The sequence below is a fragment of the Tiliqua scincoides genome, chromosome 1, assembly GCF_035046505.1.
Source record: "Tiliqua scincoides isolate rTilSci1 chromosome 1, rTilSci1.hap2, whole genome shotgun sequence".
In the NCBI taxonomy this organism is placed as follows: Eukaryota; Metazoa; Chordata; class Lepidosauria; order Squamata; family Scincidae; genus Tiliqua; species Tiliqua scincoides.
Window position 1 is genome coordinate 213,066,644 of NC_089821.1, and position 240,569 is coordinate 213,307,212.

The 240,569-nt window shown below is 43.6% G+C and overlaps 2 protein-coding genes across 2 annotated transcripts; both read left to right on the forward strand.

Moving 5' to 3' along the window:
• Positions 1-2,749: 2,749 nt before the first annotated feature.
• Positions 2,750-38,158, forward strand: RAB32 (RAB32, member RAS oncogene family). Its single transcript, XM_066615463.1, has 3 exons — positions 2,750-3,073; positions 27,926-28,203; positions 31,596-38,158. The coding sequence occupies exons 1-3, from the start codon at positions 2,833-2,835 to the stop codon at positions 31,743-31,745; spliced, it is 669 nt and encodes a 222-aa protein (XP_066471560.1). The 5' UTR covers positions 2,750-2,832; the 3' UTR covers positions 31,746-38,158.
• Positions 38,159-41,815: 3,657 nt separating this feature from the next.
• ADGB (androglobin) lies at positions 41,816-154,562 on the forward strand. Its single transcript, XM_066622752.1, has 35 exons — positions 41,816-41,889; positions 54,258-54,435; positions 54,935-55,027; positions 64,101-64,172; positions 65,896-66,105; positions 67,635-67,774; positions 68,165-68,251; positions 70,673-70,881; positions 72,859-72,987; positions 75,123-75,214; positions 77,301-77,475; positions 82,887-82,977; positions 84,738-84,870; positions 86,038-86,089; positions 99,692-99,890; positions 101,094-101,157; positions 102,937-103,039; positions 107,397-107,538; positions 109,090-109,204; positions 111,582-111,749; positions 112,977-113,112; positions 119,103-119,234; positions 120,728-120,821; positions 122,180-122,314; positions 123,898-124,051; positions 125,468-125,655; positions 128,004-128,182; positions 130,131-130,339; positions 133,626-133,737; positions 139,526-139,707; positions 143,172-143,327; positions 148,340-148,442; positions 150,807-150,915; positions 152,942-153,125; positions 154,377-154,562. The coding sequence occupies exons 1-35, from the start codon at positions 41,816-41,818 to the stop codon at positions 154,560-154,562; spliced, it is 4,785 nt and encodes a 1,594-aa protein (XP_066478849.1).
• The last annotated feature ends 86,007 nt before the right edge of the window (positions 154,563-240,569 follow it).

Sequence of the window (240,569 nt, forward strand, 5' to 3'; positions counted from 1 at the left end):
TTTTGGTGTGCTGAATCCAAAAACGATAGCAGTTTTTTCCTGGGACGTCAGGTTTTCAAACAAACAGGTGGTCATTGTTTTAAAAAATCTCTTAACGCAAATATTTTATTTACATGAAAAATATTAACTCATTTGCACAGGTGACAACAAAATTAACACCACACTCAAGTAGATTGCTTGTGAAATCATCTTTTTTTAAACTCTAAACTTCTTTTTGAGCTTTTCCTCTTGTAGGTGGCTTCCGGAAGATCCCTATACAACATCCAGCAGTAGTCGGCCATCATCGTTACACTCCATTTCCCTTGATACCTTCATTCCATTTCTTTTATATCTTGATGGAAACGTTCTCCCTGCTCTTCACTCACTGCTCCCAAATTTTCAGGAAAATAGTCAAGGTGTGAGTTGAGAAAATGGACTTTTAAGCTCATGGAGCAACCAAGCTTGTGGAACGCTTTCAACATTGTTTCCACCATTTCCTTGTAATTTGGGTCCTTTTGGTTTCCCAAAAAGTTATTTATGACCACAGTAAAGGCAACCCACGCTTCTTTTTGAGTTGGAGTCATTGAACTGATGAAGTCTTTGTCGGATATGAGTTTTCTAATATCCGGGCCAACAAAAAACCCCTCTTTCAGTTTTGCCTCCGTTAAACCTGGAAACTTGGATCCCAAGTACTTGAAGCATTCGCTATCTTTGGGAAGTGCCTTAACAAATTGCTTCATTAATCCTAATTTTATATAGAGTGGTGGTAATAAAACCTTCTCAGGGGGTACCAATGTATCTCTGAGAACATTCTTTTCACCAACAACTAGACTTCTTGGTGGCCAATTTTTTTGCTTCCAGTGATTTTGTCGGTCTCTACTGTCCCATAAACATAGAAAACAAGGGTATTTGGTGTACCCAGCCTGTTGTCCCAGCAGCATACACAATACTTTTAAATCCCCACATACCAACCAGTTTTGGTTTTGATAACCCACTTTCTTGAGTACCAACTCCAAGTTCTCATAAGTCTCCTTCAAGTACACCGAATGAGCAACAGGAATGGACGCATAACGGCCACCATTGTGAAGTAAGACTGCTTTTAAGCTTCTTTTGGAAGAGTCAATGAAAAGCCTCCATTCAGAAGAATCATACTCAATGTGGAACTGAGCCATCAACCCCTCTAAATCAGAGCAAAACACCAAATTGCCCTCATGAAAAAAGTAAGACAGAAAGTCTTTTTCCCGATGTCTGTACCATGCAAAAGATGTACCTTCCATCAACAAATTTTTGCTTTTACATGTATTTTCATGTTTTTGGGAGCACTGGCAGTGAAAATAAATTTGTTTTTCCATGTTCAGTTTTTTTCCCCCCCAAGTATGATGAATTTGAAATTTAGCGATTTCCAGCTACCTGTTTGACCAAGGCACATTTCGATTGTGAAAAAACCTAACGTCCCAGGAAAAAACGGTGGTCATTTTCGAATTCAGCGCACCAAAAAATATAAGAATCAGATAAAATTATGAAAACAGCTTTTTGGTTGCAGACCTGTGTTATCCTCACATTGACTGGGTCAATTCAAGCTCTGGTCAGGAAAGAGAAACTGGTTTTCTTGACATGCTAAATGACTGTGCTTTAGAACAACTAGTCATGGAGCCCACCAGAGGACAGGTGACTCTAGATTTAGTATTGTGTGGCACTCAGGACCTGGTTAGAGAGGTAAATTGAGGAACAGTGAGCCATTGGGGAACAGTGACCATGCTGCAGTTAGTTTCACCATGCATGTCGGGGGAAGAGCGCCAAACAAATCTAACACAAAAACCCTTGACTTCCAATGGGCGGATTTCCCTTAAACAAGGAGGCTAGTTAGGAAGAAGCTGAAAGGGAAGGTAAAGAGGGTCCAATCTCTCCAGAGTGCATGGAAGCTGTTTAAAACAACAGTAATAGAAGCCCAGCAGAAGTGTGTACCGCAAAGAAAGAAGCGCTTGACTATGAGATACACTATGAGATACAGGAAGGGAGGGCACCAAGATGAGGTCTCTTGTTATCTGGTGTGCTCCCTGGGGCATTTGGTGGGCCGCTGTGAGATACAGGAAGCTGGTCTAGATGGGCCTATGGCCTGATTCAGTGGGGCTGTTCTTATGTTCTTAGGAAGCTGGACTAGATAGGTCTTTGGCACATCCAGAGGGGTTCTTTCCTCTCACCTCTGAGGCTGTCACCAGGTAGAAAGGCGAGGAGTGAGCATGCAAGCCCAATCCCCAACAGCAAGGAGGGTGAGGGTAGTCCCATTTCCGGGACCCTGAGCCTAATCCCGTGCATGTGTTCAATGGGCCTTACTCCCAGGGAAGTCGGCACAGGATTGCAGCCTCCGAGCCCAAGCTTATGCATGTCTACTCAGAAGTAAGTCCCATTAGAGTCAGTGGGCCTTGCTCCCAGGTAAGTGTGGACAGGATTGCAGCCCAAGCCTATGCGTGCCTACTCAGAAGTAAGTCCCATTCGAGTCAATGGGGCTTGCTCCCAGGTAAGTATGGACAGGATTGCAGCCTCCGGCTCCTGATTCTGGAGCAGGTGCCCGTCCACCAGCTGCCTGCCTGCCGCCGCACCTCTCGGGCCAGAGGGCGTCTTGCGCCTGCGAGGGAGGAGCGGCTGCCGCGGAGCCAGGCTGGGCGGGCCTGGAGCGGCGGCGGCGGCGGGACCTCCTCCTCCGCTCCGCCCTCGCAGGACTTTTATAACTTGCCGGAGTTTCCGCGTCCTGTGACTGCAGTCAGGTGGTTGTGGCTCCCTTTCCGCGCCCGAGAGAGCTGCTGGGGCGGCTGCAGGACCGGTGGGCAGCTCAGCCGGGGCAGCAGCGTGAGGATGGCTGGCGGGGAGAGGGCAGGCGCTGCCGCCGCCTCCGGGGCGCCCGAGAGCCGGGAGCATCTGTTCAAGATCCTGGTCATCGGCGAGCTGGGCGTGGGCAAGACGAGCATCATCAAGCGCTACGTCCACCAGCTCTTCTCGCAGCACTACCGCGCCACCATCGGCGTGGACTTCGCCCTCAAGGTCCTCAACTGGGACTGCAAGACCCTGGTCAGGCTGCAGCTCTGGGACATCGCAGGTGAGGAGGGGCAGTGGCAGTGTGGTCAGTCTCTCTGAAGAGTGCCTGTCTCTGACCCAGGTGTGTGACCTGTGGGCCTCCTGGGACGATCTCAGGCAGGAGCGGGGTGGGTACGTGGGTGCCTGCCCCACGAAGCTGCCAGCAGGCAAGGATGCCCACCAGGCTGGGCGGGTGCCTGTGACATTGGCTGGAACAGGAGCCCTGGTCTATCCAGCCGGTACACCTGGGCTCCAAGTCCAGGAGGGAGCCCATGTCCACCCAACCTGTAGGCCTGGGCTCCAAGAACAGACAGGAGCCCACCCAGCACACCTTGGCTACATCAAGTTCAACCTGGAGCCCAAGTTTACCTTCTTGGTTGACCTGGGCTCTGGAGTTGGCAGTGCTTATGGCCCCCCCCCAACCACAAACACTGGATCTGCCCCTGGGTGGGGAGGGGAGGCACTCCTAATATGCTCAGAAGTAGTGTTTTATTTGTCATGACTGTGTATTCTTGGGCATAAACTTGACATTAAAGTTGCACAAACAGCAAAGAACTGCCAGTGTGATGCCATTTGATTGAGCTGGATTTGGGGAAATGTGTTTTCAAGTTCCTCCTTGGCCAGGAAGCTCCCTGGGTGGCTTTGGGCTAATTGCTGCTTCTCACTTTAATGTCCTTCAGAGGGTGGTGGTGGTATTACAGGGAGGAAGTAGAGGCTAGCATGTATACCACCCTGAGTTGGGGGGGACTGGGCTTCATAAATGCAAGCAGGGCTTTTTGGAATAACACCCATTGCCCATGTATTGTCCAAGGGGGCACTGTCTTGTGAAGAATGCAGTTGCCTCCTTTTGTCATGTGAATACAGTACTTGAGAGCTGCAATGCTATGTGGCTTTATCCTTATTTTATTATGTAAATGTTATTCCAGGATTAGAATACCTGAAAACATGCACACACACAAAACTGTGTCCCATTGTCTGGAAAGGGCCTCTTTTATTTCCCTTGGTTGTTGGAGGTGCAGCCCACAGGTTGTGTTGGAAAACCTTTTTCATGGTGGGCCTGTCCCAGTGGAACTTCCTTCTGCAGGAGGTTTGCTGTGCTTACTCCAATTTTCAACTTGAGGAAGCAGTTTAAAGAACTTTTATCAAGACTTTCCTGATTTTATTATATTAAGCTTTTTAAAATAATTTTTTTACTGTCATGTTTGTGTTTGTATTTTTTATAATGAGGGTGTTAGTTGCCTCAGACTTTTGGGAAAGGGGTGGAGCATAAATATTTTCAAAAGAAATATTCATGAAAAAAAATGTGCAAATAGAGGCCCTAAGGCCCAATAAACCTTTGTTCAGATTTTATTGTATTGGCAACCTTCAGTCTCGAAAGACTATGGTATCACACTCTGAAAGGTGGTTCTGGCACAGCGTCTAGTGTGGCTGAAAAGGCCAATCCGGGAGTGACAATCCCTTCCACACCGGGAGCAAGTGCAGTCTGTCCCTGGTCTGTCTCCCTGGCTATGGGCCTTCCTTCTTTGCCTCTTAGCCTCAGACTGTTGGCCAAGTGTCTCTTCAAACTGGGAAAGGCCATGCTGCACAGCCTGCCTCCAAGCGGGCCGCTCAGAGGCCAGGGTTTTATATGTGTTGGCAGAAACATTGCATTTTCCATCCCATCATTCAGTGTCTAGGAAGATCAGAGACCCTCTTCTCCTGCTTTCAACAGTCGGGTAACAGGCAAATTTTCAAGCGATGAGGTGGAGTCAGTGTTGGAGACTGACATTACCTGTTGAATTTTGCCTGCCACACAGCTAAGCTATTCAAGTGGGGGGAGGGAAGGAAGATGCCATTGGAGTCTGTTAACTGTCGGGACTGTGCAGGAGTTGGGAGTGAGTAGTCTGTTGCCTAGTGTACTCTTACAAAATTTCAGAGCTGTGGCAATCTGTTAAAAATTGGATTTTGACATAAGGCTGCTTTCCACCCACCTTCTCATCAAGAACAAACAAGTGATAAATTGCAAGTTGCAGAGAGCTCTCACTGTAACATATCTTTTTGTTGCCTCACTGTCCTGGCTAAATGTAATCTTCTGAAAGGGAAGTAGACTTCCCATTTTCTAAACTTATTTAAATAGTCTCTTTTGCTCCTCTTTTCCTTGAGACAACTGTCGTTTCATTTTCCTCTGCCTTTGGAAATATGAAGCATGTTGTACTAAATGCAAGAGAAAAAACTCATTGTGCCAAATTGCCAGTCCAGGTCTGGGCCTGGCATTCTCTTCCTAACTTTGCTAATCTGGCTCCATTGTTTGAGGCCCAGCAGCTGTTTATCACAGGCAAGGACTGCACAGTTTGTGAACAGTAGCCAGCACTGGAAGTCTTAAATGAGGTACATCCCCTGGAAACTTGGGACAGATTGTTCTTGCCAAGTTTCCAGTCACCAGTGGACTCCCTCAGTCTCCCTCCTAACCATCTTCTCCCCCCCCCCCCGCTGTAACGGTCCTTCTGCTCCCTTCTTGGTTTGCTTCCTCTGTCGTCCTTTGCCTTTCAAAATCAAGTGTATGCCGATGCCATGCAACACTCTGCCCCCTTCTTCCAGTTGACCTGGAAAGAAAGGAGGAGGAGAATGGCATGGTTGTAGTCCATGGTGATTGACTGTCCCTGGGCAGGAAGTGGAAACATGGCCACTGTTGCTTTTAAGTTGTGTGATCACACAGCTCAAAGCCTTGGGAAGCCAATCTTTGCACATTGCTGTGCATCTGGAAATGTTGCTGAAGTGTCTGTGCAGTGGCATGGACCTCTTGGAGGGATTATTGAGCATGGCTGCTCATTTGGCAACCTTTCACACTAGCTGGACTCTTGAAGGTGGTGAGTCCTATGTTTCAGATTGGAACTTGAGGTGGGTCCCAGTTGTTGACAAGATGAAAACCTCTGCATTTGTGTGGTGGGTTTTATACAACCAGCATAACTGAACTTTAAAAAAGATGACTCGTAATTCCTGTGTTACAAACAGAGGAAAATGACATATGCCCATATTTATCTGCATGTATGCGACTTTAGTGATCGATAGACTGTTGCAAAACCTTTGTTTTTGCAGCCTTTCTGTGTGTTCTCTTCAAAAGCTGGTGTTTGAGGGGATTTTGGAACAGTGTATGAATCTTCAGATAGTGGATTTGGTTACTTTAGCTTGCAGCTCTATCTGTGGTTTACAACTTCTTTTCAATCAAGTCTTATTAGCGTGCTTGCTGTCTGCTTTGATAACGAATGGAAAATGTTACTGAATCTGCCAGCAGCATTGACAAGACATTCTCATAGTGATGCAACAAAAATGCAGTCAGTCTGGTGCAAGTCTGTTCTGAAGCACGGAGCACATTGATAGACCTAGTTCTGTTCTGCTAAACAGAATTTAGATATTTATATCTCACTAACTTGGCACATGTCAGCTTTTTCCAAGCTAGTTGAATGCATTTGTACTCTAGAGTCTAGCAAAGTGTTTCCCAGACTGTAGGTTTTTTGGTGAGTCGAAAAACCCAATTTTTGGTGGGTCACAAAAATGACAAAAGCTGACAAGGAAGATGTATTGAACCTTATGGAAAGTGAAGTGGAGCAGCCTGTGTGTATTTACTTGCAGGCAGGCAAACATGCCTCAACCTACTTCAAAGGGCAGGCCAAAAGAAGCACATTGCCAACAGAATGGTCCCAATCAAATGAATGTGGAGCTCAGTAAATGCTCCAGAAGGCCCACCACCATAGTAAAAAGGTTAAAAACAGGCTTGAGTTGCTGGTTAAGTGAAACTTCTTTAAGTCTCAAACTAGGTTGGTCCCAGAAGGGACACTTAAACGTGTGTCCTGGTGCCTGGTGAAACCTCTGCTCTAGCACAAGCATATTAATGGAGAGAGGGCAATCTAACTAGCAAGCAACAACACTGAACAAGGTACTTCTGGATCACTTTTGGATATTAGAGATTTTTGGAGTTAATAATCACTTCTCCAGAAATGTTAGCCCAATAATAGAACAGTATAAAGATTGAGTGATACAACTATAGAAAACACTTGAAATATTGGAACTAGAATGTTTGAAGAACACAATGAACAAACTTACATGGGCTATATAGCTCACAATGGTTGTGTGTCTGCCAGAAGAGCTTGACCCAGGACTGATGGCAAGAGGCCTCAGTTTTATAGGCCACGAGGAAGGCCATATTCAACTCTTAATAATCTTTCTTCCCTCACCGGTAAGACAGGCTTAAAAGATGCCTTGCTTGATCTTTGGGAAAAGTCCTTGGGTGGCTGCATCTTGCATGCACAGCACACTTCACTCTATGAACAAAAGCCACCTCCTAAGAGCTTTCTGACTTGGAGCAAAAAACGTTATTTACTTAGTTAAAATAGTTCTGTCCTGCTTTTTCAAAGCTCAAGGCAGCTAACAAATTCATAATAATATAAAAGCACCATAAAAATACATAATCATGATAAATTCAAAGAGCCATGCTATTTAAGCAGTCCTGAGCTAGCTACTGCATTCTCGGCAAGGTGCAATGCCAGTGGAAAGATCAGTTTACGGCCAGGGATAAACCATCAAGCCACAAAAGCAGGTTCTTTGATGAACTCACTCCACAAAAGATTCCATAGAACTATGGAAGCAAGAGATTAAAAAAACTGGGTCATTAGACTTACCTTGTACCTTTGTCTCTTGTTTGTCTGTCTGTCTTGCTGTCATAGTATTCATTTGTTTGACTCGTAATCCAAGGGCCAGCATGCCAAGCCAGTCCTCAGGGGTCTGTTTTCCTGTTCCTTTCCATTCTCCCCTGCTGCTTTCTCCAAAAGCAACTGAAGCTGCTGTGCCAGTGCAGGTGAGACAGTTGTTCTTTCGGGCTGCCTTGCAACATGCCTTTCTCCTAGGAGAACAGCTTTGCGCTCCTGCTTCTCCCTTGTCAGCTAGGGTTATGGCCTTGCTCTTGGAGCTTGCTTCAAAAACCCTTTTCCACTATACGCTGCTTTGGAACAGATGGCTCATGTGATCTTTCCTTGCAACAAAGTGCATCTCATTCAGCAGAAGGACAGGTAACCTTGCAGCTTTGCTTTTGATCCACCAGCTCCCTTCTGTTTTTCCTTGTTTCTTGTGTGCAGACAAATTGATGTCATGCTGCATGTTCCTTTCCCTGAGTGTGAGTGTGGTTATTTTCATTCTATTTTAAAAATGTTTTAGTGGAGGCCTGAGGCCCACCCCAGGTGCACCATGTTAGGTAGACTCCCCTAATGCCAGCAACTTAAACATGGGGGTTGCATAAGGTGTACTCCCTTCAAGCAGCTGCAGTACCTGTTAGGAGCAGCTAACTCACCCATGGGGCTCATTTCTTGTCTGATCCAGGGGCTACTAGCTACAGGTTTGCCATCTAGTCTTGGCCTTTTGTTGCAGTCTGAACTTCAAGAGCCCTTCTCTTACATTCTTCCCCCAGCTTTCCTCCTTCCTTCCTGTATGCTAAAACCCCAGTTCCCCCCATTTCTCCTGGTTAACATACCTACTTTCCCTAGTTCTTTTTGCCTTCTCCCCCTTCCCATGGTTGTGCAGTTACATACACCTTTTCCTTTTAAGGGTGGTTCTTTTGTTTCCCTTAAATTTTAGGACCCATCTGTATGTTGGCATCCTTCAGTCTTGGAAGACTATCGTGTTGCGCTCTGAATAGTAGCTGTGGAACAGAGTGTCCTCTCCAGTGCGCAAAGCCTGGGTAAAGTAGGTATGGAGGATAGGCTGTTACCCATGCAGCAAATCTCCCCTCTCCACATCACTGAAATGGTCCAATGAAAAGGCAGAGGCCAATACGGTTGGTTCCAGCAGCGTCGCAGGAGTTGCCAGAACGTGACTGTGTTCAGCCATGAACTGCCTCAGGGACTCCGGCTCCAGATTTTGCCTCGAGGTTGACTCCTGAAGCCTTTTCCATAACTGGATGTAGCCACAAGGCAGTGGAGGTTTGAGGTCAGAGTTTCCTTCTCTCAGATGAGCTGCCTTCCCAGGCTCACGAGTCCTATCTACCCAGTGGCTGTTTAGTCACTTCTTACGACAAGTACAGCAAAACTGAGGGCCTATTCTTATCTTCAGCCCCCAGGGGATGTGTATGAGTAGCTAAAATATTGAATTGCTTTCTTTTGATTCCCTGTCTGTCCCTATCTATCACAATACCCCCATAATAAGTTTGTTTGCTTGCACCTTTCATCCTTGCCTCACTCTTCATTCTCCACTGAAGCACTGAGCTTTACCATTGACCACTAAACTAGATCCCAGCACCTGAGATAAATTTCCTTCATGCGCACATGTGACATGCTTTTTAAAAGCACATCCAGTGACAGATAGCATAAACGTACCTAGAGTTTGCTAATTTACTATTGTTGGTAACCAAAAGTTCTACCAAATTTGAAAAGCCCATGTTACTTTTGAAATCAGGAATGGCAGTTTATATGGACCTTGAGTTCATTGTGTTGTGATCAGCTAAATGGCTATGGCTTTATTTTCCATGAACATTATATTGGGATATATTGAGATATTGGGGCTGGGAAGTGAGGAACTTTGCATATGAACCAAATGATCAGATCTTAAAACCGTATCTTTAGAAGCATGTTCTACTGAATTTAAGAACATAAGAGCCCTGCTGGGGCTGAGCCCTGAGCCCCCAGGGCCCATCTAATCCAGCTTCCTGCATCTCTCAGCAGCCCACCAGATGCCTTAGAGAGCACATACAAGACCACAAGATACTTGCATCTCACTGCCACTCCCCTGCAACTGGTGTTCTATTTACCCTTGCACCCTTCAACGAAGTCACCAGACAGCACTTGGGTTTAACTAGGGTTACTTTATTAACCCATTTCTGCCCAGCCCACAGGTGTACACTTTTGATTCCTGTCACATATATGTCCATTTTTAACTCATGAAACCTACTAACACAGCTTCCATCCCTTGCCAGTCTGGTGTAGGAAAAAAAAGCCTGCAATCAGTGGCCAATTTGGATGACAGAAAAATTCTTACCTGCCCTTCGTGATGAGTGACCAGCTAATCTGACTGACTTTAACTTTACTGTGACTTCTAGTAAGCATGTTTTTAGGTCAGGATCTGAACAGTTGCTGCCTCTTATGCTTGGAACTGCCTCTTAGAACTCTTGCCCCCCCTTCATTCAGATCTGGTCTTAAAACCCTCTTTCTGTAGAGCCTTTGGCACAAGGTTTGAGTCTCCATTCCAGCAGTTTTAACCAGTGTGCCACAGCATATTGGTGTGCCACAAATGGTCTGTAGGTGTGCCACAGTAATTTGGGGAGGGTTTTTTATTAGTAGGACCATTGGAGGATGTGAGCCCCCTTCCAGTAGTGTGGTGTGCCTTGTCAGTGTGCCTTGAAATGAAAAAGGTTGAAAATCATTCCATAGTAAAACAATTGTGCATTCTTCGCTGTTTACTCCTGGCTCCATTCCCATTTCTTCCTCTGTCTTTCTCGTGGTAATATCTAGATTGTAAGCCCCTTCAGGCTTGTACTCTCATTGGTTGTTGAGCTCTATGTACATGAATGGTGTTCTTTAAGTTATTAAATCTGAAGTATATATGGAGGGAAAAATGAAACTTCTCAAGCATTGCATGTGGAGGGGGGAATTCTAGGTGTACTGTTCTGTATAAATGTAAGAGGTACAAATCAAATGCACACATGGGAGTTTAGAACTTGAATTTGAATAACAAATCCTACAGGTGAACGTTTACTAGTAGGCATATCCATGCTGTAAGCATGACAAGAATAGTAAATTACTTAATTACTTTCTTCTTATGAAATAGATTAGTTGTATTAAAACTTCTTTTGGGTTGTAGTAAACATTCTATGGAATTAATGCCTGTTGAAAACATTGGCTTTTAGAATGAAGAGCTAAAAAAATTGCTGTTCTAAGACGAAGCTGTACAACATAGCATTCTGTCTCTGGAAGCAGTTGGCCAAATGCCATAATTTAAAAAAGCATACCAAGAAAGCACAGGGGCAAGAAAGAACCCCTCTATGACCACTGTTCTGATAGTTGGCCATTTCAATGGAGTGCATAGCTAACTGCATCTGTATCTACCTGCCCATCATCCTTTGTTACATTCCTTTAGGCTTGCCAAAGCAGTATGGAGCTAACCAGACTGGATGTCAAAGTAACAAGCAGGTGAAATTCTTTGCCCTGGCAAAGTTCTGGCATCACGCCTTTAAAGGATATGCAGCTGTGATACAACACAAGCAACTATTGTAGTACCTCTTTGAAAGAGCTAAGATCCACTGCAGCTCTTTCCAGTGAAGGAAATGCTAGAGTTAAAGGGGGGGCCAGGGGGGCCCATGAGCTATCGGTCACTACTGTTTATCTGTTTGCAAGTCTTTGAGCATGAAGTCTACTCTCTGAAATGAGCTAATGGGAGGTGGTTGATCAAAAGGTTTGTAGGAAACACGTACATGTACAGGACAGGTGGGGGGGCAATTTGCAGTCATGGCCCTGCGCAGCAGCGGGGTTGAGATCACCGCTTTGCTAAAGAGATGGTACATGCATAGAATTGCACTGTTGGGGGGAAGATTTGTAGTAATATCTATGGTCATAAACAAAATGTTTGTAGACTCTTAATAAAAACTTGTCATTTAGTAAAAGGGTGCGATGCTGTAGCCTGAACATGTGATAGTCATTCCTTTAATTTCTCAAATCAGCTGTCTTTACTGCTCAGTGTAGATAAATGTGGGGGCAAGCAAAGAATTTTAGGCTTATTTTTTAAAAAGAAATGTAGGCTTCTGAAGCAAATCCTTTGTGTGTGTCAAGGTTAGGTATCTGGAAAGTTTCCAAGCTGATATTCATAGTTTGACTTGACTTGACTTTCTTAAAACAAAATACCTTTTAAAAAGCAATTTAATTCTGGTGTCTAGCCAAAGAAAACAAATTACTAATCTATTGGCTAAAAACTAAGATTTCCAGTACAGGAGTTGAGAGGACTTCTAATGACCACATTTGTGTTACTGGCTGCATATGCAGTGGGTCTTGGTGCAGAATTGTATTGCCATCTACAGGACCTGACACCTTAAAATGCATTTTGGTTGCTACCTATACAATAAAACTAGGTTAGTGTTTGTCCCTTTCAGGCCCACCTTTTATGCCTTCCTGAATCCATTATTTAAGGTGGCAGGTAGACTGCTGTTGCTAAAGTTCTATCTTAAGAGGTTAAATACTGCTGCTACCTCCTGTAAGACATTGAGCTGTTTCCTGCAAAGGAAGATACAATAGTACATCAGCATTTTGAGGTTCAAAATGAGCTGTTGCATTTCATTGTGAATGGTGTTGAGAATGTGTAGTGATCCCTGCCTCTCATTTGCACACAACAGACCACAATAAAATGCATTAAAATCTATTTAAAAATAAGTGGATGGAAACTTAAAGATACTTACACCAGTTATTGGCCCATTTTTAAACCTCTCAGGAAATGTATTGGACTGCTATTTAAATATAAACAGAGAAGCAAAGTCCAATATCCAGAGAGAAAGAGACCTCAGCTATGTTCTAATGAATCTTTGAATGACTCTAATGAATCTAATGAATACTAGAATGAGTCTAGTATTGTAGGCTTGTGCTCCTTGAGCAGCAATCCCACATGAGAAACCATGATGTGTGTACATCTTGCAGCTCAGACGTGGCTTCCCTCCCACCCTGGGCAAAACAGCTCTTTGTCAACTTGGTCCAGGGAAGCTGTGTTGGTTTGATAGTATTTGGTGTCAGTAGTTCACTGGATGAGTATGGAAAAGCTGGAGCTTAATTAGCCCTCTTCAGCTGAAGCGTGTTCTTTTGGTGGGAAGCATAAAACAATTCAGGGATAGGATCCCCGTCTGTTCTGGATGGGGTTTCAGATGTGATCTTTCCAGGTCTGTGCGGTTTGGGCATGATCCTCGACTTGACTTTACTGCTGTAGCAAAGTCAGATGGTGGCTGTAGACAGGAGTGCTTTTGCCCAGTCTGGGATGATATACCAGTGGTCCCCATTGTGGGAGAGGGCAGTCCGGTCCATTGTTGTACATGTCTTGGTTGAATCTGAATTTTGTGTGGATCTGCCTTTGAAGACTAGAAGTTCCAATTGGTACAAAATGCTATGGCAAGACATCTTGTTGGGGGCAGGCTTGGGCTGCATATCACTCAGTTAGTATATCTTTTGTACAGGTTGTTTCTGGTCACAGTTCATTCTATATAGCTGAGCAGCTTAACACCAGGATACTGAAAGAGCCACCTTTTTGCCATGACTCTCCTCAGACTCCAAGGATGTCATTGAAGTCCCTTTGTTTCCTGCAGTGGCAAGGCTGCAGAAGGGGACCTCTTCTGTTGTCCTCTAGATTATGGAAAGCCTCCTGTCTTGGAAGGCTTGTTTCACTTTCACTGTGATAGTACTCTGCTACTACCTGAAGATTATTCTTTTTATAAAGCCTTTAATTTGTCTAGCAGATGACTGTATTTCTAGTCCTGGCTGTTTTAAGTTCTCTAAATGCTAGTTCACTGTTGTGGCTTTTTGATTTTTTTAAAAGTTGTGTTATGTAAGGTGCCTTGAGTGCCTTCTCTTCATAGATAAAAGGTGGTTATAAACTTGTATGATAAATTTGACAGACATAACAGCTAGTGAACCAAACAATGATTTAGTAGTTGCTTGCCCCATCTCCAGTATGGCAGGTGAGCATTAAGTTGCTGCATGTACCTTTTGTGACATCATGCCTTAAAGCAGAGTGTTTTTTCTTAAGCTTCAAGGAGGAGGGAAGGGATAGCTTAGTGGTGTTGGTTTCATCACTGTACCACCTCCTGTAAACTTGCACAGCAGGTCATTCTGGAAAGATTATACATCTAAAAACATGGTGACAGCCCTGCCTCAATGAACATTTTCCTCAGATATATGTCTGCACTGGGTGCCTGCAAGCTTCTGCATGTGTTTAAAGTAATCCTTTTGATTGTGGCCAAGTAACCACCTGCTTCTTTGGAGTGTGCTGGTACCTGAATACACCCAGCCACCTCAGTGGGGCTTGCAAGAGTGAGGAGGCTGTGCCAGAGCAAGAGTGGGTAATGCATGCAGCACTCAATTCTTGTAACCCTTGGCTGTGGTTTCACTCTTGTGCAATGAAGTGATGGGAAATGGGGAAACTATAGGAGTAGCTACTCATTCTGCCAATACCACATGATGAAAATCTTTGAGTGCGTGTCTTAGGGCGCAATCCTAACCCCTTATGTCAGTGCTTTCCAGCACTGGCATAGCGGTGCCAGTGGGACGTGTGCTGCATCCTGCAGTTGGGTGTCACTCACGGAGGTCTCCTCAAAGTAAGGGAATGTTTGTTCCCTTACCTCAGAGCTGCATTGCCCTTATGTCCGTGCTGGAAAGCACGGACATAAGTGGTTAGGATTGTGCCCTTAGAGACCTAATGTTAGTACCTCAGAAAATTGCCATATTCAGACATGACTTGAAATTTAGGGTTATATCATGGTTGACCATTACTAGCATAAGTCTTGGGATCATGTGGTCTTCCTCTCTCCTTCCCGCAACACATGCAAGGGTAGAACTTACTTGAAGAACTTTGCTCTCTAAAGCAAGCAGGACTTATTGTGGCATCTGAACCTGACAAATCTGGTTTGTCCTAACAATAAATTTGTTTGGTTAAACTGTAAATGAAAGCTGTAAACTTATTACCTTTTACACATGAGCCAAGGTTTATGCTCATCATGCTAAATTGTGATTCAATCATGACCTTGTATTGTGTCAGAACCCAGCCAATGTAATGGAAAAAGCCCTATATTTCTATGTAAATACATTATTTCATATATTTATGAAGTAGAAACTTGGTTTCTCAAATGGGGGACAGGGCTCTTCTGACCTATGCAAAGGGACAGCAATGTTGCAGAGTGAATTTTGCATGTAGAGTACCTGCTAAGTTCTCCATACAGATCTGTTGTGCTGATGGCTTACAGCTCTTATCCAGTTATACCACTGCCTTTGTTACATGCACGTACTCTCATAGAATCTGCATATTTGGGGTGCAGTCAAATGTGGCTCACGAATGCATAAATGATGCACGCAGATGGGCAGAGCCAGCTGTATGAACATAACTGTACACCAAGCATTAATCTTTAGGAAAGACCCACATGGTTCCCCTACACCGGAGACAGATCTATGTTACTGGCCCTGCCCATTGGGTTGCATCATTGGGATATGACACTCATCCACATCAGATTCATGAAGGGGTGGAGAGAACTCCCACACAGTTCTGATGCCCTTTCAGATGCAGTCTAATTTTGTATAAGGAATATTTAACAGCAAACAAAAAGACAGTTCTACTAGATCAGCAAGTTTATCATCCATGTATTGTCACCTTCCAAGACTGCCTGGAAACTGCATATATTTTTACTTCCCAAATTGTGGGGTGGAGTCCAAAGAATAATTTTCACTTGACTGTCGCAAATACTAGATTACTAGGAGTGGGAGTTCAGTGTGTTGCCAGAGCAGTGGAAATGAGAAACCATTACATAGTTTTAGCATTATTTCCACATTTAGCCTGAACATGTCATGTCGTGAGAATGGATGATGGCCGGATCCCAAAGGATCTCCTCTATGGAGAACTCGTGCAAGGAAAGCACCCTACAGGTAGACCACAGCTGCGATACAAGGACATCTGCAAGAGGGATCTGAAGGCCTTAGGGATGGACCTCAACAAGTGGGAAACCTTGGCCTCTGAGCGGTCCGCTTGGAGGCAGGCTGTGCAGCATGGCCTTTCCCAGTTTGAAGAGACACTTTGCCAGCAGTCTGAGGCAAAGAGGCAAAGAAGGAAGGCCCATAGCCGGGGAGACAGACCAGGGACAGACTGCACTTGCTCCCAGTGTGGAAGGGATTGTCACTCCCGGATTGGCCTTTTCAGCCACACTAGACGCTGTGCCAGAACCACCTTTCAGAGCGCGATACCATAGTCTTTTGAGACTGAAGGTTGCCAATACAATACAAGCCTGAACATGGGCAGTGGGGGAGCCAAAGTATACTGCCTCACCATGTTGCCATGCCAATGCTTTCTGTGGCCACATCCCTTGCTCTCCACTGTTTTTAGCACTTGTCTGCCAAGGTAAGGAAAAACTCTCCCTGGGACTCCTTATCTGACCACCTAGGATTCTGGAATGTGGAGAGATCAGGGGGATATAGCTGGTCAACATGCCTCTCACCCCAATGTTCAGGCTGAATGCAAAGTGAGCAAATGAGGAGGGCTCTAGAATTCAATACTTGGTCATGCAGTTTAAATGTAGCTTGTATTCCATTATATTTTGGCTGACTTCCTCTGAACAACCTTGGTGTCACTCACCAGAATACAGCTTCACTCCCTTCAAATAATTGATGTGCTAAATGCAGCACTCTGATTTCATTTTTGCTTTTTTGCCTTGAAACACCAGCTCTCTGGGGTATGATGTGCATGTTTGAGTCACCTGGTGCTGTTTGCTCTGCAAGAATCTTGCTTGCTGGCTTCTGCTTGTGGCACACTGGAGGGGAAGAATTGATCTGGTGGCAACAATTCTGATGAGTGAAGAAGATCCTCCTTTTGAGAGCTAGACATTGGACTTGATCTTCTTCTGGCCTTGTGGTACCGTTTCTCTGTATTTGGATACACATTGCTGTATCAGCCTAGCTTAAAGTTTTACAAAGAGTCTAGGGCAGTGGTTTCCAAACTCTCATGGAGAGTTTGAGCCACTGTAAGTGCTTGCAGGGGTGAGTGAGAGGCAGCAGGGGCGGGTGGAAGGCAGCGGCACAATCCCCAGGATCATGCTGCTCGGGGCTGCAGGGGCTTGGGTGCACTTACCCAAGCCTCCTGCAGTCTCTCAGGGGTGCAGGGAGCCCAGTGTGACCTTTGGCAGGGCTCCCCTCAGCAGTGAAAGCGGAGCAATTGTCCCGGGAAGTGTATTTTTTTACCACCTAAAAATAGGAGGAAACTGGTATTGGAGGAAACTGGTATTGGAGGAAACTGGTATTAGCAACACTATGCATTGTCTCAAAGTAATGGGAACTAGAGTTAAAGGGCTACTTATTCAGAGTTCACTGTCTTCCTACTATTGCAAGGTGTTAACTGGTTTGTGTATATTGGTGTGCACCACTTAATGACGGGGATATGTTTGCTGATTCCCATTATTCAATTATATCATTAAGTGAACACTAAGTTCAATCTATTGCCTTTGTGTACTCCCTGCCAGACACTAGCTGGCTGCACAAGCTGGAGATTGCCTCTTTGCATTAAGAGCTCCTTGGTTGTGTAAACAGATACTCTGCTGCAGGCTGTGGGAGACACAATTGCCTCATTAAGAGCATCTTTATTGTGCTTTGACCACCATCTTTCTGTATATGTTAAGTGAACAGTTAAGTGGCGGACACCTGTATTGTATATTTACTAAGTTCTGAAATCCCAGAGTAGGGGCTTGAATAGTTCTCATGCATCTTTGTTTGATTTTACTGCACATCTGTATAGAACTGTTCCATCAAGACAATAACCATTCTCATCTTGTCCCTAAGATATGCCAGGCACAGAAAAACCAAGTGATTTCTGGAACTGTAGCAGCGTCATTAGTCCCTAAAAAGAAAATGTGCAGATAGACTTGCTTGAGGTTACAACACAAATAGGGTCATTCCTCCAGCTGTTCTTGTCAGTATTTCTGTGTTGCTCCAGAAGTTTAGAGGCCTTTTCATATTTCTTCAGGCAGATAGGAAATGGAAATGGAAATGTCAAAGGCAGCACAGTTGTTAGTTCAGAGGTCAACAATTTTTAGAAACTGTAATATAGAATTATGTGACTGCTTCTGTGTGGACTGTGAAATGCCACACAGTAGTGCACAGCGTTGTTAGGTTCATGCTGCAGCCTTGGCTGCCAAACTGGGAAAAAGAGAAGTATGAGAAAAGGTGGTGTTTGGATTGAACACTACTTGTTATGTTGCAGTTGTAGCTACGCCTCACTGAGAATAGCTGTCTAAGAGCTGCTTATATGTAAACTCACCTGGGGACAGTTATTCACATGTTCCATTCAGTTCAGGTACAGTCTCTGTCCCCAGGTATAACTGGTCTCTTTCTATTCCAGTTCAGCTAAAACAGGCAGGTATTATCTTCTCTATCCCTTATGTCATAAGCTATACATTAGTGCAGGGATCTCCAAACCCCGGCCTGGGGGGCCAGATGCAGCCCGTGGCGAGCCTCTATCCAGCCTGCAGCCAGCCTCCTGTCTCCTCAAAGCTCCTGGCCCACTTGACTGAACGTGATTGGAGCTGTGCTCTGGTTGCATCTCTAGGGTGTTCTAATGGCCAGAGAGATTGAATGAATGAGCCCATTCATTCATTTATTCACTTATCTAAGTTGCATCTCTAATTATTTTATATAAACTTCATATTTAAATTTTTTTTTCTGGCCCTCTACACCATGCCAGATGTTTGATGCGGCCCTCCAGCCAAAAAGTTTGGAGACCCCTGCATTAGTGGCTTGTAGCTTGTCAGATCAATCTGATTTCACAGTCCGGTGCCTGTGCAAACACAGTGCTCCTTTAGAAGACTGTGAACTGTTAATGATACTCTTAACACTTCATGGTAACTTGGTATGTGGAAAGTGGTAAAATTGGCTTAGTTTTAACTGCTTCCTATTAGTGTTCAGTCTAGTCTTTTATTCAGCTTGCTTGCAGCCTGCCTGCTTGTCACTATAAGATTGCATGCCTAAAACAATTTGTAAAAGGAAGACACATTTTCACCACAGTAAGCCTTTAAACAACATTAACGGGTGGGGGGGGGGGGTTATCCATGCATAACAGTCTGCAGATACTGAGTCCACAGATATGGGGGACACCTGTGCTTGACCTTCCTATCAGTAAAATTATCAAATTTTAGCTACTGACAAACAGCTTAAGCGTCACTGTACTATCCATTTAACTGTATCCGAGGTATACCCAGTTTGTATAGATGTTTCATTTGCAAGACTACAGATCCCATTTCCTCTAAATGAGTAAATCTCTGTGTTTTGTGAACAAATGTCTTCTGCATAGTGTGTTGCTCTTGCCATGGGGAAATCGTATCTTCCGTGTATGAGAGGGGGGAATGCAGTAAAATGTAGCTAATGAATAAATGGGGCTTGTGAAGAGTTGTGGTAATAGCTCTGGTATTATGATTGCTATATGGCTGTGTAGGCATGACAGAGCTACAGACTGCAAAAAGAAGCAGTCAGAAATGATGCATGAACTATTATAAAGTAATTGCAACTGCAGTAAATTTAATGCATACTTGGACAGTGTTAACACCAAGTTGGTGGGGGGCTCTGTCCATGTCCTGTGCTGAGCACTTCGTGGCAATATCTGGCAGCATATTGAGTACTATATCAAATGTGGAGCATTTTTTTTGTTCTATTATATCTTCTGTCTTTATCACTCGGATCTAAATCCAGATGCTGCATGAACAGCCTTCCTACCCCTTTAAATCTACAGTGATCTTTTAAGACCTGCAGAGATCATTATCTTGATCTGTCACAGCATTTCATAGAACATTGGAACACTTTTAGTCCAAGGTCACTAAGATGGTTGACTGCCAAAATCTGCAGTTCTAAATGTGCAAACTAGGCTTGCTGAATAATTTCCTTACTTACTTACTCTCAGTGGGCCGAAAGTGATGCTGAATTCCAAGAATTCAATGCATAGTACATCTGTATAGACATGCCAGACCTGTACTGTAGATGCTGCATACAGCGGTGTCCCTGCAGTGGGAGCCTAAAGTAGCTCTCACTCGGAGCCTCCAAGGCAGCTTACAGTAGATCTGTTTCAAAAATAATAAAATCCATCCCTAAATAATGGAAATCTATAGCAGCAATGGAAGAGCCTGGTAAATGGTTAAATATTTGTTTAGGACTTCACATGAATTATGTTGATTTGATCCTTAAAACAACCCTGTAATGCAGTGTTTCTCAAACTGTGGGTTGGGACCCACTAGGTGGGTCATGAGCCCATTTTAGGGGGTCCCCATTCATTTCTTTATTTTATTTTTAATTTATTAGACTTGATGCTACCATGGTTTGTGACTGCATTTGGGGAAACGTTCCAGACCTGTACTTCTAACAAGCTACTATGTATATTCTTTTAACAATCATAGTAAATGGGACTTACTCCTTGGTAAGTGTAGGTAGGATTGCAGCCTAGGATTGTGAAAAATGTTTTTGCTTGATGATATCACTTCTGGTCCTGACATCACTTCCAGTAGGTCCTGACAGATTCTCATTCTAAAAAGTGGGTCTCGGTGCTAAATGTTTGAAAACCACTGCTGTAAAGTAGTACTATCCCTCTATTCAGCTGGGGAGCTGAGGCTGAGGAATTGCATGCCTCAGTGGTGTCACTAGGATTCGCATCACCCAGTGTGGGAGGCCTGTGTGTCACCCCATGCTGTGGGCGGGGCAGTGTCCCAGGTGGTAGGCATGGTGATGTGCCATTGCCCTGCCCCTACTGGTTTTTTGGCTGTACCTTTTATTAGAACACAGATACTTCAATGTGATATGTTTCATTGCATTCTGCATGAAATTACACCTTGATTGATATATAACATGATGGGATTATTCCTCCAAACTCTGATTTTAGTGATTTTGAAAACTTGTAGTTACACACACCCATGTCAACTTACTAACACCTTATTGCAGCAGTTCTCAAACTTTAGCACGGGGACCCGCTTTTTAGAATGACAATCTGTCCAGGACCCATTGGAAGTGATGTCATGGCCAGAAGTGACATCAAGCAAATTAAAATTATAAATAATTAAATTAAAATAAAAGAAATAATTAAATAAGGGGGAGCCCATCCTGTTCCACCAAGTGAATCAACTCTGATGTAAGTCCTTTTGTGGTCAATGGGGCTTACTCTCAGGAAAGTGTGGGTAGGATTGCAGCCTCTGAGCCCAATCCTATGCATGTCTACTCTGAAGTAAGTCCCATAGTGGTCAATGGAGCTTACTCTGTAGCCTGCCTGCAATAACCCCCCCCCCAAAAGAATCAGTGAGATTTCCAGCCCTCCCCAGTGCCCAGTTTAAAGTTCTTCTATTTCAGGCACATCAAGATGAAGACCCACCTGGCTTTACAAGTGCAAAATAGAAAATATGCCCCATACCAGTTCAAGCCTTTGTTGTCCTTTTTAGTGGGCGGGGGGGGGAGAGGGAGGCTGCCTTCTGGAGCATTTGTTGCACTCCAGCTCCATGGGATCAGGACCATTCTGATGTTCTCACATTCCCCTTTGCCTGACCTGACCACCAGCCAAGGCCTGTCTGCCTACTCACGAGTAAACATGACCATGAGGCTGCTTCAGTTTCCATAGGGCTCAATAGGGCAGCTGGGAGGGAGGGAGGGACGTCCTTCTTGTGTTTTTGGAGGCTGCTGCATTCATTGGATGAGGACCATTCTGATGTCCTTGGAGTCCTCTCTGCCTGCCCTTTCCGATGGACTAAGGCAAGTTTGCCTACTTGCAAGTAAATATGGCCACTTGGCTTTGTTTCAATAATAATAAATAAATAATACAGGTATTTATATACTGCCTTTCTTGGTTGTCAGATTTCTCCTCTGACTTTAATTCAAGGCGGTTTACATAGGCAGGCTATACTAAATCCCAATAGGGATTTTTACAATTGAAGAAGGTTCTGTCTTTCAAGAACCACAACATTTCAGATGGATCTTTTATGATCTGGTATCACATTCTGGCCTCCATTTTCCTCCCACACAGGCTGACAGCGGACAAAGAGCAGGTGGAATAACTCAGCTAGGCTTGTCAGCTGCTTCAAGGTCTCACCGTTCACGGTGCTGGTGGCCTCGAACTGGTGACCTTCGGGTGTTATCTTCAGGCAAACGGAGGCTCAACCCTCTAGACCAGACCTCCTGCCCAATAGACTCCCAGCTGGGGGGAGGCAGGGACCTGGGGCTGCATTCATTGGATCAGGACCATTCTGGTGTTGTTGGATTCCTCTCAACCTGCCCCTTCTGACAGACTATGGCAAGTACGCCTACTCACAAGTAAACACGTGATTATGGCTCACTTTCACTTTCCATAGGGCTCCATGCATTTTTTCTTTCTGGTTTTTTGGCCATAACGTTTGAACCAAAGGAGCTATTTCAATTCTGTGTTTTGCATTGCATTCTACTGGGAATTCTGCATCCAACGGTGTATGGCATGACGGGGTAGCTCCTAATGCCGCAATTTTAGCACATCACCCCCCAGGGGGTGTCACTGCCCCCGGCCCATCACCTGGTCCAGCCCACACCCCCTAGCGATGCCACTGGCCTGCCTGAGGCTGTCTAGTCGGTAGATGGCAGAGGCAAGATGGGAAGCAGGAAAGTAGCAGAACACAGCTCTGTCTCCTAGCCACTTCAGGCAGGAAGTTCTAACTTACAGCTCCAGATACTCACTGCAGTAAGCATTGAATAATTTTCTAAATTGAAATGGGGCTTGCTGGATGAAGCCACGCTATTGCATACATCTGCAGAGAGAATTTCACAGTGAAAAAGTTGCAACCAGTGAAAATGCCCTGTGAAAGAGCCTGCCATATGACAGTACAGCCTATCTGTCCTAATACTGGGGTGGGGAGGGGGCGACTTGTACTGGGGACATCAATCAAGGAAGCTCTTACCTTCTATTTGCTTCTGGTCTTTGGGATTTTGATTCTCAGTGCTGTGAAAACTCAATATTGTTAAGCAAGTAGTAAAGTAGTTTGAAGGAGCTAGGAAGGCTTGCACATTTTGGCAAGTATTTTCAAGCTAGCCAAAAACAACCCTGTGTGAACTATAGAATTAGGCAGGTGGGATATGTTTTGTCCTTGATGTGAAGAATGAAGTTGGTAGTATGTGTGGGGGTTTTAATCCTATAAATACTTTGCATGCTCTCTTGCCTTTGGACTAGAGTGGTAATTAAAACTTGGGCACTGGACCAGCAGAAGTGGCATGCAATGTATGGATTTGGGTGTGGGAAAAGTTCCAAAAAGGTGAGATTAGTCCAGCCTTTAAGTCACTCTGAATGCAATCTGTACCAAAGGTGAAGGTTTATAAGCATGTCCACCCCTAGTTCCAAACCACTGAGAAACTGATAGTGTCCTTTGTCAAACTTCAAAGTGAATAATTGTGAGCACACGAAACGCATTTTATTAAGGTTCCAAAGTTCAAGGGAAGTTGCCTTACTGGTCCCCTTGACGATTGTTTGTTTGAATCAGATACATAGGCTTGTGTCCTGAATGTACACACCAAATGTCATTTATTATCTCAATGTTTTATGAAAAGCATGCCAAACAGACAATTAAACCAAGGGCATGACTTTGCATGGACACTTATGCCTTAGAATGTGTCTTGATGTGGAAAAAGGAACACACCAGTAATTGCCTAAGCAGGAATGGTAGTGATTGCTTCCCCCTCCCCATTGTTTATCCCTATTCTTGTATTCAATCTGTTAGGCTCCATAGGGGCTTCTCTGGCAGCTACTAACAAGTGTGATTCTGCCCTCAGCCAAAACAGCACAATTTCAGTGTAAGGAACGTTCTCAGCCTTACATAAGTTCCATCCAGGATGTGTTTTTTTCAAAGCACTATCATAGGAATTGGTTCTTGGATACTGCAGTGTGTATGAAGTAGAATGGTGAAGTCTGGCATCCTAATGGTGTTCTATGAAAGTCATGTTCAATTTTCCTATACTTAATATATATTACCAAGCACTATTTGAAACTTTCCATATACTATACCATAGCTATTTGCCAGGATAACTATTTCTGAAAGCTGCTGTTGTCCCTTTTTTAAACTCTAATTGCTGGTCAGGCTGCCCACGTTAATGGAATTATACAATACTTTATTATTCAAGTAAATAGGTCATAAATCTCTGGATTCCTTGTAATTCTTTATGAATTCCTTTTAAAATCAGACCTTGTATCTCTACATTGAACAAATCTTTCTGCCTCAAGTTCATTAAGGTCTCTGAATAAAATATTAAAATGCTTAACATTCCTCTGATTAACTCCACTTCACTAAGCATTTGAATATAAAATTAGAAGCTTAACTTCTGCCAAATTGAATACAACTTTTAATAAATTCCTCAGGCATAGCTGTGTTAGTCTTTCAGGTGCCACCACAAGACTTAGTTTTGCTGCAACAGATTTGACAAGTCATGGTGGTGGCAAAAGCTTTCATTGCCTGGACTCTATAATGCATAGTTATCCCTAGCTAGAGGTGCATAGGCATGGGTGCAGAGGGTGTAATTTTTATATAATGCTGCCAAGAAGCATAGAAGGTGTCTCATCTCTATGCAAATCTGTATATGAGATCAACATTGTGATGATGGTACAGCAGTATCTTAACTTCCATTGCTTCATTCTTTCAAACACTTTCAGCTGTAACCATGTTTCAAATTTTGTCCGCATACTTTCCTTTTCATCCAACTTTATCCAACCTTCTGCATTGTTCATATGTTTTTCTTTCTGTTTAGGTTACACATGCGTTCCCATATGTTATGTACAGTACTTATTGATATCTTTTTGCTGGCCAAAATAAATTTGCAAGCTAGTTAAAGCTATGCTTTGACATTCATCGATTTTTGACTTTCAACCATGCTATAGTCCCTAACCAGATGAAAATGCAAGGTATTCTAAATCTTCTTAGGTTTGCAATGCAAACACCTGCAGGGGAAGAACAAAGACTAGGGATCTAATACAGGTGTCTGTTCTATGATCCTTGATATCTGTTCCATGACTCCCCACAGATAGAAAATTCTGTGGCTGGAGGTTCCAGGTTGCATCCGGAAGGTCTCTTAGGCCCTCCAGCCACAGACTCAACTACTGAAACCAAACATGAGTTGTTGTGGTCCAGATTAGTTTCCCCAAAGGAAGATGGCTTCTGGTTTAGACAAGCAGAACTTAGCATTTCTGCTTGGAATTGTACACCATTAAGTGGCTGTAAAGAAGGCAGATGACTTTTGGATGTGCCATGAAAAGAATCTCCTATATGTTGGGTACTAATACTAATACTTCCCATAGTGCTGAACCATTACAGTGCTCTTTGTCCTGGAATGATTAAACGCTGATATTTTAGCCAATTAGAGCAGTGCATTTTGGGCCAATCAACTTATGTTTCCTGTCTATTTAAAATTAGGTATTTTGTAGTGATGTTCTGCACTTTACTTTTCAGAATGGAACTTGTTATGCATTATGAGAAGTATTGCTGTATGGGGGGCCCCATATCCATGGATTCGCTTATCCATGGAATGGGTCCGCAGCCCTCCAGGCACAACCCCTACAGAGGTGAGGCCTCACCTCTGGATGATCGTCTGAGCCCAGCTTCACTCCCCTCGCCTCCAGAGGGTTGTCTGAGCTCAGCAGAGGCTGTGGATATTTGTTTACGACCTCTGCAGGGCTCAAACGGAACCTTAGAGGCAAAAACTCGTGAATTCCAATTTTTCCGAAAAACTGGAATTCACGAGCTTTTGCCTCTAAGGTTCAGCCTGAGCCTGGCAGAGGCTGTGGACATTTATACAGCACAGCTTCTGCTGGGTTCAGATGACCCTCTGGAGATTGGGAGCACTAGTTGCCCAAATATGCAGTTTTACTTAACTGCGGGGTGGGGGATTCGGAACTGAAGTACCATGAATACAGAGGCACTCTTTTTTTGGGATTGTTACATGTAAGCTCTTTATGTAATTGTTTAACATGGATTATGATTTTTGCTTCTTACAATAAAGGTGAACAAGAAGAAAGTTATAGCTATGGAGAAAAAATAAATTAAACTTTATAAATTGTATAAATTCAGTGCTATACCTTGACCTGATTCCAAGAGTACAGCAACATGCATATTTCCCATAGCAAGTTTTTGGCCGCCAGTTATCTGGTTATCTGAGTAGTTATCTAGTAGTATCAGTAGTACCAGTAGTATCTACTGGTTATCTGAGTAGCTTAGGTCTTATCTAAATACTGAGACCCTGAAAGCTTTATCTGTAGGAAGCACAAGCTGCAACAGTGTGACTGCTTCAGCAAACACACATAGATCCAACTTGAGCAACATTATTATCAGACCTAATGACAGAAGGGCTGAGCAAACTGTGTACTGTTGTATTAAATACCTGATAACCAGGTAATCGGGTAACCTGATAACTTTTAAACTGGGCTGTTAACAATAGTAACTGGCAAGCTATGTCATGAATGTATTCTATTGTTTGGGGAGGGAGTGGTCTGCTGAAAGGATTCTAGGCAGTAGTAATGACAAAGTGTGAATGGCTGCTCATCTCTCCTCTTCCTACTGCACCTCATTGTTAAAAATGAACATGAGCTTAGTGAGCAGGATTGTGCAGCTGTTAAGAATCAAGTGGCCTTGAGTACTGGAACACTTCATTCTCTGTTCATTTGAGAAAAGTTGGCTGTGTTTGTTCAGGGACTGGCCATTGTCAAACATTTGGCATTCTTTCTATGAGTCATTGTGAACAGTCTATATCAGTGGTTCCCAAACTCTTACAGGGGAGTTGAGAACCAGGTGAGGCTTGGCAGGGATGGAGATGGAGGCAGCGACAGCACTGCAGCTAATTGTGCTGCTACCATGACCAAGGGGTTTTTTCAACTTACCTGGGGGCAACGCTGGCCAGCAACAGGGCGGGGGGGGCTCACAGTCTGAGGACCTCCTGCTGCACTAAACAGCGTTTATCTCCAGTCAGAGCCCACTTCTGGTTTCTGATCAGTGGGGAGGACTGCAGAGAGGGTTGTAAGCCCCCTGCACCCTGCTAAAGGCCAGCATTGCCTCCCAGATAAGTGAAAAAACCACTTGGTCACAGTGTTGCAGCAGTTGCTATAGTGCTGTCACAGTCATCACTGCAGGGCTGCTCCCCCTTAAGGGAGAATGCCCTGCTTCTGGTTCCCCTGGTGGGTCACAGCCCACCAGTTTGGGAACCAGTCGTCTATATGTGCCGATGCTATCTAAGCCAGGGATGTCAGACATAAGGCTCATGGGCCAAATGCGGCTCCTGGAAGCAATTTATCCAACCCCTGTTATAATGGACCTCCCCCTGCTTGATAACTGGACTCACTCATATCTTGAAGATATGAACAAAGTTTGCACATTTTCTCTTCTGTCATTTGCAGCTAATGAGTTTCTGTGTGAGAACAAAGTGTTTATTTCTGGCCATCTACATAGCGAGGGATGTCACTTTCTGCTTACTGATGTTACTTCTGGCCCTTAGGAGTCACCATGAATGCTAACTTTGGCCCTCTGTATGAAACAAGTTTGACACCCCTGATCTTGGCAGAACCAATAGTGAAACAAGGAGAACTACAAAATTCCACAGTAGGTTCATTTGATTCAAGAGTGGAATCCCTGTTGTGCCAAGTTGTACTAAACATGTGCATGGATCTGTGGGCCATCATTCCTATTGGAGTGTGCAGTGACATTGCTATGATTCTGCTTAGTTTTGTATTCTCCATATATGGACAGGTGCCTCTAGGACTTTACACTGTGGCCCAAGGAGTACAGATCATGCTTTCTGTCCTTCCAGTTGACTTGGTGTGTTGGAGTTGTTGATCTACTGTAGCCTGCATTGTACAGAGTGTGTCAGTGACCTTTGGTAAGTCAAGTGTATGACTTGTGGCTCCCCAAAAAGCATGAAAGAATCTATCCTGAAAAATCATAAGGTGAATTTTTATTGAGCACCCACCCACATGGAGTTCAAAATACTAGATCAATAATGTTTCGCACTAGAGTGATGTGTGATTGTTGTGACTTGCTGTCTTCAGGATGCACACAGACCTTGATTATCTGTATGAAATAGCACGAGGACTGAAGTGAATTAATATAAATGTTCTGACTTGAAAAAAATATTTGAGTACAACCTATCGTAATACTTGACCATTTATCTTTCAGGTCAAGAACGTTTCGGCAATATGACCAGAGTGTACTATAAGGAAGCTGTAGGTGCTTTTGTTGTCTTTGATGTTACAAGAGGATCAACGTTTGAGGCAGTTTCTAAGTGGAAACATGACTTGGACAGTAAAGTACTTCTCCCAAATGGCAGCGCCATCCCTGCAGTTCTACTTGCTAACAAGTGTGACCAGAAGAAAGACAGTGTTCAGAATCCTTCTCAGATGAATCAGTTCTGTAAAGATGGAGGCTTTGTTGGATGGTTTGAAACCTCTGCCAAGGTGAGAATTTCTTACATATACACACTTGCAACAGGAGGAAGATTTTTAAAATCATTTTAGAAACCAAAATGGTCTACTGGAGCAATAAAACCCACTATAGCCTTGGTAGCGAGTAAAGCACACGGAAGTTTAGCATTTGCTAGATTCTCTTGCTCCTTTTTCTCCCGCATGTCCAATGGGCCGACACAAATTTTGTTGTCATAAAGTTAGACCTATTTTGGGGTATATTTGGGTTTTTGAATTAAAAAATTGCATTGGTTTTGCCCCATTGGCTCTAGTTTTGGAGGTATGGCATAGTCACCTTATATGCCAATTCAAACAGCTTCCTTGTGAGGAAGCCATGATGCTGGCTTGCATTTTTTGGAATCAGCAATCCAAAAATATCCTAAATTCAATCAAACATCCTATGCAACTTAAAAAAGGGTGTTCTCTTGCAGACTGTATAAAACCAACTGTCCTGGGTGAAGGTCACTTTCATGAATTTCATGTTAGGTCTTGCTTTTACTAATTCAAGCGTAAGTGATACTGTTAAATAGTGGGTCCATGTGAATAAAGGAAGACATAGAGATAACAGCTCAACATATTTATTTCATCTTCAGAACAGAACCTGGCAATGAAAACACAAGGCAACACCCCTGGCTTTATACCCCTTATCTCCCCCCAGATTCCCCACAATTGGTGCTGTTGAAACACTAAACTAGAAGGCCAATTGGACAGTAGGATTTTAATCACCACCCGATTGGCCAGCCATAAGTCTGGGCCAATCAGTTATGCAGGATGTTGATCCTGTATAACTTGCATACATAACAGATACCTGGACTGACAAGAATCTTGTGACATTCTCTGCCTCTCCATTTTTGCGCAATGTAAGTGCCTTGGTGGTAGAGCATATGTTTTTTTCATGTAGAAGTTTCCAAGTGCAATCCCTGGCATTTCTAGGTATAACTGAGTCTCGCATCTGAAATTCAGTGTAGACAACACTGTGGGAGGCGGATGAAAACTCAAAGGAACTGCCTTTCTTCAAAATAGTATAAACAACTTGAACTTTGATTAGTGTGCTTTTTTATAATCTGTTCTAATTCAATAGAGTACATCAGTAAACATACTGTAATGCTGTCAACTTCTTGCATTTGGAATAAAATAGTTGTAGGGTAAAATCTCACAGCTGTTCTAAAAATGTACTAATGATTAAATTGATTCAGCCAACTGTATTTAATGCTTCTTGGCTTCTTTAATGCTCCTTGGCAAGAATACCGACAAAATTCCTGCCAGCCACAGACGGTTTTATTCATCTCCTCTCATCAGCTGTTTAAATTCATTGTTGGATCTTTACTATCTTCCTGTGTAGTTCAATGATATGTGCTGCTCATGTGTTCAGTCATATGGAGAGGGGGGAAAATAGGCAATGATATAAAGGGCAGAAAATCTAGAACCAGGCTGTGGTTTTGGTTAAGGAGCACACTGCTTCAAAGTTGCTGATAGAAAGCTCATATGCATGTGACACTTGAAAGAATGGTAACCACACAACTTCCTGCTTTCTTTGAAAATGATCCTGTTTAAATCTAGCAATATCACCCAGGATCAGTAACTTGCTCAGATTGTCCCTACCCCTCCTTCAGAATGAGGGCAAAGAAGGAAGGCATGGATGTCTTGCTGGTCATTTAATTACATGGTTTTTTCACAATCTGTCTCAAATTGTGCATAGTTAAACAAAAGACAAAGAATAGGGGTGTGCATTCAGATTTGATTGAAAAACACGCAGTACAGATATCTGTCTGATCTGGATGCTAATCTAGATACATAGCACCATCCATCTTGCTCAGATTACTCAAATAAAAGTGACTGGATTGTAGTGACTGGATCAGGTGGGGGAGTAATTGGCCAGCTGTCTTGATCTACTGGAGCCCTCCTGCCTGAATCACTGTCACTGGAGATGGTTGATACTGACATTTGAACCTTTAACTTGAGAAGAGGTTACCCCTAGACTTGAACTAGGAACCTTCTGTTCTCTAGGCCAGGGGTGTCCAAAGTTTTTGGTAGGAGGGCCACATCATCTCTCTGACACTGTGTCAGGGGGCCGGGGGAAAAAAGAATTAATTTACATTTAAAATTTGAATATTTACATAAGTATACATAAATGAATATGTTAAAGATGAACTTATATGAATGAAGGTCTTGCAATAGCTCAAGGCCTATAAAAGGCCTTGTACAAAGTGAGGCTGGCTTTTTCTTTGCTGCTGCTACTGCATCATAGATGTGAAACAGCAAGCAGTGGAGGAAGCCCTCATCCCACAGCTCACGCAAGAGGTCAAACAGTCAACCTCATGCTGAGAGCAGTTGCGTTGGTCCAGTGCAGGCTCCAACAAATCTCTGGAGGGCCAGAGGCTCATTGGAGACTGGGGTCTCCCTGAGGGCCACATTGAGAGACCTTGAGGGCCGCATGTGGCCCCAGGGCTGGGGTTTGGGCACCCCTGCTCTAGGCAAATGCTCTAGTTCAGTGTTTCTCAAACTGTGGGTCAGGACCCACTAGGTGGGTAATGAAACAACTTCAGGTGGGTCCCCATTTATTTCAATACAATATTTTATTAATATATTAAACTTGTTACTACCATTGTATATGACCATATTTGGGGACATGTTACAGATCTGTACTTTTAACAGGGAACTCTGTATATGCTTTTAACAATGACAGTCAATGGGACTTACTCCTGGATAAGTGTGGGTAGGATTGCAGCCTAGGATTGTTAAAAATTTTCTTATTTGAGGTTGCTTCTGGTCATGACATCACTTCCGGTGGGTCATATGATGACCCATATATGGGTGGGTCATATATGATGGTGGTCAAAGCACAACAAAGAGGTTCTTAATGAGGCAGTCAGGTCTCCCATAGCCTGCAGCAGAGTGTCTGTTTACACAGCAAAGAAGCAATCTATCTCCAGTAGCCTGGGCAGCCAGTTAGTGTCTGGCACGGAGTGGAGTGTCTGTTGACACAACAAAGGCAATAGATTGGACTGAATGTTTGCTTAATGACCTAATCACATAACGGGGATTGGAGAATGTATCCCCATTAAGTGGCACACACCTGTATAGGAGGGCTGCAGATAGACACAAAAACATGACACTGCAAAGATTACTTTGAAGGGCTCTTCTGTAATCCACCAAAGACTATGTTCTGTGTCAAATCACATCTCGATTTGATACAGCATTGCTGGTGACTGCACAAAACTGAAGTACTGTACTTCTTTAAATGACCTTTATCTGAATCTCAGTATTAAACTTTCAGAAGTGCGGATGTTTGTAAAACTGTGTGCTGGGGGTATCATTTGGGACTATTTGACTTATTTATACTGTGTGGTCAGGAAAACATTAACTTTCTCTTATGGTCTCTTCAGGATAACATCAACATTGATGAAGCTGCTCGGTTCTTGGTGGAAAACATCCTTGCAAACCTCAAAAGCTTTCCTAATGAAGAGAATGATGTGGGAAAAATAAATCTGGACCCAGATCCCTTGAAAGCAGAAAGTAAATCACAGTGCTGTTAATGTTTTTACATTGGCATGTACACACACAGAGCAGCAAGAATCTTGCTCCTCTTCTTGAACTGCTGCTATGGTGCTTCATCACAACAATCCTAGCGGAGTATTGTTTTCTTTGACCTGGTAACACTCCAGAGGCGTTTACACCTTATTTCCTTGTCAAGTAGGATTTCAAATCACCTTGTATATTATGTCCTTGTTTGGTTACACACTGGGTAGAACAGCCAAAATCCAATGTCCAATAGGATAATATTTATTCTATAAGGAATAGTCAGTATAAGGATCACTATGAGACTCAATCCTGATATTTTGTACCTTACTCTAATTACATAACTAGAATAGCAATATATTGGTTTGAAGTACTCTGATACACAATATCTATTTCTTGCATGCAACAACTTTGGCTGGTTTCTGTCTCCTTTTCACTGCATTTCCTTTGCTCTTCAGTCCCAGGGCCACAATTCAAGTCTCTTTAAGAGACCCCAGACAGCCAGTTGCCCATTTCTGAATAACATCAGTTTGCTGAGCAATGGCAAACGTTCCTTCTTTATAGTATCCTTAAATTATGAAAGAACCTATTGAGGAGAAGGTCGATAAGGATAAGCTGGTACTATCCATCTGATAAATGTATAACAGTCACAACAGTCTCAGATTATGGCAAATGTCAGAGTAGTTTTCACAATTCAACTTCAAGGGCCTGTTGATTGCACAGATTCAATGCTTATGATCATGTCTGGTGGGCTGCAAGTGGTTAACAGCCTTGACTTAAATGTTATGAAGCCAGATTGTATCACAGGAAACCGTTGTTCTTTGGTTCTATCGTGGTGATGGTGCAAGTGGTCCTTTATAGTGGCCCTCTATTTTGTATGGTGGCTGTGTTCTGCCACAAAACTTTTTAGCACAAGGATTCTGATAGGATAAAGGTGTTGCACTTCATTTATTGGTACAGCCTGAAAATGTTGAATGTAGTTTTAGTTTGTCTTGTTAAGAGCCCACAGATTGCACAAAGTAAGAAAATAGAATAAGTTAACATTTTTTGAAGAATGGTGTTGATTGATTTTTTCTTTCTAAAATGTCTGAATATTTGGGTATGTGATGTTTTAGGAAAATTCTCATTGCATGCTGTGGTCCTAAATCTGTGAGAATCTCAATCTTGTCCCCTGGACACTACACTTGATTCCCGCATAGCATGCCACCACAGACCTTGAAACTTTCCTTTGGGCTATCATTCTTGTGCATTCTTTTGGTCACAAATTGTCGTATGTACTCAAAGCCTGATTTCTAATCTAACAGCAAAAAGTATTTTTATAAAGCACATGCAAAGACCTGGTTTTTTTTATCAGGTGCACTCAGGCACTTTGTCATCCTAAAACAAAATCCAAAGAGCACCTCATATTTGTTGCTAGTTTTCTGATGTAGACCTGAACTAACTGTTTCAAATTCCAAAGAGACAAACATCATGTTTTGTTCTAATTTCCTTAGCTTCCCCCTTACTTCTCTGTCAAAGGAAACTTGAATACTTTTTAGAACACATTAGGTACAAAGTTTAAATTGAGCATTATTAGCTTTCATGTTTTGTTTTTTTAAAAATGTATTTCATAAAAGAAAAAATAAATGCAGAGACTGAAAAGACTGAATTTTGCACCCTTACTGTAACTTGATACAGTTACCCTCCACATGCCTGATTTCATGTGATCTTGGAAGCTAAGCAGGCTTAGGTCTGGTTAGTACTTGGATGGGAGACCTCTGGTCATACCGGGTGCTGTAGGCTTATACCATAGTCTTTCGAGACTGAAGGTTGCCAACCATTATAACTTGATAAAAAGCATGTTCATTTTTCTTCAGTCCTTAGGACCTAAATATAATTACACAGTCTATATAAAGCTGCAGAAAAAACCTGAACAAAGAACTAGCCTTCAGCAGCTCTAAATGTGCCACTTAACCTAGCAATTCTCACAGTAGAAAAGAGCTATAGTAATAATAATAATAATACAGGTCTTTATATACCGCCTTTCTAGGTCCTCAGATTTCTCCTCAGACTTTATTCAAGGCGGTTTACATAGGCAGGCTAATTTAAATCCCTGTAGGGATTTTTACAATTGAAAGAAGACTCTATCTTTCAAGAGCTACAACAATTCAGATGTTTCTTCTGATCTGGCCTCCATCCTGGCCTCCATTCTCCCATGCTCAGAGCAGATGGAATAACTAGGCTCAGCTTGTCAGCTGCTTCAAGGTCGCACAGTGCCGGTGGCCTATAAACTGGCGACTTTCGGATGTTATCTTCAGGCGAAAGGAGGCTCAACCCTCTAGACCAGACCTTCTGCCCTTGTAATCTGTACAGTATAGTTATAGCCACTTGTAATCTGATTTAGTATCGATCTGGGGAGGAAAAAAAATTTGTGCACTTATAACATTTAGTTCATATTGACTTCAGTTGCAAGAAGTAGTATTACATTTCTTTAGTACAAATCTGTGGTTTAGCTTGCTTGTAATTGGGGAGGAAAAATAGTTGTTTCTTTTTTACAAAATACATTTGTCAGTAGGAAGCTTCCAGTGCAGTTTGCCTTTGCTCTGTTTCCAGCAAATATTTTGAGAGTATTAAAATAAGTAGGTTAACTAATGTGGATTTATTTCATGTACGTTTGAATATTAAGGTGCTTTAAACTTTAACATTTTTAGTGAGACAAAATTCTAGATGAGGATGACTGTCTCCAAGTTTAGGAGTGGGTAGAGTGCTACAACTGTCTTCATCTCCTATCTTGCATCCTTTAGTTGGAACTCATTATCAAAATGTTGGTGGTTGACTCTGGCAATTTCTAAACCATGGTGATGAGCAACTATCACCTTCTGGATCCTCTGCCCAAGATGGGATTGGAACAAGCATAATACAGTGCTCAGTCCCAATTATAAAATTACACATTAAAATCTCACTACAGCAGTCCAATTGCAAAGGAGTAAATCAAGCTTTTATTAATTCTAATAAAGCATTATCTTGCCTATAATGGTGGTGGTACTTGAAGTACTCTATTGCCCCACTGTGAGTGTGCTTCCTAAGATGTCAAAGATCTTGACTATTTAGGGTTCTAAAGAACAACTGCCTTGTATGTTTGTAACTAATGAATTTTGTATGTTTGTAACTAATGAATTTTGTATAGAATCCACAAATCAGGTTGCAGTACCTGGGCCCAGTTTAAAATTTTCCAAAATCTTTCCAAGGGCAGCCTTATGTACAGCATGTAAACAATGATCAATTTAAGAAATATATGCATCACAGTGGCCAGTTCTCTATTCTGGGGGCCAGCAGATGGTAGATCAACTGAAGCTGAAAGTTGATACTTTTTCATAAGTCATCCAATATGAATCCCCAATCATTCACCAGTGAATGTCTTTTCTAAAGAGGCTTTGGGTTTACACATCCTCATCCAGCTACCCTCAAGCAGTACTTCATGGAATCGGCTACATTTGACATTTAAAATGGCATTAAAAACTACAGAGAGATCCAGCAGAATCAACGGTGTGATACTGTCTCCTACTACAGGTTTTCTACAAAGGCTACTAAAGTAGTTTTTATGAGATTAAAATGATTTATCTGTTTCATCAAAAAGCACCAGCAGCTGATAATTATGCCCATAACTGCCAAGAATGGTTCATTTGAAAATGGCTTTAACTTCTTAGACATGCTGATCTTAGTCTGACATTTGCCATTTCCTCAGTCATTTGACTAGGCAGGATTGCTCACTGCTCCAATCAAGCAGTACCCATCACCTGCGAGAGAATAAGATAGTGAAATGAAAAATTTAGAATTTGAAGGGTTTCAGTTCATAGAGGCCTATGTTCTATGCACACTTGTTTTGGAGCACGTTGTATGGAATTTGGAGGTCCTTCTGAGGGACAATGCGCAGGATCATGCTCTACAGTTGATAACTATAAAATAAACTGCTCATAGCAAAATACATGCTATATTTTAAAAATTAATATAACCAAGAGCAACCCTCTCACTTGAGGGTTTAAGTGGTCTCAAGGGTGAACATATTCTGAATTCTGCTTCTCTCTGAATATGATCTGTCTTTGAATCAAGATGCAGAGTTTTTTACACCACATACAACCACAAAACTGGGGATTCCATATCAACTGTTTACACTTAGTGGTATAGTTAGCTAAAAAATAGTTTGCTTTCAGAATATTAGCACTCCACAGATTAGAAGTGTGGTGTCCCCCACAGAAGGGCAGAGAGCAGCAGAATGTGTCCCCCGCACAAGGGCAAACAGGTGGGCAGGTAAGCAAGCGCTCCAATACTGTCACAACCTGCTGCCCACATGAGGGACAGCGGGCAAGCAAGTGCTCTGGCGCACCCACAATCTCAGAGCAGCAGCAACTGGCCCCGGCACAGTGTCAGAGAGGTGATGTGGCCTTCCTGCCAAAAAGTTTGTGCACCCCTGATCTAAGGGTAAGCAGGATGGGGAAAAAACCGTCTCATGCTTAAGTGAGAGAGCATGAGGACTACTCAAATAATTGTTTATATAACTTTAAGGGGCCTTGCTGTAAAACAATTTGAGACCTGTTCTCAATTTTATTATCAGATTAATGAGAGCAAGCAAACATTCATAAAATGGACATTCAGATTCCATCTGCATCAGCAGTTTGCTTACCAGAATGTATTGGCAACGGTATATTCCACATAGTGCTTAAGGTGACTTAGTTTAGGGGAGCAATTTTCAACCAGTGGGCTGTGGCACACTGGTGTGCCACAAATCGTCTGCAGCTGTGCCACGGGGGTTTGGGGGAAGGTCATACATTAGTAGGGCAATGGGGGTGTGTGTGAGTCCCCTGACTGCAGCACAGTACTTTCTCCATGTGCCATGTGAAAATGTTTGAAATTCACTGGTTTAGGATCATGTTGTGCATTTTTGTTGTCACTCTTATTTGAACAAAATTAATCAAATACACTTGGGTTCTAAAAGTTTGTAGCACCTAAATGTATGTTTTTTGCAAACAAGACTCTCTAGTTTACAGTATATGTTGCAAGAAATGAACATGATCACCCCTCAGGAAGTTCTAAATTCCCATGTAATGTTTTCCACTTTATAGGCACTATCTAATCTTAGCATCTGCCTGTGGAGTTCTACTAGGCCCAATATTTATATAGTACCATCCATGAAAATGATGCTTTACAATGGATGGGATCAAGATCCTATCTCGAAGCAGTCTAAAAATACAGAACACAATGGAGACAACATATGGGGGGAAGGAAGGCAGAATAAATAGGTCACGTCATTCATACATAGTTATGCCCTGTTGCTATTACGTCTAGGGCAGTGTTTCTCAAACTGTGGTTCAAGACCCACTAGGTGGGTCATGAGTTAATTTCAGGTGGGTTGTGTAGTTTAGCCGCTGCTGAAAATAAGGGTATAGAGCTGCTGGGCAGGGCAGGCTCCTGATAGGAGAGGCCTCATTCTTTGCCCTGAATAGGTGGGAAGATGGGATGCTGGTAAGGGGGAGGACTGTGTGGAGGAGAAGGATCTACACCTGTGTTCTGCTTTGACTTCTGAGCTGGAATGTTTGAATTTCAAGCTATGCAAAATAACAGCATGAGTGCACTCTATAATGGGCACTTTGGCTGATTGAGGCTTAGGTTTGAAGCCTAAATTGATGTCACTTCTGGCCATGACATCACTTCCAGGCTAATGACATCACTTCTGGTGGGTCCTGGTGCTAAAAGGCTTGAGAGCCATTTGCCTAGGGACCATGGAATTCTGTCAAAGGTTTCATGGAAATAGTGGATTTTAAGGAGAGGTCAAGTAATGTTGTCCTGCTGGGAGCAAGCAGATGGATGCATGAGCAGACAATGAGCTGGGCCATTACAAGTAAAGGGAGGTCAGGTCCCACCTCCCATATTCTTGCCCAGCCCTTCTTTGTGTGATTATAAGTTTACTGTAACTTACACTGTGCAGAGATAGGAATTGATAAGGATTTAGATGTGTTCACAAGCCTGCCTTTCTCAGTAATGACCTGACACAGGTGATATATGTGCTCTTTCTGAGAAGGGGGATGGGTCTAACTCTGCAAGAATTCTCTACATTTGTGTGTTGTGCCTGTTTCAGGGATAATTTTTTCCTATATATTTAGTAAAATGGTTTGAGGGAAAAAATGTCTATGCATTTTTCCTTTGAATTTAATAACAGCTTGGTTTAACAGTTTGTGCACACAATATTGTTTTGGGTATAAATGGTTTTTAAAATAAAGCAGCTGCCTATTTTGACTTGCACTCAAAACATATTACAAAAATGAATGATGCCTGAGTCAGCTTAGACAACATTTCTGCTGTCATCTCACCTCTGCAAGTACTTTTCTTCAGTTTTTTTTTAAATGCCTTTCTGATACGGTCTTGTTTTGTATAAATAAACTTTTTTGTCAATGTATTTGTCTTACTGTCATTAGTAGCTGGATGAACTTGACTCTGAATGACTGGGAACTGACATTTTGCTCAAAATCGTTTTGAGATTGGTGTCGTATTCCCACAGTATTATTTCTGATATTCTAGATCAGGGGTCTCCAAACCCAGCCCGGGGGCCAGTTGTGGCCCGTGGCCAGCCTCTGATCCCCTGAGAGCCTCCTCTGGCCCAGTTGACCATACACAACCAGAGTTGCGCTTGTGGGGTGGAGGGATGGGGGTCCATTTAAGTGTGTGCGCTTTATTTCTTGGGCTGTGTTGGTGCTTGGAGAAAACCTGGACATTTAAGCCCATTCATTCATTCATTTCAGTCATTAATCTAAGTTCCATCTCAACTGTATTTATTTAAATTTTATATTTAATTTTTTTTCCTGGCCCTCAACACCGTTCCAGATATTTGATGCAGCCCTTCAGCCGAAAAGTTTAGAGACCCCTGGTCTAGACTGAACCTATTCTTCATGGGAGGCCTCATTAGCCCTTACTGTTACTAATGGGTGTCTTGTACAGTCCTTTTTATATGTGAATTTGCTTATCTGAGGGGCAGAATTGCCACCTATCTCTTGTTATCAGCTAATACTGTGCTGGTGCCACTTCAGAGGGCATTGGTATTGGCCTGTGGAGAATTGTCAGACACATTTGTGTCCACTTCCAGACTTGCCCCTTTATCTTGGGCACCATCTCAGGGACTCCAACTGAACCTTCACAACCCCTGTAATGATGACAGGCTGATGATTAGAGGTTCCTGGAAGGCTACCTGAGGGCTTGCTCTGGAGCAAGGCAGTGAAGGAGCCAAGAGACAGGTGGAGGATGACAGGTATAGCAACTCCCTCCCCACTGCCAAACTCGGGTCTTGTTGGGCTTTCAACAAGTTGAGGGATAGCCAACACAGAGGAGGAAACATCAGATTTTGGAGATGTAGATTAGCCCTAGTATCACCCAGTCCCATAGACTGCAGGTTAAGATTCAGGTTCATAAAATTCATAGAATGTATAATAGAGAGGGTCCCCTGGAACCTAACTCCATTTTCCCCATGTGCTCAGTGATTATCTGCTAATTCAGTAGCCACTAGCTTTCTAGGAACCTAACCCTAGTAGATAATGAGAACTGACTATACCTGTTTCTGCATTGAAAGCAGAGGCTGCTTTCTGGTCTTCAGTATATCAGAAAAGTTGTAAAGTCACCATGATCAGCTTTCATATATTTCACATTTAACTTAAATGCCCTTCCAGACCTTTTGTATAAATGAAGCAAGGAGTTTAAAGGTTGCAAAGAGACTCAAGCAGGGAGTGGAAAAGAATAACAGCAGACGAAAGCATCTAAAAGGTCTAATCAGAGCTGGATACATGTACCTTGTGCACCATTTGTCTCCTTGCATGTTCCTACCTGTTACAATCATCTGAGGAGTCACAAGGCCTTGCTTTACTTGCCACCTTCTTGGGTTGTGGAACCTAGGGTGCAGAAGATAAACTTTTCTGCAGCTGTCATTGTATGGTGGAACACTGTCCCAGAAGAGGCCTGTAATACTGACCTCAGTATGGTATATAAGGCATTGCAAAACCTCCTTAGTTCAGCATTTGGAAATATGCTATGATAGGCTAACTCCCCCACCCTGGCAAAGTGCCAGTGCTGTCATGAGCTGCTGCCTGAACCTAGAAGGTAGAGGATTTATGCTGGTGCCACTACATCTGCATTTGCCTATTTCCCATTTCCATTTTTTATGGCTGTGGGTGCACTTGTTTCAACTGTGATCCAGCAGGTACTTCCAGGCAATGTGCTGTGCAAAAGGGGGGTAAAAAAGAGTACTTAAAAGATGCTGATGTGGGAATGAATACACTGAGGTTTAAAAAAAACCTTGAAACTTCTATGCACAGAGGGAGTGTGCTGCTGAATATTAGTAATCAAGGGGCAGGCACTGCAGGGGTTTGTTTATTTAAATTGTTAAATGGCTTTCCTTATTCACTTCCCCAGCTTAATTTCCTTATGTATCTTCTGTTTTCACTCCAGTGTGCATAACAGTGAATCTCTCACCTTCACTCTCTACCTCTCACTATTCTTACTGAGAAGATACAAAGATAAAAGTTTTCCTAGAGGGTAACTTACAACTGCCCTGCAGTGTAGCTTAGTTTTCTCTGTGACAGGGTGTGGGAGGACTGAAAGTGATTTCCAACAATCCTGCAGTGTAGACCATGTTAGTAGCCCTACATTGCATAAGGAACAATGGCAAGAAGTACTGTAGTGTGGTTGCCAAATGTAGGGGGCTGGAGTTGAGAGATGGTGAGTGCTTTCCAGCAGCTTTCCAACAGCTAGCGATCTCTCTCTCGTTCTCTGTTTAACCCATTTCTGCTCGGCCCCATCGGTGTACATATTTGACCCCTGTTGTGTTTGTGCAGCGTTGGGCAGAAATGGCTTAAAATAATGTAAACAGCCTGAGGACCTCTTTGGAGGCAAAAGGCAGGGTTTTGTCTTTGTCTTTTCCTTAGAAAAACAGGAAGCTGGACTAGATGGGTCTTTGGCCTGAGCCAGTGGAGCTTATGATGGTTTATTGGGCTGCCACCTTCTCCAGGGCTGGCTCTTCCATGAGGCCAGCTGAAGCTGTCTTGAGAAGTGGGTTGGTGGGGGGCACCTGCCTCCACTGATCCTCCTCTTCTCAGTCCCTGGTTTGCGAAGAGGGGACAGAGCAGAAGTGTGAAGGAGAGTAGTATGGTAGGCTGGCATCTTGGAGGGGCAGAAGCTGACACACCAACAGGTGAGGGGGTGGGTGTAGCATTTGGCATGCCTCTTTAGGAGTTAGTCTGGACCAGAACAAGACCTCCTATCTGATGCTCTTTCACAAGAGTTTTTAACAGCATCATGCAAGCACCATCAAGAGCAGAAAGACAGAACAGACCAGTGATTTTCAGCCACTATGCCGTGGCGCGCTGGTGTGCCACCGCCGGTTCGCAAGTGTGCCATGGGACTTTGGGGAGGGTCATTTAATAGCAGGGCCATTAGAAGACTTGAGCCCCCTAGCAGCAGCATGATGTGCCTTGTCACTGCTCAACAAACCGATGGCCATCGTAGTGTGCCATGAGATGAAAAAGGCTGAACACTACTGAAGTGGACCAATTCCATAAGAGGCAGCTGCATAAGGATGCAACCCTCTGCATGCTTTCCTGGGAGTAAGCCCCATTGAACTCAGTGGGTCTTACTTCTGAGTAGACATGTATAGGCTTAAGCTGTCTAGGGAGGTGACAGTGTACACAGCAGGGCGAAGCGAAAAGCCCCCGCGCCCACCCCTAAAGTACACTGCTGGTTGTAACAGAGAGAGACTATAGCAAGCAAGCGCCCAGCTGAGCGCAGGGGAGGGGGTGGAATGCCTGCATGAGTGAGGCGCGGCGACGCTCTATCCCTCCGCATCTCTATGGTAGGACCTCCACCGCCTTGCTTTTGGGAGCTGGCTCAGTTGCAACCCGGAAGTGGCGCTAGAGGCTGCTCTCCGCAGTGGCGACTCTCTCTCTCTAACTCTATGGTCTAATTGCCCCCCCGCATGGTCGCTTAGCAACGGAGTGGACGCTGCTTCTCGTGCTGCTGCAGCCTGAGAGGAGCTACTGCGGGGCTGCGGCTCTCCCCCCCCCCCCATCCAGCCATGTCGAAGTTAGGCAAGAAGAAGGAGCCGGTGAAAACCAACAACGTCCTCCTGGCAAACACCTCCTCCAAAGAGTAAGACTCTCGTACTAAAGACTCTTTACCCAGAGTCTGTGGAACTCCCTGCCACAGGATGTGGGGATGACATCGTGCAAAGCATTTCTTTACTCTGAGTGTAGTTAGTCTGTGGAACTCCCTGCCACAGGATGTGGGGATGACATCGTGCAAAGCATTTCTTTACTCTGGGTGTAGTTAGTCTGCGTAACTCCCTGCCACAGGATTTGGTGTGGCACCTGCCCTGGGTGCCTTTCAGAGGGGATTGGACAGGTTTCTGGAGAAAAAGTCCATCACGGGCTGCAAGCCATGATGGGCATGTGCAGCCTCCTGCGTTCAGAAGTGGGCTCCCTCAGAATGCCAGTGCAAGGGAGGACTCCAGCATGCAGGTCTCCTGTGGTCTTGGTTGCTCCCTGAGGCATCTGGTGGACCACTGTGGGATACAGAAGCCTGGACTAGATGGGCCTTTGGGGGCCAAGTGGGGCTCTCATGTTCTTAAGTGAAGCAGCTTCTTCCTTCTTTCTCCATGCCTTCCCACTTTGCAGGCACAGCCAGCATCACCCTCCTTCTAACCAGGCTCCCATTTCTGAGAACCCCTCCAAAACCTCCCCGCAAACAGAACAGCCTCTTCACTCACACAGTTTCAGAAGCGATTTGGGAGGCAGGGTCCCCAGGGCTGCTGGCTGAGCCTTGCATGCCAGAGCAACCATTTTCAACCACTGTGCTGTGGCACACTGGTATGCCGTGAATGCTCTGTAGGTGTGCCGCAGGAGTTTAGGGGAGGGTCATTTATCAGTAGGACCATTGGGGGATGTGAGCCCCTCTGCTGGCAGTACAGTGAGCCTTGTCCATTGTAAAAGGCTGATGGGTGTGCCTTGACCATTTTAGTGCCTTGCCAGTTTACCATGAGACGAAAAAGGTTGAAAATTACTGGTCCCTTAGCATTCCCAGATAAGGCTGGAAAGGACTCCTGTCTGAAGGCCTCCTGGGAAGCTGCTGCTGCAGCCAGAATGGATGGTTCTGACATTGCCAGGCCAATGGTCTGATTTCAAATAAGGCAGTTTTGTGTGTTTTAAGGCCAGGACCTGTACCTGAAGTACTTGAAACAATACTGAAGATAGTATCCCTTGGTGTATGTAGAGTGCGCTCCTTCTCCAGTTACTGTCATTAGAACACAAAAATTTGTTGTTTTTAAACCCCCCTCCCGTTCACTTAGAGCCATGTTTCTCAACCAGTGTTACTAGTACCACCAGTGGTACTTGAGGTGGTGTCCAGTGGTACTTGTGGAATCCCCTGCCTCCTAACGGTGAGACCCACAATGCAATGTGACAAGCAGCAGGAGGAGGCTTGGCTCAGGCGGCTGAGCTCCAGCATGCGCTTTCATGCGTTCAGAAAAACCCTCCTGTTCACCTTATCCTAACCATACTTTTCTGAGAGTAAGCCCCATTGAACAAAATAGGACTTACTTCTGAGTAGACCTGGTTAGGCTTGTTCCCTAAATAATCCAGGGGGCTCGTTTATGTTTCTTATTATTACTCTAATGGGCCAAGATGTGCTCCTGGACGGGCAACTTCATTTTTGTTTGCAAGATCACCACATAGTCAGACCTTAAGAGAAGGGGGCTGAGGAGTAAGGTGATTCTCTCTTCCATCCCCTCTCTGGTAGCCAATAGCAGTATATTGGCTGGTGTTCTGAGATGGAAAGAGGCAGATTTTTGGTCTTGGTGAGAGGCAACATACTATAATGGAGAAGCTGAGAAGAGCAAGCCATCAACCTGAGCATCTTGAGATTTACCACAAAATGTGGTGATTGTCACTAGCTTAGATGGCTTTTAAAAATTAAAATACAAACTTACAGGAGATAAGGCTTACCTCGAAATGACTTGGGGACTTGCACATGTTCCAAATGAATGCCCACAAATACCCAATACTTTGCTAGCAATCATATCAGTTGATAGCAAAGGTGCTGCCCCCCCCCCCCGTCACAAGGCAGCTAAGTTTACCTTGGAACAGGAAGGGGGGGCAGCATCTGGCAGCAGTGATCAGGAACTCCAAGTTGCTCCCCACCCTTTCTCCCAGCCCCAAAGTACCCTGAAACACTGGGCCTGGAGAGGAGTACATGGCAAAAATAACTCACAGAACTGGGGTTAATTCAGCCTTGGTTTGTTTGTGCTGTTTAGTATGTTAATCCTGTACACAAGAAAACAATCAGAAATTTTGAGCTCCTCTGATCAATTTCTTGCAACAGCTTTGATAAGTTTATCAATGTTAGTTAGCCATCATGGCTAAATAGAACCTCCATTTTCAGAAAAAAATATACAGCTGAATGGAATACCAGTTGCTGATGTCAAACAATGTGGGAGAGCTATTGCCTTCATGTAGCAGCTCTCCCACTTTTTTGTTTCCAGGCATATCTGGTTGATCACTGCTGGAAGCAGAACTCTGGACCATGTGGAACTCTGAATTGATCTGTTAGGGCTCTCTGAAATAAACTGTGACATGTTGGGAAATAGGAGCAGAATCAGGAAATGGCTAGGTTAATGGACTGAGGTTTCATACTTGTGGAGGGCAACCCATCAATCCCTGAACCCTCAATATGCACCCCTTTACCCAGTGGCAACAATGGGCAAGTCAGCTGACAGGCTTGCCCTCAACTTGGCAGTCCTCATCAACCAATGAGGACATTCTCTAGAGAGGCTTCTCCAGCACTGCAGAGCTTCCAGGGAGCAGTCCCATTGGCTGGTGGGGAGAGCTGGAAGGGCTGATGCATAAGGCTACAATCCTATCCACACTTACCTGGGAGTAAGTTCCATTGACTATAATGGGACTTACTTCTGAGTAGACATACATAAGATTGTGCTCTAAGTCTCTTAACCAAGAAACTTGTGTGACAGTGTTGCCTTCCATTCTCCCCAATCCCCATTAGCCAACGGAGGGAGACAGATGGCTCTTCTTCCTAACCTATGGGAGGAAGGGGAGGAACTGTTGCTGCTGCCAGCTTTCCTCATTCTTCAGTAAAATGGAACAGGAGGCAAGTTGGTGGGCCACTGTGAGATACAGGAAGCTGGACTAGATGGGCCTATGGCCTGATCCAGTGGGGCTGTTCTGATGTTCTTATGTAAGTTTTTGTCCCAAGCCCCCTTCCCACAATCTGGTAGTTGTTTCTGGGAAACCATGTGTGGCTGCAACCCCTGGTACATGTGTGCTGCACATTTGTAGACAGGCTCTCCACATTTTACACATTTTCTACAGGGGATTCCAGTATATACTCAACAAATATGTGAATATATTCAACAAATATTTCAACAAATATGTAAATTAGTTTGAAATATGGAGGAGCTGTTCCCTTTCAGTGGTGCCAGAGAAGTGCTGTTAAGATTCTGAGCACCAGAATTATTGCTTGGACTGTATATATTAAAAAAAACAAAACCAATAAACTAACAGAGGAGATGGCAGAGCAGTCTCCAGGGCCTCCTGGTAATTATTTATACCAAACTGCTTTTTTGTCTTGGTCCTTCTGAGACTTAATTATCCAGCACAGAAATAGCTTAACAGCTGCAGATAGTACCATATTTGGTGTTGATATAAAGTCAAATGAAGTTATCATTCTCTAATGTTAGTTGAGACAACCAGCCCTTTTCATTTCCTCCCTGCTAGATCTCTTCTCTGCTAATTGGGAATTTAATATTACTACATTAGAAAGCTCTTTCTTACTTTTGTTGGGCCTTGAATACTAATGTAGTAGTGCAGTACAGTGTAAGAGATCCTAGGGTCCCAAGTCCTGCCTTTGCAGATCCTAGCAGTTGGGCCATATCTCCAAAGTACGGTCACATACAGACTCCATGGAGTTTATTAGATCATGACAGAGTGCCTCCAGCATAATTTATAGCTTTGTTTACAGTACAGGCTGTCCCCATATCTGCAGGGGTTCCGTTCCAGAACACACACACACACACCCCACGGGTTAAGTGAAAACACAGATATGGGCAAATGCCTCCCTACCCCACCCTCCAGAGCTGAGGGAAGTTCTGCTCCCTTCACCTCCGGAGGGTCCTCTGAGCCCAGCAGAGGCAGTAGACATTTGTCTGCGGCCTCTGCAGGGCTCAGACTGAGCCTTTCTGTTAAAAAAAATGCAACTTCTGGTTTCTCTGTGAAACCTGCAAAGTTGTCAACACTTATTTCAATATGCCATATCACACTGGCTCCCTGTGAGCAGTATAGCTGACAGCACAGACTGATCCAAAAGGTTTTCTAGTTTTTGATTCATACCTCCCCATTTAAGATGAAAACAATCCAGTTCATCTCTTAAGAAAGGTTTGTTACAAAAGTGTAAGATTTAAGATCTGTGCACTTTCCAGAGAATGTGTGAGTCTCTTAGCTGATGTGGTGGCGATCAAACCATTAGAGTACTCCCTCAACAGTGGCGTCACTAGGGTTCGTGTCACCGGGTACGGGATGCCAGCGTGTCACCCCCCATGCAGTGGGCGGGGCAACACCCCAGGTGGTGGGCGTGGTGATGTACCATCACTCCACCCTCACTGGTTTTTTGGCTGTACCTTTTGATAGAACAAAGATAGAACACATTCTGCATGAAATACGCATTGATTGATATATATCATGATGGTATTTTTCTTCCAAATTATGATTTTAGTGATTTTGGTCACTAGTGGTGTCACACACACCCCAGGGTGTCAACTTACTAACACCTTATTGCAGCAGTTCTCAAACTTTTAGCACTGGGGCTCACTTTTTGAATGACAATCTGTCCAAGACCCACCAAAAGTGAAGTCATGGTGGAATTGACATCATCAGGCAAATTAAAATAAATAAGTATGAATAATTAAAGTAAAACAAATAATTAAATAAGCAGAAGCCAGCCGTGTTCCACCATGTGAATTTCCTGTGTAGCCTGCCTACAATAACTCCCCCCCCCATCAGTAAGGTTTTCAGCCTTACCCAGTGCCCAGTTCAATTTAAGAACTTGTGTTTAAACCAGATCACTATCAAGATCCACCTGGCTTTGCAAGTCTCAAAAAAGGCCACCTTATCAGCTGAAGCCTCTGTTTTGATCCTTTTTAGTGGAGGGGGAAGGCTGCCTTCTGGAGCACTTGTTTAGCTGCAGGTGCATAGGATCAGGACCATTCTGGTAGCCTTGCACACTCCTTCACCTGATCTTCCACACCAGCCAAGGCACGTTTGCTTACTCACAAGTAAACAGGCTTATTTGCTTTCCATAGGGCTCAATCCATTCATCTGCTTGGAGGGAGGGACTTCCTTCTCAGGTGTTTTTGAGGGCTGCATTCACTGGATCAGGACCATTCTGGTGTCTTTGGATTCCTCTCAGCCTGCCCTTTCCAACAAAGTCAAGTTCGCCTACTCGCGAGTAAACGCGCAATATGGCTCACTTTCACCTTCCATAGGGATCCATGCATTTTTTGTTCTCCAGGTTTTTGACCATAACTTTTGATACAAAGGTGATATTTCATTCTGGTTTTTTGCATTGCATTCAGCTCAAAATTCCGCATCCAATGGTGTATAATGTGGTGTTACTCTTTACCACCGCGATTTTAGCACATCACCCCCCCAGTGCGCATCTCCCCCCCAGTGTGCGTCACCCGGTGCGGCCCACACACCCCTAGTGACACCACTGTCCCTCAATACTAGGAATTCATTGCTCAGAAGGGCTACATGGATCAGGTAGATTCAAGGTCTATGGCAGACAACTGAAAATGATTCTGAGTTTCAGCACCTTATTGCTAAGGATTACAGCTGGATCTTACATAGATGCTATCATAATGGAGCTTGGTTTGTGTCTCTGTTATGGCAGTGAAGGATAGTGGTAGCATGCCAGATTAGGATCAGCCATGAAGCTCTTTAGTGATCCTGTGCCAGTCACTGACTCTCAACTAAATCTACATCACTGGGTTGTTGTGAATAAAATGTGGGGAAGATCCATTTAAGCCACCTGCCTTCACTGGAGAAAGGTCTGGATAAAAACATCATAAGTAAAATCTACAGAAATAGAGAGAATACCTATTGACCTAATACAAAAGGGAGTTTGTATGGGGAGAAGGAACCCATTCACAGATAATGTAATGACAACTAATTCTGGCATTACTTTGCAGATTGATCATAGCCAGATTATTGCATGTCGGCCTCTAACATTATTCAGATCTTTGGGATATTGCCTTGTATAAAGCACTATTTGAGAGAATGTCAGGTCAGGACAGCATATGTCTCTTCTACTTCAGCAAACCACCAGCTAAGCATTGTGGCCCAAGCTGTCAGGAAATGTTTAACGGAACTCTAGATAGTGAATTTAAATCAAAAGTCTGATAGCAGCTTGTTCTCAACTGTTAAGTGACATTTTTATTTCAGAAGACATATTTTCAACAAAACCTTTTTTCTTATGGCACAAAATGACCATTTCTTTATGTTAATCCTGTGAAATGCAGCCACATCTTACTGAGTGTGCAAATACTTTTTCTGGGATGGAGACATATGGCAAGTTTCAAGAGTGCTTTTAGCTTTTAAAAATGGCAGTAGTCAATAGCATGATAGTCTGAAGGCACATGATAACATTGCATGAATCTAACGTTGCATGAAACATTGCATAAGTATAAATCCTCTGTATGCCTTAATGAGTTTCATAGAAAAAAAGAAGGAAATGTGGCAAATCTGGGGCAAAAAGGAAGGATAGGGGAAAAATATTCCTATGTATAATTTTTAAAAAGCAGGTAGTTACTTCCTAGAAAATTCCTTTCCCCTCAGCGCTGTTTTCTAGGGGTAAAATTTCCTTAAGAGAAAGAACTTCTAAATATGACTGTTTTCCAAGGTAAGGAAGAATGGCTTACAAGTTGAAAGTTAGTAATCAGGTTGACTCCAACAAATTTCCTTGCTGAAAAAAAAGATCCCCTGAGGTTGCCTGGAAAAATGTGCCAAAATGATAATTATTAGATTAGAAAATGCAGTTGACTGTGTCCAATTCTGGATGCTGCACTTTAATCAGAGTGTAGACACATTGGAACAGGTTCAGAGGAGAATAACAAAGATGTTGAAGTCAGAAACCCAGAAAGGTTTCTGATGGGGAAAATTGAGCAGGTTGTGTTTAGTCTGGAGATCAAGGGACTGAGAGGAAAAATGATAGCACTCTTGGAATATCTGAAGGGCTGCCCCAGAGGGTAGAAATGGATTTAGTGGGCTCAAGTTAGAGGAAAGTAGATTTTGGTTGAATATTAGGAGATATAACAGATAAATAATGGTAAGAGCAGTGCAGCAACAGAATCAGTTACCTCAGTGGTAGATCAGCTGTCCCTGCTGGAGATTTTCAGACTGACTCTGGGCAACTGTCTGCTTTAGCTCTAGATGCATGTGATCTCATAAGAACATAAGAAAAGCCCTGCTGGATCAGGCTAAAGGCCCATCTAGTCTAGCTTTCTGTATCTTTTTGAATATAATAAATGGAAATGATTACTTGTACCATTCAAAATATTACACATGAAGCAAATAATGAAAATCATTTTTTCTACTATCTTGCACCTCACCTTCACCATTAATTGTATTTGAGGAAATTGCCTACAGGCACAAAATCAAAGAAATAATGTTAGAGACAGTAATTCCTAGGGTCATTACAGTGACTTTAAATGGAAATGCCTGTGTTTCTTTGGAAAAATGCTTTGAATCTAGCCTTAATCTGGAATTAAAGCTGAATGTTACTATCATACTGGCTACCTTGCTTAGCTTATGAATCTGGGAATTTTGTTAGGTAATGAACATATGCTAAGGAGTAAAGTTTCTTATTATTTTAATGAAAATGTTAAACCTTAGCACTTATATAGCCGTTTTCAGGTTTCAGAGTCATTCATGGGCATTATTTCAGTAATGATATACCGTCCAGATCAGACCTTTTTGTTTGCACAGTTATAGCTTAAGGCTGCAGTTTTCAAACTCTCAGGGAGTTTGAAGACCGCAGTAAGTTCTTGCAGGGCAGAGGGGGAGGCAGCAAGGGTGGAGGGAAGGCAGTGATGTGATCCCCAGGATCGTGTTGCTCAGGGGGCTGCAGGGACTGGCATGTAATCACCAGCCCCAGCAGCAGCGTCCTGGGGCTGTGGGGAGCCCTGCGCAAGCATCTGCAGGGCTCCCCAGACTGCTAAAAGTGAAAGCGGAGTGATCACATTCCGCTTCTGATTTTGCAGAGGTGGAGCACAATTGCTCCGCTTTAACTTTCCGGAGGCTGGGGAGCCCTGCAGACGCTTGCACAGGGCTCCCCACAACCCCAAGACACTTGCTCCAGGGACTGGTGAGTATATGCCAGTCCTTGAAGCCCCCTGAATGACTTGATCTTGCCTTCCTTAAGGGGAAAGAGGCCAGGGCTGTCAGGTTGGGGTGTCGCAACACCCCAGTTTGAATAGCTCTGGCTTAAGTCCTTGTCCATTTAATGGTGAACTGTTAGTGACTCAAAGGCTGTGGTGTACTAGGATTCCAACAGTGGTGCCAGGACACACAATTCATTTCTTTGGGCAGGTGCTGGGGTCTGTCTCCAGTTCTAGTGCTCGTGCTGAACATCTGAAGGCCCAGTTCTATCCAACTTTCCAGCACTGTTGTGGCTGTGCCCAAGGATGTGGCTGTGCCAAAAGAGCATGCATTGCATTAGGTGGTGGGGTTGCAGTTGCAGATGCCTCAGCAAGATAAGGAAACATTGTTCCCTTGTCTTGCGACTGCATTGCAGCTACATCAGCACTAGAAAGTTGGGTAGGACTGGGCCCTGAATCATGTAGGTGGTGTAATTGGGACATCAGTGCTGGAAAGTTGGATAGGATTGGGCCTTTAGTCTGTGGCTTCAGAGTTGAAGATGAACAGTGTCAAGCCCTGGATAAGCCAAGTGAAAATAGATGGGAAAACATGCCAAAACTAACCCATTCCCTTCCCCAGTCATGACTTTCTCTCTGAAGCCAGCTGTAGTCCTAAGGGTTCTTGCCAAGGGTTCATCTAGTGTAGAATTCTGCTTTGTCAGAGCAACCAGCCAGATGCCTGGAAGTTCCAAACCAGGTCATGAAGGCAACAGCCTTCTGCTATTGTCTGTAACCAGTATCTATTATTCAGAGATGCATTGCCTTTGGAATTGGAAGTTTCATTTAGTTATCAGGGTTAGTAGTCTCTATAATCTATGAATTTGTTTTATCCTTTTGAGAAACAAACCTGGAGTCTGCCTATATGTTATATGCAAATACCTGTAACAGCCTAATCCTACCTAACACCCTGTGCTGCAATGCCAATGTGTTGCCCACTGACTGCTGCAGGGGAGTTTAGCCTGCAGGGGAGTTTAGCCTCCTTAGGATAAGGGATTTTTCTCTTGCCCTGGGATAAACCTGTGCTGGGCTGCTGTGTGTACTTGGATAGCTGGCACAACTCCACATGGACCCAGGTTGCAGGATGGAGGCTGGGAAGGGGGTTAGGATATTGACATGCACTGCCACCACTAGCACCCCTTTCTGGTACTGATCCATTCTCTGCTCCATTTCTCCATCTCTCTGCCCCATTCCAACCCCTCCCTAACTCCTTTCAACCTTCTGAGCCAACTTACCAGTGCCAACAGTCATGCCTGGTCCACTGGCACGTGGACATGGCTGCTCGTGCTTGCAGCAGCGGCCAGGCAACACCAAATGGCTTTTTGACTTTTGCAACAGCCATAAAGAACCTTATGCTGTCAAAACAAGCGTTCCAGTGGTGCAAAGCCCACATAAGATCCAGCTGAAAACCTCTAGTAATATTTACCAGGGAAAAGTTGGAATTGGTGATCTTTAGTGTTAAAGTAGCGGGGGGAGGGGCTACTTAACCTTTTTACCTCCTACTGTTTCTTCCCTTCACCCCACCATAGAAATTTTCAAAGATTTCATGTCCATGAAAACTGAATCTATAGACAGCAACCATAACAGGCTGTTAGGATCTTCATGTTTATCGAAAATTGAAATTCTGACTTAAAGTTAACAGCATATGGTCCTCTGCAGTATAATGTTTTCAAAATAGAAGCATTACCCTGTAATATTAACATGGACTAACAGCCCAATCCTAACCAACTTCCAGTGCCAATTCAGCAGCAATGCATCCCAGAGGTAAGGGAACAAATGTTCCCTTACCTTGAGGAGGCCTCCATAACACCCACCCACCTCATGCACAGAATGCAATGAGCACTCCATTGGCACAACTGCATTGGTTCTGGAAAAGTGGTTAGGAATGGGTTGTCAGCCTAATTGATTTTACCCCAGGGCAGTAAAACCTAGCTCCCTGCAGCAGGTTGTAAAACTGTCTCTGACACCACTAGCTCTGAGATTATTCTGTAAGTCAGCAGTTTTCAAACTCTCAGGCAGAGTTTGAACCACAGTAAGTTCTTGCGGGGGAGGCAGCCACGCAATCCCCAGGATTGCATCGCTAAGGGAGCTGCAGGGACTGGGATGCACTCACCAGTCCCTGCAGCAGCCTGTCGGGGATGCGGGGAGCCTGCGTGAGTGTCTGCAGGGCTCCCTGAAGCTTAAAAAGTGAAAGTGGAGCGACCACAAAACCAGAAGTGGACCGTGATAGCTGTGCTTTCACTTTTTAAGCTGCGGGGAGCCCTACAGAAGGTCATGCAGGGCTCCCTGCACCCCTGACAGGCTACTGCAGGAACTGGTGAGTGCATCCCAGTCCCTGCAGCCCCCCTAGCGACACAATCCTGGGAATCCTGGGGATCCCCAGGGATCGTGTCGCTGCGTCCCCCCCTGCCCCCAGTCCTTAAGGGGAAAGTGTCCAGGGCTCTCTGACTGGAGTGTCGCAACATTCCAATTTGAAAAGCCCTGCTGTAAGTGCATTTCCACTGTGACTATGTCTTTGAACTTTTAATCTTAGTTTACATTGTGAGAATGATTTTAATTTATGACAGTCTTTTAAGATGAGAAATTGTGGCTTTTCTTTTTTTTTGAGGCCATGTCATCTTGATGTTGAAGATGAAACATTTCAGTTGATGAAAGTTTCTTTTGAACAATCCATATTTTCAAAGGCAGAAGAGATCACATTCTTCTTGGAATGCTTAATCTTCTTGGCTATTCACAGTGAACTGTAGGCTGTGTGTGTGTCACAATGAATTGGTACATGCCTTGCCATAGATATAAACTATGTAGATCTAAACTATATAAAAACATAATCAATCTGTAGGTTCTGTGTTGAACTGTTTGATAGTTTAGAGCAGGCGTGCCCAAACCCCGGCCCTGGGGCCACTTGTGCCCCTCGAGGCCTCTCAATGTGGCCCTCAGGGAGCCCCCAGTCTCCAATGAGTCTCTGGTCCTCTGGAGATTTGCTGGAGCCCACACTGGCACAACCCAACTGCTGTCAGCGGGAGGGTGACTGTTTGACCTCTCACATGAGCTGTGGGATGAGGGCTTCCTCCACTGCTTGTTGTTTCATGTCTGTGATGCAGTAGTGGCAGCAAAGGAAAAGCCAGGCTTGCTTTGTGCAAGGCCTTTTATAGGCCTTGAGCTTTTGCAAGACCTTCATTCATTCATATGAGTTCATCTTTCATATATTCATTTATGTAAACTTATGTAAATTTATTCAAATTTTAAATGTAAATTAATTCTTCCTCTCCCCCCCCCCCGGCCCTCAACACAGTGTCAGAAAGACAATGTGGCCTTCCTGCCATAAACTTTGGACACCCCTGGTCTAGGCTCTAGTCCAGGGGTGCCCAAACCCCGGCCCTGGGACCACTTGCCGCCCTCGAGGCCTCTCAATGCGGCCCTCAGGGAACCCCCAGTCTCCAATGAGCCTCTGGCCCTGGAGATTTGTTGGAGCCCGCACTGGCCCAACGCAACTGCTCTCAGTGTGAGGGCAACTGTTTGACTCTCGCATGAGCTGTGGGATGAGGGCTCCCTCCACTGCTTGCTTTTTCACATCTGTGATGCAGTAGCGGCAGCAAAGAAAAGGCTAGCTTTGCTTTGTGCAAGGCCTTGTATAGGCCTTGAGCTATTGCAAGACCTTCATTCATTCATATAAGTTCATCTTTAATATATTCACTTATGTAAACATATGTAAATTTATTCAAATTTTAAATGTAAATTAATTCTTTTTTTCCCCGGCCCCCAACATAGTGTCAGAGAGCTGATGTGGCCTTCCTGCCAAAAACTTTGGACACCCTTGGTTTAGAGCCCAATCCTGTGGTTAGTCACAAACATGAAGCAAACATGAAAGAAGTAAAAATAGCCGCCCTGGGTCCCTTTGGGGAGAAGGGCGGGGTATAAATAAAGTTTATTATTATTATTATTATTATTAGTAGTAGTAGTAGTAGTAGTAGTAGTAGTAAATGTGAAAGTGCATTGCCATGAAAGATGCATTAAATCCCATGTTTTTCGTATTTTGTTACAGCCCTTGGTTTATTTCTGGATCCCCCTCTACTGTAAATCCTCAAGGTGTTACAATTGAAGCAAGGCGGGGAAGATTTCCTATCTGGCCAGAGTGGAACGAAGTGGACATAAATCTTGAAAAGTGGGATGCAGGGAAAGGTGGAAAGGAAAAAGATAAGGCTGGAAGAAGTCCTATTTTAGTAAGTTTGCCATAGCCATAATATGAACCACAATCTCTCTCTCTCTCTCTCTCTCTCTCTCTCTCTCTCTCTCTCTCTCTCTATCTCTCTCTCTCACACACACACACACACACACACACACACACACACACAGAAATTTGTTAAGTACTGGTCTTCCTTATCTTTTAAAGCTTGGTTGCTGAATAAGAGAAGATGAGCTTATGGATGGGAACATTTTCACTTGTTGAAAGAATTATCAGAGAGGAGGCAGGGAGGAGATATGCATGCAGATAGTGGGAGATTTTGATGGAGCAAGAATTCACTTGCGCCAGCGCAAGAGCAAGTCTGGATTGTGCCCTTAGTAACTTTTAGACCATTTCTAAAAGTGACATGCTATCTGAAATTCATTAGACTAGAAAGCCACCATCCTCTCTTTCAACTATGAATGTAATCGAAGTCCTTATAGGTAAGCAAAGAACTGTGTTAAATTTTATGTGTCATAAATTATTGTTTTACCCAGCATGTATTTGAAGATCCAGAAGGAAAGATTGAGCTGCCGCCTTCTTTAAAAGTGAGTTGCTGGAGAAGGCCACAAGAAATTTTAATTAATAAGGTAAGAAGTATCAGCAGGAAAAACACCAAACAAATAGCATCCTACAAAATAACAGCTTGTAAAATTTTGTTTAGAATATTGATTTCTTATTTTTTGACAAAAACAAATCAATAGATTCAAAGATCAAAAAGAAACGGTCCCTGTTGATTCAAATCCTGATTTGGCCAGTTATATGACACTATTATCAACAACAGAATCCAGAAGTAATAGAGCAGGGGTGGACAAACTGTGGCTCAGGAGCCATGTGCAGCTTTTTGACATAAAATGTGCAGCTCTCAGGAATATGTTGGCTGAGCTCCTTTTTGCATCACAATTAATATAAAAGGTAAATAAGAAATTTTCAAGCTTTATAATTATTTACCAGATAGAAACTTAGGGCCCATTGGATTAAAACTTAAGTTTAATGTTCATGGTGAGTAAATGTATTTAAGAATTAAAATGCTTCTTAAATATTGCAGCTCTCATACATCTGAAGTTTATCGTATGTGGCTGTTATGTTAAGCATGTTTGGCCACCCCATAATAGAGCAACTTCCTCTGCTACAGTTTGTCCGGGCCAGTGCATAACCCGGTCAGAATTTGCAGACCTGAATAAGGCGTGGCCAAAATGTATTCCATGTAAGCCTATGTGTAAAGTGCTGACTCATCATGACAGAGGATCCACAATGCACTGCAATGTAAGTGTATGTGGCTGAGGCAATCACTTGGCTGATGCAGTCACAGGGATAAGGTCATGCATCACAAGACAGGGTGTGGTAAGAGGATGATGCAATACCCATCCTGATTCGCTCACAGGTCCTTATAAGGAAAGCTGTGGGAGCCCTCATTTGTGGGTCACTGGTGGTTGTGGAAAGTCATGTGTAGTGTGTTATTTGGTGTATCCTCTTTGCTGTGCTGCAAGTTACTTTGCTGGGCTGCTTCATCTGTCTTGCTAATGCTGCTGTAAATATTTGTAAATACAGACTTATTGGTGGTCTGTGTATTCTCTACTGGGTTGCGAACTCCGTCCTTGAAGCCACATTCCTGCTACTTTGCCTGATAAGGAGAAGCTCTCTCCTTGACATTTGACTGTGCTAGTCCATTTCTGCCCTGGCCATTGTGTACACATTTTATTTCTGTTGCATATATGCAACGTTGGGCAGAAATGGCTTTTAAGGAAGAGGTGGAAGGATTACAACATGTGATTATAGTCCTCCCAACAATCCCTATTTCAAGCCTACCATATCAGTTTCTGGATGACCTGGAAGAGCATTCTCTGTTGTCCTGCAAAACATGCCTGCCTTTGAAGAGCGGTTTGTCAGCATTAATGTATGTATGGAACTAGGAGTAGGAATTCCAGTGGGAAGCAGGTGTGGCTGACCAACAGATTTTTACCATAGTTCAGTGATTCTCAAACTCTGAGGGAGCTTTACTCCCTCAGTAAGTTCTTGGGGGGAGGGGCTAGGGCAGCGACGCGATCCCCAGGATCGCGGGTACAAATTCGCGGGCCCGTGGATCGTGGGCCCGGGTACAAATTACCCCCTTTACCTCTCCTAGGCCCTGCTGTTAAGCAAACTTTGACCTCCAGCTCCTCTTCAGCCCTTCCATGTGTGCAGTCCATGTGCCAAGTTACCTTGTATCCCTTTGTATCCGTACTATCTTCCCCCTCCTATCCTGAGCTTTTCAACCTTTTACTAACCACAGTTAGGACCCTCTGCAAGGGTCTCCTTATCTGCAGATCTTTTCTAGCTGTTTTTCCCTTCTTCTTAGTTTAGTCTCCTTGTCTGAAGCACCACAATCTGAAAGCTCTTCTGCCAATTCTATAGTTTGGAATAGTTCAGAAGTTCTTTCTCTGCAGACCTATTCTAGAATTTTGGAGTCTTAATCAAAAAAAGCTGAATGGTCAAGAGAAAACTCTCCTGCCGTAATAGAAAGCTTGGCCAGTAAAACTCCAATAGACCCCTGCTCCAGTGGTGGGATTCAAATAAATTAACAACAGGTTCTATGTCCTAATGAGCAATGAGCAACTGAGCTTCAATTGTTTGCCACAAAGGAAGTTGAAAGACTACGGCTGCACTCCTATACTGTACAGTACACACTTTCCTAGGAGTAAGTCCCATTGAACATAATGGGACTTACTTCTGAGTAGACAGTCATAGGATTGCACTGTAACTTTAACCAGTTACTGTAACCCAATGTCTAAATCCAAATTGCAAGGTTGCAATTCTGTCCTCTATAGTCATACTTACAGGCCTCTGGCCACTAGTTTCCAAGGAGGATAAACATGCAGCTAACATGCACACTTCAAATGGACATTTTTTCTTGAATTCTCAAGGCAGTTGTATAATGAAATCAGGAAGGCACCAAGAAGAGGAGGTGGGAACTGCCAGGGCTCCAGGTTACCAACCTCTGGAGACACCACAGCAGCATAGCACCTTCACATCTGCACAAACCAACTTGCTGCACTGGGCTTTGAGCTGGGCCACCTTCCTTCTCAGTGGGAATTTGGTGATTTTTACCAGAGCAGTCAATCCTCTCAAGGATCTGGTTCACTTTTAGTGGTGAACATCTGGTCAGCAAAAGTGCACTGAGCACATAGTCTGACACCTCATCATCAACCAAAAGCAACAACAGCATAGTAACATCTTTATATCTCCCCTTCTTTTTTGTTCTATTACAGCATTCCTCAGCATCTGCCTCTCGCCCGCTGTACCATTTTGCATGGCCCACCTCTGGGAAGTACAACTGGAAGTAACTGGAATGACTTTATCACCAGTTATTTCCATACTAAGAGGCCAGACATGATGCAACAAACCACGGTAAGAGAGAGGCTCAGGCTACAAGCCTATCCACTTTTTCCTGGTAGTAAGTCCCATTGACTATAATGGAACTTACTTCTGAGTAGACAAGCATAGGATTGGGCTCCCAGGGTAGATGGGAAGGCTTTTTTGAGTGCAAGAAAAGCAGAACTGAGCCTCCTACCACTGTTTGTTGCGTCATATTGCTGGTCTCACTGCCAGGCAGTGGAGGTCTGGGGGGGGGGGTCCTGCCATGAGTACCACTGGGCACCACCTCAAGTACCACTGGTGGTATGAGTACTACTGGTTGAGAAATGCTGCTCTATTGCTTTTACCACCCAGCCCCAAAAAGAATTCCAGTGAACTCTAAAGCTTCCCCCTACAATTTCCAACTCTGCAATCCAATGCACATCTGCTCAGAAGCCCAACAAGTTCAAGGGGAGTTGTTGACTTCCAGGGTTTGAGAGAGAATGGCAGCCTTGAAGGACAGTTTCACTAATGAGCAAAAAGGTACTATGAGGGGACTATTCTTCTAGGTTGCTTTCCGACAGGCAACAGCAGATACCCATCACTTTGGTCTACTCTAGTGGCGAGTCTCCCACAAGTTTGAGGGCTGCTACTGACCAGGGGGTGCAAAGCAGGGGCCTGCAGTGGGTGGGGAGGCAGGTGAGATAACAAGAGACCTCATCCAGGTGTCTTCCCTTGCATCTGGCATTCTGACGTAGCCCATTTTTAAAATCAGGAGGTTGCACCATACATGTCATGGCTTGTAACCTGTGATGGACTTTGGAAATTTGTCCAATCCCCTTTTAAAAGCATCTAGGCCAGGTGGCATCTAGGCCATCACCACATTCTGTGGCAAGGAGTTCCACAGACCAACCACACGCTGAGTAAAGACATATTTTCTTTTGTCTGTCCTAACCCTCCCAACACTCAATTTTAGTGGATGTCCCCTGGTTCTGGTGTTTTGTGCGAGTGTAAAGAGCATCTCTCTATCCACTCTGTCCATCCCCTGCGTAATTTTGTATGTCTCAATCATGTCCCCCCTGAGATGCCTCTTTTCTAGGCTGAAGAGGCCCAAACGCCTAGCCTTTCCTCATAAGGAAGGTGCCCCAGCCCAGTAATTAGCTTAGTCCAGGGGCTGGCAACCCATCTGCTCTGGGCAGCAGGAGGCGCGCTGCGGAGCTGCACCTGCACTTCACAGGGGAAGGCAAGTCTTCCCTTGGCTCCTCTCACTGGGGACCTTGAGCCCATCCAAGCTGGAGAAGTGTGCCGGGGAGACATAAGCGATCTTCAGTCCCTTCCTGTGTGAGAGATGGGGGGGGGGGTTTGATGTCTCTTAGGGGCAAAAAGTCTTCTGGGGAGAGCCACTGGTGGGGTGATACACTGGGAGACTGACCCTCTTGCCTGGATCAAAGGTGGAGGGGGAGCTCCAAAAACTTCTGCAGTCTGGAGCTGGAAGGAGGAGGTGCCCCTTGGAGGTCTCGGGGCTGCGTTTCATTCTCCTCCAGACTGACAATGCAATGCAAGGCATGTCTACTCAGAAGTAAGCCCCATTGTGTTCAATGGGGCTTTCTCCCAGGAAAGTGTGGATAGGATCGCAGCCTCAGTGACGAAGATGAGATGCTTCCTTTTCACCTTCTGACTGACAGTGTCTACTCAGAGGTAAGTCCCACTGTATTCAATGGGGCTTACTCCCAAGAAAGTGTGGCAGAGTTTGCCACACTTTCCTGGCAGTAAGCCCCATTGAACACAATGGAACTTACCTCTATGTAGGCACTGAGCACAATCCTAACCAGGTCTACTCAGAAGTAAGTCCTATTTTGTTCAATGGGGCTTACTCTCAGGAAAGTGTGGTTAGGATTGCAGCCACTGTCAATCAGAATGTGAAGAAGGAAGCATCTCATCTTCCTCACTGAGGCTGCAATCCTCAGGGCGCTGGATGGGCAGCTGAACTGATGCTGGCACTGAACTGAAGTCCTCGTCAGCGAGGCTGCTCGTTAGCGGGAAGGGACACATGGTGGCAGGGGGGGCTCGCCCTCGGGGGCAGCGGGGGCTCTTTGGGGAGCGGCTCCAGTGCCCCCTCTTCCTCCCGCGCCCCCGACCCATCGGGAAAGCTGAGCCAGGTAGCTCAGCCAGGGAGGACAGGCGCGGGGCGGGCAGCTGCTCCTGTTTCCCTCGTTAGCAGGTGGGGACACATGACGGCGGGGGGGGCTCGCCCTCGAGGGCAGCAGGGGCTCTTTGGGCTCCAGCGCCCTCCTCTTCCTCCCGCGCCCCCGACTCACCGGGAGTGCTGAGCCTAGCCGGGGAGGAGAGGCGCGTGGTGGGCAGCTGAACTGCTCCTCATCAGCGAGGCTGCACGCTGGCCGTTCGCGCCCTCTCCTGCATTCTCCGCACAGTCACAGGAGGGTCATAGCTGCGCGTGCGCTCCCCAGCCAACAACCGGTTCTCCGAACCAAGAGGTGAACTAGGAAGTGGTACTATAGAACCACCACGAACCGGCTCAATCCCATCACTGGCCTGCTCCCCATCTCTCTTCCTCCTTTGCCATTAATGCTACCTCAGTGCTGTTGCTCTGAAATTCTGGTTGCACTGCTGGCTTCTCCATGACTAGTCATACTCTTTCACTATCCTTCTTTGGCTCGATTTAGAGCCTGTTTTGTTTTTTTCCCCCAGAACCCTTTGAAATATTGGAAAATCCAACACTGCTTACATGCTATGTGATTGGGACAGCATCCCTCACTAACTGCCCTGCTGACACTGTACTCTCTCTTTCTTTATCTTATGAAGTAGCATCAATTTTCTAGTCAACTTCAATCATTCTTACTGTGTTACTTTTGCCTCCTGCCATGCATTTCAGTTACATTTTTTAGCTCTCTTTCAGCTCTCTTTTTCACACATAACAGATTAGGAGCTGGTTGCACCATGACCATCTGTCAAAGATCCCATAATTCATGTATCTTGGGAAATGTTAGTGGGCACGTCTTGGAGCACTTATTGTAACACCTTGCTGGGGCTTGAATGGACTTGGTGAATGTGGATTTTTCTTACGTAGACTCTTGCCTACCTACATCTGTGGACTTGGAAGTGAATCCTCACAGGTGGCCTTGGAAAACAGATTGTAGGTACGTTTTCCGATCCTTCCATCCCCTTCCTCATGCATTACCACAATCAAATTAACACCCACTGCAGTGAAAACATATGAAAGCCACTTGTACCCAAATGACTTGCTGTGGCACAATTCAAATTAGATGTAGATATTAAATTTGTAATGTAGTCCAGAACAAATACATCATCAATGATTTCCAGATCATCAAATGAGATTTTGCAAAAACACACTATATTGTGAATTGAGACCTTGATTTAATGCAGGGGTTTCCAGACCGCAGCCCGGGGACCAGATGAGGCCCACAGCAAGCCTCTTTCCAGCCCACGTCCAACCTCTTGTCCCCTGAAAGCCTCTGGCCCACTCAAGTGAACATGACCAGAACTGTGCTCTGAGGGTGTTCTGAGGGCCAGAGAGGTTGAATGAAAGAGCCCATTCATTCATTTATTCACTCATCTAAGTTCCATCTCTTATTTATTTAAATTTTATATTTAATTTTTTCCCCAGCCCTCCACACCACGCTAGATATTTGATACTGCCCTCTGGGCAAAAAGTTTGGAGACCCCTGATTTAATGCATGAGTAAGGGGGAAGGAATATCTGTTAATGCTGACTGCTCATTAAACCTAGATACCCATTTCCTCCTATTAGCTCATTCAACCCCTACCTAAGAAGGCTCAGGTGCAGTCGCTCTGCTCTGCTTTCTACCAATGTGCTCTAGGAATGGAGAAACATCTCCATTCTTAGAGTGCCTAGTGGAAAAAGCAATGGTAGTACTTATGGAACTTTCTGCTGCTCTCCTTTCCATGTTAGAGCAGGGGACTATAGGAATGGGAGTTTCGATTCTTGAGGCTGCTCCTGATAAAGTAGAACTCAGTTTCTGAGGAAGTGTCCATTCTTAGATTGTCCTTAAAAATGGCAAAACTTTGGAAATTCTCTATTATTTCCGGTCTGTTGAGTTAGGTCCATTAAATAAGAAGTTCACCATAATTTAGAAGACATGAAGCTCTTCTGCAGAAGATACTTACAGCTCTGCTCATTGATTTGATTCACATTTCCATTTCCTTTTAGTTTTATTTTGCCAAATACATTTGCCAAGTATTTATTGGATAAGACTTTTACATAGTTGGCAACCTTCAGTCTCGAGAGACTATGGTATCACGCTCTGAATGGTGGTTCTGGAACAGCGTCTAGTATGGCTGAAAAGGCCAATTCGGGAGTGACAGTCCCTTCCACACTGGGAGCAAGTGCAGTCTGTCCCTGGTCTGTCTCCCTGGCTATGGGCCTTCCTTCTTTGCCTCTTTACCTCAGTCTGTTGGCCAAGTGTGTCTTCAAACTGGGAAAGGCCATGCTGCACAGCCTGCCTCCAAGCAGGCCGCTCAGAGGCCAGAGTTTTCCACCTGTTGAGGTCCACACCTAAGGCCTTCAGATCCCTCTTGCAGATGTCCTTGTATCGCAGCTGTGGTCTACCTGTAGGGCGCTTTCCTTACATGAGTTCTCCATAGAGGAGATCCTTTGGGATCAAGCCATCATCCATTCTCACGACATGACCGAGCCAACGCAGGCGTCTCTGTTTCAGCAGTGCATACATGCTAGGGATTTCAACTCGTTCCAGGACTGTGTTGTTTGGAACTTTGTCCTGCCAGGTGATGCCGAGAATGCGCCGGAGGCAGCACATGTGGAAAGCGTTCAGTTTCCTCTCCTGTTGTGAGCGAAGAGTCCATGACTCGCTTCAGTACAGAAGTGTACTCAGGACGCAAGCTCTGTAGACCTGGATCTTGGTATGTTCCGTCAGCTTCTTGTTGGACCAGACTCTCTTTGTGAGTCTGGAAAACGTGGTAGCTGCTTTACCGGTGGGTTTGTTTAGCTCGGTATCGAGAGAAAGAGTGTCGGAGATCGTTGAACCAAGGTACACAAAGTCATGGACAACCTCCAGTTCATGTGCAGAGATTGTAATGCAGGGAGGTTAGTCCACATCCTGAACCATGACCTGTGTTTTCTTCAGGCTGATTGTCAGTCCAAAATCTTGGCAGGCCTTGCTAAAACGATTCTTGAGCTGCTGGAGATCTTTGGCAGAGTGGGTAGTGACAGCTGCATTGTCAGCAAAGAGGAAGTCACACAGACATTTCAGCTGGACTTTGGACTTTGCTCTCAGTCTGGAGAGGTTGAAGAGCTTTCCGTCTGATCTGGTCTGGAGATAGATGCCTTCTATTGCAGTTCCAAAGGCCTGCTTCAGCATGACAGCGAAGAAAATCTCAAACAAGGTTGGCGCAAGAACACAGCCCTGCTTCACTCGGCTTTGGATGTCAAAGGGGTCTGATGTGGAGCCATCGAAGACAACAGTGCCCTTCATGTCCTTGTGGAAAGATCTGATGATGCCTGGGTGGACATCCGATCTTCGGGAGAATCTTGAAGAGGCCGTCCCTGCTGACCAGGTCAAAAGCCTTTGTGAGATCTATGAAAGCTATAAAGAGTGGCTGTCGTTGTTCCTTGCATTTCTCCTGCAGTTGTCTAAGGGAGAATACCATATCAGTGGTGGAGCTGTTGGCTCAGAAACCGCACTGCGATTCTGGATAGATGCTCTCTGCAAGTACCTGGAGCCACTTTAGTGCAACTCGGGCAAACAGCTTTCCTACAACGCTAAGGAGAGAGATGCCGCAGTAGTTGTTGCAGTCACCCCTGTCGCCTTTGTTCTTGTACAGCGTGATGATGTTTGCATCCTTTATGTCTTGAGATACTCCACCTTCTCTCCAGCAGAGACAGAGGATTTCATGCAGCTCAGTGACGATGATCTCTTTGCAGCACTTTAGGACTTACTTTCTCCTCACTGTTATCTCTGTTCAAAGAATTCATGGGTTTTTGAAGTCCTTTCAAAACTTGTGCAACCAAACAATGGAACAAAAGAGTGTAAACACCATGAGTAAAAGTGGTATACTAAAGTGTCATCTACCGTACCACTTTCAAAACTGATTGCCTATTTTGCTAGTGCATAATTTGTATCCCAGTTCATTTGAATAAGGTTTTTCAAACTTTTAACTCTTAAGTTCATTTACAAATACTTTGAAAACATTTTCATAGAAATGTTAACAAGTTATTAGAAATTTTAAAACTGTGTAAACTTTTATTCATATGTAATTAATAATAACTCATAAATATTTTTAATGAAAATAATTAAAACTCTTATCTGTTCAGGTGCCTGTGGTAGTGAAAAATGAATCTTGGTTTGATCTTGTTTCAGCCAATGAACATTTAATGGGCAGTGAGGTATGTGAACAATTAGTCCTTTAATGAAACATAAAACATAGTTTTGTCGGTGGATAGTAAAAACATAGTAAAAGAGACAAATTGCTTTGATATGGAAAAGAAAAGTACACTAAGATTTGTTTTTGTGTTTAGGGCCCAGTCCTATCCTCCCCTCCCCTGGCTGGTGAAGCCACACCAAAAAGGCTTGAGCAGCATTCTGTGGGGGGGGGGGCCTTGGGAGCGCTGAGGAAACTATTTCCCCTTACCTTCCCAGATACCCTTCCTGCATACCGATTGGTTTACTAAGACCTGCACCAGTTCTTTAACTGGTGCAAGTCCAAGGAGAGAAAGGAGTTGTGCTGGAAGGGAATAGCATCTGGTCAAGTTGCTCACACCTGGTGTCGCCCCCCTCCTAATTCCAACACACCTCCCTTGTTCCACCACCTTGTCCTGTTCTGCCCCTGCAGCCAACTCATTGTCGTCGTTGGGTGCTCCTTTGCCCATCGCCACACAGTGGGCCTCTTTTGCCTCCCCACTGGAGCTCCAACAGCATGCTGCTTCATGTGCTTGTGAGTAGACTGCCAAATTCTCATTCCACCAGTGGATCAGCTCTATATGATTGGGTGATAAAGTGAGCCTGAATCAAAATTAGATGATCACTCACAAGTCATGCTTCGATTAGCCTAATGGGGCTCTTATCACCTCCTAAAGGTGGTGATGCTAAATTGCTGAAATGGACTATGCTAGATTGCCTGGGTGGTTGGGAACTGGCCCTTCCTAGGTTCTTACCCTCCTGGTTCTGTTCTCTTAGGCTGGACTGTTTTTGTAACCTCAAGCTAGTTTTTATTTGAATTTGTGTGTTTAATTATTTATTGCTCTCACCTAGATCCTGTGTCCCAATTTACTGAACTGTTCAGGTTATGTTCTAACTTAGATTAAGTTTAACTTGGGTTAAATATAGGGTTAATTTAAAACAAGGTAGAAAAACTTGAGAGAGAGAGAGAGAGAGAGAGAGAGAGAGAGAGAGTTCTGTATTTTATATTAACTTCTGGTTTTAAAATTATTATGAATTGTATATGTTTTAATCTGATAAAAGAACGCAACTTACAAATGCTGAAGTATGGAAATACACTAGAAATGATGATGTGCATTTGTGGATTGCACATCAAGAGTTTTTTGTTCTAACCCCAGCTGGATATAATTACATGAAATTATAGCAAATTACTGCTTTTAAAGGGATTGTATATGTATATGTCAGGCTGCTCATTTCCATCATTTAAAAACATTGACTTGGCTGCATTCATGCCAAAGGAGTTAGGTAGGATTGGGCTGTCCATCTACCAGGCTTGCTGAGCAACTGGAGCACTGATAAGATGACTAAGGAGCCAGTCCTATCCAACTTTCCAGTGCTGATGCAGCTGTGTCAACAGATTGTGTGCTACATCGTGCAATGGGGGGACAGTCACGGAGGCCTCCTCAAGGGAAGGGAATGTTTGTTCCTTTACCTCGGGGCTGCATTGCGACAGCATCAGTGCTGAAAAGTTGAATAGGATTGGGCTCTAAGTCTGGCTTCTGGGAGCCCAAGTTCAAGACATAATCTCCATGTGTCCTACACTATCTACCCTTTATCTTGTGTTAATAAATAATAATGACCATATAATTTAATATAAAGCAGGCTTAAAATGTATTTTATGAGTAAAACTGATCTTAGTGATTCCTTCCTCCTTTGCCCCCATGACTTCAGCTGATGAGATGGATAATAAGTGAAATCTGTGCAGCCTGGAGAATATACAATGCAAGTGTGATAAGTGGCGATGGTAAAGCCAGTACAAATGAACCACCTACACTTTTATGGAAGCCATGGGAACATATATACTCCTTATGCAAAGCTATCAAGGGGCATATGCCGTTGTACAATAGTTATGGAAAATATGTAGTTAAACTGTATTGGATGGTGAGTACTTATTTTTCTTTTCTAATTATATATTTTCACATACTATTTGTTTAGCAAAGTAGACAGAAAAGATTGTATTACAAAACCAATTAAAAATCAAATTTTGAGAAAAGTCACTGAATGCTTCTAGAAGAGTTTACTAAATAATGTTTAAGAAACCTTTTATGTGAACAAAGCAAGGGCTGTACCCAACACATCCAAACCTTTCAGCATCACAGCATTACAACTTGGTATATAATGTAAAGAATCATAAAAGATCTTTTGTTTATGATCACTAGGTCACTTCACATGTTTCAGAAATCAACTTCGTATGCTTGTATGTTGTGTGTACCTATGGTGTTCACTGTAACAAATCAGAACTATATCATCTTTTTATAACTGAGGCTGCAATCCTAACCTCACTTTCCTGGGAGTAAATCCCATTGAACACGATAGGACTTACTTCTGAGTATACCTGCTTAGGATTGTGCCCTGAATGTACAATATTTGTACATGTTCCAGGGAGCCATAGTTGGCATCTTCATATGATCAGAAAAAGATGGGTATGACCCAGTGCTGCAGAGACCATATAACAGATACTCTTTGTATAATGACCTCCATCCAATCTTGGAAACAAGCCCTCAGCCTCTGGATTCAAGCCACCTTCACACCTCTCTTGGGTTTCAATTCATGTTTAAGAAATGAGCAAATACTGTATTTCTCTTGCTGTTTTATCAGGGCTATATTTAGCTGGAGATGTAGAATTAGATGGCATGTTCCAATGACATTAGTGGCAACGCTTGTAGGATGGATTGTACCTCACGGCTGCAGCAACTGGCTGGAGTGGTCACAAGGGCTTCTTAGTAACAGAGGATGCTTCTTGGTGGCAAAACAGTCAGGGTTGGGTTGGGGCCATATGAAATAGAACATCAATGTTTAGAGAATGGCCAGAAGTCCCCAGGATGGGTGCACTCTAGTAACATCAAGGCGCACACTGAGTTCATTTCAGTGTCTCCCAACATTGGGACCATCACGTGCCCCTGAACAATCTCCTTTGCCTTTCACCATCTGCCATCACCATCCATTAACTATAAAAGCTGACTTCCCCTCTTTGAGTGTTGTTCAGTACCAGTAGCACCAATGTATTCTGCCTCCGCCATGCATCACCATTGCACAGCAGTAATAATGACTAAAACTAAACTTCATCCTTCTTCATTATGCGTTTGTAACATAAGAATGTTTCAGCCTTATGTTCAGAATGTTTCAGCAGTAGTTCTAAAAACATATTGCTGCCTTTATGAAAGCCATGTTTGTGCTAACGTTTGGGGAATAGTTCATCATAGTTCTTTGGACCATTTCCAAAGTACCAGGAATCTTGTTTATCCATTCTGTAGATGGAATCTACTGGACGTTCAAATTTGTTCTCCCTGGCTACTGAAATTATCTATAAAGAGGGTCAAGCTTCTGGAAGGTCACACAGGTTTGTAAACTGACTCACTTTTCTCATTTTAACTCTGTAATATTTCATTTCAGTTCTCTCTCTTTTGCAGGGGAGCTGGCGAAAGCTCATTGTGGATGATAGTATACCTTGCAATGAAGACAATTACATATTGCTTCCAGTTACAACCTGTGAAATTGAACTTTGGCCTCTGATCTTATCCAAAGCCATCATTAAACTGGCAAACAATGAGTATGTTTTCTGAACTTCCTGTCTGTCTATTCCGAGATCAAAATAAACAATAAACAAAAGAGTCAGTTTCAAATACTAAGGGTGCCTTTTTTGTCTATATGTCATGAATTAATGGTGCCTGAATGACATAATCACAGAAATATTCCCACAATCCTGTCCTGACAGAAATATTCTGTCAATCCTATCCCCACTGGCCCAGAGTTAGTGAGTGATAACTCACTGGATTGAGTATGGATTTCTGGGCATTCTTATTTACTTGCAAGTAAAATAGTTCAACACTGAAAATTATATGTGAAATAAGGAAAATGGGGAAGGATGCTATAGGGTGAATTAGATTAAAATCTGAATATAATATTGGTGTGTTAATATGTATGTTTGTATTCATTGTAGTATAAATGAACTTGGAAAAAGAGAATTGGGGGAATTCACAGTTCTACATGCACTTACCGGATGGATACCAGAAATTATTCCTCTCCAGTAAGTTCTTCTTAAATAAAGAGTTCCTTTCTTTTTGTTTCTCCATATTTGGTTCATCTGATCTTTTGGGGGAAAAATAGATCTGCATTGTGACTGAGGACCCGATCTATTGTGGGCCATGCTGGGGCACACTGTGGTAAATGTGCCAAAAGGCATGCCTGCAACAGTCTATGCTAGTCCAGCACCGGAGTAGGCTCAGAATGAGCCTACTTTGAGCCAGCGCTGGGCGGAGGATGGCAGACCACCACCTGGAGCTCTGGGTGAATGCTAGGCGGCAGAGAGGTAAGTCTGGGGGGAGGGTGGGAGAGGCATGGCAGGGGGAGGGAGCAAGGCGGGAGGAGATGGAGATAGCAGCAGGCCCTGCCATCATATCCTAACCCCCCTCCAGGCCCAGGAGATCCAACATGGGTCTCTTTTGGGTCTCTCTTACCCCAGAGTAGCCCCTGTGCTGCTTCCAAGCCCAGATGGATGCAGTGGTAGCCATTTTAGCACCGTTACAGCCCTGGGCCCTGGAAAGCATAGGATTGAGCTGTCAGACTGTTTTAAAGCCTAAAAATCCATTGTGAAGGTCAGATTTTTAATTCCACTGCTTTGTGTCTGAAAATTAGAAGTTCAGAAGTCTTTTGTCACTGTTTATTGTGTTTCTGTCTGTTAGTTCCACATTCCTTGCAGCTCTTTATGTTTCTATAGCCAGATGTAACCTTTTAAAATTGTTATTATACACATCTATTTGGTTTGTTGGGTCTGTGTAGTGGTAAAAAAAATCTAAAATATATAGGAATAAATTGTGTACATTTTTACTGAGTTCAATGATAAGTTTTAAGTATCTGGCTTTGTAGTTGCTCAGTTCAAATTTTTTGTTATTTACTTCTAAATTGATTTACTTTTTTTCTTGGTTAGTACAGGGCAGTAGTATTTGTTTTTATTTATTGCTTCTTTCCTCAATATTCTAAAACAGGGGTGTCCAAACTTTTTGGCAGGAGGGCCACATCATCTCTCTGTCACTGTGTCAGGGGCTGGGGAAAAAAAGTATTAATTTGCATTTCAAATTTGAATAAATTTACATAAATAAATATATTAGAGATGGAACTTATATGAATGAATGAAGGTCTTTCAATAGCTCAAGGCCTATAAAAGGCCTTGCACAAAGCAAGGCTGGCCTCTCCTTCACTGCCACTGCTGCATCACAAATGTGAACATTTAGGGCCCAATATTAAACATTCTCAGTGCCGGCGCTGAGGGTGTCACACAGATGCCATAAGGCACATCCACGGCACCCAGAGAGGAGGGGCCGTAGGGGCTGGGCGAACACCAGTTGGCACTGAGCTTCAGTGTCATGTGGATGGACGGACAGTGCTCCAGCAGCGCCGGCCAGTGGGAAGTTTTAGAGTGGGAGGAGGCAGGGCAGAGGGAGGAACTAGGGTAGCAGCAGTGTGGAACTGGTGGAGTTCTGCTGTGCCATAACCTATCCTCCATGTCGGGCTGAAAAGTCTGACACAGAGTCTGTCAAGTCTGCACTAGCAAAATAGCCAGTAAGGACTTGAGAAGCCCCATTACAGAGCCTAGGGCTTTCCACAGGGCAGTGGTTATCAATCTCTGAAGGAGTTTTACTCCCTCAGTAAGTCTTTGTGGAGGAGGGGCTAGGGCAGCAACGCGACCCCCAGGATCGCATTGCTAGGGGGGGGCAAGAGGGATGTTTTTCACTTATGTTATGTAGGCAGGGCTGCAGCAGGCTGCAGGAGTTGCAGGGAGCCCTGCGCAGCACTTGCAGAATGGAAGTGCTTTGCGCCTGCTTTTTCTGAATGTTCCAAGCCTTGGGGAGCACTGCAGATGGGCTCCCCATACCTCCTGCAGCCTGCTGTATTCCTGCCTAAACGTAAGTCAAAAGCACCCCCTCGCTCCCCATATGGACATGATCCTGGGGGTCACTTCACTGCCTCTCCCCCCACCCCTTAAAGGGATGGGGGAACGTTTACACAAACTGGTGGGTTGTGACCCACCAGTTTGAGAACCACTGCCCCAGGGGTAGGGGATGAGAGCTGCAAGCTTCAGGATTGGGTTGTTATAGTACAATCTGAGGCACGTTTAATCAGAAGTATGTCAATGGGGCTTACTCCTAGGATACTGTATAAGGGGTTGCAACCATAGGGTGCTTCCATCCATGTTTTCTTCTATACGAGTAAGTACTTTTCTTAATTGTACCAGAACTATTTACCATTGGGGAGATGAGGATGGCAGATTTACTTGAATTGTTTCAGTAATAACTGCACTGCATATGCACCAATAAAATATAATACAGAGACTTCTGTATTGGTGCCCACAGATAAAAAAAATTGTTAGTGTTACAGTACTTCTACACTGAATGAACAGCAGGTTGTCATTTATGTAACAAATCAATAATATTTATGTATATTTTTAAAGGTCTGGATATTTGGATAAACTTTGGGAATTTTTAAAGGATATTGTACCAGAATTTAAACTACCAGAAGATACACTCCTTGAATCCAAAATGTCAGTTGCAGAAATGAAAAAAGATCTTAAAAGTTCTGATACTAAAACTGATGCGCTACCTATCATTAAGCAACCAGAGAAGCCAGAGAAAGCAGAAAAACCTGAGAGAACTAGCAAAGGTATGACATTAAATAGACTTTGAAAACTTGGCAAGGACTATCCACAGAATCCTCTGTCTTCAGAGAGATCCAATTTTCTTTGTGTGCCCCTTTCTCTGTAGACAGCAACCCCACTCTTGGCCTCCGCAGGCCTCAGAATGACCCACATAAGCTTCCGGATGCTACTTCTGGTTTTTAGAAACAAACCAGAAATTGCCTCCAAAAACTGGAAGCAACTTCCCTGGAGGCTTCTGTGGGCTATTCTGAGGCCCCCAGAGGCCAATAGAGTGGGGCCTGTGCAATACAGGAGAGGCCTCTGGGGACTCCAAGTTAGTAATTGCACCCATGTGAAACTATGTCTCCATGGATGGTTAAATCCATAGATATGGGACCCACTGATGTGGAGGGCCCAGGGTACAAGATTGCGAACTAATGTGGCAAACCCATTAAACTGATAATTCAATCCTATTGACTCCCTATGCTGGTGAAGCATGCTTTCCAAAGCACTTTGTGGCAGCGATTCTAGCTGGCGTGCTGTTGGAAAAGCTGAAGACTGCCAGTGGTTGCAGGGCACCCACTTGAGAAGGTAAGTCTGGCGCAGGGGTGGGATGAGAGCAGGAAGGAGGTGGAACAGGGCAGGCGGAAGGCAGCAATAGGAGCAGGGTGGGCGGATTGGGCCCAGAAGAGGGGAGGGATCAGCTGTGCTGGTGCATGCTGTATCCTATCCTCCTTCCTGAGCCTGATCCATCTGCACAGATCAACTTGAACTTGCAGCAGCAATTTAACATAGGTCCAAATTGATCCATTGTGGCTGCTAGGGCTTACTCTAGGGCAAGGGGACAAATGTCCACTTCCTTTGAGGAGATCTCCAGCAGTCAAAATTCTGCAGGATGCGGAATAGCCCACTTCAGCACTGTTGCGTCGCTGTGCAGGAATTTAATTAGGAATAGTGAGACTTACTTCTAAGTAATCATGTACTGTATGGCCACACTGAGTAGGTGCTCTTAAACCTTATTGATTTCAGTGAAACTTAGGTATGCATAACTGTGTGCTCTGATTGTGAGACCAAGTTGTAGGTACTGATCAAACAATGCTGGGAGAAATTCTCATTCTTTCCAAAACCAACCAATTCTACATTAATTTTATGGGGACACTGTCCAACATTACGTGGACTATTTTTTTAAACGTTACTTTAGAAACAAAGCAAGCGTATTCCACGTTCTTTGCAATGTCTTGTGTAACACTACTTGGAGGACAAAGAATGAACATAGTTCTCTTTCTTCCCTTATCACTTCCATGTTTTCTGCTGATGAAATCCCTACATTGGTGTTCCCAGTCTATATTGGGACTTAAAAATGTATACACATGGCTTTATGCAATGTCTGTTCTAGTCAGTGATTTGTGATGCATTTCTCTGTGATATTGAAAGGCCGCAATATAGGTGCTGAGCACGGAAACAGATTTATAAATAATGAGACATTGATAGCTGTTATTATTAGGGATCGCATAGATTCCTGAGGTTTGTCCCCAAGAACCATCATGTCCATCAGAAGTAAGGATGGATGCAGTGACATCCTTAGGGTTTGCATCACCTGGTGCAGGAGGCCAGCCTGTCACCCCCATGATGGACCTCCTCCCATGCAGTGGGAAGGGCAACACCCTGAGTAGTGGGTGTGGCAATGGATTTTTGGCTATAACTTTATATAGAATAGATATTTCAATTTGTGGTTTGTTTCATTACATTTTGCATGAAATTATGCATTGAATGAAATATAATGGTATATTGAATATGATATTATTAAAAAAAAAAACAAGATTTTTGACCAGTAGTGGTGTCACCCCCTCATGCGTGTCACTCAGTAAGGTTTGCACCCCTCCTAGCAATGGATGGATGGTTTTGTCCATTTCAATACTGGCCATTGCCTTAGACAAGCAATACTGAATCATTTGTAATAAGCATATGGCAGTATTCACAACTGCATTGATTTTCTTTGGCAGAAAGGCCAGATCAAAGAGAAGTTGGAAAGAAGAAAAGCAAGGATGGTGAGAAGGATAAGATAAGGACAGGAACCCATTCTTCACGATTGTCTTCTGACTTTCAAGGTTCTCTTCAGATGTTTCTTGATGGTAAATCATAAATGTTATTGGTCATATAGTAACACCTAACCTTAATATTGTATTATCACTTAACCTTAATATTTTTTTACCCCAATTTTTACTCCAAGTAATATATACAACTGTTTAAAGATACTGACTTTTTTCAGCTGAATGGGTCTGCAAAAGATTACAGCAGACTACAAATACCACAAATGACTGCCAAGTGTACAAAGACCATATTTCACAAATAACTTTTTAAACTTCATCAGGTATATATATTGACCAAAGAAGATGAGTACTTTCATATATATTGGCCAAAAGTATACTTCCATTTCAGCCATGTGTTGTTTGCATTACAGTCTTCTATACTGTTGATACTGTGGATTTGTGAACCAGTCTGCTAATGAGTTAATGTGTCAAAGCCAGCTGTGCTCTGCTGGCTGGAATTCTGTAGTCACCCCTACCCTCAGGAACAACTGGGGCTCGTTTGCCCTCTCCAGAAATCACTTGTGTAACTTAAGGAGAAGCAACTCCTTGCCAGATGGGTCAGTGGCCAGTCTCTTAATTTCCTTTGTCTTTGGTATAGTGATCTTTCTTGCCCTTTCCCATTCTACTACTTAGGGAAGATTAACCACACTAACACCAAAACGGTGGCTGCTGCATCCTGTGGGCTTTGGGCAGCCACCAGTGTCTCCTTGGGGGAAGGGGACATTCATCTTCTTCCCCCAGGGAAAGGCCTGTGCCCTGCAATGGGGCTACTCAAGTCCGTACCAGCTATTTTGTCAGCGCAAAGTTGAGAGGCAGCGTGTTGGCTTAGAAGGCCCAACATGGGGCTCTGAATTCAGCGGAGCAGAGCTCTGCCAATCCTGCCCCCTCCCACCCTGGTTTCTCCTCCCTCCCTGTCCTCCCCGTGCCCTGGAATGCCTCCTTCCCTACCTCAGAGCTTGTCCATCGCTTCAGATGGCATGTGGCAGGCCTCCGGCTGCCACTGACTCAGCACAGACTGGCACTGAGCCGGCACCAGTGCTGGCCTTACGGCACATTTGCTACACTCAGCACTGGTGGAGGGCTAGCGCTGACAGTACAGGACCCTGAGATAATAAATAAAGTTAATGAATTCTAATATTATTAATGAAACCTTCTCAACGATGTTTTATTCATAGAAACTATTTTAAAATTTATAAAAGCTTAAATAAAATTGTCTTAACAGCATTCAAGCAATAAACTCTTTGTACACTTCAGGAAGGAAAGTAAAAAAGAATTTCAGTCACTGTAACATACATTTGAATGCATTATATTTTTCCCCTTTTTAATGCAGTTGTGACCCTAAGGTGAAAAATAAAATGTGTGAAGTTTAAGTGTAAGCCCCAAGTGGTCATGACTGAGAGCCCAATCCTGAGCTGCCCAGGCTGCGGTGGCACCAATAATAACAGCTGCTACCTCATCCTACACGCCCAAGGCAACCACGGGCGGCACCTCAGGAGATGTGGACTTCCATCCCCTTTCCCCAGGTAAAGGGATTAACCCCATAATGGGGCTACTTGTTTCACCTCTGACCAAAAGATTGGTGATGAGGTAAAAGCCTTTGTGTCAGGCGGCGAGCCCAACATGGAGGCTTTGGATCCAGTGGAGCTTTGCTCCACCAGTCTCACCTCCTTTCCTCTCCTCTCCCTCCCCCAGCACATGTCCGCCCTACCCTCTCCCCACCTCCCGCCTCCCTGTCACGCCTCCCCCTGCCCTCTCCCCATCCTCTGCCTGCCCTCTCCCCACCTGCCACTTCCCCGGAACACCTCCTCCCCACCTCCCCCATGTCCCTGCATACCTCTCTGCTGCTCAGCAGTCCATGCAACCACCGAGTGGCAGAGGCTGGGTGCCTCCACAGCACTAGCCCAGCACCAGCCAGTGCTAGGCTAGCACTGGCTTTCGCCTGGCGTTAGGGCAGTAGGTTGGCGCACGGAGCTCAGGATTGGGCCCTGAAAGAACATCACTGATCATTTTCAGAATGGGCTACTTCTGCCTTGGAGAACTGAATTTCATGGCTCCATTTCTTGCTTTGATAGCAACATTAGCACTGTATGAAATATTTTGTTACTATTTTTGTTATGTACTTCTGCGTTTATTTCCCTTTTAACTGTTTTAGTAGTTGTACCTCTTCTTTTTAATAGGTCCCATGCCAATTCAACCACAGATGGTGGTATATGCTTGCTATATGCCTCTTTATGTACCTGAAAGAAAGATCTTTGTATTAGGAAAAATGGTAACAATTTATATACTTTTTCTTCTGATTATTAATAAGTTTATGGTGAAGCTATTTATTTTTCCTTGTGACCCTGAGGGGTTTGGTTCTGGGTAACTTGTTTATCTCCTCCTCCCCTTTTTCTTTTCTGAGAAGTCCTTGTATGTTCTATTGTGGGGTTCCTTTTTGTAGAAAGTTTAAGAGGGTGAGTTGTCTTTAAAAGAAGGGAGAAAGTAGAGAATTAGTGTTACCCAATTAGAAGGTGAGATGGTTCTGGGCTGGAGGATAAATGTTCAGGGAAGTCAATATTCTTGGTCTGCTGTTCTGGATAGTGAGAGGAGAGGGTTTAGGAAGAGAGTGTTTCTGGTGGTGAGTCAGAGTGTGGGGGAACTCACCATCTATTGAACCTGTAGTTTTAATTTGGTTTTAGACTTGTCTTTTGCCAATCACTTTATAAACCTTTTGTAGTATTGTATGTTTTTTTTAAAGAATTTGAAGGGTTTTTATATTGTAGAACCATTTGATGTCTGTACGTTTTAACTGGGTTTTTAATTTGTAAAAGTAGTTTTATTCTGCGAATTTGGTTGTGCTAATTGTAAGTTTGTTGTCTTCTCTCCTTTTTCCTAATAGTATTAAACTTCTGTTTGTTCTACTTTCTTTCATTTTGTGAATCAGTGTGGGTGATACCTCCTTTGTCTTTCTTCTTCTTCTTCTTCTTTTTTGGTAAGCTTTATTATAAAGATAACCTTATAAAAGATCTTCAAGGGCTCTCCCCAGGGCACCTCTTTGAAGATTCTAAAAGACCTGGGTTGGTGTCAGCAGGGTTCTACCATTCAACCATGATTAGGTTTAAAGGCAACAAAAATGCAGATTCAGAACAAGGGACATGCAGTTGAATAGGGCTCCTTTCTGAGAATAATTTTTTTCTTATGTCTGTCTGAGCTTCCTAAAAAATCTTACAATAAAGATGGTCAAAGATGTATTACATAATAATGTCATATGCAAGCAATATGCAGCTACTACATAATGATGTCATATGCAGCTAGAGAGAGAGAGAGTTCAGCATGACTTCCCCCTATAGTTGTATGCCACAAGACTACCACAAGACTACAAGAAGAACAAAGATCAATTTTAAATTTCTTCATTGGACTTGTTTTCTCCTGAAATGTATTCTTACTTTAAAATCGATCATACTTCATTTTAACAACTATCTTATTTCATCCCCCACATTTACATCTGCTATAGTATTTTGAAAACATATTGTATAACAATTAAAGAAATTAAAGTATCCTAGATAAATGATAAAAGGTATATTCGTCTGCAGTCCTGTGCGCATGTACCTGGGAGAAAGTCCCATTATAGTCAGTAGGGCTTATTTCTGAATAGCCACTCAAATTTGCATTGTATTTGTAGCTATCTTGTAATATATTGTCCCTCAGACAGCCCTTGAGAATGAGATTTCTAGTTCAGCATTTCTCAAACTGTGCGTTGTGACGTACCAGTGGATCATGACCTGATGTCAGTTGGTCTGACCCAATGCAGCATTAAGGACTAGATATGTAGTTCTCAAACTTTTGAGTGCTGTGACTCGCCTCCATGGTGGGTTGCAACCCAATTCTCAATTCACCTGCAAAGCCTTTCTGGGAGCTCCTGGAAGCCGTAAGCAGGTTGTGCCCAGCCTGCAACCCATTCCATTGGCCTCTGTGGGCCCCAGAACACATTCCGGAAGCAACTTCCAGTTTGCGCCTGCAACTTCTGGTCACTTCAGGGTGTCATTCTGGACCCAGAGAGGCTAATGAAGTGGGTCACAGACCCAGCACTACCCAGATTCAGCAGTGCTTGCCTCCATTCTCTCCTCAGACTTGCACTAGGAAAATCACTAGTATAGGTTCAAAGAGACCCATTCCTAGCTGGGAGGCTTACAGAAGTGTAACTGGATACAGCGCATCCAATTTTGGTGCAGCTGCACCAGCAGGGGTGGAGGGGATAGAATTGGGTTAATGTGCTAAGAAATCTTATAGTTGTATCAAAATTTTATGTTTCCACTCTGGATATTTTTGCATGTGGAATAGCCTCCTTTTCAGCCTTATTACTCTATATTTTTCAGGCAGATTCTTCTGAGATGTTACGGCAGTATGGTCTATCTCACATATATAGCCATCCTGCACTACTAACCAGAACAAGGTCATGCCCTCTGATAGCCCCACCCAAACCACCACCTGTTCCTCGTTGGAAACTTATCCGCCAGAAAAAGGAGACCATAGTAACTGCTGAACCCCAAGGTTTGTCTTTCCAGATTTTGTGCTCTATTTTTAAATAGTAACCAGCAAAATTTATTATTTATACTTATCTCTATAATTATAATTTGTAATTGTACAATCATAGGTATATGAAATGTTGTATGTTTATGAGACTGATTTTACCCAGACTTTCATTTTGAAGATAACAATTCTATATACGAAAATGAACACAGGACGACTTGAATCAGACCTTTGCTCCATCTAATTCAGTATTGTCTTCCTGCACTATCTGGCAATAGCTCTTGAGGATTTCAGACAGCAGATTTCCTCAGCCCTGTCTGGAGATGAGAGAGACTGAATCTGGAATCTTCTGTATATACACACTTATTGCCTGTTTTATAATATCAGTGGGGCACATTTGAGTGGTAAAATGGGTAACAATCTGTGCTTTGTGTTGGATGGTTAACTGTGATCCATACTTCACCTTCCACCTCCACTCAAGGGGGAGGTCAGTACTGTAGGGATGGGAAAGGACATCACAGGGTCTTTCACTGTGTAGTGAGCCTCTGGCCACTTAAGGCTGCTGCTCAAATAAAGGGTTTATTGTGGATACAGCCCATGAAGTTATAATGGGGAGGGGCCCTTGGGGCAGGTAGGATCTTGGCTTCGTTGCTGCTGGTTGTTCCTTCATGCCAGCAGAATGGGCAAAGAGCAGGCAAATTGATGCCCTCTTCTCAAGGGCCCTTCTTGGGACCTATACCCAAGATCTAGTGCTGCCCATCCCCCTTGGGAAATATTTGCATAGTCTTGGGAGCACAAGTCAGGCCTTGCTAGAGGACTTGGGAAATTTGGGGAGCTTTCCCAAGTGCTTCTTTCTCCCCTTTTTCTGGTCTTTGCTCTTGTTCTGCCTTCCTGGCCATCCAGGTCCTTCCTGCCCTGGACTTCTTCCTCTTGTATTGCCCCTTCCCCTGTGTCTTGGGATATCTCAGTAGCCCCTCTTCACTTTTCCCATCTCAACCTTGTCTTACTTCACTCTTCCTTTGCCAGCTTTCATTTCTGTTCCTTGTGCTGTCTCTTGCCTTTCTACCTCGCCTCCACCTTTTGGTTCCTTCCTCAGTCTTGCCTGTCCTTTTAAACCTCACATCTTCATGCCTCCCACTGCTGCCTGAGATTGCTGTCAACTGTGAGAGTGACAGCATCTTGACTGACTGTCCAGGTCACTTGGTGATAACATCATCATTGAGCACAAGTTAGGGAAGCCACAGCTGCTAGAGCCTCCTTATGGCTCTGGTCATGTTAAGTAGCCCCATTTACTCTTTCTGGACTTACTCTTCCGTTCCTGTTTGATGTAGGATTGTCAGGGTCAAAAGAGGGACGGTCAGTGACGGCACACTGATCCAGGGCAGTAGTGCCTAATGGTTAGCATGCTTACCCCTTCCTGCTTCTTTCTCCCCTATTTGAACATCCAGCTTAATGAGGAAGAGCCTTGGTAGAATGAATCAGCTGCCCCCAATCCAGGAGTTCAGGCTAGCCAGAGGCAGAACCCCCCTCATTGAACAATACTGAGCCTCGGGGGGGGGGTCGCGATCATAATCATACTTACAGTAGCGCCTGCAGAGCAAGGAGACGTGGCAATCCACTGTACATCCTGTACTAGGGACCAGGCAGACTCAAAATGTAAAATGATTATTAGAAGTATAATGTATAAAGTAAAATGCAAAAGGGGTAAATGATTTGGAAGAAAGGTTTGTAGAAACAAAGGTGATACAATCATTGCAGTGAGAGTCTTCACATGCATTTTTAACTTTTACTGTGAATTTCAAATAAGTTTGGTGAACAGGCAAGAGAGGCAAACACTAAAACAATGCACACCTCTTGACAGTTTTCTGACTACATAGGTTCTTGTCTTACTGGGGGACACCAGCCTTCCCTTGCATTTCTCTCTCCAGTGTGGAGCTCCCGCTGAAACTCTGGATGGGGGGGGGGAGAGCTTCCAATTGGGAAGAGATGTTTTCTTTCTTGGCTAGAATGATATCATCTGTCCCTCTGATTGTATGAGTGCCAGCTGCCTGGTCACTTCCTGGTCCCATCCCTTCTAAACTAGCTGAACTGGTTTGATTGGTCCTAGCTGCTGTGAATCTAATCTGCACTTCCTCCCACCTCAGGCTATCTGCTGAAGGCTTTCTATAATTTTCATCCCAGCACCTGAATGACACAAAAGTGACTGAGATGGCCAAAACAAAGAGGAATAAGCAACATACACATAAAAAGATAAAATATAGGGATTTTATGACAAGGATATATTGCAGCTTTTGAAGAAATTAGACCTAAAGCAGTTTGCCTCTATCTTCAGAGAAATAATATAGGGTGATTCACCCACAAGTACATTAATGTACTTAAATGTGCTCTGCTACTATGATATATGCTGAAAATATACTTACGCTCCTGAAAGGCATGAGAGGAGATCTGCATGTAGAGGTAGTATTGTGGTTCCATTCCCCCCAGCAAGTGCACTTATTTCCTTTTGCCACATTGTGAATTGCTTTTAAACACCCCCAGGTGCTTGCTGACTTGTGTCTTGAAAATGTATAGGTAATTCTCATGCGCTGTAGGTCTAGCACAATGTAACCTTTGATTCACCACTTGAAGAGAGCCATATATAGCTAAAACAGCATGTATAGCACAGTAGCTAAAACTCAAGCAACATGTTTCAGGGAGTCACGAGGGCTCTGCCAACCTGCATTGCCCTTGTATATCTCTAGTAACTGTGACTGGGAACAAAGGTATAACTTCATGTTATTGCGTTAACTTTAACATTTCTCTGTTCCTTGCAAGCAGCAGTCAATGAATAGAAAGGTATATAGGGGAAAGGTCAGTGAAACATTGTGTGCGTGTGCGTGCGTGTGTGTGTATCTTTTATCACTTCATTATTAGGTTAGTAGTATTAAAGTGTAAACCACTGTGGCAGACTTGAGGTGCTCTGAGAAGAACCCTGTTCTTCTTCAGGAAACGGCTTCTCTCCTCTGTGATGTCACATCAAAACCATGCATACAACATGACACTGCCATACCTGTGGGATAGGTTCCAGCTGCCTTCAGCTATATGAGGTTAGGAACACATTGCCACCTCCTCACACTGCTGGGGAAACCCAGAAAACAAATTTCTCATTAACTGGGTGTTCGGTCTATCAGTTAAAAGGTAAGAGGGGAAATGGCTTGACTGACTTTCTTGCTTCACTTATCTCATTCACATATCCCAAGGCAATCATACAACACACTCTCACTTTCTCTGTGTAGTGCTAATGCTGAGCAAGTCTTCAGAAATGGAAGGGACATTGCTATTTGGGTTAACCCATTTTTGCCTGGCCCACAAATGTATACTTTTGGTCCCTGTTGTGTATATGCAACATTGGGCAGAAATGGCTTAAAGCACAGGCAGTTATGTTTTTATTTAATTGGAGGATATGTCTTATTGGCAATTAAAATGGAACAAAAAAAATAGACAATGAAATTCTGTACTGAAGATCAAGTGACAAAGTTCAATATAAAAACGGATTCTAAAACTTCCCAGACTTGAAAAAACTACTAATGAGGTAGTATTGTTTTGGCACCAGAGAGAAAGATCTTAGAAGTTAACTCTGTCCCAACTGGACAGAATCTGTATTTCATCTTGACTTGGTTGACATCTCACAACCTGCAAGGCACAATGCACATCTCACAATTAACATAGCTAATTGGTTGGAGACTAGTCCCTGTCCCCCCAAGCTTTGACCAACTGGTTTGAAATTAACAGATTTTCAAATGTTCCACTCCCAAGTCAGGTGAATGGATAGAACCAATGATTAAGTGTGCACTAAATCAGCAGGTAGGTATTAGTTGAAGACTATTGTTTTTTTCAAGGAAATTGGATATCCATGGGACTCCAATATACATTCAAGAGAGGATGTTACATGTGCTACGTGTCTTAGAGCTCTTGGAAAAAATGGGTAATGTTTCAGAGTGTCTCTGAAGTCAGCCCTGGTGTACCCAGAAAGTTGTTATTTAGAGAAGAATGGGGTTTGTCAGGAGAGGGGGTGCCTGCTTGCGAAAACTGCCTTGAATGCCTTCGTATGTAATAATAAATAAATAAACCACATACCACCAGAGTTTTGATGTAAGTAACAAGAAATATGGACTGGTGGTGCCCATATGTTTTCTGTTATAGTTTAAGTTTAAGAAACTGAACAAGGGAGCCCTTGGTTCAGTTGTCTGCCATGAACTTACTGTGGTGGGGATAGTAATACTGACTTACATGCCATGATTATAAGAGTGACTGATAAAGTGTTGGTGGATTGCTTTGGACACTCTCAATAAATGTTTCATTTTCCTACAATTTATGGTATAGGCAGTGGTTCTCAAACTGGTGCATCATGATGCCCCAGCCTGAGGGCCCTGGACTCTGCCCCTTTAAGGGACAGGGGCGGGGGGGGGGGAAGGCAGCAACACGATCCCCTGGATTGTGTTGTTGCTTTCCCCCCACCCCCACTGCCTTCCCTGCTCTCCCAGACACACTTGTAGCAATTCTCGAGCTCCCTGGGAGTTTGAGAACTGCTGGTATAGAGAGATCATTCATCCATATTGTGTTAATAAGGTAATGAGCACAAAGAGGGCAGAGGCCATTAGTATTCAATTGTGTCATATATTTTACTAACACATGTTGGTATAAGGAGAGCCCCACTGGATCAGGCCATAGGCCCATCTAGTCCAGCTTCCTGTATCTCACAGCGGCCCACCAAACACCCCAGGGAGCACACCAGATAACAAGAGACCTCATCCTGGTGCCCTCACTTGCATCTGGCATTCTGACATAGCCCATTTCTAAAATCAGGAGGTTGCACAAACACATCATGGCTTGTAACCTGTAATGGATTTTTCCTCCAGAAACTTGTCCAATCCCCTTTTAAAGGCGTCCAGGCCAGATGCCATTACCACAACCTGTGGCAAGGAGTTCCACAGACCAACCACACACTGAGTAAAGAAATATTTTCTTTTGTCTGTTCTAACTCTCCCAACACTCAATTTTAGTGGATGTCCCCTGGTTCAGGTGTCATTCCTGTTGCTCAATTGGGGAATATAACTATACACTTCTTGTTGGTAATTTATTTGCTGGATTTATTTGAGGTATTTTGAGCTGTAGCGATTTGTCTCAGGGATACATTTGTGTTCTGTAATAAAAACAGAAGCCAATTCATCATAAACCTAATAAATGCATTATGACATGAGCTTTTTGTTTCAGTAAAGATAATTTTACTCCAGGTTCCCTGGGCAATCACATGTAGTGGGATTCTGAACGTGCCCTGTGTATATGAAAAACACATCCCCTCAATTGGGGCCACTGCCTTTTATATGAAAATTTTATTTTGAAAAATGTTTTATGTCTTAAATTACAATTATGTTTGTTCCTTTCTCTTTTAGAGCCTGTGATCAAAAAGCCAGATCAGTTTGTTGAGGTTGCTAGCCCATTTCTGAACTTTAGACTTTCTCCAATTCCTATACCAAGAGATACGTAAGTAGATCAGTCATTGGGCTTCAGTGAACTGTTTATTTGGATGGTGGCCATTATGTACAATAACAATACACCACAAAAAAATACGGAAGTGTCTGCCACAAGTTAATTGTATTCCTGTAACAGTGTAAAAAAGAATGAACTCCGGAAGCCCTACTGAGAGATTCAAAGTACATTTTATGTTCAAAAGACATAAGTTCAAAAATCTCCTTCAGAACCAATAGTTCATCATTTTACTTCAAAGTTATTCCAGTGCACGCCAGTTGATTTCTAATCAATATGGTGTGGCTCTATTTTTTAAAAAACTGAAATGACTATGACTTACATCCCAATCCTATCCAAGCCTTCTGCTGACAGAACATGTTATGGTGATGGAAGGCATGGTAGCTGCAGTGATGCATGGCACAGGGCCACGAGCATGCAGTTGGCAACTGCATGCCACCAGAGCAACCAACCACCACTAGTACTGGTAAGTTGGCAGCAGCAGAAGGAGGCTGTGGCTGGTGATGAGGAGAACAGGGTGGGGGATCAGGGCCGCCTAGGGGGAAGTCAGGATGGGTTCCTTTCCTAGCCTCAGTATGCTCCCTTGGGCCCGCTCAGACTTTGCACCAGGCCTGGTGATCTCGGTTGGGACCATGATGTGGCAGAGTAGCTAAGTAAAAAAACCAAACAAACTTGTATTTACCTCTCCATCACATCATAGTTCCTGGCCAGCCCAAAGCATGCAGGAGAGTCCACGCCAGCACAGCTGCACACTACAGGCTGGCCAAATATAGGACTGGTCCATTAGCCTCCTAAGGGAAGGAACTATTAGACTCCAGCCAGTTATCTAGCCAAATGGCATTCAGTTTTTCAAAAAAATTTCAGAATTAAAAATTATACATGTTTTTTTTAAGAGTTCTAGAAACAAACAGGATTAGACACACCACAAGTAAATCATAGTATATACCAAAACTGCTCAATGGTAGAGCACATGCTTTGTTTGCAGAATGACCCAAGTTCAATCCCTGGCAACTTGAAGTATGGCTGAGAAAAATTCCTGTTAAAAGTCTGGAGAATCATTGCTAATCAATGTTGACAATACTGAACTCGATGGACCAGTGGCCTCAGTACAAGCCAGCCTCCTGTCATGGGCATCCTGTCAGGGTGCAATAGAGTACCTTTAAAGCATAACAGACAATCAATAAAGTGAATCCCATTATTCTGTGGACATGTTTACATATTTCAATAGGAGTTTTAGAGTTCATTTATTGCATTTTACACAGTTACTGAGCACAGTTAAACTTGTGACATTTTCACACGTGCACGCACAGGGAGAGAAAAATACCCCCCATAACACTGCTTTCTTTAACACTGATTTGTTACAGTGATCTTTGTCCTGATGTTGTTGATAGCTATTCTAGCCATTGGCAGCTGTGCATTCTGGGAAGCTCTCGGGTCAGTCACTGCCAATTTCCTATCTTCTGCTTCAACGATTGCTTCTGTATTGGTGTTTCACATGGCACTTGACTTTCCAGGATGAATCCTTCATGTTTTGAGAGATATTACTCTGTATGTGTATCAATATTTATTTATATATTACCAATATTTATTTCACACCTTTCAATGGGAACATACTGGTAGCACACAGCATAGCTAAAAACAATGGTAAAGTATGAAAGCAATTAAAAACATACTGCAATAAAAAGTGTTAATTAAAACTTAGTACAACAAGATAAAATGAGATTACTGTGATTGATTTTTGTTTGTGTTTTATTTAGGCATTTTCCACCATCTACCTTCAAAAAAGGAACTCTTCCAGTATCCAGCTTACCTTCCCTCACTGAAAATGATGAAAATGTAATCGATGTTTCTGCAGATGTGATTCCCATAAGTACTGATGACACTTCTCAGGTTAAGATTTTATTCTGTGTATGTTTTTGGCCCAACCCTCAGCTATCTACATGCCTCACAACTCATCCAGTGTACATTACCTAATCCTGGTATATTCATTTAAAAAAAATTGCCATTAGCTTCTTCCTGTCTGCTGAGTACAGTTGAAGAGGCACACTAGTAGTCATGTTTCTCCTCCCCTTCTTTCTCTTTGCAGCTGTTTGCTGTCAGTCTTTCAATGAAGTTATATGAGGCAGCTGGTGGGTTGCTTGAAAAAGGGTTTGCTGGATAGGGGTTGGCACCAGTGGGCAGTTGCTGAGAGCATCAGAAGACCCATTCCCAGTTCCTAGCCCCAGGCCACATTTTTTTGTGGCAGTAACAACAGCAGCAACAGCAATATGGCTCTATTGTTCAAGAGGAGTTGCTCTATTATCATCCCCACCCATGAATGGACATTCTTCTTTTCTTCTGGAAAATGCCCATTTGTGGATGGAGAGGATGCCTGGAGGAGATGGTAATGGAGTGACTCTTGCTCCTGAGTTATAATCTCCACTCTGCTCCAGGGTAGGCTTCTTCCAGGTGACCTTGCACCACATTATAAATATGTAAGTTTTGGGCTGAGATGCTAAGCATATTCACAGGTAAGGCACCTTAGCTGCTGCAGCACAACCTGGATGGGCTGTTGGCATGCATGCAGGGTCTCTGGCCATTTGCACTGGCAGTCCCACAGCATATGAAAGTGGTGCACTTTTTGTGACATGGTAAGAAGACTTACAGTAGTGGATCCTCTGCTGTAGGCTCTCCATAGGATTGGGCTGAAAGTCTCATGGAAATGGGAACTACCCTTTTCATGATCAGAATCATAAACTGCCACTGTATAGTGCATAGTCTTCTTGACCATCATCAGTATAGTCTAGTCTAGCTTCCTCCCCCCCCCCTTATAAATAAGTATTTATAGCTCAATACTTGCATATGCCCAGAAGTAAGAACCATAAACCTTGGCCTTAAACTCATCAATTTATGTAAAGAATAACAAGAACAATACTGCTTAATTATAATTAAAATCTTATTAATGACTCCTACAATTAACAGTGAAGCTATTTTGATAATGAAATGATGATAATTTTAAATATATTTTGCTTCTTACTGTTATGTCAGTATTATAAACACTCTTTTTCTTCTCTGTAGGAATCGGCCTTAATTCAGCAACATACTGTGGAAGTACAGGTACCTGCTAAAGGTAAAAAAAACCACACACGCACACAGAGGATGTCTGAGAATGAATGTATGGGGATGTATCATTGTTTTAATAAGAAATAAAAACACAAAAATGCTGAGAAAGATTACTTTTTATTTTTACTGTGCAAAACCTGTTTCAGGGTTAAAGCAACCTGATACAATGACTGATGTTTTCAAAACACATTTTTAAAAGCAGAGTGCAGTATCTGTTCACACAAATATGTAGTAAGTTTTCATTCAGAAATCTTTTTCACCTTGCAAGAGGACCAAAAACAGCTTGGTAGTTGGGATAGAAAAACCATCTCTAATATGGGAAGTCTGAAAATATAAGGGCCATATACAGTATTCATTAACCAAGACACTGAGTACCAAACCCTTAATTTGAAGATACTATGCCAGTGGTTCCCAACCTCCTGCCCCATTAAGGCAGAGCTAGGAACCTTCTGAGGACCTGCAGGCAACGGAGCCCATCACTTCCAGGTTCTCCCCTACAATGACAGAGAAGTCCATTAAATTCCCATTAAAGTCCCATTAAAATGGGTTTCTTACCTTCCTCTTATTGGCAGAGGCAGGGAGAACCCAAAAGTGACGGGAGCCGTCGCCTACAGGTCTCCGCCATTCAATGCTCCCCCCCTTAAGGGAGGAAGATTTAAAAAATACATTACAGGGGGGTCAAAACCCCCTCCTGGCTGGGAAACAGCTGCTTTATGCAAACAGTAAGAGTCATGCCAAGCTGACCTATCCCAAACCTATCTCATTGGGCAATGTCTTTTTTCTTGAACCAACAATATGGGGCTGTTGCTGGTGTAAACAAGAGTCTAAGACTTATACACAACCAAATTATTTGACTGTGTGTTCCTAATAAAGCTAGTCCTATGTGGAAAGTTAAAGGCCCAGTCTTAAGGTGGCAGCTCTGACACAGAGGGACTGTATAAAGTAGCATGGTTTTTTGTTCATTGTTTGCTTCCTTTCTTGAGTGGACATTGTCTGACTCTCTTGCATGAATCCAATAGTTGTTCTTTAGTTCAATCATATGGCCAGTATTACATGGCACAATTGGGGCGCTGGGAAGCTGTCTTGTACAAACACACCACTCTCTTATTTCAGAGCACAGAAAATGTGGAAGTGCAATTGTAGAACTCGTGCATTTTGAGCATTGTTCTTCACTTTTTGCTTCAGAAGCTAATAAGTAATGTGGAATATATAACTGTTTTAAGACTTGCTAATTTCTTTTCTCTCTCTTTGCTTTCCCATTGGATAGGAATTAAGAACACTGGAAGGAATACTGCCTCTTTGCTTTAATTTCATTCACTTGCAGTACTGTGGGTGGGGAGTGGGTCTCAGTATGCCTCTGCAGATTAAGAGCCCAATCCTATCCAACTTTCCAGCACTGGTGTAGCCACAATGCAGCCCCAAGGTAAAAGAACAAATGTTCCAATACCTTGAGGAGGCCTCTGTGACTGCCTCCCCACCACAGGATGCAGTGTACGCCCCATTGGAACAGTGGTACTGACACTGGAAAATTGGATAGGATTGTGCCCTTAGTCTCGCAAGAGAAGGTAAAGTCTAGACCAATGGTTCTCACACGTTTAGCACCAGGACCCACGTTTTAGAATGAGAATATGTCAGGACCCACCAGAAGTGATGTCATCAAGCAGGAAATTTTTTTATGATCCTCGGCTGCATTCCTACCCACACTTACCCAGGAGTAAGTCCCATTGACTATCATTGTTAAAAGCATATACAATGTGACTTGTTAAAAGTACAGGTCTGTAACATTGCCCCAAATCCTCTCACATACCATGGTAACATCAAGTCTAATATATTAAAAATAAAATAACGAAATGAATGGGAACCCACCTGAAACTGGCTTGTGACCCACCTAGTGGGTCCTGACCCACAGTTTGAAAAACACTGGTCTAGACAAACCAAAGAGTAAGCAAAAGGAGCAGTTTGTAGTTTTTTTTTTTTACTGGCAACTGGGACATCTCTTCAAGGTGTTAGGCAGATACATGATTAAAGACAAGGTGAGAATTCCACATAGGCATTCCAAATGAAAAAGAAACAGAAGCAGGTGAGATTGAGTAGCAAGGAATAATAGAGAAAACAAAGAAACCATTCAGCAGGCAAAACTGAGAAAGTTTTAAGTTACCACAGTCTGAGAGCAGCACACCTGGTTTAACATCAAACCATGTTCTGGTGCCAAAGCAACCAGCCCTCTGCTGATATATTCACTCTTCTCACTTCCTGCTCCATGCATAAGCAGTGCTTAGTTGCTTTCTGGTTTGCCGCAAACTGTGATTTACCATTATAGAGAAACTAGCAAACTGTAGTTTGTGCTTGCCCTGCAAACTCGGATTGTGAGCCCAGAAGCGTAGCTAGGTCATTTGACACCTGGGGCCCATACATTTTTGTCACTTCCACATATACGGTGAAATTGTTTTTAGTAATAGTCATGACATGAAATGAGTAATAGTGAATATTTCCCCACAAGCAGAGAATGAAAGTAAGTGCCCTTCCCTGATGTTGTTCCCCTGCACATAGTGCTCAGCGACATGCTGCCCCCGCATCTGGAGGTTAAATGTAGCTATCGTGGTTAATAACAACTGATGGACCTACAGTCTGTCGAGGTTAGTAGCAGTTTTCTTATCTGCTCACTCGCAGCGGAATGTGGGTGTTCGCAAAAACAGTCCACACACAGAGTGCATTCAATAGTAGAAAGAAACTTTAGTGCAGCCAGCAATACAAAACAACAGAAAGTAAGTTCAGAGTAACATCAAACAAAAATCCGGCTAACGTTGCCCTATACAAATAATAAATCAGCCTTCCCTGCAGTTACATACTCTCAGTCCTTCCATCCATCCTGCCTGACCCTTGCCCGACCGTTGCCTGACTCCTGATATGAGGGCTCTCACAGCCCTTTTAAAGTGCTAAGCGTGAATTCAGTCAGGGTGGTGTCTCTCTCTCTCTCTCTCTCTCTCTCTCTCTCTCTCCTGACTCAGCACCTTTCTAATTAGCAAGTCTGTTCACCTGTTACTTGCATGCTCACAGAGCAGAGTCTCTGCCTTGTCCAAGGACAAATTCCTGGGGTTGTGTTCCTAACCCTGACACAGTCCACCATGAATGTGATTCATATTACTAGGACCTAAATGCAAACGATTCCTAGGCAAAGAAAAGAGGAAGAGATCCTTAAAAGGGGACATTGCTCTTGCAAGCAAAGAGGGGGAAGTGGACCTAGGGAAATCAGAAGAACTACCCAAGAGAAACTTGGTAGTTCACTTCACATACTTGAGGCAAGAGGGCTAGTCCCTCCCATCAAATGATCACTTTTATTGAGTGCCCTAAGCATTAGATAATGGGGGTACTTCACACAGTACCAGCAGGTTCAGGAATGACAGCAAACAGACAAGGCAGAAATGAAAGGATGCAACTTTTTATACCCTGAATTCCAATTGAAATATGAGACCTGTTGTGGAATGAACTCCTCAAGGAACCCTCTCTTGGGTCCTGAGTACTCTTGATTGCTAATCCCTGGCCTTAGATGAGTGCTTCTGTTTTCTACCCCACCAAGGGTTTAGCAACCACCTCTTAATTGGCTGTGGAGGATACTTTTTATCAATCCAAATACACATCATCTTTGAGATTGCAACTATTTTGATATGAATTAATTTCTTTTGGAAATGTGTTTAACGTTAATAAGATTCTGGCTTTCCCTTTTTGAAAGCTGCTGTATAGAGTGTTGCCATCTAGCATTTTCTATGTCAGGGGTGTCCAAAGTTTTTGGCAGGAGGGCCACATCAGCTCTCTGACACTGTGTCGGGGGCCGGGGGGGGAAGAATTAATTTACATTTAAAATTTGAATAAATTTACATAAGTTTACATAAATGAATATATTAAAGATGAACTTATATGAATGAATGAAGGTCTTGCAATAGCTCAATGCCTATGAAAGGCCTTGCACAAAGCAAGGCTGGCCTTTCCTTTGCTGCCGCTGCTGCATCACAGATGTGAAAGAGCAAGCAGTGGAGGGAGCTCTCATCCCACAGCTCACACGAGAGGTCAAACAGTCACCCTCATGCTGAGAGAAGTTGTGTTGGGCCAGTGTGGGCTTCAACAAATCTCTGGAGAGCCAGAGGCTCATTGGAGACAGTGGGCTCCCTGAGGGCCGCATTGAGAGACCTCAAGGGCCGCAAGTGGCCCCCGGGCCGGGGTTTAGGCACCCCTGTTCTATGAGATCAGCAAATAGAACCATTAATCATTTGGTTTCAGTTCCAGTTCAGGGTCATTTGTATTTTTTAACTGTCTGGGCTAGTCCTGGTTCAGAAACCAACTTTTAGAGAATGATTTGGTAATTGGTTCAGCAGCTTTGAACCTATCCACAGACCCACAGATCTACGTACAGTAGTGCCACATTCTCCAGAACTTTGATTGTATTGCTTTGACAACTGAATGGACAGAATAAATCATATTTATTCTACCTTACCTGGCATAACAGGAACAGAAAGCATAATTTTAGCTCATTTTTAGATGTTTAATTTTTTTTCTCTTAGCAGTAAAGTATAAATGCAATTACGTATATCTGTTGTGGCAGTATTTAGAACACTATACGTTTGGGTTCTCTCACTTCAGATGGGATATCCCATCTGTACAAAAGAGCAGGATGAGTAGGTTTACTTCAAAGTTTTTTATTTTTATTTTGACAATTTGCAAATATTTGGATATTTCCAAAATAACATTTTGTTAGTTTGGCTGTTTCAGACCTCTCAAAGAACTTATATACAATTAAAAGAAAATAACTGCAGTTGTGGTTGACTCTTAAAACTGCAGCAGGCTGGATTTAAATAGTCTCAATGAAAACAGAAAGTAAGTTAGCAGATGATGCTTACCAAGGGTGGAATTCATCCTTTACCAAGCCACAAATCTAAGAGCTTTTGTTCAATGGGATTTACTTCCAGATAGCAAAGGTTCAGTTAGGCTATATTTCTATAGCCTAAAATAAACAAAGGCTTAGAGCATCTTTCTCTAGGAAAAAAAAACCCCAAAGGCTTTAGAACTTTTAAACTTTTGAAGAAAAGAGAACAGACGGAGGCATTGAGAGGTTTATCATATGATGAATGGCTTCACAGCTCAGATATTTTGCAGATATTCTCCCCTTTCATAACAGTAGAATTTGGCGCACCCACTGATCTTGATTTGTAAAAGGCTCAAGGTTGACAAAAGAATGTACTTATTCATAATTAACCTATGCAACCCTAAGATATAGTGATAACCATATTCATGTTACTTCCTAACATTTATAGAAGATCAGTCAATGAAAGGCAGCCTTAGCAGCTAATTGGAACTGCTGTGTGCAAAAGTGGTATAAGAACATAAGAACAGTCCCACTGGATCAGACCATAGGCCCATGTAGTCCAGCTTCCTTTATCTCAAAGCGGCCCACCAAATGCCCCAGGGAGCACACCAGATAACAAGAGACCTGCATCCTGGTGCCCTCCCTTGTATCTGACATAGCTCCTGATTTCTAAAATCAGGAGGTTGCACATACACATCATGGCTTGTACCCGTAATGGATTTTTCCTCCAGAAATTTGTCCAATTCTCTTTTAAAGGCATCCAGGCCAGATGCCATCACCACATCCTGTGGCAAGGAGTTCCACAGACCAACCACATGCTGAGTAAAGAAATATTTTCTTTTGTCTGTCCTAACTCTCCCAATGCTCAATTTTAGTGGATGTCCCCTGGTTCTGGTGTTATGTGAGAGTGTAAAGAGCATCTCTCTCTCAACTTTATTCTTCCCCTGCATAATTTTGTATGTCTCAATCATGTCCCTCCTCAGGCGTCTCTTTTCTAGGCTGAAGAGGCCCAAACGCCTTAGCCTTTCCTCATAAGGAAGGTGCCCCAGGGCAGCAATAATCTTACTTGCCCTCTTTTGCACCTTTTTCATTTCCACTATATCCTTTTTGAGATGCGGCAACCAGAACTTTACACAATACTCCAGGTGTGGCCTTACCATAGATTTGTACAACGGCATTATAATATTAGCCGTTTTGTTCTCAATACCTTTTCTAATAATCCCAAGCATAGAATTGGCCTTCTTTACTGCCGCCGCACATTGGGTCGACACTTTCATCTACTTGTCTACCACGACCCGAAGATTTCTCTCCTGATCTGTCACAGACAGCTCAGAACCCATTAGCCTACGAGTATATGTGAAGTTTTGATTTTTTGCCCCAGTGTGCATGACTTTACACTTACTTACATTGAAACGCATCTGCCATTTTGCTGCCCATTCTGCCAGTTTGGAGAGATCTTCTGGAGCTCCTCACAATCACTTCTAGTCTTCACCACTTCGAAAAGTTTGGTGTTGTCTGCAAACTCAGCCACCTCAGACCTGTCTCCAGGTCATTTATGAAGAGCACCGGTCCCAGGACAGATCCTTGGGGCACACCGCTTTTCATCTCTCTCCATTGTGAAAATTGCCATTGTGAAAATATTAAATCCAGAGTCACCTGTCCTCTGGTGGGCAGAGGACAGATCCCTCTTGCAGATGTCCTTGTATCGCAGCTGTGGTCTACCTGTAGGGCGCTTTCCTTGCACGAGTACTCCATAGAGGAAATCCTTTGGGATCCGGCCATCATCCATTCTCACGACATGACCGAACCAACGCAGGCGTCTATGTTTCAGCAGTGCATACATGCTAGGGATTCCAGCACGTTCCAGGACTGTGTTGTTTGGAACTTTGTCCTGCCAGGTGATGCCGAGGATGCGTCGGAGGCAGCGCATGTGGAAAGCGTTCAGTTTCCTCTCCTGTTGTGAGCGAAGAGTCCATGACTCGCTGCAGTACAGAAGTGTACTCAGGACGAAAGCTCTGTAGACCTGGATCTTGGTGTGTATGTGTGTGTGTGTATATATATATATATATATATATATATATATATTCTGATATATATATATATTCTGATATATAGATCAGATATATATATCTGATATATAGATATCTGAATATCTATATCTGAATATATATGAAGCCCGTATATATCTGAATTCAGGATATTAGAGACAAAGCAACTGCTGATGGCTGTCACACCATGTTCTTCTGGGGTAGTGTTTCTCAAACTGGGTCGAGACCCACTAGGTGGGTCACGAGCAAATTTCAGGTGGGTCCCCATTCATTTCAATATTTTATTTTTAATATATTAGACTTGATGGGATGGGACGTGACTACATTTGGGGAGATCTGTACTTTTAACAGGCTACTATGCATATGCTTTTAATGTGATAGTTAATGGGACTTACTCCTGGGAAAGTGTAGGAAGGATTGCAGTCTAGGTTTGTTAAAAAATTTCCTGCTTGATTATGTCACTTCCAGTCATGACATCATTTCCGGTGGGTCCTGACAGATTCTCATTCTAAAAAGTGGGTCTCAGTGCTAAATGTGTGAGAACCACTGTTCTGGAGGGTTTCCAGAAGCATTTGATTCACAGCTGATAGAAATTTGAACTTGACTGGCCAGATAGCCCAATCCTATGCAAAACTGGGCTGTCATATGAAATCCTTCACCATAGCAGAACAAAGTTCCACTGTTGCAAAATGGCCACCGAAAGTATGTGGAGTGCCCCACTGGTGGCCATTTTGGGATTGCTGCCACAAGAGGCGGTAGTGCTCCACATCCTCCAACAGACCTCTCTGGACCAGGCAAGGCAGCAGCAGGTGTTGACAGACCTTTATGGCACAGCTGCACCAGTGGGGAGGGGGGGAAGGATTGGTCTCTTAGACTTAGGGCCCAATCCTATCCAACTCTCCAGCACCAATGCAGCCACAATGCAGCCCTGAAGGAAGGAAACAAATATTTCCTTACCTTGAGGAGGCCTCCGTGACTGTCCCCCGCCACAGGATGCAGCGCACACACTCTATTGGCACAGCTGCACAGGCGTTGGAAAGTTGGACCAGATTGGCCCTTATTTATCTAGCAAAATTGTCCTTGTTTTCACTTTTAGTGACATAAGGTCCATTACTGGAAGATTCCATCAATACATTCATGGGCTCTTTGACAAAATGAACATGGGCATTTTGCTCAAATGTTCCTGGAATACTGAACTCTGAGGAGTAATTGAAGATCACAGTTTGAATTAGCAAGAAATTTCAACATGACCTTTAGCTTTTACTTTTGTTTTGTTTTTGTCTGAAAGAAGCAGTCTCACTTGGTGTCAAAGTAAACACAGAAGGCAGGAGGACTATTAACTCAGACCTCATTATCCTACTTATCTCTGGTTCCTTTACTCCAATGGCTGCTTGGACAGTGTTGTCTTTTTTGCCTGATTAAGGTTTGAGGAGAAAGAAAGTGGTCTTCACATTCAGATGGATCTCCTGAGCTTCTGATTATTTTAAGTGCTCATTTTGAACCAGTTTCTTTTTTAGGGGTTCAGTTCAAGTTCAGGTACAAGACCACCCAGGATCAGCTCACCTGGATCCACTTGGCCACTACACTTCTCCCCCCCCCCAAATAAATTAAAAAAGAAAAATGCAACCATTTACCCTGCTCCTTTCCATGTGATCTTTTTCAACAAAATAGGAAGTATGGGTCATGGTGGGAACTCATGGCATGTCCTGTTCTCTGTTTCATTTAAAGAGACTGCAGAGGAGGAGGGAGGAAAGTAGATGGGGAAGTAGATTGTTGCTGCCTGTGTGCCCGCCCCCCAAAAAACTGCATGTGACCTGGTGCTCCACTTCAGCCACCTCATTCCTTTCTTGCACAATCCCTTTAAAGCTTTTAGCTAACAGGAAGCAGATTGATGCAGCTCCATCAACAGCAGACTGGAGGGAATTGGCAGCAGACCGAAGGGACACCCTGGATTTACCACTCCCATACCATCCATTGCTCAGTGTGTGCTGCATTGTTTATGTAATGCAGGGGTCTCCAAACTTTTTGGCCAGAAGGCCGCATCAAATATATGGTGTTGAGGGCTGGAAAAAAAAATTAAATATAAAATTTAAATAAATTAGAGATGGAACTTAGATGAGTGAATAAATGAATGAATGGGCTCATTCATTCAACCTCTCTGGCCCTCAAAACACCCTCCAGACACAACCAGAGAACAGCTCTGGTCCTGTTCAGTTGAGTGGGCCAGAGGCTTTCAGGGGACAAGAGCCTGGCTGTGGGCTGGACAGAGGCTTGCTGCGGGCCGCATCTGGCCCCCGGGCCAGGGTTTGAAGACCCCTGATGTAATGGATGAGCCAGGCCTGAGGCCACCATAACCTGTTTTCAGTGAACAGCACCAAGCCTAACAACTCTTTAGAATTTTGGGCTTTGGCTTCAGGTTGAGTATGACTTCCTGTATGTGAGGAAGAACAATATGAAATACCCCCAATGAAAACTACTTTAATATTGTATTTATTAAATGAACATTTTATAATGCAGCTAACCTGTGACGAAAACTACGTAGACAAAATCAAGATCATTTTGAAAAAGTCCACTTACTTGTGAAAAAGCTAGTGTGTATGTGTGAGTGTGTATTTTAAGGGCCCAATCCTATTCTTCCCCAGCACCCAGCAGTACAGCAGCATGGAAATGGCCACCCCTGTGTCCGGTGGGGCCAGGGAAGCAGACAGAGGTCTCCTTGGGATAAGGAACTTTGGATTCCTTACCCTGTGTCAAGCATAGTAGACAACAATGGGTTTACTCAGATCTGCACCAGCCAAGCAGAACCAAGGAGACCCATGTTGGGTGGCAGGAGTGTAGGTAGGATTGCAGCCTATGATTGTTAAAAATTTTCCTGCTGGATGATGTCACTTCCAGTCATGACTTCACTTCTGGTGGGTCCTGACAGTTTCTCATTCTAAAAAGTAGGTCCCGGTGCTAAATGTGTATGAGCCTGGACTAGAAAAACAGGTGCTGGTTTTATACTCATTCTTCCAATTTCCTGGGTCTTGTGCTGATTTTGAGACTCCCTCAACAGCCGCACCCTTAAGTGTGGAATGTGGAACATCAGTCATTTTCATATTGGGCATCCCAAGGTTCTGTAACGTTGCTGTTACAGAGAAGAGATATAATATAGGGAAGCATTCATTGTCAGTGTGCTTCAGCTCTGACCTAGGGAGACCTCTAGAGGTGAAAACATAGTTCGCAAGTTTTCATTTACTCATCATTTTTGTAAAGTGGACCTAGGGCAGAAATGGCAAACATTTTTGAGACCGTGTGCCCAAATTGGAGTTAATGTAAAAAAAATTCTCTCATAAGCCCATGGGAATTTTGGGCAGCCAATCATTTATTACTGTATTATTTTGTTTGTATTTTACACTTTTTTTCTTTTGAGAAAGAACAAAATGCTAGAAAGAAAGGAATTCTATTTAGGCAACAATTTACTGCTTCATTTGGTGTTAATGATCATCATTTTATATATTATGAGTGGAGCTAAGGAATCAAGGAACAGCACTGTATGATGTGTGCCAGCAAATTTTTTTTCAGGAGCCATCATGGGTACAACTGCCATAGTTCACCACTCCTGACTGAGGGTATGCACTAGTAGCTATTTCAAGGCTTCATTTAATTCATAACCTTCAAAACAACTGTCAAATACATATTTGTTACCTCTTAATGCCCTTTTGGTGGTGAATAATCTTCAACATAGAGGAAATGCATGTATTCTAGGCTAGAGTCTTCTGCTTTTAAATAATGATGGGCGAACTGTCCTTGACTTGATTCAGAATTGACTCAGCATCAGTGGCGTAGCTAAGGGGCTGCAGGGGGTAGCAGTTGCACCGGGCATCAAGCTTTAGAGAGGCAACAACTTGAGCTTGACACTAGTGACCAAAATTGTGAAAATCTTGGTATGTATCAATAATACCATCATGTTATATATCATTGGAAAGGTAATTTAATGCAGAATGCAATGCAACAAACTGCACTGGAATATTTGTATTCTATCAAAAGTTATGCCCAATTAACAAGAAAATGAAAACACAACTGCCTTGTGGAACATAAACTGGATTTGCTTAACTCCAAACTGACCTATGAGACTGATTGTTCTGAGTGCCAATGAGATGTTTTTATGATACAGCATGGAACCAATAACTTTTTATTTATTTAATTAAATTTGATGTTGTCATGGGGGGGGCTACAAAATCTTCATTGACCTCAGGTAGCAGATATATGCCTTAGGGCGCAATCCTAACCCCTTATGTCAGTGCTTTCCAGCACTGGCATAAGGGCAATGCAGCTCCAAGGTAAGGGAACAAACATTCCCTTACTTTGAGGAGGCCTCCGTGAGTGACACTCAACTGCAGGGTGCAGCACATGTCCCATTGGCACTGCTATGCCAGTGTTGGAAAGCACTGACATAGGGGTTAGGATTGCGCCCTTAGTTATGCCACTGACTGGGGGGGAGGCAGCAGAGCAAGTGGGTGGTAAGGTGCTGGGGGGAGGAGGTGGGTTCCTCCCAATTTTCACTTTTTAAAAAGTCTGGGTGTGATGTCACTTCTGGTTGTGACATCACTTCCGGGGCAACATGATCTTGGCACTGGGCTACATGATCATTAGCTATGCCACTGCTCAGCATGCAGAAGGTTTCCTTATGAACTTTCGGGGGAAAAAATTTACCAGTTTCTGAGAGTTCTCATCCAGTTGTCATGATGACAAGCATACTGATGGAAGGGAAGGGTTGCAGTTACCTTACTATATTGCCCCTGCAACTGGACTCCTCCAGTTCCCCCACTGAGGTAAACGCACAACCAGGAACAAGAATGAATTTCAGATCTGGCTGGGGGTGGGGGGACAAACAGCTACCACTGTGCCCCCTCAGAGTGACCACATAAGAACATAAGAACATAAGAACAGCCCCACTGGATCAGGCCATAGGCCCATCTAGTCCAGCTTCCTGTATCTCACAGCGGCCCACCAAATGCCCCAGGGAGCACACCAGATAACAAGAGACCTCGTCCTGGTGCTCTCCCCTACATCTGGCATTCTGACTTAACCCATTCCTAAAATCAGGAGGTTGCGCATACACATCATGGCTTGTACCCCATAATGGATTTTTCTTCCAGAAACTCGTCCAATCCCCTTTTAAAGGCGTCTAGGCTAGACGCCAGCACCACATCCTGTGGCAAGGAGTTCCACAGACCGACCACGCGCTGAGTAAAGAAATATTTTCTTTTGTCTGTCCTAACCCGCCCAACACTCAATTTTAGTGGATGTCCCCTGGTTCTGGTATTATGTGAGAGTGTAAAGAGCATCTCCCTATCCACTCTGTCCATCCCCTGCATAATTTTGTATGTCTCAATCATGTCCCCCCTCAAGCGTCTCTTTTCTAGGCTGAAGAGGCCCAAACGCCGTAGCCTTTCCTCATAAGGAAGGTGCCCCAGCCCCGTAATCAGCTTAGTCGCTCTCTTTTGCACCTTTTCCATTTCCACTATGTCTTTTTTGAGATGCGGCGACCAGAACTGGACACAATACTCCAGGTGTGGCCTTACCATCGATTTGTACAACGGCATTATAATATTAGCCGTTTTGTTCTCAATACCCTTCCTAATGATCCCAAGCATAGAATTGGCCTTCTTCACTGCCGCCGCACATTGGGTCGACACTTTCATCGACCTGTCCACCACCACCCCAAGATCTCTCTCCTGATCTGTCACAGACAGCTCAGAACCCACTGCCATGTGAAGAGGAGGAGGAGAAAGGCAAGCAAGGCAAGGAACCACCATTGCTACCTCTGCCTACTGGTGCTTCTTTAAACTTGGCCTGCTGCTTTTCACAGTGAACATAGAGAAGGGAGGAGGAGGAGAAAAGCAAGCAAGGCTTATCCCCCTATCTTTTCTGTTATACCCACCTTTTCTGTTATAATGATTTCCCATAGTTTGATTGCTCTGGAGCCTTGTCAGCTAAAGGTTAAAGTACAATTGCTTTAATAAATATAGAGTTTCGAAGAATTAAGAGAGTTGACCTAAAACAGACAAGATTGTTCTCAGCCACAAAAGAGAAATTCAGAACTCTGAGATTAAAATTAGAGTAGTTCTGCCCATATATTCGACACATAAAACAGCTGGCTTTGCACTTCATATAGCTTCACAGCAATCAATGACCGTTTCAACAAACGTTAGGGGCTAATATTAAATAACTTGTGCCAGCCTTTCCTACTGACTGCACATGTGTAGAATTTCATTTTACGATCTAATGGCTCAATCCAGTGGGTCTTTTACAACAGCCTATCTCCCAATATGCTGTCATATGAAAATCACACCGCTGCTGGGTCAGTCAGAGCTGCCGCTGCAAGGCAACACTGTCAATAACTTAGTAGGTGGTTTTCTTTTGTTTTTCTTTTAACATTGAAAGTTATGCTTGCTGTAGGTTATTAGGCTTTAGTATATTGCAAACATAGATGCATTGGACATTTTGTTATCTTTGTCTTATAAGTTATTAGTAAAATAAAATTTTGCCTAACAATTTTTGCCTTTTATATGATCTGAACATTTTCAAGTCTGCAATCCTATATACGCTTACCTGGGAACTAGCCCCACTGAACTCCATAGGGCTAACTTCTGAGAACAGATGCATAGGATTGAGCTGAAATACTATCTTTCATTTCTCTGTATCTTCTATATTTAAGAAAATTTGTCTGTCTTTGTTATCTACGCAGATGAATTAGCTGAAAAAATAAGTAGTGATGCAGTTCCGATACCAGATTCGACAGATGCTGCTGTAGCCAGCCAATTAACAAATAAATCTATGGAGGAAATTGAGTCAGAAAAAAATCCCATTTCCAAGGAAATATGGATAGACTATGAAGATTTCTGTACTTGTTTTCAGTAAGAAGCAATGTTTGGTTTGGGGTGGGGGTGAATTGTTGAAAATACTGTGCTCAAATCACTGAACCTTCTAAATACAGTCAATTCTCATTATCCACTGGGGTCAGGGTCCTGGAAAATCCAGCAGATACCGAATCCTATAGGATCAATGGGGTTAGGAGAGTAGTAGCTAACCTGGTCAGGAATGCCAGAAGCAGATAGTTTCAGAATGGCTCTGATAGCTTTAGAATGGCCGCTGTGGATAGCTTCAGGATGGCTGTTGTGGATACAGCAAATAGCATCAGGATGGCCATGGAGAGTGTTGGAATATATGGAACATAAATGAATGTGTTTAGACTTGGGCCCCATCCCCAAGATATCTCATTATGTATAAGTAAGTATTTTGAAATACAGAAAAATTTGAAATCCAAAGCACTTCTGGCCCCAGGCACTTGAAATGAGGGATGTCCCACTTGTATAAACAGCAGTTGATACATGCTGAATCTGCTTGACAACAAGAGGCACAATCAAATTCTTTGGTACACCTTCTAAATAATTCCACTATAAAGTATAGACTTACAGTCAATTCTTGCTATCCATGTGCTCCATTCCATGAATTTGCTTACCTGTAGGAACAAGAGTGTTTTGTTATACTATCTGCCACACTTTCTCAGCTGTCCACTACTTATTTTCAGCTATCTGCAGCCATCCTGATGCTATTAGCTGTGTCCACTATTTGCTGCATTTCACCATAGGCATGCTATTATACAGGCTGATGAAAAATGTTAACCCAGATAGAAACCAAGCATAGCCATATGCCCAGAAGTCAATAGGATCGTCCCTCACTGAGCTCAGCTCAGTACAATTATACTAGTTTCCTCTGCTTGTGATGGCGCATTTATGCTGGATCCCAACCCCCAATCCCGGGGAGCTTGAAGCTGCTCCACTCTCCTCAGACTTGTGCCAACTCAGGAGGTGGTGTAGGTCCAAGGAAACCCTTAGGGACCAGTGTGCCTTACCCGGAGGTAAGGAGAAAAGTGCCTCTGGCTGAGCCACTTTGGGCCCCTATCCTGCACTGGATACAGCGCAAGCCTCCTGGCTTGCCTGTTCCAGCACAGGGTAGGATTGCGCCCTTTGTTTCAGTTCTTATACTTCAGCCAAGCATGCCACATGGCATGTGGGGGTTAATGAATGTTAAAGTAACCATTTGTTTTTTCCACCTAGGAACTTATATGTTTTTCACAAACCAAATACCTATGCTTTCAATTATCAGAAGTCTGATTTTAGGGTAAGTTAGTTAGCTGCATAATTTATTCATCTCTTTGTAAATTGTACATCACAATTTTGCAAAATTCTGTAAATATTTTCTTGTATCCATAAAAAAATGCTAGTACACACAGGTTTAATACAAATACTAAAAATATAAAACAGTGTCATAAAACTGGCCAAAAGTTTACATTAAAGATATGTAGTATGCCCTTGCACCTTTACTTTTTAAAAGCTGAATAGCAGATGAGGAGGGAAGCCTGATCTGGATTGGAGCCAGAGTGAGGGGTATGTAATCCTTTCCTGCTATGCTATGATGCTGATGAAGGTTGCTGCCGGCAACCCAAATTTGCTGCTAGCCTTAGAAGGGAAGCTTGCATTAATGCCAATGGAAGTGTTAAGAAACAAACACTCAAGGACAAACTAAGGCTGCAATCCTGTACCCACTTTCCTGGGAGTAAGCCCCATTGAACACAATGAGACTTACTTCTGAGTAGGCATGCATAGGATTACTCTGTGATGGCTCTTAGCTATAGCTGCACTCAGTGCATCCTCACTGCATGCAAAGAACTGCCCTGGACTTTGAATTGGATGAGGCAGCCTCAACTCGCATGGAGTTTGATGTATGCAACCTCTATATAAGAACAGCCCCACTGGATCAGGCCATAGGCCCATCTAGTCCAGCTTCCTGTATCTCACAGCAGCCCACCAAATGTCCCAGGGAGCACACCAGATAACAAAAGATCTGCATCCTGGTGGACTCCCTTGCTTCTGGCATTCTGACATAGTCCATTTCTAAAATCAGGAGGTTGCACATACACATCATGGCCTGTAACCTGTAATGGATTTTTCCTTCAGAAATTTGTCCAGTCCCCTTTTAAAGGCATCTAAGCCAGATGCCATTACCACATCCTGTGGCAATGAGTTCCACAGCCCAACCATACTCTGAGTAAAGAAATATTTTCTTTTGTTTGTCCTAACTCTCCCAACACTCAATTTTGGTGAATGTCCCCTGGTTCTGGTGTTATGTGAGAGTGTAAAGAGCATCTCTCTATCCACTCTATCCTTCCCATGCATAATTTTGTATGTCTAAATCATGTGTGTGTCCCCCCCTCAGGCGCCTCTTTTGTAGGCTGAAGAGGCCCAAACACTGTAGCCTTTCCTCATGAGCAAGGTGCCCCAGCCCAGTAGTCTTCTTAAAGCTCTATAATGTGTAGAATATTATGAATCTATGGAGTTAACAAGTAATTTTTAATGTATTTAGCATAAATTTGAAATTGTCCATTAAGTGGCATTGAACTTTGCATCCTAATTTCAATTTACAAGATAATCTGCCATGGTAGTTTAAGTGAATCACAATAATGAACTTGCCAAAAACATTGAGCACATTGGGCTGTGGCTTCCAAGTGTGTGTGTTTCATTTAAGGACTTCCCCATTGTGTTGTAATTAATTAAAAGCCAGTTGCTGTCTATGTAAATTCATTACTTCATTATGTTAACTAGTCTTGTTGGTGTCTTTTCTCCTTAAATACCAGCATTTAATTAAAATCAGTAACTTAGGCAGGCATACATGAAATGCTTCTTAGGAGAAACTTAACCCTATCTTTCAACAGATTAAAGCAGAATCTAATCACTATGGGAAAGTAAAACGCATGGTTTTGATAAAAGGAACTTTGACAGTCTCCATTGTTAATTTTGTACCATACTTTAAACTACAAAGTTAGTAATTTAATTCAAATGCTGTCAAAGTTAGTTACTGCAACATTAGCAATTAAATGTGGACGTCCTTTTCTTCTTACAGATTACAGATGATCGTGTCTTATACTATTTGAGTGTGGACAGTTTGAAGCCTATTGATCTCCTGATTAGCTTTTCTGCATTAGTACATTGGGGGGATGCAGGAGGTAAGAGCCATACAAACTAGGGAGAAAATGTTAATACAGTATTGAGACTGTTAGATTTCTTCCAATAGAGGCTGGAAGGTAGAGGTTGCTAAATTAGAGTGGCAAAATTCCTTCTGTGTATGTTAGTGTTCCTCTGTTGATATACTGTATTTTATTTGTTTTACTTAGAACATTTGGCAGAAGCCTTGCTTCCAGTTCTTAAAACCAGTTTTTAGGAGAACATAAGAACAGCCCTGCTGGATCAGGCCATAGGCCCATCTAGTCCAGCTTCCTGTATCTCACAGTGGCCCATCAAATGTCCAGCTGCATATGTTAGCAAATGCAGCATTTACAGTAACCGTAAAAAATTAGAAAATTTACTTCTAGAGCCAACTTCTGTCTATTTATACTAGACCAGCAGTTCTCAAACTGTGGATCAGGACCTAACAGTGAGTCACAACCCAGTTTTTGGTGGATCGCAAAACTGACAAGGCAGAATAGGCTATGTGCATCAAGGGTTAAAGAAGCTGCTACTGGGGGTGGGGAGCACTACTTCCCAATCACTATTATAGCCCTACCCCTTGGCATTCATAAATCAGATAGCAGCCTTTAGGCAAGTAGGTGAACATGCCTCAGCTCTTACGGAAAGTCAGGCAAGGGAGGAATGCAAAGCCACCATACAGATCCTGATCTGATTAGCATGGAGCTCAACAAACACTCCAGAAGGTGATATGCCCCCCTACCCCGCTATAGTAAAAAGGATAGAAACAGAGGCTTGAGTGGCTGGTAAAATTAAACAATTGTAAAGCTAGGTGAGTCCTGATAGTGTCATTTTAAAAAGTGGGTCCCACTGCTAAAATGCTTGGGAACTACAGTGCTAGACTGATGTAGTTGGTTGCTGTTAAACAGGTGAGATTTACTTTGATATGCTTTACATTGACTCTGTATATTACTGTATATTGTTAACCCTGGGCAAAGAGGGAGTTTTTCGAGTGGTGCTTCTCTTATATTTAGCAGGAAGTGAGTAACTGTCCCTCTTCACCCCAGCACAGTTTCTTTCTTAGTGCTATTTGCTGGTATTCTTTTGCATCTTTTTAGATTGTGAACCCTTTGGGAAAAGGAGCCTTTCAGGTGTTTGACTTGATCTGTAAACTGCTTTGTGAATGTTTTTTGAAAAGCAGTATAAAAATACAAGATTGGCTCTCGGTGTACACAGGGGACCCGTTCCTGGACTTCTGTATATACTGAACCTGCGGATACTGAACCTGTGAATATTGGGGCCTCTCAGAGAACCTCCTGACATGACCAGAAGTGCCTTGCAGTCATGTCTGGAGGTGTTCTGAGATGCAAGGAGGCCACTTGCTACCTCCATGCACCTCAGAAGGCCTCCCAGACACTTCTGAGAGGCTATTTCCAGTTTTTCTTCAAACTAGAAATGCCTCTAAGAAGCCTCCTTCTTAGGTCCAGTTTGGTCATGTGCAACCTCCCTGCACCTCAGAATACTTCCCGAGCTTGAGGTTCAGGAGGTCCAGTGTCCAGAAGGTTCAGTGCGGCCCTCCAGATGCAGGTCAGGACTCTAGATGCAGGTCTTGGATCAGTGGCTAATGAGGGCCAGCCTGTATTCTTAATAACAGTACGGCTTTCTCCTTATTGCTGTGTTTGACTTTCTACTTATTGCTGTGTTTGACTTTTTTGATGTTTCTTTTTTTCAAACAATCCTGAACACAGTATGTACACTGCTTTTCTAATGCCTATTTTAAGCCCCTGGTTCCAGCTTACAACCTCTCCTCGCCATGCTTCTTGTTACTATTCCTCATGATGTGCCCTCTCCTTTACTGCCTTCCTTCCAAATTTCAATCTTATTTTGGTGTATTTTTAGATGAAAAGGTAATGGTGGCAATTACTAAGCAAACTATCCAGCAGAACAAGTGGGCTCCAATTAAAACATGATTGAAAAGCAATTGCAACATGCATACTTAAGTGAGCACATAATCAGACTGACAGAACAATCCTATGTATATCTAAGAAGAAGTAAGTCCCATTAAGAACAACATAAGAACATAAGAACAGCCCCAATGGATCAGGCCATAGGCCCATCTAGTCCAGCTTCCTGTATCTCACAGCGGCCCACCAAATGCCCCAGGGAGCACACCAGATAACAAGAGACCTCATCCTGGTGCCCTCCCCTACATCTGGCATTCTGACTTAACCCATTTCTAAAATCAGGAGGTTGCGCATACACATCATGGCTTGTACCCCATAATGGATTTTTCCTCCAGAAACTTGTCCAATCCCCTTTTAAAGGCGTCTAGGCTAGATGCCAGCACCACATCCTGTGGCAAGGAGTTCCACAGACCGACCACACGCTGAGTAAAGAAATATTTTCTTTTGTCTGTCCTAACCCGCCCAACACTCAATTTTAGTGGATGTCCCCTGGTTCTGGTATTATGTGAGAGTGTAAAGAGCATCTCCCTATCCACTCTGTCCATTCCCTGCATAATTTTGTATGTCTCAATCATGTCCCCCCTCAAGCGTCTCTTTTCTAGGCTGAAGAGGCCCAAACGCCGTAGCCTTTCCTCATAAGGAAGGTGCCCCAGCCCCGTAATCATCTTAGTCGCTCTCTTTTGCACCTTTTCCATTTCCACTATGTCTTTTTTGAGATGCGGCGACCAGAACTGGACACAATACTCCAGGTGTGGCCTTACCATAGATTTGTACAACGGCATTATAATACTAGCCGTTTTGTTCTCAATACCCTTCCTAATGATCCCAAGCATAGAATTGGCCTTCTTCACTGCCACCGCACATTGGGTCGACACTTTCATCGACCTGTCCACCACCACCCCAAGATCTCTCTCCTGATCTGTCACAGACAGCTCAGAACCCATCAGCCTATATCTAAAGTTTTGATTTTTTGCCCCAGTGTGCATGACTTTACACTTACTGACATTGAAGCGCATCTGCCATTTTGCTGCCCATTCTGCCAGTCTGGACAGATCCTTCTGGAGCTCCTCACAATCACTTCTGGTCTTTACCACTCGGAAAAGTTTGGTGTCGTCTGCAAACTTAGCCACTTCACTGCTCAACCCTGTCTCCAGGTCATTTATGAAGAGGTTGAAAAGCACCGGTCCCAGGACAGATCCTTGGGGCACACCGCTTTTCACCTCTCTCCATTGTGAAAATTGCCCATTGACACCCACTCTCTGCTTCCTGGCCTCCAACCAGTTCTCAATCCACAAGAGGACCTGTCCTCTAATTCCCTGACTGTGGAGTTTTTTCAGTAGCCTTTGAGTTCAAAGGCTCATTGAGTTCAAAGGGCCTTACTCCTGGGTAAGCATGTATAGAATTGCAGTTTGAGTGAGTAAATGAGAAACAGATGGGCAGCCTGATCCCGTGCCAGGGCAGTGCCAGCAACAGTCAGTGCAAATGTGCCTTAAGGCATGTTGTGGCGGCTAGGAGGGGAGAGGCAGCAGTGGGGAGATCAGTATCAGTTAACCCGAGAGGGGGAAAGGTGGAGAGGGGGCGAAACTTGATAGGGGGAGGGTGACCCAGCAGGTTGTTCAGGCCTGGGAGTGGAGGACGATAGCAGAGGCTGATGCTGGATCCTATCCCAACTCACACACCTGTAAGCCCTACTCAGATATGTGCCAGGATTTCACTTGTGCAGATCCAAGCAGGGGCACCACACTGGGTAAGGGAACATGGGCTCCCTTACCCTGAGAAGACCTCTGGCTGCTTCCCCGCAGGGTGCAGCAACGGCCTTTTTGGTACTTTTGTACTGTGGATTGGTGAGCAGCATAGGACTGGGCTTTCAGTCAGTGCGAATGGATTGCATTACCTGAAATCTAATTTAAGCCAAAAAAACTTGGTTAAATACCACTTGAGACTTGTAAATACCATGTGATGTATTTAAACTTGGCCCACGGTTAGTTACACAATATTGTTTTATTTATATTTCAATCAGAGATAGTATTTTCATCACTACAAGCTGATTAACAGCTCAGTCCTACAGGATTGGGCTGTCTTGCAGAGTTTATCATATCCTACTTCTACCACCACAAAAATAGCAGCCAATGGAGTGTGTCATTCTTTGATTAGTAGTGCTGCAGCCTTGCAACTGGACCCTACCATGCCCACTGGACCAGGAAGGCAATGGTGGGAGTGGGGAGGCTGGGGTGGCTGTATCAGTGAGGGATACAGGATATGATTGGTCCCGAAGATTCTTACTTTCTTTCATTTGATAGCCAACCCTATCAAGAGATGGATTATTCATATTTATACAAATTGCTTTTAGGAACAAGAAATTATGTAGGCATATTCTTTTCTCTAGGCATGAGTATGGTCATAAAATTGATATATGCACACTTTTTTCAAGTAGTTTCACCAAAAGAAAACCATGCTATACCCAAGGGCTTGCTTATCGTCGAAAGTTTCTCATGGAAGAATCTGGCTCCAGGACAGTTACTCCTAAAGATCCATACATATGCTACTAAAGCTGCTACGATAAGCCTTCCTGCTGGGTATGTGCCGGTCTACAACATCTCTCAGTTCAGTAATTAAAGAAATAATAATAGAATATATATACTGTAATGCCTCTGATAATCCTGGAGGTCTGTTTCTTGAAAGCCAAGAGCTATCAGAAATAATTCTAAAGGAAAAGTCATTGAAGGGAGCTGGCTCTGATTGGCCAGAGTGCACTGCTCCCATTGGTTGATTGACTGTCAATCAACCCAGGACTGTAATGAAACAGAACTAGAGGAAGCAGTGTTATCAGTGTTGTATATAACACAAGTAATACTTGTATATATTACTGTATATTGCTTTGAAGAATTCAAAGCATTTTACACACAATCACTCATAATTGTTGAACAAGCTTGGAAGGTAGTTCAGTGCCATTATTACCTATACCCCTTTACCCCTGCTAATTGGGCAAGAGGCACTTTTTCAAGTGGATTCTCCTCTTTTTAGCAGGGGGAGAGTAACTGACCCACCTCACCCCAGCAGTGTCTTTTCTAGTGGCTGTCTGCTGGTATTGCATCTTTTTAGATTGTGAGCCCTTTTGGGACAGGGAGCCATTAGTTGTTTTGATTTTTTTCTGTAAACCGCTTTGTGAACTTTTAGTTGAAAAGCGGTATATAAATACTGTTAATAATAATAATATAATATACAGGTATTGCAAATAAGGAGGAGCTAGGGGTGAGCAATAGCATTTTATTTAAGGCTATCTTGTGAGCTCACAGCAGAAGTGAGATTTCAACCAAGAACTTCCTGATTTCCAACTGAATCCCTTGGGCACTGAGCTGCACTAGCTCTTTACTTTAGCAGTGCTTACAAAAACCCTATAAGTAGGCCAATATTATTCCCATATTGCTATGGGGGGGGGGGGGAGAGAAGCTGAGAGAAACATGGCTTGCCTATGAATAGATGAGTTTTCACTTGCATTAATAGTGCAATCTTGTGCATATCTGCTCTAAAGTAAGTCCCACTGATTCAGTCCTTGCACTGCTGCCACAGGCTCCACTGCACCCCGTGGGGAATATAGCAGGTGGAATATCTCCTTGGAATAAGGGGACATTTGTCTCCTCCCCCAGGGTAAGCCCCAGCCAATGCAACAGATCAACACAGACCTGCAGGTATAAACAGTAGCTGTCACAAGCCCACATTGATCCATGTTGGCAGATTGGCCCTGGGAAGGGGGATAGTTACAGGAAGCACCACCAGTGCTGATCCTGATCCCCTCTCAGGCCCAATTCTGCCATCCCCATTGCCGCCTTCCCCCACCCTTACACCCCCTGCACTGCACAGTGCAGCACTTAAATATCCAGCGGGCATCCTCCCCTGTGCTAGCATGCAGGGAAAGGCTTCAGCCCTCACCAGTAGACCTGGAGACTGTACTGTTGCAACATACTTTATGGCATGTTTGCAGCTGCCTGTGCCTGTGCTAGAAGATAGAACTGAGCCATAAAAATGTTTAGAATCATTAATTTATTCTAAACATTTAGAATCAAAAATGTTTAGAATCACTATAATTGCATAGTTTGCTCATTCATGTGCTTATTTTTAAAATGTAGGCGCCATGTGTTACTCTTCACTGCGACTTCTCCCATAGGGCACCATATCCAGCTGTGCAGTATGGTGCCATGTGTGTTTGGTGAAGAGGATATTGTTCTGCCAAGTCTTGAAAAGGTATTTATTACCACAGCAACCTGAACTATATTTCCATTGATCACCACTGACTTTAGAGAGCTGGAACATTTTTTAATCTCTGTGTTTGGCTTTGAAAAATAATGCAGCAAAGACTTCTTGCTGCACTATTCTCCTAGACTCCATTTAAATTAAGAAATAGCATACATAACATACTATGAGTATTGTTATAGATACACACATTTATACCATCACGGAATATTAATATATGTTCATTAAAATTGGATACATGCAATGTATTTATGTTATTTTAGATATTTATATCCTGCCTCTTCATCATGGAACAGAATGGTCAAAGCAGCATAATTGAAACTAGTGGGGTTTTTTAAATTATTAAGTTGTTGCCAGTGGCTTCACTAGGATTCGTGTCACCCGGTGCAGGAGGCCTGCACGTGACCCCATGCAGTGGGCAGGACAATGCCCCAGGTGGTGGGCATGGTGATGTGCCATTGCCCCGCCCCCACTGGTTTTTTGGCTGTACCTTTTGGTAGAACACAGATATTTCAATGTGGTTTGTTTCATTGCATTCTGCATGAAATTACACATTGATTGATATATAACATGATGGCATTATTCCTCCAAACTCTTTTTTTAGTGATCTTGAAAATTTGTAGTCTCACACGCACACACACACACACACACACACACACACACACACACACACACCTCGTGTCAACTTACTAACACCTTATTGCAGCAGTTTTCAAACTATTAGCACTGGGACCCACTTTTTAGAATGACAATCTGTCCAGGACCCATTGGAAGTGATGTCATGGCCAGAAGTGACATCATCAAGGAAATTAAAATAAATAATTATAAATAATTAAATTAAAATAAAAGAAATAATTAAATAAGGGGGAGCCAATTCTGTTCCACCAAGTGAGTCTACTGTGAAGTAAGCTATTGTGGTCAATGGGGCTTACTCTCAGGAAACTTGTCCTTCTTAGCGGAGGGGGGGGCTGCCTTCTGGAGCATTTGTTGTGCTCCAGTTCCATCGGATCAGGACCCTTCTGGTGGCCTCACATTCCCCTTTGCCTGGCCTGACCAAAAGGCCAGGCACGCCTGCCTACTCACGAGTAAACATGTCCACATGGCTGAGTTTGCTTTCCATAGCGCTCAATAGACTGCAGGAGGAGGGAGGGACTTCCTTCTCAGGTGTTTTGGGGGCTGCATTCATTGGATCAGGACCATTCTGATGTCCTTGGAGTCCTCTCTGCCTGCCCTTTCTGATGGGCTAAGGCAAGTTCACCTACTCGTGAGTAAACGCAGCCACATGGCTTCGTTTCTGGCTCAATAGACTCCAGACCTCCTCTGGTGTTTTTTGGGGGCTGCATTCACTGGATCGGGACCATTCTGGTGTCATTGGATTCCTCTCAGCCTGCCCTTTCCGATGGACTATGGCAAGTAAACCTACTCGCGAGTAAACACACGATACAGCTCACTTTCCATAGGGCTCCATGCATTTTTTTCCTTCCAGATTTTTGGTCATAATTTTTGAAGGAAAGGAGCGATTTCAATTCTGTTTTTTGCACTGCGTTCCACTGGACATTCCGCATCAAACGGTGTATGGCATGACAGGGTAACCCCTAATGCCACGATGTTAGCGCTTCACCCCCCAAGGCGCGTCATCCCCCCCACGCGTCACCCCCCCACGCGCATCACCCAGTGCGGTCTGCACCCCTTGTACTCCCCTAGCGACGCCAGTGGTTGTTGCACTGATAAGTGGCCCAGCAAGGGAATACCTTCCAAAAATCCAAGGACATAGGCAAGACTGACTCTAGAAGTGGTGGTTATTATAATTAAAACCAAATCTGGGATATATAGCTTACATTAGGCATGCCCAACAGGATTATTGACTTGATTTTTTTAAGGCTGGTCCTGCCCCATGCTATATAGCAAAATATGTATCCTCTTAAACTTCAAAAGGCGTTTGCTGTATATCACTGGGGAGCTGTTGCTTGAAAAACATAGGAAGACTGCTCAGTTGCCCGCTGTGACCAGATTGTGAGACACCTTGCAGATAAAGTTTCCCAGGTTTTGTTTTGACCTTGTTTGACCATTTTTGTAAGGGAAACATAGGTTATAAATTATGAAAATAAATAAGCAAGAAACACAAGCCCAAAACACTATTTGTGGAACTATTTATCAGGGCCCAGGATTTATTTACTCATCATATTGCTCTGATGTTTCATATGTTTTGAAAAAGCACTCACTATGCTTACTCAACAATAAAACAGCTTACGAACACCAGGAGTGAGGGTTGGGACAGGTTTAATACTTCAATTTCCTAATCCAGTTTAAAATACATTATGCTGTTTAAATGCTGACAATAGCTAATTGTAGCTCATTTTCTCCTCAGGAGAGCTACCGGTTTATGGAACAAGCTTCGGCTATTATGAAAGCCATTGGAAACGTTCTAATTAATTTTGGAAATGCGTCTGATCTTCCTATATCCATGAGGAGCCTGGATTTAATACACTGCCCTCCTGGCCTCTTTGGCACAGGAATTGCTAGAGAACACTTCAAGGTGAAAAACAAGTACAAGTTGAGCCTCATTATTCACGTGGGTTCCGTTCCAAGCACAGTTTTTGGATGGCAAAAAACACACTATAGCAATTCTATTTAAATAACAAAGTCCCCTTGCTCCAGTGATTTAAAAACAGCCTTGCTGACCTTTGTGATATAAGAGTCATTAAGAAGACAATCCATCAATCAGTCCTCAACTTCACTCAGTCCCTCCTTTCACCAATGCAAAGTGATCACCTTTCTTTCATGTGCTCAGGGGGAAGGGAGGGGTTGCCTGGAGTGAGGATTGATGGATTGTCAGCCAGCTGCCCTCTCTGTCTCTCATTAAGGAGGCTATTGTTAAAGGACTGTTCAGTTTTTAAAACTGATTTTAAAAGGATGCATTTTTCCCCTTCTCCAGGGATCAGCACATTCCTTCTCATTTGTAGGGGCCATTCCTGTTCAGTCAAATCCATGTATAAAAAAAATCCATGTATAAATAGTCTGGACCTGTAATAGGAAGTCAACTTAGCTAAACTAATTTTCAGTGGGATGAGTAACATGATTCTGTGCTCTGTTGCAAAACTGAGTTCCCAGAGCAACTTCAACTCTTTGATACAATAAATGGTCAGCCTCGCTCCAGTGTTCCATGCAAGGGATTTTTTTAATAAAGAGGACAAGGTGATATGGAGGTTGGACCAAAACAGTGCCTTCAGAACAGGTCGCAGCTCCCTAACTGAATGCAACATTACACCAATGAGGAAAGCAAAGTAAGAGTTTTTAAGAGTCAGGTGGAATCTGCCACACTAGGAAGCTTCTCTCACAGATGTCCTCTGAAAATTGTTGTTGTTGGCAACCTTCAGTCTCGAAAGACTATGGTATCACGCTCTGAAAGGTCGTTCTGGAACAGCGTCTAGTGTGGCTGAAAAGGCCAATTCGGGAGTGACAGTCCCTTCCACACTGGGAGCAAGTGCAGTCTGTCCCTGGTCTGTCTCTCTGGCTATGGGCCTTCCTTCTTTGCCTCTTTGTCTCAGACTGTTGGCCAAGTATCTCTTCAAACTGGGAAAGGCCATGCTGCACAGCCTGCCTCCAAGCGGGCCGCTCAGAGGCCAGGGTTTCCCACTTGTTGAGGTCCACTCCTAAGGCCTTCAGATCCCTCTTGCAGATGTCCTCTGAAAAACATTAATAGTAAATGTACAAATACTTATTTCAATCAGTTTGCTGGCTTAATTGTTCTTTTACATTTTAGGCCTTCAATAATGCCTTCTGGCATTTGATGAAACAAATATTGGGGAACATTCCCCCCAACTATGAATTTGCTTACAGAAGTTTCACTTTGGATTTTAAGCACAGCGATGTGTCTGTTGAAGACACTGCATCCTCAGGTAGTGTATGAAAATCTGAAATAGTTTATCAACAGTATTTGTCCTTGTATTTTCTGTTGAGCTAAGCTAAGATGATGTGGCTGATTTAATTCTTTGTTAATGCAGCTTTATCACCGCACCTGTTCATTTCTTGTGAAGAACACTTGGTTAGAACATAAGAACATAAGAACAGCCCCACTGGATCAGGCCATAGGCCCATCTAGTCCAGCTTCCTGTATCTCACAGCGGCCCACCAAATGCCCCAGGGAGCACACCAGATAACAAGAGACCTCATCCTGGTGCCCTCCCTTGCATCTGGCATTCTGACATAGCCCATTTCTAAAATCAGGAGGTTGCGCATACACATCATGGCTTGTACCCCGTGATGGATTTTTCCTCCAGAAACTTGTCCAATCCCCTTTTAAAGACGTTTGTCAGTTTGGTTTGTCAGTCTTTGCTTGCAAGACCAATAATGAGTCTCAAACAGGTTTCTCAGTATCAGTGCTGCAATGAGGGTACAAGAGACATAAGCATTCATGGCTCTGGAGCTCTGAGGACTTTTGATACTCTGAGGATCAAACTACATGTTATCAGAAGAATGTGCTCAGCACTACTATCAGTGGCATCACTAGGGTTTGCATAACCTGGTGCAGGAGGCCAGCACATCACCTCCATGATGAACCTCCTTCCATGCAGCAGGTAGGACAACACCCTAAATGGTGGGTATGGTGTTGCACCATCACTCTGCCCCGATGGTTTTTTGGCTATAACTTTTGTTAGAATGGAAATATTTCAAGACGGTTTGTTTCACTGAATTCTACATGAAATTACACATTGTGAATTATATATAACATGATGATATTATTATTTTTTAAAATTTTGGCTAGTAATGGTATCACACACGCACCCTCATGCACGTCACCCAATGTGGCCTGCACACCCCTACTGATGCCACTGACTTCTATGCTTTTTTAAAATCATAAATAGCTGTTGGGGAGGGATCACCTCGAGACCATGGGTTAGAGCAGTGGTTCCCAGAAGTTTTAGTACCGGGACCCACTTTTTAAGTACAATAGCCTGTTGGTACACCCCCTCCAAGACCAGAAATGATGTCATTAAGAAGAAAGTGACATTATTGTGCCAGCAGGGCTAGAAGTGATGTCATTAAGCAGGAAGCGATGCCATTGTAATAATCACACTTTTTAAATAAATCAAATATACTCATCAACAACCACATTTGGAAAAAATGGAAAATTAATGAGAGAGATTGAGAGAAAGAGTACCTACAAAATGCCTAACATTGATGTTGCTGCAGCCAGATCAATTTTTAAAAAATGGGTTTTTCAACAAGGCATGCCGTACTCCAGGAGACCCACCTTGGGGCTCTCTCTGCAAGATCCTGTAACAGCTAACCTGTGTGATCAATAAAATCATGTGGCTTTTTAAAAATAGATTTTCTGGAGTGAGTTCAACTTTTTTGCACAGTTTCCATAGGAATTAATACTCAGCACCCAGGACAGTTCCTGTGAAAAACATGTATGTAAACTGCTCAAGAAAGTGTGTTTAGGATTGCAGCCTCAGTTTAGCCACTGCTCTGGCAGCTACACTGGCTGCCCATTCATTTCCCAGCCCCAATTCAAGGTGCTGGTAGTTATCTTTAAAGCCCTATATGGCCTGGGATCACCATATCTGAGGCCGCCTACCTCTATATAATCCTGCCCACTCTCCTAGGTCATCGCTGAGGGCCCTGCTGAGAGTGCCGCTGCTAGGAGAAGTGAGGGGTGCGGCGGCAAGAAACAGGGTCTTCTCATGTGTGGCACCACTTTTATGGAACTCTCTACCAGAGCCTCTAAAGTCAGCCCCTTCAATTGAGAGATTCAGACGAGATTCAGACGAGGCCTAAAAATATTTTTATTTACATTAGCTTTTGGGGGGTAGGTAAAGGTGGAACACTCCTGGCTGTCTTTTATTTAACCTGTTTTATTGTGGATTCAGGTGTTTTTTAGTTGTTTATTGTTTTTTTTACTTGTCACAACCTATGGGTTTTTAGAATTATTATATTACTGCTGTGCTGATTTTAAATAATTTAGATTTTAACTGTTTATTTTATAATTTTACTCTGCGTTTTATGTATCGAGTCTTGTAAGCCACCTTGAGCTCACACACACACACAAATCACATAGTATCAGCTAATCTCAAAATGCATGGAACATGGTAAAGGCGCAATCCTACAGTGAACTTGGGCCGGCACAAGTCCCTTATGCTGGCCCAGGAGTGCCAAAAAAGTGCTGTAAAGCACTTTTGCACCACTTGTTGGGGAGATAGGGATCCTGCCATGGGCCCTGGGGATGAGGTGAGCTACGTTGGCTGAGCATGGCCAACGTAGGGGGAGAGTGGGGAGGAGGCTGGAGGGAGGTGTTTTGGGGTTGGGGAGGGCGGGTGGCAGGCAAGACCATGGGCAGGTGGGCAGGGAGCTGGAGGTGAGGCCAGGACCCAGGGGTTATGCCGGATCCTGATGTTCCTGGACAGCCCAGGGCAGTCCCGGACTGCTCAGATTTGCACCATCTCTGGATCCAAGTAGCCCTATTGGGACTGCAGTGGCTTTCCCCAGGGTAAGGGAAAAGTTTCCCCTTGCTGCCTGTAACTTGCACTGGATATAGCGCAGGCATGCTGGCCTGCCTGTGTCCAGTGCAAGTTAGGATTGCACTCTATAAATATACTAAAGGAAGCATTGGCAGTAAAGCTAGAATTAGTTAAATAATCATGATTTGTCAGTGCAGAGTACATAGAATAAATATCTGTGGTTATTTCTTCAGGTCTTGAAGTATAATTTTAGGTTGTGATCTCACATTTTAGAGCAATGTTTAAAGAATTATTACATTTGTTGATTGCATAATATCTCAGGGCATGAAAAATCAATTTTTTTCTGTTCCCCTGTGCTTTTTTCAGTTTCCAATACAAATGCAATCGTTCAAGTATCCTGCAACACCTGAAAAATCATCTGAGTCATGTTTTTGAACTTTAATTGGATTCTAGCTTTAATTGGTTCCTGACACAAAGAGAATAGCACATCACCTACCTGAATTTGCAAGACGTGTCTGGCACTCAATACAAAAGTAAACTTAGTGAAAAAATCAATTTGCATTTTCTGTCCCCAAATCGCTAAGTGTAAATTCATTACACTGGTTTGGCAAATGGCAAGATTTTCCAAGTTGATTCTTTCAGGTCATCTAGATCAAACCAGTGGTCCAACTTTTTCCATGCTTGGTCTCCAGTAATGGCCACCTAGAAGCTCCAAAACATTGCCAGCACCCCTGTTGCTGGTCTCAAGCGTCTGATACAGCATAACCCCTCTGAACATGGAGAGTCTATGTTTAATAGTCATGGTTAATAGCTACTGATGAATATATCTTCTGTAGTTTTGTCTAAAAGTCCTCTAAGCCACTGGCATACCTAGGAGGAGTCAAGGGGCCCCTTGACATTCCCCCCTACTGCCGCCTTTCTCCGCCTCTGTACAGAGGCCTTCGGAAGGCCGGGGAAACCATCCACAGCCTTCCTGGCCTGCCAAAGGCCTTCTAAGGGCCTAAAATGTGACTTCCAGTTTTCATCCAATCTGCACTCATGTATAGCTACCAAACATCACTTCTGTTCGTGATCTGCACATCTTGCCTGATTTCCCCTCAGCAGGCACAAGGAAGATAAACATCTATCAGTTCCTCTTACAACTGAGAATCATGCTGGGAGGGTGTCACTTCGAAGCTCAATTATCCCAAGCCCAATTATCCTGTGGGCCAGACAAGGCATTTCCACATGCCTCATGTTTGACACTCATGACTCCATAGGAAAATGCTTAGGATGTTCCCTTCTGCAGTATCAGACTCTATCCACTTACAGTCAGTTCTCTTTATATGCAGACTCACAATCCGTGAATTCGCTTATCTGCAAGGGGCAGCATTGCCACCTCGCTCTCATTAACTGTGATTCTGTTCTCATTATCTGCTAATACTATGCCAGTGCTACACCAGATGGGTGTTGGTATTGGCCCATGGAGAATCATCAGACACATTTGTATCTGCTTCCACCATCTTGGGCACCATCTCAGGGATTCCAGTTAACCCCTGCTAACTGGGTAAGAGGCACTTTTTCAAGTGGGTGCTCCTCTTTTTAGCAGGGGGAGAGTAACTCACCCACCTCACCCCAGCAGTGTCTTTTATAGTGGCTATGTGCTGGTTTTCTTTTACATCTTTTTAGATTGTGAGCCCTTTTGGGACAGGGAGCTATTAGTTATTTGGTTTTTCTCTGCAAACCACTTTGCGAATTTTTTGGTTGAAAAGCAGTATATAAATACTGTTGTTGTTGTTGTTGAACCTTCACAACCCTGGTAATGATCAGAGGCCTATGATATCAGTGCCCAATGAGAGGAAAGCTATCTTAGGACTACTCCGGGGCTGGGGCAAGACTCAGGAAGGAACCAAGAAACAGGTGGAGAAGGAAGATGGGTGAAGCAACACCTCCCTCCCCACTGCTGAACTCTAAGGCCTCATTGTTGGGGCAGCAATGAATTGAGGAATAGCCAGTACAGAGGAGGAAGCATCAGAATTTGGAGATATTGATGTGCCCTTGCTATCACCCAGCCCCTAAACTTCAGGTTCATAAAGTTCATAGAGTGTATGGTGAAGAGCATTCCCTAGGATCTAATCCCATTTTCTCCATAGGCTCAATGAATCAGTATCTGCTAATCTACTAGGTTTTCCAGGAACCTAACTGAGAACCGACTGTAGCTCAAGATTGTTGACTCTGACTGGTTGCAGTTCTGGATGCCAGGGATTGAAACTGGAGCCTTCTTCATGTAAAGCAGGTGCTCTGTTACTGAACTGCAGCATCTGCATAGCAAATTTTGAGACTGGCAGTTTGCCATGATCATAGGACTTCGGCTCTGCTTCTAGCAACACCCAGATGCCTCATAGGAGGCCAGAATGTCTTGTGTGAATCTGCATCTTGCTGCCCTGTAATACAGGGATTACAGCCTTCCGCCTCTGTCCTGTAATAGAAAGGCAGAGCATAGAAGTGGAGGACCAGTTGTTAACCCCTTCTTTTCTGGTCTGAAGCTTTTGGAGAGTCGGCAAGATGTGGCAAGTCCAGACCAACTCCTCTGAGCTGGACAGGGAGGCACTCACACAGCAGAATGAAGAGGCTGAAGCCAGCAGAAAAGGAGCCTTTTTCATGCCACTCAAAGAAGAAGGCAAATGGACAGACCATTACCTAGTACCTGCATCGCTATTCTAAATCACTATATATTAAATTAGCTATTAAATCACTAAATTGCTATATAAATCGCTATTCTATCTGACCTCCACTTATTAATCTCATTTTTTCTAAAATTTGTTTCTGGTCATCAGTGAGTCCTCTGCTAATTCTAGTTGATTCCCAACAATGTTGAACTCTAATCTCCAGCTGGACCACTAAGACTTTTAGCATTCTGAGTGTTCCATTAGACATCATGTGTATAACAGGGAAAAGGCAGATTAGAGAGTCCACCCCTCAGGCTATAGTGTCACTACTCATTGCTTTATTACCCATGTTTTGTCATTTAATTTGATTAGCTCCAAAGAAATGGGGAAAACACACATTCTAGAGAATATTTGTTAGGTTAGGTTTCTTCATGTTAAATTGACTGTACATTTCAGATTTTAATATTTGGGTTTAAAAAGCTAAATTTTACACTTCTGTTATTTAGAAATACTTAAATAACACAAAGATGTTTTAAGTTCTGATCAAATAAGAAAACATTTCAGTGTGTCAGTATTGAATGTACCTATTCTCAATATTTATTTTTTGTACAACCTAAAAGAAAACAACTTTGTAACAATGGCACAGAATATTTAAAAATTCACATATAACAGATTTTAGCACAACAACATTATATAGGGTTGGGGTTTTTCAACCAATTTTCATCATCATCATTGTGATATCTCTGACAGTTACATTTCATTCTGTTATTTTTTTTCCAGAGAGGACAGAGGAAAGTTTTCCTGTTTGGCAGAACAAAGACCCTACACCAGAAGAAGAGAGAGCTGCACTTATTATTCAGTCTGCCTGGAGAGGGACTTATGTGAGGCTACTGATGAATGGAAGAAGACCAGGTCAGAAGTCATCTTTTTTCCTGTTTACAAACAGAATGGGAACTATAAAACATGTGGCTCAAACCTCTGTGACATTCATTTTACATTGGATTTATTTATCCTTTTGGATTTATTCTCCACCATATTCCTTAAGCTCAAAGAGCTTTACATTCATTCAATAATATGGTATTTCCTTCATTGCTAATATCACTATTATCACTATGCAATATCACTATTCAGAGCGCGATACCATAGTCTTTCGAGACTGAAGGTTGCCAACTTTAAAAAAAAAATCACTATAGAATCTCCCTATACCCTTCATGCCTAAGCAGGTATTTTAATAATGAAACTAATTTACAACCAAATATACTTCCCATTTCCTTTTTTTCCTGTTCAAATGAATAGCACAATGTTTGCATGTACAACTGAAATGCTATTCCTTTCTCATTTCAACCTCTTATCTCAGTTTAACTTAAATGAAGGCTACATACATATATGCAGAATTCATGCAGAATTCTCATGCACAATTTGGAGGAAGGGAGTGTATGTCCCGGCTGTGGGCTTGAAGGTTCATTGGGATGCCAAGGAAAAGATATGACATACTCATGGTTTACGTATGAGAAGAGTTTATTTTAAGTGCTCCCAAGCACTGGAATGGGCAGCCATGAAGTTACACGCATGCTTGACACAGAGCCCAGTTCAAAGGGCAAAACGAAGCAGCATGGCATCTATATGTGGGTTGTTTACTACCAAAGCTTAACTAGGTTAAATGAGAGGTGACAGTAATGCAGATATGAGCCATAGTAAGCTTCCAGTTTTACCGGAAGTCATCAGAAAACCACTCCGGGTGCCATTTTGAGCCTCAAAGAGGCCGTGCACGGTGGCACACAGCCTCTCCATGGCTCTGAAAGCCACCTGGAGCAGTCTTCTGATAACTTCCCGGTAAACCCGAAGTCATCCGAAAACCGCTCCAGACACCATTTGGAGCTTCTTATATAAAGTTTCAGGATTTATGCTTTCATCCTGCTTCTTCACACTTGATCAACATCGGTACAGATAGATTGCCCCTTAACCGGACATCCAAATCCAAACTACTGTATTCCGAAATCCAGACATTTTTGTCCGAGACTTTTTTAAAACTACCTGCAATGTGAACACTAGAAGGTCCTGTGCTCATTCCTACATACAATGCAGGTACAGACTGTGAGTTCTATTCTCTGCTCTGTGGTGTGTACCTGTGGAGACATTGTTGAAAAATGTCAAAGAGGCCAGCAGACATCTGTATGGGTAACAGTGAAAAGAGCAGGAGGCAGCATTTCTCATTGTATTTATGCAATTATTCCAAAATCTAGACACATCAGAAATTCAGACACCTTCCTGTCCCAGGTAATCTGGATAACGGATACTCAGCCTGCATATGAAATTATTCAGACCTTTATATACAGCAACATTTTTTCTTGGCATGATTAAGAGTAGTAAATATACTGAATTTTTATAACAACTCTTTTTTTCAGGTACTAAGGAGAACAGTAAAGTCAAAGAAGCACTTCAAAAGTTTTGGGCTCTGATTGAGCCAAATTTTGAACAATATTCTCTTACATTTTTGAGGTAAGATGCACTATGGTTTCTGAACTATCACACACCACTTCTATGTTTTGCTGAACAAAATATCCCACTATCACCTCAGAATAACTGGCTTTGTGTTATCTACAAGGAAAGCCTTGGTGGAGCAGATAGTGCCAGAGTTAGGTTGCTGTATATCCTGGGACAAACCCTGCACTGGGACCCCACCATAACATCCCACCCTTTGCTGGCACATTGGGCGCTACTGTTATCATGGGTAGTGAGGGTTCAGAGGTAGCCCTAGTTGTGCTAGTCTTCTTACAGTTGTAGGCCCTCAACCAGTATTCGACTTGGCCAATTCCTGATGATGCTGCTAGAGCTAGATATGGTTGAAAGGTATTACGGTATATGCCTGCAACCAAATCTAGTGTGCTTTTGAACCAAAGCGGTTTTTCTAGACACATTCTTATATTTTTCTTATGGGTCCGATATGAGAGTAAAACTTAAGGAAAACTGGTTATCAATGCTGTTGATCCTCTTATTGTTCAGAATGTAAAATCAAGATATCTCTATGAGTGTTGGACTACATACAGTTCTCAGATAATAGTGATGGAATCATCTCTTTAAATGTAAGTTTGCCCCAATCCCATAGGGAGCACAGATCCAATTTTAGGTTGGTAGAGGGTGGGAGTTTTAAACCTTACTTCCCCATACTTTCCTCTATGCAGTTGCTTTCTCTCAGCCAAGCTCAGCTGAAGTATTGAAGTTCAGTGCAAAGTATCTGGGGACAAATGGGAAGGAGAAAAGCCACAGGTGAAGAGACAGTTCAGCATCCCTCATTTGCAAACATCATTCGATCTTAATGTTGACCCTACACCCCCTGCTTTGTACTTGACTGGGAAAGATGAAATTTACATAGACAGATCAGCTTCTATCATATCAAGTTTGGCCTTTGGGGGGGGGGGGGTATTTGATAATAGTCAACATTGCTTGATTTTTTAGAAAAGACTTTTCCATTTAGCATTCCAATCTTAGGTTTTTCTGTTTATTTTGTTTTTCTGTCTGTCTTCTTGGTTTTTGTTGCCATTAAGTGAGACTGTGTGTGTTCTGGTGCCTGTCTCTATTGCTTATTGTTGTTTTATTGCTGTTGATCACTTCCTGTTTTATTAATAGTTTTATCTTTGATATGAGTGGGTGAGTTTTAATATATGTCGTAAGCCACATTGGTTGACTTACAATTATGAGCCAATTATCTCAGTTGTAGGAGGAATGGCAGGGTATGATTTATTTTTATTTTTTTTTTTGGCAATAAATAATCTTTGCAATGCGGTCATATTTTCCTTGTATGCAATCCAGTGTGAATGTCAGTATCTCATTTGATGTTCTCTGCTTGCTTTTCATAGAGATATATTTAAAAGTAACTGTAAGTCAGTAGAAAAATACCATTGCTATGAAGATGAATGGACAAAAGCATCTTTCGCAGATTATACTGTAACGTATGGCGATCAGCCAGCAAATTTTTGGTTTGTTGTCTTCAGGTGAGTTCTCTACATTTTCATGTTAGTTTATTTAATCACAGATGAATAATCTATCATCCTAATAACTTTATTTTACTATATATTATTTTCATACCATTCCAACTCCACACATGCTACTCATGCTCTGCATGCTGCAGCTTCTTTTCTGGTGTTTCCCTTATCTTCTTTCTTTAAATGTCTCTTCATGTACACCTGTAAAGCAAAAAGTGTGCCTGCCCTCTGGTCCAAGTCTCTGCACTCTCTTCTTTCCGAACTCCCCTTTTATTTTTCCCAAAAGAAAACAGAAAGTAATGCATCTTTCTCAAAGAACTTAAACCAGGGCTGGCTCAGTCACGAAGCAAACAATGTGGCTCATGTCAGCAGCAGATAGGAAGAGCAGCAGATTTGGGGTGTCCTTCACCCTGAGTGTTCTGTTGCCTCCCTCCAGCCCACTGCAGACAGGCAGCTCAATCCTAAGCTGCCCACAGCGCCCTGGTCCGGAAGCTCCATGGCGGGCTCCCACCAGATCCTGCGCCTCCCGTGGGAGGCTCCCCAGGAGAAGGGGACATTCGTCCCCTTCCCCCGAGTAAGGGAAGCAGCCCCACAATGGAGCTACTCACTTTAGTGGCGACCTTTTGGTCACTGCTAAAGTAAAGGCACCCATGTAGGGCGAGCAGCCCTGTCCAAGTGCCTTGGATCCTGTAGAGCTCGGCTCCGCAGATCCGCCTCTCCCCCTCCCCCGACACGCCTCCCCCACGCCCCTGGCCATGCCTCCCCCTTTCCCGGAATGCCTCCCCCACGGCACCCGGCCACACCCCACCTCCCATTCCGCAGTCCGGCGGTCCAAGAGACCACTGAGCTGTGGAACCTGGGCACCCGCTGTGCACCAGCCCAGCTCCAGCCAGCTTACAGCACGTTTGTGACTGTGGTCCACAGCGCAGAGCCGCACCGCAGACCACAGGTTCGGGCTCTGAGCCACATTGATCTCACTTGCTTTTCACAAGCAGAAAGCAGATAATCTTCTTTTGCTTCCCTACCATCTCACACTTCAACTTAAAGGACCATGCGGGGAAGGTGTGGGATGAGTGGAGAGGGAAACAGATCACTGCTACCCATGTCCCAATCCCACATCCACTTCATTCACATCATTCCTTCCTCACATAGTCCTTTTAATTTTAAATGGACCAAGTGAGGAAGTAGCAATGTAAAGGGTGAAGAAGCAGGTTCTTACCTGACTCCATCCTTGCTGTCCCTTTAAGAAGAACAGAAAGTGTAGTGCATGCTGGAAGTTCCCAACATCACCTGCACTTTCTGGTTGACTAAAAGGATCATGTGGGAAAGAACTCAGTAACTATGATTTTTCTTTTTAAAACCTGCTTCAGTGGATCCCAAGTCAGGTGTCCTGTCAGGGTTTGGTGATCCCTGACATAAGCTAATCAAGAACTTGATGTGAAAAATGAAGCTTATTTTTGCAAGCTGTCCCTCAACTATTCAGATCCTGAGAAGCAAAACTATCCTTAACAGCACTGCTTCTGATTTTGCAACATGAGCATTCATAAAGTCCTTTAGAACATGTTACTCTTTCTTTTTTCCTTTTATTGTAGGGAAGTATTTCATGTACCAGAAGATATGATCATAGCACCAAAGGTATATTCAACCATACCGACTTGCGTGCTGCATGTTGTAGACAATGACACGTTGGAGGAAATGCCTCAGGTCTTTCACAGGGTGGCACCACGTATTTATACAAAGAATAAGGTAAGAAACACAACCTTCCTGGTAGTAATTGCAGAAAAATGTATGTGCTTCTATCGATAGATAGGTATTAGGGCATTGGTAATTGATAGGGTATCAAAACCGTTAGGGCACCTATGCAATAAATAAAAATATGAAAATGTAGGATACATATAATCCAAGACACCCTGATTATTAGAGAAATCTCAAAATGGACTCTCAAATACAGATGTGAGGACTGTAATGACATTGTGACCATTGACGTCTCCTCTTTCTTGCCCCTGCGGGGCAGCTCAGCCTCAGAGGGGTTATGGTGGGACATGGTTCTAGTTCAGAGATGAGTAATCAGGCTGGTCTTGGGCGTGAGGCTTCAAGACTGGCCTTATTGACAGACAAATTATAAACAAGTTGTAGGTTTTGGTTCCCACAAGAGAAAGAGGATAATCGCCCAACCCTGGTGGGTTTCTTCACCCATTGAGTGTCTCTAGCTCCTGAACAACTCTTAATGCTGCTGCCTGTCTGGATATTTGCTGCCTTCCCCAGGGAAGTGAACAGTGCAAGTACCACAGATCCCAGTTAAACTCCCACTTCAGGAGTAGAACAGGGTTACTTAGTGTAGGGTCCTCCCAATTGGTGCTCTGTCGCTGACCCTAAGGCAGCTGGGGCACTATAGTTAGAGGAAGAAGCTCTTACTGTTTTCCCTCTTTCTGCAGCTCCTAGGCGGTTACATACTGAGGTATAAGTTGAGAAATTTAGGTCTTCAAATGGATCAAACCTGGGTCAACTTATAAATGAATAAATTGGTAAATCTGGTCATGAACTTACTCTTAGAGCAACCCTTGGAGGCAAAAAGTGCAGCTTCCAGTTTATCCCGTGCATCAGCTGGGGACCAGGTCAGCCAGGAGAGCTAAGTAAATAAAAGTTTTATTTACCTTCTCCACTGCTATCTGGGCACCTATGAACCTACTCAAAACTATGTCAGCTCTTTTGCTGGCATAAATCTGTTCCACTGCAGGGGGCATGTCAGGCCATAGACTAGGGCTCCAGATCCCATAGATACTGGTACCTCCAAGGCATCTTCTTATCCCTGGTATGCCCACAGCCTGGCTGATCCCCATCCCAATCTGTGACTGATTCACCCCAGCCAACAACAGATTTCTGTCAATAGCTGGTCTGCATGGAGCTTCTGTCAGTATGCAACTTCCAGTCCTTTGCACTGGCAACAGCTCTCTGCTCTTGGCAGAGAGACTGCCACTCCACCAGGTTGCACAGTGTGCTGGTGGACCTTGCACTCTACAGCATGTTGGGCAGAATGGATTGGGGCCTTAACCTATTATGGAACCGTATTATCACATAGGCAACCTATCGTACTGATTTTTTATGTTTAGCTGGTGCTTATTGTAAACTTAATTAATTTACAAATCAACTCTTTTATTTCAGAAAGGATATACTTTTATGGCTGAAGCTCAAACTAGTGACATACCTGTGATAGCTGGAAAATGGAAGCTTCGACTCATAAATTCTTATAGTCCCCTTCCAGTTCTTTCTCGAGAGGCTGTAAACAATGTATATTCTATTAAGGAAGTTAAAGACTATTATGTCCCAAATGATAAGCATATTATATTCAGGTAACATCGGGAGAATGGCAAAGATTAAAATGTACTATTAAGTTTTGGGTGTGCACCTGCCACTTTGATGATATTGTATATTGAAACATTGATAAATAATGTCATAAAAGCTCCCATGGGCAGCTAGTGAGGTGTGTTCTGCTAGGTCTGTATTGGAACCAGCTGCTGGTTCATGGAAGACATACCCACCTCCTCCCCAGTAAGCACAGAAGGCCAGAATTATTGCGACTACATAAGTAGCTAGCTGTAAGGACTGTATTTCTAGCTAGACACATTCAGGGAATTTTTTTTGCTTGCCCTTTATCTCCAAACTTCCCCTGTGTAGTGGTGCATAGAAGCCCCCCTCTTCTCTTAAGTAGGTACACATTTCCTTCTGCTGGGTGTTACGAGCAACTGCATTCCATTTTGTAAAGGGTTCCTGGTTTTAAACAACTCAAGACATTTCTCCAAAAATCTATTTGTAGCATTTTTCTCCAATGCCCAATTTTTTGGTTTAATTTCCTTTTATTTTATTTTACTGACCCCCTACTAATTGGGCAGAGAGACATTTTGCAAAGTGGTAAATCTCTTCTGTTAAATCTTTTCTGTTTAGCGGTGGTAAATCTCTTCTGTTTATATATACAGTGTGTGTGTGTGTATATATATATATATAGTGTGTGTGTGTGTGTGTGTGTGTGTGTGTGTATATATATATATATATATATATATATATATATATATATATATATATATATATATATATAATCTAAGGGACGTGTGTGCAGAACTTTCCTGTCATTGTCCATGGAATGATACACACATACACAGGTGAATGTCGCTTAGCAATATTTCAACCAGTGATGGGCTGCATATGCAAGCTGTGTTCCACTCACCTCTGGAGGCTCAGAATGGCCAAAACCAGAGAAAAGACATAACTTCCAGAAACCAGAAGTCACATTTTTCACCTTATAAGGCATTTGGAGGGCCGGGGAAGCCCCTGGAGGTTGCCTGCTGCATCTGCGAGGCTCAGAAAAGCCTCTGGAAGTAAGGGTTGCACAACTCCGCTCGGCTTCAGAGGCTTCACTTAGTGTCAAGCCTCACTTGATAACGGGTGCGAGAATGCATCCATGTTGTTAAATGAGACACGATTCTGTGTGTGTGTGTGTATTAAATTTGTAGTATAATATATATAACTTGTAGTAATGATAATTTAATAGATATAAATTTCTAATACTAATTTTGGGTTTTAATAAACTGGTTATATTTTAACTTCTTGGTTGCCTAGTACATATTCACTAGAAGCTAACTGGAGTGTCCTGTCTCTTGATGTGCTGATGTTCCCTACTGTGATTGGTTTTAAACAGAACTACAGGAGGCACCCATATCTGCAGATCTTGTATTCGTGGATTCAGTTATTGATTGAGTCCAGGGCCACCCAATGCAGGCACCCCCTCCAGAGGTGAGGGGTGCTCTGCTCCCTTTGCCTCTGGAGGGTCTTCTGAGCCCAGTTGCAAAAAAAAAAAAGCAACTTCCAGTTTCACACTGAAACATTTTTAATGCCTTATTAGGCATTAAAAAGTCACTTCTGGTTTCTCCGTGAAACCAGAAGTTGCCTTTTTTGTCTGCTGAACTCAAAAGTCTTGCCGGAGAAAGGGAGAACAGAGTTCCCCTTGCCTCCGGTGGGGCAGCCCCCTAGGACCGCAGGGACTGGCATTCACCCGTATCTTCAGTTTCAACTATCTGTGGGGGTTAAGGAATGGAACCCCCATGAATAAGTGGGCACACCTGTACTAGTTTTTATCTCCTCCAAGAGGTGAGGTCTCTTCCAAAATACTCCATCTCTGCTTGCTTTTTCCCAGTCTGAGATGGGGTAGCAGATAGCTACCAGTTTCTTGGTCACTAGGAGTCAGTCACTAGGTCAGTAAATCAATGAAGCAGAGAAGGGGGTTAGTGCTGAGCACTAACCACTAGCTGCTACATCCCATGGCCAGCCTCCAAAGTGACCAGACAGTTTTAGGCTTGCCAATTCCTCTGTTTTTCATTCACACATATGTATGGTTTATTCTTAGGGAACAGTATCTCATTCCTTATTGAGGCACTTCTGATTAATTTAACATTCAGATTTCATCTCCAGTTTTATTCTGATCATGGAGTCTTTGTGGTAGTTTGCACATCAACAGATAACTTGTTCTAAATGTTCTAAATGCATTTGATGACTTCCATCTTGAAGTCCATCTTGAAGTTACTTGGGACCTAAGTAATTGTGTGGTTTCCTGAATAATGATATTTTTAAGAACTGAGATCTTTGGCTTGCTGAAAATAAAATCTGGCTCAGTTAATTATCTATCTTGAATTTTTCTCCCTTTCAGATATGCAGTAAAAGTGACAACACCTCTTATTGCTACTATACAAGTACAGACTTCTAAATCTGATACAATAATTAAACTGCAAGTTCTGGATGCTGAGGAAGAAATGGTGAGCACTATTGGGAAGGGCCATGCTGTCATTCCTGCATTTAATTTCATATCTGCAGAGAGACCTTTAAGTGGTCAGTGTAAGTATTATCTGTTACATGCTGAATTATACACCAAGTGTCATAAAATCTTGCAATAGTTGTAAATGTGTACCTGCCTCAATAATTTTGCACTAATGACTGGGTCATGTGCTAATCTGGGTCATATGCTAAGGGCCATTGCTGTGTCATGCCTGAGGCTGAACATCACTGTTGGTGATCAGTTTTACACAGCAACAGTAATGTCTAGAAACCAACATTCGGAACCAGGTCACATGGTAAGTTCTCATACCAGAACCACTGACTTTCTGGGTAAGAGGGGAACAGTGGCATGAATATTTACTATGCAATCTAAGGAACCCATCTGGAAAGTAGGGTTGCCAACCCTCCAGGATTGGCCTGGAATCTTCAGGAATCAGTGTCAATTTCCATGTGACTATTGCTGAAAGCAATTCTGAAGATTTTAACAGGGCCCTCAGGAATTTCCATCACTTGAAGAAAAAAATAAAACCAGTCTCCAGGTATAGCTTCTATCAGTGTTGGCAACTCTAGTGGAAAGCCAATTACAGATACTACTGGAGCCACATGAGCACTGATGGCACCAAAGTGATTTTCAGTAACAACCACCTCACATTGATAATATTGAACAACTCTAAGCAGAATCAGAGTGATTACAGATATATTATGTAGTTGTGACTAGATTTTTTCTTATTTATTTGATATCTATACTTCCTCAAAAGAAATGGGGAGGAGGAGAAACTTGGACTTGGGATCCTGAGGAGAATCTCAAGACTTGGGATTGAGTTGTTGATGTAAGAGAGACCAAATGAAAACAAATGAGAAGTTAGTCAGAAGAATTAGTTGGGTAGTAGGTGGATATCATCGAGAGGCAAGGAAAGAAATGTTCACATAGCTGAGATTAAGAACCAATTCATAGCACCAGTGAAGCCACTTGGGGCTGGAGTTTGTAGAATGGCTGTACCAAATTTGGAACTGGAGGATGTATTCTCCAACTAAGTTCTCTGACATCAGTGACTTGAGCCTGAAACTAGAGCATGAAGTTCAGTCTAAATACAAGTCACAGTATTTATACAAGGTCTGGCCAATTCAGAGGCTTCACACTGCCTGTCATTACTTTGATGGCTGAGCACTTATATGAACCAATGTCTCTGATTCCAAACTCTCCTTCTGCTGCAGCAGAGGCAATGAGATAAGAATTTTCAAGCTCTTATAAACTGAGCAGTGCTAGAAAAAAAGATAAACCAGTGAAGATAATAATGCCACCAGTATGCTTTTCCCAGGCACAAAATACCTTTCAAAATAATTTTTTGTACCGTATATATTTTAAATTGTCTGGTTACCTTCTTGAAAGGGAAGCAAAAGGACATGTAGGCTATCATTTTTTATTTATCTTAATTTTCCTATGGTTAATGTCAGACTTCTGATTCTAATCTTAGGCTATCCAGCCAATTTAAAAAAAACAAACCACAAATACATTGGACCTGTATTTGCTACAGAATGGTTTGTCCAATCTCTAGCACAGAACTGAAGGGTTAAATTGCTTTTTCTTCAAAGGAATTAAAAAAGCAGAACACACTTCCAGATTGTGATAGCTGAGTTCCATGTAGTGTTCACACAGATCCAATCAAGCGATCATTTAGCCTAGAGATCAAATCCTCCTTAAAAATGTAAATGATTAAACTGAAGAGAGACTCTTACAGAAATGTCTAGACCAGGGGTTCTTAACCTGGGGTCCATGGACCCTGAGAGGGGTGAGTGAACTAGGTGCAAAACAATTTTTGTGTATATGTGTTTGTGCACAGTCTTCCAGGGAGAGTGTCCATAGCCTTCATCAGATTCTCAAAGGGGTCTGTGGCCCACAAAAAGGTTTTGAACCATTGAACTAGAGAGACTTACAGAAACCATTGGAATTTGTAAGAATCTGTAAGTAGTATGTTAGTAAATTCTAATGTCCTCTTTTAAGCTTTTACTTCTGGTCTAACAAGTAAACCTCAAGTTCCCCAAGGAACCAATCCCAAAAAGGAAACTGAAGTTGTAGCCCCTAAGAAAAAAGGGACTGTTGCAGCTCAGAAGAACATAAAATCTTCAGCCAAGCCTAGCCCGGAAGGGTTGGTTTCCACAGAAGAAGAAACTCTTACTGTGCCTGTCACTGAAGAAAACATACCACAGCAGGTAAGATAAATGTTACAAATTACCAGCAGAAATTTGAGGAAAAGTAATGAAGAGTTTCAGCTGAGTCTTTCGCTGTGGGAAAAACAGTCCAGTCCTAAGATGAGCTGTGTGGGGTACCAGCATCATAAGCAGATAGGAAGTTCCCTTACCAGAGTCAGACCATTGGTCCATTTAATTTGACATTACCTATGCTGACTGGCAGCATCTGTCTGGGATTTCAGAACACACTTGTTTCCCATCTGGAGATGCCAGGGAATGATCCTGGGACCTTCTATATACAACACATGTGCTATGCAACTAAACTACAGACCTGTCTCCTGTCAGCACCAATCAATGACTTCTTCCCCTCTGCTATTATACATACGTTCTGCACAAGGGAATTTAAGCAGCCAAGGATAAGAAGGCTATAGTCCCAGTAATGGGCTTTATAAACAACCTTGTAAGATTTCTTTAGGATGCTTCCTATGACAATTTTTCAAGCATCAGGATGTGCTCATTCAGCCATTCCCTGTGATGATTCTTGATAGCCTAAATGGCAAATCACAAATTTAGCAAGAGCTGTAAGGGTAGTGCAGGCCAGTTAAGGGACTGTTAATGCCAAACATTATGTAACGTTCAGGCAAATCCTAACTAAATCTCCCCCCCCGCCAATGCAGCCATGCCAATGGAGTATGCACAGTATAGGGGTGGGGGCAACCTGGAGGTCTCCTTGGGTTAAGGGAATGCTTCTTCCCTTACCTCAGGGTAAGGCTTATCTTCTCCAATATAGGATGCAATCCTAACCAACTTTCCAGCACTGACATAGCTATGCCAGTGTGGTGTGTACTGCGTCCTGCAGAGGGGAGGCGGTTAAGGAGGCCTCCTCAAAGTAATGGCATGTTTGTGACCTTGCATTGTGGCTAGGTTAGTGCTGGAAAGTTGGTTAGGATGACGCCCTAAGCCCCCTTGCACCTGTGCCAGCTACTGCTGATAGTTGCCCCCTTTCTTCCCTTGACAACCCCCACCACCCCATTCCGCCCATCCCCCATGCCAATTCACCAGCATCAGAGCATCTTTGAAGGCCACCATCACATGGCCACCACTGCATACATTTTGCAGTGCCAGAAAGGCCACTGTACTGTCAGAATGCAAGTTCCAATAGCACAGCAGCCTGTTACGTTTGGGCCATTTTTGTTTGTTTGGCATGATTCAGAGAACAGCTGGCAAGCGAACTGGTATAGGGGAGTTACAACACAATCCTACGTATGTTACTCAGAAGTATGTTCCACTGAGTTCAGTGGGACTTACTCCCAAGTGTGTGTGTAGGATTGTAGGCTCAGTCTATAAGATTTGTAGGTGACAAACTCTGAAAAGTTTCACAGCGTTAAACCAGGCCCTTGAATTGCACTCAGAAGTATAATTGGCAGCTGGTGCAGATGACCTGCCACAGACTTAATATTTTAATCTCTGAAGATTCATAAAGAGATGGGCAATCACATTTTGCACTACGTGAAGCTTCCATGTTGTTCTTAAAGATCAGCTACGAAAAGCCTTTTGTGTTTGTCTGGCATTGAGGTTACAAAAGCATGGTTCAGTATGGCAAAATTCTCTCTGTTCAGAAAGGGGGAGAGTGTAGCAATGACTGATGTAGCAGAATAAGGAGTTAGAGAAGCAATGAAGAGATGAGAAGCAGGTTCAAGATTCAATGCAGGGAGGGAAGCTGATTTTCCAAGCTTCCTAGCTGCCTTTTATTATCTTTTGAAACAATCTACAAGTTTACTCCCAGTTACTTGATAACAGTACCCTGACAACGCATTCCTAAGATATGAGCTATGAGCGCTTCTCTAAAATGCTGTCTCAGCTTGTTCACAGGCTTCAGCTCAGGAACCGGTTCACTCCAGGTTTGCCTTGAGTGGGGGGGGGGGGCAGGTTTGCCTGCCTGTTGCCATGTTCACTAAAGCCAAAGCGTGCCTCTGCATAATCACTACAGGAGAGTGTGTGCAACACAAAGGGGCCTCCATATCCATGGATCCCATATCTGTGGTTTCACTTAACTGCGGATGTGGGAGGGGCTCCTCCAAACCCTCCAGAGGCTGTGCTCCTCTCACCTCCAGAGGCTTTTTAAAGCCCTGCAGAGGTCATGCAGTCCGCCCACAGCCTCCGCGGGGCTCAGAGTGGCTGTTCAGACAAAAAGAGAGTCACTTCTGGTTTTTCCATAGAACTGGAAGTGACATTTAATGCTTTTAAAAGGAATTAGGAGTGCAGCTACTCTTGCCTCTGGAAGGTGCAGGGGGCCTTCCCGCATCCAGGGTTAAGTGAAACCACAGATATGGGATCTGCGAATATGGAGGCCCCCCTGTATTGCACATACTCTGCCACACTGAACTATGCTTTTCATGAAGCTTAATCAACCTTCCTAATGCCTTTTAAATACATAAAAATGTCACTTCCAGTTTTACAAAAAGAAAACAAAAACGGAAGCAATTTTTTTTGTCTAAACAGCTGTTCTGAGCCCCATGGAGGCTGTGGGCAGACATATGCAGCCTCTGCAGGGCTCAGAAGAGCCTCCAGAGGTGAGGGGAGCTATGTTTCTCTTGCCTTTGGAGGGCAGAGGGCATTCCTGGTATCCATTGATTCCAAAAACACCATGAATACCAGAGCACACCTGTATTTGATAAACAGCAAGCCTAGCAATCACTATCATCTGTTTATCAAAAAGCAGTGCCTGCTTGGAAAGCACTCTCAGACTATAGAATGTCTTTCTTTTTTGTATGGTGTGCGAATGTCATGGTGCAACATTCAGAATGGCAAAATAAGCAAAATGTTAGATAAAATTCCAGGACTTCTTTAAAGATTGATACAGACTTGCAACTATGGCAAATAAAAATAGCTTCCAGGCAAATTGCCCTCCCCACACTGTGTGAATAGAGTCCTATTGCTCTCTAAGGATCAAACTACATGTTAGGTTAAGTGTATCGTTAAAGTGAACATACTTGGTGAGTATTTTTTTTTCCTGTAGAAACTGCATGAGGCATATTGGATTATATCACATAGTGGATATGGGAGTCATTGTCTCCTCCCTTGAGCTCTCAGTAATTGCCATCCTCTTTCCCAAGACCAGCGAACAGCATAAGAACTGTGAAGCTTTCAAGTTAACTCCCCTTTGTGTTTGATATTTCTGCTCCCAAGCCACAGGGATCCAAGACAGCAATCAAGGGAGTGATGATTAAAACAAGCTATTGATTTAGGAGAACAACCTATGATGATTTATGAAACAATAACACTTTTCCTTTGGACTTTTTCACAGCCTCATAAGTACATTATACAAACCTTAGTGTTGCATAACAGCTGGCCACTTACTGAGAGCCAAATGACATTTGTTCAGGCACTGAGAGAACTAGAAAAAAATGAAATCAAAGGTAAGTCACTTCGTGTTATACAGTTAAATTATGATTGTTATAAAGTGTCTTGATGGAAACACATTTCTTTGATGTCTGGAAGTTGAACTAGACCACAATTCTATACACACTTCCCTTGGAGTAAGTTCCATTGACTTCAATGAAACTTCTGAACAGATATGCAGTGTTGCACTGCTAATTACATAATTTGTATTATCGGAATTATGATGACTATATACAAAAATTGGTAACAATAATTTCAAATGCTATTAATACCCAAATCCAGAGAAAGTTAACTGTGCTTAATGCCATGTTGTGATGTTCTATCTCAGCTAATGTCTTACTAATTTCAGTGAGACTTAAGTTCAACTTTCTCTAAATTAGGTCCATGTTAGTACATTTTTTCTTGTATGCTATATTTCTGTATGCCTGCTATACCAAGAGGTATACATCATTAGAAGCATCAAAAAGCTCTCCCTCTAAATTACAGGCACACTTTTAAAATTATGTGAATGTTGTTATCTTTCCATGATAGTATGAATAACAACACTATTGTACTTGGGCTGAAGTAGTATAATTAAAATTGCAAAATTTAAATGGTAAACTTGAATAAAGTACAAGTTTACAATTCAGTGTTAGCTGCAGTCTGACCCTAAAATGTTATCACAAATTTTTCTTAGATTTTCTTCTTCAAACATATTCTGCAACAAACTTATATTAAGTAGCAACAATATTTTGTAACCTTTCATAATCTTTTTAAATTATATAAATAGTTCTTTGTGCCTAAGAAAATATTAAAATTCATCCATCTTTTTACCTGAAAGAATTTTCCCATACCCTTCTGCTTGACCAGCAATGGGTCTCCTTGGACTTGCATTAGCTGTTTAGCTGGCGCAAGTCTGAAGAGTCCAAGGGGACATGTTGGCTCACTCCAGAAGAGATAGTATGTGATGCAAGTCATCCACATTTGGTGCCACCTCCTACACACTCCTGGCCTCCCCCTGCCATTGTACCCTGATCTGCCACATTCTGACCACCCTACCAACTTACCAGCGTCTGCAAGGCACTACCATCACATATGTGGTCCTTCCTGCCATCTTTGGCGGCAGCCTTGAAGTTCAAGACTCCATGCGCTTCTGGAAGACCTTTTGTAACTCTGTAAAGTGTCAACCACTGCTGAAACGTTAGTTCTGTCAGAGGTATGACCACATATGATCAGGCCTTTAGTCACTTTCATTCCTGCCATTTTCATTTCCTCAAATGAGTCTTCTTTAGAGATTATAGAATAGGAAGGCAACCAGTGAGCCATCTGGTTGCCAGTTCACCCTATTTTTTTCCCCCACAAGTTTCCAAACTAAAGCTTCATTTCACTGTAATTTTGTTCTGGCCTGGAAATTGCAAGGTATTGGAATCTAGTCCATTTAAAATATTTATGTGAAATAGATTCACATAACTTGTAAATTCACAGCCTATTCTTGTTTCTGTAGTTTCAAAATATGTTTCCCTCTAATAAAGAAATACGTATATTCTAACTTAAGTTTCAAGTAAGTTTTGAAGTATCTACTGCAAATGTTACATTTTAAATAATAAATAACAATAATAAATAAATGTTATACACATTTTCTGTGGTATAGAATTGTCAGAATGCAAATATTTATAGCACAAATATTTGAAATGCAAATTAACTGGACACAAATACATAATAACTAATGGCTTAGATTCAAGAGGGCCTGCCTCTTCACAGAAGGGAGGAGGTGGTTTCAGCTTTTGCGCCTGCTGCCGCAGCCACACACACACACACACACACACACACACACACACACACACACACACACACACACACACACCGCTATACCTAATGTCATTCTAGAGCTTCCCTTATTGTTATGAGCAGCTTTGGAGGTATACACTGCGGGCTGCAACCAGAAGGGGGAAAAACTATAGCCCTGTTCCATAAGTAGTTCCATAGAAGTTATGATCCAAGTCATTCATTCATTTTAAAAGACGTTTTGAGGATCCAATGTTGTAGTAGCTTGGGCTACTGTAATCCCATACACAATGAACTGGCAGTAAATCCCATTAAACTCAGTGGAATGTACTTTTGAGTACACATATATAAGATTGTGCTGTTGGAAAAGTAACTATATTTTCAGTGTCAATATTAGAATTTTTCAGAAAGAGGCTGCCACAGATAGTTGCAAACATACAGGACTATCAAAATTATTTTACATTCAAAAATAGTGAAATGTAATTTCTAAAAAGTTTTATTATGCAAAAATGGAAAGTTTCTGTTATAAACATTTTAACTCCCATCTTGATTCTTTGAAATGTAGGGCAATAGTGCCATCTACAGTAGATTTTAGATTAACTAGCAAGGACACGAACATGCAAGATATATATATTTTTTGTGACATTTGAAGAAAAAGTATATGATAAATATTTAGATAAAGAAAAAAATTAGATAATTCTTGTTCTTGGATAAGAACATAAGAACAGCCCTGCTGGATGAGGCCCAGGGCCCATCTAGTCCAGCTTCCTGTATCTCATAGCGGCCCACCAGATGCCTCAGGGAGCACACACGAGACCACAAGATACTTGCATCTCGCTGCCACCTCCCTGCATCTACCATTCTATTTATGCTCACACACCCCAGCAAAGACACCAGATTGCCACTGGGTTTAACTTGTGCAGCTTTATTAAACGCAATGACCAATTTTTAATGCATGAAACCTACTGAATATATCTTCCCTTCCTCACCAGTCTGGGGTAGCAAAAAAACTGCCATCCACGGCCAATTCGATTGACAGAAAAAAATTCATACCCAGCCCTTATAATGAGTGACTAGCTAATCTCATTCTGTACATACCCATCATGGCTTGTAACCTGTGATGGAGTTTTCCTCTAGAAATCTGTCCAATCCCATTTTTAAAGGCGTCTAGGCTGGATGCCATCCCCACATCCTGTGGCAAAGAGTTCCAAAGACTAATTACACACTGGGTAAAGAAATATTTTCTTTTGTCTGTTCTAATTCTTCCAACACTCAATTTTAGTGGATGTCTCCTGGTTCTGGTGTTGTGTGAGAGGGAAAAGAGCATCCCTCTATCCACTCTGTCCATCCCCTGCATCATTTTGTATGTCTCAATCATACAACAGGAAAAAAGGGTATGAAAAGACCTGTTTTCTGAAAGTAAGTACTTCCAACAGGAAAATGTGTACAGTTGTGCCAGAAAATAAATGCTCAGGATGCAGTGCAAAAGCTATAGAGCCAACAAAATGATACGATTTTTTCTGATGCACTAGGATAATGCATTCAGTCTGTCTGGCTAGTGAACAAGAGTGGGTCAGCACAAGAATACCAGAGATAACCACAATCTGTAGATACAGCCAAATCATATAAATTTGTTATCCAGTGCCAAACTGGACAGAGACAGAAAAAATGGGATGAGAATAAGGATAACACAAAATTTATCTCAGAAATATTTCATGGAGCTCCTTCCTTGACCAATGTATATTTTTGGACAATCTATACAGAATGTGGAAAAGCGTACTTACTCTGTGCAGCAAATCCTATAGATTCCCCTGTCTGTCTGTGTATGAGGGGCAGCCCAATCCTACCTAACTCCTCTGGTGCTGATGGAGTAGTGCCAATGGAGCATGTGATACATCCCACAGGAGAGTTTTGGGTCCCATAGTTATCCTTGAGTAAGGGAACTTCTTTCCCTTGCCCCAAGGCAAGCCTCCACTGCCCCAACAAGTCTACTTGGATCTGCACCAGTATAAAGGATCTTGCACTATTTTGCTAGTGCAAGTCCAAGTGGACCCAGGTCAGGAAATTGAGGCCAAGAAGAGGGACAGGATACTGGCAGAGCCCTGCACCACCAGCTCCTCCAGTGGTTGCTGATGTGCAGCCTGTCACTTGCAGAAGTGGCCTAAATGTACAGAATGGTGAGTCATGTTCTGTGACTGCTGTAAAGCACACTGCACCATCAGAACATGCATTCCAGTGACACAGAGGCCCAATAGGATTGGGCACTGTGTCACTGCCTACTCAGCTCAACTGAGGAGAAGCAGCGGAATCTTATAGGAAGGATTCCTGTAGGATTCCAACTTGCCACTTGATAAGGATGGGCGGGCAACATGGCTGGCCAACAAAGTGTTCCATTGAGAGGAGGATGAGAAGGAATGCAGCCTCTGTCCTCTATGCTGAGGTCAGTCCATGGGCCCCATATTTTTTTCTAAAGTAAGTCTCCTTTGAAAGTCAGAATGCAAGAACAGGCAAAAGGAAGTACTTCACACAGCACATAATCTATGGAATTCACTGCCACAAGATGTAATGATGGCTGCTAGCTTAGATGGCTTAAAATGAGATTTGACAAATTCACTGTGAGCAAGTCTGTCTCAGCCTACAAGTTATGATATCTATATGCAGTTTCTGAGTTTAGAGACAGTGTGCACCTGCGAGGGAGCAAGAGTGAAATTTTGGTATGCCTTTATCTTCTGTTTGTGGGCCTCCCAGGAAGAGGCAGAGGCATGGTGTTTTTTCCCAGAGGAGGGGTTGCTGGTGGCTTTCCCCCCTTCGCCCCCCCCCCCGTTGATGAGAAGAGGCAGCTCTTCCTCCTATGTGAAGCTTTGTTTCAGCCTTGAAAGAGTTTAAAAGTAGCAGCAGAAACATGAACATCCTAAGAACTAAATGTCTCAATATGTCTTCATTATGTTATACCACTGGTTACCCCTAGACAATTTGATAATGCATGCATTAATCTTCTGAATTTAATAATTCACTACATAGTCTATAATGTCGACTTGATTTATCTTGACAATATACCATGATAATATAAAATTAAATACAGAATCATGTATGTAATTACATTGGTCCTTTGATTTACAACCTCAGTATTTATTTACATGTAAATCTTTTCCCTAGGGTTATATTTTTCTTATTTTCAATAATTACAATGACAGCTCCAGTTTTTTTAAAAACATGACTTGGCCCTCAATCATGTTAAATTTACTACAGCTGATATATATTATTTAACCACCAATATTGCTTTTGCAAATAATAGAAACCATATTTCATAATATTTTCCTGGTTAACATCTACCTGTAACAACACTCCTAAACTGATTCTGCTCTACTAAAATCAAATGAAGCTTTTCTTTTGAATTCCATAGCTTGAAGGAAAAATAAGAGACAATGACTTCCTAATAAAGATGAATACTAAAAGCTTTTATAACTCAAATTTTCTTGCAAGTCTAATTATTGCATGCTTTTTCCTTTTTAATGAGTTTTTTGGCCCAATCTAATGGGGCCTTGTACTATTGGAACTAGTGTTCATGCAGCACAAGGTCCTTTATGGCTGACGCAAAATACAACACGCCATTCAGTGTGGCTCAGCCACCACCGAAGGGGCGAGTGGCAATAGCCTCATACTGGCATCCAGAGAAAGAGCCCCAGCTCTGGTAAGTCAGCAAGCAGGAGGTGGGGCAAGCAGGAGGTGGGGTTGATGGAACAGAAAGGGAGGAGGAAGAATGGGGTGGAGACTAGGGCAGGAAGGGGGCGGATCGAAGCCAGGAAGGAGGTAGTAAGAGCAGTAGTGGCACCACCAATATCCTGTTTCTTTTCCATACTTGATCTGCCTTCCCAGGTACATTTGGACTTGCACCAGCAAAGAGTCCAAGAAGACCCATTCAAGTGGCAGAGGCTTATCCCTGGGCAAGGGAACATTAGAAATGTTAACTGCTTTCTGAATATCTACAATTATGAATTTTCTTCTCATTATTATTTAAATACTACAATTCATTGTGTGCAGCACATGCTATTGATAGACATGAAGACAACATATCCATCCTAAACCCAGATGTTCACAGCAGCTTAGAAGGGCAAAAATCGGCAGGGTCTTCCAAAACAAAAAAAGCCAAAGAAAAAACAACTGATAAGGCAGAAAAGTCTGCTAAAGAAAAACCAGCAGTGGCTTCTAGACCAGAATCACAGGTAAGAACATATGCATTAATTGGTTGGTATGATTAATGTTCAGGTATAACCACAACATTCTCTCAATGTTCTATATCTGTTGTCCATTTTTTGATGGAAAGGGGGAACATATTTTACTCTCCAGTCCTCCCCTTTCTGTTGTTCATTCCAGTATAGTGCATTTCCCAAACTCTCAGGAAGAGTTTGGGACACGTGCTTGCAGAGGAGGGGTGAGGTGGTGACATGATTGCACCACTGCCAGGGACAAAAGGGTCTGCAGGCCTCTCTGTGCCAAACTGGAAGTGGCCTTTTGCACTGTTTACACCAGAGGTGCAAGGAGGCCTGCAGAGGGGATGTGGAGAGGGACATGGAGGGGATCATGGGTCCCCTGGACCCTCCAGAGAGTCATAGAAACCCCCAGGTAAGTAAAAAATAAAAACTTCTGTCCTGGCAGTGGCACCATCATAGCGATTGGGTCACTGTCATTACTGTTGCCCTGTCCTTAAGGGAGCAGCAACAGAGGTTCCTTGGCTGAGGCGTTGTGACACTCCAGTTTGGGAAGCTCTGGAAACCTATTATAACCTCTGGTATAGTGACTTAGATAATCCTGCCGTGCTCTCCTGGGAGCAAGCCCACTGAACACAATGGGACTTACATCTGAGTATACACAAATAGAACTGGACTCGAATTCTCTTGCTATCTTGTACCAGTTCAATGCTATGCAGGTCTACTCAGAAGGAAGTTCCATTATTTTCAGTGGGCCTACTTCCAGGAAAGTGTGTATAGGATTATAGCCTTAGAGCCCAATCCTGTGCTCGGCGGCACAGCTCTACTTGCTAACATGCGACTAAGTGCTAGCCCAGCACTGGCCGGTGCTGGGCTAGTGTGGGGCGGTCGTGCAGACTCCACGGCTCGGCGGTCTCATGGACTGCTAAGCCGCAGAACAGTAGGCGGGGATGGGGGCGTGAGGAGGCATTCTGGGGAGGAGGGAGGCTGGCAGGGGGCGAAGGGAGGGGTGCTGGGGGGTGGGTGGGAGGAGGATCCACAGAGCTCCACTCTGAAGGATCCTAGGCACTCATGTAGGGCTGCGCACCCTACACGAGCACCTTTACATTACCGCCGACCTTTTGGTCGACGGTAAAGTGAGTAGCCCCATTGCAGGGCTGCTTACCTTACTCGGGAGAAGGGGACAAATGTCCCCTTCTCCTGAGGCACCTCCCGCAGTGGGCTGTTAGTTCTCTAGGTAGCTATCTTGAAATACTATGTAATGGAATATCTTGTACTCGGATACAGAAAGTTCTGTTTGAGAGAGCATGATTTAATCAGGCTGCAGCAGTGATTTTTTAAAAATACAAATCACACTTTAATATTTTTTTTAATACTAATCACACTGCCAGTTTTCTGCCAGTTTTCAAAACTTGTTCTCCCCCACCCATACATAGTCCAGGTATGTATTTAAAGCCCGTCTTCCACAATCATCATCACCTTTCTGTTTGGTTAACATCTCTTAAGTGGTTTAGGTTTCTCTCCTTATTCTGATTAATGCGCTATTTCCTCCCTATTTTTTCCTAGTTTGCGGGGAAAAATTCCCCAAAAGTTTCTGTGCTGGTTCAGCAGCTTAAAAATGGCTGTGATGCTCCTGCAATAGCTTTTGTCTTTTGTTTGAAAATGCTATTCCCAAACAGCCATGTGGCTGGATGGGTATCGGTCCTTCTTTATACCTGGGCTAGCCAAGCCTCTTACTGAGATTGGCATATGCCCACTAACTGGGTAGTCAAAGCTGTCTGACTAGGTGAAGGGGTAGGATGGAGTGGCTAGGTGGCTTCCGCTCATCCAGTAAAGTAACCCTGTAAGACTATCAGTCCTAGGTTTCTTAAGATCAAGCACAAGAACGCTAGGGGATATTTTGCCAAATCTGCCATTGGAACCAATGCTGGTTTGTAGAACTAGCACACTCCCCAGTAATTGCAGGGACCAGGGTTTCTGGGACAACATAACTAGCTATCTATATGTATTTCTAGCTAGACTCATTTAGGGAATAAATTTTGTTTTGTTTGTTCTTTTCATTCCAAGCCAACCTGAAACGTCACTTTGGGATTTTGTGTGCTCTGCTCTGAAATAGCTTTCTGGCTAACTCTGCTGGGCGTTACTGTCTAATGTGGTCAGTCTGTCTTTTGTATCCATCTAGCCAAGCATAGGCATTTTTCATCAGCTTGCTTGTTGTACTTTTTCTTTCCCCGTTGTGTGTGCGTGTTTTTGTTTTAGCTTTAATAAACTGATTTTATTTGGATTTCTTACCTGCCTAGTCTGCGTTCACAGGTAACTCAATGGATTGTCACACCTGATCACTTAGGGTGCTACTGCAATTTGCTTTTAAAGAAGAGCCCCTGGATTCTGTGCTCTCCTAGGAGGGGTGGATTTACCTAGACAGCCCCGTCTCCTTAATTTGTGATGGTAGCAGCAGCTAGATCTGCCAGTGCCCACCCCCCTTTAGCATCTGTCCCAGTAAACCTGGGAAACAGAGGGCAGGAAGGGGTGCATGCTAACTAATAGGCATTACTCCATCAGTCAGCAGGCTCTCTGGCACTTTTCCTGACACATATATTTCAGGGCAAGTTGGTGATGACCCTTCAACAGGCTCACACAAGACTTGTGTTAACCAACAAAGCTGGTCTATACACATATACATCTAAGATTGTTGGAGGCTCTGATATTGTTCTTTGCCATCTTTTGGCAATAAGTCTACTGCTATGCTTCTCAGTGATGTACAGTGGCATAGCTAATGATCGTGTAGCCTGGTGCCAAGTTCAAAATGTTGCCCTGGAAGTGATGTCACAACTGGAAGTGACGTCGCACCCGGGCTTTTTAAAAAGAGAAAGTTGGAAGGAACCCTTCTCCTCCCCCTAGCAGCTCACCACCCACTTGCTCTGCTGCCTCCCCCCAGTCAGTGGCATAGCTAAGGCATATATCTGCTACCTGGGGTCAAAGAAGATTTTGCAGCCCCCCGCATGACAAAATCAAATCTAAGTAAATAAATAAAAAGTTATTGGTTCCATGCTGTATTATAATAACATCACATTGGCACTCACACATCAGTCTCATAGGTCAGTTTGGAGTTAAGCAAATCCACTTTTTGTTCCACAAGGCAGTTGTGTTTTCATTTTCTGGTTAATTGGCCATAACTTTTGATAGAATACAGATATTCCAGTGCGGTTTGTTGCATAGCATTCTGCATTAAATTACTTTTCCAGTGATACATAACGTGATGGTATTATTCATACATACCAAGATTTTCACAATTTTTGGTACTAGAGTCAAGCTCAGCTTGTTGCCCCCCTAAAGCTTGATGCCCTGTGCAACTGCTACCCCCTGCACCCCCTTAGCTACGCCACTGGTGAGGTATCAATGCTATCATCCATATTAGAGGCAATACACCTATCCCCAATATACACTCTTTATTTTTGGTCTGTTCTCTTCAATCCCAGCAATCCGATCCAAACAAGCCCTCCTGGATCTTGCGTCTAGTCATTGAACAAAATGAGGCAGAAGCCGTGGATTTGAGAAGAGACACTGAGAGAGCAGATGAGATCAAAGCTATGAAGCAGGCATGGGAAGCTGCAGAGCCAGGAAGGGCCATCAAGGTAACCAGAGATGATCCTATTCCATGTATATGTAATATGGAAAGTTCTGAAAACTCAAACTTTGGAAGTATTAGTGTCAAGCAGTCTTGAAGAGTCCCTAGTGCTGCTGGGAATAGACTGAGGGATTGCTTTGGATAAACAGTGGTGGAAGCATAAGCAGACAATGTCTAATTTTCTGTTTTTGTGCCTGGATGGCAGGGATCGTGGTAGCAGAACCTCAATATTTCTTGCAAAGTCAAAATATTGAACTGTTTTCTTTATTTTGAATGTTTTTATTTTATCATAAAATGCATAAATGGCCCTTATAACTCCAAATACACTCTCACGAAAAAAAACCCCAAGTTGTGTACAACAATATTTAAAACAAGCTATTAAAAAACAAAATCAGAACAATGTAAAACTAACAATACAGGATACTTATTTTGAGATGATGGTGAGGGTGAAGATTTGCTGCTGAGAGCAAGAATTAATATACAGTTTTGAGGCAGCTGTTCCTCATTGTTTGTTATTCAAATAAATGAGTAATGAATAATTTGGAAACTATATATAGTAATCTGCAATTTCTCTACTTTTATTTATTTATTGAAGATCCAACATTGAAGCACCAGCTTCATGTATAGAAGTTATCTGAAGTTATCTGAGGCAAATACAAAAAATACTCACAGAACCTGCCTGCTATCCTAAGTACCTTCTATTGAATTCAGTGGAATTTATCTCTGCAAAAACATGCATGCATAAGATTGCATCTCAGAACTTTTAAAAATTAATATAAAACTCTTACTTAAACTCCCCTGGATCTAATCTGATTTGGTGTAGCAAAACTGTGGTGAATTGACTGATTTGGTATCATTGATGATGTACCAAGTTCTACATGGCTTGTTTCCTAAGGTGCTTTTGCCTAAACAGAAGGCGCTTCTGCTTATGCAAGGAAAGGAAGCAATTCTGGAGATTCTCTGTTCCTGCTTCTCCTCTCGCCAGTTTTAGATGTTCAGAAACAGATTGCTGGGAGTGAGGAAAAGGCAGGATGCAGGGAGTTGCAGAGGGAATGGGAAGTGTGGAAATCTCCATTACATGACCAGAACTCTGTTCTGGTCACAAAATGGTTTCGGCTTCAAGCAAATGACCCTTAAGTATAGAAATACTTTTAGCTGGGCTACTAATTAGGTCACCATCTTCCTCCTTCACTACTTTGATGCTGTCTTTTTTGCTTGACTTCATCCTGCTTTCTGATCTGAAAAATTAACTTTGCTCCTTTCATAAGCAATGTCTATTAAATTTCCAAAGCAAACAAGTGTTAAAGTTAATACTTACAGTGCTCTGGCATCTCACCAGTCACTGTTGAAATCAGAATGCTGGATTAGAAGAGCCCTTGGTTCATTCCAACAGGGCTCTGTTTTTGTTCTGAATTTCGTATCAACTTTATTGGAAAAGCAAAACATTAAGATTAAGATTACAGGCATTTTGATGTTATTACAAGCTTTTGGCAAGCATATGATAATTTGCTCTCACTTGCAATTGCTTTAAAAAATATGTTTGCATCATTGTGCGCATGTACCCAATGCTGTTTTTGTTGTTTAACTGCTTGCAGTTAAACAGCTTTTAGTTGCATAATCTAAGGAGGCAATATTGATTTTTGTTTCTATTGCTGTCACTCTGAGCCCAGCAGTTGAATATTGTGACATGAATCATTCACCCACGTGTGTGCTTTAGTTCTATGACTCATCATTCAGCTGTCAAGCAAGACTTCATCACATATTAAAATAATTAAATTACTCAGTCCAAAATCTAAAGAGTTCATATGTTATGTGCTGCTGTTGGTGTGCAACAATTACAGGCTATCAATGAGCATCTGATTCTATACGTGAAACTGTGATGACATACTGAAGTTTCATATGGGCCAGCATACCTATAGTTACATCCTTGGTTGAATGTCAGATGCCACATTCTAAGAGCCTACTACCAAATATTAAAGATGTTGTCAGTTGCACTGGTGTAAAAGACTCTGGTGGCTAAAATGCTTTTAGGGCAGTGGTTCTCAAAGTTTTAGCACTGGAACCTACTTTTAGAATGGTAATCTGTCAGGTCCCACCAGAAGTGATGTCATGACTGGAAGTGACATCGTCAAGCTGAAAAATTGTTAACAATCCTAGGCTGCAGACCTACCCGCACTTACCCAGGAGTAAGTCCCATTTACTATCGTTGTTAAAAGCATATACATAATAGCCTGTTAAAAGTACAGATGTCTCACATTTCCCCAAATGCAGTCACATACCATGGGAATATCAAGTCTAATATATTAAAAATAAAATATTGAAATGAATGGGGACCCACCTGAAATTGGCTCGTGACCCACCTAGTGGGTCCCAACCCACAGTTTGAGAAACACTGTTTCAGGGTATTGCATGGATTGCAGTAGAGCAGGGGAGTAAAACTTGTTTCGTATCGAGAGCCGAACAGCATTCATGATGCCTGCTGAGGGCCGGAAGTGATGTCATTAAATAGGTCATAACCAAAAATAAGCACTTTTTCTCATGTAGGAACTCATTAGCTGCAAATGACAGAAGAAAAAATACACAAATCTTGATCATATTTCAAGATATGGGAGAGCCCAATTTTCATGTGGGCTGCCCTTACAATAGTAATACCTCAGCACTGCTCAGCAGCTGAGAGCCTGAGGGTTGGATAAAAAGCTTCCATGGGCCACATCCAGCCCCCGGGCCTTGTTGGACACCCCTGCACTAGAGAGTCACCTCATCTTTGGTCATTCTGTGCCATTTACTGCTCCGTGCTGTACTACTGTTAGCATAGTAGTATGCATTGGTGCTAAGATGTTCATGATGAATCGTTGTCATCCTACCAGGCGTAGATGGCTCTACCATGCTGGACTGAAGAAATGAGATCCTTATTCAAAGGTCTGGTGGAGAAATATAATGAAGTACAAACTTATGTACTTGTTTTGACTCCAAGCAAATCTTCAGCAAAAACAATAACCAGCAGTCAGGCGGAGGTGGGGAGAGCAAAGAAGAGCCTGAAGAGTGAGTCACATGATGACTCAGGCTTCTGAAATGTGTGCAGACAAATGTCTCCTGATATTGGGTCTGTTTTCTCCCAACCCAGCCTCTGCAGCTAAAATGCTGGCTGCCTAATGACTGTCTGTTAAGTCTTCTCCCACACCAACCCACAAAGTCAACCATAATAGCTGTCTGATGGAACCAAGAGAAGACAGATTCGCTGAGACTCTGTCACCAGATCAAGGGCTGCTTTGTCTGAATTTGAACTTTGTATCATGTTTGGTATCAGCCAGAGTGCTCCCTGCCCTGTGTGGCATACCTGAGCTGCAAGAGCCCCACACGCACATGGGTGACTGAGGCTGCAATCCTAATCACACTTTTCTGAGAGTAAACCCCATTGCACAAAATAAGACTTACTTCTGAGTAGACCTGGTTAGGATTGTGCCCTGATACTGAGTCTGATAAACTTGTGAGAATAAGACATTGAGATCGTTTTCATAACTGTGATGTAATCAATGATATTTAATAGGTGTCTTTGTATCACACATGCACAACTCTCTGGAACATACTGTAGATACTTGCCTATTGTAAAAATTTTGCTAAGTAATCAAGCTCAAATTATCACTTCACCTTATCAATCAGAGGGCAGAGCCTTTCAACTCTGAACAGTTTCCTTTCTTTCTCAAGCAGTAGGCAGGCACTGCTCCTTAGAAGCAATGCAAAGATCATTTGTTTCTATAGAAACTTTCCTGGGAAATTCCAGCCGAAGTTAACCTTTTATTCTCCTTTCCCTTTTTCAGCTGCTGCTGCAGCCTGGTTCTGCTTTGCAAATGCTTGCAAAGCAGATCTGTTTTTTTCAACACCAGGATGGGATCCTCCTTTCCATTTGAAACAGTCTCAGGCTACAATTCAGTGCACCATTATTTAAGAATAACACCCATGGAAAGCAGTGGGTCTGCTTCTGAGTAAAAAGGGTTGCAAATATCTATCTCTCTGCTGTGAATTGAATTGCATGCTCCTGAGCATGACCTGCCTTTTTCTGCCATTATTCCATTCTTTTCCAAGTACCCCTAAAGGTCCTGTTGAGTGTCCCTGGGAGTACATGAATACCAGGTTGGGAACCACTGTTTTACTGGTATGTTGTTTACAGTGCACTTATTCTGATAGTGTATACAAAAGGTGGTGAAGACCAGAATTTAAAAAGAATAAAAATGTATCTTGTGAACTTTTACTATGTTTTTAACAAATTAGAAACTGCAGTTCTTAGGTAACAATTAGTGGTAGGTTATTTTTTCAGGATCTGGCCTCCGGTAAAATCAGACAAAACTATAGTCAGACATCCCCCTAAGTTTAATCCCCGACTTATCCAAGGGTCATAGAAAATTCCATGATTGTTGGCTGAAAGCCTGCCCTCGACTTATCTGTGGGATCGACTTATGGGTGAGTGTCTGCGGTGATTTTGAGCTGATAAATGAGAAAAGCGCCAGACTTCATAAAGCAGCATGTGAAAAGTGCAGTGCGTGTGTGCTTGTATATGCATACGAGGGGAAGAGGAAGTTGCATGGGAGTTGTGTAAAGTCTTCAATACAAGTTAATACACCTGGGTGAGCAACAAAGTGATACCTAGAGTTTTATTATTATACAAATACCACCCCCCATTTCTATGAGGAACACTTTCCTACCATGTTCAGTGGTGGGATACCCAAAACCGCTGTTAGCAGTGAACCCTATACTTACAGTTGTGCAGGAAGCAGACAGTGAGATCTCCATGTTTGTTATAGAGGATTTAGCAGCAAACTGTTAACGGCTGTGTATCTTGTCTTTGAGCTTAAAATCTGGACTTTGCATTTTGAAATTTACATTTTGCATTTATAAAATGCATGTATTGTCAAATATATCTTTTGCAGTGTTAAAGTGCTCCTGCATTAAGAACTTGGTAATTAATATACTGTAGTTTATGCCACTCTTTTCAATGATTTGCACTAAATCTTTGTTCCCCAGGCATTTCAAGAGCGCATGCAGTTTATTAATAAATGTATGAAGAAAGGTTTGGTTGAATCCGAGGCTGAAAGCGTCGGCACTGTGGTGGGTTCTGGAGAAGCAGGTATGTGTCTGCCCACAAAACAAGCCATGAAGAAAAGCTTTCCAGGTGTGCAGTGCACTTCTTCATAGAGGCAGTGGCTGTATGACCTGAAATTCTCCCAGTGTTCCTTTTGGCTCTACCTCTCTACACAATAACAAAAATTATGGACGCTTACCAATTGCCCAACCAGTGTCTGTTAGTAACAGCATCACAGATAAAATGTTCCCTAATATGCTGTTCCATTGGCACTCATTTTCTTTCTGTCTTTGGCAAATAGCATGTGTAGGGGTGGGGCACAATCTGAATTGGGACTGCAGTAGGGAATAGGAATGATGCCTGATCGTCCAGCATCACAATGGCCAGCAGTGGGTTGAAGCTTGGTGAGCTTACATTCCAGTGATCAAGGCCTGGTGATTCCTCCAAGCTGCTGCAGCCAATGTCAGCAGTGCCTCAGTTCAGCACAGGTTCTGCTTCCTCACTGTCTCTCTTGCTCTTGCCCAGGTCTTGCTGGGAGGGACAAAAGGAGTCACTAATGCCTGTTGCTAAGGGCCACCACAGCCCCATGGCTGCATAGCAGACTTCTTCTCATCCTCTGAGTGCTGCCTGGCACACTTAGAAGGTGGCATGAGAAGAGATTCCGACTAGATGATCGCAATCTCAAAGGCCATCCTTTGCCTTTCACCTCTCAGCAGGTGAGGGAATTAGTCCAGCATCTTGTTGTTGGCAACCTTCAGTTTCGGTATAGCCCTCTGAATGGTGGTTCTGGAATAGCAGCTAGTGTGGCTGAAAAGGCCAATTTGGGAGTGACAATCCCTTCCACACTGGGAGCAAGTGCAGTCTGTCCCTGGTCTGTCTCCCCGGCTATGGGCCTTCCTTCTTTGCCTCTTTGCCACAGTCTGTTGGCAAAGTGTCTCTTCAAACTGGGAAAGGCCATGCTGCACAGCCTGCCTCCAAGCGGGCCGCTCAGAGGCCAAGGTTTCCCATCTGTTGAGGTCCAATCCTAAGGCCTTCAGATCCCTCTTGCAGATGTCCTTGTATCGCAGCTGTGGTCTACCTGTAGGGCGCTTTCCCTGCACAAGTTCTATATAGAGGAGATCCTTCGGGATCCGGCCATTGTCCATTCTCATGACATGACCAAGCCAACGCAGGCATCTCTGTTTCAGCAGTGTATACATGCTAGGGATTCCAGCTTATTCCAGGACTGTGTTGTTTGGAACACATCTAACAATCTGGTGGATGTGAGAAGTCTACTGCACTTAGCATTTGTATTGTACTTGTCTTGTTTTCTGAGTGCAAAGCATTTCACATGTGTCACCTCAATGTTGTTCTTACAAAAATCCTGTAAGGCAAGCAACTGAAGGTGAGAGGGAGATGCTTGCTGAAGATCACCTAGTGAGTCATGGCGGAAGATTTCAATGGGGAAAGTGCTGATTTGCAACTCGATCTCTTAACTACTACACTACACCAGTCACTGTCAGTGTTGCCACATTAGCTGAGAACGAACCAGTATGCAGTGATGGCTTTAAAACCATGATGACATAACCTTTCCCAGAACACACTCTCAGAATATATGCAATGCACAACTAAACTGCCAGGAAGAGCTTACAGCATGTCCCCTTGCAAAGGCTACTCATGGTCCACTAGTCAGGAGGACAGAAATCAATACCTGTGGCCACAAGATATGTAAGGTGTCTGCTCACAGCAAGCATGTCTATGAATAACCCTTTTTATAGGGATTCAAATCAGGAAATTAAGAAGTGCCATTACAATAATGAAATTATGTCACTGTGCTAACACCTGATCAGGAATGAGGCTGTAGAACCATAGCCCCCCTCCTGTCAATCAAATGTCCAAGGTAGTCAAAGATGATTACACTGGTCATCTGATCATTAGGTAAAGATGCACACACTAGAGAAGGAGACCAGCGCACGCGCGCGTGTGTGTGTGATCATTCTGGATCAGGATTTGTGTATAAACAGATATAGATATCTTTTAGTGGGGGAATATTTGAAGAACATTAAATGTATAATCTTACAAAGAACAAGTGGATTGTACTGGAAAGAGAATGCTATTCTCTTGCCAAACTGATTAATCTCTGTCCCAGACCACCTGTGGAGACCAGTGATCTCAGACTTCTCTGATCAAGACAGATGGGGATATGTGAGCCATTGGCATGCAGTGCAGAAGCTGGCTGCGTTGTCTCCAGAAGTCGACCTCTCAAGATGTCACTCAAGGCCCTCAAATGCATGCATAGAATGTCAAACCTTATATTGCCAGACAGGAAATGATACCAAGGAGACAAAATGTATAATGGTGTGTAACGTATCCCTTCCGAGTGGGAGGATAGCCCAGGCAACAATCTCATATTATTATTGTTTTTGCTAGGGGCCGCATCTCCTGTTTCTGAACCAATGGTGTCTCCAGCTGCTGCCGAAACAAGCTTAGGAATTCAGCGGAAGGAAGTGGAGCCTCTAGACCTCACACCCTATATTAGGTAAATAGCATGTATAATTTTATCGAGTTGTGTCAGTACAAAAATGGGCCAAAAATGTAAACTGAACTGTTAAGACACATTTTAAATTAGTAGCCCAACAGCCCAATCCTGACTAAATCCCTGTGCAATGATGCAGTGGCACCAGCACATCTTCTGCTGTATCCCGCAGGGGACTTTTGGCTGCTGGAGGTCTTCTTGGAATAAGGGAACATTTGTCCTGGGGTAAGCCCCAGTGGCCACTATGGGTCAACTCAGACCTGTGCCAGCTTGATCACTGTGCCAGTTTGATCTCTGGTGCACATTCTCAAGCTAAACCAGTCTCCCTCCCAGGCCTGACCCACCCTTTCACCTGCCCCATCACCATTCCATTCAGCCCACCCCACCTTGTTTGACCCTTTCCCTGCCTCCCTCCAACTCCCTGCACCAGCTTACCTGGGCTGGTGGACCTTTGGCCATCTGCTGGTGTACAGAAGGCCGGTTTGTCCTCCCCGCCACTGGTCCTGCAGCGGAAGCTGCTTAGCAACTGGCATGAAGCAGTCTCCACCAGGGCAACACTAGTCATGACAGCACCCACAGGGAATAGGATTAGGCCATAAGCTTTCAATTTACCTCTATTTAGCAACTGACTATGTTGTCACCTTTCTCCATAGTTTAACACAGTGGTTTTCAAACTTTTTAGCACCAGGACCCACTTTTTAAAATGACACCCTATTAGGAACCACCTGCTTTATGAGACTAAAAAAAATTAGAACTGGGAAGAAAATAATTATTATTATACAGGGAGGGCCCCCATATCCGCAGTTCCTGTATCCATGGATTCACCCTTGTGCGCACCCCCTCCAGAGGCGAGGAGAGTTCACAGAAGAACAGGAAATTGCACTTTTTACCTGCACGGCTCACGTCTGAGCTAGGCAGAGGCTGGGGATGGACGTCCTCCACCTCTATTGACCTGAGGCCCCTCCAGAGGTGAGGGGAGCAGAGCTTCCCTTGCATCCAGGGGGGCAGCCCCCATGACCATGGGGACAGGCGTTCACCTGTATTCACAGTTTCAGCTACCTGCAGAGGATTCCAGAATGGAACCCCCATGGATAAGGGGGCATGCCTGTATATCTTAATTATAATAAGACTGCAGGAGCGATTTAGAGAAATTGATTTTTGCATAGACCTAGAAAAATTAGATATTTAAAATTGGTTTAAATATCCCATCTCTCCTCCACTACCAAAAAAATAAGTCAGAGAGCAATTCTTTTTCTACATGCTTCCTAAACTGTGGAGTAGGGATTAATCCAAGTGTATGTCTTTCCATATAAGCTGTACCCAGCTTCTGAAGAAAGTAACGCCCCCCCCCCCCACAAGAACAGAGTCACACACTGCACAAAAGCAGACCTCCCATCTTCAGTTCCCAAAACTCAGAAGTTTCCTCTGCCTCCCCATCTCATGTCACTTCATCCCAGCAGGACCCTTTCTCTGCACCACCCTGAAAAATTATCCCCCAGGGAGAAGAATGACAGCAAGCAGGTGGGGGGCCCTTTACTGGTACCAGACAAGGACTCCTCCTCTCCAGGAACAAAGATGCAAGGAAGTGGATCAGCTTCACAGTCTTCTTCATTAACTTTCAGCACAAGGTGTACAGGCTGCACACATGCTTACACCTGCTTGCCACTCCCCTACCTCTCCCTGTCCCACACTTATTAGTCTCCTCCTCTCCTTCAGTTCCTCCTTTGCACCCCTCAGCCTTTCCCTCCCACAGTAAGTCAAGTGCTATACTAGCTGATCACAGTCATGCAGCCCTGCTGGCTTTGGGTGCTGTTGGCCTTGTTCCCCCTCTGTGATCCTTTTCACAAGCCTTCCAGAATTGGCTCATGACCCACTGGTAGGTCGTGGCCCACAGTTTGGGAACTGCTGGTTTAACATCTGAACATCCACTGTTCACGTGGCTGTGTAGATGGACCTGAATCTTGAGGCCCTCTTATCCATGGTAAGCATAGCTTGGAAGAGAGAGAAGTAACTTCTGTTTTACCTTTAGAAAAACACTACCTGAGCCTGTGCTGAAGAATGAGTCTATTGTTCAAGAGCAAGAGATGCGTAAAGCAGAAGAAATCAATCTCTTCAGACAATTTCGGGATACAGTTTTGGAACACAGAAAGGAAGAACATATGGCTAGAAATAAGTTGAAGCAAAATGTACATGAAATGTATGACGATCTACAAGTAAGTCTGAATAGTTCTGCTAAGTCTGCTAACCCTTCTGCTAATACAGTGATTTTCAACCGTTTTCATCTCATGGCACACTGACAAGGCACTAAAATGGTCAAGGCACACCACCAGGTTTTTGACAATTGACAAGGCACACCATGCTTCCAGTGGGGGCTCACATCTCCCATTGGCCCTATTAATAAATGACCTTCACCTTCCCCCAAATTCCTGTGGCACACCTGTGGACCACTTGCGGCACAGCAGTGTGCCACAGCAGAGTGGCTGAAAATGGCTGTACTAATAATTCTGCTAATTCTGCTAATAGTTCTGCTAACCCTTGCTAATTGGGTAAGAGGCACTTTTTCAAGTGGGTGCTCCTTTTTTTAGCAGGGGAAGAGTAACTGGCCCACCTCACGCCAGCAGTGTCTGTTCTAGTGAATGTCTGCTGGTGTTCTTTTGCATCTTTTAGATTGTGAGTCCTTTTGAGACAGGGAGCCATTACTTATTTGATTTTTCTCTGTAAACCGCTTTGTGAACTTTTCTTGAAAAGCGGTATATAAATACTGTTAATATTTATATATTAACTTGCACTATAACTTGTGCTCCTTGGGTAACTTGCACTCCTTAGGCAGGTTTACCAATTATATTTCTGCTAGGCAAATTCTCACCATTTATTATTTCTCCCCATGAATTCCTTGATTTCCTTTCACTTCCTTTTCTTTGTACCATCCATCCAGGTTTGACATGCTAGAGGTAGAAGGGGTAACACTATATAAATGTACAGAAAATAAAAAGTCATTCATGAACAAGCCCCTAGACATATATCTAAAATAAAACAGTCATTATAATGCATCTGGTCATTAGACTCATAATAAATTTGTGAGAAATTCTACTTGGACAAAGAAAAGATAGAAGTGTCTAAAAGCTGCAACACCTCATCCTTTTAATCCACATCTTATGGTCTTCTCAATTCTGCTGCTAACTCTTGGCCAAACCCATGTTTTAGCAGTGATTTGAAAAGAAAACAAACTTCACAGTTGGTATATTTTAAATTAACACTCATGCAGTTTGGCTCAGCATTTTTGTCATCTCCTTTTTGATATCCACAACCTTTTCACAGAGGGAGGAGGACCTAGAGCCCAATCCAATCCCCCCCCCCACTAGTGCAGCTGTGCCAAAAACTGGGGTGCTGTATCCATACGTTGAAGGGTGGCTGTACCTAAAGATTGATTTTGTTTTGAGGTGGGTGTCTTTGTCTTTGGCTAGGCATCCTTGGACGAAGCGCGAGGCAGGGTTCTCACCGTCCGGGAAGCATACAGAAGTAAGCTACTAGAGGCGGAGCGTTTAAGACAAGAAGCACTAGCAGCTGAAGAAGCCGCTCTTCGAGCAGAACAAGAAAAGAAAACCCCAGATGTCCAGAAAAAAAAGAAAGGAAAGGGGAAGAAAAAATAATGTTGCCTGAAACAGCAAGTGTAGGAACTTGTAGTACTTGGTTACTGGTCAAGAAAACCTTTCAACTTTTCACAACAAAGAGACTTTTTCGCAGTATTTTTACAGTCCGTAGCTGCAACGTGGGCCTATGCAATTCTGTCTCTTTTTGGAGTATTATGTTGAAGTCCATTTAGTATTACATTAACTTTTTAAACACTATCCCATTGGTTTTAATGTTACATGGTAAACTTTGCCATTATCATTTTTTGCCTTAATGTTTCAACTGCAATAAATGTTTGCAACAAATTATTTGTGTGCACGTTAATATTGCCAGCAAGTTTTGAGACAGAATGAAATGTAAAGGCTAGAATAAGCCAAGAAGAAGATGTAAAGAGGGTGGAGACCATAATTCCTGACCTGCCACGCTTAGGTTGGCTACTGAGCCAGTATTCTATCTTCCAAAGCAGTGAGTGGTATAATTCGGACAAAGTTAGTGAAAGACTACAGAAGCTTCGTAATAGCATTTGAAATCCTTCATTTTGCGTTTTTCTGAGCTAACACTAACCACCTGGCAACTCTTGATTGGCATTTTGGCATGCATTTACAGATTTCACAGCTGATATCAAGCTCAGAAGCCCTATATTGGGAGATTAACAATTGGATTATAGTCCCGATAGTTCTTAACACTCAGTTGGAGCATGCTTGGAAAGAGGAAATGAGATGAAAAAAGAAAGGAACCCTATTATTGGAATGATGAGATTCCTTTGTTCCCTATTCTTTTTCCTTAGTAGCGAGACTTGGAGCTCATACAAAGTTAGCCAAAGAATGCTAACTGCCATCACACTTTCAACAGCAGGTTTTGCCAGCAGAACACTTCATTTCAAGTGGGCCATTATAAAAGGAAGACTACTTATCATTAGGAACATAAACATTTACTAGTGTGTATCTAATAGCTGCCACTTTAATTATCAAAAACAAATTTCTCCATGATGGATCTCTCCTTGAGCAGCGAATGATCTGAATCTTTAATATACATTGCTACTTGTTTTGCCTTTTAGAGTTTGAAGCAAATATCCATCTTCCAAATTTTAAAAACTGTTCAGTTTTTTAATATGAATTCCTTGATGAAGCACTAAATTCCTGTTTTCTATACACAATTTTTTTAACATCTGGACTCATTTAGAAGAACTATTAAGCTCCTTATTATTAACTGGTGGTAACTTCCACTATAAATTGCACCCAAAAAATGCTAAACATAAAAACAAAAATCAGAGTACTAATGTTAAAGTATGACCCAATCCTATGGGGGCCTTGTACTTTTAGAACAGGGGTGTCCAAACATTTTGGCCGGAGGGCCACATCATCTCTCTGACACTGTGTTGGGAAAAAAATTAATTTACATTTCAAATTTGAATAAATTTACATAAATGAATTTATTAGAGATGGAACTTATATGAATGAATGAAGGTTTGCAGTAGCTCAAGGCCTATAAAAGACCTTGCACAAAGCAAACCCAGCCTTTCCTTTGCTGCCACTGCAGCATCACAGATGTGAAACAGCAAGTAGTGGAGAGAGCCCTCATCCCACAACTCAGGTGAGAAGTCAGACAGTCGTCCTCATGCTGAGAGCAGTTGCATCAGGCCAGCACGTGCTCCAGCAAGTCTCCGGAGGGCCAGAGGCTCCTTGGAGACTGGGGACTCCCTGAGGGCCAGATTGGGAGCTCCTGAGGGTCGCAAGTGGCCTCCGGGCTGGGGTTTGAGCACCCCTGTTCTAGAACAAGTGTTCTGGCAGGGCAAGGTCCTTTGCAGCTGTTGCAAAAGATGTCACACCATTTTTCATAACTATCTGCAGGGTTCCCCTGTGCCTCCAAACTGCTGAAAATGGTGAAAAACGGCCACTTCTGGTTTTTGCTTCCCCACATGCCCTGGCACCGTTAAGTCACACGTGGGGGGGGGGTATGGGGTGAGCAGAATGGGGCAGGGATATAGAAGCACCTTGGCACCCCCACTCCAGAGGCACGAGAAACACAAGCACACTTATTTCAAACACTGTTTCAATAACATTACATGGCAAAGTCATGATCTGGTAAATATTGTCCACAGCACACTGCTGTTAAGAGGAGATATTTACACAAAAGTAGTTCAGATTGGATCCACCTTTTTAGAGCTGCTTTTATATTTACGTAAGACTCTAGAAATTAAATACACATCATTTTAAGAAGAAAGGAGCTAAAGAGTAACAAAGGCACACTTCATTTAAAAAAAAAAGCTACAAAGAAAAGAGAAAATAGGGAAGATGAGAAAAATATGTTTGAAACATATTCATAGAGCACTGCACCTAAAAATAAGCCTGGCTCCAGTCACACTTTGTTTTGTACAGCTGGTGGCTCCAAATGAGGAAGTTCAACATGAAACACCCATCAGGATCCACAGAGATCAAATAAACATCACAGTTCACACCTGCATCCAAATAGACAGCTACAGCAGCTGCACTTTCCGATCTTCCTTGCTGGATCTGGCCAAGTTTTAAAACAACTTCTGGAGCTATTAAATTTGTATTTTTAGCAAATGAAAAATAACTTGTTATAGTTGTCTTTCAGTTTAATGCCATTTTTTTAAAATTTTCTGATGCAAAGTTAAATTATAATAAATTATATAAATAGTAGGTCATACCCTCATACTTCCTGCAAATAGACAAGAGATTGTACCAAAGGGCAGCATTTATTCCATGGTTCTTCACCACCAAATGCTGGGGTCTGATAAACATTCACTAATAAACCATATTTTTCATACATCAGAGTCTGTCTCTGAATGAAAATCAAATTTACCACTGACCTTCTCTTATGATATTCATGTTGACAATTGTCAAGGTTTTCTCCTATTGAAAGCAAAAGCCTTTCCAAAAGTATTGCTGTAAATGTACACATATTTAGTGACTGGTAACCAAAATACCTTGGTAGTTCTGGAAATTTATTTCATTTCTTATCTTTAATGCTGCTGTTTCCCAGCTATGCCATTGCAGAAGGACAGAGAGCACAATCCTAACCTAACTGATTTAGTGCCCAATCCTATCCAACTTTCCAGCACCAGTGCAGCCACAAAGCAATCCCGTGGTAAGGGAACAAATGTTCCCATATCTTGAGGAGGCCTCTGTGACTGCCTCCCCAACACAGGATGCACATTGGAAATTGGATAGGATTGGGCCCTTAGCTGTGCCAATGTGGCGTGCATTGCATCCAGCAGTGGGGATGCAGTCAAGGGGGCCTCCTCAAGGTAAGGACATGTTTGTTACCTTACCTTGGAGCTGTATTGTGGTTAGGTCAGTGCTGGAAAGTTGGTTAGGATTGTGCCCTGAGTCAACTGGTTCTGCTTCATAAAAGGCTTGCTTGGCAGAACCAACATTTTTTCTTTAATCCTTAAGGGTGCAATCCTAACCTGCGCCAGTACAGCCAGGTCACAGTGGTCTGTGCTATATCCAGTGCAGATTAGGTGCAGGATGTATGTCACCTCAGGGTAAGGGAATATTTTTCCCCTTGCCCTGTGTCGAGCCCCAGCCTGCCCTATGGGGTTACTTGGATCTGCACCAGCTAAATAGCACCACCAACACCACCAAATAGCACCACCAACACAAATTAAAGCAGCCCCTATAAGGCTGCCAGTCCCAAGAGTGGAAGTTAGGATATGGTGTGTGCTGGCACCATTGATACCACCCACTCCTAGACCTGATCTGCCCCCCTCATGCTGCCCTCTCCCTGTCCAGAAATGCCCACACCCTACCCCTGGAACATCTTCCCATTACCTGTGCCATCCAGCACAAACTCACCTTCTCTGGCCAGTACATGGTCCAGATGTAGTTCTTATGGCACATCTGCAACACTCGGGAGCCAGTGCTGGGGGGGGGGCTGCACCAGCTCAAATCCATGTTAAGAATGGGCTGTTAGTTTTCTAGTCTGAGTTTCAGGGACAGAGTTCCACCAGTGAACTACTAATTTTGGTAGTTCCAAAGTGTTCCCTCAAGTACCGTCAGTCTAGAAGTGCAGGAGGATTCTATCTCTAAGTGGCCTACCGCATTGAAGAAGACACCAAACTGTAGACCACACATGAACAGAGGACTCTTCCACTGACATGCTGTAATGATGTTGCCATACCCCCAAGGTGAACTATTGTGCACATGTGCAATGTGGCATTCTGTAGCCATTTTGACACTGCTGCATTGGCGGCGGCAGGAGGGAACAAAGGGTTGGGCTGTAAGCGCACCTAACTTCACCCATAGATGGAGACAGGAAATGGGTGCCGTCTCAGGAAACCTGAATCTGCCACTTCATATTAAAGTTGGCTCTGCATCACCCAGCACAGAAGCAGCTTACTGGCTTTGTGCCCTGGTCCAGGTTTTCTGATGAATAATATCCAGCTTCTTGAAAACATGCAGTTCCTTCTTATGTTCAAGGGTTATTATTTCTAAAGTCATACAATGATATTTGGCACACCAATAGCTCTTACTTGCTTTCGGCCTTCATCCACCATGATGTTAACAGACATTCCAGATTTATCCATGCGGCAGGGCTGCTAACCTCCTCCTCTTTTCAAAACAAAAAGAATTTGAGTACTTTTGATAGCAGAGCCTCAAAATCACCAGGGAGAAAAGAGTACATGATCAGTATACCTCCCTGTCATTCACTGCTAAACCATTTCGCTTCCTAAATTATAAGAATTTTGCAGGGTTTTTTAATTACATCTTGATTAAAACATCATAGTAACCCTCATTATGTTCTAGATGTGAGTAATTGGTTATAATTGATGCTCTCAAAAGGTCTAATTTATTCCTATTACATCTGGGCAGGATGTTCTAGTGGAAGATAATATATGCTTCGTTGCTGTTTTCAGGTCTCTCTTGCATCTGTTTCAGCAGAAGTACTCTAAAAAACTATTTAATCCTGACTGCATTTACAAGCTATTCACAATCAGCTGTCAAGCAGGGCAGAAGCAATAAGGAGGACCAGGGCAGCTCCCTTCACCACCCCCTGGCCCCCAGATCTGGCATGATCCACACAATGGCATTGAAATGTATGAGCAACAGCTCATGCTGAACTAGTGCAGGGAAGAGGGTAATCTCTTTGCCCCTGTGCCAATTCCCCAATTTGATTCCGTCCCCAAAGTTGCTGTTTGTCCCATTAGAAAAGAGTCTGTTCCAAACCTCATCTCGGTCATAAACTCTACACGTGGCTAATAGTACACAAATCACTCACAGGTTCATGCCCCTCCACCCATCCCTGCTGGCTCCATCATGGAAGATGGAAGCCCACCCCATTGTTCCCAATGAAGCAACCAAGCTTCCAAGGAACACAGCTTGCTCTTTTTGTCCTAATACAGGACAAAATTCTGGCAGGTAGTGGATCACCATCTCCAGCTTCTGCATCAAATTTCAGGGAGATTGGATAAGTGGTGTTGATTTTTTTCATAAGGGCAAACAAGAGATCCAACCATCTTCAGCTCCTCCCCCCATGACATGCACAACATAAATTGCTAGTCCAATTAGGCCCTGAAAAAAATGGGACTTTAAAGGTTCATTTCTCATAAAGTCTTTGATGGAGTGTCTTCAAAATAACAAAAGAATGCGATCCAAAACAAACAAGCATTTTTTAAAAGCAATTTCAGGAACACAAACCCCAAAAGATGCAGGTTCTGCGAGATCCTGTAAGATTTTTCTGTCTCTCCTTCTTTTCCCAATGGAGCTGCACCATGTTTGGCACAACAGTGGAGGCTGTGACCAAGTTTCACTAAATCTGACTCTTAGTATCTGATTAATGCTTTCACATCTCCCTGCATTCAAAAACAAAAGAACTCCCCCCCCCCAAGTGAGTTCAGGCCTGCTTTGCAATTGAAATTGAAATTGCTTTGCAATTGTCAAACAATTGAAAAGTTGCTGATTCTGCATCCGATGCAGGCTCAGTTCCGATGCACTATGGACAGAATAGCTAGCTAGCTGTAGTTTTTGAGTGTCATCTTTTCCCTACAGCAAGATCTGTACTCGGTGCTGAGTAGTAGCTATAAATAAAGAAACAAAATAAAAAGCATCCCTGAAAGGCAATGGTTGGCACAATAGCAGAAGGCGGAAGTGATTCCAGCTCCTGAAAGCTGCCCTCTGTCTTGGCCAGGGAGATACCTTCATCAGCCTCACTGCCTGGGTTCTTCAATGACTTCACTCTGCTTCCATCACCTTTAGCAGCTGTTTCATGATTGTGCTGATCCTGGAGGATCATGGAAGATCTCTCTTCCTTCCCTTTTCTTGAACATCAAGCACTGGAAACTTGCAATCAGCCACAGCAGGTCTGTCAGCACCAAGGCATTTTCCTTTTCTGGAGTTTAAGGAAATTCTGGAGTTTATTATATGTGCCTCCTGCCCTTCTGCCAGGGCACCCTGGGGAGCTTACAAATCAAAATGCTAAACCAAAGTTACAAGGTATTTTTAAAAAGTTACCTCCGGCTGCTGGTGGTTTCTTCAGGAGTGCTGGCATGAACTCCTGGGCCTGAGTTTCTCTTCTTCTGCCTTCTCGCAGGACATATAGATCTTTCCACTAAGAGCAGCCGAAATGTCAAACCCATTCATCAAACCCAGCTGCAAACTGCTTGGGCAAACTTAGGCAAGTCATTGTGTCTCTGCCTTGGCTCCCCACCCCACCCCCCAGTCCTTCTGAAATACGGGCATAATGATATTGACCTACTTTACCAGGTTGTCATAAGGATTACTGGAATAATGTTGGTCAACGTTTTATCTAAATGCTACAGATGATTACCATCTCTTTCCCACACACCACTCTGTGGTTCACACACATTGCTTCCCTGACCTGCCATTCTCTACCTGGAAACCAGTATCCCAAATACACAAGCCAGAGGCATATGTTGTAACACCCTCAAAAAACCTTGAGCAGCTTCCCCCACCCCCCTTTGTCTGGTACTCTGTGATCTGCCAATTTCTGTTCCTGACCCAGCTTGGTGATTCTCTGGCTTCCGTTTGGTCATCAACATGGGCCTTAGTTTTCAAGAGTCTGCCATTTAGCTTTTGCAGTCTTTTTCTGGTGTGGCTCTTCTAGTTTCTCCCCACTCCCACACCACTGATCAACATGTTCCCTTGTGTCTCCTTAAAGAGGAAACATAGCATTCTGGGGATTCCTTACCTCACCCTATTCCCTTCCTTCCCAATAGCGCTGATTCTGCCCAAAACATTGATTTTACATCCCTTCTGCAAAGGTAGGGACAGCAGCATTTGATAGCTTTTTCCCAGGCTTTGCAGCACAGAATCAGACATATAGTTTTCTAGTCCCTCTGGAGCAGTTGCATCTACTTTATGTGGCAAATCACGCTTGTAGTAGCAAACTTGTGCTACAGGTCTTTCTTGACACAAACAATGTATGGATAACATGCACATGTCATTTGCACACGTGTCAGAATTTGCTTGCTTCCAGATGTGCACCAGATGTTTCAGGATTCACATCCATGGGCCAGACTTTTTGTATTTGCAAAGAGAATCAGCAGGTGTTCCTGCCACGAACGCAATTGCGGTGTAGAGTACAGAGCTGCTCTAACATGTATGAAATGAATACTCTATGAACTACCAAGGTCTATTACAGTAAACAGAGAATATAATTAACTTTCTTGGTTTGAAATATTATGGTCCTTGAATCTAATTGCCCTGGACCCTTGAGATCAGAATGTAATTAGTAGCTATTTTTTTTTATTTGTCCTCAAGTCTTAGATGACCTCTTTCCTCCTGCCATGTTAGACAGATATAAGATATTGATCTCACTGCAGCACAGATTCATGCTGGAATACTGATAGCCAATTACCTTGTCCCAGTACAGTAAACTTTCAGAAAGTACATGCTCTTGTGGAGAGAGCTAATGAATTGAATTGTTCATTCAGCTTACTGCTAGCACATTGCGATTGTTTTACCAATGTATGATTGAGACACAAGGCAGCATGGAGCTTGAAAAGCAGGGTAACAAGCTGTTGTTCTCATTTTGAACAGCAAAACTGGAATTAAAAAAAAAATTCAGTTTAAAAATAACTTAAAAAATAAAACATAACTTTAAATTTTTAAAAAAAATAAAACTATTTAAAAAAGATAACTAACAACAACAGGACAAGATGTTCCAAACTTATTTCTACAAAGTAAGATGGACATCAAAAGGCCATCAAGCCTGCTCAGAAAGATGGCACACAGTCATTGGCTGAAAAATGTCAGGCAGGGCAAAACAGTCGTTATAAGTTCCATTTCTTTTGACCTTTAGCGATTGTCCTCCCCATTTTTTTTTTTTAACTAAAAACAGTTTGGTTGTTTTTCTGTTGTCTGATTAGCCTGTTTATTTTCAGGCACATAGGGAACATACATGTGCACATATGTCCATGGTGCTGGGTACCTGCCAGGTAAGCATAGCCCAAGGCAGTGATGTGTCTCTTAACAGGACTGATGGCAAGAGGCCTCAGCTCCACCAGCCAAGAAGATGGCCAGACTTCAAAACAGAGCAACCACCCCGCACTCTATCAGACTGGCTCAGATGAAGGCTTGCCTGCTTCGAAATTACATGGGGTGAATGCACTTTGCTGGCGTAGCAAGTTTAATCCAGTGACCAATGCCACCTCCTAGGAGCTTCCTGACTAAGGAAAAAAACATTGTTCACAAAGCAAAAGAAGGTGCCACAACCCTTCCTTGCCAGCTTCATAGCTAAAGGAGACACCTTAATGAACCAATCAACCTTCTGAGCTACCTACTGTACCTTCAGCCAGGTGCAAAAACAAAGGCAGCACCCTTCAAAGAGCAGGAAAAAGCCATCATGTAACAAAGGAAAATCCCTTGATGAGTTCACCCCAGAAAGAATCACATTGGATTCTGGGTATACTTATTGAATATTTATCTGTCCTGCAGCCATTAAAGCCAAGTCTGACAGCCCTACTAGACAATCACCTTGTGACATGAAAACAATGCAGGGATGTGCAGCTAAAGCACCCTCTGGCTCTTACTTGCATAAATAAAGATTGTTGATTTAGAATTAAACACTGATTCCACAGTCTCAGATATCTCGTAATAAGCTTTGAACTACATTCCAAGTAGTGTGTTCCTGGATAAGAAAGAATGCTCACCTACAACTTAGATAGTTCTAAGATAGGCAGGGCCCAATCCTATCCAACTTTCCAGTACTGGTGCAGCCATGCCAGCAGGGCTTGTACTGCATCCTACAGTAGGGAGGCAGTCACAGAGGCCTCTTAAAGGTAAGGAAATGTTTGTTCCCTTACCTCAGGGCTGCATTGTGGCTACAATGACGCTGGAATGTAGGATTGGACTGGGCCCTGAGTTGGTTAACATTCACTTTGGCCAGATTCTGTTCAACTTTTTAAGCTATGTTATCTCTCTAACATGGTCAGAACCCTACAGCTTCTCAGTTTTCTATATGAATCTATTTTGTTTCAATAGATCATTCCTTTTGAGAATTCTTTTCAGCTGCTCTTAGCCCTTCATGAGCTGTGACATCACTTCCCTAAGATATATATTCTGTTTTTTTAAAAAAGACAAAACAGCCGTCGTCCATGTAAAATAAGTGTATTTTATTTCTTTTTGCTTTCGTTTTTATGAAGGGGTTTTTCATATCATGAACTCCTCATCCTTCCAAACAGAACAAAGCATTAGACTCTGTGGCAGGTTTGGTGCTGCCCCTCCATGAATTCAACTGAGGCTGTCACATCAGGCCACGGACTGCCAGGGGCATCTGCCTCCATCCGCTCATCCTCACCACTCCTCTTCCTTCTCCCACTCCCTGGATTCAAAAAGGGAGAATAGAGCAGAAGAGTCAGTGCAGCTGAGGGGAGGGCAAAGGGCAATGCCTCAGCACACCACTCCCCGTCCTCTGCACTTCTTCTGCTCTGCTTGCCTTATCCTTTTCATATGCAGGAAACAGGAGAAAAAGCTGTGGAGGCAGCTGGCACCCTTGCAAGCAAAGGAGCTGGCATTGGCATGCCATCTCAGGTGCCAGGCAGCCCTGGGCAGTCTAGTTTTCTGGTGTTTTCTGCCTCCTCTGTGACACGTTTCATAGCCCATTTCTCATAGCTCAGACAGCGTAACAGGTTTACCATCTCCTTCCTCCATAGCTGCGCCTGTGATGCATGCACCTCCATAGCTGCATGACCGTCAGAAAGTCAACAGGTGCTGCCTTCTCTATTGCTGCAGCGCAACTGCTGTGACGAGAAACACGGCGCCTGTTGAATTTCTCACAACAAAATGACAGTCAATACCATAGAACCCGCTATGTCAGCAAAAGACTCCGTGACCCCAACAGAAGGAAACTGTCAACATCTTGTGGGATGAAGATACAGTTTGAGTTACCAGGTTCCAAGCAAAAACAAAACAAACGAAAAAGGCCTCCTTTGAAATGTATTGATAAAACAGACATCAGGATACATCTGAGGGCTATGGCCCACTTCTCAGCCATTCTCCTTGCCTGTAGAAAGGAAAACAGGAGTTTTGCTGGCTACGATAAGTGGGGGAGAGGAGGTCAAAAGGAAGGACCGGAGAGGAGAGGGTGAGGAAGCTGCCACAGTGATCTAATCATCACCCACTTTATTGATGCATTAAAGAAAAACACTCATCCTTTGTGTTGCAACTTGACAACCCTGGCTAGAGAACCTTTTCAGAAAGATGAATATTGGGATTTTAGCCTGCCTCAAAACCAGAGCCTCTGACTGTTGGAAGCCTTGCCTCTGTTCCCATAAACACAGGAACTGGCTATTTAGGGATGAGCAAAAGTTGTCATCATGGTCAGAGGCAAGGCCAGCCTTAGGAGCTGCAGGGCCCAACTGGAAATCTTTTTTGCAGGGTCTCAGATACACAGCCAAGGTTTGCAGAATCTTAGAAATATAAATAATATTTATTATAGGCTTTATATCTCTTTGGTAGAATGGAAAGCAATTAAAATACACACTTAAAAAGCGCATGTGAGTGAATGGACCAAACAAACCTAAGTGCATTTTAATATAAAATTGGATACATGTAAGCCTATGAGTAATCAAACAAAATGTGTAAATTACCTTTGAAAAGTAAATAGTTACAAAACCACTTGTTTTAGTGACTGTTAAATGATTTAATGAAAATGCTAATTTTATTTTTTCTTTAGAAAAAAAAAATGTCCATTGCAATGTGTTGTTGTGTGTTTTGAGAAGATTCGAATAGATTACCCTAGCGTGGAGCCATTAGATCAGGGTGGCCAGATGTCATAACTGCAAAAGAGGACAAGGTACCCTAAAACGTAGGACATCCAAGAAAAATGTAGGACATGACAAAACAACAGCTAAAAACACTTGTATATTGATTTCATATGGTTAATTATTATTGTTACTTTGAAAATATATTACATATAATTTATTACATGTAATAATTACAAGAAGGTTATGCTCTGCCTACAGGGCCCACTCACAGGACATTAAGTACTTTTCCAGGACATGAGGTTAAAAAAGAGGACATGTCTTGGAAAAAGAGGATATCTGGTCACCACGCCCTTAGGTGTGGGGCCCCAATTGGGAGCAATTCATCCAATTGCCTTAAAGCCAGCCCTGGTCAGAAGCACTCTAAATGTGTGGTGTACAATTGAAAAAAGGTTCTGAGGTTGGGCACCTTGCATCAAAATAGTACTTTTCATCAAATTTCAAATAGAGGGGCAATGATTTACATTCCTTGCAACCAAGATGTAAAAGCCTTGTTATGTAAAACAATGTGTCTTAAGGACCCGTTTTCATTTTCGTGTGAGAATCATTTCAATGACTAGTCTGGCATCTAGTGGTCATGGAGGGAAAAAGCGGTTTCCTTAGCTCATAATGCTTGCTGGAGAAAATGTAGGCGGATAAAGCCTTCATCATTAATGCCCCACATTAACAGGCTTGTCCATTTTTTTTTTTTTTTTTACTGGCCTTGCTCCAATATTATATACATTTTCTGGCATGTAGATGAATAGAGGGAAAGGTGTCTTGCTTTTGATGTGTCAGGCTTCTGATGGCAGGAACGAGGCCACTGAAAATGGTGGCAGTCTGTAACCCTGCTTTGGGGAAGAGGTGAAGCATGGTTATACTTAGGGATCCAAGTACCCAAACATGTACAAAGCCTACCTCAATGTCAATCCTAGGCCTGGAGGTAAAATCTGAGGAGGTCCTTCAGGCACAAATGCAACTGCAGCTCAGTTTCTACAGAAAGGCTTGATTAGGATGGAGATAGGAAATTCATTCCTATGTATGTGGGAAAGACAGAAGGTGTGAGAAAAAAAACAGAATGAAATGGGATAAAACAAAAAGAGGTAATCAGACGAAGGGGGATAAAGGGAAGATTAATGAAGCTGAAAGATAAACGGCAGAGAGACTAATGAGACAGGAAAAAATGAGATCCCTCTCCCTCTTGCTTATATTCCAACCCAGGATTTGGTATATTTGCTGGATTGGTATTTACCTCTCTAGGAAAAATTAGTTACTTCCACACTGAGAAAAACAAATCAGTCTGTGGTAGTGTCAGACTTACTTGGAGATAAAGGAGATGTTAATGGCCTGTGCTTCACTTTGTCACACTTTCTGCGTAACCTCTTCCACACCATCTGCAATGAATTCCTTCTGGAAACACCAAAGAACTGTGTCTGAGAAGCCTGGGTGGCCAGGCACAAAGGGCTTTAGTATCTTTAATAAGTGTGTACAAGGAGGAATTTTAGCTTGTTGTGCAGGAGTAAGAAAAATCTGCACTTTCTGAATTCTCTGCATCTATCAATTTCTCCTGCACTCTCTTGCATCTGATCCCCTTATGGCATACCCTAGAAGTGACTATAACCTTGGGGTGACAAGGCTGAGATAATAACCTGGGAGTCTAGTAGCCCAGTCCTACCCAGGCCATGCACTGTCAAAAATGCAAGACCGAGGCAGTCTCTGCAATGGGCTGGGGCCATCAGCGCAAATGACTGGCAGCCCCACACGTATGCCAACTGGGTTCTGAGCCCCTAGAGCAGGTAGGTTGTCAGAGAGGGCACTTGGGGGAGGATTGGGGCAGGGATCAGATCCGGCTGAGGGCATGTCAAAGGCAGGCTGGGATGGATATCAGTGGTGGCGGCAGCAGCGTCAATATCCTATGTCTCCAGCCCAGACTCAACATGATCCCCCTGGCCCCCCTCGGATTTACACCAGCCAAAAAGCTGGCACAGACCCAAGCATGCCTATTGGGGGCCAGATGGTAGCATCCCCATCACTACCTGGTAGTCCCAGCTGCACCATCACCACTGCATCCTCTGGGTCAGCCCAGGATAGGATTGGGCAGTTAATTGTGTAAACAACCCATCATAATCACTAAAAAAAAGTGATAATCATAATAGTAACAACTGAAAATTCAGGTGAAAATAGTTGGACAAAGCTGTCATTTGAAACTACAGAGCAGACTCTGTACCAGACTTTTACAAGCTTGTACACCACACAATGTCAGCCCCTGTGCTCAATAATTACACAATGTATGTGCTTCCCATAACAGACAAAATTTGGGCATATGAATGAAATGGTCTTCATGATGCAGTAGAAAAGGCAGACCATCAGTATAAATTAAACGTTGACATCATCTTATGGCAATTTCCATGACTACATAAGCCAGAAGCCAGAAACATTTGCTGAAACAAACAAAAAAGTGAAATTATTCACCTTCCAAGAAAACATCATGGAATGTAGTGTCTAAAATGGAGGAGGGCATGGAGCCTGGGAAACCAGAAGTGAAGGGGCAGCTGGTGTCATTGTAAGGGAAAGCTAGAAAGAATACTGATTTCCAGCATCAGAAGTTCCTGCCACCTCTTCCCCACTTTGGCTCGCCTCTATTATTCAATCCGGAGCTTAGGCTCCTCCCAGCTACACATCAGGTAGGAAGGAGCAAATGTCCAACACTGGCTGACCCTTTTCCTTGCCAAGCTTCTCTCTCTACCCCAAGCCATATCTTCCTATCAGGCTCTCCATCTTCCGTACCTTCTATGCAGGGTCTCTACAACCCACGTAACGCCCACAGTGGTGGTTTTGATTTTTTAAGGCTGCCTTGGAAAGCCTAGAGTCCAAAATAGCAACACTACTTTTCCTCCCTTATGAACTGAATTCGGCACCAGGAGGGAATCTTTTCCATTGCACTCACTTGGATTTGGCCTGGGTGTCGTTGCTACATTGAGCCTGCCAAACAAGCCTAACAATAGGCTTTCGGAGCCTGTCAGCTCCCTATTCTCTCTTGTACATGCTCAATTCTCCCTCTTCACTGCTCCTGTGATTGCTTTCCCTCTGTCCTGGCTCTCCTCTCACAAGCAGGCCTCTGCCTTTCTAATTTCTCCTGAGATGATATCAGCAGCTGAGTTCCTTTCATTAATGCTGATGCAGGCAGACTAGCAGACTCAAGCTCCCTCCCGAAGCCTGGGTCATGTTTTTTTTCCTCTAAAAAGACAGAATGAAAGACAAGCTGGCAGATAGAAAACTTGCCTTCCCTCGATGATCATTTCTTTTGTGCCTTCAACAGAGAGGGATGCAGGAGAAATCACTGGTGATTTATAGCTTTATGGGCTTTGCCAAATTTTTCAAACCTGGCTGTTACAGGCCTTTACAGGTTTTTGATCCTCAAACCCCAGCAGATTTGAACATCAAAACCAGATTCTCTTCTCTTTTCCTTCTGTCTCAAATCAGCAGCTCATTCTGTTCATGGGCTTTCATCTCTCCAAATGCTGGAGGGAACAGAATGTCAGGGAGGGGAGCTGAGAGAAGCAAACCATCTGTATTGGCAGATTGGAGAAGACCTTTGTATTTCAAGGAGTTAGTGGGCTGCGCACATTCTTCCGGATGGTCAGTCTGTTCTTTCATGATTGGGTTAATCTTTGGTTAAAAATGTTGAGTCACACCTAGTTAACTTTAGCACCCGTTAGTTATTGTTAGTATTAGTAATGTTTGTGATGCCTCCCTTGCTGTTATCATATCTTGAGATGTTCTGGACACCAGACCAAGGTCACAAGCCTGGAGGAGGCCACATATCAGAGAGTTATCCATAAGCTTTTTTTCCTGGACGTTAGGATCCTTTTGTATGGAAGGATCTGTGAACGCCTATTAGGCATGCATATGGCATCAGTATGGATAACTGCTGACATGCCCCACAAACTTGCCCATAAGAGGATTAGCAGAAGGTGCCACTTCTATTTTGGAAGATGTAGGAAACTTGTTTTTCAATCTGTTTGGGGTTTTTTTGCTTGTGCAAAGCTAATAGATCCTGGTTTCTGTCTTCATTCACCAATTGGTCTGTTCCTTATCTCTCTATCTATCTGAAAAGAACCTTTGCCCTTCTGGGAATACATCACCCTTGCCTGGGACTATCTGCTGAGGCCAAAACCACGGTTCCAGGAATGGCAGTTGCCAGGCCATACTGCTAAGAGAATGCCTGTTGGTTGAGGTGGGAGAAAATGGTGGTAACGAAATAAAAACACATAACACAGCATTCTGCATGTCTCATTTTTGTAAAAACAAGAAAAGAAAATGAAATCTGTAAAAAAAACAAAAACACCCCAATTTTATTTATTATTTAATGGGGGTGCATAGGTAATGACTGGCTGCCTCTGCTGACACTATACCATTTATATCACCTACCTAGTGCACCTTTAAAGCAATTATAATTAATAATCATAATGTAAATTTTGAATAAAAGCACATAACACGGCTTTCTGCACTTCTAACTTGGGAAAATACTGAAATCCGTGAGAAAATAAAACCATTTTCTCCCACTTCAACCCTACTGGTTTAGAAGTTGAGAGGCAAGGAAGCCATTGTTGAGCCTCCAACCCTGTTTCTCCCACACAGGGAGTAATCCCCATCATTACAGCTTCATTCCCAATTAGGTTTGCTTCCCATAAGGTGCTCCAGTAGAAAGGGAGAGGTGAGGCGGAGCAAGGGAAAGGCAGAAGGAAGGACAGAAAGAGAGGAGAGCAAAGCTGTAACACTGTCTGCAAATAGAGAAGTAGCTGCTGGTATTCACAGTTTGCCTGCTGCATCCTTCTGGCCTGGAACAAGGTACCAAAAGTGCTATTTGCAAAAGAGACAGGAAGAGTGAGTGGGTAAAGGGACCAAGGGAATAACAGGGCAAGAAATGTAATGGCTCAGAAGTATGTCCCACTGGTTTTGAGACTTACTCCCAAGGAAGTATGCATACTTGGGACCTTAACAGGCCCTTCCAGCGGCCCCCCCCCCCACGCACACCCCTTTCTGGAGGCGAGGGTTGTTCCGCTCGCCTCACCTTCAGAGGGGCTTCTGAGCTCTGCAGGCAAAAAGCACAACTTCTGGTTTCACAGAAAATTGGAAGTGACATTTTTAATGCCTAATAGACTCAGAGAAGACTAAGGGAAGCCCCCCAGGGATAAGAGAATAAGGGGGCACGCAGATAAGGAGGCACGCCTGTAATAATAATAATAATAATAATAATACAGGTATTTATATACCGCCTTTCTTGGTCTTTATTCAAGACTTTATTCAAGGCGGTTTACATAGACAGGCTTATTAATTCCCCATAGGGATTTTTACAATTGAAAGAAGGTTCTATCTTACAAGAACCACAACATTCAGATGTTTCTTTCTGATCTGGTCGCAACATTCTGGCCTCCATCCTCCCACGCTCAGAGCAGATGGAATAACTTGGCTCAGCTTGTCAGCTGCTTCAAGGTCGCACAGTGCCAGTGGCCTCGAACTGGTGACCTTCGGATGTTATCTTCAGGCAAATGGAGGCTCTACCCTCTAGGCTCTACCCTAGTCATGCATGAGACTCAAGAGAAAATGTACCCTTTTCTGCTTACAGCATATTGTGTGATGTGATTGTGTAGAACAGTGGTTCTCAAACTCCCAGGGAGCTCAAGAACTGCTGTAAATGTGGGCGGGGGAGTGGGGAAGACTGCGGGGGCACAGGGAAGGCAGTGACACTATCCCCAGAATTGTGTCGCTAAGAGGGGCTCAGGGGCTGGCATGTACTTACCAGTCCCTGCAGCCGCCTCCTGGGGGTGCGGGGATCCCTGTGCGACTCTCTGCAGGTGTTCCCAAGTCTTAGAAATTAAAAGCGGAGCAATTGCGCCCCACCTCCGGTTTGCGATCGCAAAGTACTTGCCAGCCCCTGCACCCCCCCTTAGCGACGAAATCCTGGGGATCGTGTTGCTGCCTTCCCCCGCCCCTTAAGGAGGCAGAGTCCAGGGCCCTCAGGCTGGGGCATTGCAACGCCCCAGTTTGAGAACAACTGGTGTAGAATGATCTGAGTTGGGGGGAGGGTGATTAAGTAGATGTGTTTATACTTGCTTAGATGGACCAATATTTGCTTAGATGGACCAAGAGTCTGATCATAAATATGTTGCCTTTATGTTCTTAAACAGCATTCAAGTTTTGCCCCTTCCTGTTTTGTTAAAAGGGGGGATTAGAAAGACAAGTAGGGGCCCAATCTCCTTTTTAACAAAACTTCTTCAGTTCTTGTCTCAGGTAAATGGATGCCTTGGACACTGATGTGCCTCCACGTTGCCCAAGCAGCTTGATACCACCACCTGCATTCTAGGGGATATAATCACCACCACTACCTCAAAGGGAGGAAGTAGAGAAGTGACAGACATTGTTCATTATTATTGTACTGCTCAATACTCAACATAACAGGGAAGGAGCAAAACATAAATGTACTTTAAGGCTGCAAAAAAATAGCCCAGTTGGGAAATGGCCACACCACTTTTCAGAGGGCTTATTTACCAGATCTGAATGTCCATCCTAGTTTAACAAGCTATTTCACTTCAGCTGCTCTGCCCTGGAAAGGTCAAGTTGCTGGTATCCAAATGCAGGATGTGTTGCCTATGGAAGATGTTTTTGACATTTTGGTCATGATTACCCGAAAGGCCACAACTGAAGACACCTCTTTAACATCTATGCACTTATTTTGCCAGTATTTCTGTTTTTCTCCACTACTGTAGATGGCAAATGAAGAGTTCTGCAGTTCAGTAGAGTCTCCAGCACCTCTGGGTTTACTTAGCCAACCTCATGGCTCACACAAGGAACATTGAACTTTGGACCTTAACAGGCCATGCCAAACATTACTCGTTTCTTGCCATGCTACAAAATGAAATGGGTCTCTTTCTTCTCCCATCCTTCCTCTTACCACAGGGAGGGTGTCTGTAGTGCTCTTCCAGTTACACACTTCAGATCTAGCCAAATTATGATTTGATAAGACCCTTGGCCCACTATTTTGTGCTTTACCCACTATGCTTTGCCCACCATTGCCATATTTCATCTTTACTTTTTCCTTCTTCTGCACAGCTGTTTCCTGGGTGAAATTCCTTTTTTCATATGATGTAACTTTTGTTTTACCAGCGATGGGTGAGTCAAGCGCTGCTTGACTCGAGTCGAGTCACAAGTCTCCGCCCCCATGACTCAACTCGAAAACAAGTCCTAACAGGTGGAATTTCTGAGTTGCCCAGATCATTCCGGCAACTCGAAAAGACTCGGATCATGAGTCTTCCCCTTTAAAAAGCCAGCTGAGACTCTGCGGAAAAAGCAGAGCTGCTGCCAGGCTCTGTGTGTGTGTCAGAGTTCATTTTAAACACTCCCCTGCTGTCGCTGCCCAACTGTAAAAATGGCGGGAGGGGATGGGATGGACTGCATGAGAGCAGGGACAGAAGCGGCAAGAGGGAGGAGGGTCATGTGCAGCAGCTGGGAGGCTTATCAGTACGACCCAATCCTTTGCAGCTCTACTCAGAAGTAGTCCCATTTGCACTGGTCATTCAATGAAGTGTCCTCCTCCCAAGAAACAACAGAGCCATGTGGTTGGAAAGCGTGATTGCTACGCCTGGCTTTCCTGCCCTCTTTCTCTCTCTCCCTGGTTCTCCAGCCAATTCTAAGGCAAGAACCCCCTTGGGCTCCTCCTTCTGTCCTACCTCATCCAAAAAAAAAAAAATCAGACTGCCTATCCTTCATCCAACGATCATCATTTCCTTCAGAGATGGAAAAGAGAGCCCATTCCCGCCTCCTCCTCTGCTCAATGCAAAACCAAAACATTAACTCTTCTCTGCCTCCTGGCTAGAACTTCCCTGCTGCTCCCCCAGTGGGAATGAAGGCCCCACGAGGTCTTTCACACTGCAAAAAAGTAAGTGAGCACACCGAGACAGATTTGAGTCTGCATGCATGGGGACCGAGTGTCGAGTCAGTGGCCTCAGACTTGAGTCATTGACGCAGGTGACGAGTCTGCCCGAGTCAGCAAAAAACACGTGTTTTCACAACTGAGACTCTAGTTTCCACCCCTGTGTTTTACCCTCTTGAAATTGTTTTAAGGGTGACATCTATCTATGTCCTTTTGTGGTCACATTATGGAGAAATAAATTCCAAAAAATGTGTGGCCTTAAATTACATACTGTGGCCATATTCAAAGTAGTATCTCAGAGTTTCCTCAGATGTTGCTTTGGACCCTGCAGATTACAGGCTGATTCACACTTTTATTTTTGACAGGATGCTCCTGTTCTTTTCCAACCATTTTTGCATGGTGATTATATTTTCAGAATATATAGCCTAAGTGTTGACATCTAGATTTACTATATTTATGCTATAGTTCTCCAGAGTGTGATAAATTTCAGATCCTAAAACAGAGGTTGCACTGAGAACAAATGTTTATCACACACATGTACCAAATTACAGTTGTTTTTTCAAATCACATAAAGGCAACTTTTCTGTACTAAAAAAAATAAAATAAATATGAGAATTTGACTTTAGAATGAATAACTCCGAATACAGGACAATTAGGAATGAGGTTGCACAAGATTCAGCCAGAAGTCTGCTTGCGTTTACAGATTGCTCAGATGCCCATAAGCTCAATACAATCTACAACAGTTCAGCAAAGAACGACTAATAGTCTTTTAAAATGTATTTTACTTCTATCCACTCTTCCTTTAAACAGCTCAGAGTAATTTATCAAGGCCTCCAAATCATGTCCCAAGTGGATCAGATACCCACTCACTTAGCTTCAGCAACACTCCAGTGTCAAGTGCTTATAGACTATTTATTACATATAATCACATGTATTATTACAAGTTCTCCCCTGGGGGCTGGCGATAAGAATAGGCCCTCAGTTTGGCTGTACTTGTCGTAAGAGGCGACTAAACAGCCACCGGGTAGATGGAACTCATCAGCCTGGGAAGGCAGCTCATCTGAGAGAAGGAAAACTCTGATCCCAAACCTCCACTGCCTTGTGGCTACATCCAGTTATGGAAAAGGCTTCAGGAGTCAACCTCGAGGCAAAATCCAGAGCCAAAGTCCCTGAGGCAGTTCATGGCTGAACACAGTCACATTCTGGCAACTCCTGCAACGCCGCTGGAACCAACCGTATTGGCTTCTGCCTTTCCATTGGACCATTTCAGCACCGTGGAGAGGGAGGATTTGCTGCATGGGTAACAGCCTATCCTCCATATCTACTTTACCCAGGCTTCATGCACTGGAGAGGACACTCTTATCCAGAACCACCATTCAGAGCATGACACCATAGTCTTCCGAGACTGAAGGATGCCAACAAGATTACAGATTTAAAAATTACTCTCATAAGACATTGCCTTTTACTTAGCCAAGTTCATCTAGCCCAGTATTGTTGATACAGTCTGGTAGAAGTTCTTCTGGTTTTCAGATAGGGGTCTTTCCCAGCCATAGCTGGAGCTGTCAGGGACTGAAACAGGGACTTTCTGCATGAAAAGCAGGCACTCCCTCACTCAGCTACTGCCTGTCTCTTCTCTTTCTAGTCCCATTGAATTTTTGAAAATGGCAGCAAGTGATGTTCTGGTTTGGTTTTCGATCAGATATGATAAATGTTTAAATCGTATTCACAAGCGATTTAATCTAGACATTTTAGGGTTCTCATCATCAGCAGTGGAAACACCCTTGGGGTACCACAGCAGTGTGTGCTTGCTTCTCAAGGCAAGAGATGCTTGCAGGGTGTCATTTCTTCTTCTTTCAAACTGGATCTCGGTTTGGTTGGAGTCTCCTGGTCCTCATGAACCAATAGAAAGTGGTTTTGGAATCCACGAGACCAGAAATACTGCCCGTTGGGTACCATTTCCATCCCCTCCATCAAGAATCGGGGTATTATAATGAAACTCATAAGATGAATGAAGTGAACAGAAGTGATGCAATATCTCCCACCTCATGTCCTGCTGTTGGGGTATCACGTACACCTCTAAGTACATGCCCTGGCATGCCTGATAAACTGAAACAGGTTATTGACTTTGACGATGGATTCCTGGGCTGGGCTTCTGAAAAAGGCCATTGGGTGAGAACAAATATGCTTCTGAATTTAGTGAGACAACATGAGGACCATCAGCACTCACATAAGGCCTATGGAAGTCTCCGGAGCACTTCTGAAACTGAAGCAACAGCCTGGAAAGTTTTGTATCGCATCTCATTCTGATGATGAGAAGTTTTCGTCATTCAAGTTTATTTTTTAGAAACTGGTACATGATGAGATGACCTAGAGTATCTTGAGTGATGGCTGATGTACTATAAATAGTTTGCAGAGAGCAAAATTTTCTAAATATGACACAGCTTGATGGAAACAATTTGAGCAGAGAACATTCTGATACAGGTAACTTGGTGCAATTCTATACAAATTTTTTTGAGAGTAAGCTCTATTGAACACAGTGAGACATTTCTAAGCAAATGTGCAAAGGATTGTGCTGTAGTTTTGAAAAGGGAGCACAAATGTCAGAGGTGTGTAAGGTGTGTTTTTGATTTGAAAGATTTAAAGTGTATTCTTTACACATCTTCATAACCAACTCAAAATGGTTAGTTTTCTAAGGGACAATGTAAAAGCAAGAATGGAATTCTGAAAATGCCACATCCCAAAACCTGATCTGGACAATATCCTATATCATTCCTAGTTGTCCAGTGGGGTTTATAATGTTGGTAGATCTTGATAGCTCATGAAGTTTCAGCTCCTTTCCTGGAAAATAATTTTCCACCTCCTTGTACATGGTCCAGGCTATAAACAGTTTTCCAGGAAGAGGGGCTGAAACTCCAATTCCAAGCTAGCAAGGTCTACCAAAATTAAGAATGTAAGAAGAGCCCCGCTGAATCAGGCCAAAGTTCTCAACTAGTCCAGCTTCCTGTATTTCACAGTGGCCCACCAAATGCTTCAAGGAGCACACAAGACAACAAGACACAACCTGTATTCTGGTGCCCTCCCCTGCATCTGGCATTCTGAGGTAGCCTACTTCTAAAATTAGAAGTTTGCACATACCTATCATGACTTGTAACCCATGATTGACTTTTCCTCCAGAAATTTGTCCAATCCCCTCTTAAAGGCATCTAGGCGAGATGCCATCACCACTTCCTGTGGCAAGGAGTTCCACAGACTAATTACAGACTAATTACACCCCATTTAGGTGCTGGGTAAAGAAATATTTTCTTTTGTCTGTCCTAACTCTCCCAACACTTAATTTTAGCAGTGTTATGGTGTACTCAATTTTTCTAATGTTATGTGAGAGGGAAAAGAGCGTTTTTCTATTCACTCTAACCATTCCCTGCATAATTTTGTATGTCTCAATCATGTCCCCCCTCAGGTGCCTCTTTTCTAGACTGAAGAGCCCCAAAAGCTGTAGCCTTTCCTCATAAGGGAGGTGCTCCAGCCCAGTAATCATTTTGGTCGCTCTTTTCTGCACCTTGTCCATTTCCACTATATTCTTTTTGAGATGTGGCGACCAGAATTCGACGCAATACTCCAGGTTTGGCCTTACTATCGATTTGTACAACGGCTTTATAATATTAGCCGTCTTGTTCTCAATAGCTTTTGTAATTATCCCAAGTGTGGAATTAGCCTTCTTCACCACCGCCACATATTGAGTTGACACTTTCATCAGAAGGTACACAAACCTCCAATGGGGTGGACATTTGAGAGACACATAGGAGGTGGAATGAGGAGACAGTGACATTGCCAGGGAGGTGCGGGCTGCACCGGGTGATGTGCACAGAGGGGTGACACCACTACTCACCAACATTTTTGGTATTTTTGAATAATACCATCATGTTTTACATCAATCGATGCGCAATTTCATGCAGAACACAATGAAACAAACCACTTTAAAATATCTCTATTCTATCAAAAGTTATAGCCCCAAAAAACCAGTGGAGGCAGGGCGATGGTACATCTCCACACCTACCACCGAGGGCATTGCCCCACCCCCTACATGGGAGGAGGTCCATCATAGGGGTGATGCACTGGCTTCTCGCGCAGGGTGACACAAACCGTAGTGACGCCACTGTGGGGAGAAATTGCTGCACACCATATTCTAGAACCCCTCCAGATGCCAGACTCACTCCAAAATGCCAAGCTGCTGACACAGCTGGCATTCGTTTTCAAAATTATCTACACTTAATGGGAACCATAAATTTTTCTTATTGTTTCTTTCCTACTAATTACTTCAGGAAAGTACAGCCCCAAAGCCTGCTGGAAATTCAAGATCATGCATGAAGTAATCTGACTGGGCATCGCCTAAAAAGAACACCAGCTTGGAGATCTTCTAAGCTTCTCCTGATACTAACTTGCGCTTCAGAGACATGGATTGTATTTTTCTGTTTAGTTTCCTGCTATGTAGCTCAAGGACAGCTGCTTCATTGGGGAGGTTAAAAGACTTATGAAATCTGTTGTCCAGAGTACTTTTTAAATGACTGGGTTTATGTCCTTTCTTTTTTGTTTGTTTGTTTTTGAGGGCTCTGATTTCCTCAGTTTTTCCCTCCAAAAACAAGCCATGCCATCCCTTCTGTAGTTCAGTACAGAATCTCTTCAAAGACTGAGAGCCCAGTCCTGGGCTCGATGTACCGGCTTACTGTTGGTGTGCACTGTTGCAAACGTGCCTTAAGGTAAGTGCCCGTGCTAGCCCAGTGCTGGGCGGCGCTGGGCCAGCGCCATGCTGGCACCCGGCTTCCTCCACTCGGCGGTCACACGGACCATCGAGCCGCGGAGAGGAAAGTGTGGGGGGGGGGGGAAGAGGGAAGAAGGCATTCCAGGGAGGGGGTAGGCAGGTGGAGGACAGGGAGGTGGTGTGACAGGGAGGTGGGAGGCGGGGAGAGGGTGAGGGGAGGTGTTTCAAGGGAGGGAGCAGGACTGGAAGCTCCACTCCATTGAATCCTGAGCATTCATGTGGGGCTCGCCGCTCAACATGAATGCTCTTCCCTCACCGCCGACCTTTTGTTCGGTGGTGAATCAAGTAACCCCATTGCGGGTCTACTTCCCTTACCCAGGGTGCCGCCCGCAGCTGCCCGAGGCACACAGGATACGGTGGTGGCTGTTTTCGGTGCCTCCGCAGCCGCACGCCACGGGAGCAAGCAGCAAGTCAGAGAGCCATACACCAGTCATTGAGTCAAAGGATGTCCTGGCAAATGGAAAAGAGAACACACACACCAGATTGAAGACACGCTGTATACAGGCCATTATGAGGATACTCCAGCTGGCTATAAACAGACTATAACACACACAGGGGATTTGGAGTCACTCCCATAAAAAACATGGAAAATGGACACTGCTGATGGTAAATTTTGCTTGTTAGATGACTGCGACACTTACAATGTATAAGCAGTATGTCAAGGAGTCTTTAATTCAGGTGGTGGTACAACGGCTGCCTTGATGACTAGATTATTGATCCCCCCCAAACTCATCAAATGTTTTAAAACAATAAAAACAGGCTGTAATTTCTACTCTGGAAAAAGGTCTAGCAATTCTGGATGGAAACAGGGCATGTCTAGGCTTGGGAGGTGGGCAACCCAGTATTAACTTGCAGTAGAACAGGCAGGCTGAGTGGCCTGCGCTGTACCCAGTGCAAGGTAGGTGCCAGCTGGAGCACAACTCGGGGTAAGAGGATATTTTACCCCTTACCCTGAGCAATGTCGCAGCCAGCCCTATGGGGCTACTTGGATCTGAGCCAGTGCAAATCCAAGCAGCCTGTGTAAAGCTGATCTGGCCAGGGACAGGGGTTAGGTTTCGGCCTGTGCTGATATGGCTGATCCACCCCCTCCCAGGCCTGATTCACCACCTAGACCACCCTCCTCCACCCAAAAATGCTCCTTCTTCTCCTCTGTTACACTTTTCTACCACCCTTTCCCACCCACCCCACCCCCACACTAGCCTGCCTTGGCTGGCACTTACATACCCCCTGTATGTAGGAATCTGCCCCAGGAAGACTGGTGTGTATCCTCGCACTGGCTGAGCCAGCTCAAGAGTAGGCATTAGGCATGTTCATGACACTCTTGGGCCAGCACAGGGGACCTGTGCTAGCTGTGCTCTGGATTGCATTCTTAGGCAAATTGAGGTGGGACGGCTCAAGGGGATCCAATATGCATCCAAACCAACAAGTGGATACCTGGCATTTAAATGATATGGTCCAGAGTCATATTAAAGCACACAAAGGATGCCAAATATATATAAAAAATCTAACAAAAGGAAATGTGCCTGTTTTAAAACTATTAAGGTAAACTTGAACCACTGGGTCAGGTGCCCTATCTGTGATGTCATTGACCCTGCTGCAGAAATGAGATACAGAACAGCCCATGTGATGATGCTCCACCACCAAGCATTTGTCTTCAAAGGCTAAAGCATTTGGAGTGTCATGTGCTGTGTTTACCAGTAACTCCATACAGAGAATCCTTCATGTTTGTTAACGTAATTAAATGACCACTTGTTCGAGCAAGAGCTACCCACAATTCTATGCAGGACCTGCTCGATAGATAGGAGATCTGGTCTAGAAAGGAGAGCTGCCATTAATGCCTGAAGACAACATCTGAAGGTCACCAGTTCAAGATCAGTGGAAGCTTCTGTGAGACCTTGAGAAGCAGCTGAGGAGCTGAGCTGAGCTTTCCCACCTACTCTTTGGTGTGAGCAAAGAAATTGTCTCGGCTACCCTTTAGTGAAAGAAAAAGGAGCTGTTCGTCAGCCAGCTTGGGAGGCAAACAGAGTCAGAAGTGATACCAGACTGTTGAGAGATCCATCTGGAATGTTGTTTGGTTCATAAAAGACAGAACTTCTCTGTTATTGTAAAAAAAACCCTTGGGGGTTTAGAGAAAGTCTATGTGAACCTCCTTGTATTAAAGTCAAAGGAGTAATCCAAAGACCAAGAAAGGCGGTATATAAATATTTGTGGTGGTGGTGGTGGTTATAAAGCTCCCACACATGCCCAGACATATTTTCTATTACTACACAATGACCATTATTCTGGGGTTCTAAATGTTGAAGCATTCTTTGGCAGCAAATTCCTCTGTGGCAATCTTTATGGTCACAATCACAATTGTAAGGATAGGCTGTTTCTGTTTGGAGCCCCAGAGTGTTTCAGGTGTGGAGGTAGTTTTAGCACCCAAAAAAAGCAGGTTGATTGCACATCTAAAATCATGTGCAAGACATGTAGCACCTATGTCTCATGGATGCCCCACTGCAGGTTTGAAGTGCTTCAAGAAGTGTCAGGAACCTGTTGATGTTTGCAACAATCACCATTGCTTCATGCCTCCAGAAATACTGGCACTATATATCTTTTATGATTCTGAATGCACACAAGAGACATATATTCAGATCCCCAATTACATTTCTGCAACAGACTTCGGTGAGAGTGATACTTGAGAGTTTATAAGGGAAGGCTGCATGTCAAACTTTGCTGAAAGGTTTATTGACCAAAACAATACAAGGCTACACTTTTAAAGCCTATAATGTGACAATTTATCATTAGACAACTGTTGGGTGGAGTGGGGGGAGATAGAAATAGACATCACAGTGCAGGATAGCAAAGTAATGAAACTGTGTGGGGAAAAAACTAGGTAGGAAATGGGCTTCTAAAAAGTTCAACTTCCCAGACAGTTTACAAAGCTTGGATGGCTGCAATGATTTTTCTTTCTCCACACTGTTTTTTAAATGGTAGAAAACTGTCCAACTAGCCCTGCATCCTCAACTGGATGGGAAAACAAAGGCAGAACCCAGCAACCAGTGATATATCACCTCATTGAGTTGACTACAGCATTTGTGTGGTCCTGGCTGCCCTGCTGCCCAGGGCCAAGACATGAAACTCTGGCCTCCCATTCTGTGCGAACACCCCCCCCCCACTGACTTGATCTCCCTCTTCCCGGGGGCAAGTTTGTGCTTACAAAGGAAGTTGCTGAAGAGTGAGGGAGGTACTGTGCAAGGAGGTAGTGAGGCAAGCTGAGCACCCACTTGCCTATGCTCTTCTACCTCCTGCTGCTGCCAAGCTCTTCCCTGGCAGCTGGAGAAGAGATCACGAAGCAGAGAAGCCTCCTCACAAAAGGGGGAGCTGCCAAAAAGGGGGAGCCACTCACAGCAGTCATCCACCTCTGTCCCTTTTTTAAAAGGCCAAAAGAATGGGGGGGGCAGTGTGGAGGAGTGGATGGCAGAACAGTGCGACCCCCTCCAGCATGCCACCTGGGGCATTTGCAACCCTTGACCCCCAGTGAAGCACAGTAGCATAGCTAGAGGGAGTGTAAAGCACTAAGTTTTGCATGGCGCTTCACCATGGCATGCAAGCAATCCCTCCCCTTCCCTTTGGAGCCATTCCAGGCTGCTGGAGCAAAATGGAGGGGACGCCTCTGTTTTGCTCTAGTGGTGCAGTATGGCTCTGAAGTGGAGAGAGGGACCTCTTGCACACAACAGTGAGGCACTATGCAAAACTTAGTCCTTTGTGCCCCTCTAGCTATGCTACTGGTCAATTATACCTAAAATCTCATAGGGTTCTGTAGGGCAAAACCCTATAAAGACCCTTAGCTTTAGAGTTTCTGGTTCTTCCCTTTGTGCCTGCTGCCTTGCTTTGCTGCTATATGACTTGGAGACCCACTGGTGCTGATTCAAGTTACCCCCATTGCAGCTGCCATCCAAGCACCTCGAAGCTAGCCAGCACCCCAAATCAGTAACATCCTGCCATCCCTTTCCAGTCTTCCCCCTATCTCCAAAGTGCTTCCAAAGCTGCTGAGACAGTGTAGGCTGGTCAGCTCAGTAGCATTGCCAGAGGGGGGGACACTGTGCTAAGGGTGCAATTGTGAACTGCCCTTGAGCCGGCACAAGTCTCTTGCACCAGCCCAGAGGTGTCACAAAACCGCTACCTCAGGAGTCGGGAGGCCCACATACAGAGGTGCACCGGCCTCTGGATGCCAAATCTGGTGCTGTTGCACCAGGAGAGCGGTGAGTTCGCGCTGGCCAAGTCACGCCAGTGCAGGGGTCGCAGGAGGGCAGGGGGAGGTTGGAACGGGGGCATTCTGTGATGGGGGAAGGTGTGTGGTGGGCGGACCTGTAGGCTGCCCAGGGCTGGGCAAGGGGTTGGGCCAGGATCTGGCACTTCGGCCGGATCCTAACCCCACTCTCGGGCAACCCAGCACAGTGCTGCTCTGCTTGGATCAGTGCCACTGATTTAGGTGGTGCAGATCCAAGTAGCACCACTGAGGCTGCTATCATATTACCCAAAGTAAGGGGACTTAATTCCCCTTGTCCTGGGCTGAGCTGCAGTCAGCCCCAACCCTGCCCTGAATACTGCACAGGTCAGCCGGCCTCTGTTCCAGCGCAGGTTAGGATTGGGCTGTAAGTTCTGCAAGCATCTCAATGCGCCTTGAAATCGGTGCCTCCCCCTCACCCCTCTATGTTGCTCTCACCACCGGAATGACTCCCTTTTAAATGAAATGTACAGCTGTTTCTATACAAATGTACAGGGGTTGTTGTTTTGTATATTGTACTTGGTTACTTGGTTGTTCAAACCAAAAATCAAACCAAGTAACTTGGTTTGGTTTTTTTTAATGAGGGTATTTTAAAACGTTGCTTATGGATTGGGACTGCTAGGGGTTGTTGTTTTTTGCTTTAATAACTGTAAGCTGCCCTGGTGGCTCTGCAGGGTTGGACGGAAGGGGTAGGATTAAAAAAAAATATATATATATGTTTGCACAGCACCCAGGCAGCTGTGCTGCACATGGTTTCTGCCTGACGATCCACTGCTTCATCAAAAACAAAAGTAATGTTCTTGCAGGAAAATTACCCTTCATTGTTTTTGCTAAAAAATGAATACTGTACAGAGTGTGTTTTCTTTCCTCCCACCACCACTCCCCCCCCCCCCCGGCCTGTTCTTGCTAATAAGCCTAGAGGAACGTCTGGCTCAGACAAGCTAAAGAATGTCTTAAGGATTCGGTTGTTTCGGTGAAAAGCATTCCAGACCCTCTAGTGAGCATCTTCAGCATCAACCTGCCTGCTAGCTCATAAATTATCCAGTCACCACTGCTCTGATCATTCTGCTATTCAGATGAATATTTATCATGACTGTCACCTGTCCCGCGGATGGCTGTGGGAGAGGCAGTGCTGGCATATCCTGCTGCGTGCATATGAGAGGCAGATCTGAAAGGCTTCCTCCAGCCTCGTGGCTGGGAAGCGGCAGGAAGAGAAGCAAGCATGTTGTGCCGAGAAACAGAACCCAGCACCTTGTTCCTCGCAAGCACCCAGCAGCTCGCTTCTCTTCAGTGGCTTTGGGACTTCTCTTTCTAGGAGAGGGGCTCTAATCAGAGCTGGATCGCAGCTGCTTTGGGTGGCCCAGTGCCCACCAAGGCAGATGCATCTCACGTGTCCTGGCTGCTGTATGCTTTGTAGCACGGTGAGCTCACAATGCAAACAGAGAGTGCAACAGACCCTCTGTGACACTGCCAAGGATCCCAGGGAGCACATTCGGTTTATGCAGAGATGCTTAGCCTTCCCCTACACACCCATGTGCACCACCTAAGCTGCCTGATAACCTTGAGCCAGTAGTAGCTGAAAATCTTTTGTTCCCCTGGTTGTGTATGGCCACATAGGGGTAAAACTGAAAGGAGTTTCTACGATCCACGTACTCTGAACTACAGTCTCAGCCGAGATTTCCACAAACAATCTTCACAACTCCTAATCTGGTGTTTCTGGCTGTGACTTACAGGGGAAAAACAACCAGAGAATGTCGTTCTGTACCATCTCCAAACAACATGAATACATTAAGTTTTTTATACTCTTTAAAACATTAGGGGGAACTGGTGATCCTGGCCCTTGTGCTGTCTGGAGTCAGGACCACAGAATACAACCCCTCACAAGATGAATGCCCCCCCACAAGGGACCTTCAGATGCCTATGGAATGCCTTAAGCATCACTTTGGGTTTTCACCCAAAAACCAGAAGTGTGCTTTAAAGGCACTCCAGAGACCTCAGAAGGCCTTTGGAAGGCCACAGGGGCCATTTACAGCCTCCTCTATCCCTCCGAAGACCCCCACGAGGGGTGAAGAAGGCAATACTGCCCTTGCAGGCATGGCACCCCAGAAAATTTGTCCCTCCGGCCCCCCTTCGTACACCAGCACTAGGGGGGATGCCCTAACTGAAGAAACCTGAATCAACAACAGCTGGAGACCCTCACTGAAGTTCAGGGGGTGTGGATGGAGAACAGTTTGGCCAAAGAAGTTGAGTGAGACAGCCCTGCTACTCAAGGGATTTTTTTCCTTTGGCTGGGTCACGGCCCATGGAAAGCTGCAAGATTTCGTTTAAAGGCAGTGGGGCATCTCTGCCTGGCAAATGGTGCTACTCTGGCTGTAGCCACATGGACCTCCCTCTGCTTGTTAACATTGTTGCTAAAGTGGTAGTGTGTAGATCCAGTTTTCTACAGATCTGCTAAATAGCTCCCATTTTTTTCTTAGAGCCTAGTATTCAGATATGTGTTTAATTGCACACTGAGACCAGGTTGGGTGCTTGTGTTTATTTAAATAGCAAATGCAGGGGCGTGAAACTGGATCAAACAGCATGGGGCAGACAGAGACTTTTGTAGTGTGCCCCACTGCAATTCTGAGCCCAATTGTGTCCCCTCCACATGCTATTTTTCAATTTTTAAAAAATCTGGCAATTGAAGCTTTTTTTCATTTAAAAATAGCATGCTGGGTAGTACAAACTACCCCTTCCCCTTTATTCCCCTCCTCTGCCATGATTTTGCCCTGTGTTGTCCTCAGTATTTAACGCCCTCCAATCTGCCCTTGTTACACAGTCAAATGCACTGAGACTTCAGGGGTAGCTTCTAAGGACTGCTTCACATATGCCATTTTCCCTTATATGGAAATACACTAGTCTCCTGCCTTATGTTGTTAACCTGTTCCATAGACACCACTGTACTGTGAACATGTTGTAAGGTGAACCCAATAATGCTTGTTGGGGGGGGGGGAATTCATTTCAAGACCTAGGAAACTGACACTTCTGCCACAAAGGGCGCAATCCAAACCAACTTTCCAGCACCGAGGTAAGGGCAATGCAACTCCAAGGTAAGGGTGCTTTACCTTTAGGAGGCCTCTGTGACTGCCCCCCACCTGCAGGATGCCGCACATGCCCCACTGGTACAGCTCTGCCAGTGCTGGAAAGTTGGTTAGGATTGTGCCCAGAACTAAGCTATTTTCCTCTCTAAATAGGTGTTTTAAAAGGTGTCTATTGCACTCCTTATGGCCCATGATTATCAGTTTATAAAATGTTGTAATTATAAAACACAAATTACAATGCTGGGTTCTTCCCTCCATACACACAGTCACAATGTTACTGAACACTTGTATTCACGTTGCTGATTGGCTTATCTACTACCCATGAGTTGGCAGCAATCGTAAGCCCATCATAAAGTGAATAATGTTTAGTGAACTTTGTTTTATTATGGAGAGTTCATTGTAAAGTGATTTGATCATAAAGTGAACCCACTGTAAAGCAGGGGTCCACTGTAATGTTCATATAGAAAGAGGCATACCCACCATCATCTATGCACAACATGCAAGTGTTTCTTTGGCTGTGCTTAGAAGCATTGGAGAGCATATGGAGGTACTTCGGTGGTAGGAAAGATGCCATGTGTGCATCTTTACCTAATGGAAAGAGCTTTCATTACAGAAGTACGCTATCTCTGCCTCATTCCTCCAAAGACTTTGTGCCCCATAGCCTCTCTTATCATGACTGGCTTGTATCCTACCCTTTCCTTAGAAGTACAGGGTGACATAGATAGTACTATCCTATTTTATCTTCTCAATAATCCTGTGGAGTTGGTGAGATTGCAAGACAGTGGCTGGAACATTGGCACCCAGTCACCTTCATGGCCAAGCAGGGATCTGAACAAAGATCTCCCCAGTCCAAATTCTGCATTTTAGCCATACCACACACTGACTCTCCTTCAAATGCCACCTTGAAATATGGTGTGATTCACAATCTACAGCATATGTAATGTTATGTACTCATTTTTGTTATGATGCTAGATGAATGATTGTGCTCTCATCTAAGAAAGACTCTGAAAAATATTAAGGAATTTATTTTATGCAGTAATATTTATCAAAGTATGTAGGCTATTAAGCCATTGGCGGAAAGCAAAGGTGCCTTGCGTAAATATAGGGTGCCCTCCTGAATTCTGCAGATTCTCTCCTTTTACTGCAGCTCCCCCATGCCCCATTTACTATATTAACCAATAAACAAAAGCTAATTGACCTAATCCAGAAAGGATTGGCCACACTTTACTGCCACTGAAATCAATGGGATGAATAACTTGCTACTGAATTACTCACCCAATGTGGTACTGTTTTGTGAATTGGGATTTATTTGCTTCTTTTGTATCATTTTTAAAGAGGTGATTCAGATCAGGCTAAAGCCACACATCGCAGTCTAACTGTGTGCACAGGCATTTCTGCATGCCACTAAAAGCACCAATCATCTTCTGGAGAGAGCAGAAGGGGCTGGATTCAGTTCCTACTTCTCCTGATCCAGTGGTATCACAGTTGATGGCACTACCCTTCCAAATTCCCACTCCAGTAATAGGAAAGGCACAGAGCCCAGAAGCTGGATGTGGCTAGGACTGGAACTACTCCTGCAAGATCTATTTTCATACACAGTTCCCAGTCTAACAGAGGCTGTGTACATAGAAGGCTGCATCAACAAAGTCATAAACATAGCCAGGTTGGGAAGAGAGGTGGATGAATGACTAACATTCTGTATGGTGTATATTACAATGGATGGCAAATCTTTGTGGTGAGAAATAATTAAATACACTTTCTCTTAATCCCACTTCAACTGATTAAAATAATGTATTTTTATCACAAATCTGAATGCCTTAAATGGACAGATAATGTTGTACAAACAGTGCCAAAACATGTTTCTAATTACATCACTCTTTCTGCCAGAATAATTAGGATCATGCCCAAACTGAGAATCAGTAGCAATCCAGAGTAGTTTTATTAAACCCTGAGTATATTGGATCCACAAAAGCTTTTTTTCCCTGATGTTAGTCATCAAGAAAAGAGAAGCAGTTAATGAAAGTGTAAAATTAGTGCTTGGCATTGGCCTTAATCATTGGAGAAGTAATTAGGTGGGAACATTAAAGGTAGGTAGCACAGTGTATTGCAGGTACACTGACATTGCTCTTAATGATGGAAATCTGGGAGAGATCTAAATTTCTCAGGGCAAGCTGATTCATTGGGAGGAGGAGAAGCGGGTATCAGAGATACCAGCTGTCTTTGAAGGCAGTTATAGGATGAGATGAACAGATGTGTGGGTGACAAATGGAGGGGCATTCAGCACAATTTAATTTGAACCTGCTATTGAACAATGTAAAAAATTACAGTCATTTTCCTGCCACTTCTCTGTGTGCACTGGCAAGGGTAGTGTAGAAGCCCAGGAACACAGAAGCTGGCAGAAGCTGGCAGGATCCTTCATGGAATTCATCCACTGCATCTATGCCCAATCAGGGCCAATGAGAGGGGGGGTATATCGTGGGCCCAGGGTCAAAAAGGGGGCCCACAAGCCAAAGGAGGGAAGTTGGAAATTTTCTGGATCTCAGAAGATGTTTGCGTATATTGTGTGAAGACTAGTATTCACGTTTTGGGTAAGCTATATATTGATATATTGTAATTTGTAGAAATCATGATCCAATGATCATATTAAATTATGATCCAATGGAGAAGGAAAGGGGCCCAAAATAAACTTTGTATTCTCTGATAAATTTCTCTGAGAGACCCTGTGCCCACTCCAAGCTTACTTGCATAAAACTGTTATTCGCATGATTGCGATTAGGAGAGATTAGGAGGAACAATTTTCAGATCAGAAAATGATGTGTTCAGAAAAAACTGAGCCCTGTCATCTCTCTCTCATAATTAGCCACTGACCACTGCAGTTGAAATGTTTTGTAGGACTTCAACCACAGAAAGGAAGTTTGATGCCCCTAATATTACCCCCTGAAGACCAGTCAGGAGGGAAGTTCACTAGCATGACAAAAGGATTGCAACCAAAAAGGCCACTGATGTCCCAGTTGACTCAACAGTGGAACCAAAGCCCAGGAGAAACAAGAAGGAGAACAGGATGGCAGGGCACATGGTTCTGTGGCTGAGATAGCAAAGACATTTCTCCTTCTAGAAAGTCCAGATACTTTGAGGTTCTGTCAAGCCTGTACGCCAGCAATTTTTAAACATTTTCATCTCACGGTGCATTGACAAGGTGCTAAAATTGTCAAGCACACCATCAGTTTTTTGACAACTGACAAGGCACACTGCACTGCTGGTGAGGGGCTCACATTCCCCAGTAACCCTATTAATAAATGACCCTCCCCAAACTCCCACAGCACACCTGCAGACCATTTGCGGCACACCAATGTGCCATGACACAGTGGTTGAAAATCACTGTAGGCAGCAAGAGGGGATCAGCCCCATAAATCTCCAGAAAGAGAGACAGAGAGGAGTGACTGGGGCAGCATCACAGGTCTGCCAGGTCAGGCACTGACCAAGAGCCCAGGCCCAACAGAGGGCTTATGTGGTTGAGTCAACCCCTCTACAACAGCAGCCCATCATCAGGTTGGTGGCAGTGCCATGCAGAGCTCAGTGCAATAGAGGTCCAACCTTGTTATACACAGATTTCTTATACACGGATTTGACTCAACACGAATGGCCCCTGCAAATGAGAAGGAATGCGCTGATCCTTGGAGAAGGGCGAAAAATGCACCCCTTTAAAATCACAGTTTTAAAAACTGCTTTTTACTGTTGTAGAGAACCAGTCATACAAGTGGTTACAGGTATAACCTAAGTATCCACAGATTTTTCTATCTCAAAGCTGATGAGTAGGGCCCTTTAAATTAAAGGAAAACAGTAGTTTAATAATGCCAGAGAGGGCAGCCGACTGACAATCCATCAATCCTTCTCTCTGCAGGCTTCACTCCTCCCTTTCCCCTGAGCTCGTGAGAGAAGGCTAAATGGCAGTGATTATCACCTTCTCCATTTTTCCCCCCTCACTGGGGCTCTTGGTGAAGGGAGGGATTGCTGCCTCCTAGTGACGCCTAAGCTCCTGGAGGGAGACTGATTGCCTCTGTGTGCATTTCAAAAGGTCAGCAAGGGTGTTTTTAAATCACTGGAGCAAAGCAACTTTGTTCTTTAAATTGCTTTGCATTAGTGCCTTTTTTGCCATCCACATGAATTCTTGGAACGGAACCCTCACGAATAATGAGACTCAACCTGTACTCTGTCCCAGGGCCTCGTATTAGCAGAGCTGAGGGAATGAAGCAGTCCCATCCACAGCTAAAATGGCTTTGGAAGAGCTTTACTTGAACAGAGAGAGAACTGGACCCATTGCTACATATAGGCATAAAACAACAAGACTGAGGGGGGGACCCCAAAGAAAAGTCTAAACACAGTAGACGAGAGGACCCTTACACTAGGGACCAACTCCCCCTATCAGTGAAGCATCAATATGTACTCCCTTGCTGAATAGATACACTGGGTGGCACGGCTCACATGATGTTGCCCACCCAGCACCCAGTTTTTACTATGTTGGGGCCTGTTTTACTCCTTTAGCTCTGCTAACACCAGGGCAACATGACACCAGAGCAACTGAGCACAAAAGACTGGAGATGAAAGCCGGGAATTAGGGGAGGTAGATCAGAGGGTGTGCGTCCCCTTCCATCACATGACTAATACCAGAATTGGGAGTGAACCATGGGAAGTCCATGGGGCTAGTTACTCCCCACCTGCCACATTCAGTGAAAACATCTAAAATCAGGCATGAAGCCCATGAAATCGTACCCATTCAAAAGATCCAACATTTTAGACATCCGCAAGACTGACCGACTTGAGCTAGCTTTTACCCAGTTGCACTTTGATATTTTAGCACCCAATCAGTGAGGTCCTGGTGATTGCAATGGCACTTCCTTCCAGGTAAGTATGCTCAGGATTGCAGCAATTCAGAAATTCTACTGAGGACAGAAATAAGTGAGATGGCATTTATTCAGATTCAGTTGATTCACTTCTTGCTCAGATAAGTGCAATGTATGAGTGAACCGAGCACAAATGTGTCACAATTTTGAGTGGCCTTATCTTTCCTTGAAAATGTCACAGGTATATAAGGTGCCAGAAAATAGCAGCTGAAAAGGGAAAAGATTCCAGTGAAAGTGAAATGCGTGGCCTTGGTATGCCTCTCAAACCCTTTTTCATCAGGCAGAAGAAATTAAAGAGTCTCCTCTTGTTATCTTAGGAAAGGTTAACAGTTAATGAAGGCAAAAGGATCAGGACTGATAAGAGCAGAAGCAGCACAGAATACCGCAGTAACACAATCTAAAAAAAAAAAAAAGGTCCCTAAAAAAAACCATACAAAAAGCTTTATCACTCAAAGAAAGTCTGTTGTTTGCAAGATTCTCAAATTAAAGGCACAAAGCACCATAGCATTTTCAAAACGGGGCCGAAAATCACAATGTTATGTTATGTTATGTTATGTTATGTTATGTTATGTTATGTTATGTTATGGCAACTCCTAAGCATTTTTCCTCTTCAGATTCATTTAATTTGCCTGCCTAATTGTGTTAAGGAGGGTCATGGATGCATTCCTAGGCCCAGGGTATATGGCTTGCAGCAGCAGTTGCCAGTGCTTGCCTGTGGTTGTGCCCCCAGAATCGTGCGCAGACAGCGAGTTCAGGTGAGATAGGCACTTTCTGGGCGCCCTCCTTTTGACTCCTGGGCCACCTTTCTGACCCTGGGCCCGGACACAAATTTACCCCCTTTACCCCTGGACACAAATTTACCCACTTTGCCCCCCCTCCTAGGTCCTGCCCTCCCCCACTGTTTCACCCCTCCCCCTTTACAAAGGGGTCCAGAAGAAACGTTGTACCGCCTGATAAAATTCCTCTCAGAGGCCCTGGGGGGAGGATCCAGATATGGGAGGAGGGGAATATAGGTAAGATTATATTTTCACAGTGTTCAAATGCTTTTCTTGGATATATCTGAGATCAAATTTCAACTGGTTGGGAATACATTTAAACCAAATGATCACAAATCATACCCATGGGATTGTTATCATGACTCGTAAACTGGAAAAACAGTAAGTACGGGTCAAACTCACTCTTTTGTGTCTTTATCATATGTACCTACTACATGGGAGCTTTAAGGTTTGTAACAACAGTGGTTGCTGCTCAACCCAATTGGTTGTCCAGAATATTTATTTATGATTATATACCACCTGTCTCATAGACACAAGGTGGCTTACAGAGGCAGGCTGAACATAAACCCCATTTTCCGATGAGGTCTTAACAAGCATTGTTCCATTAGAACAGGGGTGCCCAAACCCCGGCCCTGGGGCCACTTGCAGCCCTCAAAGACTCCCAATGCGGCCCTCAGGGAGACCCCAGCCTCCAATGAGCCTGTGGCCCTCCAGAAACTTGCTGGAACCTGCACTGGCCCGACACAACTGCTCTCAGCGTGAGGGCAACTGTTTGACCTCTCGCTTTAGCTGTGGGATGAGGGCTCCCTCCACTGCTTGCTGTTTCATGTCTGTGATGCAGTAGCAGCAGCAAAGAAAAGGCCAGCCTTGCTTTGTGCAAGGCCTTATATAGGCCTTGACCTATTGCAAGACCTTCATTCATTCATATAAGTTCCACCTCTAGTATATTAATTTATGCAAATTTATTCAAATTTTAAATGTAAATTAATTCTTTTTTCTGCCGGCCCCCAACACAGTGTCAGAGAGATGATGTGGCCCTCCTGCCGAAAACTTTGGACACCCCTGCATTAGAAAATCGCATAGAACCCTCCATGGCAGCTCTGGTACTGTTAGTCCACTCCCAAAGTGGAAACCCAATATCAATCCAACTTTTACTGTGAAGAGAAGCTGTATTTGGAAGATCTCATTGATGACTTGTTTAGGATAAAATTTATTTTATGCAGAAGATACATACCATTTCAAAATTATTTAAATGCACTTGAAGATCCCATCATGATCTCTGAATGTTTGCTGACAATGAAAAACATTGACCAGGATGGGACACATTTCACTCTTAAAACTGGTGTATACCCTGTGTTTATACAGATGATAGACAAGTTAATTCCAGGTCTGTACCAAGCAACTGAAAAGAGGATATTTAACCCACAGCTGTTTCATATCATCATTTGACACAAACACAGGCATTCTGGCAACAATTTACAAAGGCTAATAATTTACAAGCCATATATTCTGATAGCCTTTTTCCCCCCATCAAACATTTAAGGAGTGCATCAGAGCTGAGAATCATAAGAAACAATTAACGGAGAACCACATCCTCATAAGCCAAACCTTCTGTGATTGATTTTATCTCAAGTTCCAACAATGGTTAATACATCATCCCAATCCTGGTCAAACGCCTTTGCACTATGTCAGGAAAGGAACGAAGAAGAAGTCATTTGCCGTGTGCTGGGTATCATGCTTCATTACGGTTTTGCTTTCCTTCCTGTACTGGGCACTGACCCAGAGGTGTAACACCAGCTGTAGAAATTAACAGCCCAATCTGTAGCTCAGTAAAACCTCCTCAACAGGACTTCAGCTGAGACAGGGAGAAAAAAAAATACATAAACGTTGTTTTAAAGCAAATTTAATCTAACTGTTCTATCTGGTCAGACTGTTAGAGAGATCAACGGAACACTTTTGTACAAAGAAGAGCCCCACCACCACCATATGCCATCTGAAGTTCTCTAAGCCCAATCCTAACCAACTTTCCAACACCGATGCAGATGCAGCCATGCGAACAGGGTGCGCACTGCATTCTGTGGTGGTGGTGGGTAGTCATGGAGGCCTCCTCAGGGCTGCATTGTGGCTGCATCAGCACTAGAAAGTTGGTTAGGATTGGGCTGTTAGGCTGCAATCCTATGCACCCTTTCCTGGGAGTCTCACTGAACTCAATGGACCTTACTTTTAAGTAAAAACGCATAGGATTGTGCTGTCAATTTCTCACGCACACAAACCTCATACGGCTGCCTCTCCTCTTAGTTTTTAAAGTTTTCTTCCATTCAACATGTATGACTAAGATCTAGTTCCAGTTCTTTGCAGACATCAGCAGCTCCCACATGAATCTGAATTGTCCTGCTTCGACATGCTACAGAGGCTTTGGCAGGCAGAATAATTCACCCCCTTCTGCTCTCCTGCCTCTTAAGCTGGACCGATGTTACACCCTGCTTTAGTATCATGGTAAATGCAGGATGTTAAATATTTGCTACCCAGAAAGTCTTTCTCATGTTGTTTATAATGCTGTATAATTCATGTTAGTATAAATGCTGTGGGAAAGGCACAAACCCCTGCTGTTTTGCTAAGTAGCACATTTGCTCTTCCTGGAAAAGAATCATTCCGTGCCCACAAAATTACAAAGGTCAGATTAAGTCCCTGTGATATGATGTGATGTGATGTGATGTGATGCGATGACTCAGGGCACTAGGTTCATTTTTGTAATATCAGTAAGGATGCTTTTTCTTTATTTAAAAAAAACACAACGGCAGTAGCAAATAAAGCAGCTCACTAGTAAAAACTACTTGCAGAAGGAAATTAGCCCCTTGTAATTGATCTCAGGTAGGGCTGTCATTGGTTCACGCCCTTTAAAATCCTCATGTTCCATAACAGGGTAGAATTGATGTACTGAGAAAAAAGTTCAGTCAGGCTACTGTACACACTTATCTGGAAAAATCATTAAATTGCCCCATCCTTTGGAACAGGGGTGCCCAAACCCCAGCCCGGGGGCCACTTGCAGCCTTCGGGGACTCCTAATCTGGCCCACAGGAAGCCCCCAGTCTCCAATGAGCCTCTGGCCCTCAAGAGACTTGCTGGAGCCCATGCTGGCCCAACGCAACTGCTCTCAGCATGAGGGTGACTGATTGACTTCTTGCATGAGCTGTGGAATGAGGGCTCCCTTCACTGCTTGCTGTTTCATGTTTGTGATGCAGCAGCAGCAGCAAAAGAAAGGCCGGCCTTGCTTTGTGCAAGACCTTTTATAGGCCTTGAACTATCGCAAGACCTTCATTCATTCATATAAGTTCCATCTCTAATATATTCATTTATGTAAATTTATTCAAATTTGAAATGTAAATTAATTCTTTTTTTCCCCAGCCCCCAACACAGTGTCAAAGAGATGGTGTGGCCCTCCTGCCAAAAAGTTTGGACACCCCTGCTTTGCAATAATACAGTACACACACACACACAGAGAGAGAGAGAGAGAGAGAGAGAGAGAGAGAGAGAGAGAGACCCATCCTTCTTCCCAGGCATTTATTTGTACCAGGGTTTAGACCTGTAACCTGTTTTCAATAGCATGGCTGAAAGCTGAAAAATGTGCATAAAAGGAAGATGCTTCTGAGCATGTGCAGGATGCTTCTCTTTCTGCCTCCAGGCTACTATAGCCTGTTCCTCTCTGCTGTAAAATAGCCTTCATTCTGCTTTCTTCTTTTAATGTCTATTTCACCTTGGACTCTAAAATGAAGTTAATATGTGATCCAAGTCTGTTGCTGTGTAAAATATTTAACTGACTGGAACCCATTGTCTAGTTCAGTTTTTAAAAATTGCAGAGGTAGAAACTGGTGGCAGGAAAATTCTTGCTTTTGAACTGAATTCCGGTCCCATTGCTTCCAGGGAGTGGCAGAGCCAAATGTTTTGCATAAATCAGGTCCCAGGATAGGCTCAGTCCTGGTCTCTCCAGGAAGCTTTCCCCTGTGGCAAAGCTGGCAGAAATTTGCATCTCAGCGGTAAAACCGATCTGCCATTCCTTCTATAGCATTAAGAACCACAAGCAACTGATGCTGACAACTGGAATTATCATCAGACTGTGGGGCGGGGGGGGGGAGAGACCATGCCAGCCACAGTAGGGATAGATGAACACTGGGATAGATTAACCAGTTATCTGATTCAGGATAAAGCAGCTTCATGTTCTGGAATCCCTCCGTTTCAACGGAATTGAAACTAGAGCTCAAAGTAAGGTTGGAATAGGCAAAGGAATTTTTTTTCCCAAGTCACGGATAGCCCATATTGCTCTGGGAGCTGGGAATGGGCATGGTGACAAGAGCAAAGCTGTTCGATGCTTCTTCTATCCTGTGTTGTGGCTGCACAGAGAAGTCAGAGCGTCTCACTGTCACCCTGTATGTGCTTCTTGCTGAGATGAATCACACACTCCTTGCTTGCTGGGTGCCCCCAGGCTAAACAACTCAAGGAAACACAAGCACCATTTAGTCAGAGCTGGATTTAGTTCCATTGTGTGTGTGCACGGGGTCTTCATCATTGGACTTCTGGCATTTTTTTTTTATTTCTTGCCAAGTATTTTCACGCTTGGAGTATGTGGGAAAAGGTAGAATATCAGAGGGACGAACGTCCGAGGGGAGGGGGGATGAGAGATTTAAATGGCCATTGCCTTTGCCATTTACACATGGTCACACTGAACAATGTGTGTCTGCGACACATCGACAGACTTCATGTGTCACACTGAACTGCCTGAAGCAAACTGGAATTTGGATTCCGCAAACATTGCCAAGCCTGTGATTTGGATTTATTTTTGGGTTTTGCTGAAGAAGTAAAATTAAATTTAAAAAAATATAAACATACTTCTTATCTACCTTCAAAACATCAGCTGAGACTTTGAAGATGCTTTCGAAGTAGTTTAATCTGTGTGAATAATAAAATGAAGCAATGGCTATTGCTATTATTACCCCTCAATATCCATTGTTTCTGCTTCTCTCTAAAACAGTTGTCCTCAAACCACGGCCCACAGACCACAGGTGGTCTGTGAAACCCTAAGAAGTGATCCATGAGGTCTCAGGGGGAAAAAAGATGATCACTTTCTATCACTTCCAGCATCTCGCCAAGCGAGCACTCCCCCACAGACCACCAGTGAGCACAGAAAATGGACCACCCATAGCTGGCACTGAAATGTCTGCTGCAGCTGTGGGCAGTCCGTTCTTTGCCCTATCTGGTGGTTTGTGGAGGAGCACTCACTCAGTGAGATGCTTCCCCATGGACCTCCATAGAGGACAAAGAACCAACCACCTGCAGTTGGCACTTCTGGCATCTCACTGACCACTCCCCCATGGATTACCAAATTTAATAGTGTTTCTTGCACGTGGAGGGGGCTGCATGTGGCCCATGATGATTCCAATTTTTGCCTAGTGGTCTGCGGGCTCCAAAAGGTTGGGAAGCACTACTATAAAATAAATTGCACAACTCTTTTGCTTACATGCTCATTAGATACAATATTATATATTATGTGGTAGCAGGATCCTATTAGGCTTTCTTAGGCTTATAGCCTGATAACATACATTCTTAGGGCACAATCCTAACCAGGTCTACTCAGAAGTAAGTCCTATTTTGTTCACTGGGGCTTTCTCTCAGGAAAGAGTGATTAGGATTACAGCCTTTATTAACTCAAACTACTGCTATGTCCTTGCCACAGACAGAAAGCATTATTTAACTAGATTGTGAGATTAGTTAGCCATGAGTCATGCTTCATAGCTAACTAATCGAAGGAGTGGCCTAATCTTTCTGCTCCTTGATTCTTTGTCTGCGTATGCAAACTAATCACAGAGCTACACAGTTTCTTCTGCTTTTAGGCAATAGCCATGCAAACGATATAACGCTCCTTCTTTTTAAGAGGCTGATATGTGTGGTATTTTATAAGGTCATTGTTTCTGAGTAAACCCTGTCCTTCCAAGCTGTAAAAATTATACCCTGAGTTCAGCTCATACGAAGACTGTGGTTGACAAAATAAGATAGTGAGGCAGGATGGCATCATCCAACCCATTTTTCAACTGAAAGCCTCATTTGTTTCCAGGATTAGGGTGCTTTTGATAGGTTTTTGAGTAGGTTATATAAAGTAATTTTAGGGATGGATAAACCTGATTAAATCTTTGCTCCAGAACTCCATATGTGACAATCACATTGAAAATTCCAGGCAATATGACCATATTTCAAACCTGTGATACATCTAAAAGCCTTTATTGTGTGTTTGCCTGATCTCGTCTGATCTTGGAAGCTAAGCAGAGTCAGGCCTGGTTAGTACTTGGATGGGAAACCGCCTGGGAATACCGGGTGCTGTAGGCATATACCATAGTCTTTCGAGACGGAAGGTTGCCAACCACCACTGCATACCATTCTATTTGTTAATCAGTGAGAAACATGTGACAAAATGGCAAACAGAATGGGTGTGATTGGTCTGCAAAGTCTCAAAACACTCATCCACACCTGCCCACATCTGGTTCCATACTGATGTTTGCAGTACATACATTGTTTCTTCTACATGGAAATAGTTAGGCCACTAACCTAGGATCTCCTATCAGCAGGCTGCATGGTTGTTCCTCTTGAAAACAGATGCATTCACAAAACCTATTCTAGAATCTTTAACAAAAATGTAAAATGGATGAGAAAAACCTTCTGCAAACTTGCATTATGTCAACAGAAACCATCTCATGGGTGTCAGAATGTCACCTATGATCACTGTAACTACCAGTACAGAATATTAATCTTAGGGCCCAATCATATTCAACTTCTCAGGGCTGATACAGCCATGCCAATGGTGCATGTGATGGAGGGGACAGTCTCGTGGTGGAGAGGACGGTCACAGAGGCCTCATCAAGATAAGGGAATGTTTATTTCCTTACCTTGGGACTGCAGGGAGACTGCATTAGTGCTGGAAAGTTGGATAGAACTGGGCCCTTAAATTCTTAATTTGCGACCCTGAAAAATTGGTCTAGGACACTTTAAAGAACACTCTCTCCTATGTAACTGACAGTGCAATCCATCCTAAGTGCTGGCTGGCTGCTGTTCCTGCCTAGAGAGTCACAAACATGCCATAAAGCATGTTTACAATTACTTGTAAGCCAGCAGAGCAGTGGGAAGGCCTGCTCCAGCCGGCACAAGTCCCTGGCCACTGGTGGAGGTGAGTAAAGCACCAAGCAGCACAGGGGCTTGGAGAGGGAGGTTGGAAGGTGCTCTTGAGATGGGAAGGGAGTGTGACAAAGTGGGGGAGAATGTAGGGGTGGGAGGAGGCCTCCACCATATATATCCTAACCCCCTTCCCAGGCCTGCTAGCATTATATAGGGCTTCCCAGATTTGCGCTAGCAATGTCCCTGGCACAGGTCTGAGAAATGCCATTGGGGCTTTACTCAGCATAAGGGGACAAATGTCCCCTTACCCCAAGTAGACCCCCAGCCTCCTCCTAACCTGTGCTGGATGCAGTGCAGGCTGTGTGGCCCAGCTTTGCCAGATCAGTTTAGAATTGGGCTGCCCATTGTAATTCTTCAGAGGCCCCACTCAAAGTTCCTCTGCATTGGTGTTGGCAAAGGAGAGTTATGCAGGACAGAGTTGCTTGTGAAGTGGCACCAAGGTTATGGAACTTTCTTTAAGAAGGTTCACACCATATATTCTCTGCTGACCTTTAGGAGTCAGGCAAAGACTACTTTTTCATAGAGCCTTTTGGCTCTGAGTTTGACATTTCCTTGGTTTTACTGCTCCCATTGGTTAGTTCCAGCTGCTGAATCTAATTAGTTAGTTTCTTGTTGTAGCTTGCTATTTATTTTATTGTGTGACATTGAATATTTAGTTTTGTGTAATGGATTTTAAATTTTGTTAGCTGCTTTGTAGACCTAAAGGAAGGATAGAAATGTTTCACTGAACAAATAAAAAAAAATTTTGTTTCCCTTAAAACACAGAATGATGTTTCAAATCTACTTTTAAGTAGTGATATAGCTATAAATCTATCTATCCAGCCTTCAAAGCTTGACTCAGAAGTTTAGATGTATTCATTTGGGTGCATTCAGAGTATGAAGCTTTAAAAAAAAAATCCTACAATTTCAAATGGCTTCAGTGGCTGATGTGGTACCTTACAAAGTTCTTATTTTCCATCCAAATAAGATAAATCCCTCCCATTTATGATTGAACTGTGTTCGGGTCTTATAAATAGACACTCCAGGATTAAATACACACACACACACACACACACACACACATATGCACTCACAGGAATTAAAGCAACCGTATGCCAGTTTGCTTAATCCTTCTACATTGCATAATCAGGGCATAGTGTGATTGCCAAAAACATTGCTGGAATGTCTGAAAGAAAATGCTCAGCATATTGGCAGATGCTTTTTGTCTTTCTCTTTGCTTCCTTAACCATGTGCTGATCTAAACTTTTCATTCCTTAAGTGGCTGGTTCAAATCCAGCACAGCTTGGCAGTGTCTAAATCAAATAAACTGTGTTGTGTTTTTTTTAACCAAAGCAGATCATGTGGAACACAGGAAGCCCTCTTATACTGAGTCAGAACTTTGGTCCATTTTGTTAGTATTATTGACACAGATGGGTGGTGGGACTAGGGTTGCCTCCCTCCAGGATTGGCCTAGAGTCTTCAGGAATCAGCATTCATCTTGAGAGGGCTTCCGAGAGGAATTTTATCAGGGGGTACAAAGTTTCTTTGGGGTCATAAGAACAGCCCCACTGGATCAGGCCATAGGCCCATCTAGTCCAGCTTCCTGTATCTCACAGCAGCCCACCAAATGCCCCAGGGAGCACACCAGATAACAAGAGACCTCATCCTGGTGCCCTCCCTTGCATCTGGCCTTCTGACATAGCCCATTTCTAAAATCAGGAGGTTGCGCATACACATCATGGCTTGTACCCCGTGATGGAGTTTTCCTCCAGAAACTTGTCCAATCCCCTTTTAAAGGCGTCCAGGCCAGATGCCGTCACCACATCTTGTGGCAAGGAGTTCTACAGACCAACCACACGCTGAGTAAAGAAATATTTTCTCTTGTCTGTTCTAACTCTCCCGACACTCAATTTTAGTGGATGTCCCCTGGTTCTGGTGTTATGTGAGAATGTAAAGAGCATCTCCCTATCCACTCTGTCCATCCCCTGCATAATTTTGTATGTCTCAATCATGTCCCCCCTCAGGCGTCTCTTTTCTAGGCTGAAGAGGCCCAAACACCATAGCCTTTCCTCGTAAGGAAAGTGCCCCAGCCCTGTAATCATCTTAGTCGCTCTCTTTTGCACCTTTTCCATTTCCACTATGTCTTTTTTGAGATGCGGTGACCAGAACTGGACACAATACTCCAGGTGTGGCCTTACCATAGATTTGTACAATGGCATTATAATATTAGCCATTTTGTTCTCAATACCTTTTCTAATGATGCCAAGCATAGAATTGTCCTTCTTAACTGCCACTGCACATTGGGTCGACACTTTCATCGACCTGTCCACCCCCCCCAAGGGTCCCTTCCCAGAGGGGACAAAACAGTGGGGGGAGGATGGTGGCAGGAGCAGGCAGAATGAGGGCAGGGAGGGGGCAAAACAGGGTAGAAGAAGGGTGGCAGCCACAGGAAAAGTCTTTGGAGCCCAAGTCTACCCACCCACATAATGTTAGCAGCTAAATACAGTAACATGGAAAAACGAACACACTCCTAAATCTCTCTAAAATCTTTTAAATATAGAAAATCATTGCAGAAAATTACCATAATCATATGTAGGCTGACACTAGTGTCCTGTGTGTACCAAAATCTGTGTGTACCAAAACCTACTTCTGCAGCATCTGTGTCCCTGTGCTCCTATACACTCCTTCATGGTGAGGAGATCTACAAAGCAAAGAACTACTGTAGCAGGCCAGTTTCCTCCCATATTTGACACCGGTTAAGGAGAGTCATGTATGCATTCTTCCATCCAGCGCATACGGCTTGTGGTGGCAGCAGCTACCACACACCTAGGGTAGCGTCCCCAGCATCCCATGCGGGCAGTGAATCTGGGTGAGATAGGAAAATGTAAGGTACCGAGAAATCTCTGGTGGGTATCCTTTGGTTCCCAGGCCTTGTTTTGGACCCTGGGCCCAAGTACAAATTACCCCCCTGCACCCCACTCTCACGGACCCTGCATCTCGAGGACTAAAAACAGTCCTGGAGATTCTAACAGAGCCTCCAGGAATTTCCAACATTACACCATGTTGAAAAAAAACACCATTGGCTTGGCAGTTCTCCAGGCAGGAATTGTTCTCTGAACTACCTAGCATTGCTAGAAACTGAACCTAAGCCCTTCTGCATGTAAAACATGCACTCTACCTCAGAGCTACAGCCCTTTTGCAAAGAGTATGCAAGTAGCACATATGAAAGTTAAGGACAAGTTTCAAGAAATTTCAGACTAAGACCCTAATCCTACCATTCCCCCCTCCCAGTGTAGTTGCGCCAAAAAGGAGCATGCTGTATCCAGCATGGGGTGGGCGGATAAGGAGGCTTTGGTTTTGAAGGGGAAAGGAGATTTAAATCTCCTTACTCCTTTGTAAGCCTCCTGCTCCTCAATGGGTCTCCTCAGATTTGTGCCACCTCTGTAGTTGGCTCAAGTCTGAGGAAAGAAATGTAGCATGGAGGCTGCTGATGCAGGAGACAGAATCTGGTGCATGCTATCACTGCCAAATCAACCCCCTCCTCTCCACCCTCATTCCTCCCTGCCAGTGTCCCTTTAAGGCTCCTCATTTTGTGTCAGTGGGATGGAACCTACTTGGGACCAGGGTTGTTGGGACCAGAAAATAAAAAATGACTCAGAGTTGGGACTCTTTCAGGCCTGAACTCCTCAAGGTCCTGTACCCAACTATCACCCTTCCCCTCCATGGCTTCAACTTGCCGAACCATCTTTTTGGGTCCTGTGCAAGGTTGAAACAGGATATTGCAAGGCTGGAATGTTAAACAGCCTATGTAATTGCAAGTGGTTAAGCTTGGAATAAACCAATAATGACTGCAAGTGTCTCTAAAATGACCCAGCCCCACAAACACCTTTGGTGAAGGAATGAGTCATGCAGCTGTTTGTGCACATGGGAAAGTCATGCTTAATCCAGGGGACGATGCATCTAGTTGGACAGTGCAATATCCCATTTGGGTAGCTCACCTATATTACAACTTTTCTTTCTTTCTTTCTTTCTTTCTTTCTTTCTTTCTTTCTTTCTTTCTTTCTTTCTTTCTTTCTTTCTTTCCTTTAAAAAGTTTTGGCTTTTTAAATTCCAGGATTAGCATCCATTTCATGTGATGGGGAGGAAACCTGTTCCCTAATCACATAATGAGTTCAGCCAAATTGACCAAGAGCTCAGCCTCAGAGTTATGTCAACATGAATGGCTGACTGAGAGGTGTAGCAATGCAGTCAAATACTCCTTTCCCTGAAATGGGATTAGTAATTGCTAGCCATTGTTGGCATCCTTCAGTCTTGGAAGACCACGGTATCGTGCTCTGAATGGTGGTTCTGGAACAGTGTCCTTTCCAGTGTGCAAAGCCTGGGTTAAGTAGATATGGAGGATAGACTGTTTCCCATGCAGCAAATCCCTCCTCTCCACGTCACTAAAATGGTCCAATGGAAAGGCAGAGGCCAATACGGTTGGTTCCAGCGGCATCGCAGGAGTTGCCAGAACGTGACTGTGTTCAGCCATGAACTGCCTCAGGGACTCCGGCTCCGGATTTTGCCTCGAGGTTGACTCCTGAAGCCTCTTCCATAACTGGATGTAGCCACAAGGCTGTGGAGGTTTGGGATCAGAGTTTTCCTTCTCTCAGATGAGCTGCCTTCCCAGGCTAAGGAGTCCCATCTACCCAGCGGCTGTTTAGTCGCCTCTTAGGACAAGTACAGCCAAACTGAGGGCCTATTCTTATCCCCAGCCCCCATGGGAAATTGCTAGCCAAGGTGCTACATAATCATTTCGTTTCAGTTCTCCAACACTCAACTCTCAGTTGCAATTCCAGAATTCTCTGTCAGAATACAGTAAGTTCCCCACTCAAAGCCAGATGACCTTAGTAATTTGCTTCCTACTCACTTTCTTGTTTAGGGTGGCATGGATAGATCATAAATCTCTAAAATGCTGAGGTCACATCTGAGCTTACTGTTGAAAAGGGTAATAATAATATACAATAATACTCAGAATGGAACCAACAATTATTTTGAAACTGAAGGCCCAATTCTGAGCTGGGCCAGTGCTGGCACTGACTCCAGTGCTGGCGCTGGGTGTTGCAAATGTGCCATAAGTCATGCCTATGACACCCTGCACCAAATCGGCACTCATGCTGGTCCAGCGCCAGTTGGAGCTGAGCCCAGCACTGGCTGGATGCCACCCAGAGTTAGGTAGCCAATGCAGACTTGAGAAGCCCCATTGTGGGACCTGGGTATTTCCCCAGGAAAAGGGGATAAAAGTCCCCTTCCCCCCAAGGAATCCTCCAGCAGCTGCTGCAGTGCCATAGGATGCAGCGGTAGCTGCTCTGGTGCTGCAGCACCCAGCGGCGGCTCCACCTTTAGGATTGGGCTGTGAGTCAGAACATTGGTCCATTTTGCTCAGTGTTGTTGACATAGACAGGGGGTGGGTCTAGGATTGCCAACCCTCCAGGATCATCCTGGAGATTCTAACAGAGCCTCTGCAGTCCTGCAAGGCATACATGTTAGTACTGAGACAAATATATCAAGACACTACCCTTGGAAACTGGCCATTGAAAAACTGTCATGTACCTTCCACTTCTCAGCAAAAGGGGCACACAAAATATTTGTCATGTTAGTTGCTTTGCAGTGCATGCAACTTTTTATAAGGGGTTTTATAGTTTAGTTTATTAATTTCTATGTTTTCATGGGTTTGACAGGTGGATAATAAACAGCCCAATCCTATCCTCTACCCCCAATGAGGCAGCCATGCCAAAAATGGGTGTGCTGTATCCAGAAGAGGGGGTGGATCAGGTGGCTGCATTAGAGAAAGGAATTTAAAAAACCCTACATAAGCCTCCCTCTCTGTAATGGGTCTCTTGGTCCTGCTCTAGTGATTCACTAGTGCACGTTCGAGGAGACAAAGGGGGCAGGGAGGTTGCAGAAAAGGGTCTGGTGTGCACCAACACCACCGGGTCCACTCTCCCTGCCCTCTATTTTGCCCCTTTCCCCACCCAATTTTCCCTCTCCCCACACCTGTTCCTCTCTCCCCTGCTCCTCATGACTTCCCTGCCATCTTACCTGGCTCTGGCCTTCCTGATAGTGCTTCAGGACCATGCTACTGGGCACGCTACCAGAGTGCACTTTACAGGTGTTCTCCCCTGGCAGGCCATATTAGCCTTTCATTTTAAAAAAATCTTTTTGCATTCATCTCTTTATTCTCTGAAAATTAGTTAACATTCCACGGAACATAAAAAGACCCTGAGCCCTGTGGAAATCTGAAGGATGCACACTTCCATCTCAATAAAAAGCTTGCAACTGGCTAGCTTGCAGGCAACTAGGACAAACAGAAATAATTCTATAAATAGGTTAATTTTTGTAGGTTATTGTGTTATCAAATGAAACGTGTCTTGCTTTACGAAATACATTGCATTGTTCCTCTATTCTACCTTCCGCTCTCCCACCAATTCTACAAGCCAACCAGGTCTAATATGATGGTCCAGTTGTTTAATATCTCCCCAGGCTGTTCATCTACTACGTTTCTACATTTAAATAGTTCAACAACAATGGAAATCATTCAGTCAAAATTGCAACATGCTTCTGCATTCTCCATTAGAAGAGAGCCGCTACCTATACTGAGTACTTCAGCACAAATGCTGAAGAGGAAGGAGGTATTCTTTGAAAGGTAATGTCATCTTCTATTAATATCATCCAGCTAATCAAGACAATAATGTCATTGATTTTTAGGGCATGGATCTGAAGGAACAGAGGAGTCTAATGCACTACTAGTTGCCTGGGTGGGCAAAGAAGGGCGGTTCTAACATTGTCTGACAGAATTCCTATTTTAATTATAGCTTTTACATTCAAGAAATTGTAATTTCTTTTGACTCCTTGTGTATCTTTCAGTAGGTGTAGAAATGATTTGTTCTTATAGGGCATAATCCTATGCATTTCTTCTCAGAAGAAAGTCCCATTGAGTTTAATGGGGCTTATTCCGAGGAAAGTGTTATAGGATTGCAGCCTGAGTTATTGTAAGGAAAAGAAATCACAAAGTGTGGGGTACCAGCAATCCATAAAAAAATGGTTCATGGCTATTGATGAGAATTGGTAATGAAGAAAAGACCAAATGGTATTTGTGATTGTAAAAATATTCTCTCTTCTCCACTTTACTATATAACTTTAGCTATCAATTATATTAGAAACTTGGATTATCTTTTCGTGTAATGAGATACCTTATGTCTTTTCCCTGCAGAGTTTTCAGTGTTCAGATCAGCTTTTCCTCTTGCTGTGAATCGCCTTTGTCCTACTCATTGTTTACATTTAAAATTTTAATAAGATAATGTGATCTGGTCCTTTGTAGAACCTATCCAACAAACTTCTAAGTTTAAAAAGTACCTCTTCACCGCCCTCTTCCCAGCCTCAGTTCCTAAGGTATCACTTTAAAAAAAACTCCAAAGTGAAAATTTCTTTGGCAGTGTAGATTCTTGTCCTTGAAACAGGTGGAAGGAAACCTTGGAAAAGGAGAAACTGCAGGGCATGCTTTAAGATCCCAGGTAAACGAAGCATACAGTGCAAACCTAGACACGTTTACTCTGAAGTAAATTCCACTATATTGAATAATAATAATAATAATAATAATAATAATAATAATAATTAATAAATACAGGTATTTGTCACGGGGTGGGGCAAGTGCCTTTTCCTTTAAAATGGATTAAGTTGGGTGTTTGCTACCCAGGTGTAGTGCATCAGTAATTTAAAGAATAAAACCTGGGTGTGGGTGCCTGAAAAGGGAGACAGCAGGAGGAAGGGAGCTGGGGGTTAATACCGCCTTTCATGGTCGTCAGATTTCTCCTCAGACTTTATTTCAAGGCGGTTTACACAGGCAGGCTATACTAAATCCCTATAGGGATTTTTACAATTGAAGAAGGTTCTGTCTTTCAAGAACCACAACATTTCAGATGGATCCTTTTATGATCTGGTGTCACATTCTGGCCTCCAGTTTCCTCCCACGCAAGCTGACAATCCTTCATATCTCCCTTGAAGGGCGGCCAAAGAGCAGATGGAAAAACTCGGCTCAGCTTGTCAGTTGCTTCAAGGTCTCGCCGTTCACATTGCTGGTGGCCTCGAACTGGTGACCTTTGGCTGTTATCTTCAGGCAAACGGAGGCTCTACCCTCTAGACCAGACCTCCTGCCCGTGGGGCTTATTCCTGAGTAACTGTTTATAGAATTGTAGCCTAAGAAAAACTGAATCTTGTATAAAAAACCCACTATCTCCAGCAGTGATAACCAATATGACAGACTGCGCACAGAACGGGAACCCAACTGATTCTGCCCCCATGGCTATATCTTTGTACTCCTGCCTTAATCAAATCACATGATGACGGGTAGGATTGCAAGATGATCATAATTTTAAAGAATATCTCAAATCCAAAATATCACAGAAATTTAAAATTAAAATGTAATGGAGATTGTATTCTGCCCCCCTATATTGGCAGATTACTGGTGAGCTTTGTATTTCGAGGAGTTAGCAGTCTGCACAGGTTCTTCCCAATGGTCAGTCTGTTCTTTCATGGTTGGGTTAGTTTTTGAGAAAAATTGTTGAGTCATGCTCAGTTAATGTTGGCACCTGTTAATAATGATTCCTCCCTTGCTATTGTCATGTGTTGAGATGCTCTGGACACCAGGCCAAGGTCGTCATGCACCTGGATGTGGCCCCATTTCAGGGAGTTGCATCATACAATTTTTTTTTTTCTTGACATTGGGATGCTTTTGTATAGAAGGGGCTTGGAAAAATGCCTGTTGGTTGTGCATCAGGCATCAGTGTGGACTGCTGCCACTCACAGCCTACGAGAGGAACACATCTATAGGAAGAGGTGACTTCTATTTTGCGAAATTTAGGAAACTTGCATATCAATCTGTCTAGGCCAGATTTTGCTTGTAATACATCCTAGTTTGTACTTTCATTCAACCATTGGTCTGATCCTTGTCCCTGTAGGAAAGAAAAGAAAAGAACTGGAAATGCACTCCCTCAAGTGTTGTCATCTAGCCAGTGACCAATAATGTACAATGCGGGGGTGCATTCCTTTTGGAATCATTCAGGTTCTTTTTCATTCATGATGAAACAAATGAGAAATACTTCTGAATGAACCCAAAACCAACACTGCAGGTTAGCTGGAAAATTAGCAGCATGATGTCAACATCAGACAGGGCTCCAAAGTTGTAGTAGGTGACTTTCAACGGTTTTCCTGTCATCATGAATGTGTTCAGGCTATACACACAGCATTCAAAGAGGACTCCAAAAATAATAGAAAAGAAACTGTAAAGTTTGTATATCCTTGTGCATACAACTGCTGCAGTCTTAAGTAGATCCACACCTCCTTCTGTAGCTTTGGGTATAAATCTTCTATGTGCCTGCTTTCTCTGTTATTCATTCTCACTTGAGCTTGTCTGAGATATGCTTGCAAAGTATCATAACTTCACCTATGTAAAGGCATGTGAATGAGATCATTCATTTTATAGAAGAAATCTTGTAAAACTTTTGTTTTCACATTGCATTTGTTATGCGTAGAAGAGGAAAGACAAGTGTATCCAACAAGACCAGCTTTCACTGTAATCATTCTTTTATTTTTCTGCCGTCCCTCTACATCATCTGCAAACGACTGATGAGTTTTCAAATTCTGAGCAGGGCAGGCCTAAGACTTCCCAATGCCTGAGACAGAATGCCAAATGCTGTTTTCTCTTACTTGATGATGTGCCAGCCTCTGCTCCTCCCACTCTCTAATGTTCTCCCTTCCACATTTCCTCTTCCTCTTGGTTTCCTCTTCTTTTTCCAATCCAGGGAGTGGAAGGAGAAGGGGAAGCAGAGGAGGCAAGCAAGCAGACAAAATGGCTGCTTCCCTCACCAACCTGCTGCCTGATGCAACCTCTTCAGTTGGCGTCATGGATGGCAGTATGTCACCATATAGTCATTTATGACAGTGGGTAGGCAGCCCGATCCTAACAAAGACTAGGCTGTCTTTTATGACAGTGGAACAGTCATCTTTAAGCTACTGTTCTTACTGCTACAGGCTAACATGGTTACCCCTCTGAAACCTGCTAGAACAAGTAAAACGTTCCATGAATACATGCAGACAGGAGTTAGTTTCATCTTCTCTGGCAGCCCAATCCAAACCTGTGCCGTCACAACCAGGCTGCATAGTCTGCACTGTATCCAGTGCAGGTTAGGAGACTGCTAGAGGTCTCCTTGGGGTAACAGGATATTTTTCCCAAGCCCCAGCTTGCCCAATGGGGCTTCTTCGATCCACACCAACTATAGAGTTGGTGCAAATCTGGGAAGCCCGGTGTAATGCTGGGAGGGTCAGGAGGGGGTACAACAGAAGAGGATACGGTAGAGGAGGTCTCTGCTTATTCCACCCCTGTCTTAGACCAAATTCACCCCCCTATTCAACCCTTCCCCACCCAGAAACACCCCTTTCCCACTGCCCAGCACAACCTTACCTGCGCCGTTTGGCCGAATGCCTGGATGCAGCATCAGTGGGGCAATGCAGACTCCTCATGGGGGCAGTCTCCTCTCCGGGAGCCACGAATGTGCTTTACAGCATGTTCACAACATCTTTGACTGGCCATTCCAGCCAAGAGCACAGTTAGGATTGCACTCTTAGAATCTCCCTGGTCGATAGCAACCAATGAGAATATGTAACATGTTATTAGCTCTTATAGCTCCTTAAAGTAAGATACAGGAACATGCTGACCTTTTTCAGACTATAACCTATCCTTTGAAAGTTGAATACAAATAAAATTGCTTCTCTTCATCCCACCCAAGCCACGTACCAAGGGACTCTGTGCTGATGCATGACACCTAGCACTGGGATAGATCTTCCTAGAAGTAGCATCAATATGTATAGAAGAATGCCATCAGTGATTCTAGGACAAGGGTTTCATATTTCTACTAATACCAGATGCAGGCTCTCATTCCAGGATGGTCAGTGGGCTCCTGGATTGCTCCTAGGGGGCACTAACATTAGAAGTTGATTATTATGGCCTTGATCCAAAGAAACAGAAGAGGTGTACTGCCATTAAAAATCACACATGCAGGTGGACCTTCCTTTGGAGTCTGACCTGCAGTTTTGTGTGCAACTGGATTTTCTTGGAAGCTTATTTTGCAGATGTTTCCCACTGAAGGGACAAGCCACCATTCACTTTAAAAAGCCCCTTGTCTCTGTCTGTTGAAACCAATGCAGCAAATATCTCCCCCCCCCCCCAAAAAAAGTTCCAACTTTAACTATGTCTCCCACCCACCCAGGTGTCTATATAGACTTACTTAAGCCACAGTCAGTGGCGTAGCTAATGATCGTGTAGCCCGGTGCCAAGCTCAAAATGTTGCCCCAGAAGTGACGTCACAACCAGAAGTGACTTCATGCCCAGGCTTTTTGAAAAGTGAAAATCAGGGGGAAACTCACCTCCTCCTCCCAGCAGCTTGCCACCCACTTGCTCTGCTGCCTCCCCCCAGTCAGTGGCATAGCTAAGGCATCTATCTGCTACCTGCAGACAAACAAGATTTGTAACCCCCCCAGACAAAATCAAATTTAATTGAATAAATAAAAAGTATACCCCTTATCAATCAGAGACACTGTGCTAGGGTGAAGAGGGATGGTTATTAAGAGGGGCACCACTTGAAAAAGTGCCTTTTTATCCAGTTAGCAGGGGTAGATGTATTATGATACGTGGAAATGAGAGCTGACTCATATTAAAACCTTATTGGTTTTATGCTGTATCATGATAACATGTCATTGCAACATGTCAATAACATAATAGCATGTCATCACCTATCTGATCAATCAGTTTCATAGGTCAGTTTTGAGTTGAGAAAATCCACTTTTTGTTCCATAAGGCAGTTGTGTTTTCATTTTATGGTTAATTGGCCATAACTTTTGATAGAATACAGATATTCCAATGCAGTTTGTTTCATTGCATTCAGCATAAAATTACCTTTCCAATGATTTATAACATGATGGTATTACTCATACATACCAAGATTTTCACAATTTTGGTCACTAGTGTCAAGCTCAGCTTGTTGCCTCCCTAAAGCTTGATGCCCGTTGCAACTGCTACCCCCTGCACCCCCTTAGCTATGCCACTGGCCATAGTAGATGCCTGTTCCTACTAGATTTTTCCTTTCCCTTTCTTATGTTTGTTTCCAGTGTGTGAATATATTTTAGAAAATGGAACAAGATTGCCACGTGCTCTACAAACTGAAAAATAATGCTAATGTAGCACCATGGAAGTATTGAGACCCATAAAAAGTGCAGTGGCAGCTGCTCCTGTTGAAAATGGATTTAGGAGGAAGCAAAGGCAATTTTGCTATCATAGGCATGGAGACTGATGTGGTGGTAGCTGGAGGGTATCAAAAAACAAATCGGGGCTAAATCCTTAGTAAATTATTATGAGGGAAGCATACTTGGAAAAACACTATAGAGAGCATAAAGGCCTAAGATGTGGACCTGCAGGTAGTTATGGTGTGGTTGCCCTGGAGCCTGGAGGCGAAAGTTTATCAGGTGCGGCCTGATATTTTTTTACCTGACTTTCATTTCTGCAAAAGAAGCAGGTGCCTAGTTAAGATAACAGAGGCCTTCACTGTACAGTATGTAGAGGAAAGCAAGAGTGAATATTGAGTTAACGAACTGAAAGTTACTCTGAGAGGCGACCTTTTTTCCGATGGTGGAATGTAATTGTCTATAATACACATAGATTGGAACTTCCATATGTCATGCCTCATTATATCAAAGTTTTAATATACCTATGTATATATTATACTCGTGTCTCATGTTTTACAGTAGTTCACTGCAACGGAGCTGAAAAATGTTTCAAGTTATTAATCTGCTATGAGTGGCTACAATTTGCTCTTGAATTCTCTAGCCTTGTCAGCAGCGCTTTGTCTTTGACACAACAGGAATGTATAGCAATGGCATCTATTAACTGTGCAGATCCCTTGATCTGATGACTTAGAAGCCCTGCAAAGGGTACACTGTACACCTAGCTGAAAGAGGCAAGGGTGGGAATGTATTTCATTTGAGTTTGACTTATAATTAGGGTAGCTTATATCACAACTGCTAAACCTGCCCCTGACATACATGTTATGTTCCAGTTGCACTGAACATAAATCGCTATCATCTCCTGTAAACAAGTTTAGCAGACTTCATCTGAAAACCATTTTGATCAGAGATGATGGTGGGATAAAAGAACAGAAGGTGCATGGTTCTCTGATACTAATACAATCTTAAAAGCAGTTCTCTGTCTCCAGTGTATCCTTGCTTGAAACCCTCCTCCCACAAATTGGTTGACCAATGACTATTCAGATGTTAACATTGCATGGCTTGTACATATAGTTTTTCAAAAATATTAATAAGGAAGAATGACTGCCATGTCAGAAACTCTAATTGTGAGGCACCAAACTTTTCCGAGTGGTGAAGACCAGAAGTGATTGTGAGGAGCTCCAGAAGGATCTCTCCAGACTGGCAGAATGGGCAGCAAAATGGCAGATGTGTTTCAATGTCAGTAAGTGTAAAGTCATGCACATTGGGGCAAAAAATCAAAACTTCACATATAGGCTAATGGGTTCTGAGCTGTCTGTGACAGATCAGGAAAGCGATCTTGGGGTGGTGGTGGACAGGTCGATGAAAGTGTCTACTCAATGTGCGGCGGCAGTAAAGAAGGCCAATTCTATGCTTGGGATCATTAGAAAAGGTATCAAGAACAAAAATGCTAATATTATAATGCCGTTGTACAAATCTATGGTAAGGCCACACCTGGAGTATTGTGTTCAGTTTTGGTTGCTGCATCTCAAAAAAGACATAGTGGAAATGGAAAAGGTGCAAAAGAGAGCGACTAAGATGATTACTGGGCTGGGGCACCTTCCTTAAGAGGAAAGGCTACGGCGTTTGGGCCTCTTCAGCCTAGAAAAGAGGCACCTGAGGGGGGACATGATTGAGACATACAAAATTATGCAGGGGATGGACAGAGTGGATAGGGAGATGCTCTTTACACTTTTAAATAACACCAGAACCAGGGGACATCTGCTAAAATAGAGTGTTGGGAGAGTTAGAACAGACAAAAGAAAATATATCTTTACTCAGCGTGTGGTTGGTCTGTGGAACTCCTTGCCACATGATGTGGTGATGGCGTCTGGCCTGGACGCCTTTAAAAGGGGATTGGACAAGTTTCTGGAGGAAAACTCCATTACGGGTTACAAGCCATGATGTGCATGTGCAACCTCCTGATTTTAGAAATTGGCTATGTCAGAATGCCAGATGCAAGGGAGGGCACCAGAATGAGGTCTCTTGTTATCTGGTGTGCTCCCTGGGGCTTTGGTGGGCCGCTGTGAGATACAGGAAGCTGGACTAGATGGGCCTATGGCCTGATCCAGTGGGGCTGTTCTTATGTTCTTATGTTAATAGCCCAGTCATATCCAGGATTGGCACTGCTGGCAGGGGGTAGATTGGGCTGCCAGACTGCAATCCTAAGTACAGTACACTGGCCAGGAAGTAAGCCGCATTGAATAAAATGGGGCTAACTTCCAAGAAAACATGTACAAGATTGTGCTGTTGATTTCTTATTTTAAACATTTTGCTTTGGAAGGCTAGAAAGGACCAATAAGAGATAGCATCTTCAACCTACATAGCACCAGTCATTTCAAAATATGTTCAGCTAAGGTGGAGAAGGTGGCTGTTTGTTTTTTCAGTCCTATGCATGTATTTTTTTTTTTAAAAAGCAATTTTTTAACTTGATTCACACATCTCTTTTATTAAACTGACAAGCTGCACCAATACTATGACAATTCCGACTTCCACAGGTGAATCTTCCTTTTTGCACTGTCTTTCAGTTAAGGACTTGGAACCAGCTGTTGTTTATTTACTGTATTTATACCCCACTTTATTTTCCAAAAGGCACTCAAAGTGGCTTGTACCACGTTACAAGCAGAAAGCAGGAAATTGTGGAGATAGCTCACCTCAACCTCTGACTTAGGGCCCTCTGACTTAGGGCCCGATCCTATCCAACTTTCCAGCACGGGTGCAGCCGCAATGCAGCCTTGAGGTAAGGCAACAAACGTTCCCATACCTTGAGGAGGCCTCTGTGCCTGCCCCACCACCACAGGATGCAGCGCACGCCTCATTGGCATGACTGCACTGGCTCTGGAAAATTGGATAGGATTGGGCCCTTACTTATATAGAGACTGCTTCTTTAAATTTGTCATCCTTAAACCCTTTGATAAGAAATTATTTTACTTGTCCAATGATTTCATGTTATCTTTAGCCTGACTGCATCTGTATCCACTGCCATTCCTGGAACAAAGAATTGTGCACATATTTTCATTTATTTCTAGAACTGGTACAGGAAAAGCTTAACACCAAATGACACTGCATTTAAAAAATAAATTAACAACACACAGACTAACAACACACAGCAACACACAGCCTAACAACACACAGAAAAGGTATCTGGCTTCCTACATGAAAAAAAGATGTAGCTGGTGTTTTTTTTTTAACAAAGGCTTCACACCCACCATCTCTCACTACTTATCCCACCCTTTGAACAATGAACTCTCAGGTAAGTGGGTACCAGAATGACTAGAGGTGTTTGTTTCTGGTAAGATGGGTTTACAGCCTAAGGACCTGATCCTATTGGGCCCAGAGCCAGTGCTCAGTGTTGCAAACATGCCATAAGGCATGCCTGCAACTCTTACTGCTGGGCCAGCACCAGCGCCGGCTTAGCATGAGGCTGCGATGAACCAGTTGACCACTGCCTGGAGCTCTGGGAGAGCACCAGATGGTGGAACGATGAGTCAGGGAAGGGGGAGGCGTTCCAGGGCAGGGGGAAGGCAGGATAGAGGGGGCGGGGTGGGAGGGGATGGAGACAGCAGCAGGCTCTGCCATCATATCCTGACCCCTCCCAGCCCAGGAGACCCGGCATGGGCCTCTGCCTGCTCAATAGCAGGCGCAGATCTGAGGAAACCTATTGGGGCCACATGGGTCTTATACAGGGTAAGGGAGCATAAGCTCCCTTACCCTGAAGAGACCTGGCACTGCTTCCCAGCCCCGCTGGATGCAGCAATCACCATTTCGGTGCCACTGCAGCTCTGGGTGCTGGGAAGCATTGGATTGGGCTGCCTGTCTTACTGAACACAATGAGCTTACTTCTAAGTAAAATAAACACCTCTAAGAATGTTTTCAAACACCTGTAAGAATGACCTTTTTCTGGGACATGGGCTGCAGTCCCATACACACTTTTCTGAAAGTAAGCCTCATTGAAGACCATGGGACCAAGGGCCCAATTCTATCCAACTTTCCAGCGCCAATACAGCTGTAATCCAGACCCCCCAAGGCAAGTGAACAAACATTCCATTACTTTGAGGAGGCCTCTGTGACTGCCTCCCCACCATATGATGCAGTGCAAGTCCTGCTGGCACTGCTGCGTCAGCACTGGAAAGTTGGATAGGATTGGGCCCTTACTGCTGAATAGACAAGCATAGGATTGTGCTCTTGGTGAACCATTCTCCAGGAGAATCCATTGCCACACCCATTCTAATTAAGCCAATGGACTGACTTAATAGGAAGAATACAGACATAGTGATTCTCAAACCACCAGTGCATCAGGCACTTTGTCACTGGGATGCCACCAGTGGCTATTTTATACAATGCTATACAAGTGGTGTGTGTGTGTGTGTGTGTGTGTGTGTGTGTGTGTGTGTAACTGCTCTATTAAGAGGTGGGGTGCCCCCTACCATTACTCAACGAATTGAAGACCTCCTAACTGAATCAATATTGCAGCTGATGTTTTCATTGATCTATCCACTGCAACCCTAGATCTTTTTACTTGGTTTTATAATTGCCAACCCAGCTTTCTCTTAATTTGTTGAAATGTCCAGAATAGAACTGTCTTCTGCACATATTACCCATGTTATTTTTGCTCCATGTTTACTAATACTGCAGAATGCAAAATTGGCCTATGAGAATTTGGTACCCTTGTAGTGGGCCTGTTGGTGGGTCATTTTGTGAAGTGAAAGACTCAAGCAACATGTTAAATTATGTTTTAAATACATTTTTTCATTGAAAAGAACTAGGGATTGAGTGACCTCTGTTAATACATATGGGCAACGTAAGGTAGCATCCTGTAAAGCTATCTATTATTTTTGCTTTAGTTCTGAGCTTATGTCTTTAGTAAAATTAAAGAATGCATTACATCAGGCATGAAGTGAATACAGTACTCAAATTACGGGGGGCGGCGGGACTTGAAATGGCCTTTTTCTATCATAAAACGAACACTACCTGTTTCATTGTTAATGACCTGAGTTACCTTTTGATTTTTTTTCTCCCTATCTAATGGATGCAGAAGATGGTCATCATGAGCCTTTCAGATAGACAGCAGTTGCTAGGCACCAAGAAGGAGTTCAGCCAAAAAGGAAAAGAACCATATGAAGCTTTAAAAATACAGCAGGAACAATTATAATCTCAAAACCATTTCCTTTTGGGTTAACATACTCTAACATTCTAGTTTTTAATAACAAGCATTTGGGGCGAGTTGTAAATTATATGGAATGCTTTTTAGTCTCATTTGTTCTATGTAGCTTGTTTCAAGGATAGATTTTTGTTATGTTGCTATACATCTACTCACTATACTGAGCAGCAACAAAACATATTGTTTACCTAAAGTCATCTGTGCTGTAACTTGCATGCAATCAGAATTGCAGGCTGTGGTTTGAGAAAGGGGGAGATACTAGAAGCCAAAACTCTTGGTGTTCTAATGGACTAGAGTTGAAGAAATGGGAGGTATGATGCCAACGTTCTTTGGGAAGAGGGTGCAATAGACAGATGTGGGCTCCAGGACTTTTTAATTCTTTGAGAGAAGGGACAGTGTGCCGGAACACCATGTGCAAATTCCAGAGAAGGCAAAGACGCTTTATTGTGAAGCGATGGCAAAGTGGAGTGCTAAAGGGCAGGGCCTAGGAGAGGGGGGTAAAGGGGGTAATTTGTACCCGGGCCCAGGATCAAAAGGGGGACCCAAGAGCCAAAGGAGGGGGTCCAGAAATTTCCTGAGATCTTACGTTTTCCTATCTACTCAGACGTTGCCCACACGGGATGCTGGGGACACTCCCATGACTGGGGATGCTGGGGACCCTACTGATGCCACATGGTTAGTAGACCTGGGCTCCAAAGACTTTTCCAGCTGTCTCTAGCCTCCCCTCACTCTGTTTTGCACCTCTCTGCCCCCATTCTGCTCACCCGTCACTACCCTCTCCCGCTCTGTTTCACCCCTCCCCCTTTGCAAAGGGACCCAAAAGAAACTTTGTACCCCCTTCAAACATGAAATGTGCACAATTCATTTGGGGATCTATAGAGAAAGAGGCTTGTAAATATGTTGCAGTTAAAAGTTATGAGGCTTTAGTATAGGGATGGATAAGACTGGCATCAGGTAGAGAACAATTCACTGAAAGATGCTTATATTTCCCCTCTCTTCCAGAAAGGACTCTGCTCCAGCTATTGGCAGTCGCCTTGGGACTGAAGGAGGGAAGGGAAGGACTTGTGACTGCCTGTGCCATTACTGTTACGTGTTTTAAGTTACATTGGAAGCCGTATAATCAAAAGCTGAGGTATAACCTTCAAAGTGAATGCTAAATAAAAAATAAGTAGAGGGTAGGCACAAGAAGTGATTAGGGCAGAAGCGGGTTTACATTCCTTAGGGTTTCTGCTTGCCTACAAGTTGAAGACCCCTTGATAGTACAGGAGGCTGAAAGACTTAAAGCAGGGTGTTTATGGGCCCAAACCTATACTTCCCCCCTCCCGCTCCAGAATGAGTCTCCTCAAAGCTGCACCCCTTTCTTTCCTCAGATTTCTGCTAGTGAAATCGCATGCCCATTTTTGGTGCGACTGCATAAGCGGGGGAGGGGGGAGGGGGGATAGGATTGAGCTGTAAACTTCCCTTTAATTTTATTCCAGTACATTGATCCTTTGTTAGCAATTGCTAGAGCAGGGTTTCTCAAACTGTGGGTCAGGACCCACTTGGCGGGTCGCAAACTGAGGTCAGGTGGGTCACGGAAAGATGCAGGCGGCCATCTTGGAAACTGGCAAATTAGGCAGCTGGAGCCATCTTGGAAGCTGGAACTGCCTTTGCCTAAGCATACTCTGTATCTGTGTGGCCATCTTGGAGGCTGGCAAATCAGGCAGGCAGTGCCATCTTGGAAGCTGGAACTGCCTTTGCCTCAGCTTTCTGTGTATGTGCAATGCCATCTTGGAGGCTGGCAAACAGGGCAGGCAGCCATCTGGAAGCTGGCACTGCCTTTGCCTCAGCTTGCCTGTGTGTAGTCAAAGCTCCTCCCAGGAGCAAAAGGGCAGCTTGCACAGGAGTGAGTGTGGCTGCTGAGTGTCTCAGGGAGCCCTGCTGGATTGTCTTGAGGTAGGCTGCAGCCTCTCCCTGCAAAATAGGGGGGGGGAAGGTTTGTTTGTTTTGCTTTCTCTTTCACCACCTCTTTCCAGCTCAAGCTCTGCCCTGTGATCCAGCCCCCTCTCCCCCCACTTGCACCCAGCCCAGCTCTGCCCTTCCCACCCCCCTCCAGGCACTTAAGCCTCAGCAGATCCCTGAAATGGGGGAGGTTTAAATAGGTTTAAATATGTGTCAAGATTTAAATGGGTTTTTTCTCCTTATACTTTGCTATTGGAAAATGGCTGAGAAATAACCCAACCCAAACTAATAAAACACCATGAGATACTCTCTCTTTAATACAGTGAACAGATGGGATACTTGGTGGCAATGGTGGGGGCTGCAGTGAGAATTGAAACAACCTTCTGAGCTGGACTATTTTCTCTTGTCATTTGCAGTTTATGAACTACTAGGTGAGAAAAGCGATGTCATTTCCTGCTTGATGATGTCACTTCTGGCCATGACATAACTTCCAGGTTGATGACATCGCTTTCGGTGGGTCCCGGACAGATTGTCATTTTGCAAAGTGGGTCCCGGTCTAAAAGTTGTGAGAACCACTGTGCTAGAGCGTTTCCAATGACCTGCATTTTTTTCTTCTCTTCCATTCCAGTATGTTCTCTTTTTTTTTTATGTATGCATCAGGTAGATAAGATTTCTCCCTTTCCCTTCCATATTTTTTAAAAGCAGTGCTGCCGCATATTGCCATTCCTTCACTAATGTTAGACACTTTAATGTACATATATTGTAAAATGCCAGATGCTTTAAAACAAGTAAATAAGAGAGCTACAAAATGGTTTGACAGCAGGATCTGAGTAGAAACGGTGCAGCTTCTCCATCTGGTAGATCCAGGACTTCTAAAGGCTTTGAATGCCGCACTGAATTCCTGAAGCATATTAAAATTGTGTGTTCTCTTCAGGAGGAGGGTAAATCAAAAGGAGGTGCGAAGAAAGGAATGTGTTAGCAGAACAAATGCCAGGCAAGGCTGCCTTTTACATGCAAGGAGAAGGGAAAGCGACAATGGCCTTAGGAATGAAGAAGCCTTCCAGAATGGCAGGGCAGCTTTCATTTTAGCTAAACCAGCACATCTTCCTTTCATATATACCACTGATTGAGTAAATAAATTTCCCCTTTCCAGGTAAAGGAAAAGTTGCATTACAGAAGAGTTTCCTTATACCACACAGGGATTTTTTTCCCTTATATTCTAAGGAAGACAGCAGTTCCACAGACAACAGCTTTTACTGTCAATTTTACATGCAGAGAAACCAAATGGCACTTGCTGGATGTTCTGAAAGGGACATATTAGGCAGGATAGGACTTTGGATAATTCTTCCCCATGAGCCTGCCTGCACTCGAGGCTTCAGCTGAGACCTTCCTCAGCCGTTAGGTGGGTGGGAACATAAGCAGGGCCTTCTCAGCTACTGCACTCAGACTCTGGTGCTCCCTCCCCAATGGATCTGGCTTGGCCCCCTCACTTCAGGCCTTCCAGTGCTATATTAAGCACTAAGTTCCAGGTTTCTGTTTCCGAGCATGTTTTAAGTAGACAGGAGGGTTTTGTTTTGTTTTTGTTTTAACTCTGCTGTGTTTTTCTCCTTGAGGTTTCTATGCTGCTTTCATGTATTTCAAAGAATTATATCCTGCCTCTAAAAAGAAAATGTCTAACAGCCCAATCCTAAGCTGCCCAGAGCTGCGGGACCCGGCGGCTCCACAAAGGGCTCCCGCAGGAGTCTCCTCGGGAGAAGGGAACTTTCGTCCCCTTCCCCCGAGTAAGGGAAGCAGTCCCACAATGGGACTACTCACTCTAGCAGCGACTGTCTGGTCGCCGCTAAAGTGAAGGTGCTCATGTAGGATGAGCAGCCCTGCCTGAGCACCCTGGATCCTGCGGAGCTTGGCTCCGTGGACCCGCCTCTCGCCTGCCCCCAGGAACGCCCCCAACCATGCCTTCCCCCCCTGGAACGCCTCCCCCACGCCCCTGGGAACGCCCCCATTCCCCGTTCCACCAGGCACCACCGAGCTGCGGAATGCGGGTGCCCACCAGGCAGTGGCTCAGTGCCGGCCGGAGCTGAGCCACCTCCAGCAGGAGCCCGGCGGTAAGCCCCACAAACGTGCCTTACGGCACCTTTGCAACGGTGGTCCGCACCACGGAGGTGCGCCGCGGACCACAGGATTGGGCTCTAAGTCAACTTATTATTTTGGCATTTGGTTGTAATTTTCTCTCTATAGCTCTATAGCCTTCTCTCTATAGCTCCATTTCTCTTTTCCAACAAGTTCCAAGGGGGCTGTTGAAGCTCTGGGGCACTGTCTGGAAGCAGTCAGGGCCTGGATGAAGGCTAATAAATTGAAATTAAATCTGGACAAGACAGAGGACCTCCTGATCCAGAAGGCAGCTACGGAGGTATTAGACCCACAGCTTGCTCAGGATGAGGTCGCACTCCCTCTGAAAGAGCAGGTTCATAGCCTGGGAGTCCTCCTGGACACTCAGCTCTCCTTGGATGCTCAGGTGGCATCTGTGGCCATGGAGGCTTTTGCCCAGCTTCGGCTAGTGTGCCAGCTGCAGCTGTACCTGTATCAGTCAGATCTAGCAACGGTGGTCCATGCCCTAGTGACATCTCATTTAGACTATTGTAATGCACTCTATGTGGGGCAATTGGTGCAGAATGCAGCAGCTTGTTTCGTCGCTGGGGCTTGTGTGTAGAATCTGCTATGCTGTTGCTCTGGCAACTACACTGGTTCCCATTCCTTTCTGAGCACAATTCAAGGTGTTGGTGTTGACCTTTAAAGCCCTGTACAACATAGAACCGAGATACCTCAAGGACTGCCTTCCCCCATATATTCCTGCATTCCTGCACATCCCCTGTGGTCATCAGAGAGGGCCTTTCTTAGGATACCATTGCCAACTGAAACCAGGGGGATGGTAGCGAGGTCTAGGGCCTTCTTGGTTATGGCACAATGCCTCTGGAATCAGCTACCAGAAGATCTGAGGGCAACATCTTCCGTATATGTTTTCCAGTGGGGTTTGAAGACTCATCTGTTTCACCTGGCCTTTGGGGAGGGAGGGACTCCTTAGGGATCCCTTTTTAACTTCTATGCTACTGACATTTTAATCTGCGCTTTTATTGCTATCTTTTAATGTTTTAATGGGTTTTATTTTAATATTTGATTTTAATGTTTCATCTTTACTGTTTCTCTGTACATCGCTTTGAGTTTTTAGAAAAGTGGTATAGAAATATAATAAACAAATAAATAAATATTCGTTTGGGGGAGAGAAATGGTTCAGAGATAAAATGTCTACTTAACCCATTTCTGCCCAGCCCACAGGTGTACACATTTGAGCCCTGTTGCATATGTGCAATGTTCCGCAGAAATGGATTAATATATGTAGTAACATGACCACTGAAGAGTTAAATCTTAGATCCTTCTATCACAGGATGGAACTAATGGGGTATAAGGTCCAATCCTATCCTGCTTTCCAACTTCAATGCAGCCACAATGTATAGCCTTACCTTGAAGAGGCCTCCCTGACTGCCCCATCATTGCAAGATGCAGCACTTGCCCTGTTGGCATGGCTGCAACAGTTGGATAGGATTGAGCCCTTACACTTTTCTTCCTTGTTCCTTTTAGTTCCTAGTTTAGTTCCTAGTTTGTGTTCTGCCCTACAACAAAGAAGCATGATGCTTGTTTGATTGCAATAAACAGTGAGGAAGAGCAGGGCTGGCCCAAAACATCCTGACACCTGGGGCAGCATGACAAATGCTGCCGCCCTTACCTGATGATATGCCAGCCTGTGTTCCTCCCACTCTCCAATGTTCTAACTCAACTCCCTCCACATTTCCTCTTCTCTGTTCCAATCGTCATTTTCCAATCCAGGGAGTAAAAGGAGGAGGAGGCGCAGTGAAAGCAAGTAGGACAGAGATGGGCACCCCTCCCCCCACTACTATCAATCTGCTACCTACTCTAGTTGGTCTCATGGATGAACCGGCCCTGAGTAAGAGTTATTTCTTCTGGAAAAAAGTCCTTACACAAAAATATAGTATTATATCTAATTTCCATGCACAGAGAATCACATTAACACAAGTCACACACATCCCATAATTCCTACCTACCCCAACCAGCTGTGGGCTGTGAACTGACTGTGTGTTCTAAATATCAAGTAGATGCCAAGATTTCTTTTCATCAGCACTGTAAGCTTCGTTTTCTGCCTGAATTTGTACTAATAAGCTGCATCTCCCTTTGGCAGATGCTAGGATCAATGTTACCCGCTGACTTCATTTGTGATTGATACAAATAAGGGCTTCCTCATTAGTTGATGCATATTATGTTGGCCTTATCAGTACCAGACACAGAAAAGAGCTGTCTAGAAATGGTCACTTGGCTCAGCAAGCCTTTCCTCTTTAAGTGGACATCATCCCCTGGTTTTATGATGTATGATTGCATCTCGTTTCTCCCTGAGCAAATGTCATGCTGTGCTTGAAACTAGACATTGCAAATTGAGATATGAGATGTGGGAAGCTGAGTTACGACAAATAGGAGTTGGCTGCACTGGTGGTGGTGCCGAACACATATTTTTTATGATCCGATATGCTGCGTGTTTTAAGTGGTATTGTCTTAATCCATCCCGAGAGCATTTGGTCTAACTAATGGGCTGTCACCAAAAGTGGACAAGCAACGAGAGGAATGCCTGAGGAAGGGAAGTAAGGATTACTGCCCTTGGATCTAAATGATGGTGGCAACATGGCAACACTTTTGATATCATTAATCATTCTTTGACTTCTTCCTGCAATGGGGGGGAGGGGGGGCAAGGAGAAGCAATTCAACAGTCATGTGAATTCAGAGTGTGTGCAGGAAGTGTCCATGAGATACATTCCTTTGACACTCTGGTTGCTCAGGAAAGACAAACCAGCTGAAATGCCGTGATTATAAATTATGCTGGCAAGCAAAGAGGGCTGAGAAAGTGGCTCCTATGTAGGGGACCAGGGCCCTTTCTGCACAACAATTATGTGTAGTAAACGCACAATCATTATTCTCTGTTATTCATGTTTTTTTCTTCTTTTGCATAGGAGTCAGAATCCAGATTTATTCCCTCAAGGTAGTGTTTCCTTTGCAGTTACAGTACATTTTCTGTGCATAGATAAAGCTGTTATAGGGTGTCATGAACAAGGCCAATAATTACCATGATTTCTGTAGTATAACTGGCTTCCATTTTATCAAAGGACCCAAAAATCTGTTTTATAGATAGCAAGCAAGCAAGCAAGCAAAATCAGTGCAACAGGAAAGGGTGGAATGAGGTGGAATGGAATGAGGTGGAATGGAGGAAGGGCGGAACAGGCTGCCGGTGGGGGGGGGGAGAGTGATCAGGTCTGAGAAGAGGGTGGGTTCAGTGGTGGCAGTGGCCTCCAAATCCAGACCCCTTTTTCAGACCTGACCCAGCAGCCCAGGTGCATGCAGACCTGCACCCGCAATTTTGTACTGCAGAGGCTTATTGCCGAGTAAAGGATCGAATGTTCCCTTATGCAGAGGAGACCTCAAGGATTTCCCTCTCAAAGGATGCAGCATGAGCCATTTTGGTGCACCTGCATTGGCAGGGAGGGGAGAAGGATAAAACTGGGCTGTCAGGAATGGTTTCAGAAGGTGGGAAATGACCAGATACTTGGTTCTCTGTGTTACCTATAAAATAACTTTTTAAAGCCATAGAGGAATATGGCCCTTTGGATCCTTTGGGGCTGGCTGTAGTTTTGGCCCCCAGGAACCACAGAGAGCAACCAATTCTTTTTTAATGCCTTAAGCAATCTGAAATTGAGCTAGTAATCCTTACGGAACTGCAGCATTTGTTTAATGACAATCTGTGTTGCTTACAGATAGAAGACAATCTCTTTAGAGAGTACAGGTATGGCAGTGTCTACAAAAATGATATACCTCCTAGACTTGCCTATTACAGCGGCATATTTTTGAGTAATTATTTTAAAATGAGCCAAAAATAGCATATTAATTTGGAAACTTTCAGCTGTGTGACAGACATTTGCTACCCTTTTTCTCAAAGCACTAAGTTTATAGTCGAAGAAAATCATATTCCTCTAAAAGCTAGAGTTATTTTGAAGACATAGAAATTATCCTTTCTACTAAAAAGATATACTTTTAAAAACAGGCTTATCTTGTGGTCTTTGAAAGTACATACGTGCATGTCCTCTGAAACTCTTTACCCAAGGAATATTTTGTTGGGGAAATTGTGGTTGCTGTCTCCCTAGATAACTGTGACAGCAAAATCTGTCATCAATGGACATGTAATTAAGTATTCTTGGGTTCCATGGATTGGGGTATATGTGGAGACAAAGCTCCTAGCTTTGCTGAGGCCCACCCAGCAGGCTGGTCTTGTGACAAAAGAACCAACACCACAACTGGTTGCCAACATGCCATGAGTACAGAAGCTCTGCAGGGTAACATGCCCATACAGGCCTGTTTCCTAGGGGAAACGAGGCCTCACACTTGCCTGACCTGGGAATGCTCCATATGATGGGAGTTGTCCTTGGACTTAATAATGTCTATTATTATACAACAAGGGAGAGAGATTACAATGCAGGGCTACCTTCCAAATCTCAGATAAGTGATTTAAATCTTCTGTATGAGCAGAAACAGCTGGGAGCTGCACTGCCTCAAAAAGTCACATTGAGTCACTCAATAAATTGCTCCTCCCCCCATGTCACATTAGATTAGCTTGAAAATAAGCTGAGCTATCCCCACTCCCCATGAGGAAATAGCTCTTCTTATTCCTGAGCCAATTCAACCTGCTTCTACCCCATCTCTCTCCATTACGTTTAGCCACGATCCTCCAAAAACCCTTTTGCTTAAAGCCTGCATGCATGGTTGGGGTGGCTACAAGTTTATTCCAGCAGTGGCAAGCAGCCACCAAGCATGAAAAGAAAGGTCTCTCCTTTAGCAGGTGGCATGCTTATTGAGCAGTAAGTTGGGATGCAAAACACCAGTGCCCCAAAGAAAATGCGGCATTCCCAGAGGCTGCTGCAATGCCAGTACTTTTTGGAAAACTGTATTTCTGAAGGAACTTAGAACTTGGCACACTGCTGCACAACCCATCAGGTGCCAGAGGTGAAAAGAAGAGACCACCCTCCTTCCTTCAGCTTGTAGCATTTTGTCCCTGCTGGCTGTGAGAGCCAAAGAAATGGGAGAGGGGTTGGGGGTCAAGGCATAGATCAAGAGAAGAATTCAGGACCTATAATGCTCACCGTTTTCTAGAGGCAATTATTATGAGCCACCAGTACTTATACTTCTGAACCTGGAAGTACAAATGTCTGTGCAGCTTCTTTGACAGAGAAGCAGAAGCAGTGAATACTTATTCCCTTTTTTAATAAGGTTCTGAGAACTTCGGGTCTTAAGGACTGATTGGTAATCCCTGTGGGGCTGGGGTTCTGTGTTCCACCCCCTTTTGGAACCGCCCAGAAAGAAACATTCACACACACACACACACACACACACACACCAGTGGATCACACAGTCAGCGAGTACAAGGATGTTGTAGCAAGGATATTGACCCAGCTGTAACAGTTGGACATGATTCCAAAAGGCTTAATCCTTTTTAAACGTAAACTCATTTCAATTGTCCAAAAATTGCCATATAATAAAGTGGTTCTTCTAGCTACTGCTTCCATGAGAAAAAAATGTTTTCCATTGAAATTTCCACCTACTTGGCCTAGTTTCCAATAAGTTGTTGGTTTTCTATGGAGAGAAACTGAGAGAAATAGAGTACAACACCCTGAAGACTTGTAGCTAAACATTAATTTAGGGTTTGGGGTTGGAGCAGGGCAGATGCATTTTATTGTATTTGGTGCCAGCAGGCCCTTCTACTTCTGCTATTTCTCTGTCTGGCCCCATCAATTTTTAGCTTTTCACTTTAAGATTTTTGTTCAGGGGCGCCATCTCCAGCCTTACTGTTCCCCCTTTTTTCTTCCCTTCCAGTGCCCAGAAGTTCATGACTTTCTTTGGATTCTGAGTCCCAAGAATTGAGTCTCCTGCTACAGATGTTTATGACTAGATGTTACTAAAACAACCACAGATCGACTGTCACACAGAATTGTGGCTGTACATTTCCCCATTTTGGTAATATTCTTCTATCAGTTCAGTAATTATACAAATGCATTGTATAATCTTTTCTTTAAGATTAAGGCTGTTTAATCTTTTCATTAACATATTAACAGTAAGATTTTTAATCTTTAAACAACTGCAGCAAGTGTGCTTATTGTTACCCTCCTTTGGCAGTGTACATGTACCTGATTGCTTTTCATTCCATTCTAGTACTAACATGTCACATGCTTTTATCAAATAAGAATCACCATAGGTAACAAGACAAGGAAGCTTATTAAAAGAAAGTTTATTTTCTTTCTTTTGTGATGTGCCACAATTGATTAACATGGATGTGAGTGGGCAGGAGGGCTAATAAAAAGTGTTGTGACTTCATGACATTTGTGATCTTATTCGCAAGGCCACCCATATTCCCAGACCCATAGATCACTTTGCTGAGAGGTTCATTATAAGATGGACAGCAGAAAGCCTATCTTTTTGCTAATTGCAAGAGGCATGGTGTACAAGAGGTAGTAGGTGGGGGGAAGGGAATTAGTATCTTTACTTCCTGCATTACTCCAATCATACATGAAAGAAGGAAGGTGTGCAGCCTTTTTTTCCTGTCAGTGACAGTCAAAACAGCATTATCAGTATGTGGAAAGAGACTCAGCAGGCCTCCTTCAAAATAAATTATTCCAAATAATCCAAAAACAGCTTGGCAACCTTGGAGATCTGGCAAGCATGAAGTGACTTATTTGTGTCAAGTTAAAAATCAAGATCTGGAGTGGAAGCTGAATAATAAAAGCTAGCAATGTGACCTTTTTGTCAGCAGATATGAGAGGACACTCTGCCTGCCTGCCTGAGCATCCTAGACAGTAAGATTTTTCCCCTTCCTCATTGCAGAAAGCTGTAATCAGTGTTTAAATGGAGAACAACATATAGCTTTCCTTAAAACATATGAATCTCATACATGATCAGTGGACAGTGATATGATTGTACTTATTTGTTTTTTATACTTTGCGGAAAAATGTTCTGTGAATACATTTTAGTGTGCCAGACCTATCCATATACCAACATAATTACATTTTAAAAAAAAAAAATAACTCCCTTGAAAGCTCTTGAAGCTTTATGTCAGAAGTGGTTCTGTTTGCTTGTTTCAAAAGCCCTCCTGAAACTGGACAAGAGAGACAAAAATAACATACATTTTAGTTATGTCAACACATCTGATACATTTGTACCATTTGTACATGTTTCAGTTAATTTGCACTATTCTTATTTTGTAGTTTTTGCACAGATAGTTCACATTTGAAGACAACTCTACACACAGGTCAAGCCTTATTCTACACGGATTTTTTATACACGGATTTGAACAGCCCCTGCAAATAAGAAGGAATGTGCTGATCCCTGGAGAAGGGAAAAAATGCACCTCTTTAAAATCACAGTTTTAAAAACTGCTTTTTACTATTGCAGAGAGACAGTCATACAAGTGATTACAGGTATAACCTAAGTATCCACAGATTTTTCTATTTCAAAGCTGATGAGAAGGGCCCTTTAAATTAAAGGAAAACAGCCATTTAACTGACAATACATCAATCATTTTCTCTGCAGGCTTCACTCCTCCCTCCCCCCCCCCCAAAGAAGGCTAAATGGCAGCTATTATCAAGTTCTCCATTCTTTCCCCCTTGCTGGGGTTCCTGGTGAAGGGAGGGATTGCTGCCTCCTAGTGAAGCCTAAGCTCCTGGAGAGAGACTGATTGACTCCGTGTGCATTACAAAGATCATCAAGGCTGTTTTTAAATCACCAGTGCAAAGAGACTTTGTTTTTTAAATTGATTTGCTATAGTGCATTTTTTGCCATCCACGTGAGGTCTTGGAATGGATCAAGACTCAATCCGTGTTACGCAAAGTGACTGGTTAGATTCTGGACAGTTCCACTTCAGACTGCAGGTGGGAAGTCATGTATTAGAATGCCTCTCTATACAAAGACTCTTATTGCATATAGTAAATGAGCATATTGGAGAAACTGTTTAACACTGATCTCCCGCTTTGCTGGTTTATTGCATGCAGCATGTTTTTTGCATGGGGGAGGATTCTAAAATAGGACTCCTCACTTACACTCTGGAGTGGAATAGTCCAGAATCCTACCACTCTGCTTATCACCTTACCTTATTGCTAATCATGAGTAGATGATGTCTGAGAGGGGGGGAAGGGGCATGTATAAGCTGAAGGAAGTGAAGCCAGTTTGAAAGGGGGGTGAAGCATACAATCCCAGGGCTCTGTGTGACTTGTTCATGTAACCGGTTGTATCCCAATCAGGCTTTATCTTGTTTGTTTAAAAGATTCTTGTCCCACCTTTCCCAGTGGGTTACCCAAGGTGGTTTACAATGAATGTAACATACAATAAAATACAATAATTAAGAAACTGTACAATAAAAAGACAATGATACATAAGCCAATGGCATAAACAGTAATCTCTCTCTCTCTCTCTCTCTCTCACACACACACACACACACACACACACACACAATGCAGTTATACAGCAGCCGGAACCAAAAGCACAAAACAGAGAATTTTCCCATCTCTTTTAAGCAATGCTCATTCTTCCTTTAGGATGTGTGCATGTACTGAATGAAATATGATGTTCACCAAATAATTTCTGTGTTTCCCACCCCATAGAGCTCCAAATACATGGTTGCTTCTAAATAAGCTTACATAGGATTGAGCCATAAGTGGTTTATTCAGGCATGAACTTTCACAGATGACAGCCTACTTCATTCCATATATAAGAAGAAGGTAAATGGGTGGAAAATCAAGTTGAAAAGATCTATCTGCCTGTAGATTTTTCTGAATTCAGTGAAAATAGGATTATGACCTAAGAATTAAATTTAAATAACATACTTTGCTTTACTGAAACTTTTTTTTGCCATACAGGTTGAGACTAATTATTCGCATGGGTTCCATTCCAAGCACTCACGTGGATTAAAAAAAACGCACTATAGCAAATCAATTTAAAAAACAAAGTTTCTTTGCTCCAGTGATTGAAAAACAGCCTTGCTGACCTTATGACTCTAAGATAAGAGTCATTAAGAAGACAATCCAACAGCACTTCACTCAGCCCCTCACTTCACCAATGCAAAATGATCCCTTTCTTTCACATGCTGGGGGAAGGGAGGGGTCAGAAAGAGAAGAGGAGGATTGATGGATTGTTAGCCTTCTGCCCCCCCCCTCTCTCTCTCTCGTTAAGGAGGCTGTTGTTAAAGGACTGTTCAGTTTTTAAAACTGATTTTAAAGGAATGCATTTTTCCCCTTCTCCAGGGATTAGCACATTCTTTCTCACTTGCAGGGACCATTCCTGTTGAGTCAAATCCGTGCATAAAAAATCCATGTATAAATAGGCTGGACCTGTACAAATTTTATTCAGATTTCATACCCCATGAAATCACATCTTAATGAATTTTAATTCCTTGCCTTTTTCTTAACAAAATGGAAGAGTTCAAGAAGTGCGGCCTCATCTCCACGTGAGTACATGAAAGGTTGAGCATTCTCTTCCCATCATTCCTGATCATGTATTATGAGACATAAGCACAACTGTTGTTTATTTAAAGCATGAGTCATCTCAGACGCATTAGGTTGTAACCTCTGAAAGCTTATGCTGTATTCTGACTAGTGAATTTCAAAGGTGCTGTTTGATTCAAACTTTAAACTACTGTAACTGAAGACAAACTGAATCCAGTTTGTTTTCTTCTCATAAATGTGCGGGGCTTACATTTTAGCTTTTACGTAAGATACCTGTATCCTGTTGCCACTCCCTTGCATCTCTGAATGACAACAGGCATCAGGTGTTTTACACCAGTGAGAGTCTAGTCTTGCTGTTGTAAAAGGCCCATAAAATTGGGCCAACAGGAGAACTTACAGAAAAAAAGTATGTGTGTCTACTCAGAAGTAATCCCATTGTGCTGAATGGGGCTAACTCCCAGCTACTGTACAGGTTGAGTCTTCTTATTTGCAAGGGTCCCATTTCCAGAACTCAGGTGAATGGCAAAAATTGCATAAAAGCAAATCCATTTAAAAAAACAATGTCCTTTTGCTAAGTGATATAAGATCAGCCTTGCTGACCTTTGTGATGTAAAATAGAGTCATTAAGAAGACAATCCATCAATCAGTCTCTCTCCAGGTGCTTAGAAAAGCTTCACCTCAAGCTAGCGACCCCTCCCTTCAACCAGAGCAAAGTGATTCTCTTTCTTTCATGCCCTCAGGGGGAAGGGAGGGGTCACTTGCCTTGGAGTGAAGCTGCCCTCTCTTGTGTTAACAAGGTTATTGTTAAACTAATTTAAAGGGCCCTTCTCATCATGTTGAAATAGAAGAATCTGTGGATAATTAGAGTATACCTGTAATCGCTTATATGACTGTCTCTCTACAACTGTAAGGAAAGCAGTTTTTTTTAAACCGATTTTAAAGGGATGCATTTTTCCCCTTCTCCAGGACTCAGCATATGCCTTCTCATTTACAGTAGCCATTCGTGTTGAGTCAAATCCGTGTATAAAACATCAATGTATAACAAGGTTGGACCTGTATAGAATTCCAGCCTTGATGACTCAGGGTCTAATCCTATCTAACTTTCCAGCACTGATGCAGCTGTGCCAATGGGGTGTATGCTGATCCTGCAGTGGGGAGACAGTCACAGAGGGCTCCTCAAGCTAAGGGAATGTTTAGTCCTGCATTTTTCAAACTCCCAGAGAGTTTGAAAGCCACAGTAAGTTCTTGAGGGGGGAGGCAAGGGTGCAATTCCTAGGATCACACCGCTCAGGGGGGCTGCAGGGGCTTGGATGCACTTACCCGAGGCTCCTGCAGCTTCCCGGGGGTTCGGGGAGCCCTGCGTGGCTATCTGCAGGGCTCCTGGAAGCTTCACAAGTGAAAGTGGAGCGATTACACTCCATTTCCAGTTTAGCAGAGTGCAATCACTCCACTTGCACTTGTGAAGCTTTGGGGAGCCCTGCAGACAGCCACGCAGGGCTTCCTGTACTTCCGGAAGGCTGCAGGAGACTCTGGTAAGTGCACCCAAGCCCCCCTGAGCAGTGCAATCCTGGGGATCATGCCACTGCCTCCTCCCGGCCTCCCACCCCTTAAGGGGAAACAGGCCAGGGCCCACAGGCTGGGACGTTATGATGCCCCAGTCTGAAAAGCCCTGGTTTAGTCCCTTACCTCAGAGCTACATTGGCACTGGAAAGTTGGATAGGATTAGGCCCTAATTTGGCTCATTGATTTCAATGGGTCATGAACTTTCAACTTTCTTTGAATACGTCTGCTTCTTGTTCAAGAAAGCTGAAAAACTTGTGTGATGATTTTGGTGGTGCTATCACTATCCCTCATGTTGATGCCTTCTGTCAAATCTTCTCCTATCCCAAGAACAGAACAGATAGATTATGCTGCCAAAACCATGAAGCCAAAAACCAGTCAATTGGCCATTGAGGATTGAATCATGAGGATTCATCATGAAGGTTGTGTGAGGAATTCACCAAAGCCTCTCCAATAATAGCCTCTCCATCAATTCAGAGGGACTAGGGCAATGCTCTGACTGAGTTCAATCAACAACAGGTAGGTGAAAAATTAAACATTAAAAAGGGAAGCAGAATAGTACAAGGAGGGAAGAAAAGAACAAGCTGGCTTACAAAAATGAGGGGTTTTGGAAGTGCCCAGGTATGGATCTTAGCAAAAAGTATACCAGGCAATTACCAATGTACATCAAAATAATCCCTTTATGTATCTATCTCACAGATGCCTAACTGTATTTACTTGCCCAATGTTGCATATATGCAGCAAGGATCAAATGTGCACATCTGTGGGCTGGGCAGAAATGGGTTAAGGCATCAGCTTTTTAGTTTCTATTGCACCTCTCCAATCTCAGATGTGGCTGGTCTGAGCCACACCCAATCACTCTTTCTAAGGGAGTCAGTTCAGATCACCACAAACATCTTTATATTTGACCTTGTCTAACTTAAATTAGATGTGGTCACCATTCCAACAAATTTTTACAACTGTTTTACAATCACCTTGGCACCCTAGCCCCTCCTGTAACCTGGTGGGCTTGGATGCTCAGTTGGTAGACATCAACTACAGGCTATTATACCTGCTGGACCCAAACAATGATGGGCAATCCACAAAGCAAGCTGTCTGCCTTGCCACTTGGACCTTCTACAAAGGCACTGATTTCAAAATGTTTCAGAGAAGCCTCTTTCCTATAGAATTTCACATCACAGCTTCCCTTATTAAGGAGAACTGATGGGAGTCAGAGAGGGGAGCAAGCAGACCTCAATCATCACAGCTCAAGAAAGACATCAGGCCATAATGCTGATTTTGAATTTATTCTACTTGCTGACTACAATTTTAGGGAGATGAAAAGGCATAATTTAACTCACTTATCTCTGAAAATGAACTGGAATAAATGCTTATACTCCCAATTTAGTCATGGTACATATTGAAGAAAAGCTAACCTATATAGCTCAGTCTCAGTGCTATTTAGGTGACCAGGATGCTAGATTGTTTCTTTTTCTAGAAAGACCTTCTGTGTTGGTGTCTCAAGTAACACTTATGTACACTCCCACTTTTACGATTAACTCACAGATAACAAACTGCACCTGCTAAAATTCCCCAGCCTCTACACAATTGTTAAAGGTCCAGGAGCCCTAAAGTTGAAAGGCTGGCCACCTCTGTTTTAGCTATATTCGGGCACAATCCTAAGCAGGTCTACTCAGAAGTAAGTCCAATTTTGTTCAATGGGGCTTACTCTCAGGAATGTGTGGTTAGGATTGCAGCCTTCATCTGTTACCAAAACCAAAGATGGATCTTTGAGACTTTCAGTGCAATCCCCAGCATTATTTGACTCTTCTTTTACTCTATCAGACACTGAAATGTATGCATGGAAATTTAATGGTATAGTTAAGGTCCCAAGATTTTTCTCACTTCACTATAAAATTGGATAACCAACATTGTAATTTTTTGAAAATGCCATAATAAGTATCATACAAAGGGCAAGGCTGCCATAGTTTTGTCTCCATAGGAATACTTACACACAAGTGGAAAGATAGAATGAGGTTGTAATTCTGTGCATACTTACCTGGGAATAAGTGCCACTGAACATAGTGGGACTTACTTCTGAGTAAACATGCATGTCCACTCAGAAGTAAGTGCCATTGTGTTTAGTTGGGCTTACTCCCAGATAAGTGTGCATAGGATTGCAGCTTATGACAGGTTTAAAAAGCAAACAAACTACAGTAAATTTTCATTTTTTTTCTAATGCCTTTTATTAGTGCAGCAAGATGCAATATAGCCACAATGAAATCAAAATAATCGTCCTTCATAGTACTGTTAGCAATTAAAATGAGTACCCCGTGCCCATTTTTAATTGTCACATAAATAAATATTTGACTTTGTTCCTTGAAAGTGAGTCATAGGTTACATTTGGAATACCTCTAATACCAAAAATTAGCAAAGTCAATTTACTCTTGAAGCTGACAAGAATTTGTCATAGAAAATTGCCTTCACTATTGGCTGCTGATTGAAATATGACTAAAAATGTCATCGGTTGACATGATTTGTGTCTGGTAGAACAGAAATAATCTATCTTGGTGATTTTAAGCAGTTTTTATTTCTCTTTTATTTCTCTTCTGCTGCTGCTTACTTGGCAGTCAAAAGGTCTCAAGTACAATCCTGGGCATATCCAGTTAAAAGGATTTCAGACAATATGGTTGGAAAAGATCACTTACTGAGACCTTTGAGAACCAGACCATGGAGACTTATGGCCCAGTCCAGGAACACTGGAGACCACATGGACACCCACTGGAGCAGGTAAGAGGCCGTGGCATGCCTTAGACCACCTAAGTTCATAGTAAAGGCAAGATTCCTGATTCACTGCTCAGTTGCTGGTGGTGCAATTCTACGCAAACTTTCTCAGAAGTAAGTTCCACTGTGTTCAATGGGGCAGCAGTTTTCAAACTCTCAGGGAGAGTTTGAGTTGCTCTAAGTTCTTGGGAGGGCGGGGGGAGGCAGCGAGGGCAGGAGGGGAAGCAGTGGTGCAATCCCCAGGATCATGCCGCTCAGGGGGGCTGCAGAGGCTTGGCTGCACGTACCTGAGCAATCATTCCACTTTCGCTTTCAAAGCTGCAGGGAGCCTTACAGAAGGTCACGCCGGGCTCCCTGCACCCCCGGGAGGCTGCAGGAGGCTCAGGTACGTGCAAGTCCCCCCAAGCGGAACAATCCTGAGGATCGTGCTGCTGCCTCCTCCCCGTCTCCAGGCTGCTCCTGCCCCTTAAAGTGAAAGTGGCCAGGGCCCACAAGCTGGGGCATTGAGACGCCCCAGTCTGAAAAGCCCTGCAATGGGGCTTACTACTGCGCAAGTGTGTGTAGGATTGCAGACTTGGATACTAAGCCTCAGGTTTCAGGAAGTCTTAGGTCAGCCCTGCATCAGATGTATATTGCTCCAGTTCTGCTTTGCAATTTTATGTACCAGACTAAAGTTCCAAAAAGTGGTCAGCCTGGAAACAAAGTTAGAGAGAATAGTTTGTCCAAGGCACTCAGGAGTCAAAAGTAAAGAAGGAATCTGAAGTCAGGATTAAATCTAATTCCCTGTCCACCAGACCATACTAACTGGGAAGCCACTTCTTACATTACTTTCTAGGGGGAGAACAGAAATCTAGAAATTGTAAATGTGTTTTTGTCATTTACAAACCAGCAAATGTCATAGCATATACCTGTCCACCATCTTCTAACAAGTTTATGAAGGAAATAGTTACCTGAAACATGCAGATACTTATTCAGAAATTACTCAAACACACATCCTTCCTGCTGTCTGAGACCACTTCCCTACATCCTGAGAATGCGAGAAGCAACCTGGTCACCTGGAACACCTCTGGTCTAATTCTTCCTGTCTCTCACCTAGTTACTGTAATGAGCAAGTAAAAAAGCAAGCAGCCCATTGGGGATGGCTTGTAGGGTAGAAGCTGACGGTAATGAAGAGATCTCTGACCTGACATTAGCTGCAGCTGGTCTCATGATCTGCTAGATACTGTGCTTCCTGTATGCAGAGACACTATGTCATGTTGTGCTTCTTTTACCAGTTGCCATGGGTTTTTCTCTTCAACCTGCCTGATATTTTACTTTTCCAGCTCATTCAGCAGAAAAGCTTTGCATGGTAACTGCCAACATTTTGATAGGAAAAATATGCCCGTAGAGGAAAAATATAGAGTTTGCTTAAGTTTCAATTGTTTGTTTCATGCTTTCTTTATAGCAGTGATTCACAGCCCAATCCTATCCCCCAACAGCCTACACCAGCAGTTCTCAAACCGTCCACCAATGAATCGTGACCTAATTTCTGGTGGTTTGTGAAACTGACATGGCAGACTAGGCTATGTGCATCAAGGGTTAAACAAGCAGCTACTGGGGAGGAGCACTGCTGCCCAATCACCATTATAGCCACACCCCTCAGCTTTTATAAATAAGCTACACCCCTTAGCATTTATAAATCAGGCAATAGTGTCTAGGGCAGGGGTGTCAAACATAAGGCCCGAGGGCCAAATGTAGCCCAATGAAACTTTTCATCTGGCCCTCGAGCTCTCAGCTGTTGAGCAGTGCTGAGGTGGCACTGCTGAAAGGGCAGCCTGCATGATAATTGGGCTCTCCCTTATCTTAATATATGATCAAGATTTGCATTTATTTTCTTTTTTGCAGCCAATGAAGTTCCTAAGTGAGAAAAACATGCTTATTTCTGGTTATGACCTGTTTAATGACATCACTTCCTGCTGAATGACATCAACTCCGGCCCTCAGCAGGCCGCAATGCTATTCGGCCTGCCGTATGGAACGAGTTTGACACCCCTGATCTAGGGTCTCTAAAAAGTTTGAGAACCACTGGCCTACACAACACAGTGGTGCCAATTTAGCATTTACTGCATTTTATGGTGGGGGGCAGTGACCAGATGATGATTTCCCCATAACCTGCCTGGCTACCAATGAGTTTCTTTGTACCTATGCCAGCTATTTAGCTGGTGTAGGTCTAAGGAGAATTTGGGGGGGGGGGTCAGGTCAGGAAAAGTGGGATAGGATCTAGGCATGCACAACTTCTACCATCCCCTCCTGCCCTTGAACCACCCCCTGCCCTCCCTGCTCAGTGCCCTAATCCTCTCCCAAACTGCCCACAAACTGCCCTTGCCACCATCTTAAGAACATAAGAACAGCCCCACTGGATCATGCTATAGGCTCATCTAGTCGAGCTTCCTGTATCTCATAGCGGCCCACCAAATGCCCCAGGGAGCACACCTGATAACAAGAGACCTGCATCCTGGTGCCCTCCCTTGCATTGGCATTCTGACATAGCCCATTTCTAAAATCAAGAGGTTGCACATGCACATCATGGCTTGTAACCCATAATGGATTTTTATTCCAGAAACTTATCCAATCCCCTTTTAAAAGCATCCAGGCCAGATGCCGTCACCACATCCTGTGGCAAGGAGTTCCACAGACCGGCCACATGCTGAGTAAAAAAATATTTTCTTTTCTCTGTCCTAACCCTCCCAACACTCACTTTTAGTGGACGTCCCCTGGTTCTGGTGTTATGTGAGGGTGTAAAGAGCATCTCTCTATCCACTTTATCCTTTCCATGCATAATTTTGTATGTTTCAATCATGTCCCCCCTCAGGTGCCTCTTTTCTAGGCTGAAGAGGCCCAAACACCGTAGCCTTTCCTCATAAGGAAGGTGCCCCAGCCCCGTAATCATCCTAGTCGAACTCTTTTGCACCTTTTCCATTTCCACTATGTCCTTTTTGAGATGTGGCGACCAGAACTGGACACAATACTCCAGGTGTGGCCTCACCATCGATTTGTACAATGGCATTATAATATTAGCCGTTTTGTTCTCAATACCTTTTCTAATGATCCCAAGCATAGAATTGGCCTTCTTCACTGCCGCCGCACATTGGGTCACACTTTCATTGACCTGCTCACCACCACCCCAAGATCTCTCTCCTGATCTGTTACAGACAGCTCAGATCCCATTAGCCTATATGTGAAGTTTTGATTTTTTGCCCCAGTGTGCATGACTTTACACTTACTTACATTGAAATGCATCTGCCATTTTGCTGCCCATTCTGCCAGTTTGGAGAGATCCTTCTGGAGCTCCTCACAATCACATCTGGTCTTCACCACTCGGAAAAGTTTGGTGTCGTCTGCAAACTTTGCCACCTCACTGCTCAACCCTGTCTCCAGGTCATTTATGAAGAGGTTGAAGAGCACCAGTCCCAGGACTGATCCTTGGGGCACACCGCTTTTCACTTCTCTCCATTGTGAAAATTGCCCATTGACACCTACTCTGTTTCCTGGTCTTCAACCAGGTCTCAATCCAGGAGAGGACCTGCCCTCTAATTCATTGACTGTGGAGTTTTTTCAGTAGCCTTTGGTGATGGACAGTGTCGAACGCCTTCTGAAAGTCCAGATATATAATGTCACATCACATCACATATGAGCATTGCAACAGGCACAGTCAGACAGACTGTTGCTCTCAGGATGCTCAGTAAAGAACCAGCGGCAATATGCTAAGCCCAGGGCATGTCTGTATAGTGAGAATATAGGCCATCATTCCTGAAGTTTTCAGTCTACAGCAAATGGGCAACATGCCAATTCCAAGACTCTTTCACACAGCAAGAAGATTTTTGTTAGAATGTTATTCAGCAATATCTTTTCTTTTTGTTTTTTAGTTTCAAAGCCTCCTGGCTCCTGAGGAAAAAAAATCATTTTAAAACATTTCTACTTTGCTTGTCCTATCCTTAGGCAACCCAAAGTATTAAAAAAAAACAGAAAACAAAACAGAACATTAGATAATAAAATTAAAAGCAGTATCAACAAAATCAAAATCCACAGCTGAAAAACCAAAGTTCAGAGCCCCATAGCCACTGCAGCCATCAGCTTCTTTCAAAACCCATAGAAAAAAAGTTTTGAGAGATCTCCTGAAGGGTAGAGGAGGAGGTAGAGGAGAAGGTTAGAAAAGGAGCCAGTCAACCCTCCATGGGAGGCATTTCACAAGGTTGGAAAATAGGTACAATGCTGCCTGCCGGACACTAGAGGACAGTGTATTGTCCAGGAGGCAGATGACTCAGAAGCTATCTGTCTCAGACCTTGATATTATCTTCTTTAACCTGTGGAGGTGTGTCTCTACCTGATTTCAATCCTCTCTTTTCTCTGTCTCCTCCTGATATCCCATGGTACAACACATCTCTCCATGAGCTCCAACCACCAATATGGAGTCCACTGTGCCAGAAGGTCTCACACACATGCAAAGGGAATGGCTTCAGGATTTCCTGTCCCCAAATCTAGGACCTGTACAGCTATCAGAGATGAACATGCTTGTGAACTGTAAATAAAGTATTTTTCTTCAAAATGCTTTTGCTGTCTCTGTTCCTGTTATATAGTTAGTAGCAAACTAGCAAGGGTTGGTGGAGAGTAATTGGAAAAAAGATCTTACGACTCTATACGACTCTATACAACTTAGACCCCTTTTTCTAACAGGTATCACTACCAAGAAGGCCGTGGACCTCAAGGCATTCAAGGTCCAAACTATTTTGGGTTTTTAAGATCATGAATGAGCACTTCATACTGTGTCCAGAAACAAACTGGTAGTCAATGCAGTTTGCAAAAAATTGGGGCGATGTGATCCTATCAAGTAGCCCTACATAATAACCCAGTTGCCACATTTTGCACCAGCTGATATTTCTGAACACTTTTTACAGGTAGAGCTCTATGTGGGTCATTACAGTAGCCTAAGCAGGAAGTGGCCAGAGAGTGGACAACTGTAGCTAGATTATACCTCTCATGGAAAAGCCCCGAATAAAAGAACAGCACTAGAGCACAAGCATGCTATTTAGGATGGAATGCAAGTATGGATCCCACCCATCACAGACAGGCTGAACACCATCTTCCAGATCAGTGGACCACCCAACTACCACCATACTTCCCCCTTGTCTGGATTCAGCTTCACCTTCCCCAGCCAGTCCCACAAAGCTGTCAGGCAGTGGTTCAGGGTCTCCACTGCCTCCCATGATCAGATGAAAAGGTGAGATAGAACTGGGTGTCAACAGCATAGTGATGGCTCCCAGCCCAAACCTCCAGATGACTTCATGTCATAGCAGAATTTAACACAAAAGACCTGAAAACAAGAAGCACAAATCAGTGGCGCCACTAGGATTCATGTCACCCGGAGCCGGAGGCCTGCACGTCATCCCATGGACAGGGCAACGCCCCAGGTGGTGGGCGTAGTGATGTACCATCGCCCTGCCCCCACTGTACCTTTTTGGCTGTACCTTTTGTTAGAACACAGATATTTCAATGTGGTTTGTTTCATTGCATTATGCATGAAATTATGCATTGATTGATATATAACATGATGCTATTATTCCTCCAAATTCTGATTTTAGTGATTTTGAAAACTTGTAGAGCCTCACACACGCCCACCCCATGTCAACTTACTAACACCTTATTGCAGCAGTTCTCAAACTTTTAGCACTGGGACCCACTTTTTAGAATGACAATCTGTCCAGGACCCATTGGAAGTGATGTCATGGCCAGAAGTGACATTATCAAGCAAATTAAAATAAATAATTACAAATAATTAAATTAAAATAAAAGAAATAATTAAATAAGGGAGAGCCAGTCCTGTTCCACCAAGTGAATCTACTCTGAAGTAAGTCCTATTGTGGTCAATGGGGCTTACTCTCAGGAAAGTGTGGGTAGGATTGCAGCCTGTGAGCCTAATCCTATGCATGTCTACTCTGAAGTAAGTCCCATATTGGTCAATGGAGCTTACTCTGTAGTCTACCTGCAATAACAACCCCCTGAAAAAGAATCAGTGAGCTCTTCAGCCCTCCCCAGTGCCCAGTTTAAAGTTCTTCTATTTCAGGCACATCAAGATAAGGACCCACCTGGCTTTGCAAGTGCAAAACAGAAAACTTCCCTTTACCAATTGAAGCCTCTTTTTGGTCCTTTTTAGTGGGGGGGGGGGGGGATGCCTTCTGGAGCAGCTCCATCGGATCAGGACCATTCTGGTGTCCTCACATTCCCCTTTGCCTGGCCTGACCACCAGCCAAGGCTCGTCTGCCTACTCACAAGTAAACGCAACCATGAAGCTGCTTCACTTTCCATAGGGCTGGGAGGGAGGGACCTCCTTCTCCCTTTTGTGTTTTGGGGGGCTGCGTTCATTGGATCGGGACCATTCTGGTGTTGTTGGATTCCTCTCAGCCTGCCCTTTCCGATGG

Coding starts and splice junctions, on each gene's coding strand:
- ADGB (XM_066622752.1), top strand. CDS start 41,816: ATGTCGAAGTTAGGCAAGAAGAAGGAGCCGGTGAAAACCAACAACGTC. Junction 99,891..101,093: donor GATTTCTGTACTTGTTTTCA/GTAAGAAGCAAT, acceptor TTTTCCACCTAG/GAACTTATATGTTTTTCACA. Junction 130,340..133,625: donor AAGAAAACATACCACAGCAG/GTAAGATAAATG, acceptor ACTTTTTCACAG/CCTCATAAGTACATTATACA.
- RAB32 (XM_066615463.1), top strand. CDS start 2,833: ATGGCTGGCGGGGAGAGGGCAGGCGCTGCCGCCGCCTCCGGGGCGCCC. Junction 3,074..27,925: donor GCAGCTCTGGGACATCGCAG/GTGAGGAGGGGC, acceptor TTTATCTTTCAG/GTCAAGAACGTTTCGGCAAT. Junction 28,204..31,595: donor GGTTTGAAACCTCTGCCAAG/GTGAGAATTTCT, acceptor TGGTCTCTTCAG/GATAACATCAACATTGATGA.